This window comes from Dendropsophus ebraccatus, chromosome 3, assembly GCF_027789765.1.
Source record: "Dendropsophus ebraccatus isolate aDenEbr1 chromosome 3, aDenEbr1.pat, whole genome shotgun sequence".
Classification (NCBI taxonomy): Eukaryota; Metazoa; Chordata; class Amphibia; order Anura; family Hylidae; genus Dendropsophus; species Dendropsophus ebraccatus.
Window position 1 is genome coordinate 176,786,832 of NC_091456.1, and position 288,358 is coordinate 177,075,189.

A 288,358-nucleotide genomic window follows, 5' to 3' on the forward strand; every position below is an offset into this window, starting at 1 on the left:
TACAGAGTGCTGTACATATGGAGAAGGGGCTTAGAGGGAACCAATCCGCCCAATTGGGCTAATATGGTTCCCTGAACACATGTATACAGCTCCTGCAGCAGCCGCTGATCCGCGACCATTGGAACAGGCAGGCCTAAAGGTCTAGGGGCCTATGTGCCTATGATGTCGTGGAGGGGCGGGGCCAACAGTGGCGCTGTGAGCAGGGCTAAGTGGCGCTATTGCCATGAATTCCCGCCCACTTAGCACAATCTGCTGTTGATAAAACATCACCTTTTACTTGAACAAGCACCATGACGTCTGATATAAAATAAGGTATGAAAACTGCTAAATTTACCCATTACACCTGTGTAGAGAAGTCAGAATGCAAAAAGGGAGTGACAGTGTCACTTTAAGATGGTTAAATATTGACTTTTCTCACTTTACTTTAGAATCAGATGTAGTAGTAATATCTTCTGAGAATATTAAACCCTGCAAAGCAAATATCATGTGCTGGAAGTACGAGCACTAATAAATGGCTGGGATTGCTTGTCTTATGAGAATAGCTTTAGCGGTGTTGTGGCTGCTAGGTGGGTGTAGGTCACTTGGGCACTTGTTACGATAGCCTGGAACAGTGTTGGTTCTCATCCCCCGGTCAGACAGGCGCTGCACTTGGGGAAAACCCAAGTGTAACCTGCTGTGTTGGTGCAAAATGACTGACAGAGTCCAGTGGCTTAACCAAAATAACGTACGTTTACTGAGGCACTTTTTCAGTGCACTAGAAAACAAAATTTCGGAACTGCAGGTGCAGGTGAAAGAAAGAAGTAGCTGGAGAGTAGAGGAGCGTCTTGAGGGCCCTGGATAATTTAGCTTTGAACTCTGCCGGGATAGTGAAGTTGATAGGAGAAGAAGAAGAGAAAACTCATACTCACGTTTCTGAACGTCTAATGCCCTACAGTGCTGGGTTAGCTGCCCTATAAGGGTAGTACAAGGCCCCAGGTCCCAGCGCTGGGGGAAGCAGACTTCCCAAACCTTTTCAGAAGAGTTTTGTTTTAGGCAATACAATACGTAGGCTAGCTGCAGCTTTGTTCTACTGGGGTAAGTGCCTAACTAGATAAGGGTCACTGCTCTGTGCTGCGTTGAGAGTATCCCTGACAAGGTGATTCTCAGAGGATGTCCTTTCCTCCTGAGGGGCCTAGTACTGAATGCTAGCAGACGTTACTTGCATAAGAAATAAAGTTCAGCTGGTCCCTGACACTGGTTCTGGCCTAAGCCAGGCCCTCGTGGGGAAAACACAGAACACCTCTGACTATATCCCACTGTGAGAACCTGAACAGAGTTACTTTACCCATGTGCAATAAAAGTTAGTGGCACACCTGTACTGGGACACTACAGATGTGTCCTCTGTGGTGTAGTATAGAGGATGTGTCCTGTGTGGTGTAGTATAGAGGATGTGTCCTGTGTGGTGTAGTATAGAGGAGGTGTCCTGTGTGGTGTAGTATAGAGGATGTGTCCTGTATGGTGTAGTATAGAGGATGTGTCCTGTGTGGTGTAGTATAGAGGATGTTTCCTGTGTAGTGTAGTATAGAGGATGTGTCCTGTGTGGTGTAGTATAGAGGAGATGTCCTGTGTGGTGTAGTATAGAGGAGATGTCCTGTGTGGTGTAGTATAGAGGATGTTTCCTGTGTAGTGTAGTATAGAGGATGTGTCCTGTGTGGTGTAGTATAGAGGAGGTGTCCTGTGTGGTGTAGTATAGAGGAGATGTCCTGTGTGGTGTAGTATAGAGGATGTTTCCTGTGTGGTGTAGTATAGAGGATGTGTCCTGTGTGGTGTAGTATAGAGGAGATGTCCTGTGTGGTGTAGTATAGAGGATGTTTCCTGTGTGGTGTAGTATAGAGGAGATGTCCTGTGTGGTGTAGTATAGAGGATGTGTCCTGTATGGTGTAGTATAGAGGAGGTGTCCTGTGTGGTGTAGTATATAGAGGAGGTGTCCTGTGTGGTGTAGTATAGGGGATGTGTCCTGTGTGGTGTAGTATAGAGGATGTTTCCTGTGTGGTGTAGTATAGAGGATGTGTCCTGTGTGGTGTAGTATAGAGGATGTGTCCTGTATGGTGTAGTATGGAGGATGTTTCCTGTGTGGTGTAGTATATAGAGGAGGAGGTGTCCTGTGTGCAGGGCCGCTTTAACCAGAGGGCACATGGTGCACGTGCACCGGGCCCACTGGTTAAAGGGGCCCCCCGAGCAGGCCGGCCGTTGCTATGTGCGACCAATGCGGTCGCACAGGGCTCCGGCCACCAGCCTGTCAGGGGGGAGTGCCATGGATGGGTAATCTACTTACCCCTCCATGGCGCCCCCTGCCGGGCCCCGCCGTTCGCCGCTGCCAACGCCCCCCCCCCCCCCCCCGTCCGCTGCTGCGGCGCGTCAGCGCTGCAGCGACACTGACAGAGAGAGAGCCATTGGCTCCCTCCCTGTCAGTCACTCTTGTGGCCGCACTTCCTGCGGTCACAAGAGGCCGCACTCTCCCTCTAGCGCCCGACGTCACTGGAGCGTCGGCGCGAGGGTGAGGGGAGTGCAGCCTCTTGTGACCGCAGGAAGTGCGGCCACAAGAGGGAAGAGAAGAGGAACGCGTGGACCTAGGTGAGTAACAGTGTTTGTTTTTTTCAATGTTATATTGGAGGGGGAGCTATATACTATTGGGGAGCACAGGGGGCTATATACTATGGGGGGGCACAGGGGATAATATACTATGGGGGAGGACAGGGGGCTATATACTATGGGGGAGGACAGGGGGCTATATACTATGGGGGAGGACAGGGGGCTATATACTATGGGGGAGCACAGGGGGCTATATACTATGGGGGAGCACAGGGGGCTATATACTATGGGGGAGCACAGGGGAGCTATATACTACTGGGGAGCACAGGGGAGCTATAAACTATGGAGGAGCACAGGGGACTATATACTACTGGGGAGCACAGGGGGCTATATACTACTGGGGAGCACAGGGGAGCTATATACAATGGGGGAGCACAGGGGGCTATATACTATGGGGGAGCACAGGGGAGCTATATACTATGGGGAGCACAGGGGGCTGTATACTATAGGGGAGCACAGGGGAGCTATATACTATGAGGGAGCACAGGGAAGCTATATACTATGGGGGAGCACAGGGGAGCTATATACTACTGGGGAGCACAGGGGAGCTATATACTATGGGGGAGCACAGGGGGCTATATACTACTGGGGAGCACAGGGGAGCTATATACTATGGGGGAGCACAGGGGAGCTATATACTATGGGGGAGCACAGGGGAGCTATATACTATGGGGGAGCACAAGGGAGCTATAAACTATGGGGAGCACAGGGAAGCTATATACTATGGGGGAGCACAGGGAAGCTATATACTATGGGGGAGCACAGGGGAGCTATATACTACTGGGGAGCACAGGGGAGCTATATACTACTGGGGAGCACAGGGGAGCTATATACTATGGGGGAGCACAGGGGGCTATATACTATGGGGGAGCACAGGGGGCTATATACTATGGGGGAGCACAGGGGGCTATATACTATGGGGGAGCACAGGGGAGCTATATACTATGGGGGAGCACAGGGGAGCTATATACTATTGGGGAGCACAGGGGAGCTATATACTATTGGGGAGCACAGGGAGCTAAATACTATTGGGGAGCACAGGGAGCTAAATACTATTGGGGGAGAGCACAGGGGGGCTATATACTATTGTGGGAGAGCATAGGGGTCTATATACTATTGGAGAGCACAGGGGGCTATATACTATGGGGGAGAGCACAGGGGGGCTATATACTATTGTGGGAGAGCACAGGGGGGCTATATACTATTGTGGGAGAGCATAGGGGTCTATATACTATTGGAGAGCACAGGGGGGCTATATACTATGGGGGAGAGCACAGGGGGGCTATATACTATTGTGGGAGAGCACAGGGGGGCTATATACTATTGTGGGAGAGTACAGGGGGGCTATATACTACTGGGGAGAGTGCACAGGGGGGCTATATACTAATGGGGGAGCGCACAGGAGGGCTGTATATAACTGGAGGAGCACATGAGGGGCTATATACTACAGGGACACCTTAAAACTATGGAGGCACAGAGGGGTGTAACTATGTAGGAGTACAGAGGGGTGTAACTACTGTATAGGGGTACAAGGGACCTAACTACTGTATGTGTTGGAGCCTAAAATATTAGTCTGGCAGATTCTGGAGAGAAGATTCACAGCCAGGAGAAGACTTCAAGGTGGCCCAGGCTGGATGGAGAGAAAAAGAAAAGGTGACAGACTCTGATCGGAGAAGACGCATCCGGTGAGTCACTGGATGTAACTGCACTCTGTTATAGGGTTGTAGTGTTAGGGGTCATGATGTGGCGGTATTATGTAATGGTATCATTGGTGATAGCTTTCTGTTTTGTTTAGTGCAGTTTTTATGTAATATGTAAACACTGTATGGTGGAAATAGTGTTATACGGTAACTACTGTATGTATTGGGGCTCTTGATACAGTGTGGGGGCAAATTCAGTACATTATACAATGTGCCGAAAGGGAAGGGGGGGGCCCACTTTTGAGGGCTGTGCACTGGGCCCACCAATGTATTAAAACGGCCCTGCCTGTGTGGTGTAGTATAGAGGATGTTTCCTGTGTGGTGTAGTATATAGAGGATGTGTCCTGTGTGGTGTAGTATATAGAGGATGTGTCCTGTGTGGTGTAGTATAGAGGATGTGTCTTCTGTGGTGTAGTATAGAGGATGTGTGCTGTGTGGTGTAGTATAGAGGAGGTGTCCTGTGTGGTGTAGTATAGAGGATGTGTCCTGTGTGGTGTAGTATAGAGGAGGTGTCCTGTGTGGTGTGGTGTAGTATAGAGGAGGTGTCCTGTGTGGTGTAGTATATAGAGGATGTGTCCTGTGTGGTGTAGTATAGAGGAGGTGTCCTGTGTGGTGTAGTATATAGAGGAGGTGTCCTGTGTAGTGTAGTATATAGAGGAGGTGTCCTGTGTAGTGTAGTATATAGAGGAGGTGTCCTGTGTAGTGTAGTATATAGAGGAGGTGTCCTGTGTAGTGTAGTATATAGAGGAGGTGTCCTGTGTGGTGTAGTATAGAGGATGTGTCCTGTGTGGTGTAGTGAAGAGAAGCTGTCCTGTGTGGTGTAGTATATAGAGGAGGTGTCCTGTGTGGTGTAGTATAGAGGATATGTCCTGTGTGGTGTAGTATAGAGGATGTGTCCTGTGTGGTGTAGTATAGAGGAGGATGTGTCCTGTGTGGTGTAGTATAGAGGAGGAGGTGCCCTGTGTGGTGTAGTATAGAGGATGTGTCCTGTGTGGTGTAGTATAGAGGATATGTCCTGTGTTGGTGTAGTATAGAGGATGTGTCTTCTGTGGTGGAGTATAGAGGATGTGTCCTGTGTGGTGAAGTATATAGAGGATGTGTCCTGTGTGGTGTAGTATAGAGGAGGTGTCCTGCGTGGTGTAGTAAAGAGGATGTGTCCTGTGTGGTGTAGTATACAGAAGGTGTCCTGTGTGGTGTATATAGAGGAGGTGTCCTGTGTGGTGTAGTATATAGAGGATGTGTCCTGTGTGGTGTAGTATAGAGGAGGTGTCCTGTGTGGTGTAGTATAGAGGAGGTGTCCTGTGTGGTGTAGTATAGAGGATGTGTCCTGTGTGGTGTAGTATAGAGGATGTGTCCTGTGTGGTGTAGTATAGAGGAGATGTCCTGTGTGGTGTAGTATAGAGGATGTGTCCTGTGTGGTGTAGTATATAGAGGATGTGTCCTGTGTGGTGTAGTATAGAGGATGTGTCCCCCTGTGTGGTGTAGTATAGAGGATGTGTCCTGTGTGGTGTAGTATAGAGGATGTGTCCTGTGTGGTGTAGTATAGAGGATGTGTCCTGTGTGGTGTAGTATAGAGGATGTGTCCTGCGTGGTGTAGTATAGAGGATGTGTCCGGTGTGGTGTAGTATAGAGGATGTGTCCTATGTGGTGTAGTATAGAGGATGTGTCCTGTGTGGTGTAGTATAGAGGATGTGTCCTGCGTGGTGTAGTATAGAGGATGTGTCCTGCGTGGTGTAGTATAGAGGATGTGTCCTGTGTGGTGTAGTATAGAGGATGTGTCCCCCTGTGTGGTGTAGTATAGAGGATGTGTCCTGTGTGGTGTAGTATAGAGGATGTGTCCTGTGTGGTGTAGTATACAGAAGGTGTCCTGTGTGGTGTATATAGAGGATGTGTCCTGCATGGTGTAGTATACAGAAGGTGTCCTGTGTGGTGTATATAGAGGAGGTGTCCTGTGTGGTGTAGTATTGAGGATGTGTCCTGTGTGGTGTAGTATAGAGGATGTGTCCTGTGTGGTGTAGTATAGAGGAAGTGTCCTGTGTGGTGTAGTATAGAGGATGTGTCCTGTGTGGTGTAGTATAGAGGAGATGTCCTGTGTGGTGTAGTATAGAGGATGTGTCCTGTGTGGTGTAGTATAGAGTCGGTGTCCTGTGTGGTGTAGTATTGAGGATGTGTCCTGTGTGGTGTAGTATAGAGGATGTGTCCTGTGTGGTGTAGTATAGAGGATGTGTCCTGTGTGGTGTAGTATAGAGGAGGTGTCCTGTGTGGTGTAGGATAGAGGAGGTGTCCTGTGTGGTGTAGTATAGAGGATGTGTCCTGTGTGGTGTAGTATAGAGGAGGTGTCCTGCGTGGTGTAGTATAGAGGATGTGTCCTCTGTGGTGTAGTATAGAGGAGCAGTGGTGTAGCTATAGGGGTCGCCATGGCGACCGGGTCCCTACGCTAGGGGGGCCCGCACGGCCCCCCCTTGCCACTTTTCTCTTTAAGCATCCCGAGAAGCTGCGGCCGCGCAGCTTCTCGGGATGCACAGATCGCTTTGATGTTCCGCCCGCACATTGAGAGGGCGGAACATTAAAGCAAGCAGAATGCAGGAGCAGGACCTGTCAGCGTCCTGCTCCTGCATTCCCTCCCATAGGCTGCCGGCACTTCATACCAGCAGCCTATGGGACGCCGGGACGTGACCTCTCTGGCAGGCGTGATGATGTGACGTCATCACGCCTGCCGGAAGTCCCGTCCCTGCGGCTCGCAAGATGGAGCCAGAAGAGGAGGAGAGCTGCTCCCTGCAGCCACACAGCGCGGATTAGGTGAGTATGATGTTTGTTTTTTTAGGAGCACCTCTGGGGGCATTATTAGTTCATGGGGGCACCTCTGGGGGCATTATTAGTTCATGGGGGCAACTCTGGGGGCATTATTAGTTCATGGGGGAACCTCTGGGGGCATTATTACTTCACAGGGGGCACCTCTGGGGGCATTATTAGTTCATGGGGGCACCTCTGGGGGCATTATTAGCTCATGGGGGCACCTCTGGGGGCATTATTAGTTCACAGGGGGCACCTCTGGGGGCATTATTGTTTACGGGGGCACCTGTGGGGGCATTATTAGTTCATGGGGGCACCTCTGGGGGCATTTCATGGGGGCACCTCTGAGGGCATTATTAGCTCATGGGGGCACTTCTGGGGCATTATTAGCTCATGGGGGCACCTCTGGGGGCATTATTAGCTCATGGGGGCACCTGTGGGGGCATTATTAGTTCATAGGGGGCACCTCTGGGGGCATTATTAGTTCATAGGGGGCACCTCTGGGGGCATTATTAGTTCATGGGAGCACCTCTGGGGGCATTATTAGTTCATAAGTGGGCATAAACCACTGTATGGGCACACAGCGGGGCTCAGAAGGAAAAGAGTGTCATTTTGCTGGAGCAAAACCGCAGCTAGTATCAGTTATTAGAATAGCGCAGTTACTAAAAAAAAATTTTTAAAATGAGATTACAGGTAATGTGGGGTGGTGACGGGCAACCTGGGAGTGTTTACTTGCTATCTGGGGTGGTGACGGGCAACCTGGGAGTGTTTACTTGCTATCTGGGGTGGTGACGCGCAATCTGGGGTGTTTATGGGCAATCTGGGGTGGCACGGGCAGTCTGTGGCAATCTGGGGTGTTTACTGGCTATCTGGGGTGGTTACGGGCTATCTGGGGGTGTTTACTGGCTATCTGGGGGGTTTACTGGCTATCTGGAGTGGTGATGGGCAATCTGGGGGGGGTCACAGGCAAACTGGGGTGGTGATGGGCAATCTGGGGTGGTTACGGGCAACCTGGGGCAATCTGTAGTGGTTATGGGCAGCCTGTCGCAATCTGGGGTGGTTACAGGCAATCTGGGGGTGTTTACGGATAATCTGAGTGGTTACAGGTAAACTGGAGTGGTAATGAAAAATCTGGGGTGGTTACAGGTAATATGGGGTGGTTACAGGTAATCCGAGGTGGTTACTGGTAATGCGGGGTGGTTGCAGGTAATGCGAGGTGGTTACAGGTAATCCGGGGCACTTGACTTTTTATCCCGTCACCAATGATTTATGGTGACAGGGATAAAAATTGTCGGCAGCATTTGGAACAAGTGATCGGTGGTATATAGTATATACCCCTGATCACTTGTACCAGGACCACATCGGCTAGTCCCCGATCATTGCCCCATGCTCTCCGCCACCTCTGGTGGTGGAAAGAATGAGAGTTTGATCTTTTCTTAAGGCTACAAACACACTTGCTGTATCTGCAGCGAGACTCGTGCCCTGTGTACTCAATGGCAGACAAACTCGCAGCAGGGATGTACATCCCTGCTGCGAGTTTGCCAGCTGCCCGCCCGGAGACTATACGTCACCTGATCCCGGCTTCCTTCGGGGCTCCCAACGTCTTCACGGCCCGCTCAGCCAATCAGTGCGCTGCGGCGGGACAGCATACTGATTGGCCAAGCGGGACATTCCGGGAATCAGCGAAGGAAGCCCGAGTCGGGATCAGGTGACGTATAGTCTCCGGCGGCTGGGGGGTTAACGGGGCGGGCTGCGGACAAACTCGCTGCGGATACGGCAAGTGTTTTTATACCCTAAGGAATTAATCACTGTGAACACGAAGGAGCATGTATTCATCTCCTCTCACTGTGGATTCACGGTGAGAGGAGATGAAAGCGTTCAGCTGTGCTGGCAATGTCTGTTACCGGTGCCCGCCATTATACTGGTAATAACGGCGATCGTCGGTGCGGGGACCAGCCCACACTCTGCCCCAACCCCTCAGCTACCTCCGATAGCTGAGAGGAGGGGGCTGCGGGCCTTACCAGTGCCGCTGCACTATTCTGCACCATCGCCATAAAGAGCTGATGGCAGCAGAATAGAGCCCATTAGTGATCGCCGTAAAAATACGTATCGGCGGTCACTAATAACATAATACATGTATTCTCTGGGTCACTACGGTTACGGCGATACCACATTTGTGTAGGTTTTTTTAACTATTACCACTTTGGCGCAATAGAAACTATCCTCCTAGCAAAAACCCACAAAAACTGTCGTCACATTGCAAGATCCATAGCGTTCTTATCTTTTGCGCGACAGAGCTGGTTTTGGGCTTATTTTTTGTAGGAAGATCTGTAGTTTCTATTGATACCAAGTTTTATATGTATATGACTTTTTGATCTCTTTTATGACGTATTTTCTAAAGTGGATTGATAAAATATAGCTATTCTGGTACTGTTTTTTTAATTTATTTATTTTTACAGCGTGTGTCGTGCGACAATTATTGATATTGTTTTATAGATTGGGTCGTTGCGATACCAAATATGTATAGGATTTGTGTTTTTGATCCCTTTTATGTAATGTTTTATAGTGAAGAGGAATGTAATGCATTTTTATTATGGGGGAGGGGGGATTGTGATTGGTGCACTCACTTTTTTTTTTTACTTTTACACTAGTGTACATTACTGTACACTAGTGTAACACTCTGATCACTTATACAATACACTGTACTGCTTCTGCAGTACAGTGTATTGTATTATATGACCATCCTGCTGACCGGTAATAGCCACAGCCACCCCTGTCAGCAGGATGGCATATGCGTGGTGAGCCTGGGGGCTTTCATTAGGACCGGTCACCATGACAACATTGGGGGACCAGACTTTGCCGCGGGACGTCACAATCGCGTGAGTATACCTGCGGCGGCGTCCGGGACCCGTTAGATGCCGCTGTCATACTTTGACAGCGGCATTTAACGGGTTAAACTGCCCGGAGCAGAGAATCCTCCGCTCCGGGCAGTTTCAGGACCGCAGATCCCCCGCACTGCTGCCGCCGGGCGGTAATTTATTCCAATGCGCCCACCGTTAAAAAGGCGTATGCATCGGAATAAAGCCCATTAGTGACCGCCGTTAAAATACGTGCGGCGGTCACTAAGGGGTTAAAAGGAGGGCAGCAAAGAAGCCACTTCTCTCCAGAAAAAAACATCAGGGACAGACTGATATTCTGCAAAAGGTACAGGGAGTGGACTGCTGAGGACTGGGGGAAAGTCATTTTCTCTGATGAATCCCCTTTCCAATTGTTTGGGACATCTGGAAAACAGCTTATTGGGAGAAGACGAGGTGATCGCTACCACCAGTCTTGTCTCATGCCAACTGTAAAGCATCCTGAAACCATTCATGTGTGGGGTTGCTTCTCAACCAAGGGAATTGGCTCTCTCACAGTCTTGCCTAAAAACACAGCCATGAATAAAGAATGGTACCAGAATGTCCTCCAAGAGCAACTTCTCCCAACCGTCCAAGAGCAGTTTGGCGATCAACAATGCATTTTCCAGCATGATGGAGCACCTTGCCATAAAGCAAAGGCGATAACTAAATGGCTCAGGGAACAAAACATAGTGGGACATTTACTAAGGAGTCTAATAAGCGCAACTATTCTAATGGGGATTGGTGTGTATTTTGTTCTAATATCTTGTGACTGATTTATTAACATGTAGCACTGCCATAGTGAATGCATCTAAATAAAATGGCACAAAAAATGCGCAACTATGAAAAAATTGCGCAGTTTTATTCACCTGGTTCTGACCAGACATAAGCTTGCGCCTGTTTATGCAACTTTTTAAAAAGTCGCAAATGATAAATTGGGCGAACTTTTGGGTGAATACTTAAATATTCACCTGTCGAATACTGGTGCATAAATAGAACATAGGCCAAAAATGGGTGAAAATGCAATTATTCACCAAAAATTAGGTACAAACCCCTTGATAAATGTCCCCCATAGAGATTTTGGGTCCATGGACTAGAAACTCCCCAGATCTTAATCCTATTGAGAACTTGTGGTTAATTATCAAGAGACGGGTGGACAAACAAAAACCAACAAATTCTGACAAAATGCAAGCATTGATTGTGCAAGAATGGACTGCTATCAGTCAGGATTTGGTCCAGAAGTTGATTGAGAGCAGCCAGGGAGAATTGCAGAGGTCCTGATGAAGGGTCAACACTGCAAATATTGACTTGCTGCATTAACTCATTCTAACTGTCAATATAAGCTTTTGTTATACAGAAATATAATTCCAATCATATTATGTGTGATAAAAACATCTGAAAAACACATTAAGGGTACGTTCACACTTACCGGATCCGCAGCGTTTTTTCTGCTGCGGATCCTGTATGTGTGAACCCACCCTAAAATCACAGGGCAGCTGATCATGTGAAAATATATTTGTGTCATTCTCAAAACTTTTGGCCATGACTGTACGGCAAGTATGGGAAGACTTGCGATTTATAAATTAAAGTAAAATTACAAATCTATATAGATTTCTGAAACCAGTTTATTTGAAAGAAAAAAAGTTTTTCGCCAGAATACCCCTTTAAAAGGGAAAAAAAAGAAAGATGGTAGCCAAAGTAACATAGGAGTATAAGTGCAAACAGTAAAAATATGGTGGTGATACGTATGACAAAAAAAAAAAATTTGAATAAAAAAAAAATGCATGCTTTCATACAAAGAATAGGTTAAGTAGGATGTATATTTACCTTTCTAGTAACATAGTAACATAGTAAATAAGGTTGAAAGAAGACAAGAGTCCATCAGGTTCAACCTAGGGAAACCCTACTATGTTGATCCAGGGAAGGCAAAAAACCCCACGAGGCAGACGACAACCGCCCCACCACAGGGAGAAAACTCCCTCCTGACTCCAATGGCAACCAGAATAATCCCTGGATCAACGTATCACCTGAAATCTAATGCCCATAACTTGTAATATTATGTTGTTCAAGAAAAGCATCCAGGCCTCCCTTGAACTTATTCATTGAATCGGCCATGACAACATCACGTGGCAGAGAGTTCCACAGTCTTACCGCTCGTACAGTAAAGAACCCGCGTCGATGCTGATGATAAAATCTTCTTTCCTCTAGACGTAGAGGATGCCCCCTTGTCATGGTTACAGACCTAGGAGTAAAAAGACCACTACAAAGATCTCTGTACTGTCCATTCATATATTTGTACATTGTGATCAGATCACCCCTAAGACGTCTTTTTTCTAGCGTAAATAACCCCAAGCTTGATAACCTATCCTGGTACTGTAACCCACCCATTCCCTTAATGACCTTTGTGGCCCTCCTCTGCACCCGCTCCAGTTCACCTATGTCCTTCTTATATACCGGTGCCCAAAACTGTGCACAGTATTCCATTTGTGGTCTGACCAGTGATTTATAAAGAGGCAAAACTATGTTCTCATCTTTAGCATCTATACCTCTTTTGATGTATCCCATTATTTTATTAGCCTTGGCAGCTGCTGCCTGGCACTGATCACTAAAGTTGAGTTTACTGTCCACCAATACCCCCAGGTCCTTTTCGGAAGTAGTTTTACCCAGTGTTATATTATTTAGCACATAACTGTATTTATTATTTCTATGGCCCAAGTGCATAACCTTACATTTATCCACATTAAACTTCTTTTGCCATTTCACCGCCCAAGCCTCTAGCTTCTCCAAATCCCTCTGTAATATGATATCATCCTCTGTACTGATTACTTTACCCAGTTTAGTATCATCTGCAAAAATGGAGATTCTGTTCTGTAGCCCCTTAACAAGATCATTAATAAAAATATTAAAAAGAAGTGGACCCAACACTGACCCCTGTGGTACCCCACTAGTAACTAAAACCCAATCTGAATATGTTCCATCAATGACCACCCTCTGTTTTCTATCACACAACCAGTTACTTACCCATTTGCATACATTTTCCCTGAGTCCCAGCATCCTCATTTTGTAGACCAACCTTTCATGCGGCACAGTATCAAATGCCTTTGAAGTCCAGATACACAACATCCACAGCCTCCCCCAGGTCCAGTCTATAACTGACCTCTTCATAGAAGCCGATCAGATTAATCTGACAGGATCGATCCCTCATAAATCCATGCTGGTGCTGCGTCATAAGATTATTTTCATGAAGATACTCCAGTATAGCATCTCTTACAAACCCCTCAAATACTTTACCTACTATAGATGTTAGACTTACGGGCCTGTAGTTTCCAGGATCACTCTTTGACCCCTTCTTGAATATTGGTATTACATTAGCTATGCGCCAGTCCTGTGGAACAATCCCTGTCGTTATAGAATCTTTAAATATTAGGAAGAACGGTCTGTCCAACACAGTATTTAATTCTTGCAAAACTCTAGGATGGATACCTTCTGGGCCCGGTGACTTATGGATTTTAATGTTTTTAAGGCGTCTCCCACTTCTTGTTGTGTTAGGCAGGTGAGATTTATGGGAGGATTTATATTATCCCTAGTCATGTCGTCTGTTATGGGATTCTCCTCTGTGAATACAGTAGAGAAGAATGTATTTAGTAGATTGACCTTTTCCTCTTCCCCCTCCACCATTACACCCAGACTATTTTTGAGGGGACCAACATTTTCAGTTTTAATTCTTTTTTTGTTTATATAAGTGAAGAACATTTTGGGATTTGTTTTACTTTCTGTGGCTATCCTTCTTTCTGTTGCTATTTTTGCTTCTTTTATTTGCTTTTTACACATTCTATTCTTCTGTCTATAGTTGCTCAATGCTTCCCCACTACCTTCTTGTTTTAGTAGTCTGAATGCTTGTTTCTTATCATTTATTGCACCCCTTACAGCTGAAGTTAACCACATGGGATTTCTCTTATTTCTACTACTTTTATTCCCATATCGTATGTGTCGTTCACACGATTTATCCAGGATGCTCTTAAATATGTCCCATTTCTCTTGTGTACTTTTATTTCTGAAGGCATTGTCCCAGTTTATGTTCCCAAGGTCCTCTTAGTTTTTGGAAATTAGTCTTCCTGAAATTTAATGTTTTTGTAGCCCCTCTGCTAATTATTTTATTGAAGGATAATTGAAAACTTACTATATTATGGTCACTATTACCTAGGTGACCCCCCCCCCCCACCTCTATTTTTGATATTCTGTCTGGCCTATTGGTTAAGATCAGGTCCAGAAGGGCCCCCCCTCTTGTTGGTTCCTGTACTAGTTGGGAAAGGTAATTATCTTTTACTATTTCCAAAAACCCGCTTCCCTTCCTGGAGCTGCAGGTTTCTGCTTTCCAGTTTATATTTGGGTAGTTAAAGTCCCCCATAATAATGACTCCCCCCTGCTTCGCTGCCGCATCTATTTGTCTTATAAGAAGATTTTCTGACTCTTCCACTATACTTGGAGGTTTATAACTCACTCCTATAAGAATTTTATTATTCTTCATCCCTCCCCTTATTTCTACCCAAAGAGACTCCACATTATCATCACATATATCCTCCCGCAGAATAGGCTTAAGGCATGATTTAACATATAGACAGACCCCTCCCCCTTTCTTATTTTTATGGTCATTTCTGAATAGACTATAACCCTGGATATTAACAGCCCAGTCATAACTCTCATCCAGCCATGTCTCGCTTATCCCCACTATATCATATTTCTCTTCAACCATTATGAGTTCTAATTCCTCAGCTTTATTAGTGAGGCTTCGAGCATTAGTATACATACATGTAATATATTTGTCCATATTCCCTTTCCTTTTATCACTAGTGACTATTCTAACCCCTCCCGACGCTCCACCCCCAGTTCCATAATCGAGGCCCAGCTCTCCATCTACTCTGTCTTCACTTACTATATAGTAGTTGCCCTCCCCCCCCGGTCCCTAGTTTAAAACACTCCTCCAACCTCTTAGTCATCTTCTCCCCCAGTACGGCTGCACCCTCCCCATTGAGATGCAGCCCATCCCTACCGTAGAGCCTGTAACCTACCGAGAAGTCGGCCCAGTTCTCCATGAACCCAAACCCCTCTATCCTACACCAGCTCTTGTGCCACTTATTTACCTCCCTAATCTCCCGCTGTCTCTTAGGTGTGGCTCGTGGTACAGGTAATATTTCGGAGAATATCACCTTGGAGGTCCTAGTTTTAAGCTTCCTGCCTAAGTCCCTGAAATCGTTTTTAAGGACCCGCCACCTACCTCTAACTTTATCATTGGTGCCAATGTGCACCATGACTGCTGGGTCATCGCCAGCCCCTCCCAGTAATCTGTCAGCCCGATCCGCGATGTGACGAACTCGAGCGCCAGGAAGGCAACACACAGTTCGACGATCCCGGTCTTTGTGACAGATTGCCCTGTCTGTCCCCCTAATAATTGAGTCCCCCACTACCAGTACCTGCCTGGCATGCCCTGAACTCCTGTTTCCCACCTTACTGGAGCAGACACCCCCCTGGCTTTCAGAGGCAGTGTCCTGCTGCAGCAATGCCACCCCTGAATCAACATCCCCCTCATCCGCCAATTTGGCAAACTTGTTGGGGTGTGCCAGATCAGGACTAGCCTCCCTTACACTCTTCCCTCTACCCCATTTTCTAACTGTGACCCAACTACTTGCCTCTTCCTCCTGTACCTCCATGCTATCACTCTCTCCCCCATCTACCCCTTGGAGCGCTTGCTCAGTGAGCAGCAGACCCCTTTCCATTTTGCCAATGTATCTCAAACGTCGCAGCTGCTCATTTAGATCCAGGATCTGGGCTTCCAAGCCAGCAACATGCACACATCTCCCACAATGGTATGCACCCTCGATCGGTTGATCAAGGATTGCATACATCGCACAAGATGTACATTGGGCCGCATTGTCAAACATGGCGCTCATTTTTATGGGGATATTATGTATAACTAAACAAAACAAAAACAAGCAACAAAAGCAAACAATGTATTCAAAAGCAAGTAAACAATTTGTTTTCCTCTAAAACTCCCAGAATATTAAAGTCCCCACACTTGAGACAAAAACACACTTCAGATCTAAAACGCGCACATTCCAAAACTCGCTCACAAATACAATATAAAAGCACTTAGCTTGCAGAGATTGCTGTTACTGGCTCCTTCCTTTACAATCAGATCTAGCAGTTATATTATACTGAGGGTATTAAACCCAGCAAGGCAAAGATCATGTGCTGGAAGTACAGGCACCAAGAACCATTGTCTGTGGGATTGTTTGTTCTGGCAGGGTGCTAGTGCTCCCCATATACCACACACTGCTTCTCATTGAGCTGTTTCGGTGATACAATGTGCAGACGAATCACTTCTGACACTAAGGGCCCTATTCCACCGGACGATTATCGTTCGAATAATCGTTAGCGATCACCGATCTCAAACGACCGCTATTGCGAAAGACCTGAAAACATTCACTCATCTTCCATGAAACGATAATCGTTACTTATGATCGTATTTGTGATAGTTTTTTCTTCGCTATTGCGTCCGTATCTACTGCGAACGACGAACAACGTTTTGCGAACGAGCAACGAGAAAAATAGGTCCAGGTCTTATAAAGCGATCAATGATTTCTCATTCGGTCGTTAATCGTTAACCGCATTTCAACCGAACGATTATCGTTTAGATTCGAACGATTTAACGATAATCTTGAATGATAATCGTCCGGTGGAATAGGGCCCTAAGATTCCTTGAAACAACCTTAAATTCCTAAGAGATGAGCAAATTTACAGTAAATCAAAGTGATTTGTTTTTTTCTGCAATCCGCTCATCAGCCGGCTGCCTTCTAACTCACTGCCTCTCCTCCTTGGGTGCTGGGAAAAGCTGGATCCAGTCCTGGAAAAGTGGGAGAAGTTTCCCAGGACTGGATCCAGCTTTTTCCAGCCCCCAAGGGGCAGCGGCAGTGAGTTATAGGGCTGCCGGCTGATGAGCGGATTCCAGAGATAACAAATCACGTTGCTTAATTACTGTAAATTTGCTCATCTCTACTTACTACCAAGCACCTGGAAATGGTTCTGACCAGGACAGGGAGTGCAGGGGAAGGGTCAAGACTATGACAAAAACACATCAAGAATTCCACCTGTGAAAACAGCAATATATATATATTTTTTTTAATGTTCATGACTGTAGTTTCCCTAAATACTAGTTCATGACTGGCGTTATTCCTCTGCTCAGCATGTGTCAGCACTAAAGGATTATAGTTAAAATGCATGGGGACTAGAGATGAGCGAATTTACAGTACACACGCTACCTCAGCAATCTGTTCATCAGCCTGCTGTCTTTAAAGTCTGTGCCTCTACACTCCAGGTTCCTGGAAAAGTTGGATCAACTCCTGGAAAGCTTTTCCCAGGACTGGATCCAGCTTTTCCAGACACCTGAGAAGGAGCGGCACAGCAGCCGGCTGAAAAGCACATTGCCGTGCTAACAAAGCGCTTTGCTTGGTTTTTACTGTAGATTTGCTCATCTCTAGTGTGGACAGTCACAAAATTGTGGAAATAGCATTTTATTCAATAGGTTTTTATTTCATACAGTTACAGAATACCACACACACACTCCTATATACATAATAAAAAAAAGATATAAGCTGTTAGCACTGCATATATTGTAGAATTATTCTCTATTACAGTCCAGACTCCAAGGGTTCAGGGGAATTTTAGAAAGGTGTAGTATTACATCCTAGGGTTCATCTGCACCACCTCCAGTCAGACATCATACGTTCAAGAGGTTCCAGGTCGGTTCTAGAGCAGCTGGTATCCTTCTCTACTATTTCTGCGGTAGATGACGCACAAACTTATCAAAGCAAAGAGCTGAAAGACAAAAAGTTGCATTATGTGAGATAGAAGCCAATTACCATTTTATAGACTTGTTATACCCTAATAGTCAAAATTCATAAGAAAAACTATTTGCTGTAACTGGTGGCACCTGCAGAATACAGATACTGCACCATAAGTCATGTAGCAGGTCAGTGCTCTGCATTCTCAAAGAGTTTAAGAGGGTAATCTAGCCACCAGTACAATGATGGGGGGGGGGGGGGGAGTCCCAGCAGTCTGCTGCACCCCCCCCCCCCCCCCATGAGTCTTCAGTATGGTACAGGACACAAATGCAATTTTACAAATTAAACTTCAGCCACCACTAGGGGGAGCTCACTGCATACAGATTTCAGCGAATGCAAGTCAGCACTGGAAAACCCTCAGTACAACTATCTTAAATTTTATAACCACTTTAATGTAAGTAAAAATTTGGGGGACATTTATCAAACTGGTAAGTAAAATTGTCTTAGTTGCCCCTAGCAACCAATCAGATTCCACCTTTCTTTTCTCACAGATTCTTTGAAAAATTAAAGGTGGAATCTGATTGGTTGCTAGGGGCAACTGAGCCAGCTCTACTTTACACTATGTTTGATAAATCTCCCCCTTTGTGTCATGACTCTTGTCCTCAGCTCGACTGGAGTATTGCAGTTTGGTTCCATTGAAGTAAATTGAGCTGGATAAAACACACATGAAACCTGAAGATAGGTGTAGGTTTTGCAGGAAAGAAGCTGCATTTGATTTCCTAATTCTGGACAACCCCTTTTAAGAGTACCTTCTGTATAGTTGGGCCATAAAAACACATAAACCTGCTACAGGGAGGGGGAAAAAAAAAAACCACATACACTATCTTAGAAACCCTATGGCTCCTACTGCCCAAGCGCCCAAAATTGTCTGCACCCCCTCTGGACTTACCTCAATTACAGCAAACCCTAGTATCACCAACATGGAGAAGCCAATGACTTTGTGTATTAAACTCTCCAGTTTCACTTCACAACCCTAAAATGAAACAAGACGAGAGAACGGTCAAAATAGTCATGTGGTAAAAATAATTTTTTATATATATATATATATATATATATATATATATATATATATATATATATATATACACACACACATACATATATTATACATACATATTTATTTATTTTTACACTATATATATATATATATATATATATATATATATATATATATATATATATATATATATATTAATAGGCAACCAGCACCTCTATAATATGCTGCAGTATACATTGCTGTCAATGTGTATATACTGCTTAAAGGGGTACTCTGGAGGGAAAAAAATCATATCAACTTGTATATGAAGTTATTTAGATTTGTAATTTATTTCTATTTAAAAATCTTCAGTTTTCCAATACTTAGCTGCTATATGTCCTGCAGAAAGTCTTTGCAGTCTGACACATTGCTCTCTGCTGCCACCGCTGTTCATGTCAGGAATATCCAGATAAATACCAGATCCCAATATAAAACCTGTCCTGCTCTGGACAGGGGGGGCAGCAGAGAGTTACTGAAAATAGAATAGCTCTCGCTATCTGACTATATATTCGACCTGGTCGGGAAAACCATATGGAAAGTGGAAATATATAAGGGGCCAGTTATTTGTTACCAGGATCCCATTTGGTCTAAGCGTATTGTGCAGACAGTCATTTAACTGGAGCAGTACATTGCTTGGCACCATCTTACCTCTATGCTGATCTTGTAGAGTTCATCCAGTCTGCCATGACAGTCTGTCTTATTCATACAGCAGCTCTCTGGCACGGTGCGGTTATTATTCAGGAACCATGTTGTATTCTCCCAGCTGGTGTAGTTGTTTATGCCACAGCAATGCAACTATATAAATACAAGAGGATAAGACACAGCCAGGGTGAAAGCAGGTACAGCGTGGGGGTATACAGTAGACAAACACCCACCACTATATGTACGGACATAAACCCAACACCAGGTAGAACTATATAACAGATATAAACCATAAACTAAGGGGGGGGGGGGGGTACTTTCTCCCAATTCCTATATTACCTCTTCTTGGATGAAGTCAACGGCAGAACTTTCCACATTTTTCCCATCGTATTTTTCAAACAAAGTTTTCATGTTTTGCCGAAGTTCTGGATCAATCTAAGAGAAAAGCACAAATAATTTTTTTTTCTATACGTCTCCCAACATGATTGAGATCAGTGGCCAAAATAGTTATTGTCTTCTAAAATAGTCCAAAGCAGGGGTAGGGAACCTTCGGCCCTCCAGCTGTTGCAAAACTACAACTTCCATCATGCCTGGACAGCCAAAGCTTTGCTTTGGCTGTCCAGGCATGATGGGAGTTGTAGTTTCTGCAAAGCTGGGCCAGATTGGTCTGATGCCTACTAGGACTTATGTATCATAAGAGTGTGTCCCATTCTAGAGGGTTCAATGCCATGTCCATACATTTAAAAATGGAAGCCATATTATGGCAAAGTGACTGCCCTCAGTTTCCATCAACAATGCCACCGTAATAGTAATCACATGTACTATGGGCTTCTCCCTGGTAACACCTTTTATTCCTGAACTTTTAAAGTTTCAACCAAGTGGTTGGAAGAAAACATGTGTTCTAAGCAATTATGGAGGCCCCAAGTATTGTGTCATCACCAGACAACTAGATGGCGGTATAATACAGCCTCTTTGGATGCAGTCATTTAGCCATTGTATTGTGGCATACGGCAGGTTTTTTTTTTTTTAGTTATACTGTGGGTTCAATGGAACTGCCCTTTAAAGGGGTTATCCAGTGCTACAAAAACATGGCTACTGTCCCCCTACTGTTGTCTACAGTTTGGGTGGGGTCTTGAAACTCAATTCCATTGAAGTAAATGGAGCTTAATTGCAAACCGCACCTGAACTGGAGATAACAGTAGGGGTAAAAGTGGCCATGTTTTTGTAGCGCTGGATAACCCCTTTAATAAGTCTGTAAAACAGGTCTTCACAACATCTTACCTTATTCTTGTACACAAGTCCTAAAACAAGGGTGACCACTCCTGCAGCAAATAGGATGGAGATCAGGGTGATGAACTGATAAAATAAGAGGAAATTTAAATATCATTTTATGGTATACACGCCTGTTCATACCAGAATCAACACCAATAATCTATAAAACAAGTACTTTTTTTTCTAGCTCCCACAGGGGGACCTACTGCCAGTGATTATCTGCAATCAATCTTATTTTTATTTTATTTTTTTTTGTTTCCCCTGCAGTGCCCCCACAGGAAAAAACAAGGCATTACATTATTTCTTTTTGAAATCAGGTTGTCTGGTTCACACTGCATTTTTGCAATCCGTTTTTGGGCACACCGGAGTGAACTGTGTGCAACAGTTTTGATCCGTTTTTTCATTGAAACTTGACCTTATTTTTGTGTACCATTAAAAAAATAATAATAAAAATAATAAAAATAAAATATAATAATAATAGATGTCAAAGGAAAAACAGATTGCAATTGCAGTCGTTTTTTCCTATTCATTTTTTGCTAAAACGGATGAAAAAACAGATTGGAAAAACGCAGTGTGAACCCAGCCTAATGCAATGACAAGCCAGGTCCTCCAGACTATTTTAGGCGTCTCATTGCAGTGTCTATGCGCCCAATATCACTTAGGGCGCATGCACACTACGGAATACGCGCGTAAAGGCCGCTGCTACGGCAGCACACATCTCCGCCTGTGCCATATAGACGATTTTATGACGGGCCAATTCCGCCGTCCGCCAAAAGAATTGACATGTCCATTCTTTTGGCGGACTCCGGAATCCGTTTGTGCCTAGAACTGAGCCTATGGCACAAACGGGGATGCGCGTGCCTGCGAGCAGGGGCCAGCGACGGAATCCACAGCAGCCTTTACGCGTGTATTCCGTATTGTGTATGCACCCTTATATAGTAGAATGCCTAGATAATGTAATACTTACACATCCCAGGCCGCAGCAGGACTCCTGTATGGAAGAGATGCATCCCAGCAGCCCAATGATGAACATGAGCACAGCCACACCCAGGATAACAATGGCGGGGAGCATAACATAGGAATTATTCAGGAAGGTCTCATACTGCTTGTAGGTCACAATGATGTGTATTCCGACATAGCCCAGTGCTGCCGCAGCCGCCTGCAAGACAGATGTATGCGTAAAAAGCCTTGTAGAAAATAACATACACATACATCCACAATGATATGATATAGACACCCGTAACCTACTGTAATTTTATTACAATGCTCTCCTTTGGGAAGAGACAGGGCTAGAATAAAGGAGTTATTCCTCAGGTTGTGTGTTTTGTGTATTGCAGTTCAGTGCCATTGAAGTGAATGGAGCAGAGTTGTAATACCGCACACAACCTGAGGACAAGAGTGGTGCTGATTTTGAAAGAAAGCAGCTTTGTTTTTCCCAAGCCTGGAAAACAACTTTAAGGTGGGTGCAGACCACTGAACAAGGGGTTCTCCATGCCACCCGGCCCCCTTTACAGTCACATATGCATTTGGCTCTCTCCTCTTAAAGGAGAAGTCCGGCAAAAAATTATTAAAGTATTGTATTGCCCCCCAAAAGTTATACAAATCTCCAATATACACTTATTACGGGAAATGCTTATAAAGTGCTTCTTTCTTCTCCTTTAAGACTATAGAAGTTATGGAGACCACTAAGCTAGAGATTCTCTTTACACAGTACATGAATGGCTACCTACTCTTGTCTAGATACAATCCCTGCCTTGGGGGTGGGTAGTGGAGACCCTTCATATACAGCCCTTACACTAGACCCCCATTATTGGCTTTTGCAGAACTTCATATTGGGGAATAGAAAATTTATGGGCAATTGAGTGGTAGACAGAGTTGCACATCTACATGGGACTTGGACTTGTTGCTTTAATTACTTTATCCAGGATTAGAAAAAAAACAGCACGATCCCTGTCCACACGTTGTATGTGGCAGTGCCATTAACTTCAATGGAGTGGAGCTGCAATACCACATCCAACCTGTGGACAAGTGCGCAGCTGTTTTTGAAAGAAGCAGCCATGTTTTTTTCTGATTTCGGATAACCCCTTTAAGCATTGACAAGTGCAGATGCAGCCTGCAAATTTTTGCAAATAGTAAGTTTTATGGGTATAACATGGTGGTAGGTCTGCATCCTGCTCATATTATAACCCAGCAGGTGGAGAGACTTTATTGCAGCAATACAGATGGCAGCATAAACCTCATCCTGTAAGTCACGCAGTGGTGTATAGATGTTACGTTACATAGCAACATCTCAAAGTTCAGACGTTCCCGTGAATGATGTGTCATGGACTTTGTATCTTTCTATATAAATTTACATCTTACTAGATCATCTCTGTGAGCCATCTATTACAGACCAGTAGTCTTGTGTCCCGTATATCACTATGGCCGTGTGACTTAGGATTACAACTTGGCCAGGGGCGTAACTACCACTATAGCAGCCATAGCGGCTGCTATGGGGCCCACAACATCAGGGGGCCCCATTACCTGCTTCTGCAATACACTGGGCCCCCTTAGCTGTCATCATTTGCAGCACCAAGTGGACAGCTTAGGGTCAGTCGGGGAAAAATGGGTGCCCCAATCAAAAGTTTGCTATGGGGCCCAGTCGTTTCTAGTTAGGCCCCTGAACTTGGCCTCTCTAAACCATTGTTATATAGCTTTGGGTCTCATGTTGTGCAAAGTTGTGGTCATGTAGAATGGATTAAAGTTGGCCAAACCCTCTAATTTTGTTGGATTCAGCCAACCATCCAATGTGTATGGGGGCTCCTGACTCTAGATATTAGGGGATAGAAGGGTCAGGCATGTTGTATTTCATCTACTCCGTTTTGTTTTTCTTAGTGGAGAGAAGCCATCACCAGAGTCGCCTGGCAAAGACTTTCGTTCCCCCATTCAGAACAAATGCCGAACCAGGTGTCCATGTGGGGATTGATAGAGATAGCCGTCACATTAAATTATCTATCTAAGTATCTAACTATACACAGACACACAGGACCCACCCATTTACAAATCTCATATTGGGCCCTATCTTAAATCCAAACTCTAGGACCAAGTGCATAATAGGCCAATGTACCTAGAAGTATTTGAGAGTACATGAGAGCTATAGAGGAGCTCCATACACCACTGAATGTACTCTGCAAACCGGGAGTATGCAAGGCTGGTAATATGTCAATTGGTGGAGGTTGGACCCCAACTGATCAAACGTTGATAGGCTGGGGTGTCATCACATTACATAAAACATGTCCAACCTTGTAGAGATTGCCAAACTATCTTATGTGTTCGACTCCCCCAATGGCAAAAAAAGATCAGACATGATGGATTCCAATGTGGCTGATCCTTCATTCCCATAGGAGAGGAGCTGTAGAAGAGTGTGGTGGGGGATTCCCCCCTCACCATTGAGGACACATGCATGGCCAAGATTGTTTATGAAGAAGTCAGTGAGATAAGCCGACATCTGACCACCGGCCATTGTGTACTGGGCCATCAAAAGTCCCTGAGAATCCCCTAAACTCTCCCCAATGAAGAAAACAGATTACTATGGAACCCTATGCTGCATGGATGATGGGGTGCTAAGGGTCACAAGGGAATTCTTTCGTGCAATGAACACACACACATACATACATACATACGAGATTTATGAAACATGGTGTAAAGTGAGACTGGCTCAGTTGCTTCTAGCAACCAATCAGATTCCACCTTTCATTCCTCACAGACTATGGAAAATGAAAGGTGGAATCTGATTGGTTGCTAGGGGAAACTGAGCCAGTTTCACTTTAAACCATGTTTCATAAATATATATATATATATATATATATATATATATATATATATATATATATATATATATATATATATATATATATATATATATATATATATATATATACTCATATACATATACATATATATATATACATATACACATACACATATACACACACACACACACACACAAAAACAAGGAACCAAGAAACAAATAGGTCATGTACTATGAATGTGGTCCGGCCAGTTTCTGGCACACAACAAGAAAGATGAATAACATTCTCCATCATGCTCAAGGGAAACCACATAAGTGAAATGATACATGACTCTGTATTTCACAATTCAAGGCCGGTCACCAAGGCAAAGTCACATGTTGCACCTTGACACAACTTTGTCATGTTTACAATATACACAAAAGCCAAGAGACAGGGGCCAGTGAAGCTCCCTAGTATCATTACAGGAAATGTCATCATGACAATCAATAAAGTTGAGAGACTTTATAGGAAACTTTTCTAGTTTTTATTACAGCTGTTATTCAAGAGGAACACATTGGGGAAAATTTATTATATATATATGGTACTCATTTTACACTGTTCGCAATTTTTTAAATAGTGGTCAGGGCTTGACATAAAGGGGGTGTGGAAAATCCCTTAAAGAACAAGGAAACAGTTAAACAGATTTTTTAGGCTCTTCCAGAAACAGCACCACCCCTGTCCTCAGTTTGGGTGTTGGGTTTTAAAGGGGTGATCCAGCGAAGACCTTTTTCTTTCAAATCAACTGGTTATATAGATTTGCAATTTACTTCTATTTAAAAATCTCAAGTCTTCCAGTACTTATCAGCTGCTGTATGTCCTGCAGGAAGTGGGGTATTCTTTCCAGTCTGACATAATGCTCTCTGCTGCCACCTCTGTCCATGTCAGGAACTGTCCAGAGCAGCAGCAAATCCACATAGAAAACTTCTCCTGCTCTGGACAGTTCCTCACATGGACAGAGGTGGCAGCAGAGAGCACTGTGTCAGACTGGAAAGAATACCCCACTACCTGCAGGACATACAGCAGCTGAAAAGTACTGAAAAACTGGAGATTTTTAAATAGAAGTAAATTACAAGTCTATATAACTTTCTGTAACCAGCTGACTTAAAAGAAAAGATTTTCGCTGGACAACCCCTTTAAAGCCCAGTTCCATTAAAGAGAAAGGAGATAAATTGTAATACCGCACACAACCTGAGGACAGGGTGGTGCTATTATGGGAAGTATCTATAAGTTTTCTAACCCTGTATAAACACTTTAACCCCTTAATGACCGCAGGTGTATATTTACGCCCTGCGGTCGGTAAGGGAGTTCAGAGCGGGGCCGCGATCTGAACCGCCACGGTCCCGGGTGCCGCATGTAGCCCGGTCTGATCGCCATGCCTGCTAATCATGTAATCGGATGCAGCTGTCAAAGTTGACAGCTGCATCCGATTACTTGCTGTAGACGATCCCTGGTGTCTGTCCCAGAGGAGCGATCTCCGTGTCTTTTACCTGCCAGGGTCTCCGCCAAAATTGAAATTGGCCTGGTCCTTAAGGGGTTAATATGTCAAACAGAATATCAGCAGGTGCTGCACCTGTTGGTAGCAATGCATATGTAGCCAAAAGAAATACTCTACTACATTGACAAACTCAACGCTGCTACATTAGTATATATTGAGACGCTGTGTCCACAATGTATTTTGATTACAATCAGACAAATAATCACTACTTACCTCCCCCCATGCCCACGAAGTGCCTTGTCACAGGCTCCGGGACCTCACCACACCATTAGACTAGACAGTCTAAAGATGCACCAGATATTTAAGCCTGAACTACTGTTAAAAACCTGAGACTGTCTAGTCTAATGCTGCGTTTACACGGAACGATCATCATGCAAATTTGCACGATAATGATCAAATTCGAACGATAATCATACGTGTAAACGCAGCGAACGATCGAACGATGAGCCAGAAATCGTATTTTTATCTTACAACATGTTAAATCGTCGTTCGCAAAAAATTCGCAGATTGTTCCGTGTAAACATTCGTTCACCAATTTAACCTATGTGCGAGATAGGCTTAAGTGATCGCAAAACGATTTTTCTGTACAATATATCGTTCCGTCTAAACGCTGAACGTTATAACAAAAAATTGTTACTTCGAAATCGTTAATCGTACGATCGGGCGAATTATCGTTCCGTGTAAACGCAGCATTAGTTTACACAGTCATAGAATTAGATGGTTTTTGCTTTTTGGCCCTGTGATTTTGTGCTTGGAAATGGCTGTGGAAAACTGCGCCCACTCCCTGGTAAGCAGGAAATACCACAAGAATCTCTATCCCGCCATGTGCACTGAACCAGTGGTCAGACCTTACCGACCAGATACTGCTCAATCATGCGGGGAGAGAAGTTGTAGTTGTCCTTTGTGCACCGATTAACACAATGTAATTGTTCTGTTGTCATAAACAATAGTTTAAAAAATTAGTCCTAAAAATTGTCAAACAACAAACTCAGCTCTGCTATAGATTACACTATAATAAAACAGATAGACTTACCAGAAAGACCAGGCTGAGGAGGACAAGGAAGGTCTTGGACGTGAACACCCCTAACCCCATGGTGTGACTTTGTCTCCAGGCACTGCACACAGACCTCTATACAATGGAGAGAGTCACTGACTGCCGCTCTCTATCCACTCAGCAATAATAAAGCCTCTGGGTCACACATGACTCTCGCCCCACACTCAGCAGTCACATGCTTCCTCCACCCGCCCACACCCCACAGGTACAAAGGACAAAGCGTTAACTCTCCACCAGCAGCAGATGGACTGTGGAAAGTCTGGGAAACTAATTGGTAACGCTTCACACTTGACATTCAAAAACATGCAGTTTTGGAAAAAAAAGAAGAAGGTTGTAGCAGAAAGAGCAAATTTTTTTCTAAACCCACTATTCACACAGGACAGATTTTCCCAATTAACTTAAATTTAAGTCAAAATTTCAGTTCTGTCTGACCATGGGGGCTAAAAAATACCACAAGTAATAAAAAAAAAAAAACTACCAGTTTTCCTGCTTTTCAATAGTTTTTGTGGTGTTTTTTATTTTTATTGTACTGTATATTAGTATAGGTGTTTTATCTCTGGTGTTTTATTCCCTGCGTTTTTCTTTCAACAACATCAGCGACAAGATGTGGGACTAAAGGGCGTATTCCACGGCCCGACTCGTTTGCGCTCGTTTGCTCCTCGTTCCTCGCCTGCTGCTGCCGCTATACCACGCGGCGGCAGCAAGCGGGTGAGTCCGGGGAGGGCCGCGGGTGATCGCTGATTGTCCGGACAGCCCAACATGTTGAAAGACAAACGACTTAAACGGTCAGCTGACATGAACGATGTTGGCTGATCGTTGGCTCCTATTCCACGGGACGATTATCCGCCGTAACGGACGATAATTGTTCCGTGGAATAGGGCCTTTAGAGTGGCTTTACGCAGGGAGATTTATATGACAGGTTTTTTAAGCCAAAGCCAGAAAGAGACTATAAATAGGGAACAGGTCATAAAGAAAAGACTGAGATGTCTCTTTTCAAATCCATTCCTGGCTTTGGCTTCAAAAAATCTGTCAGATAAATCTCTCTATGTAAAACCACCCTCACACCTGACCCCTCCTGTCCCGGAATCTTCTGTCCTCCCTTTAAGGGGTTATCCAGGGCTACAAAAACATGGCTACTTTCTTCCAGAGACTCTGTACTCTTGTTTCCAGCTTGGTGGGGTTTTTCTGCTCAGTTCCATTGAAGTGAATGGAGCTTAATTGCAAACCGCACCTGAACTGGAGACAAGAGTCATGTTGTCTCTGAAAGAAAGTGGCCATGTTTTTGTAACACTGGATAACCCCTTTAAGGCTATGTTCACACATAGTATTTCAGGCAGCATTTTGATCAGTTTTTTTTTTTTTTTCAACCCAATTCAGGATTGGGTTAAAAACACAGAAACTGCTAATCTTTTCATTATCATTTTCCTCTGCCAATCCTCCCTATTTTGGCTAAAAATACAGTATGTGAACATAGCCTAAAGGTAGAATCCCACTAGGTATGTTTGCAAAGAAACAGCACAAAGAAAAAAAAGCCACAATTGGCACAGATGGCAAGGGGAGTTCACCAAGAATAAAATTTATTTCCATTTCAACTGGTACCAGAGATTTGTAATTTACTTCTATTAAAAAAATCTTGTCTTTTTTTAGTACTTATCAGCTGCTGTGTATCCTGCAGGAAGTGGTGTATTCTTTCCAGTCTGACACAGTTCTCTCTGCTGCCACCTCTGTCCATGTCAGGAACTGTCCAGAGCAGTAGCAAAAACCCATAGAAAACCCTCTCCTGCTCTCCAGACTGCAGGGCACACAGCAGCTGATAAGTACTGGAAGACTTAAGATTTTTTTTTTATAGAAGTAAATTACAAATCTCTGACAGTTTTATCAGTTGATTTGAAATAATTGTTTGTGAGCTACCCCTTTAAATATAGCTGCTTTCTTCCAGAAACAACACTATGTTTGAATGTGGGGTTTGCAGCTCAGTGCCAGTGGAGTTAATGAAGATGAATTGTAATACCACACGCAACCTGAGGACAGGGGTGGCGCTGTTTTTGCAAAAAGGTAACTGCGTTTTTTTTATAATCCTGGATAACCCCTATAATACATATACCAGACATGCAGAACAGTGATTCATGTCTCTCTATAGGTCTGATTTAGGTTCATGGCTATATGGACAATAATCACATCTAACAGAAGGTAATGTGATCACATTGTGGCATTCTACAACCAAAGCTATGTCCTGGATCGATATGTGGCAAAGTTTTGGGTCATGGCCCTCGATCTTTGGCCAGAAACAAAATTAAACAATTTGTGTTTGTACGTGCAGGGCCAAATTATTTGTTACAGCCCATGATCCAAGCGTCCACTAGGGGGCGCAGATTTCTCCAGCCGAATGGTAAAATCTCAGGAAATGATGGTGTTGAATGTGACTGCAACGAGGGGAAAAATAGTCACAAGATCTACAATAATTGTAACCTTTTTAATGATTATTTTCCATAGCAACAAAGAAACTAATAAATATATAAAGTACATATAATGTTAAAATATGTAAGACAATTTGGTCACATGATAAGGCTATGTTTTCACAACGTATATTTTCGTAAACCCACGGCCGTTGTACAATTATTACGAAACTATATGTTACCTTGCCGTCTATGGGATCCCGGCCGGAGCGTATACACATAGTATATGCTCCGGCCGGGACATGTCAGTTTTCTGCGGCCGCTATTCATTGAAAACCAGAAAACCCTGCGCCCGCATCCGAACTCTGCGGCTGCAAAGATCATCTAGCCTAATGATCTTTTAGAGACCGGCCGTCTTACATAGTCTGAACATGGCAAACAGTTACCAAATAACAAGAAGCAAATATCACCATAGATATTACCATTACTGTACTGACCAACACTACTCCTAATACTACTAAACCAGGGACACATAACACTACCACACCATGACCATCTCGCTCACTCTGGCAGATGATCTTTGATTGTTAAAGGACCCTAATATTTGTACCATCCATCATGAAGACTTCTTCCTCTCTATAACTTCCTCACCCTTAGACAAACTCTCCATCTCTATTACACTGACCCGCATATAGTAATTAGGCCTCCTACACTGCCCAGATTACAGTTAGGCATCCCACACTGTGCCCATATATAGTAGTTAGGTCTTCCACACTGCCCCCATATAGTACTTAGGCCCCCACACTGCCCCCATATATAGTACTTAGGTCTTCCACACTGCCCCCATATAGTACTTAGGCCCCCACACTGCCCCCATATAGAACTTAGGCCTCCACACTGCTCCCATATAGTACTTAGGCCCCCACACTGCCCCCATATAGTACTTAGGCACCCACACTGCCCCCTTATAGTACTTAGGCACCCACACTGCCCCCATATAGTACTTAGGCACCCACACTGCCCCCATATAGTACTTAGGCACCCACACTGCCCCCATATAGTACTTAGGCACCCACACTGCCCCCATATAGTACTTAGGCACCCACACTGCCCCCATATAGTACTTCTTCTTCTGCATCCTTCCAAAGCTGTAGACCACCACCTGTCCTCTTCTCTTCCCTGACCCTCTGTCCCAGCAGCCTCAGTTCATTGTTGTAGTAAAACTGTGTATGTGCCTTAAAGGTGGACACAAAGTAAAAAAAAAAGCTATGGTCACCTAGGAATCCTGGTCATGTGTCCCTTCCCCTGCAGGCCTGGTCATGGTCGTACGCCTTGTGCCTCTGGTTTCATAAGGACCCAAAATTCTCCATGTGGTTGTATAATTCTTTTCTGATCTCCAGTATCACTTTATATTGCACCTGGTATCTGGTGATTTACTAGTACAATTTAACAATTTAGTGGTTTACTGTCCCAGTTTAAAGGGGTATTCCAGCAACAAAAAAATTAAATCATCTGGTGCCCAAAATCTGGTGCACAAAAGAGATTTGTAATTTATTTCTATTAAAAAATAGTCTTCCATTACTTGAGATCAAACCTCAAGTCTAGTACTTATCAGCTGCCGTATGTCCTGCAGGAAGTGGTGTATTATTTCGAATCTGAAGAGCAGGAGGAGTTTTCCATAGGGATTTGCTACCGCTCTGGACATTTCCTGACATGGACAGAGGTGGCAGCAGAGAGCACTGTGTCAGACTGGAAAGAATACACCACTTTCTGCAGTACATACAGCAGCCGATAAGAATTACAAATCTCTGGCCCTTGCTGACACCAGTTGATTTAAAAGAAAAAATCTTTGCTGGAGTACCCCTTTAAGGTATTTATTGGATTAGTATCCATTAATTCTGTGACTTATTTTCTGTTTTGACAGCCGTGTCATCTTGTACGAGTTGTACAGGTCCGACTTCTTGTTTCATAAATATTTGGAGGATCAGCCATTAATATCCCATGCAGGGCACCAATCCCTGTCCTCCATTTTTTTGTTTCGGTTGTCAAACTATGGGTGTTTTAAGGCCTTATGGTTTAATGTTGCACTCACCAGTGTAGAGTACATTGGTGGCCCAATCCCTAGGGGTATTGACCCAGGGGTATAGCTATAGAACGTTTTGTCATGTCATTCGCACGTAGACCTTGGTGGGGGCCCAGCGGTCACTCTTCCACATAGGATGATACCAGAATTAAAGGGGTTATCCAGTGCTACAAAAACATGGCCACTTTTCCCCCTACTGTTGTCTCCAGTTCAGGTGCAGTTTGCAGTTAAGCTCCATTTACTTCAATGGAACTGAGTTTCAAAACCCCACCCAAACTGGAGACAACAGTAGGGGGAAAGTGGCCATGTTTTTGTAGCACTGGATAACCCCTTTAATGGCACATACAAGGGAGGCAGGTTGTATCATTGGGAAGGTCCCTGATGTCGGTGATCTCATGGCTTATTACTTACCATCTGTGATTTCTAGGGACTATTTCTAACATCTGGCTAAAGTTCAGAGTTCCCTCTTAGTGTGGAGTGTCAGCTGCTCATATCTGTATGATCTCAGTATACACCTATATCATGGGTCATTCATCACGTCTGATCATGTGCTGCTGTGGTCACGAGTGCTGGCATTGTGTAATGTGGGAGGAGGGACGAGGATTAGACCGGCCGGGAGAGACGCCTATAAGTGAAAAAAAAAAAAGCTTTTCCAGAGTCTATAGGCTTTTATCTCTTGTACATTATAATTTAAGCTCTCAGACACTTGTTTTTTATTTTTAATTTTATTACTATAAAGACCCAAAGAGCTTCCTTGTATTTGCCCTCCTGCATACTGGATGTAGCTGGATACAGAATGACACTCTGTACCTATAGAGCCATATATTTCTATAAGATTACATGTTTGCTAGTAACTATTTATTAAAATTTTGAAGTAAAAAATTCTTTCCAGATTTTTCTTTATGCCAATCACCTTGTATAATGTTGTAGATGTATAGCACAGGTTATTCCAGTTATGTTTGTGTACTTTGTGCTTTTTATGCGTTGTAGTAATATTCTGTCAGTTTATTTCTATACACACATGTGTTTGGCAGCATACATCCTCCTGAGGAGGTGTTAAGATCCTGTGTGCAAGGGGGGATACAATGATACTGCTTGGTATTAGGACCCTGTTTGGGGCAGCACCTCAAAGTGAAGGGGACCAGGGAGTTAGGGCCCTATTGCACCAACAGATCATCTGACAGATTTTTTTCAGCCAAAGCCAGTAATGGACTATAAACAGGGAACAGGACATAAAGGAAAGACTGAGATTCCTCGTCTTTTCAAATCCACTCTTGGCTTTGGCTTACAAAAATCTGTCAGATAATCTGTTGGTGTAATAAGGCCCTTAGAATGGGTAAGTAAATGGAGGGGTAAGGTCTAGGAGTCTGGAGTCTATGGAGGGGTATGGTCTGAAGTCTATAGAGGGGTATGGTCTGGAGTCTATAGAGGGGTATGGTCTGCAGTCTACGTTGGGGGGATGGTCTGCAGTCTATGGAGGGGTATTGTCTGCAGTCTATGGAGGGGTATTGTCTGCAGTCTATGGAGAGGTGTGGTCTGGAGTCTATGGAGGGGTAAGGTCTGCAGTCTATGGAGGGGTATAGCCTGCAGTCTATGGAGAGGTGTGGTCTGGAGTCTATGGAGGGGTATAGCCTGCAGTCTATGGAGGGGTATTGTCTGCAGTCTATGGAGGGGTATTGTCTGCAGTCTATGGAGGGGTAAGGTCTGCAGTCTATGGAGGGGTATGGTCTGCAGTCTATGGAGGGGTATTGTCTGCAGTCTATGGAGGGGTATGGTCTGCAGTCTATGGAGGGGTATGGTCTGCAGTCTATGGAGGGGTATGGTCTGGAGTCTATAGAGGGGTATGGTCTGGAGTCTATGGAGGGGTATGGTCTGGAGTCTATGGAGGGGTATGGTCTGCAGTCTATGGAAGGGTATTGTCTGCAGTCTATGGAGGGGTATTGTCTGCAGTCTATGGAGGGGTATAGCCTGCAGTCTATGGAGGGGTATTGTCTGCAGTCTATGGAGGGGTATTGTCTGCAGTCTATGGAGGGGTATGGTCTGCAGTCTATAGAGGGGTATGGTCTGGAGTCTGGAGGGGTATGGTCTGCAGTCTATGAAGGGGTATTGTCTGCAGTCTATGGAGGGGTATTGTCTGCAGTCTATGGAGGGGTATTGTCTGCAGTCTATGGAGGGGTATTGTCTGCAATTTATGGAGGGGTATAGCCTGCAGTCTATGGAGAGGTGTGGTCTGGAGTCTATGGAGGGGTATAGCCTGCAGTCGCCTGCAGTCTATGGAGGGGTATGATCTGCAGTCTATGGAGGGGTATGGTCTGCAGTCTATGGAGGGGTATGATCTGCAGTCTATGGAGGGGTATAGCCTGCAGTCGCCTGCAGTCTATGGAGGGGTATGATCTGCAGTCTATGGAGGGGTATGGTCTGCAGTCTATGGAGGGGTATGATCTGCAGTCTATGGAGGGGTATGGTCTGCAGTCTATGGAGAGGTGTGGTCTGGAGTCTATGGAGGGGTATGGTCTGCAGTCTATGGAGGGGTATAGTCTAGAGTCTATGGAGGGGTATGGTCTAGGAGTCTGGAGGGGTTTGGTCTTAGTAAATGAAGGGGTATGGTCTGGAGTCTACGATCATTTTTTGTAGTTTGGTGTAGAGAATATTTACAGTCTGGTCTGGAGTCTAAATTCATTTTTCGTGGTTGGTGGCTTCACACTGTGCTTTTACAGTTTGGATGCAATTGTGCGCATCTGTTTGCATCCGTTTTTTCATTGACTTTCAAAGGAAAAGGGATCTTGTGTTTTTTTTTTCCTATTACATGAGACGATTATCGGCCGTGTAAATAGGGCCTTTATACTCCCAAGTACTGTAATGGACAGGAGACTGCCCTCCCCATCCCTTGTATACAGCGCTCCTATTTGCTCTTGAATCATTAGGCAGAACTTTCTCGTATATGACTTATTGATAGTTGAGCTAAATTTTGTAAGAAGTTGAACTTAAGACCCTATTACACGGCCAGATATTAAGGAGCAAGCAAGCGATGACCCGTCCGGAAGGTCAGTAATTGGTCAAATACAACCGATAATCGTGAGGCAATTATTACACATAGTCATTAGTTATCATTGCTACTATGATTGTTTACCACATCTGATCCCAACAAATGAAGGAATGATGGGGAATTACACTGAATGATTAGTGAACGGTTAACAATGAATTTTGTGTCGGCACCGATGAACGATTGAACGATTTTTCGTTGGACGTTTGATCGCTGCCTGCATTTACACAAAAAGATTATCGTTTAAATTCAAATGATATAACGATAATCGTCCTGTGTAATAGGATCCTAAGATGTCAAGTTGGATATGAAGAAACAGTATATAGTAATATACAGTATATAATGTCACCTATTCCCGCCTACACAGCGACTGATAAGCGTTATCTGTGACTCGGCTGATCTTCACTATGGTTGCACAGAGAAGCCATAAAGCTTAAGTGAACGGTAACATCAGATGCCAAGGTCTCCAGGAAATTATACTTTGACCATCTTGGGGTAGAATAGAGGGAATTCGTAGCTCTATAGTGGAGATCTGTGCTAGAGGATGGGGGTACACACAGGCCGATGTAGTGTTCAGCCCAGAGTAGGAGATAGATGGCTGGGACTTGTAGTTATGGATGTCGTCTTTCTCAGGGTACCTCCAGACAGTAGTGCTTTTTGGTTGCTAATGTTCCCCTGTAGCCGTCTCTTTAGGGAAGGATAATTCCATTTAAAATTAGGCACAATCTTGGCAATATACAGTACACTTGTCTGTGAATGGCGGAATTAATGGGGCGCCCCCAGGGTTCTGCAATTCTGTAAAATAGGGGTCTCCATATTTTCTACTATGGTCTCTAGAAATATCTCTTTCCCAAAGTCTCTCTCTCCACTGAGGGTGGACTCACACTGATTGGCTCCCAGTTATATCTGTATATGTACCAGTGCTGTTACCTGATACCCGCATCCCAGCCACTATAAGGATAAAGCCGTCAAGTGGCACAAACAATACCAGCGCAGTGTCCTGATACCCGCATCCCAGCCACTATAAGGATAAAGCCGTCATGTGGCACAAAGAATACCAGTGCAGTGTGCCCATACCCGCATCCCAGCCACTATAAGGATAAAGCCGTCATGTGGCACAAGGAATACCAGTGCAGTGTGCCCATACCCGCATCCCAGCCACTATAAGGATAAAGCCGTCATGTGGCACAAGGAATACCATGCAGTGTCCTGATACCCGCATCCCAGCCACTATAAGGATAAAGCCGTCATGTGGCACAAGGAATACCGTGCAGTGTCCTGATACCCGCATCCCAGCCACTATAAGGATAAAGCCGTCATGTGGCACAAGAAATACCAGTGCAGTGTCCTGATACCCGCATCCCAGTCACTATAAGGATAAAGCCGTCATGTGGCACAAGGAATACCGTGCAGTGTTCTGATACCCGCATCCCAGCCACTATAAGGATCAAGCCGTCATGTGGCACAAAGAATACCAGTGCAGTGTCCCGATACCCGCATCCCAGCCACTATAAGGATAAAGCCGTCATGTGGCACAAGGAATACCGTGCAGTGTCCTGATACCCGCATCCCAGCCACTATAAGGATAAAGCCGTCATGTGGCACAAGGAATACCGTGCAGTGTCCTGATACCTGCATTCCAGCCACTATAAGGATAAAGCCGTCATGTGGCACAAGGAATACCAGAGCAGTGTCCTGATACCCGCATCCCAGCCACTATAAGGATAAAGCCGTCATGTGGCACAAGGAATACCAGTGCAGTGTGCCCATACCCGCATCCCAGCCACTATAAGGATAAAGCCGTCATGTGGCACAAAGAATACCAGCGCAGTGTCCTGATACCCGCATCCCAGTCACTATAAGGATAAAGCCGTCATGTGGCACAAGGAATACCATGCAGTGTCCTGATACCCGTATCCCAGCCACTATAAGGATAAAGCCGTCATGTGGCACAAAGAATACCATGCAGTGTCCTGATACCCGTATCCCAGCCACTATAAGGATAAAGCCGTCATGTGGCACAAGGAATACCGTGCAGTGTCCTGATACCCGCATCCCAGTCACTATAAGGATAAAGCCGGCTGTGGCACAAGGAATACCATGCAGTGTCCTGATACCCGTATCCCAGCTACTATAAGGATAAAGCCTGCTGTGGCACAAGGAATACGGTGCAGTGTCCTGATACCCGCATCCCAGCCACTATAAGGATAAAGCCGTCATGTGGCACAAGGAATACCATGCAGTGTCCTGATACCCGTATCCCAGCCACTATAAGGATAAAGCCGTCATGTGGCACAAAGAATACCATGCAGTGTCCTGATACCCGTATCCCAGCCACTATAAGGATAAAGCCGTCATGTGGCACAAGGAATACCATGCAGTGTCCTGATACCCGTATCCCAGCTACTATAAGGATAAAGCCTGCTGTGGCACAAGGAATACGGTGCAGTGTCCTGATACCCGCATCCCAGCCACTATAAGGATAAAGCCGTCATGTGGCACAAGGAATACGGTGCAGTGTCCTGATACCCGCATCCCAGCCACTATAAGGATAAAGCCGTCATGTGGCACAAAGAATACCAGAGCAGTGTCCTGATACCTGCATCCCAGCCACTATAAGGATAAAGCCGTCATGTGGCACAAAGAATACCAGAGCAGTGTCCTGATACCCGTATCCCAGCCACTATAAGGATAAAGCCGTCATGTGGCACAAGGAATACGGTGCAGTGTCCTGATACCCGCATCCCAGTCACTATAAGGATAAAGCCGGCTGTGGCACAAGGAATACCAGCGCAGTGTCCTGATACCCGTATCCCAGCCACTATAAGGATAAAGCCGTCATGTGGAGAAATCACTGACAATTCCACCTGTATATTTGGTGGACAGAAGTGTACTACATGTACAATCAGACACACTATCACTGAAAACATGTAGATCTAAAACATCATAAATTTTATTAGATATGCATTAAAAACATGGTCCACAATAAATAATTACCATATAGGTCAATCAGTTAAATATAAACAATACTAAACCAATAATTCATAATGTGTATCACAAATCGTGAAATGACACGTCATACCCCTATCAACAAGTGTATATATCTTGCATAATATCTGGTGGCCCCTATCTGCCACCTCAGTCTCTACCTCCCCTCCGGGATCATCAGGAGACAAAACAAAAGCAAGTAAATATATATATGGGGTCAAAACTCCCACTACTCCAGCATGTCACTCTGGACAATGAAATATAGATAGTGGAATATGAAATATAGATAGTGGAAAAGCACTGAGACATTAATACTTCACCCTGTGGTGTCAAAAAAGCAACATACACAGTTCAATAGGGTAAAGAGTGTCATAAAGCCGTCATGTGGCTGAGGAATCTTTTTCAACATGTCCTAATTTTCCTTCTGACAATTTCAATCATTTCAACAATCTCCCATTGATTTTAATAGGAAAGCACACAAAAAAAGGAAAGGGTTAATAGGAAAGCACACCAAAGAAGGAAAGGGTTAATAGGAAAGCACACCAAAGAAGGAAAGGGTTAATAGGAAAGCACACCAAAAAAGGAAAGGGTTAATAGGAAAGCACGCCAAAAAAAGCAACGTGTCACTTCTTTTCTATATGTCTTTTACTTTTTACATGTGAACTTTTTTGGCGCATTTTGTGAGTAAATGACCCTATAACACCTTTTTTTCAGCCATTATCTCAGTATCAAAATAAAATGTCAATTGTCACTTGACACTAGCACCACTATCCTAGGAGGACAATCCCTTTAAGTCATCATCCTTCTCATCTTTCAGCTATTAGATGTCAATCAGATGGGAAAATATAAGAAACTCTCCTCTTCTGCAGACAACTCCGCCGTACACCAGCGCCACCTGCTGTCCGATTAATAGAATACAGGCTTTAGCGGCCGCTTGTTTACATTTGGTTGCCCGGATACGTCACTTCCGGAGTCGGCGTTGCCCGGTAACCGAATGCCGTGTGCCTGGCTCAGGTGGACTGAGGAGCGGGGCTGAGACTAGACGTTCGGTGTCCCCCCCGGTAGTGACGGTAACTGAGCTTCTTTATAGTGTAGGTCAAGGATGGGGAACCTTCGGCCCTCCAGCTGTTGCAAAACTACAACTCCCATCATGCCTGGACAGCCGAAGGCTGTCCAGGCATGATGGGAGTTGTAGTTTTGCAACAGCTGGAGGGCCGAAGGTTCCCCATCCCTGGGGAACTACAACTCCCAGCATGCCCTTAATATCAATTAGCTATAAATGAATGATGATGATTACTGTTACAGTGTATGGGATCATACAATACATGTGGCGTCCTTCATGTACTCCATGTATTCCTATGGATTTTGCTCATTCTCCTGGTTACGCTCCACAATCTCAGTCGTCTTGGCTGTTTTCTCCGCAGACGCCGCACAGGACGGGAGACGCCATGTTGCTCAGTCAGAGGAGCAGACCCCGCTGCAGGGAGGTGACCGGTCCGGCCCCGCACAATGTAGCTGTGGTAAGTTACCGGGAAGACTCCATAAAACCTATCGGGGCAAATGAGGAGCGGTCGGAGCCCCCACAGCCTGCCCCGCAATATACGGCTGATATGGTCCTCAGGTGGGCAGGGTATGGCGGTGATATCATCTGGTCACCTCATAGAGGTATTATGTGAGTACTGTACAGTGATATTATCTGGGCACAATATGGCGGTATTATATCAGGTTTACACTTCACTGGTGTCCTTTTTAGGTTGTGTTAACACTACGGACCTGAGCCAAGGTGCTGATGGGGTCGTGTGGCCCCTTGTGTACATGGTACCTGTAATATATGCATCCGGGCAGTAGATTTTATATAGTCTCGGGTCTGCCACTGTACTGGTGCATTTACACAGAGAGATTTATCTGACAGATTTTTGAAGCCAAAGCCAGGAATGGTTTTGAGAACAGGAGAAATCTCAGTCTTTCCTTTATGACCTGTTCCCTGTTTATAGTCTGTTCCTGGCTTTGGCTTCAAAGATCTGTCAGATAAATATCTCTGTGTAAACACACCATAAGAGTCAAAGAGGAGCTCTCCCACCGTATGGAGCAGCCATACCCAGCGTATAAGATGACCCCCGACTTCTAAGAAGATTTTTTGAGGTTAAAAAGTGGTACGTATTTTTCGCAACTCTATGGTGGTATTATTGAACACCATATGGTGGTATTTTTTGGTACTGAAGGATGGTTATGAACAGACTTCCCTGTACACATGGACCCTAGATTTATCATGAGCGGACGCTGGCCTTTTAAGCGGTAGTATTTTGGGAGTCTATGGTTATATTGTTTATGAAGTAAATATGATGTTAATATTTTGCACATTTTATGTTATTTTGAAATTATTGTTTGAGCACATAAGAGTGGTATTATATTTTGTAACTAGAATTTATTAGGATTTGGGTATACCTACAACTCATCAAAAACTTCTTCTTGACTATACAGAGAGCCAAGTTTCCCTCCAGCCGACCACATGACTACATCACCCTGGAGAGAAGACGCCGTGATGATCTCCGGGAGAAGATGCTGGCCTTCACCAAAGAGATAGACTTCGAAGACATGAAGAGTAAATGGGAGAGGATCACAGACCACAAGATGCTGCACACCAGGGTGCAGAGGAAGGTGTATGAGACCATGGAGGAGTACAGGATGCAGATAGAGCAGCGGAGAGACCGGTGAGCACCACAAACCAGATTGGCTATGGTAATGATGAGGATACTTCTGAAGAGATGAATAGGAGTTATAATAGTGTCAGAGTGAGACCCAATGGTGTTATCCACACTACTTCTGTGTCATTTACTGTACCTCCATAAATGTAACACATTACACTGTCATAACACTGTGTCATCTACAGATCCCCCATAGCAGTATCATCTACAGATTCCCCATAACAGTGTCATCTACAGATCCCCCATAACACTGTCATCTACAGATCCCCCATCACAGTGTCATCTACAGATCCCCCATAGCAGTATCATCTACAGATCCCCCATAGCAGTATCATCTACAGATCCCCCATAACAGTGTCATCTACACATCCCCCATAACAGTGTCATCTACAGTTCCCCTATAAGTGTCATCTACAGTTACCCATAGCAGTATCATCTACAGATCCCCCATAACAGTGTCATCTACAGATCCCCCATAACAGTGTCATCTACAGATCCCCCATAACAGTGTCATCCACAGTGTGTAGTATGGACACCCCCATCTCTTGCTGCATCATCCTCTAGTACCATCTTTGATAATTTCCATGTAGATGACCAATGATTTATTACCTTTCAGACTTAAGTCGCTGTTGGAAGCAGAAGAGCTGGAGCACATAAAGGAGATGGAGTCCATGGAGGAGACCACCCTGGAGAGACAAGCTAAGATGAGAGAGCGGGCCAGAAGTCTGAGGGAGAAAAGGGAGAGAGAAAGGCTGGCTATAGTGGCAGAGAAGCGGGACCAGCAGTTCAGGTATCACATGGAGGACATCTTTAGCATATTTATTTTTAATATATTTTGTGTTCCAGTTCTTGCTGCTTGTGAAGGTGACGTAACATATTTCCCTTCCTGTGCACCTTAATGTTAGTTGGCAATGGTTGGGACAGGTAAACAATATGTTTCCATTCACTGACAGCATGCAGAGATCTTACAGCAGGAATTAACTCCTTTAGGATGCAGCTCTGGATGATCTCAGTCGGTTACAAGACTAAACAATGACCGATTCATTGAAACTGGGATCAGAGAATGTTACTGCAATGTGCAGGGCCTAAGGGCCCGATTACATGGAGCAATAATTGGCCGATTCAGCTGAAAATCGCACTGTGTAATAGAGAGGATGATGACAGCGATCATCGGCTGATTGTTTCTATAGGTCCAGACCTAAAATCATCGGCTGATGGTTGTAGTATAAAATAGTAAAGTATTTACTTACCTTACCACGTTCCCTGGTGTCCTCAGGCCTTTCCTGGTATCTGCAGCTCTGCCTTGTGTTCCCTTCTGCTCAGCCAATCATTGGCCGATACAGGAGCGTGGCCAGTGATTGGCTGGCCGGCCTGTCAGTGCAGAGATTGGACCAGAAGGGAACAGAAGGCACACCCCAAAAATAATTATTTTTTGTTCTGTAGAACAGATGAAACAAACATTCAGAAACAGCAGAATATGTGATATTATAAGTTACTATCCAGTAATGGAGAGGATGAGAAACACAAGGGCTGACAGAGACTGCAGGGAGCAGGAAGGAATGAGCAGGGCAGATGTGGGCACATACATGCAGCGCTCTCTGTCCAGGGAGAGAGGGGTTACAGCTATGGAGAGATTACCTCCACAGTCCTGTCCCCTGTTGTAGGCCCCAGCCTGAAGTGGATCTGCCATGATTTGGAAGGTGAGGGAGACTTCCTGGGTCAGAGTACAGGGCTGTAGACCCCGCTATGCAGACCATGCCCCTCCCCCACTCCCTATCCCACCCAGTACAGGGAGCTCTTTAACCAAAGCAATGCTCTTAAACCAAGTTACAATTTTGAAAAACTGTGAGCTCTTAAATCAAAATGCTGTTAATCCAAGTTACTCTTAAACCAAGGTACCACTGTATATACACAGCCCTTGCTGCCCGATAGTTGGCCTATGTAATTGCTCCATAAAGGGGCGCTGATATAGCAGATCGGTACTCTTTTACACTTATGATCGGGCCCTGTAATAGGAACCTAAGGGTATATGCAAACGGAGTAATTTTCGTAAATAAAATCTGTAAAAAAAATTCTGCATGGAGTTTTTCACAAGAATTACTTAGTGTGCATTTACCCTAATAGTCTACCGCATAGGGCAAGCTTAGAGGCTATTGATCAGCTCCTGGCTGCCGTAACAACTCATCAGCATCTTACAGTCATGTTGTGGGAGTGCTGATGGGGTGACAGATGGAGCACCATGGTAAGCCTTGGCCTTAGAAGTGCATAATAGTAAATCTCCAGTGGCTATGTAGATTTCCCTTAGGTACACACTTGTCACATCATCATCTGTCACTATGTAACTATGACACAGTCCTTCACAGCTCCATGCAGAATTATAGATAGAGTAGAGCAGTCAGAAGCTAGTGCACACCATTCTATGGGACCCAGTATATTCTCAATGGATCTAACATCTTGGGACACCCTGTCCTTTTACAGCACATGTTGTCTTTACAGTATAACCATAGGTATCTGAGGTGTCAACCATTTACAATGGCTGCTATTAATGTGATTAGAGATTAAAGGGGATACTCCGACAAAAATCTTTTTCTTTCAAATCAACTGGTGTCAGAAAGTTATATAGATTTGTAATTTACTTCAATTTAAAAATCTCAACTCCTGCAGGAAGTGGTGTATTTTCTCCAGTCTAACACCGTGCTCTCTGCTGCCATGTAAGGAACTGTCCAGAGCAGAAGGAAATCCCCATAGAAAACCTTTCTTGCTCTGGACAGTTCCTGACATGGACAGAGGTGGCGGTAGAGAGCACCGTGTCAGACTGGAGAGAATACACCACTTCCTGCAGGACAGATAGCAGCTGATAAGTACTGGAAGACTGGAGATTTTTAAATTGAAGTAAATTACAAATCTATATAACTTTCTGAAACCAGTTGATTTGAAAGAAAAAGATTTTCACCGTGGCACATGGTCAGTATACAATAAATAAAGCAAAGCATTGAAATATAATATGTAAAGGAATGTCCAGAAGAGACCTGGCCTGTAACATTCACCATGTCTTATATCATTGCTGTTCAGGGAACAGTGTGAAGAACTACGAGCTCTAAAGTCAAGGATGCATCAGGATGAAGTGTGTACGGAGAGGATGGCGCAGCTGGTACTGAAGGAAGAGATGGAGAGGCAGAGGAAGGAGGAGGACCTGCTGTTTGCTAAGCTCTGGGAGAAGGATCGGCTGGCCAAAGTAGAACACGAGGAGAAGAAGTCTCAGCGCCAAATGGAGCTGAACCGAGAAATGTTAGATGTCCTACAAGCCCAGAGAGCTGCAGCCGAGGCCCAGAGGATGGAGGAGAAGAGGCTGAAGGAAGAGGAGGCTCACTTACTGGTAAAGTTTTCTTCTGCCATTTTGTGTGCTTATGGAAACCAGTAGAGGATTAGCAGTAATAATAATGTAATAATAATCACCCGCAGGTGGAGCAGCGGAAACTGATGAAGCTGGAGGATGAACGCGCTCTACGGGAGAAGCAGCAAAAACAATCACAGGTCAGGAACATACTGGATCATTCCATCCGCCTTAAGATGAAGCGTCTGGCCAAAGAGCAGCAAGAGGAGCTAGTGCTGGACATGAAGATCATGGAGCAGATTATGCAGGACAGTCAGGATGACACAGAGGAGAGACGCCTGCGCAAGGTAAAGTCTGGGTACCAGCCATCTGTACAGACAATGGGCCTCTTCTCTGCAAAAACTGCCAATTTACCATTGCTGTGTTGAAGGGGTTGTCCACGATTAGAATAAAAAACTCATTTCACCTCTCCTGTCCTCAGTTTGGGTGTGGGGTTCTGCGGCTCAGTTCCAGTAAAATGTAAAGGTGTGTTTACACAGATTTTTGAAGCCAAAGCCAGGAATGGATTTGAAAAGAAGAGAAATCCCAGTCTTTCCTTTATGACCTGTTCTCTGTTTATAGTCTGTTCCTGGCTTTGGCTTAAAAAATCTGTCAGATAAATCTGTCTGTGCAAACGCACCCTAATGGAGCTGCGTTAAAATACTACATAGAACCTAGGGACAGGTATGGTGATATTTTTGGAAGAAAGTAGGAATGTTTTTCCCAATCCTGGATAGCCCCTTTAATATGCAGGACTGAATGTATTGCACCTAGACATGTTGTATAAGGAGGGGAGGTTTTGGTGCCAAGAGTTCTGTGCTTACCATAGCTCAATGAGGGACATGTCCCTAACTTCAGGGAATGATAGGGCTGTTCCCCCTCCTGGGGTCCTATTAGATGGGGACGTGGCGGCTCGATCAATAATGTAAAGGAGCGCCAGTTTGCTAGATTAGCAAGGGCTGTACGTATATATGTATATAATATCGTTAGTGATGTCCGTGCAGCCCTTCCCGGTCTTCTCCTGCCCTCTGCTTGCTTCCCGGTGCAGCAGCTGCAGCTTCAGAGTGGTCTCTGAACTAACAGGCCGCTCAGCCAATCACTGCCCGGGACCGCCGGTGTTTGGCTGAGTGGCCTGTCAGTTTAGAGACCACTCTGAAGCTGCAGCTGCTGCATCGGGAAGCAAGCAGAGGGCAGGAGAAGACTGGGAGTGTGGAGAGGTGATGTATAACAGTTTATTCTATTGTTTGTCATCGTGATTTTGGTGTCGGACCTAAAGACGCGATCAGCCAATGATCGTTCTATTGGCTGATCATTGTCTCTCTTACACGGAGCAATAATCAGCTGAATTTGGCCTGATTTGGCCGAATATCGTTCCATGTGATATGGTCCTTAGTTTGCTGCCAGGTGGAAGTTCATTGGAGAGCTCCCTGGTTGTGTGAGATGTGAAGAGAGTGGCCTGCAGAAGGATTATCCATTTCCACCTAGCTGGGCACAGATTTAGGAACCCATGCTTGTGAGTTAAAGGGACAGGCTCCCTATGTTATACCTCCTGCCAACCTTTTGTTTATTTTTGGGAAAACCTACCGTACGGTGTGTAAAGTTAGCAAAATCAATGTGGACAAATGTTTAAGCGATAGCTTACCCATTACACAGAACTACTACATGGGCTTCTTGCTATCGAAGGTTTCCTATTAATGGGTATAAATAATAGTCCCTAAGTAGAATTGTTTTTTGCAGTGTAAGGCTATGTTCACACTACGTAAGATCCGTGGAAATCACAGCCATTGTTTTAATGGCCGTGATTTCCACTGAACTTACATAGTACTGCAGACTGAAGGGATCCCGGCAGGAGTATATACACATGGTATACACTCAGGCCGGGATCCCTAGGGGCGCTGTAGAAAACTGACATGTCAGTTTTCTGCGGTTGCTATTCATTGAATAGTGGCCGCAGAAAATTCTGTCAGTGCACACTGTGGAGCGAGCATGGATGCGCCCGCATCAGAACTCTGCGGTGCCAAAGATCATCCGGCCCATACTGCAGTACCAGCTGGGATGATCTTTTCAGAGAACGGCCGGTCTAATACATAGTCTGAACATAGCCTAAGACATTAAAAAGAGGTAAGAGAAGAGGCTTCTGCACTGGGCCCATTAAAATGTACACATTGCTTTGCCCACAGCAACCACTAGGGGGAACCTTCTGCATATATGTTTAGTGAGAAACCATAAAATTCCATATACAACCAGATGGAGGGAATCACAGTAAGGTTAGGTTCAGGTCTGTGTCGGACCTCATAGTCTGTAGGGTCTGTCAGGCTCCATTGGTGTCCGTCATGCAGTAGTCTGTCTCTGTTTGCTACTCCTCAATAAAGTCTTCTATGGCCTCCGACGGAGACGTGAACCCAGCCTGGGGCTATGTTAACACACCGTCAAAATGAAGGCCGTTATTTGCCGTAAAAGATATATTATAAAAGTAATCATACTACTGAGATGAGCGGATTATGGGGTTTTTGTGTGCAACTCTCTTTAATGTGACACTTGCTCCTTTCTTTAGATGGAGCTACAGAGAGAGCAGCAGGTATACCGGCAGTACCTGGCGCAGCAGCTGGAGGAAGAGAAGAGACAAGAGAAGGAGATGGATAAACTGATCGAGGCAGAGATGGAGAAATCCTGGGCAAAGCGGGCCGAACAGCTCAGGCTGGAGAAGGAGGCCCGGAACCGCCTGATGAAGGATGTCATGGAGACCAGGAGACGGCAGATTACAGAGAAGTGTAAGGAATGATTCTGTTTGGTATCTTGGTGTAGGCAAGGATGGGTAACCTTCGGCCCTCCAGCTGTTGCAAAACTACAATTCCCATCATGCCTGGACAGCCAAAGCGAAGCTTTGGCTGTCCAGGCATGATGGGAATTGTAGTTTTGCAACAGCTGGAGGGCCGAAGGTTACCCATCCCTTGTTGTAGGACAATGTAAACCCACCACTAAAGATGGTGGACAGGTGGTCAAGATGGATATGCGGCTAAAGATGGTGGACGCATGCTCCATCTCGCTCCATTTTATTCAATGGGAGGTATAGAAATGGTAATAATGTATACCAATCTTTTTAATAAGCTATTGACATGTCAGAAGTCTTGATCGATGGGGTCTGGGTGCTGAGATCTCAACTGATCAGTAATAGAGCGAGTTACTCAATCTGTTTGTATCTACTAGTCCCTGTGGAAAGTAAAGTGTGCATTGTGTGGATTTATAAAGGTCTCAGTCACCATCTATAAACCTGTACACTGCTCCCTTCATTCTCTGAACAGGGGCGGAGGAACCCCCACCAATCACAGGTTCTTACATGTTACTATGACACATCAGAAGTTTGTTAAAATGTACCCCTTTAAAGGAAAACTCCGGCAAAAATCTTTTTCTTTCAAATCAACTGGTGCCGGAAAGTTATATAGATTTGTACTTCTATTTAAAAATCTAACATCTTCCAGTACTTATCAGCTACTATATGTCCTGCAGGAGGTGGTGTATTTTTAGTCTGACACAGTGCTCTCTGCTGCCACCTCTGTCCATGTCAGGAACTGTCCATAACAGCAGAAAATCCCCATAGAAAACCTCTCCTGCTCTGGACAGTTCCTGACATGGACAGAGGTGGCAGCAGAGAGCACTGTGTCAGACTGGAAAGAATACACCCCTTCCTGTAGGGCATACAGCAGCTGATAAGTACTGGAAGATGTTAGATTTTTAAATTGAAGTAAATTACAAATCTATATAACTTTCTGAAACCAGTTGAGTTGAAAAAAAAAGATGCTGGGACAAAGTTTTGTGTTCCACCTATTAAGTTTCTATTGCCACCCCTTTCAGGGAGGTACAGGGCCATTTGTACCCCACCATGAATAGCAGTGTTCCCCTATATAGACATATAGGATGACAGATGACGGTTACATCACTATGTTGGTGACATGGGTAAGGTCATCTTCCCTGTCTGCTGTTTTCCTTGGATGGCATCTGACTACAGCATTGTGTTTCCGGTGACAGAACGGGTTTTGTTGGGGGTTTTTTGAAACCCCGCGGCACATTGAGCGCTTCTTCTATTCTTCTGTTTTTCTAGTGGAACGTAATGCCAAAGAACAGGAGGAACTCGCACGCGATAAAGAACTGCTGGAAAAGGCAATTGCTGAGCACAAACAGCTTGAAATGGAAAGAAATGCAAGGTAAGGGCCACGGCTGTAGATGTAGTAAAACACGGCAGCAGCCATTCACACTCTGCACCATGCACTTCTTGAAGGGATTATACAGGGTTAGAAAAAACACAGCTAGTTTTTTGCACAAACAGCACCACCCCTTTCTTCAGGTTGTGTGTGGTATTACAACTCAGCTCCATTCACTTCAATAGAAACTGAGCTGCAAAATCATACCCAAACTGAGGACAGGAGAGGCGCTGTTTCTAGTAGAAAGCGGACGTTATTTCTCCTAAGCATTGAATGTACACTATGTTAAGATGAACCCGTGGTTTTATACCTGATGGTTTTGCCCCACCTCGTGAAGCTGATGCTTAGTCTCTCTGTCATGATTCATAGTGCAGCTCTGCTTATTCATATTCACGGCTTTGTACAAACTGTGTAAGGACAGGGTCGCCAGGCACAAGGAGGAGATTTTCATTTTAGCAAAAATAGGATGATTATGGGCAACCAGCCTGTGAGTAATGGAAGATTGTTAGGTAAACACGGTTTTCCATTACTTTAAAGGTGCTAACACACACGATCGATGTCGTGCAGATCAGCAGCAGATTTGATGGTGCAGATTTGATGCTGTGTTCAGTTATTTACATCAAATCTGCTGCAAAATTCACTGCCATACGGTGTATGTGTCTTTCTTAAAGGTAATGTAGCAGAAAGATTGCCCAGATGAATGTTGTGCTTTGTAAGTTGTTGGTCCAGTTCCTGAGATAAGTGAACTTGGTGAACCCGAATGCTCGGCATCCCAGCAGCTGGAGAAGATGGATGCAGCCCTAGGGCTGCCAGGAAAACGCAGATGTGGCCTATGACTGGATCCATGTTTTCCAGGATTCCCAACTTCAGCAGCCACTACTCATCAAATGAACCCGAGCATGCTTGAAGTTTGGTGAACTCCAATCTATCGCACTGTACATACATTTCTGGATATCTCTGGTACTGCAGCTTTCTTTAGGCCAGGTTCCCATGCATCAGATTTACAGTTTACAGTATAAATGATTGTGGTTTTTTACATGTTCCCATTCACATGTGCCGGAAAAATTCCACATAAAATCCGCAGCATGCTTCTGTTGTGCAGTGCATAGAGTGAAATCCATAGTAAATCCATGTGCATGTGCAGAATTGGAAATTGTACGTCACTTCTGGTTGTTTTTCCCATATAGATAGCTGTGGCTGGACCTGGTATTGCAGCTCAGCCTAAAGGTCCTATTACACGGAGCGATAATTGGCCCAATCAGGCCGATTCGGCTTGTTATCGCTCCGTGTATTAGAGACAATGATCAGCCAATGACATCAGTTATCGGCTGATCGTGTCTTTAGGTCCAGACCTAAAATCATCGGCCGTTGTCCGTGCATTGCTGCGTGTAATAGCGATGTGCAGCTGATGGCTAACGTTTGAATAAACTGTATACATTACCTCTCCATGCTCCTGTTCTTCTTCTGCCCTTTGCTGTCACTCTCGGCACTGTGGCTGTAGCTTTAGATCGGTCTGTTTGACCTGACAGGCCGCTCAGCCAATCACTGGCCACGGGGATTCCCAGCTAGTGATTGGCTGAGCGGCCTGTCACCGCAAAGACCAGTTTAGAAGCTTCAGCGGCGGAGGTGGTAAGCAGGGAACAGGCAGGTGGACATTGGGGGAGCATGGAGAGGTAAGTATAATCTTTATTGTTTACTATATGATGATTTGCTGATAAAAGACAACGATCAGTCAATGAGTGAATATCATACAATTGAGTGAATCCTTATTTCTGATTGGCTTCTGAAACTTGGTTTACATTTATTGCTATATAAAGAATTTCTGACTTTCTATACAGTCAAATGAAGAGCGCCAAGCAGTATCAGCAGCAGCTTCTCTCTCAGGTAGCTTACCATCAGCTGCAGCGGGAGGCCGAAAAAGAGGAGGAACAGAGAGAATATGAGGCCGGATTACAAGCTGAGAAGTCCTACCAGCAGAAGCTGCAGGATATCCTCTCCAGACCTTATGTCCGGCAGGAACACGTTCATCCCCTGAGGAGAACGCGGATCTCCAGCCCTAAAGACTGGTTACCACAGTGACACCCCCCACTACTGTCCATACCCAGCAGCAGATCCACCACAGATAGGCCGGGGGGCTACTAAAGTGATTGCACTGTATCCAGACGCTGCAATGTTTTTTGGTGTATAATACAAATTGACATGACGTTGTACGTTCATTTATCACAAAAGGCTATGAATAAAAATGTAAAAAAATAAATAAATAGAGAGAAACCAATTGTTGGGGCTAATTTTATTTGTGGCAAACTTTCAACGAAGAATTGGTGGATCCAGCACGAACAGAAAGCCCAAAAAGGAAAAAACTGTTAAAACATCAAACTTTAATCCATGTTACGGTTAAAACTTGGACCCATATTGGGGAGAAATGGTGACTAGACGACGCGTTTCACGCATGCGCGCTTAATCATGTCTGAGGTCGTCACTATGGGTGGTGTTTAAAAGACCAGCAATGGCCAATGGCATATCACATGATACAGAGTGAGTATGCCTTGATTGAAACAACTGTGTTAGAAAGCAAAAATCTATGATATGTATTCTTAAAACAAAGCTGTATAACATAGCGGTGCCTACATCACGGAGTATAATGTCAACACTTCCTGAATAAAGCATATATACCAGTATTTCCGGTTTATTTCAGGAGCGCGGTATGACACCGCACATAGGTTGGCTATCAAAACAAAGCGCTATGTCTGAATAGGATGCTAAGGGGTGTGCTAAATACACTAATGAAAAATCAAAAAAGGTCGAAAAATATATATATGTTATTTTCTCTAATGCTTTGTAGTATTACATATATTGGAGTCTGAAGAGACAAAGCATGGCCATTGCTGGTCTTTTAAACACCACCCATAGTGACGACCTCAGACATGATTAAGCGCGCATGCGCGAAACGCGTCGTCTAGTCACCATTTCTCCCCAATATGGGTCCAAGTTTTAACCGTAACATGGATTAAAGTTTGATGTTTTAACAGTTTTTTCCTTTTTGAACTTTCTGGTCGTGCTGGATCCACCAATTCTTCGTTGAAAGTTTGCCACTAGCGCTGCTTAGATCTACTGTATAGTAGTCAGCGGGCGTCAGAGGGTACAAGGTATCCCACATCCACATAGTGGCTGGGAGTGAGTAAGGAATCACATGACTTTAAAAAACACAGACTAACTCACATTTTTTCTTCGTTCTACATTTTCAAACTTTTTAAACTCCTAAAAATCTGTGGCGGTGTACTGTCATGTGATCACATGTTTACACAATTAGCACCAATGTTGCAGGATGTTGACCTTGTCACATGACTGCTGGACCTTATGATTCCATGGACGACATCACTGCGGCCTCCTGAGGACTGGGATACTACAGGCTGTGGAGATGGTATATTACGGTCAGGTCTGATCACAGGGAATTGTAGGGCTATGACAGGTTTTTTACATTATTTTACGTGATTCGATCACACGGTGTGCAGTGCATCTGATACTTGTGAACGTAGACCACACTCATATCCGCCGGTCACCTGCAGTCATGGAGCCTCCACACTGAAGTATAGGGGCCTGAATCCGGACTGTTAAACCTTTTTATAATCTGGGCTCCAGGAATAGACCATGGAATCCAAAGTCATGCACATTGGCCATAGAATAGAATGGGTAGTATACTGTCCTCAATTGCGTATAGTATATGGATAATTTAGGACGGCTGTCCGACTGTGGTTCTAGAAACCAGTACTGAAAGCTGCTTAGACCCGTGCTCAGTCTGGACTTATACCGACAGAAATACTCAGCGGCAGCTGGAAATCAAAGGGTAAAGAAAAACACTCTACAGTGTCTCATACACCACCTCCTCACCCCTCTCTCTTTCTCTCACCGTTAGTGTCCCCCAAGGCTCCAGCCTAGGACCTCTTCTACATCCATACATTTGGCCAGGGGCAGATCATAGAATCCTATCACTTCTATACTGATGACATCACATCTACCTCTTTGGTCAGGATGTCACCTAGAAGATTGCATCAGAAAAAGACCTCCTGGTTCATGTAGTCCATTCTCATATTATTCCCTTTCTTCTCTCCCTATGTAAGCCCTCCCAGGCAGGGTCCTCTCTCTCTCTCTCTCTATGTAAGCCCTCATGGGCATGGTCCTCTCTCTCTATGTAAGCCCTCACGGGCAGGGTCCTCTCTCTCTCTCTCTCTCTCTATGTAAGCCCCCATGGGCAGGGTCCTCTCTCCCTATGTAAGCCCTCCCAGGCAGGGTCCTCTCTCTCTCCCTATGTAAGCCCTCCCAGGCAGGGTCCTCTCTCTCTCTCTCTCTCTCTATGTAAGCCCTCATGGGCACAGTCCTCTCTCTCTTTATGTAAGCCCTCATGGGCAGGGTCCTCTCTCTCTTTATGTAAGCCCTCCCAGGCAGGGTCCTCTCTCTCTCTATGTAAGCCCTCATGGGCAGGGTACTCTCTCTCTCTCTATGTAAGCCCTCGCGGGCAGGGTCCTCTCTCTCTATGTAAGCCCTCACAGGAACGATCCTCTCTTCCTATGTAAGCCCTCACAGGCACAGTCCTCTCTCTCTATGTAAGCCTTCGTGGGCAGGGTCCTCTCTCTCTGTCTATATAAGCCTTTGTGGGCAGGGTCCTCTCTCTCTGTCTATATAAGCCTTTGTGGGCAGGGTCCTCTCTCCCTATGTAAGCCTTCGTGGGCAGGGTCCTATCTCTATGTAAGCCCTCACAGGCAGGGTCCTCTCTATTTCTCTATATAAGCCGTCACAGGCAGGGTCCTCTCTCCCTATGTAAGCCTTCGTGGGCAGGGTCCTCTCTCTCTATGTAAGCCCTCACAGGCAGGGTCCTCTCTCTCTATATGTAAGCCCTCACAGGCAGGGTCCTCTCTCTCCCTATGTAAGCCTTCGTGGGCGGGGTCCTCTCTCCCTATGTAAGCCCTCACAGGCAGGGTCCTCTCTCTCCCTATGTAAGCCTTCGTGGGCGGGGTCCTCTCTCTCTATGTAAGCCCTCACGGGCACAGTCCTCTCTCTCTATGTAAGCCCTCACAAGCAGTGTCCTCTCTCTCTATGTAAGCCCTCACGGGCACAGACCTCTCTCTCTATGTAAGCCCTCACGGGCACGGTCCTCTCTCTCTCTATGTAAGCCCTCATGGGCACGGTCCTCTCTCTTCCTATGTAAGCCCTCACGGGCATGGTCCTCTCTCACTATGTAAGCCCTCACGGGCACAGTCCTCTCTCCCTATGTAAGCCTTTGTGGGCACGGTCCTCTCTCTTCCTATATAAGCCCTCACGGGCTTGGTCCTCTCTCTCTATGGAAGGCCTCACGGGCACAGTCCTCTTTCCCTATGTAAGCCTTCGTGGGCAGGGTCCTCTCTATGTAAGCCCTCACGGGCAGGGTCCTCTCTCTCTCTATGTAAGCCCTCACAGGCAGGGTCCTCTCTCTCTCTGTCTATGTAAGCCCTCACGGGCAGGGTCCTCTCTCTGTCTATGTAAGCCCTCACGGGCACGGTCTTCTCTCTCTCTATGTAAGCCCTCAAAGGCAGGGTCCTCTCTCTCCCTATGTAAGCCCTCACGGGCAGTGTCTTCTCCGTTCCTATGTAAGTCTTTGTGGACAGGGTCCTCTCTCTTCCTATGCAAGTCTTTGTGGACAGGGTCCTCTCTCCCTATGTAAGCCCTCCTTCTCAGGGTCCTCTCTCTTCCTATATAAGCCCTCACAGGCAGGGTCCTCTCTCTTCCTATATAAGCCCTCACAGGCAGTGTCCTCTCTCCTTATGTACCAGTCTGTAATTTGCTTAATTCATGTCATCTATGTGAACCCCTTTCCATAAATACACAGCTAATACTAGATAGCAATAAGAAAGCACAAAAATTGCTGCAGTTTGATGAGGTGATCTGTCACTTAAAAAAAAAACAACTATTGATATGTCACAAGTTTTGATTCCCCATTGATCACTAGATATAGCCAGGAGAAGTGCGTAGCTGTGGGCTTCACTCCCTGGCTTGATATTCTATTCTAATTCTATAGAGCCTGCAACAGACAGACAAAGCCCAGTCACTGCTGCCCACTTCTCTTGGTTTAATTTAGTGGTCAAGATACTGAAATGAAGTGTCCCACTACAGGTTTTTCTTTGCTCTTTACACACCCAGGTAAAAGTATTTCTTTCAGGTGTCAGAGTTAGTACAGTTAACTGCTGTGCACTACTCCAACCACTAGGTGTCACACTCCTCCGGGGCACAGCTGCAGTTCAGAAGGAAGGTTTAGCTTGTCTCATATTCAGCACTTCTTGTAGTTAGAGAGTTGGAGTCTGGCTCTGGGCCAGAGAGGTTGGGAGTGGTGGGTTAGCTGAGGAGGAGACCAGACTTGTTTTCCTGTGTGACTGACAGCAGCAGTTTTGCACTGCTAGACCTAACCACAGAGTAACCAGAGATAAAGGAGCACCCCTCTTGCCTACGCTGTGAATTTGTTTGTCAGGACAGTCACCCTCTAAAGAAGGAGCGGAAAGAAAGGCTGATCCCCAGTAGAGCACAGTGCAAGATAGCCGCTCTCTACTGACTTTCTCTCAGCTGAGTAGGAAGGATACTATTAGCTAGCTCCACCCAGAGACAATGGCCTGGGACTCGTACTACCAATGAGGACGGGAATCGAACACTGAGTGCAGAAGGCGGTCAGATAAGATAACTGGGACTTCTATATGTGAGTATGAGATTTCAAGATAATTCACGCACTTAATCCACATCCCGGCAGAGTACTTACTAAATTAGGCAAGGGGCCAACTATCCGTCCCCTATCTCCTGTTACAACTTTCCTATTTATTCTACTCTGCTTCAAGCTACTTCTGTTATTACTGATTTTTGCACTAAGTACCTAAGCAATGCTACTATTTGTATTGCACTGAAGAAAAGTTCCAGTAAAGTTGAATATTGTTTAAAGTGGGACTCTCTCATCTCTGCTGTCGCACCTGCACCCACAGTTTGCACCTCACATGTGTGCTATTTTAAAAGGGGTACTCCGGCAAAAATCTTTTTCTTTTCAGAAAGTTATATAGATTTGTAATTTACTTCCATTTAAAAATCTCATCTTCCCATACTTATCAGCTGCTGTATGTCCTGCAGGAAGTGGTGTATTCTCTCCAGTCTCCAGTCTGACAGTGCTCTCTGTTGCCACCTCTGTCTGAGACTGGAACTGTCCAAAGCAGTAGCAAACCCCATAGCAAACCTGTACTTCTCTGGAGAATTCCTGTTTCAGACAAGGGTGGCAGCAGAAAGCACTTAGGGTGGGTTCACACTACGGAATCCGCTCAGATAAGTTCGCTCATACCCGCTCACGGAGGCACGCATCTCCGCCCATGCCATAGACACCATTCTATGGCCAGGCGGATTCCGCTATTCGGCGAAATAATTGACATATCGCCGTGAGCTGGCACAAGCAATGGAATCTGCTGGAACTTATTCACTCGGATTCCGTAGTGTGAACCCACCCTTAGGGTATGTTCACAGTGAGCAAATACGGCGGAATTCCGGAATCCCGCCGTGCTCAGAAGTGACATGTCACTTCTTTGAGCGGAAAGCGGCAGCTGCGGAGGAGCGCACGCTCTCCCATAGACGGGCTATGGCACACTGAGACAGGCGGGATTCCATGGCGGAAAGTTCAGCTGCAGAATTCTGCCTGTTTTACTCAGTGTGAACATACCCTTAGACTGAAATGTAAACACCACTTCCTACAGGACAAACAGCAGCTGATAAGTACTGGAAGACTGGAGATTTTTAAATAGAAGTAGATTACAAATCTATATAACTTTCTGAAAACAGTTGATTTTAAAGAAAAAGGTTTTAGCTGGTGTACCCATTTAAGGCCCGGTTGCCCGCATGTCTGGGGGGTGGGTGTTTACCACTACTGGCCACTATGACAAGAAGCCCCCCGGAAAAACACCAGAGCCCACCAGCTGGTTCAATACCAGTACCAGCGATCCGGGCATAGGCAGAAGGTTTAAAACTTTTTACATGTCTCGTAGGCAGTATACCAAGTTGTCTGTGATGTCTGAATGCAGACACTGCAGGAGAAATGTAGCATCACATGTCAGCCATTCAGATTAAGACAGTGTGAGTCAACCACTCAATCCTCTAAGCCTACCATATGCTCTAATGCAGTGTCCCTAAACCTGTTACAAAACTACAACTCCCATTGTGTCATGGCACTGTGGGGATGTAGTTTTACAACAGGTTAGTGAACACTGCTCTAATAGGATATAGGGGCAGGGGGTCTCTTCCTGAGACTACCCCCTATAAGCTGGGGACTTCCATAAACAGATGTCTTTTCAGGATAAGTTGTAGTTTATGAAAACGGCCACTAGATGGCGCAAGAAGCCATGGGACAAAACCCCAACCATCGCATTTTATACCCACATTCTATCATTGTCCTGGCTCATAGACATTTGTATCATTCCTTTACCTACAGGTTACAAGAGTTGCTCCAGAAGTATTCTATAGGTTTCATACATATAAAACTAGGCTCTGTTCACATGCAGCAGATTATTCTTGCAGAAACAATGAAAACATATCACCTAGCTGGGTGCAGGGATGGAGCAAGCCACAGTTTGGGGTATGTAGCTGGTTGCATGCAGACCCCCATACACTGCAATGGACATCCTATGACAGATCGCTAGGGGTGATCAGCAGTTACAATTGCACTGTATAGATGCAGTGTATAGAGAATATTGGATCGTGCAGTGTGATTGTCCTGTGTGTTATATGACCTGCAGCCTGTTTTGTATACCATGCAGTGTATGGTGCAGTGTACTATGTGCAGTTTCCTATACATTGGCATTTGCACGGTGCGGTATCGCTGCAGTGTGCACGGAGTCCACTCACCGTGCGGCGGCTGCTCTCCTCCCACACCTGTGCAGGGAGCGGCGTGAGGTGGAGCCAGTGACTGGAGGAGGCGGCAGGAGCCCGGGCACGGGGATTACTCACTGCCGGGACTGGGAAGTAAAGGTCGCCGGCAGCGGGGGAGCCCGGATCACCCCATGGAGAGCGGCCAGTGACCGGAGCCGCCATGTCTGTGTACGAGCTCTACTCCCGGGTGAGTGCTGAGGGGGGACACTGCAGGTGGCCCAGCGCCGGGTATACTGGCCTTACTGGTCACATACTGGCTGTACTGGGGGCAGAGTGCTGGGTATACTGGCCTTACTGGTCACATACTGGCTGTACTGGGGGCAGAGTGCTGGGTATGCTGGCCTTACTGGTCACATACTGGCTGTACTGGGGGCAGAGTGCTGGGTATACTGGCCTTACTGGTCACATACTGGCTGTACTGGGGGCAGAGTGCTGGGTATACTGGCCTTACTGGTCACATACTGGCTGTACTGGGGGCAGAGTGCTGGGTATACTGGCCTTACTGGTCACATACTGGCTGTACTGGGGGCAGAGTGCTGGGTATACTGGCCTTACTGGTCACATACTGGCTGTACTGGGGGCAGAGTGCTGGGTATACTGGCCTTACTGGTCACATACTGGCTGTACTGGGGGCAGAGTGCTGGGTATACTGGCCTTACTGGTCACATACTGGCTGTACTGGGGGCAGAGTGCTGGGTATACTGGCCTTACTGGTCACATACTGGCTGTACTGGGGGCAGAGTGCTGGGTATACTGGCCTTACTGGTCACATACTGGCTGTACTGGGGGCAGAGTGCTGGGTATACTGGCCTTACTGGTCACATACTGGCTGTACTGGGGGCAGAGTGCTGGGTATACTGGCCTTACTGGCCACATACTGGCTGTACCGGTGGTACACTGCTGGAAGTGGTCATATACTGGCTGTAATGGGGGTACACTGCTGGTACTGGTCACATACTGGCGACATAGTGTTGGGTATACTGACCGTACTGGTCACATACTGACTACTGGGGGCAGAGTGCTGGGTATACTGGCCACATACTGGCTGTACAGGTGAGATAGTTCTGGGTATACTGTCCTTACTGGTCACATACTGGTTGTACTGGGGGTACACTGCTGCTACTGGTCACATACTGGTTGTACTGGGGGTACACTGCTGCTACTGGTCACATACTGGCTGTACTTGGGGTACACTGCTGCTGCTGGTCATATACTGGCTGTACTTGGGGTACACTGCTGCTACTGGTCACATACTGGCTGTACTTGGGGTACACTGCTGCTACTGGTCACATACTGGCTGTACTTGGGGTACACTGCTGGAACTGGTCACATACTGGCTGTACTTGGGGTACACTGCTGGTACTGGTCATATCCTGGCTGTACTGGGTAACACTGCTGGTATTGGTCATGTAGAGCTGGCTGTACTGGTAATATAGTGCTGATTACACTGGCTGTACTGGGTACAGTGCCTTTACTGGTTATATAGTACTGAGTACACTGGCTGTATTGGTTATATAGTGCTGGGTCCACTGGCTGTACTGGTTATATAGTGGTGGGTCCACTGGCTGTACTGGTTATATAGTGCTGGGTCCACTGGCTGTACTGGTTATATAGTGCTGGGTCCACTGGCTGTACTGGTTATATAGTGCTGGGACACTACTTATACTGGTCTTATACTGACTGTACTGTGGGCACTGTCGGTACTGGTCCTATACTGATAATACTGGGAGACACTGCTGGTACTGGTCCTATAATGGGTGTACACTGCTGATACTGGTCCTTTGCTGATTATACTGGGAGACACTCCTTTACCGGTTATATAGTGTGGGGGCACTGCTGCTACTGGTCCTATACTGGCTGTTTTGGTGGTATGATGGTGTGCACACTGGCTGTACTGGTGACATATTGCAAGGTATACTGGTACATTGTCTGTGCTGGATGTGTACTGGCATATAATGCTAGGTATACTGGATGTACTGGTGGTATACTGTATATACTGATAGACTGGTTATACTGATGATATGATGCACTGATATACGTGTCACCTCTCTATAGTGCTGTAATTACATGTGACGTATAGTGATGGGAGGGGATGTATCTATGTGCTCCTCATACATGTCGTCTGTGTATACTGGGCTTATGCCTCCAGCCTCATATGGTGTCACTGGTATATACCAGGCTTATGAGTATGTGTCACCTGTCCCTCCTGGGGTCACCCACATGTGTTCCCTGTCTTACCCGGGGTCACCCACGCGTGTCACCTGTCTGTCCCCGGGTCACCCACGCGTGTCACCTGTCTGTCCCCGGGTCACCCACGCGTGTCACCTGTCTGTCCCCGGGTCACCCACGCGTGTCACCTGTCTGTCCCCGGGTCACCCACGCGTGTCACCTGTCTGTCCCCGGGTCACCCACGCGTGTCACCTGTCTGTCCCCGGGTCACCCACGCGTGTCACCTGTCTGTCCCCGGGTCACCCACGCGTGTCACCTGTCTGTCCCCGGGTCACCCACGCGTGTCACCTGTCTGTCCCCGGGTCACCCACGCGTGTCACCTGTCTGTCCCGGGGTCACCCACGCGTGTCACCTGTCTGTCCCGGGGTCACCCACGCGTGTCACCTGTCTGTCCCGGGGTCACCCACGCGTGTCACCTGTCTGTCCCGGGGTCACCCACGCGTGTCACCTGTCTGTCCCGGGGTCACCCACGCGTGTCACCTGTCTGTCCCGGGGTCACCCACGCGTGTCACCTGTCTGTCCCGGGGTCACCCACGCGTGTCACCTGTCTGTCCCGGGGTCACCCACGCGTGTCACCTGTCTGTCCCGGGGTCACCCACGCGTGTCACCTGTCTGTCCCGGGGTCACCCACGCGTGTTACCTGTCTGTCCCCGGGTCACCCAGGCGTGTCACCTGTCTGTCCCCGGGTCACTAACGCGTGTCACCTGTCTGTCCCGGGGTCACCCACATGTGTCACCTGTCTGTCCCGGGGTCACTGAGGCGTGTCACCTGTCGAGGGTCACTTATACACGTCACCTCTTTATGTCTGGGCTCCCTCTTACACCTTACTTCTGTATGTCAGTGGTCACCTGTACACCTCAACTCTCTATGTTGAGGGTCACCTGTACACGTCACCTCTCTGTTGGGATTTCTCATACATGTCACCTCTCTATGTTGGGATCTCTCATACCTTTCATCTCTCTATGTCGGGATCTCTTATACACGTCGCCTCTCTACGTCGGGGTCTCTCATACACGTCGCCTCTCTACGTCGGGGTCTCTCATACACCTCGCCTCTCTACGTCGGGGTCTCTCATACACCCCTCGCCTCTCTACGTCGGGGTCTCTCATACACCCCTCGCCTCTCTACGTCGGGGTCTCTCATACACCCCTCGCCTCTCTACGTCGGGGTCTCTCATACACCCCTCGCCTCTCTACGTCGGGGTCTCTCATACACCCCTCGCCTCTCTACGTCGGGGTCTCTCATACACCCCTCGCCTCTCTACGTCGGGGTCTCTCATACACCCCTCGCCTCTCTACGTCGGGGTCTCTCATACACCCCTCGCCTCTCTACGTCGGGGTCTCTCATACACCCCTCGCCTCTCTACGTCGGGGTCTCTCATACACCCCTCGCCTCTCTACGTCGGGGTCTCTCATACACCCCTCGCCTCTCTACGTCGGGGTCTCTCATACAACCCTCGCCTCTCTACGTTGGGGTCTCTCATACATCTCACCTATGTGAGGGTGTCACATACACCTCACCTCTCTATGTCGGGGTCACTTTTATACGTCACCTGATCGACCTTTGTCCTGTTTATTGCAGTCAGGAAGTAACTTGCATTGATTTGAATACGTTTCCCGCTGTCACCTGTCAGTCTAGACCAGAGATCTGTAACTACAATTCCCAGCTGGCCCTGCTCTGACAGCCTGCATGCTGGGCGTTGTAGTTCTACAACAGCTGCCTTGTTATTAGATGAATACTCTGCAGTATTGCATTATATATCACATATTTTAATAGTAAAATCTTAATGGGGTCTTAAAGAGAGCTTATTGTGTGCTGTTGGATTGTTTGTACTATATATATATATATATATATATATATATATATATATATATATATATATATATATATATATAGTAAAAGATTGCTAATAAAGCTTTTTCAATAAAAAAAAAAATGTACAGGGTAGCCGTTGCCCATAGTGACCAATCAGATTTTAGATTTCATTTTCCATAGGTTGTTATATAACTGAAAGTAGCGACCTGATTGGTTGCTAATGAATCCCCCATTGTTTCTATGATGATGCATTCATCGCTTCTTTTTTCTGATCACCTTTTTTTTAACCCTGTCTTACCTATCATCATCGCTTGCATCATGTTTTCCTGGAGATGAGATTACGACATGCGTTGTTATTATGGCTGTCAATAGTTAGTCATGGGGAAGGCCGGGACACGTGTAGGAGAGTTACAAAATCTCCGTCAAGCTGCATTTAGGTGTCCGTTTTTGGTGGATAGTGTTTTTTATTTTTTATTATACTTTGGGTGTAGATTTATCAGGCAGTCTTATCGTAAGAACGTCCATCATTGTGCCTAGCAACCAATCACAGCTCAGTTTTCATTTTACCACAGCTCCTGAATGTTTGAAAGCTGCGCTATGATTGGTTGCTATGGGCAACAATAGACCTTAACACTGCAAAGCCTCTTTTATACCGACTGATTATCGGCAATGAGCGTTGGTAGGAGCGCTCCCGTGGCCAATAGTCGGGACGCGTAGAAGTGACAGCGACAAGTGGAAGCATGGAAAAGCGACTGATCCTCAGCTCATCGCCTTTTATACGGCAGCAAAATATATCACTATTGACCACACGTGAACAGGGGATGTGCGGCCTATATCAGTATGGTCAAATGGCCACATGAACGATACTATGATCGTTAGTGCGGCCCGGCTGCTGTTGCAAAACTACAATTCCCATCATGCCTGGACAGCCAAAACTAAAGCTTTGGCTGTCCAGGCATGATGGAAATTGTAGTTTTGCAATAGCTGGAGAGCCGAAGGTTCCCTATCCCTGCTGTACACGGCCACATTAACGTGTTAGAAATTTACGGCACAATATAAAGTCACCACTGCAGCATGAGGCGGTCTACTGATGGATTTCAGAAGTTTTTATCGTCCCCCGGCAGCCCCGCAGCTTACTGGAGCTATTCCAATAGTATCCTTCCATTAGGGAATTCCCACTTAAGCCGTTGTCCCAGGAGCCTCCCTTTAAAATTCAGCGTAATGAGCTGAGTTTGTGTGTGCGGCGCGATGTGCTGCTGACTGTGCAGACCGCGCACAGCTCCCACCGCGGCAACTGACTTTCAGGGGGTGGTGGGATATCACATCATAGACTGGTTTTATTCCTCCTGAAGAGTGAATGAACATGAGGTAGATTTCCGCATGACTGTGCCATTCATCTAAATAGGTGTCCATAAACAGAGGGCAGGAACAACCCCATTCACAGACATTTCTGAACCCAGTCTAGTCTGCAGGGCTGTATAGAACGGATGGAATATTGCCGACATATCTCACATACACTGCAGAAAAAACAAGATTTCTGCAGCATACTTTGACTTCTCACATAACGTATTTAGAAGCATATTGGCCCCATTGCAGTGGATAATAATCTCTGACACTCGCTCCTAAGTGCTTGAGATAAGTGACGCGTTAGTTATTCCAGCGTCTATAAAATTTTTTGCAGCTATTCAGTGTAAAGTGCGGGATGTATCCCCTGTTGAAAACAATAGGTGTCCGTTTGCACACGCTTTTCAGCGCATATTGTGGCATGTAATGTCTGCCAAAATATAGACAGAGAAGAGCCATGTTTAGACGCTGTAAGAACAGCGACCGTTGTTTGACAACAGCCGCTGTCTGACATGTTCATCTGGCCGATACTGCAGTATCAGCCAGATGAACATCACTTGCTTTTAATTGGAATGCGGGCACATTCAGGTATGCCCCCACTCCTATTCCTCATAGACCACAGTGTAAAGTACGGCCGATGTGAGCACAGTTTTATGGGCGCTGTTCACTGAATAGCGGCCATACCAAATAAACCTGTCAATTATTTTGTGCGGCCACAGAGAACTACGGCCGTAGCGTATACAGTGTGTATACACTACAGCTGTGGTTCCATACACTGCTATGCAATTAAGCAGTGGTGTTACACAACGGCAGTTGTTGCACTCTGCAACAACGGCCATTGTTTAACAGCCAAATACAGTGTGTGAACATGGCCAAAGTGTGTGAATATAGCCTTCTAATACTGTTCTTGTGTACAAGAGTGTGACTACTATAATACTGCCCCCTATTTAAAAGAATATAACTGCTATAATACTGCTCCTATATACAAGAATATAACTGCTATAATACTGCCCCCTATATACAAGAATATAACTACTATAATACTGCCCCTATATACAAGAATATAACTACTATAATACTGCTCCCTATATACAAGAATATAACTACTATAATACTGCTACTATATACAAGAATATAACTACTATAATACTGCTCCTATATACAAGAATATAACTACTATAATACTGCCCCCCTATATACAAGAATATAACTACTATAATACTGCTCCTATATACAAGAATATAACTACTATAATACTGCTCCCTATATACAAGAATATAGCTACTATAATACTGCCACTATATACAAGAAAATAACTACAATAATACTGCTCCCTATATACAAGAATATAACTACTATAATACTGCCTCCTATATACAAGAATATAACTACTATAATACTGCCACTATATACAGGAATATAACTAGTATAATACTGCCCCCTATATACAAGAATATAACTACTATAATACTGCTCCTATATACAAGAATATAACTACTATAATACTGCTCCTATATATAACAATATAACTACTATATAGTAGTAGTAGTTATATTCTTGTATATAGGAGCAGTATAAGGGTGCCTTCACACGTACCGTATAGCTGTGCATTTATAGCTGCGAGTTTCTCGCACATAAATCCAGTGATACTGATTGCTATAAAGTCAATGTATGTCTATTCTCGCTGCGTGTTTGGTGCGATTTTTACATGCGAGTTTTGATTTTCATAGGAGAGTTTAAGGGTCTGTTCACACGTACAGACTCGCTGTGTGTTTTGATATTCGCATGATTTTCACAGGCAAGTTCTACACCACAAAAAACGCAGCTACTTTCATGCGAGTTCTGTGCCAGGTTTACGCAGCGAGTCTGTACGTGTGAACAGACCCTAACACCACAAAAAACGCAGCTACTTTCGTGCGAGTTTCGTGCGATAAATACGCAGCGATACGGTATGTGTGAAGGCACCCTTATAATAGTTATTTTCTTGTATATAGGAGCACTGTGTAGCTGATAGATGTGCAGTGACAGCCTGCTCACTGGGGATGTGCTGGGGCAGGTGTGAATACTTTTGATCACAATGGCTGCTGGGATCAGGTGGGACGCAGCTCAGCAGGTGTGCACAGTGAAAGCGGAAGTAGTGAAGTGGTTTCACTTCAAGTGCCAGGGATCGTGTCTCCTGTCTAGCGTTGTTTCCTGTGCTGGATGCTGTGAGATGATCCGCCATCACATTTGGGCAGTCACTTTAGCAGTAGAACAGGTTTAGTCACCATCGTGTTTGGACCTGTTGATGGCCGATAATTGATTAGACGTTTACATAAAACACCGCAGCTTGTGTGACTGTCCCCGTGGATTCCCTGGAGGGACCGGTGTTGCTTAGCTGCTGGGGTGATGTATTACCTGGAGGCTGGGATTCTGACCACACACTTCATGCAAAGTGGTTATCACTGATTTAAAGTGCTGTTGTTCTCTGTTATCAGCCAGTTAAGTCTGGAGAGGGGGAACAGGCATTTTTCATCATCAGTTCCCTGTATTTCCGCCTTCATAGAGAATGGTTAATACCAGTATTATGCTCTGGCTCATTATCACGGCCCAGGCCCTCCGTTACATGACATTAGCTCCCTGCGGGTCCAGCAGGGTGCCCACCGCCACGGCACAGGGAGGCGCAGGGCCGCCCGCTGCTGTGACATCTGTTACTGTCTGATATCTCATTAGTTTTTAAGAAGTCTCAGACACTAAGGTTAATGGAGGTGGAGCTGTCATCATTCATTACCGTCCACTTGACTTCTTTAATGGTTTGGACAACATTGCCCTTTATAATAGTCAACTATTCGCCTCAAGGAGTCTTTAACTGGTTCAGTGATGGACAAAGTGTGGTACGATATCAACAGGGTGTTAGTGAGAAAAATACAAGATATAATCTCCATCGGAAAGATATTATACATTACCTAAATGCTATTGGTATTTAAAGGAATACTCCATGTTTCAGCGTCACTATACCCTGTTCAGACTACATTTAGAATTCTGCTGATTTACTGGTTACTAGAGAGCTGTGCATACTGGCAGCTCAGAAGACTGACATATAGTTGGAGCTAGGCTGTTAGGTCACATGTCTGACGACTGCTGCCAAACTGTTGTCTGTTGCCAAGGGCAACTAGCAGAATTTTGTAAATAGTGTGTATGGGGGAAAAAGATAAGGCTGTGTTCACATTCCTTTTTGGTTGAGTGAACTTTGATGTGTGGTTGGCGGCTGATGATTTTAGGTCTGGACCAAAAGTAACGATCAGCCGATGATCAGTCGTTTCATTGGCTGATTGTTGTCCTTACTACACTTAATTCAGCCAATTATCGCTCTGTGTAATAGGGCCCTAAGGCTGCCTGGAAAACGCGGATACGTGCTATAGCCTATGGCTGTATCCATGTTTTCCAGGCAGCCTCAGGGCTTTAACCTACTTCAGCCACTGCTAATCAAATGCAGCACGCTCAGGTTCAGACGAACTCGAGCACGCTCAAAGGTCGCTCAGCTCTAGTTGCAAGTCTCCAACATATGTCAGGAGTCACTCATAGACTAATGTGCCAGCAAGCTGTGTGCGGGTTTTGAGCATGGTAGTCTAAATATACGAGGTGTTTGGCAAATGTTTTTTTTCGCCCTTTTTGGCTATGTTCACACTACGTAAAAGTACGGACGTTGTTGCCATGTGTGGAACATTGCCTACATTTCTATGGGATCCCGGCCGGAGCGTATACACATCATATACAATCCGGCCGGGATCCCGTGCGGACCCGCAAATAACTGACATGTAATTCATTGAATTGCGGCCGTAGGAAACCCTGTCAGTTCACACAATGAAGCGAGCAGCTCCGGCCGCTTGCTACATTGTGTGCTGTGGGAGGTTCTGATGCGGGCACATCAGAACACTGCGGCCGGAAACATCATCCGGCTGGTACTTAAGTGCCGGCCGGGATTATCTGGGCAGAGCCCTGCCGTTCCGTGACATGGCCGGGGTCACGGAACGACCGTTCTCTTCTGGTGTGTGAACATTGCCTACGACCGCGTCGAAAAGAATACAATTTATATTCCATATATTTAAGCTATTTAGTGATGTCCGTCAATCCACAACTATCTTATTAGGGTATGTTCACACTTACCGGATCCACAGCTGATTTTCTGCTACGGATCCGCAGCAGATTTCATTTAAATAACTGAACACAGCATCAAATCTTCTGCGGATCTGCTGCAGATCTGCTGCGGATCCTGTAGGTGTGAACGGACCCTTAATGAATACAAATAATTGAATAATTAACCGAATAATCAATAGAAAATGTAAAACGTTTTAAATGGAAGTATGATCCTGTCAATCAATGTGTTTAGCCAATAGTATTTGCACTATTAAAGAGGATGTACCATCAGGTACATCCTCTGTAATCTGAACCAGGAATAGAACGGCGCCGTCACGGGGAAGCAGAGGAGGGGGGCCGGCCCGCCACCAGTGGGAGGCAATTCCCTCCCCTCTATGATGAGGCTCCATTAGAACCAATGGAGCCGCGTCATACAGGCCGGCCCCAGCCAGGTACCCGTGGATAGAACGGCGCCGTACATGGGAACCGGGCCGTGGTTCAAAAAACGGACCGCGGCACCGGCTTGACGGCGCCATTCTATCCCTGGGTCAGATTGAAGAGGCTATAACTGATCGTACATCCTCTTTAAGCTGTTAAATGCACCCACTAAAGACCAAGAAACGACCAAACTATTTTTTATTACACCGAACAACTTGCAAGCGATGTACAAACGAGCAATGCTAAAAATAGGTCCAGGTCTCCTTAAGCAATCAACGATTCCTCGTTCGTCGTTTAATCGTTAAGTGCTATTCAACCGAACGATTATCGTTTAATTCCGAATAGGGCTGGGCGATTAATCGAATTAATTCGATTAATCGTCCAGAACGTTAAAATCGATTTGATTTTTTGTGAAAATCGTAAATTCGATTTTCACAAAAAATCATTTCGGGCTGCGGTGCCGGGGAGGAGCTGAGAGAAGGGGGGTTGCGGTGCAGGCCGGCGGGAGAGCCGTAGAGGGGCGGTGTGGGTGAGCGGGGAGAAGATGCTGGGTGGCCAGGCTGGAGAGGGGCGGTGCAGTGCCGGCGGCCTCCAGCCACTGACAGCGCCGCCGCTGACCTGCCCCCGCCCCTTCCACTGAGCGTCCCACTCCCCTCCCGGCCAGATATGGAGGTCCCGGGTCTGTGGAGGAGGAGGCCGCAGGGACTACAGTAGGTGGTGATCGCGGCGCTGCTCGTCCTGGAGCTATACAGCGGGAACGGGGGGCTCGCTGCAGACCCCCGTTCCCGCTGTATAGCTCCGTGACCCGCAGCTATGCGATCACCACCTACTGTAGTCCCTGCGGCCTCCTCCTCCACAGACCCGGGACCTCCATATCTGGCCGGGAGGGGAGCGTGTGTGTGATGGTGAGAGGAGGAGGAGATGTATGTGCCCTCCTGCTCCAATCACCTCCAGCTGCACCAGTCACCCCCCAGTCCCCTCAGTGTCCCCCCCAGTCCCCTCAGTGTCCCCCCCAGTCCCCTCAGTGTCCCCCCCGTCCCCTTTAGTGTCCCCCATTGTCCCTCCAGTCCCCTCAGTGTCCCCCCCAGTCCCCTCAGTGTCCCCCCAGTCCCCTCAGTGTCCCCTCAGTGTCCCCCCAGTCCCCTCAGTGTCCCCCCAGTCCCCTTTAGTGTCCCCCATTGTCCCTCCAGTCCCCCAGTGTCACCCCAGTCCCCTTTAGTGTCACCCCAGTCCCCTTTAGTGTCACCCCAGTCCCCTTTAGTGTCACCCCAGTCCCCTTTAGTGTCACCCCAGTCCCCTTTAGTGTCCCCCCCCAGTCCCCTCAGTGTCCTCCCCAGTCCCCTCAGTGTCCCCCCCAGTCCCCTCAGTGTCCCCCCAGTCCCCTCAGTGTCCCCCCAGTCCCCTTTAGTGTCCCCCATTGTCCCTCCAGTCCCCTCAGTGTCCCACCAGTCCCCTCAGTGTCCCCCCGTCCCCTCAGTGTCCCCCCAGTCCCCTCAGTGTCCCCCCAGTCCCCTCAGTGTCCCCCCAGTCCCCTCAGTGTCCCCCCAGTCCCCTTTAGTGTCCCCCATTGTCCCTCCAGTCCCCCAGTGTCACCCCAGTCCCCTTTAGTGTCACCCCAGTCCCCTTTAGTGTCACCCCAGTCCCCTTTAGTGTCACCCCAGTCCCCTTTAGTGTCCCCCAGTGTCACCCCAGTCCCCTTTAGTGTCACCCCAGTCCCCTTTAGTGTCACCCCAGTCCCCTTTAGTGTCCCCCATTGTCCCTCCAGTCCCCCAGGGTCACCCCAGTCCCCTTTAGTGTCCCCCAGTCCCCTTTAGTGTCCCCTTTAGTGTCCCCCAGTCCCCTTTAGTGTCCCCCAGTCCCCTTTAGTGTCCCCCAGTGTCACCCCAGTCCCCTTTAGTGTCACCCCAGTCCCCTTTAGTGTCACCCCAGTCCCCTTTAGTGTCACCCCTGTCCCCTTTAGTGTCACCCCAGTCCCCTTTAGTGTCACCCCAGTCCCCTTTAGTGTCACCCCAGTCCCCTTTAGTGTCACCCCAGTCCCCTTTAGTGTCACCCCAGTCCCCTTTAGTGTCCCCCAGTGTCACCCCAGTCCCCTTTAGTGTCACCCCAGTCCCCTTTAGTGTCACCCCAGTCCCCTTTAGTGTCCCCCATTGTCCCTCCAGTCCCCCAGGGTCACCCCAGTCCCCTTTAGTGTCCCCCAGTCCCCTTTAGTGTCCCCTTTAGTGTCCCCCAGTCCCCTTTAGTGTCCCCCAGTCCCCTTTAGTGTCCCCCAGTGTCACCCCAGTCCCCTTTAGTGTCACCCCAGTCCCCTTTAGTGTAACCCCTGTCCCCTTTAGTGTCACCCCAGTCCCCTTTAGTGTCACCCCAGTCCCCTTTAGTGTCACCCCAGTCCCCTTTAGTGTCACCCCAGTCCCCTTTAGTGTCACCCCAGTCCCCTTTAGTGTCACCCCAGTCCCCTTTAGTGTCACCCCAGTCCCCTTTAGTGTCACCCCAGTCCCCTTTAGTGTCACCCCAGTCCCCTTTAGTGTCACCCCAGTCCCCTTTAGTGTCACCCCAGTCCCCTTTAGTGTCACCCCAGTCCCCTTTAGTGTCCCCCAGTGTCACCCCAGTCCCCTTTAGTGTCACCCCAGTCCCCTTTAGTGTCCCCCAGTGTCACCCCAGTCCCCTTTAGTGTCCCCATTGTCCCTCCAGTCCCCCAGGGTCACCCCAGTCCCCTTTAGTGTCCCCCAGTCCCCTTTAGTGTCCCCTTTAGTGTCCCCCAGTCCCCTTTAGTGTCCCCCAGTCCCCTTTAGTGTCCCCCAGTCCCCTTTAGTGTCCCCCAGTCCCCTTTAGTGTCCCCCAGTCCCCTTTAGTGTCACCCCAGTCCCCTTTAGTGTCACCCCAGTCCCCTTTAGTGTCACCCCAGTCCCCTTTAGTGTCACCCCAGTCCCCTTCAGTTTTACCCCAGTCACCCCTCATCTATACCTGTACTACTACACCCCTTATCCACTATACCTCCACTCCTAGACCCCCTATCCACTATACCTCCACTACTACACCCTACGTAGATGGAGGCACAAACATGATTTCCTATACTATATGGGGCCTCTGTTACACTGGAAATCAATACAGTTGTTGTCTAAAATATTAAAATAGTATCTGATGCTGCAGGGAGAAAATGTTCTGTTTATTTAGCAAAAAAGGAAAAAAATCGAGATTTAAATCGAGAATCGTCAAAAAAATTTTAAAAAATCGAGATTTTATTTTTTGCCCATATCGCCCAGCCCTAGTTCCGAATGATTTAACGATAATCCAAACGATAATCGTCATGAGGGCCCTAAGAGGAGTCCATTAACGCAAAGGGGTTCCTGTGCATGTGACCGAGGCGGACAAATAGACTCGCATTTACAGACTGTCTTGGTCACATGACACAGATTTGGAGAGAATATACCCGATCAATCAAAACTTTTTTTTTTTTTGGTGGCATGCACAGTTTAATTTTACATCTACAAAAGTCTCCTATTTCTTCCTGTCAGGAACCATTACTAGGGTCATCACTGGAAAGGGCACCAAAGTGATTTCGTATTATATGGGGAACTTTAACTAGATCACGGATAGGGAACCTTTGGCCCTCCAGCCGTTGCAAAACCACAATTCCCATCATGCCTAGACAACCAAAGCTTTAGGCTGGGTTCACACTACGTATATTTCAGTCAGTATTGTGGTCCTCATATTGCAACCAAAACCAGGAGTGGATTGAAAACACAGAAAGGATCTGTTCACACAATGTTGAAATTGAGTGGATGGCCGCCATATATCGGTAAATAACTGCCATTATTTCAATACAACGGCCGTTGTTTTAAGATAACAGCAAGTATTTTACATTAAATGACGGCCATCCACTCAATTACAACATCATGTGAACTAGCCTTTCTGTGCTTTCAATCCATTCCTGGTTTTGGTTGCTATAAGGACCTGACATGAGGACCAAATACTGCCTGAAATATACTGTGTGTGAACCCAGCCTTAAAGTGACTCTACCACCAGGCCCAGGCTAAAGCACTAAAGGTGGTTTGACCTACCCGCAGTGGGAAGAAACCCCAGCCCCTCCATGACGTGACTCCATTAGAATCAATGGAACCCTATCATAGAGGGGCTAGGGTTTCCTCCCACTAAGGGTGGGTCGGCCGCCTCCAGTGCTTCAGCCTGGGCCTGGTGGTACAGTCACTTTAAGGCCCTATTCCACGAAATGATTATCGTTCATAAACTCGCTCCAATGACTGCTCGTTAACGATAATCGCTTCGTGAAAGAGGTGTAAGTGAGCGAACGACAAAGGCGAAATCGTTATATTGTCGTTCAAAATTGTTTTTCTGCATGTCGAAAAAAAATCGTTGGTCTTTAAAAGATAATTCGCTAATCGGTTCGTAAAATTAGAAATCTTTCAGTCGTTCGTAAAAAAAGGTTTAAAAAAAGTAGGTGTGTCATATGGTCATGATCACCCCGGCGAACGTTTAAAACGACCATGTAACGACCGCAAAATAATCGTTACACTACATATATGGTTCACGTTCCCAAGTTTGTTATGTGTTATCATTCGCTAAAAAAAAATCGTTTAGTAATCGTTAACGAGCGGTCGTTGGAGCGAGTTTGTGAACGATTATGGTTCTGTGGAATAGGGCCTTTAGCTTTGGCTGTCCAGGCATGATGGGAATTGTAGTTTTGTACCAGCTGGAGGGCCGAAGGTTCCCCATCCCTGCATTAGACGGTGCTCCTCTGAGACTGTGTCCATGGATGCAGCAGGATGATGACATAGACATCAACGCGGATAAAGCTCTGGTTGGTTCCATGTCGCCTATAAAATCCGCCATCATGGTGTGTGATCAGGAGACATGAGTGATAATGCCGAGTCATGCAGGGTGGTGGGTGAGTCAGTGCAGGGTGGTGGGTGAGTCAGTGCAGGGTGGTGAAAGAGAGATGGAGAAGAAGAATGCAGACTGGGCACCATGAGGGTAATTGTTCTTCTTCTAACTTTCTGCACAGTCAGTGCAGTGCCAATACTACAGGAGTCCGGACAATTATCCTGGCACAGTGACCTCGCCTGAAGCCGCTTGGCTCTGATACAAAAGCTGCAGTTAAAAGAAGTTCTATCCATCCACATCTTATGCATCATTTTCTACGTATTATTGGGCTTTGGCTGTCCAGGCATGATGGATGATGGGAATTGTAGTTGTGCTACAGCTGTGAGTTTACTGTGTCATGAAAAAAGCCAAACTCTATGGGGGAGATTTATCAAACATGGTGTAAAGTGAAACTGGCTCAGTTGCCCCTAGCAACCAATCAGATTCCACCTTTCATTCCTCACAGACTCTTTGGAAAATGAAAGGTGGAATCTGATTGGTTGCTAGGGGCAACTGAGCCAGTTTCACTGTACACCATGTTTGATAAATCTCACCCAAAAACTCCATGTGGGGAATGCAGTTCATATTTCCCTACTGACTGCCAAAAAAATGCTATTTACCAATCTTGGCGCTTTTATTGGTGATGTTTATGCAAAAAGTCAAAGTCTGACAGCAGCCTTATGGGAACACTGCGAACTATCCATGGCTGCACCTGTTGTAGAGGCTCCGTGGCTGCACCTGTTCGACTCCACAGGGACAACAAGGCAGATCCTCGGTTGCATCTGTTGTGGTGGGGCTCCAAGGCTACCCCTGTTCTAATACACACGTCAGCTGCTGCAGAACCTCATAATACACACCTCAGCTGCGGCAGAACCTCATAATACACCCCTCTGCTGCTGCAGAACCTCATAATACACCCTAGATGCTGCAGAACCTCATGATACACACCTCAGCTGCTGGAGAACCCCATAATACACACCTCAGCTGCTCTACAACCCCATAATTTACACCTCAGCTGCTGCAGAACTCCATAATACACCCCCAGCTGCTGCAGAACCTCATAATACACCCTAGATGCTGCAGAACCTCATAATACACACCCTAGCTGCTGCAGAACCTCATAATACACACCTCAGCTGCTGCAGAACTCCATAATACACCCCCCAGCTGCTGCAGAACCTCATAATACACCCCTCAGCTGCTGCAGAACTCCATAATACACCCCCCAGCTGCTGCAGAACCTCAAAATACACTCTAGATGCTGCAGAACCTCAAAATACACTTCTCAGCTTCTGCAGCATCTCATAATACACCTCAGTTGCTGCAAAACCTCATAATACACACCTCAGCTGCTGCAGAACCTCATAATACACCTCAGCTGCTGCAGAACCTCATAATACACACCTCAGCTGCTGCAGAACCTCATAATACACACCTCAGCTGCTGCAAAACCTCATAATACACACCTCAGCTGCTGCAAAACCTCATAGTACACACCTCAGCTGCTGCAGAAGCTCATAATACACACCCCAGCTGCTGCAGAACCTCATAATACACACCTCAGCTAATGCAGAAACCCATAATACACACCTCATCTGAGCTGCTGCAGAATCTCATAATACACCTCAGCTGCTGCAGAACCTCATAATACACCTCAGCTGCTGCAGAACCTCATAATACACACCTCAGCTGCTGCAAAACCTCATAGTACACACCTCAGCTGCTGCAGAACCTCATAATACACACCCCAGCTGCTGCAGAACCTCATAATACACACCTCAGCTAATGCAGAAACCCATAATACACCCCTCATCTGAGCTGCTGCAGAATCTCATAATACACACCTCAGCTGCTGCAGAACCTCATAATACACCTCAGCTGCTGCAGAACCTCATAATACACACCTCAGCTGCTGCAAAACCTCATAATACACACCTCAGCTGCTGCAAAACCTCATAGTACACACCTCAGCTGCTGCAGAACCTCATAATACACACCCCAGCTGCTGCAGAACCTCATAATACACACCTCAGCTAATGCAGAAACCCATAATACACCCCTCATCTGAGCTGCTGCAGAACCCCATTATAGACATCTCAGCTACCGCAGAACCTCATAATACACATCTCAGCTGCCGCAGAACCTCATGTTACACACCGACTGTAATGATAGTTGTGGATAGGTTATGGTAATGGTTGTAGCGGTAAGTTCACGGTGCAGTCTTTGCAGAAGCCGCTGATGGGGCAGAGCGATGTATATGAGCAGTAAAATAACTATCTCATTGACTGATTTCTATCACACAGGCGGCAGCACCGTCAGAGCTTCACTGGCAGCGGCTTCACTGCTTTCTGCCAATGTCCTACTGTTCAAACCCCTGGAGGCGACTTCAGTCAGAGAACGCTGCTTAGAGGGGGGATCTTCTCCCACCATTTCTCTATAATACACGATTTTAATCAGTCTTACATAATCATACAGCATTTTCTAGAGATGGGCAGCGATATATATAGACGACGCTTATTGCTTCCTTATAACAACGCTGTTCACAGCTGTTGCAAAACTACAACTCCCATCATGCCCTGACAGCCTTCGGCTGTCAGGGCATGATGGGAATTGTAGTTTTGCAACAGCTGGAGGGTGACCGCTTCCCCTTCTTTGCTCTACGACATCCCCATCCCCTCATCGTGATTGTTGCGATCATGAACCGGACTGTTCTGTATGGGATGTCGCAGACTGCTCCTGTTAGTCCCCATTGCTCCCGCCTGGCATTGCTCCATCATTCCTCCCTCCTGTCACTCCAATTCTTTCCCTCTCTCAGATACCTACAAGAATGGAATGTTTCACAACACTTGGCACTTTTTAGCGAGCAGCGGAATTTCTTGCAGGGTAACTGTAAGTGGGTCAGCCTTCAGCATGATTCATTGAGCAGATTGTATGGTAATATGGTGGTTCTCTATGCAGCTTCCTAGGGCCCCGAGCCAGGCTGGTCCCTGACAATGACATAAGCCATTATTCCCATCCACTCACTTGGGTGCAGCTGGCATTCTTAAATAGAAAACCGATTGTGCTGACATTCCCCCGCAGGCGTCGCTCCAAAGACCATTCTGCAGACTTATTGTACTGACTCATCTTATACATAAGATATCGCCACCTCTGAGTACTGTCTACAGCTTATACATATAGCATTAATCTGCATAATATGGTGACATACTGTGTACATACATTACATTACTCATCCTGTACTTATACATCCTGTGTTATACTCCAGAGCTGCACTCACTATTCTGCTTATGGAGTCACTGTGTACATACATTACATTACTTATCCTGTACTGATCCTGAGTTACATCCTATATCATACTCCAGAGCTGCACTCACTATTCTGCTGGTGAGGTCACTGTGTACATACATTACATTACTGATCCTGAGTTACATCCTGTATTATACCCCAGAGATGCACTTACTATTCTGCTGGTGGGGTCACTGTGTACCTACATTACATTATTTATCCTGTACTGATCCTGAGTTACATCCTGTATTATACTCCAGAGCTGCACTCACTATTCTGCTGGTGGGGTCACTGTGTATATACATTACTGATCCTGTACTGATCCTGAGTTACATCCTGTATTATACTCCAGAGCTGCACTCACTGTGTACATACATTACATTACTTATCCTGTACTGATCCTGAGTTACATTCTGTATAAGGCCGGGTTCAGGCTACGTAAAAAACACGTCTGTAATTCATAAAAAGGTCCGTAATTGCGCAAACAATGGCCGTTAATTCAATTACGGACGGTTTTATAAATTGCGGCCATGTTTTTTACGTAGTCTGAACATAGCCTAAGGGCCCTATTACACAGGATGATTATCGAGCTGTGTAATTGCAGGCAACAATTGAAAAATCGTTTTTATGTCGTTGATCGTTGATATAGATCTGAACCTAAAATTATCGTTAATCGTTCGCTGTAATTCCACGTTCATTCGCTCAAGTTCTGTGTTTTTTCACTAATTGTTCAGTGTAATTGCACATTGTTTATTCCTTGTGATCCCAGAAAAACAATGAACAATCATAGTAACGTTCGCAATAGCGATCATAGTAAAGATCGTAACTAATGCTGCGTTTACACAGAGCGATAATTCACCCGATCGTACAATTAACGATTTCGAAATAACATTTTTTTTTTCATAACGATCAGCGTTTAGATGGAACGATATATCGCACAGAAAAATCGTTTTGCGATCGCTTAAGCCTATCTTGCACATAGGTTAAATCGGTGAACGACTGTTTACACGGAACCATCTGTGAATTTTTTGCGAACTACGATTTAAGAACATGTTGTAAGATCAAAATGAACGATTTCTCGCTCGTCGTTTGATCGTTCGCTGCGTTTACACGTACGATTATCGTTCAAATTCAATCGTTATCGTGCAAATTCGAACGATAATTGTTCCGTGTAAACGCAGCATAACGGCTATCGTTCTGTGTAATATGGTGAACGATTTCAGGTTAACGATAAACAATCTTGTTTGCGATCGTTTATCGTTAGTCGTTAATTGTTAAAAATCGCTCAGTGTAATAGGACCCTAATACTCCGGAGCTGCACTCACTATGCTGCACATTTTAGTTGTTAGCTGAGCACTATATAAATCTTAGTAAATATAGGGTTCTATTAGCCACATCTTATTTAAAGGGATGCTCCCATCTCCACTAATATAGTTATACCTGTAGGACTCATCAGGTTAAATATGTTTGTGCATACATTCATTTACCAAACTTGCCTCCTTCTATTTCCCTTCTATTGTTGACTTCTAGGTTACCGACCACCACTCTGCTCTAAAAGCAGTGGTCCGGCTGGTGTACATATAGCTCTAGTATACATAATTATACATATTTATGTGTGTATATCTCTAGACATCTACATTATATTCATATATGTACACACCAACCAGACCACTGCTTTTAGAGCAGAGTGGTGGTCGGTCACCTAGACAATGGCTGTGATTAATAGAAGGGAAAGAGCACCCATTGCTTCCTATATTATAGCCAAAGCTATAATGTCCATTGCAGGACGCTGCGACTTTCACAAGCGCCTGCATCAAATGTCAGCGCACAATCAGGAGCGCAGCGTCCTCAGCAGGCTGCCGGAGGCTCGGAGACATTCCTCTATGCTGAGAAGACATCTTTAACCCTGGACACTCCCAGGTATCGTGGAACATTCTTCATCCTCAGCGTTCAAGAAAAAAAAATGCACCTTTTAAATGGAAATGGCGTTTGCATATGAAAATATGTCCGACTCGCCTTCACGGTGATGTCATCGGGGATTCATTGTAGGTATAGGAGGGGTCACATGACTGCAGACAATGCCGCTAGGAGCGGTCTTGTTTGTGGGTGATAACACATAGTTACTAAATATAAATCTATAGTAGAGATCAGCTGCCATTCACATTCCAGTCTGCTGACACCAGCACAGGGTACCTGTCACATATCCGTCTGTGCTTCCAGGGGTTAGAAATATGTTTTTACTGTGTGGTGCCAAGAGTCAAAGAGGCGTTGCCAAGCTCCTGATGTAACGCCTCCTTGCTTCCCCTCCCATTGTTACCGCTGCTTGGGCCTCCAGCTGTCTGTCAAGTAATCAGGGATATAGATTGGAGATGTATCTGTTGTTTACTGGTGTGATATTATCCTGTACAGATCACCTTCCCGCATACTCCTCCCCCGGCATGGCAGCGCACTGATTGGCTGAGCGGGACGAGCAGACGCCGGGAGCCCCCGAAGCAAGCCTGAGCGGGAAGGAGGTGGTGTATGCTCCGGCCACCGGGGGTTAACTTACATGCTCACAGTGTGATGTAAATCCCCCTGCAAATATGTATTCTCATAGGGATGAATGGCACTGGATCCGCAGCGTGAGATCAGTTGCGGATCCGGTGTGTATGAAGGCACCCTAAAAGGGTACTCTTTAGGGAAAAAAAATCAACAGGTGTCAGAAAGTTATACAGATATGTCAATTACTTCTGTTTTGAAATCTCACATATTCCAGTACTTATCAGCTGCTGTATGTCCTGCAGGAAGTGGTGTATTCTTTCCAGTCTGAAACAGCGCTCTCTGTAATTTTCTGATAATACATTTCTTTTAAATTTCCCAGTTTCGGCAATTGATGTGTATTCTGTATATGAAGTGCATGGCTTGTTAGAGAAGTAACACACAGTGGTGGGCCTGGTGCTGCAGATTTGTGGGGTATGTGTCCGGTGCTTTCTAACCCTTTCCTTAAAGGGCATCTGACCTGACCTGACCTGTTTTAGCAAAAACTTGCAATGTGCCTGAAATAACAATTCCGCATCACTTATTCTGCGATGCGCTGTTGTTTTTATTTGAAATCTATGACTCCGTAACCAACTACAGTATGTCTTACCAATTGGGGGCCTTTCCCTACACAGTCCAGCACTGTCAGCTCTGATTGGCTAGTGTCAGAAACTTTAGGGACACGCCCCTAACTAGTAACACCCAGCCATAGATTCCTAGTAAGAAGAATAGAGGAACAGGACATGACACAGCTATAAGAGGAGTGATCCTGAATTGTTATTTCATGGACACTGAATGTAACAGACAGGCCAGGGATGGGGATAGGTGCTTTGTAAACGGGAAATATCAGCAGGTTGTTCCCCCCTTAGTTGATTAGTTCCCCTTTAAGGGTGCATTCACACGTTTATTTGAAGTTGCAGATTTGCTTTGAATCTAATGTGGGTCATCAAATCTGCTGCAGATCCTGTACGAGTGAACACACCCTAAAGGATTTGTTCACCAAAAAGCTGCTGTGTGTCCTGCAGGAAGTGATGTATTCTTCCCAGTGCTCTCTGCTGCCACCTCTGTCCATGTCAGGAACTGTCCAGAACAGGAGAGGTTTTCTATGGTGATTTTTTTGCTGCTCTGGACAGTTCCTGACATGGACAGAGGTGGCAGCAGAGAGCACTGTGTCAGACTGGAAAGAATACACCACTTCCTGCAGGACATACATCAGCTGATAAGTACTGGAAGGATTGAGATTTTGTAATAGCAGTAAATTACAAATGTCTGCCAAATGTCTGCCACCAGTTGAATTGAAAGAAAAGATTTTTGGTGAACTAACCCTTTAAGTCCAGGTCTCCTTTTGAGGTCCTGGGTACAGGTGGCGGGATTTAGCAGTGCCCCTCTGGAGTTACAGCACTGATCTGTGATAGGATGATATTCGGGAATATGTTTATTTCTAGGTTATGATTCTCGATGTTTCATGTAAAAGCTGCAGAGAAATATTACCTCCATTATTGATCAGTATGATAGAGATGAAAGGCTTCCTTGTGATCTGTGCGTGTGAGACACCGGGGCGCAGGGCTGATCCGAATCTACAGAAAGATCAAAGCGCAGAACTGCTGAGGAAGGATGTATGTATCCCCATGATCAGTAATTGGGGCTCTGACTCTGGCCGTTCTCATTGGGAGCATCACCTGTTCCCCTTTATATCTTCCATGTGAGATGTTCTCATGTATGTTGGTCGGGTTGTCCTCCGCTAGATTTTATCTCTCACTTTTGGAATTATTTATAAAGCTGTTTTTTTTTTTTTTTTTTTTATCATCACAGCAGCATAGAGAATTTCAGGAGGGGTGTGTGATGATGCTAATGTGAGTAGTAGTGACCCCACCAGCTGTATAGTGAGTGCAGCTCTGGAGTATAATACAGGATGTAACTCAGGATCAGTAATGTAATGTATGTACACATTGACCTCACCAGCAGAATAGTGAGTGCAGCTCTAGAGTATAATACGGGATGTAACTCAGGATCAGTACAGGATAAGTAATGTAATGTATGTACACAGTGACCCCACCAGCAGAATAGTGAGTGCAGCTCCGGAGTATAATACAGGATGTAACTCAGGATCAGTAATGTAATGTATGTGCACAGTGACCTCACCAGCAGAATAGTGAGTGCAGCTCTGGAGTATAATACAGGATGTAACTCAGGATCAGTACAGGATCAGTAATGTAATGTATGTACACAGTGACCCCACCAGCAGTATAGTGAGTGCAGCTCTGGAGTATAATACGGGATGTAACTCAGGATAAGTAATGTGACTCAGTGACCCAATTTTTAGTGTAGATTTTATTTCTCTCTTATAAGAAGTTGCTACATGGTGTTCAGACAGAATGTTGCTCGGGATGTTTATGTGACAGTCCTGTCTTTCCGCTGGTCCTCCTCAATATGGGAGATATCTACTTCCTTGGGCAACATCTTCTTTACCAGGGACCGCTGTAAAAAGATGCTATGCAGTGGAGTGCTGATTTTTTTGGTGTCGGGGTCCCTTTAAGACCCGTTATATAAGGTCTGCACTGATCTCTCCCGTGCTGGGGGGAGTCGATAACATTGATAAGATGGATGGAGCAGTAGTGGCGGCAGGTGAGAGTGCGCTGTAGTCTAGGACAGATTGTTTCCCCGGTCAATGTAATGCTTTCTGTCTCCCCGCAGGCCGGTGGCGATGGTTGGCGGTGTGAGGTTTTGCTCAGCGGGAGTTGCTGCAGCTCTTTGTAATTACGCAGCAGGAGAATTCCTCACACGCTATAGTGGATGTTATTAAAATCTGAGTCAGTGACTAAAAAGACTAAAGCTATTATTAAAGTAACACTTCCCACAGCTCGGGGGGAGATATCGTATTCCTCTAAAAACCCTCTTACCTTGTTACATGGGGAGAGATCCGCTGAATATAGTGGCTAGTTATACACTTGTGGGGTGCGAGCCATTGACCCCCAGTTAGGTTACTGCAGCTGCCAGAAGTCTATAAGGTGGAGAGACTGTTCTCATTGTTCTAGTTCTGTAACAATAGACATCGGGTCTTATTATTGGCTGCAAAAGCCACAGACCAGGTGCCATGTGTAACGGCACTGCAGGCGAGTGCCGACCTTACTTACAGCCTTAAATCAACTGATGTCAGAAAGTGATATAGATTTGTAATTTACTTCTATTTAAAAATTTCCAGTCTTCCAATACTTATCAGTTGCTGTATGTCCTGCTGGAAGTGGTGTATTCTTTCCAGTACTCTCTGCTGCTGCCACCTCTGTCCATGTCAGGAACTGTCCAGAGCAGGAGAGGTTTTCTATGGGGATTTGCTGCTGCTCTGGACAGTTCCTGACATGGACAGAGGTGGCAGCTGAGAGTACTGGAAGGAATACACCACTTCCTTCAGGACGTACGGCAGCTGATAAGTAATGGAAGACTAGAGATTTTTTAATATAAGTAATTTACATATCTGTATAACTTTTTGGTGCCAAAAAGAAAAATTTTCACCGTTGTGTCAAAAATTTAAAGTGCAATACTAGACCCTAGTATCCTAGGCTCACTTCACACAGTCTCTTACTTCCCACAGAAGGCCACCCATCAGGCCTAAACACCACTTGGTCTCTGCAATGTCTAATCGCCAGCTAAAAGTGTGTTATCACTGATGGTATATTCAATATCTCTGATAGAAATATAATGAATGGTAGCTTTCTCACCACCAGTTCCCTCTTCCCATCCACATGTCCGTTTCTTCCACACAGGTCACTTAGCCATTGGCGGTTTTCTCACAGGCCAGGAACAGTGCTGTTACTTAAAGCGACTCTGTACCCACAATCTGCTCCCCAATAACCGCTTGTACCGTCAGATAGCTGCCTTTAATCCAAGATCTGTCTTGGGGTCCGTTCAGCAAGTGATGCAGTTAAAAAACAACTTTTAAACTTGCAGCCCTGGGTCAAATTGGCGTGGCCTAGAATGTCTATGCCCTAGGCCTGCACTTCATGTCCGTCCCTTCTGCCCGCCCTCTTCATCATAAGGAATGCACCAGGCAGGATTTTTCCTATTCATCACCTGTGTGAACACTGCACATGGGCTGGATTGTTAAAGCTCATGTGCAGTGTTCACACAGGTGATGAATAGGAGAAATGCTGCCCAGTGGCATTCCTAATGGTGAAGAGGGTGGGGAGGAGGGACAGAGAGGCGGTGCAAGCGTAGGGCATAGACACTCTAGGCCACGCCAATTTGACCTAGGGCTGGAAGTTTAAAGGAGAAGTCCGGCGAAAAATGTTATTAAAGTATTGTGTTTCCCTCCAAAAGTTATACAAATCACCAATATACACTTATGACGGGAAATGCTTATAAAGTGTTTTTTTCCCTGCACTTACTACTGCATCAAGGCTTCACTTCCTGGATAAAATGGTGATGTCACGACCTGACTCCCACAGCTGTGCGGCTGTGGCTGCTGGAAAGGATGATGGCAGGGGAACACTGGGGGACACAGGGCACTGGAGGGACACTGAGCATCCCTCTGCCATCATCTTCTCCAGCAGCCACAGCCCGCACAGCTCTGGGAGTCGGGTCGTGACATCACCATGTTATCCAGGAAGTGACATCACCATATTATCCAGGAAGTGAAGCCTTGATGCAGTAGTAAGTGCAGGGAAAAAAGCACTTTATAAGCATAAAAGTTATTTTTTAGGACAATATATGCATCACCTGCAGAACGGACCCCAGGACAGATCTTGGATTTAAAGCAGCTATCTGATGGTACAAGCAATTTGGGGGGGGGTTAGATTGTGGGTACAGAGTCGCTTTAACTACTTGTTCTTAACAACTTCAACGTTTATCTAGCGGAAAATCACCAATTTTGCTGCTTGTGAAATGGTTAAATGCCACATTTTCTCTAATCTTAGTTCACATCGGGCTTCCCATGCCATCCTGTGGTTACCACCACATGGTATCCAGAGGTGACCTATCCTGCCATTATGTTGTTTCACTGCACAGATACTGCAGCAAACCTGGTAACATTCACTCAGTAAAGCATAAAATATAAAAGTCTACAACGCAAACGTAAAGCGTGTCACAGCAAGGCCAAAAACTTTACCCTTCTCTAAGGCCACATTCACACACCCGTAGTGCAGTCCGTGGCTGCAGACCGCACTACCGAATGTGCATCCGTAGTGCTCCGTGCTTCACGGAGCACTACGTTCACACATCATTACCCCAGCGATCCGTGCTGCAAAAAAACGGTCCGCATTACAACATGTCCGCTTTTTGTGCGGCACGGATCATGGCCCTATAGACACGTATGGACGTGTGAACGGGGCCATAGGATAACATTGGTTTCATGTTCTGTCCGCAGTTGCGGACAGAACAACGGATGTGTGAATTCGGCTTAAAGGGGTTATCCAACGCTACAAAAACATGGCCACTTTCCCCCTACTGTTGTCTCCAGTTCAGGTGCAGTTTGCAATTAAGCTCCATTTACTTCAATGGAACGAAGTTTCAAAATCCCACCCAATCTGGAGACAACAGTAGGGGGAAAGTGGCCATGTTTTTGTAGCGCTGGATAACCCCTTTAAGTCACCCTCCTTACAGCCCCAACATTAAAGTGAACAGTGTGAAGAAATCCTCCATCCTCTTATCCTCTGCTGGAGGGGGTGGGGGGACTCATTCACCAACCCAACACTGGCTTCTGCTGCCTCGTCTATGGGCGGTCATGCCTGCCGCAGATCTTCAGCACGGTCTTCCCAACACACGGCTGCTCCCTATCATTCTAATTCCCATGAGATACCATGGAACGTATCATACGTTCTGACAGATCCCAGCACGTCATACTTATAAGGTTCTGGCTGAATGTGGCACCGCTAGAGGCATGGAGATGGGGGCACTGCCCGCTGGGTTATGACTGGCCAAGCTTCAAAGCTTAAAAGAGATTTGTTGGCTGTCCGGGCATGATGGGAATTGTAGTTTTGCAACAGCTGGAGGGATGTGAGTTTGACCCCCCCCCCCCCCAATGTAGCAAACCATCAAGACAAACAAGATTTGAACTGCTAAGGATGGGTTCACGCTACGTTTTTGCAACCTGTTTTTATCATCTGTTTTTTGAAAAAACTGATGCATTTGTGTGCGTCCATTTTCATCAGTTTTTCCATTGACTTACATTATTATTAAAAAAAAAAAAATTAGGTCAACTATGTTTTTGTGTACGTTATATTAAAAAAAACCTGATCCGTTTTAATCCTTTTTTTTATTATTATATAAGTCAATGGAAAAACGGATGCACACAAATGCATCTGTTTTTTTTTATCCGTTTGCAAAAACGTAGAGTGAACTGAGCTATTTAGCTTGCAGAGCATTATCTAGACTGAATGCACGTCAGCTATGAGCTGTATTAGCTCTGCACAGGTTTCCATTTACTGACAGCAAGCAGTACCTGGCGAGGTGCTAACACAAAGTATATCAGGTTTAGTAGACCTCCTACCCTACAATGGTTATGCTTTGCTTACATCAAACAAGGAAACTCCTTTAGTAGAAATGTAGCACCCACATGCAACTTTAACATATAACAGCGTGGAGTTTTGCCGTCCTTTCTATTATAGTTAATTATAAGGTTGGGGTTTTTATGTGGCAGCTGTGGGTTGGGATGATACGTAGAAAGCAGCGCATCACTTTCACCCACAGAACGCTATGAAAACGCATAGGACTTGCTATACGGAATCCAAAGGTTACAGAGAATGCAAGCATTTTAATTGCTTTAACTTAAAGGGGCACTCCGGAGAAAAACAGATGTTTTTAAATCACTTGGTGTCAGAAAGTTATATAGATTTGTAATTTACTTCTATTTTTAAAGGGAACCCGGGGCAGAACCCACTAGAGCCCCCAATACTTACCTTCTCCTGACGATTCTGCCGCCCGCTCATCTGCGCATGCAATATGCACATGTAGAAGATATGAGTCCCATGTCCATAGGAAATCTCTGCTCCAGGGATTTCCTATGAACATTGCACTCATCTCTTCTCATTTGTATATTGAGCGCGCAGACAAGCGGGCGGCGATTTTTTGACAACAGGAGCGGGAACGGTAAGGGGGTAAGTATCAAGGGCTCAATCAGAGAGTCCGGTGGGTTCTGGCCAGGGTGACAGATTACCTTTAAAAATCTCTAGTCTTCCAGTACTTATCAGCTACTGTATGCCCTGCAGGAAGTGGCGTATTCTTTCCAGTCAGACACAGTGCTCTCTGCTGCCACCTCTGTCCATGTCAGGAACTATCCAGAGCAGGAGAGGTTTTCTATCTATGGGGATTTACTACTGCTCTGGACAGTTCCTGACATGGACAGAGGTGGCAGCATAGAGCACTGTGTCAGACTGGAAAGAAAACACTACTTCCTGCAGGACATACAGCAGCTGATAAGTACTGGAAGACTTGAGATTTTTTTTTTTGTCTCCACTTCAGTGAATTGGATTCTTCATGATTTACGTGAGAGGATGCAAACTCACATGTAAGCGTTCCATGCAGAGCTTATCGCTTATTGGGGGGTCATGTCGGGGTTCAGTCTCATGGTGTTGTGTAGCATCTGGGAGACTGGCCCGCAGCGAGGGCTCTTTAGGGACATTGCACTCTTTCCCCATTCTCCATCTCGGACGTGTGAGATGAAACAGCTGAGGCGTAAGAGAGCGCTGTGCAGCCCTGCACTGATGATCAGGTAGCTGGCACGGACTGCCCCCCCCCCCCCCCCCCGGTCACCTGGAGGCTGTGTATATAAGTTGTAAGCAGGTTACAGCTTCCTCCGCTCTGCTGATAGCTGCACATTATGAGATCCGATGGCTCGAGTAGAGTAAAGGGAATTATCTAGTAGAAAATGCTATTAGTCGGTCCATCCTGTGTCCTGCCTCCGGCACCATGCCTTCATTTTGCGCTTGGTTATGCTTATTATGCTCTTCAGTGGATGGATGGCTCGGTAATACAGCCAAGAAGAGTCAGGCGTTTGTTGTGCCCGTACCTGCAGTTACTGCCCAGCAGCGGCTCCTCAGAGGTCTGAGCTGAGAAGTGGGCAGAAAAAGCTAATGACCGCTAATAGATTCGTAATTTACTTTTATTCTGCACTTTGGAAGAAGCCGGAAATTATAGTGGATTTTTTTTTTTGTCACCTGTTTATCACTGACCCTGCCTGGACTCAATGTACGTGGATATTATAGATCAGCGATCAGATGGGATCTGTGGGAGAACCAGGCAGCAAGTGTGCAAGTGTTCACTCCCCCTGCAGCGCCCCTACAGGGGGAAATGTAGTATTGCATAGGGGTGAAACTATAGAGGTTGATGGCATAATGGTCGGCCTCTTTTACACAACCCACCGGAAATGGCAAGTGAGCACTGATTAATGAGATTGGGGCTTTAGAAGACACAATCAATGTTGCTTCCAGGCTGCACAAAAGATCACTAGATCACTTAAAGGGGAACTCCATCAATCCCTTAAAAAATAAAGTGCACAAAAAGCATATACTCACTACTCACTAATCCCCCAATGATTATTTGACATTTCCAAATGTCAATGCTGCTCCTAGCCCCAGATCTAACTTTTACAAATGATTCCAGTTTTATATCCTAGGACCCAGCCTAGAAACTACATCTCCCAGCAAGCATTGCCCCATTGAGCCAGCTGCGGGATACCCTGTCTTGGTTTTTATGCTTCTGATTTTTTGCTAGATTAGAGATAGGGATGAAACAACAGTGTCTCCTTTCCCCAATACTACTCAGGAGAGGCTATTGTTTCCCTGCCCTTGCTCAGACGATCACTGTAAGTTGTCAGTGGTGGGTGGGGTTACAGATCAGGTGTTGCAGCTGGCCTGGCAACAGAAGAGACAGATCATGTGACCTCTGTCTCAGAAGGGAGGGGGAGGATAGAGGAGTGGAGACATAGTGGACCAGGAAGTGAGGATTTTCAGCAGCTTCAGAGTGTGAGTGAGGATGTGTTGCAGACAAGTCAAAGTTAGACTCTCCAGGACGGAATATGGTGTATTGGAGATGGAAGAACATCACATCAGTTAGTGTTTGGAGAGAAGATGCACCCTGGGGAAAAAAGTATGAAAAGTATCTCCCATTGACATTAATGGGTGCTGTACCATTTATGCAAATTATATTACCGTCTATGGCAAATAGACGGGAAGTTAGTCGGACAGACAATTTACTGACTTACCGACTTCACGGCCACCTCACATCGGTACGAGGTCGTCCTCCATCTTGATATTGAGACATTTATGGTGTATCCTCTAGATTTGCCATACACGTTCAGATGGGAATACCCCTTTAACAACACTATGGTATATGCTTTACTGCCATTTTTATAAGGCTTCATCCATACAGGTGTATTGGCTCCCTGAGGACCCCATAGTGGTGGTGGTGGTAGTAGTATGGGTGCTGAGCCGTTATTTAGCCGTGTCTCCTCCGCATATCGGGACCATTGGAGGATTTTCCAGTCCCAGTGAAGGAACATGTGGATCTGGCAGCGGCCCAGGATCCTGATAACACAGCTGTCACCGCAGCCTCCAGATAAATGGAGCAGAATAACAGTTTCCATTTAACAAATAACACATTGCAGGCACATCCCGTCCTGGCGGAGAGTAAGGTGGCGGAGGGTGGTGGGATGAGAACTTTACTGCTGTGGGATTCTTTCTATTCTGCACTTATGGATTTTACCCAAGATGAATCACCGTCCAGTATTGTTTCAGGTCCAAAATCCTGTGCAGAATACATATTTATAGGGCAGGAGCCTGGCCGTTGTGATACAGCGCTCCCCTGTGTGCCAGCCGGAGATCTCACTGGTGTCTCTGTATAATCCATCACCTTTATGTATGACGCCAACTTGTGGAGATGGACTTAGAAGTGGGTACAATACTACTACTGAATGGGTTACATCCAATCTAGATAATGCTCTGTGAGCTAAATACATCCCCAGCATATGCTAGTTTGCAGCAATGTGTTAAGCAAGAGTCCAGGCTGTTTAGCTCACAGAGAATTGTCCAGACTTAAGGGCAGGACTAGCTATGTACAATGTATCAGTCTGGAGTCCAGGGTGTAGAGCTCACAGAGCATTGTCTAGACTGGATACAACTGTATCGCTTCTCAGCTGAGAGCAGGACTAGCTATGTACAATGTATCAGTCTGGAGTCCGGAGTGTAGAGCTCACAGAGCATTGTCTAGACTGGATACAATTGTATCACTTCTCAGCTGAGAGCAGGACTAGCTGTGTACAATGTATCAGTCTGGAGTCCAGGCTGTAGAGCTCACAGAGCATTGTCTAGACTGGATACAATTGTATCCTCATCTGAGAGCATGACTAGCTATATACAATGTATCAGTCTGGAGTCCAGGCTGTAGAGCTCACAGAGCATTGTCTAGACGGATACAATTGTATCACTTCTCAGCTGAGAGCAGGACTAGCTATGTACAATGTATCAGTCTGCAGTCCAGGCTGTAGAGCTCACAGAGCATTGTCTAGACTGGATACAATTGTATCCTCAGCTTAGGGCAGGACTAGCTATGTACAATGTATCAGTCTGGAGTCCAGGGTGTAGAGCTCACAGAGCATTGTCTAGACTGGATATAATTGTATCCTCAGCTGGGAGCAGGACTAGCTATGTACAATGTATCAGTCTGGAGACCAGGTTGTTTAGCTCACAGAGCATTGTCTAGACTGGATACAATTGTATCACTTCTCAGCTGAGAGCAGGACTAGCTATGTACAATGTATCAGTCTGGAGTCCAGGCTGGTTAGCTCACAGAGCATTGTGTCAATGTATTATCTTACAGTCTGTTGCCATACAGTATTCATTCTATAGGAAACGTATTCTCCTAATGTCAGTCCGTCCCTCTGGAGTTTGGGTGGTCTCTTGCCTACACAGATTCCCGCGTCTATGGAAAGTAACGCACATGGGGGTCCGTATTCTCATACGAGACATTAATTATAGGTGGAGAATTCTTCGGAAAAACATGTTTTCCCCGCATCTGAGCGATACCTAATTGTTACATTAATATTTTACGAGGTCCCAAAGTGCGGAGGATGAGGAGGCGTTCAGCAATAAAGGTGGTGACAATAATACTGCTATAATGGAGGGGAATCTTATGTGTGGCCAATAACCCGACACAGCCCGGCTAGGATGGGTATACAGTAAGGCTGGCTCTACAGGGGGGTAGTATATATGCACTTGTGTCCACATTATGGGGGAGATTTATCAGACATGGTGTAAAGTGAAACTGGCTTCCACCTTTCACCTTCAGATTCCACCTTTCATTCCTTGCAGGAAAATGTAAGGTGGAATCTGATTGGTTGCTAGGGGCAGCTGGGCCAGTTTCACTTTACACCATGTTTGATAAATCTCCCCCATAGTGTGTGTCTCCGACTCACGGCAGGTTTATGATCTGACATCTCGGAGTTTGAGTCATCAGGGATGGTACCTGGGACATAATATGCCAGTGTGAGGCCGGCCATAAGGTGGGCTCACATTACAGCTGTGCCTTCCATATAGTGCATGTATACATTCTCTCTGCTGGGGTGTGATCCTGCTTATCTAGTCTCCAGCGAGACTGCACCTTACACCTGGCATTCAGTCAATACAGCTCCGCTAAGGAAATGGTCTCAGTGCTACATTTCTGCACAGCTAAGCTAGGAAGTGTGAGGTTTATGTCTATTGAAAAAGTGGTAAAAGGGTATTCCGCTCATAACTTTTGATATGTTGCTGCCCATGGTGAAACCAACAGTTTCTTCCATACTTGTTATTATCTATCCAGTCTCCTTCCCCCAGTTCTGAGCTGCTGCTTTTTGCTGAAAACACAAAAATCGGTGTATGAGCTTTTCTTTCTGTCTCCCCCCCCCCCCCTTCTGAGACGGCAGTTGTAAACATGTCCCTAGCAGGCTTTATCTGCAACTTTTGTATTTTTATTTTGTGTAATGCTGGGAGGGTTATGCTGCGTTTACACGGAACGATTATCGTTCGAATTTTCGCTATAATGATCGCATTTTAGCGATAATCGTTCCGTGTAAACACAGCAAACGAACAAGCGACGAGCGAGAAATCGGTGATTTTGATCTTTCAACATGTTCTCAAATCGTCGTTCATCTTTCGCTAAAAATTGGCAGATCGCTTCGTGTAAACAGTCTTTTAAAGATTCACCCTATGTAAAAGATGGGTTTAAGCGATCTTAAAAACGATCGCAATAAAGATTTTTCTAAGGATTTATTCGTTTAAATGCTGTTCGTTATGAAAACCAAATCGTTGCTTTGAAATCGTTAAACGATCGATTGGGCGAATTATCGCTTCGTGTAAACACAGCATACATCACAGTGATTAAAAACTTGACCTCAGATTAACCCTCCCAGCATTACAGAGAAGCTACAATTGTTGTAGATAAAGCCTGTCAGAAGGGAGGGGGGAGGAGGGGGAGACAGAGAGAAAAGCTCACACACAGATTTTTTGTGCTTTCAGCAGAAAACAGCAGTTCAGAACTGGGGGAAGGAAACTGAATAGATAATAACAAGTAGGGAAGGAACTGTTAGACTCCTTATGGGCAGCAACATATCAAAAGTTATGTTTGAGTGGAATACCCCTTTAAATTCTTGACCTTCCAGGTGTTGCAAAACTACAATTTCCATCATGCCCGGAAAGCCAAAGCTTTAGCTGGAGGGATGCAAGTATGACACCTGTGCTCTATTCACTGTCTCTAGTCCACGGCCTTAGCTAATTTTCCTTAAAGGGGTTGTCCAGCAAAAACTTTTTTCTTTCAAATCAACCAGTGTCAGAAAGTTATATAGATTTGTAATTTACTTCTATTTAAAAATCTCAAGTCTTCCCATACATATCAGCTGCTGTATGTCCTACAGGAAGTGTTGTTTTATTTACATTCAAACACAGTGCTCTCTGCTGAAATCTCTGTCCGAGACAGGAACTGTGCAGAGCAGGAGAGGTTCTTTATGGGGATTTGCTCCTGCTCTGGACAGTTCCTGACATGGACAGAGGTGGCAGCAGAGAACACTGTGTCAGACTGGAAAGGATCCACCACTTCCTGCAGGATATACAGCAGCTGATAAGTATGGGAAGACTTAAGATTTTTAAATAGAAGTAAATTACAAATATATATAACTTTCTGACAGCAGTTGATTTAAAAGAATTTTTTTTTCTCTGGACAACCCCTTTAATTCATGATATGATAAATCCCTAAATATTTTATCTGCGATAATGAATTCTATTGCAGTCAGACATGATAAGGATAGGAATGATTTCTGATTAACGTCACATTCTTTTCTCCTCTCACCTGATCTTGCAGGGCTGGACATGCTGCATCTCATCCGTGCCCGGCAGGTGTCACAGCCCCGCCCACATTACCCCTCATGGCTGAAGTATTTACATAGACTGCATACTTTCTATTTCTTATATGTGTCCTTTACTTTTTTTTGTTCTATAAAAAGACATTCACTTTACACTTTAGCTGACATATACTGGCATACTTATAGCAGCCAGCCCTTACCCTAAGAGCACCTTCATGATACTGTGTCGGGACCCTCATGATGTCACTTGTGAAGTCTGGACCCTGTCAGACACGTGAAGGAGTCCTGTGGGATCTGAATCATGATGACAACATGAGATCCTGTGAGGTCCCCCTCCATGGATAGGACTTGTTTCTTCAGTAGATCCCACAGAGGATCGATCGGATTGAGATCTGGGGAATCTGGAGGACAAGTCGCCACCTTCATCTCTCATTCCTAAACAATGTCTGCAGTGTGGCCCCTGGGGCGTTATCCGCTGCCATTAGGGGGTCCTGCTGCCATGAAGGGGAGGACTTGGTGTGTACGATGGTTCGGTAGATGGTTGGTGTCACAGTGACATTCACATGATGCCAGGACACAAGGTCTCCAGCAGAACATTGCCCATCACTCTGCCCTGCCATCTTGTCCTCTTCCCATAATGCATCCTGGTGCCATCTCTTCCCCAAGTAAGGGCCCTATTCCACGGGACGATTATCATTCGCATAATCGTTAACGATAAACAATCCAAACGACCGCTATTGCGAAAGACCTGAAATCGTTCACCCTTTTACAGTACATGGAACGATAATCGTTACTTATGATCGTTCTTGCGGTCGACTTGTTGTCGCTGTTGCATTCGTCACTACTGCGAACGACCAAACGACTTCTTATTCAATGCGAACGATTTGCGAACGAGCAAAGATAAAAATAGGTCCAGGTCTTATTAAACTATCAATGATTTCTCGTTCGGTCGTTAATCGTTAACTGCTATTCAACCGAACGATTATCGTTTAGATTCGAACGATTTAACGATAATCTGAATGATAATCGTCCCGTGGAATAGGGCCCTAAGGGTCCTATTACACAGAGCGATTTTTAACGATTAACAACTAACAATAAACGATCGCAAACGAGATTGTTTATTGTTAACCTAATATCATTCATCATATTACACAGAACGATGGTCGTTAGTTACGATCGTTATTGCGATCGTTACTATGATCGTTTATTCCTTCTGATTCCAGCAAAACAATAAACAATGTGCAATTACACTGAACGATAAGTGATCAAATACAGAACTTGAGCGAACGAATGTGGAATTACAGCGAACGATTAACGATCATTTTAGGTTCAGATCTAAGGGCCCTATTCCACCGGACGATTATCGTTTGCATAATCGTTAATGATTAACGACCTCAAACGACCGCTATTGCGAAAGACCTGAAAACGTTCACTCATTTCCATGGAACGATAATCGTTACTTATGATCGTATTTGCGATCGTTTTTTCTTCGCTATTTCTTCGCTATTGCGTTCGTATCTACTGCAAACGACTGAACGACATCTTATTCAATGCGAACGATTTGCAAACTTTTTGCGAACAAGCAACGATAAAAATAGGTCCAGGTCTTATAAAGCGATCAACGATTTCTCGTTCGGTCGTTAATCGTTAACTGCACTTCAACCTAACGATTATCGTTTAGATTCAAACGATTTAACGATAATCTGAACGATAATCGTCTGGTGGAATAGGGCCCTAAATCAATGATCAAAGACACAAATAATTTTTCGATCGTTGCCTGCAATTACACAGGACGTATAGTTTAAGTTCGAACAATATAACGATTTTTCGCACGATAATCGTCCTGTGTAATAGGGCCCTAAGTGACGCAAATAATGGATACATGATCTATCAGACCAGGCCACCTTCTACCATTGCTCCACTTCTGATGCTGACATGGCCACTAGTCTGCAGCCAAACTGCCCCATATACTGCAAGCTGCCAGCCATGTCCTGTGTGATCTGACACCTTTCTATCATAGTCAGCAGTTTGCTTTACAGCAGCTCTTCTGTGGGATCAGACCAGATGGTGTAGCCTCCACTCCCACACACATCCATAACTTATGATCCTGTCCCCGATTGTCCTTTCCTGGATCACTTTGGTAGGTACTGACCACTGTACCAGGAATACCTCCCAAGACCGGGTGTTCAGCAGACGCCCTGACCCAGCTGTCTAGACATTACAATTCGTCCCTTCACAGCAGCCATGTTTTTCTAAAGCTGGGTTCACACTACGTTTTTGCAATCCGTTTTTTTTAATCTGTTTTTTGCAAAAAAAATGGATGCATGTGTCTGCATCCGTTTTGATTAGTTTTTCCATTAAATTCCATTATAAAAAAATGGAACAAAATGTATCCATTCTGTTAACGGACACAAAAATGAGGTTGACTACATTTTTGTGTACTTTAAAAGAAAACTGATCCGTTTTGTAAGAATGGAATTCAATGGAAAATCAGATGAAAACAGATGCACACATATGCATCCGTTTTTTGCAAAAAAAAAAACTGATGAAAAAAATGGATTGCAAAAATGTAGTGTGAACCCAGCTTAAGCCTGAAAAAGCTCTTTTAAAGGGCTAGTTCACAAAAAAAATGTCTTCTTTTAAATAAACTGGTGTCAGAGATTTGTAATTTACTTTTATTAAAAAAAAAACTCCAATCTTCCAGTATTTATCACCTGCTGTGTGTCCTGCAGGAAGTGGTGTATTCTTTGCAGTCTGACACAGTGCTCTCTGCTGCCACCTCTGTCCATGTCAGGAACTGGCAGGCTGTATTGTATAGCAGTGGGGGTGTCTGCTAATCCCCTGGTATTGTTCTGGGTACTTGCACAGTCTGTTATAAGAAATGATGAGAGTAGTAGTGCTTCACATAATTCACCTGCATGGAATCTGTACAAAGGTTCCTGATTATGTCTGACCTCATACCTGCCTGCAGTAATGCTGAGGCTGGGTGTCACAGCTCTGCACCTGAGTCACGCCGAGCACCTCGCCCCCTCTTTTATGTAGACTTAATAGCACCCGGGACATGCTGTCGGGCGTGGAGTCACCGCACATGGAGAACTCCACCCATCCCGTTCTTCATCGGCCCTGGTGATAAATCCTAGATTACAGCTCCCCATAGAACTGGCTTTCCATTTTTAGTAAGCGACAAGGTGTTTCTAGGCAGTGAGGGTTTGTGTACGGGACGGAGTCGTCATTGCTGATACTATAGGCCCGGACTTTGCCCTGAGCTCATCTACCTCATTGAGTTTATGATGGTATTCCCATAGTTTGCATAAAATCTCCTGTGCTGCAGATATTTGAATATGTCCGTACAGGGAGCGGAGATGGCGTATACACCTGGTCACAACTATAAGGAACTTTCTCATAGACTTTATGTTCAAGATCTTAGTAAAGGTGTATATAGCTAGTCCTGCTCTCAGCTGAGGAGTGATACAATTGTATCCAGTCTAGACAATGCTCTGTGAGCTAAATAGCTCAGACACCAGACTGATACATTGTATATAGCTAGTCCTGCTCTCAGCTGAGACGTGATACAATTGTATCCAGTCTAGACAATGCTCTGTGAGCTCTACAGCCCGGACTCCAGACTGATACATTGTACATAGCTAGTCCTGCTCTCAGCTAAGCAGTGATATAATTGTATCCAGTCTAGACAATGCTCTGTGAGCTAAACAGCCTGGACCCCAGACTGATACATTGTATATAGCTAGTCCTGCTCTCAGCTGAGAAGTGATACCTTTGTATTCAGTATAGACAATGCTCTGTGGGTATATATGACCATCATGTATATAATTTGTGAGTGGATATGCCATCAGGTAAATGTCATCTCTGCAGCGTGGTGGGGGACATCTCTATACAGCTCTGCCATCAGCACCGTAGAAGACGGGCAGAATCTGTGAGTGAGTGTGACAGGGTGTAATAGAGTGCGGGCATCAGGCGGCACCGCTGGTTATTTGTACTTAATAAACAGCTTCTCCTGCGCACGTCATACAATTTATCTCTCGCTATGAGAAATATCACAGCACGAAACTTAGACGGAGGAATAAAGTAATCTGCAGAAGTCTAATGTCTGCGTGGCGAGATGTATAACGCTCACTGCGGTCCTGAAGAGTCCTAGAACTGTTCTTAAAGTGAACCTGCCATTAGATTACAGCCAGAAGCCTGGACACAAGGTTTTAGGTAGTTACACTAAGTGCATGGTTGCTTAGGGCTTCTGACTCTGATTTCTTGCATACCTTGCATTTACAGAATAAGCCCAGTAGTGCCAAGATAGCTGTATTTTTTTTATTTGGAAATGAGCCCCGAAAGGCCAGAGGATGTTCCCCCTGGATGCAAAAGCCCAGTTATGTATATACCACGGCTTGAATGCAACACTGTGCCTGCTTAAATCAAGTGATCAATCCATCAGCTGGAGGTGGATAGAAGCAAGGACAGGGGCATTGCAGCCAATCACTGGGCTTTTGCATCCAAGGAGATCACCCCATGGGCTTTTGAAGCTCATTTTCAAAATAATAAACATACAGCTTTAATTAGCACTGAAGGGCTCAGTCTGTAAAAGCAGGATAAGCATAAAATCAAAAAGAGAAACCCAAATACAATCATACCCTCAAATCATACAATCAAAAACCACCAAAAACCCCATGACAGGTCCGATTTAAAGATGACAGGTCCGATTTAAAGTCCCCAGCATGACATATCATAGATTTTTTATATTATATTTTCATAGTGGTGGCTAAATCCTTATGAATCCCTGATGAACCGCACTTAGTTGCAGGGAAACATGTTGGGTTTATGATCAGGGATGGTTTGATACCTCTGTAGCGAGCTCAGTATATGTGTGGTTGTTGCGGCACTGATACCAGTGCTACATCAGATATTGGACAGGCTCACAACTGGTTACTAAGCAGCCTGGATACTTTTCTACTTTTATGTGTTTGTATATAATTTAGACTGTTTTAGTTCTGTGTACTGTGTTAAGTCTAGTGATTGCCCACCAATATAGCCCTGATAACAGCTATGATGGGGGATGTAATCCATCTTCCTCAGCCCCTCATCATAACTGTGTCATTGCGCTTTGAGTCGTGCAGTTTTTGGCTTTTATGTTGTTGTTTTTAGGGTTAATGATCTGATACATGGCTTCCTGTAAACCTCCTGCACCCTTCTTCTTTCATTAGTTAAAATGGCTCATTCCTAGAATCATTCACAAGGCTGTTAGTACCTTGAGCATAGACCACGCTACACTGCTTAAAGGGGTTATCCAGGCTTAGAAAAAAAGTGTCCGCTTTCTTCCAGAAACACTGCCTCTCCAGTCCTCAGTTTGAGTATGATTTTGCAGCTCAATTCCATTGAAGTGAAGGGAGCTTCGTTGTAATACCACTTAAATTCCGAGGACAGCAGTGGTGCTGTTTTGACAAGAAAGTAGCTGTGTGGTTTTTTTTATTGTTTTTTTAAAATCCTGTATAACTCCTTTAAACCCACATCACATTCATTGGAGGCAGTGTACTTTGGACTCCTAGGGGGACATTTATAATCTGTGTCATTGAATATCCCAAACTTACTGCCCTTTCAGGGTCTATTCACACATAGCAAATATATATGCTGTAAGGGTACAAACACACACACCGTATACGCAGCAGATCTGCAGCAGATTTGACGCTTTGTTCAGTTATTTAGATCTAATCTGCTGCGTATTTGCTGCGTATCGCAGCAGTAAATACGCTGCGTATACGGTGTGTGTGTTTATACCCTAAATCCACTCCAAAATCTGCATGGATTTTCTGCCCAGATTTCTTTGTAGAAATTACTGCCGTGTTCCACTCGCACAGTTTTGGGTCTCTGTATAGTGGAGGTATCTGTTTCTTTGGGGAGATTTTCACCACCCTCTCATGTGCCTGTCTCCATCTACAGCGATATAAATAGCCGTACAGAAAGAACGCAGCAGAACTTTCCCCTTTTTTTACCTTTTTGTTTAAACTTTCTAAGATGACGTTAGAAATTGACCTTTTCTACAGAAGAACGAGAAGCTGAACTTTACCGCCGGAGCTGAAATCGCTGTACTTTCCCCAAAATCCATATGTGTCTGATCAATAATGGATACAGTACAGGAACTGCTTACAAAGGGGGTTTGATCAAATGATCTGATTCCCTCACCTGTTCTGTTGTTATTATGTCCCAGGGCGTCTCATGTCGTCTTCTCCTCTATTTCTATAATCTGTTTTACATTCCTAGCTTAAAAGGGTTAAAAAAATTAATTGGTGCAATAAAGTTGCCAAGATTTGTAAATCACTTCTGTCTAAAAGAAAAAGTACTTATCAGCTGCTGTATGTCCTGCAGGAAGTGGTGTTTTCTCTCCAGTCTGACACTGTGCTCTCTGCTGCCACCTCTGTCCATGGCAGGAACTTTCCATAGCAGGAGAGGTTTTCTATGGGGATTTCCTTCTGCTCTGGAGTGTTCCTGACGTGGACAGAGGTGGCAGCAGAGAGCACTGTGTCAGACTGGAAAGAATACACCACTTCCCGCAAGACATACAGCAGCTGATATGAACTGAAAGACTTGAGATTTTTAAACAGCAGTATTTTAAAAAAATAGTTTTCCGGAGTTCCCATTTATTCCGGATGTATTTTCATGTCCGCTTTACAGCAGCAACTCCTGGCTCGACCTTAGTCCTGATCTAAAGTGACAGCCGTCACTTGGGGACATCAGACCTGCTCTTGATTTGGAATTTGTGTCCGTAACATGGCATTAAAACGTAATGCTGGTTATATGTGTGAAATCTTTGTGACAGGTTCCCTGCAATTGCAACTGCATTTCCTATAGTGTAATACCTCTTTTAACCTATAGGAGGCAGTAGTAGTTACCTAGAAACAGGTGTTCAGGGATGAAAAATTAACTCTGAACTATCAGGAAGTGACAGCACTAAACTCAACACACCTCAAGGGATCAAAGGACTATGGCATAGAGAAGGCAGCAGGGCCAAGGTTATATATAGCTGGAAGAACAGGTCGGCCCACAGCCCTTCCTGTCTGACATGGATATTCTTGTTTCCCTGTATATAAAAGATTACAACTACTGCAATGAGTATGTGCTACTTCTTACTATGAATACGGCTTATACAGAGGATCAGCAATATTGTGGATTTGTTGCATCTGTTACTAGGAAAGCTGGGTATCAGTCAGTATGGCCACAGCATCTTGTTTCTAGGCGGAGTATTATAAAACTTGAAGCCATATTAAGAGGCATAGCGGCTATCACCCCAGAGTCATAAAAAACAAGGCAAATATGACAGTCAGCGCCCAGGAAAGCTGGATGGTAACCCATACATGCTTTGTAACTATCAACAGGACTGTTATTTATAAGGATTAGGCAGAATTATAGCATACCCTTATCTGGTTTCAGCAAAGGTGAAGTGCTCATAAATAGTGATAACAAGTGACAGGAACAGGAGAAGTTATTATTTATCCTTGTGATCTGGTATATGTCAGTAGAAGGGCTCAGGCACTTTACATAGCAGCTAATCTGAAGTAGCAGAGCTGCAGTGTAAAGCAGAGGGGAGTGACAGAGCCTCTAATGAGATGGGATGTGAACTCCATACTACTACAGGCTCCAATAGACAATGAAGATATAGGGTGGACTCACTGGTCCGAGCTAAAAAGCAGGAGGTACTCATAATACATGGGATCTATTTTGCCGAATCAGCAGGATATTGGAATAAACTGCATGGATAGGTGTTTTTTTTTTTTTATTACTCATTTATGCAACTAGTCAGCCAATATATCATTCAGTTACTATTGCCTTTTTTATTCAAAAATTCCTCTACTAATTTCCCACAGTTGGGTCATGTGTTTACATAGTGACCCCCTGGAAATTGCCAGTGATTCTGTGCGATCAATGGGGGTCAACGTTTCAGCCAGAAATTCCTAACCTGTAAGATTTGTCAAGTTAAATGCTTTTGCAAATAAATTCATTTTATTCAAATACGCTTACTTTTCTTGATATGACTACTTTTTTCTTTCCCTTGTGGACAGCTCATTGTCTAGGTTACCAACCAACACTCTGCTCTAAAAGCAGTGGTCTGACTGGTGTGTATGTAGGTTACCAACCACCACTCTGCTCTAAAAGCATTGGTCTGACTGGTGTACATGAAGGCCACCAATCACCACTCTGTTCTAAAAGCAGTAGTCTGACTGGTGTATAGCTGCTCTATAAGCAGTGGTCTGACTGGTGTGTATGTAGGTTACCAACCACCATTCTGCTCTAAAAGCAGTGGTCTGACTGGTGTATAGCTGCTCTATAAGCAGTGGTCTGACTGGTGTGTATGTAGGTTACCAACCACCATTCTGCTCTAAAAGCAGTGGTCTGGCTGGTGTATATGTAAGGGCCCTATTCCACGGGAGCGATAATCGGCTGAATCGGCCCGATTCGGCGGATTATCGTTCGGTGGAATAGAGAAAACGATCAGCCGATGATCGTGTCATCGGCTGATCGTTTATTTAGGGCCAGACCTAATATCATCGGTCCCCCACTGCGCATCGCTACGGTGGAATAGCGGTGTGTGGCGGGCGACCGACGATTTGAGAAGCACCATACATTACCTGTCCGGGCTTCTCCTCCGCTCCGTCTTCCTACTCTAGCTTCAGAATGGCCTGTCAGCTGTCAGAGCGCTCAACCAATCACAGGCCGCGGCGGCTGACAGGCCATTCAGCTAGAGTGCGCGGGACCCGCGGGGGAGAAGCCCTGCAGCCCGGACAGGTAATGTATGGTGCAAGGACATTGGTAACAATGTCCCTGCAGCCCTCGCTCAACGATCATCTGGCTGTGGAATAGGCCCAGTAAACGAGCGCCGATCTAGCAGATCTTGGCCCGTGGAATAGGGCCCTAAGTTACCAACCACCAATCTACTCTAAAAGCAGAGGTCTGGCTGGTGTGTGTGTATGCCCAACCACTGTCACTTAAGTATTTTTGATGGAATCTTCTGCAGAGGCGCCTAACAACCTCTTATGCAAATGTGAACAGAGCCTTAGATGTATGAACACAGCTTCTTTGTAGAGGTATATGGCCTCTGGCATCCTTATTACAGACCAGTTAAATAAAAGGCTTTCACGGTAATAACCACCATTAAATGTGAATAGTCCAGCCATAAACTCAGACCAGCCATCGTATTATCATTTACCCCATCACAAGCAGCAGTCTATACTTGGTGCTATACACAATCACAAGCAGCAGCAGTCTATACTTGGTGCTATACACCAGTGATTTTCAACCTTTTTTGAGCCGCGGCACACTTTTTATACTTAAAAAATCCCAGGGCACACCACCAACCAAAATGGCACAAAATGACACCATAACAGTACATATTATACATATAGTTAATAATATAGATTCTAAATGTATTTATACTCACTCAGTGTGAAACCTGGGCCTGTTTTCTTCTCCCCCCTGTGCTTTTCTCCTGTGCTTCTCTCCACCATACTTCTCCCCCCTGCTTCTCTCCTGTGCTTCTCTCCACCATACTTCTCCCCTCTGCTTCTCTCCTGTGCTTCTCCCCCCTGCTTCTCTCCTGTGCTTCTCTCCCCCGTGCTTCTTTCCACCATACTTCTCTCCCCCTGCTTCTCTCCACCATACTTCTCCCCCCTGCCTATCTACCCTGTGCTTCTCTCCACCATACTTCTCTCCTGTGCTTCTCTCCCCCGTGCTTCTCTCCACCATACTTCTCCCCCCTGCTTATCTACCCTGTGCTTCTCTCCACCATACTTCTCTCCCCCCTGCTTCTCTCCACCAAACTTCTCTCTCACCTGCTTCTCTCCGCTGTTTCTCTCCCCCATCCCCATGTTTTTCTCCCCCCTGCTTCTCTCCCCTATTTCTCCCCCATCCCCAGGTTTCTCTCCCCCATTGTTTTCTCCTGTTTCACAGGGGCACCATAGTTTGGGGAACTTTCCCGCAGCACACCCGACCATGTGTGGCGGCACACTAGTGTGCCACGGCACACTGGTTGAAAATCACTGCTATACAGGATCACAAGCAGCAGCAGTCTATACTTGGCGCTATACAGGATCACAAGCAGCAGCAGTCTATACTTGGTGCTATACACGATCACCTTGGTGCTATACACGATCACAAGCAGCAGCAGTCTATACTTGGTGCTATACACGATCACCTTGGTGCTATACACGATCACAAGCAGCAGCAGTCTATACTTGGTGCTATACACGATCACCTTGGTGCTATACACGATCACAAGCAGCAGCAGTCGATACTTGGTGCTATACACGATCACCTTGGTGCTATACACGATCACAAGCAGCAGCAGCAGCAGTCTATACTTGGTGCTATACAGGATCACAAGCAGCAGCAGTCTATACTTGGGGCTATACACAATCACCTTGGTGCTATACACGATCACAAGCAGCAGCAGTCTATACTTGGTGCTATACACGATCACAAGCAGCAGCAGTCTATACTTGGTGCTATACACGATCACAAGCAGCAGCAGTCTATACTTGGTGCTATACACGATCACAAGCAGCAGCAGTCTATACTTGGTGCTATACACGCTCACAAGCAGCAGCAGTCTATACTTGGTGCTATACACGATCACAAGCAGCAGCAGTCTATACTTGGTGCTATACACGATCACAAGCAGCAGCAGTCTATACTTGGTGCTATACACGATCACAAGCAGTATGGTGCAAGTGCATGGTGTGAGTGGCCAACTTGAGCTGATCATTTGTCACTTTGTGGACGTTGCCTGTGCGATCTCTCAATGGACGATTCCACAGACAAATGATCGGCCATATGATGAAAGTCCCTTATGTGTGTGGCCGGCCTTAGCTCTGCTTTATCTGACTGTTCCTCCTCCACGCCTGTGTAGATGCCATCGACGTGACAACTGGCGTGTGCCGAGTTCCCAGCAGATCAGCCCCAGTTAGTGATTACATAGTAACATTATCACCATGGTGATTGTACACAATAGAATCCGTGCAGGTCGCCAGAGGACGCAGGGATGAATGTATCTTGTAGATCCTGTTGCACGGGTTAAATATTATAACTCACAGCAAGACCCCCACCGTCTACTACATAGAAGTCATGTCAGATGCCTAGCTGTGGTCTTAAAGGGATTGTCCTACCTGTCCACTGGCGATTTGGTTGCCCATTGTCCAGTAGAGGGGGCACTACACTTCCTAGCACTCTCCAGTCTTTCCGAAGTCAGGTGACTTTTCTCTAAAGTGTATAGGGGCCTTTACTGGTGTCTGAAAGCTACATCCTGTCCTATAAGAATCATAAATGTCCTTAATAGAGATGAGTGAACCGGGTTCGGGTTCGAGTCGATCCAAACCTGAACGATCGGCATTTGATTAGCTGGGGCTGCAGAACTTGGATAAAGGTTGTCTGGAAAACTTGGATACAGCCAATGACTATATCCATGATTTCCACATAGCCTTAGGGCTTTATCCAAGTTCAGCAGCCACCGCTAATCAAATGCCGAAAGTTCGGGTTCGGATCGACTCGAGCATGCTCCAGGTTCGCTCATCTCTACTCTAATGGTCAAAAAGTTCATGTAGTCTTGATGGAGCAAGGAAAAGTTAGCCGCTGCCAGACTCCCCTGGCAGTGTCCTATCTCTTTAAGAGCAAAGAGTTCCGGCAGTTGAAATCCAGCATGCCTGATCCTTCTCTCCCCAGGCTTCATCTTCGAGGGAGAGTCAGAATGCCTCCATATACATTACTTAGTCGTCCGCTCACTCCGAAGGGTTCGGCCCACTTGTCAGAAGGAACAACAACTCTGATATCAGCTGTAATATGTGCAGAAACTTTTAATAACTTTTGATATGTTGTTGCCCATGGTGAGGCTAACCATTACTTACATACTTGTTATTATCTATTCAGTTTCCTTCCATCAGTTCAGAGGTGCTGCTTTCTGCTGAAGACTCAAAAATCTATGTGTAAGCTTTTCTCTCTGTCTCCCCCTCCTCCCCACACCTCCCTTCTGAGACAGCTAATATAAACAAGTCCCTTGCAGGCTGTATCTGCAACATTGTAGCTTCTTTGTAATGCCAGGAGGATTAATCACAATGAGTTTGTTAGCAACTTGACTTCAGATTAACCCTCCCAGCAATACAAAGAAGCTACAATGTTGCAGATAAAGCCTGCCAAAGACTTGTTTACATCAGCTGTCTCAGAAGGGAGGGGGAAGGAGGGAGAAACGGAGAGTAAAGCTCACACGCAGATGTGTCTTTAGCAGAAAGCAGCAGCTCTTAACTTGGGAAAGCAGACTGAATATATAATAACAAGTATGGAAGGAATGGTTAGTCTCACCATGGGCAGCAACAAATCAAAAGTTATGTCTGAGTGGAATACCCCTTTAAGGTAGGTTCACTTACCCTACAGTGTCGTCACAGGAAACATGCAGTATTGCACACTTACCACCTAAATCAATGGGGGACATTTATCAAGGGCGTTCACTTATTTTTTGATGAATGTTTTTTGCGCCAGTATTTTTAACTATGTTCTATTTATGAAGCAGTATTCGATGGGCAATTTTTATTTTTTTAATCTCTCTATTTTTAGTATTTACCCCCCAAATATGTAGCGTTATTTAGGATTTGCACCCAGGTGGTATCTGACAGATCCATCAATGTGTCATTGTAATGTAATGAAACAGAATGAACAGATATGTTTGGACCAATGATGCTGTAGTGCTGGGTTGTATATGGAAATTTGTATAGGGTTCTGTATGTTTGGACCAATCTTGCTGCAGTGCTGGGGTCTATATAGGTATTTGTCTATGGTTCGGTATTTAAAGGGATTCTTATGGGAGCTAGTTACATCCGATAACTTTTGGCATGTAGCAGTTACTTTTTATGAACTGTAAAGGTGGACATGTCCTTTAAGTATAAAGGAGGCAGATTTATTAATAGGGTGTAAAATATCCACTGGCGTAACCTGCCCACAGCAACCAATCACAGCTCAGCTTTCAACTCTGGTAAGATGAGAGAGGAGCTGTGATTGGTTGCTGTGGGCAGGTTACACCAGTGTCTATTTTATACCCTTTGATAAATCTGGGCCTATAGAAGATTTATCAAACCTGGTGTAAAGTGACACTGGCCCAGTTGCCCCTAGCAACCAATCCGATTGGTTGCTAGGGGCAACTGAGCCAGTTTCATTTTACACCATGTTTGATAAATCTATAGAGTTTACCACCAACCTAAATAGCAGTCATTTGTATTCTTACAGTATATATAAGACATATTGACCTTGTCATCATAATGATAATCCCCCTCACACGGGATGAACAATTGCGACAAATTAGGAATCAGTGGCCGTAACACTGGAGCTGTCCCCGCTGCTTCTCACCTAGGCCGGGGAATTCACCGAGGTCTCATTGTAATTAGAAACAAAAGGATCTGACAGCCGATGTAATTCGTGCCCAGATCCGCATCCTGTCATTCTGTCAATTCGTATTACAGCGCCGACGTGATGGGTGCCAAGTCACCGGGCACCGGCCAAGTGAGCAGGTAGAGGGAATGCAAGAAATTGCGTTATATTCCATAGCCCAGCATGGGAATTCACAAAGTGAGGCTTATATAGTGGAACTAGCATGTCCCACAGCAACACAGAGTATTTCAGGGCACAACTGCTGATCTTCTGGGAGGTGGTAACCTTTGCTGATACTAGTGAGGACAGGACTATATCATAGCCAATGAGGAAGGGGGGTCATATAGTACACAGCAGCACAGAGTAATTCAGGGGAGTGGGATCTTGTGGGTGGAGAAAACCACAACACTTCACCAGGCTATAGCGTAGCAAAAGGTCACAGTTGTCTTTCTAGTAAAGTTTATTAAGTCCACACAATAAGAAAATACAGCAAAGTTTCGGTGGGAAAACCACCTTTTTCAAGGATGTGGTTTTCCCACCGAAACGTTACTGTATTTTTTTTATTGTGTGGACTTCATAAACATCGCTGGAAAGATACCTGTGACTTTTTTGTACGCTGTAGCCTGGAGAAGTGTTGTGGTGTGTATATACATATATATATATATATATATATATATATATATATATATATATATATATATATATATATATGTTGCACTGAAAAAATAGGATTTTATCTTTACATTTTTTTAAAAATAATTTTTATTCTTCAATAGTTAAAAACTTCTATATTCAAAAAGTCACCAGATGCTTAAAGACCTAATTTCTATTTACACAGAAATTAGGTCTTTAAGCATCTGGTGACTTTTTGAATATAGAAGTTTTTAACTATTGAAGAATAAAAGTTATTTTTTAAAAAATTTAAAGATAAAATCCTATTTTTTCAGTGCGACATAAACACATATAGGAAATTAACATTATTTACAAATAATCAGAGTGCTATATATATATACACACACAAACACACATACACTACCGTTCAAAAGTTTGGGGTCACATTGAAATGTAATTATTTTTTAAGGAAAAGCACTGTAACTTTAAACTAGTCCTAACTTTAAACAAATACACTCTATACATTGCTAATGTGGTAAATGACTATTCTAGCTGCAAATGTCTGGTTTTTGGTGCAATATCTACATAGGTGTATAGAGGCCCATTTCCAGCAACTATCACTCCAGTGTTCTAATAGTACAATGTGTTTGCTCATTGGCTCAGAAGGCTGATTGATGATTAGAAAACCCTTGTGCAATCATGTTCACACATCTGAAAACAGTCTAGCTTGTTACAGAAGCTACAAAACTGATCTTCCTTTGAGCAGATTGTGTTTCTGGAGCATCACATTTGTGGGGTCAATTAAACGCTGAAAATGGCCAGAAAAAGAGAACTTTTTATCTGAAACTCGACAGTCTATTCTTGTTCTTAGAAATGAAGGCTATTCCATGCGAGAAATTGCTAAGAAATTGAAGATTTCCTACAATGGTGTGTACTACTCCCTTTAGAGGACAGCACAAACAGGCTCTAACCAGAGTAGAAAAAGAAGTGGGAGGCCGCATTGCACAACTAAGCAAGAAGATAAGCACATTAGAGTCTCTGGTTTGAGAAACAGACGCCTCACAGGTCCCCAACTGGCAACTTCATTAAATAGTATCCGCAAAACACCAGTGTCAACATCTACAGTGAAGCGGCGGCTGCGGGATTTTGGGCTTCAGGGCAGAGTGGCAAAGAAAAAGCCATATCTGAGACTGGCCAATAAAAGAAAAAGATTAGGATGGGCAAAAGAACACAGACATTGGACAGAGGAAGCCTGGAAAAAAGTGTTGTGGACGGATGAATCCAAGTTTGAGGTGTTTGGATCATAAGGCTACGTTCACACAGAGCAAAAGGAGCGGATTACGCAAGGAAATATTTCCGCCTGAAATCAACTGACGCTGAATTCCGAGCAGAATATAAGCAGAATGCAAGCAGAATCCCTGCGTATTCTGCTAGGAAAGTGTTCAGCTCGTAATCAGCTCTTGACAAATTCAGCGCGGAATACTCGAGGAATCCGCGCTGAATCCGCATGCATTCAGCGCTGAAATTCAGCGAGTATTTGGTGAGTAAACTAGACTATACCAGAACATATACTAGAATCCTCCTCCCCCCCCTTTTCCCCATTTCCGCGCTGATTCAGCGAGTAATTTCCGCTTGTATTACGCTTGTATTCCGCGCTGAATCCGCGCTGAATCCGCGCTGAAACAGAAAATCAGAGCCCCATTGATTTGTATAGGCTTCCGCTAGCGGAAGAATGAACATGTTCATTCTTCTGGCGGAAAGCGGATTAGTTCAGTGCGGAAATTCCACTGTGTGAACTGCAGAGCAGAATTTCCATTCAACACAATGGAAATTAGCTCTGCACCTATTTTAACGGCTGAAATTTCAGCGCTGATTCAGCGCAGAAATTCAGCTGCTTTTGCTCAGTGGGAACGAGCCCTAAAGAAGAAGGTTTGTGAGACGCAGAACAAATGAAAAGATGCTGAAAGAATGCCTGACGCCATCTGTTAAAGGGGTTATCCAGCGCTACAAAAAACATGGCCACTTTCCCCCTACTCTTGTCTCCAGTTTGGGTGGGGTTTTGAAACTCAGTTCCATTGAAGTAAATGGAGCTTAATTGCAAACCACACCTGAACAGGAGACAACAGTAGGGGGAAAAGAGGCCATGTTTTTGTAGCGCTGGATAACCCCTTTAAGCATGGTGGAGGTAATGTGATGGTCTGGGGTTGCTTTGGTGCTGGTAAGGTGGGAGATTTGTACAGGGTAAAAGGGATTCTGAATAAGGAAGGCCATCACTCTGCAACGCCATGCCATACCCAGTGGACAGCGCTTGATTTCGTCCTACAACAGGACAATGACCCTAAACACACCTCCAAATTGTGCAAGAACTATTTACAGCAGAAGCAGCAGCTGGTATTCTATCATAGGTAATGGAGTGGCCAGGCAGTCACCAGATCTGAACCCCATTGAGCTGTTGTGGGAGCAGCTTGACCGTATGGTACGCCAGAAGTGCCCATCCAACCAATCCAACTTGTGGGAGCTGCTTCTAGAAGCGTGGGGGGCAATTTCTCCAGCTTACCCCAACAGATTAACAGCTAGAATGCCAAAGGTGTGCAATGCTGGAATTGCTGCAAAAGGAGGATTCTTTGACGGAAGCAAAGTGTGATGTAAGAACAATGTTATTTCACATACAAATCATTATTTCTAACCTTGTCAATGTCTTGACTCTATTTTCTATTCATTTCACAAGGTATGGTGGTGAAGAAATGGGACTTTTCATGGAAAACACTAAATTGTTTGGGTGACCCCAAACTTTTGAACGGTAGTGTATTTACATACAGAGCTCTGCTTGCTGTTTAACGGGGGTTATGCTCTGTTAGCTACATGCGGGTTCAAGGTATCCGGTGCTGGTTCCTCTTCTTGTGTACTATACATATGTATATACAGTGTTGCCATGGATTATGAGCATAATTCATTCCGGGACCGTGCTTGTAATCCAAATCCACTCTTAAGCCAAAGCAAATTGGACCATAAGAAATCATTGAAATGCAGACAATTGGTTCCACACCCCAAAAATAATGATTTTTTTAAAATTCTGAATAACATGTAAAACAGATGAAGCAAAGAATGTAGCAACTTTGTGTATAGCTGAGTGTAAGTGCAGGCACATTATAGCAGCAGTGTGTATAGCTGAGTGTAAGTGCAGGCACATTATAGCAGCAGTGTGTATAGCTGGGTGTGAATGCAGGCACATTATAGTTGAAGTGTACTATATATAGCTGAGTGTAAGTGCAGGCAGATTATAACAGCAGTGTGTATAGATGAGTGAGAGTGCAGGCACATTATAGCAGGAATAGAGAGGATGGGAAACACAAGGGCAGACAGAGACTGCAGGGAGCATGAACGAATGAGCAGGACAGATGTGGGCACAGTATAGCAGCACTCTCTGTCCAGGGAGAGAGGGGTTACAGCTATGGAGAGATTACCTCCACAGTCCTGTCCCCTCATGTAAGCCCCAGCCTGTAGTGGATCTGCTATGATTGGAAGGTGAGGGAGAATTCCTGGGTCAGAGTACAGTGCTGTAGACCACACTATGTAGACCATGACCCTCCCCCCTCCCCCTTCCACCCACTACAGGAGCTTGTAAACCAAAGCAATGCTCTTAAACCAAGTCACAATTTTGAAAAACTGTGAGCTCTTCTTGCAAAATGCTCTTAATCCAAGTTACTCTTAATCCAAGGTACCACTGTGTGTGTGTGTATGTGTATATATACACACACACACACACACACACACACACACAGTATATTTATATACTGTATATATCACTATTCTACTCGTAAACCACAATCCTGAGCTCCAGCCTCTCTTCATCCCTGGGTGGTGGAGTCCGCGGCCAATAATACGAAGTATTCATATATTTTTTATATTTTTGACTTAAGTCAGCATTAAAAGTGGATGAGCTGGAGCCTTGGAGGGATAAGGCTGGCTAGTAAATAATGGATGACCCATGATATCACACACACAGATTTGGGCCATTTTTAGGCCTTGGTACTTTTTTTTTTTTTTTTTTTTACTTTGAAATAGTGAATCGTTTCTAGTGCAAACATAACATGGGTCTCACAAGCTGTTACCGAACTACAATTCCCAGCATGCCTTGACAACCTGCTGCTGTCAGGGCATGCTGGGAGTTGTATTTTACAAATAGCTGAAGAACCAAGGGTGGAAAAACATGTAATTTTTGCTAAAATGTAGGTGAAATTTATCAATGTTGGAAAAAGGCATGATGGGAGTTGTTGTTCCTCACAATTCCAGCTATACCTAGGCAATGCTATGACCAAGTTATTTCTTGTATTTTAAACTGTCAAAAGTTTTGATCAGACGGGATCTTCTCCTGATTGGTAGGGGTGTGAACACTCAGACCTGGATCGATCAAAACTTTTGACATGTCTCTAGTTTTTACAAACAACAGTGACACTTTAAATAAAGCCAGGAAAAGCACACAGCTATGCGCTTCACTCCCTGGTTCGCCACCTTTTCTGCCTCACTGCAGGATATGGTCTCTATTATAAGTCTATGGAGCAGTGAAAAATTTACAACCTCGCCCTTCTCCCGGCCCTACCTTAAAGAGGATGTACCACCAGGTACATCCTCTTTAACCTGAACCCACGGATCGAACGGCGCTGGCACGGCAAAGCTGGTGCCGCGGTCCGTTTTCCGGACCGAGGCCCGGTTCCCGTGCACGGCGCTGTTCTATGCACCGGAACCGGCCGGTGCTCAAGCACTGGAGGTAGGCTGGCCCGCCCCCAGTGGGAGGGAATTCCCTCTCCTCCATGACGCGGCTCCCACTGGAGGCGGGACGGCCTACCTCCAGTGCTTGAACACCGGCCAGTTCCGGTGCATAGAACGGCGCTGTGCACGGGAAAAGGGCTCTGTCCGGAAAATGGGCCGTGGCACCGGCTTCCACGTGCCGGCGCTGTTTGATCCGTGGGGTCAGGTTAAAGAGGATGTACCTGGTGGTACATCCTCTTTAAGATTAAACACTCAACCCCCCCCCCCCCCCCCCCCAACAATTAAAACTCTTGATGTGTCTCTCCAACATGCTTGTTCTAAGGGTCCTATTCCACCAGACGGTTATCGTTCAGATTATCGTTAAATCGTTCGAATCTAAACGATAATCGTTCGGTTGAAATGCAGTTAACGATTAACGACCGAACGAGAAATCGTTGATCGCTTTATAAGACCTGGACCTATTTTTATCGTTGCTCATTCGCAAAACGTTCGCATTGAATAAGACATCGTTCGGTCGTTCGCAATAGATACGAACGCAATAGCGAATAAATAACGAAGAAAAACGATCGCAATTACGATCATAAGTAACGATTATCGTTCCATGGAAATGAGTGAACGTTTTCAGGTCTTTCGCAATAGCTGTCGTTTGAGATTGTTAATCGTCAACGATTATGCAAACGATAATCGTCCGGTGGAATAGGGCCCTAAAATTGACAAGTGGGCGTGGTCTATAGGATATTTTCCTACAGTGTGGCACAACCGGTCTGAGAATGCCATAGTATAACGTGCCACATTAACAAGTGAAATTGTGACGCCCTGTTCTCAGTTTATTCATGCATTTGCAGGAGGAATAACAAAGGAATGAGGCAAAGCAAATTTGCGAGAAGACGCTTTAGAATTGTTATGTTGCAGGAAGACGCGTCTTGTATTTGGTCATAGGAGATGACAGGTCGTCTATGAATCCAATTCTGTAGGTGCAGCAGAGCTGGAGTGCGTTGCCTTTGTCTGCAGTCGATTACATTGCAGTCACAGCCCAGAGACGTTTAATCACATTACATTTACCTTCTCGGCAGCCGCACATTAAACCCATTTGAATTCAATGTTTGTACGTAAAACCGTTATGTAACAGCTTTTAAGATGAGATAGAGCGATGCAATTGTACTAGAAAGTTCTGATTTCTTTTCCTCTTGCATTAGCGCTTCCATATTATTCTTCTGTTCACTCTAAATTGTTCCTATTATAAACTGAATACTGTTTTTGGCACAATTACCTTTTAAGCCCTTTGAGGCCAGGGGCGTAGCTAGGATTCATGGGGCCCCATAGCAAAAATTTGTAAGGGCCCATTAGGAGCCTTTATGGTTAAATAGATAGGTGCAGCAGCAGACTACCTTCTGCTTAACCCCTGATGTACTACAGTGTGTAAGTGACCCAATGTTCAGAAGACAAGGAGATCTCTGCTTTACTGCTGGTGCACTGCTCTGACCTCTGCACGGGAGCTCTGCACATTTTACTACTTGGTTGTGGCAGGCAGCCAGAGCAGAGGTTAGGGGTTATCAGTGCAGTGAAGCAGAGATCTCTTTGTCTTCTGCTTGTTCACCCTTTTTTGTGTTTTAGCATGTAAGTAAACGTTGGGTCACTTACACACTGCAGTACATAAGGGGTTAAGCAGAGGGACACAAGAAGGCTCTTACCTTCTCCCCCGGGCCCCCTCCTGCATGGGCCCCATAGCAGTTGCCTACCCTGCCTCTATGGTAGCTACGCCACTGTTTAAGGCATACCTGGAAGCCGTAACCTTTTATTGTTTTTGACTTATTGACTGTCTGGGGGTTCGTTTTTTGCAGGGCAAGCTGTGGTTTTCATAGGTGGCTACATATCTATAGCAACACTCAAACTCCAACTAATCAAAACTTTTGAAATGTCTCTCTAATATATTAAAAGTTTTTTTTTTTAATGATAGTGCCTATTAGGGTATGTTCACACTGAGTAAAACAGGGTGAATTTCACGGCTGAACTTTTCAGTGTGCCATAGCTCGTCTATGGGAGAGCGCGCGCTGCTCCCCACTCAAAGAAGTGACATGTCATGTGACGTATTTGCTCAGTGTGAACATACCCTTACCAAGTCCGTAACATGAGTGACTGAGGGGGTTCTGATTCGTTTCCGTGACAGTCGGAAGTCTCCTACTTACCTCCATGCTGTTCGATCAGGGATCTGCTCTAGAGACTGCCTCAAGCATACTCTATAGCAGAGCACTGATCTCACTGATCAGTGCTGTGCGATGGCACAGAACAGTATAAGCAATCTAGTGATTGGTCATAAAAGCCCCCTAGTGTAAATAGAACTAAGCAGGGGTCAGGACTAGAGATGAGCGAGTTTACTGTAAGTCCAACCCTGGATGCTTTGCATTTGACTAGCTACAATGTCACATACCCGGTGGGACACCATCCCAGTCATAGACAGGCTGAACAGGCAATCACGACATTGCAGCTGCAAAAACCAGGTACATGACATACCCGGTTTCCACCTGAAAATGACAGCCGGCAGCTGTCAGCAGGACCCGGGAGAAACGCAACGGAGGCAGGAGGAGGGGAGAGTTTTCTTGTTTATTATTTTCTCGCACCCCCGCACCGGCCATTTTTTTTATTTTTGTGGAACGTCCTCTTTAATGCAAGTGTTTGTTGACCTGCGGGACTGTTGAAAAGATGTTACGGTAACCGTGTTACCATAACCTGATTCCGCTGAGACCTATCAAGTAAATATCTCCAATAAATATATGAATCTGCCTGTTTGGACTTGAGCTGCGTATCCGGATGTAATTACATCTCATTTACATCTCCTACCCATTGCGGATCATTTCACTTCAAGCTCTTATTGCGAGACGGAGCCTGGAGAAGAAGGCGCATTACCGACCACATGAGTTATATGGCAGCTTTCATATACGCTAATGTCCATTCATAGTGGCATGAATACTGGTAGATGAGGTTATTAGCATGCCGGCGTCAGCAAACTTCTATCGTAATTTATCAGTATATACACAGCGCTAATAAGGCCGTGATCGGTTACCAGAGACGCCCTATGCGTATCTCTCATTTCTTCTCACTGCATCATCAGTAAGTCTGTCTATGGGTTTAGCTACAGAATCATCATGTAGCCTGATACCACTGCAGTGGCATATGCCGAGTATAAGGATTACTAACCATTGTCAGACTTTATTCTGGGTTCTGCTTTAGTTTATTTTGCAATAATATCATTTCAAGGTTGCTTCCTGACTGATGTGTAGCTCTAGAATAGACTTCTAATGTGCCGCTGCACAAGATCCATGGTGATCAGGCCAAGGAACCAAAATTCCACACATGCAGTTCGCTTTATTATCTAATCTATAAATGTAAAAACGTATAAATTTAAAGGGGTACTCTGGAGAAAATGTCAAAAAGTTATGCAGATTTTAAATTCAATTTAAAAATCTTAAGCCTTCCAGTACTTATCAGCTGCTGTATGTCCTGCAGGAAGTGGTGTATTCTTTCCAGTCCAAGGCTATGTGCACACTGAGGAATTCTCGAGGAATTGAAGCAGAAAGTTTTCAGGCAGAATTCAAGCAGAATTTAAGCCCCTCATTGACTTCTATAGGATTCCTCTAGCAGATCTACAGCAGAAAATTCTGCTCGGAAATTCTGCAGTGTGAACAACAGAGCAGAAATCCCATTGAACACAACGGGACATTGCTCTGTACATATTTTACAGGAGGAATTTTAAGCTGAAATAAGAGCGGATTCCTCTTCAATTCCTCACCTTTTCCTCAGTGTGCATACCCCAACACAGTGCTCTCTGCTGCCACCTCTGTCCATGTCAGGAACTGTCCAGAGCAGGAGAAGTTTTCTATGGGGTTTGCTGCTGCTCTGGACAGTTCCTGACATGGACAGAGGTGGTAGCAGGGAGCAGTGTGTCAGACTGGAAAGAATACACCACTTCCTACAGGATATACAGTAGCTGATAAGTACTGGACTTGGGTTTGTTTTTTTATAGAAGTAATTTACAAATCTGTATAACTTAATGAAACCTGTAAATTAAAAAAAAATTCTGGAGTACTCCTTTAAGTCACTGTGTGTATACTTATGCTTACTGATCCTGACTGATGTATTTTAATCTGACCCAGTCAGTAAACCTGTCAATAGACATATATCATGTCTTTCTAACATGTAATAATTATGTAACACCCTATGCTTCCTCTTCCTCCAGCAGAGGACAAGATCAATGCATAATACCCAATTCCCCATCTAATGTGTGTTGCAAGATCATTGCACAAGTGTCATTTCTCTCCGAGTATTAATAATGTATGGGAGCACGCAGCCGGCTCCTTACTCCGCTGTGTGGCCATGTCTTACCCCATAAGTATAATATCCCATAGTAATTGGGTGCTGCCTGCTGCTTGTGTGTCCATGGCAAAGCAGCTAAATAAAGCTCATAGCAACAGCCGATCATTCCGAGAGATCCGGATAATTACAGTGTAAGTCTGCAGCTTGTTACTAGGATGGAAGCAGCTGCGCTGCTCAGTTATGGCCACTTACTGGGATCACAGTGTATACGGAGTCCTTAAAGGGCTCCATATTGTATTGAGTATTAGTTGCTGCACTAAATGTCCTTCCTATTTAACTTAAAGAAAAAAAATATTCTTAATTCTAAATATAGATTTGTAATTTACCTATATTTAAAAATCTCAAGTCCAGTACTTATCAGCTGCTGTATGTCCTGCAGAAAATGTTGTTTTCTTTCCAGTCTGACACAGTGCTATCTGCTGCCACCTCTGTCCATGTCAGGAACTGTCCAGAGCAGCAGCAAATCCCCATAGAAAAGCTCTCCTGCTCTGGACAGTTCCTGACATGCACAAAGGTGGCAGCAGAGAGCACTGTCAGACTGGAAATAATACGCCACTTCCTGCAGGATATACAGCAGCTGATAAGTACTGGAAGACTTGACATTTTCAGATAGAAGTAAATTACAAATCTATATAAGTTTCTGAAACCAGTTGATTTGAAAGAAAAATATTTTCACATAACAACCCCTTTCATCATAGAGCACAAAATTAAAGGGGTATTTCCATCTCAACTTACATAATTACACTATTACACATGTAGGGCTGGTTAAGTTAAATAATTTAGCAAATGCATTAATTTACCAAACTTGCCTCCTTTTCCTGACATGCTGTCTCTCCCCCCCCCCAATCCCTATTGTTGACAGCTTGTTCTCTAGGTTATCGACCACCACTATCCGTCTATCTAATCACTGTTTTTAGAGCAGAGTGGTGGTCAGTAACATAGACAAAGAGCTGTCAACAATGGGAGCGAAAAAGCAGCATATCAGGAGGAGACAAATTTGTTAAATTAATAAATTTTTCTAAAATATTTAACTTTACTATTCGTACCGGGTTAAAGAAAATAATTATCATTTAGCTGATGGCTGTTTGCATAGTTAAAGTTATAAAATCGTGTTTTACTTCCATGCTCAAGTGGCTGAGAGGCCAGGCTGAGCAGGAGCATGCATGCCTCCTCCCTCCCCCACCCCTTTCTTCCCTGCTTGATTGATGCTCAGTGCTAGAAGACAAGAGGAAGGGTGGAGGAAGCATGGATACTACAGATTAGCAGATGGGCTTGGAAGGAAAACATAATTTTATAACTTTCCAAACAGCCATCAACCAAGAGACAAGAATTATTTTTTTTTATTTCCCTATCTGCCCATGTCAGCAGTGCTTAGCACACGGATGGGGAATCTTCCGTCCTTTTAGCTGTTGCAGAACTACAACTCCCATCATGCCTGGACAGCCAAAACTAAAGCTTTGGCTTTCCAGGCATAATGGGAATTGTAGTTTTGCAACAGCTGAAGGGCCTAAGGTTCCCCATCCCTGGCTTAGCGGCACACAGAGCTGACAGATCCCCTTTAAAGGAATAGCTTACATTCTCACACTATATCTCACCAGTAACACAAATACCATTGGTGAATCACGGGGTAATAGAGACTAATGAAGGAATGAATTATTTAATGAACAAGGTTAATAGATTAATACTGCTCATTTAGTCATTTCTTGGCTGTCTATTAATATACAATGTGGTTGTTAGCTTACTCTTAAAGGAATTATCCCCAGGATCTCCGAGGACAATGCAGTTGGCTATAGGAGGTCAGTAGGATAATATCTAGGTTATTGCATTGCATTTAATAGTGGCTGCAGCCAACCGGATTCATTACGGGTGAACTTACTTTCTTACTTACCCACTTTAATAACTTTAGGAGTTACTTTTACTGTCCTGAATACTGTTATTGCCTGAATATAATGGTATGAAGTGTTCCGTGACCTGCGTCCGTCACTCTGACTTATCACAATAGTCTGTACGTCGCTTCTCTGCCGAGTTTATCTTTCTGTTGTTATAAGTTTATGTAGGTGTCTGGGCAGATGCCAGATCCTGCCCACACTGTCCTCTATCATTGCTGGCAGTCCTGGCACCTGGACCACGCTATTAGATCTCTCTCTCTCTCTCTTATTATTTTATTCTTTAGGAGTGCTCACTGCTCCATTACTAGTATTCGCTTTATTTAGGTAACTGTTGATAGCTAGCCATCATCCTTGGGCTTAGGAACGTAAAATAATCTTTCTTCTTTGTGATACCAAAATGACTTCTGACTACCAATGTATGGGCCCTATTCCACCGGACGATTATCGTTTGCATAATCGTTAACGATTAACGATCTCAAACAACTGCTATTGCAAAAGACCTGAAAATGTTCAGTCATTTCCATGGAACGATAATCGTTACTTATGATCGTAATTGCGATCGTTTCTCTTCGCTATTTACTCGCTATTGCGTTCGTATCTATTGCGAACGACCGAATGATGTCTTATTCAATGCGAACGATTTGCGAACTTTTGCGAACGAGCAACGATAAAAATAGGTCCAGGTCTTATAAAGCGATCAACGATTTATTGTTCGGTCGTTAATCGTTAACTGCATTTCAACCGAATGATTATCGTTTAGATTCGAACGATTTAACGATAATCTGAACGATAATCGTCCGGTGGAATAGGGCCCTATGACTTTATGAGATTGACAAATATATAGCTTGGTAAGTCATAAGAACAGGTGGTTCTCTCATGCTGTGTTTGAGTTAGGGTCCATTTACACAGATTATCTGACAGATTATCTACCAAAGATTTGAAACCAAAGCCAGGAACAGACTATAAACCGAGATCAGGTCATAAAGGAACACCTGAGATTTTTCCTCTTTTCAAATCCATTCCTGGCTTTGGCTTCAAATCTTTGACAGATAATCTGTCAGATAATCTTCCTGTGTAAATGGGCCCTTACTTCGTTTTGTGGTGCGGTGGATGAGTTACTTGGTTCTGTTGTTAGGAGGATGCGTCACTTGGTTCTGTTGAGCGGTGGATGAGTTCCTTGGTTCACTCTTGCTGAGTTACCTGGGTCTATTGTGCATTGGATGATGTACTTGTTTTGTGGTGGATGGGTTACTTGGTTCTGTTGTGCAGTGGATGAGTTATTTGGTTCCGTTAAGTGGTGGATGAGTTACCTAGGTCTATTGTGCATTGGATGAGTTACTTGGTTCTGTGCTCAGTTGTAGAAGTTATTTTGTTATGTCGTGCGGTGGATGGGTTACTTGGTTCTGTTGTGCGGTGGATGAGTTACTTGGTTGTGTTGTGCTGAGGATGAGTTACTTGGTTCTGTTGAGCGTTGGATGAGTTCCTTGGTTCACTCTTGCTGAGTTACCTGGGTCTATTGTGCATTGGATGAGGTATTTGTTTTGTGGTGGATGGGTTACTTGGTTCTGTTGTGCAGTGGATGAGTTACTTGTATGGTGGATGGGTTACTTGGTTCTGTTGTGCAGTGGATGAGTTACTTGTATGGTGGATGGGTTACTTGGTTCTGTTGTGCAGTGAATGAGTTACTTGTTGATTGGTGGATGAGTTACTTGGTTCTGTTGTGCATTGGATGAGGTACTTGTTTTGTGGTGGATGGGTTACTTGGTTCTGTTGTGCAGTGGATGAGTAACTTCTTGTGGTGGATAGGTTACTTGGTTCTGTTGTGCAGTGGATGAGTTACTTGTATGGTGGATGGGTTACTTGGTTCTGTTGTGCAGTGGATGAGTTACTTGGTTCTGTTGTGCAGTGGATGAGTTACTTGGTTCTGTTGTGCAGTGGATGAGTAACTTCTTGTGTGGTGGATGAGTTACTTGGTTCTGTTGTGCAGTGGATGAGTTAATTGGTTCCGTTGAGCGGTGGATGAGTTACCTGGGTCTATTGTGCATTGGATGAGTTACTTGGTTCTGTCCTCAGTTGTATAGGTTATTTTGTTATATCGTGCGGTGGATGGGTTACTTGGTTCTGTTGTACACAGGTTGAGTTACTTGGTTATGTAGTGTGGTGGATGAGCTACTTGGTTCTGTCACCTGGTGTATAGGTTATTTTATTATGTCGTGCTTTGTATGAGTTACTTGGTTCTGTTAAGTGGTAGAAGAGTTACTCAGTCTCCCCATTGGATATCTGAAGCCTCTATCTTTGTGGGGGATGTAACAATAGGCTGTGCTTCATAGCCCCGGGTCAGACCGGTTACCAGAGATCCCGTTGCAGCTTTTCTATGTAGTGACATCTATAAAACAGCAGACAATGTTTGCTTTATGTTGTGGTTTTACACCAAGGATCCTCCATAAGCGGTCAGCGTACATTTGGGAATATGTTGTGTATTTCTCTCAACAAGGCGATATACAGTCTTTGATTGGGAGATGTAAGATGGAGTGACCTGCATCCCCCAGTGCCCCAAGCTGCCTCTATTGTATGTCTTATCATTGTTCTACATATTCTCAGAAATTGCTTTTATCGCCTTTCTTTACAATGTATAGCTGCAGGCGCTGTATGTGTGACGTCACTGAGAGAAACACACAGACTGGAAGTGGGAATCTGAGACTTTCTACTGAACAAAAGTCATAAGGAACCCGAAGCGCTCGGGCCCTAATGCAAAACCTCAAATAGGGCCACAAACAATTATATGTATAGTACTGGAGTCTTCATATTGGGTGGAGTAACCCTTTGGGCATTATTCAGATACAGGTGCATCCACAGCCCCTGTATAGTTATGGCCCTGGCTATGCTTGCTCAGTGGTGTAAGGATGTAGCCGCCCTTTATTGCAGATTGTACGGAAGCAACAGCTAATAGGATGAATATATGAAGAATTTCTACTGTCATTTCCCCTGTTGTACAGTCTTCACTAGAGAAGAAGCCAGACAGGATACTTGCAGATTCTTCAGGTTTACACAATGGTCATGGATCCTCACTGATAACTTTCTTTTTCTCATTTAAAAGCACTGCAGTTTTTTGGTTGCCCATATCACGCGCAATCACCTTCACTAGGCCTACAGTGCCATACGTTTAATAGCAGCGCAGCTGTATCCATGTGTTATGTGACCCACAGAAAATCCCAGTGTTTTATGTGCCTGAGGAAGTGGCCTATCCTTGGTCAGCTGACTTCCTGTTAACTACAGGATGACATCATCACCTATCAGACCTCCTCTGGCTGCTCATAGACCCCTCCCCTCACCACCCATATCTGTATGCTGCTGATGCTGTCTCTATGAAATGAGTATATAGCGTGGTTAAACAGCTATATTAGATGAACTGCAGTGATGAGACTCCACCCCCCTCTCTCTCTCTCTCTCTCTCTCTCTCTCTCTCTCTCTCTCTCTCTCTCTCTCTCTCTGCAAGTTCAGGGGCATCATGGGAAGTGTAGGCAGCATTAGAAAATCATTTCAGTAAGAAACTATAAACCAATATGGCCAAAAACCCATGCCTCTACATAATTCTCTTATAGTTGCCTATGGTGCACAATAGAAGCAAAAAAAAATTCCCAATGGCGGCATTTATCGTCCAGATGCAATAAGGCACTGCAGATTGGACGGTAGAAAGGATAAGATGACTATTAGAATGAGTAATTGATATAAAACTAAGGCTGACGTGGTTTTCCTAAAGGGTGTATGCGGTGTAACAACCACTTTATTGGCCTATTGCATATAAAATAAAATAAAATTATGAAGCTCCCATGCAAATGGTCTTAATAAGAGTATTCTGACGTTTTATGTACACAGCTCCTATGCCCTCCTGGTGTATATGTCTCTGTGGTTACAGATTACAAACTGATCCTATGGTTGGCCTGGATCGTGTCTACTCAGCGTTTCTGTGTGACTACTAGGTTACTAGCAGGATTTTCTTCTTTGAATACGTAATTGCAGCCATGTTATACTGGTCGTTTTTCAGATTTATCTGGACATTGTAGTCCTAGATCAAGCATGGTGAACCTGCGACCTTTCAGCTGTTGCAAAACTACAATTCCCATCATGCCTGGGTTGCCGGTTCCCCATCCCTGTCCTAGATATTCCTTTGTGTTGTGCTTCATTTCTATTACTTCTTGTAGTCATCTGAATTCTGTTTCCTTTTCTTATGCAGTATACCCGGGTGTGGATCCCCGATCAAGAAGAAGTTTGGCGATCGGCCGAAATCATCAAGGATTATAAAGAAGGGGATAAAGTCCTGCAGCTGAAGCTCGAAGATGAATCTGTAAGTAGATTTGTCATCATTATTGTAATGGTCCTTGTAGCTATCACTGATGCCCTTCTTCTCCCTATGGAATTACACGTGTAAAATATGTCTGGAAGTCCAGGCCTAATAACCTGAACCTGGACTTTCAGCTTAAAGGGGTATTCCACTGATAAATAACTTTTGATATGTTGCTGCCCATGGTGAGACTAACAATTCCTTCCATAGTTGTTATTAGCTATTCAGTCTCCTTCCCCCAGTTCTGAGCTGCTGCTTTCTGCTGAAAACACAAAAATCTGTGTGTGAGCTTTTCTCTGTGTCTCCCCCCTCCCTTCTGAGACGGCTGATGTCAACAAGTCCTTGGCAGGCCTAATCTGCAACATTGTAGTTTCTTTGTAATACCAGGAGGATTTATCACAGTGAGTTCATTAACAACTTGACCCAAGAATAACCCTCCCAACTTTACAAAGAAGCTACAATGTTACAGATAAAGCCTTCCAGAGACTTGTTTACATCAGCTGTCTTAGAAGGGAGGAGGGGGAGAAGGAGAGAAAAGCTCACACACAGTTTTTTTTGTGGTTTCAGTAGAAAGCAGCAGCTCGGAACTAGGGGAAAGGAGACTGAATAGATAATAACAAGTATGAAAGGAATTATTAGTCTCACCATGGGCAGCAACATATCAAAAGTTATGTTTGAGTGGAATACCCCTTTAATTAGTTATAGCTAATTCCCCACTTTTCTCTTCTTCTTTGATGCTATCTTTTCTCATATTGAAATGAATACTGTATATAAAGAATTGTTCAGTATGTATCCCAGAATATCAGCCATTCTTCTACTTCCTATGAAGCTCTCTCCAGCTGAAAGGCAACTGTCTGCAGCAGGAGCCCTCCCCCACTGGTCAGACATGCAGTGCAAGCTTGTATATTACTATAAAAAATCAACAACTAAGTACAAAGCAGTTAAGAGAAAAAAGCGTCAGAATGATATTATTAGTACAAAGTATAATAGCAAAAGGGAAATGAAAATTACCTCAATAATAATGGTAAAATGTTCCATTACACTGTTCTTTAGAAATAATAATATGTCAAAGAAATAGGAGCTGACATGCTTAGTAATATAGATTGGAATAATAATCAGAGATGACGTTTATAGGCAAGGCTCGGGCTAGTGGCCATTAGCTACCACTGCGATCCTATTCAGAAGCCACCACTAGCCGGATCTTAGCAGCTCGCTGTACTCTCGCTGTTATTATTGAATTTTACTCTTGTGCTGCCAAAGATATATGTAATATGTCCAGACTGAAAAAACATGGCAGCATTTGAGAAGGGACAAGGTTATATAGGGCACGTCCGCAACCTGCAGTATTTGGTTTATAATATAATTATAATATGACTCTTCAGTGCACCACAATGAATACAGGCCACAGACCAGACCCCATAATAAATACAGGCCACAGACCAGACCCCTATAATAAATACAGGCCACAGACCAGACCCCTATAATAAGTACAGGCCACAGACCAGACCCATAAAAAATACATACAGGCCACAGACCAGACCCCCATAATAAATACAGGCCACAGACCAGACCCCTAAAATACATACAGGCCACAGATCAGACCCCATAATAAATACAGGCCACAGACCAGACCCCGATAAGAAGTACAGGCCACAGACCAGACCCCTGAAATAAATACAGCCCACAGACCAGACCGTCATAATAAATACAGGCCACAGACCAGGCCCCCATAATAAATACAGGCCACAGACCCCCATAATAAATACAGGCCACATACCCCCATAATAAATACAGGCCACAGACCCCCATAATAAATACAGGCCACAGACCAGACCTCTAAAATACATACAGGCCACAGACCAGACCCCTGAAATAAATACAGACCACAGACCAGACCCCCATAATAAATACAAGCCACAGACCAGACCCCTGAAATAAATACAGACCAGACCCCCAAAACATATATAGGCCACACACATCAGACCTCCAGAATAAATACAGACTACGCCAGGCTCTCAGAACAAATACAGACCACACCCCCAAAATAAATATGGGCCACAGATCAGACTTCCAAAATAAATACAGATCACAGACCAGACCCCCAAAACACATACAGAGACCACACACATCAGACCTCCAGAATAAATACTGACCACACGCCAGGCCCTCAGAACAAATACAGGCCACACACCAGGCCCTCAGGACAAATACAGGCCACACACCAGGCCCTCAGGACAAATACAGGCCACACACAAGACCACTAGAACACATGCATGCTGCACATCAGGAATTTAAAACAAATACAGATTACATATTAGACCCCCAGAACAAATACAAACCCAACATTATACCCCCAAAGCACATACAGACCACACATCAGAGCCCCAAAACATATACTTACTACACACCAGGCCCCTAAAACAAACACTGACCACACTTCAGACCCCCCAGAACAAATACAGACCATGCACGCAGGCCACTCCTTATGGACCCGATGCTGACCTCAGACCAGACTGACTTTTCTTAGGGTACGTTTACACAGAAAGATTTATCTGACAGATTTTGGAAGCCAAAGCCAGGAATGGATTTAAAAAGAGGATGGATCCCAGTCTTTCCTTTATGACCTGATCCCTGTTTATAGTCTGTTCCTGGTTTTGGCTTCAAAGATCTGTCAGATAAATCTGTCTGTGTAAACGCAGCATTAGGGTCTGATTTTTAACGATTAAGGACTAACGATAAACGATCGCAAACGAGAGTGTTTATCATCAACCTGAAATCGTTCACCATTTTACACAGAACGATAATTGTTAGATACGAATGTTATTGCGATCGTTTATTCCTTCTGATCTCAGGAAAACAATGGGCAATGTACTATTACACTGAACGATAAAAAAATGCGGAACTTGAGCGAACGAACGTAGAATTACAGCGAATGATTAACAATAATTTTAGGTTCAGACCTAAATCAACGATCAACGACATACGAATGATTTTTCGATCTTTGCCTGTTTAAATTTGAACGATAGAACGATTTTTCGCACGATAATCGTCCCGTGTAATAGGGATCTTACAAATGCCAGATTAAACTCCCTCATTCACAGAATGCAAACTAGACCTTACCCTAGCCCAGCTGCTGTATGTCCTGCAGGAAGTGGTGTATTCTTTCCAGTCTGACACAGTGCTCTCTGCTGCCATCTCTGTCCATGTCAGGAACTGTCCAGAGAAGGAGAGGTTTTCTATTGGGGATTTGCTACTGCTCTGAACAGTTCCTGACATGGACAGAGGTGGCAGTAGAGAGCGCTGTGTCAGACTGGAAAGAATACACCACTTCCTGCAGGACATACAGCTGCTGATAAGTACTGGAAGGCTTGAGATTTTTAAATACTGTAGAAGTAAATTACAAATCTATAAAACTTTCTGAAACCCAGATGATCTGAAAGAAAAAGATTTTCCGCTGGAGTGCCCCTTTAAGCTCTGTCTGTTATAATGGTAGAGTATGAAATTTATCAGAACATTATAAGTAATGGCGGCTCGCTGACTGTGCACCTTAAACGTCTCTTGTCATAGTCACTGCCCTCAGTTGTTCCAAGTAAGAGACACCTTACAAATAAACTATGCTTATGAGAATGCCGGTGACAATATGGTGATTGGCGGTGACTGCGATATGGCGGCGCCCCGGTGTTCGCTCTGTATTTCATACTTCATTAATAGGGTTGTCAGGATGTCTCCGCTCGCCTTTGAGGGGGATTGTATTTTCTTAAGATCAGCAGAAGAGAGCTGGAAGGCTGTCAGTCGCAGCCTGGACCGGTGATACACGGCCGTGTGATAGACTCCGGCTCATCCTACCCTGGAAATAATCTGCAGGCAACAAATCAAAGTTATTCTTCCCAGGGGACGGAGAGGGAACTTTCTGTGTTGGCTGTGGGTAATCCTGCCGAGTTCAGGAGGCTTTAGATACTGCCAAATCAGAAGAACAGTGTATAGACACACTAAGTATATATATATATATATATATATATATATATATATATATATATATGTATAATATATTACTACATGTAAGCTAAGAAACTAAGTTAAGCTAAGCTAAGTGTGTATCTAACATGTGGCGTACCGTCTGCCCTTGTTCTTTTGGTGTGTATCTAACATGTGAGATAGCATCTGTCCTGGTTCTCTCGGTGTGTATCTAATAGGGGGTGTACAATCTGCCCTGGGTCTCTCTGTGTGTATCTAATATGTATTGTACCGTCTACCCTGCCTCTCTCAGTGTGTATCAAATATGTGTTGTACCGTCTGCCCTGGTTCTCTCAGTATGTATCTAATATGTGGCGCACCGTCTGCCCTGTCTCTCTCAGTGTGTATCTAACATGTGGCACACCGTCTGCCCTGTCTCTCTCTCTCTCTGTGTATCTAACATGTGGCGCACCATCTGCCCGTGTTCTCTCAGTGTGTATCCAACATGTGGCGCACCGTCTGCCCTGTCTCTCTCTGTGTATCTAACATGTGGCGCACCGTCTGCCCTGGTTCTCTCAGTGTGTATCTAACATGTGGCGTACTATCTGCCTTGTCTCTCTCTCTGTGTATCCAACATGTGGCGCACCGTCTGCCCTGTCTCTCTCTCTGTGTATCCAACATGTGGCGTACCATCTGCCCTGTCTCTCTCTCTGTGTATCTAACATGTGGCGCATCATCTGCCTGTGTTCTCTCAGTGTGTATCTAACATGTGGCGCACCGTCTGCCCGTGTTCTCTCAGTGTGTATCCAACATGTGGCGCACCATCTGCCCTGTCTCTCTCTGTGTATCTAATATGTGGCGCACCATCTGCCCTGTCTCTCTCTGTGTATCTAACATGTGGCGCACCGTCTGCCCTGTCTCTCTGTGTATCTAACATGTGGCGCACCGTCTGCCCTGTCTCTCTGTGTATCTAACATGTGGCGCACCATCTGCCCTGGCTCTCAGTGTGTATCTAACATGTGGCGTACCGTCTGCCCTGTCTCTCTCTGTGTATCTAACATGTGGCGCACCCTCTGCCCGTGTTCTCTCTCTGTGTATCTAACATGTGGCGCACCCTCTGCCCTGTCTCTCTCTCTGTGTATCTAACATGTGGCGCACCCTCTGCCCTGTCTCTCAGTGTGTATCTAACATGTGGCGCACCGTCTGCCCTGTCACTCTCTCTCTGTGTATCTAACATGTGGCGCACCATCTGCCCTGTCTCTCAGTGTGTATCTAACATGTGGCGCACCGTCTGCCTTGTCTCTCTGTGTATCTAACATGTGGCGCACCGTCTGCCCTGTCTCTCTGTGTATCTAACATGTGGCGCACCGTCTGCCCTGTCTCTCTCTCTCTCTGTGTATCTAACATGTGGCGCACCGTCTGCCCTGTCTCTCTCAGTGTGTATCTAACATGTGGCGCACCGTCTGCCCTGTCTCTGTGTGTATCTAACATGTGGCGTACCGTCTGCCCTGTCTCTCTCTCTCTGTGTAACTAACATGTGGCGTACCATCTGCCCGTGTTCTCTCAGTGTGTATCTAACATGTGGCGCACCCTCTGCCCGTGTTCTCTCAGTGTGTATCTAACATGTGGCGCACCGTCTGCCTTGTCTCTCTGTGTATCTAACATGTGGCGCACCGTCTGCCCTGTCTCTCTCTCTCTGTGTATGTAACATGTGGCGCACCGTCTGCCCTGTCTCTCAGTGTGTATCTAACATGTGGCGCACCGTCTGCCTTGTCTCTCTGTGTATCTAACATGTGGCGCACCGTCTGCCCTGTCTCTCTGTGTATCTAACATGTGGCGCACCGTCTGCCCTGTCTCTCAGTGTGTATCTAACATGTGGCGTACCGTCTGCCCTGTCTCTTTCTCTGTGTATCTAACATGTGGCGCACTGTCTGCCCTGTCTCTTAGTGTGTATCTAACATGTGGCGCACAGTTTACCCCGGTTCTCTCAGTGTGTATCTAACATGTGCCGTACCATCTGCCCTGGATCTCGGTGTGTATCTAATATGTGGCGTACCATCTGCCCTTGATCTCTGTGTGTATCTAGTATGTGCCGTACCATCTGCCCTGGATCTTGGTGTGTATCTAACATGTGGTGTACCGTCTGCCCTGGTTCTCGTGTGTATCTAATGTGTGCCGTATCATCTGCCCTGGTTCTCGGTGTGTATCTAATATGTGGTGTACCATCTGCCCTGGTTCTCTCAGTGTGTATCTAATATGTGGTGTACCATCTGCCCTGGTTCTCGTGTGTTTCTAATATGTGCCGTATCATCTGCCCTGGTTCTCTCAGTGTGTATCTAATGTGTGCCGTATCATCTGCCCTGGATCTCGGTGTGTATCTAATAGGGGGTGTACAATCTGCCCTGGGTCTCTCTGTGTGTATCTAATATGTATTGTACCGTCTACCCTGCCTCTCTCAGTGTGTATCAAATATGTGTTGTACCGTCTGCCCTGGTTCTCTCAGTATGTATCTAATATGTGGTGTACCGTGTGCCCGTGTTCTCTCAGTGTGTATCTAACATGTGGCACACCGTCTGCCCTGTCTCTCTCTCTCTGTGTATCTAACATGTGGCGCACCATCTGCCCGTGTTCTCTCAGTGTGTATCCAACATGTGGCGCACCGTCTGCCCTGTCTCTCTCTGTGTATCTAACATGTGGCATACCGTCTGCCCGTGTTCTCTCAGTGTGTATCTAACATGTGGCGCACCGTCTGCCCGTGTTCTCTCAGTGTGTATCTAACGTGGCGTACCGTCTGCCCTGTCTCTCTGTGTATCTAACATGTGGCGCACCGTCTGCCCTGGTTCTCTCAGTGTGTATCTAACATGTGGCGTACTATCTGCATTGTCTCTCTCTCTGTGTATCCAACATGTGGCGCACCGTCTGCCCTGTCTCTCTCTCTGTCTGTGTATCTAACATGTGGCGCACCATCTGCCTGTGTTCTCTCAGTGTGTATCTAACATGTGGCGCACCGTCTGCCCGTGTTCTCTCAGTGTGTATCCAACATGTGGCGCACCATCTGCCCTGTCTCTCTCTGTGTATCTAATATGTGGCGCACCGTCTGCCCTGTCTCTCTCTCTCTGTGTATGTAACATGTGGCGCACCGTCTGCCCTGTCTCTCTCTCTCTGTGTATCTAACATGTGGCGCACCGTCTGCCCTGTCTCTCTGTGTATCTAACATGTGGCGCACCGTCTGCCCTGTCTCTCTGTGTATCTAACATGTGGCGCACCATCTGCCCTGGCTCTCAGTGTGTATCTAACATGTGGCGAACCGTCTGCCCTGTCTCTCTCTGTGTATCTAACATGTGGCGCACCCTCTGCCCGTGTTCTCTCTCTGTGTATCTAACATGGGGCGCACCCTCTGCCCTGTCTCTCTCTCTGTGTATCTAACATGTGGCGCACCCTCTGCCCTGTCTCTCAGGGTGTGTCTAACATGTGGCGTACCGTCTACCCCGGTTCTCTCAGTGTGTATCTAACATGTGGCGCACAGTCTGCCCTGTCTCTCAGTGTGTATCTAACATGTGGCGCACCGTCTGCCCTGTCTCTCTGTGTATCTAACATGTGGCGCACCGTCTGCCCTGTCTCTCTGTGTATCTAACATGTGGCGCACCATCTGCCCTGTCTCTCTCTCTCTGTGTATCTAACATGTGGCGCACCGTCTGCCCTGTCTCTCTCAGTGTGTATCTAACATGTGGCGCACCGTCTGCCCTGTCTCTCAGTGTGTATCTAACATGTGGCGTATCGTCTGCCCTGTCTCTCTCTCTCTGTGTAACTAACATGTGGCGCACCCTCTGCCCGTGTTCTCTGTGTGTATCTAACATGTGGCGCACCGTCTGCCTTGTCTCTCTGTGTATCTAACATGTGGCGCACCGTCTGCCCTGTCTCTCTGTGTATCTAACATGTGGCGCACCGTCTGCCCTGTCTCTCTGTGTATCTAACATGTGGCGCACCGTCTGCCCTGTCTCTCAGTGTGTATCTAACATGTGGCGCACCGTCTGCCCTGTCTCTCTCTCTGTGTATCTAACATGTGGCGCACCCTCTGCCCTGTCTCTTTCTCTGTGTATCTAACATGTGGCGCACTGTCTGCCCTGTCTCTTAGTGTGTATCTAACATGTGGCGCACAGTCTACCCCGGTTCTCTCAGTGTGTATCTAACATGTGCCGTACCATCTGCCCTGGATCTCGGTGTGTATCTAATATGTGGCGTACCATCTGCCCTGGATCTCTGTGTGTATCTAGTATGTGCCGTACCATCTGCCCTGGATCTTGGTGTGTATCTAACATGTGGTGTACTGTCTGCCCTGGTTCTCGTGTGTATCTAATATGTGCCGTACCATCTGCCCTGGATCTTGGTGTGTATCTAACATGTGGTGTACTGTCTGCCCTGGTTCTCGTGTGTATCTAATGTGTGCCGTATCATCTGCCCTGGTTCTCGGTGTGTATCTAACATGTGGTGTACTGTCTGCCCTGGTTCTCGTGTGTATCTAATGTGTGCCGTATCATCTGCCCTGGTTCTCGGTGTGTATCTAATATGTGGTGTACCATCTGCCCTGGTTCTCTCAGTGTGTATCTAATATGTGGTGTACCATCTGCCCTGGTTCTCGTGTGTTTCTAATATGTGCCGTATCATCTGCCCTGGATCTCTCAGTGTGTATCTAATGTGTGCCGTATCATCTGCCCTGGATCTCGGTGTGTATCTAATGTGTGCCGTATCATCTGCCCTGGTTCTCGTGTGTTTCTAATATGTGCCGTATCATCTGCCCTGGATCTCTCAGTGTGTATCTAATGTGTGCCGTATCATCTGCCCTGGATCTCGGTGTGTATCTAATATGTGGTGTACCATCTGCCCTGGTTCTCTCAGTGTGTATCTAATATGTGCCGTATCATCTACCCTGGTTCTCGTGTGTATCTAACATGTAGCATACGGTCTTCCCATGTTCTCTTGGTGTGTATCTAACGTGTGGTACCTTCTCCCCGCAGGTTCTGGAGTACCCTGTGGCTCTGGACACATTACCTCACCTACGTAATCCAGATATCCTGGTGGGAGAAAATGACCTGACGGCGCTCAGTTACCTCCATGAACCGGCCGTTCTCCATAACCTCAAAGTCCGCTTCTTGGAATCCAACCACATCTACACATACTGCGGTGAGTCCGGCCTGATCTTGGGGGATTTATTTGGAGTCTTATAGGTTCTGTAATGCTGCTGGGTAGTAGGGCAGACCCACCATTGGTTTGGGTCACTGTTGTTCATGCTCTTTTATCAAAGAGAAACTGCAGCTGCATCCCCCTCCTCTCTCTTTATACTGCTGCTTCTTAAACAGCGTCCTCTCTTCTCTCCCTAGGAATTGTTCTAGTTGCCATAAATCCTTATGAACAGTTGCCAATCTACGGCGAAGATGTCATCTATGCCTACAGCGGGCAGAACATGGGCGATATGGACCCCCATATATTTGCTGTGGCAGAAGAAGCATATAAGCAGATGGCCAGGTATCTTACCATATATTCATTTTGTGTAAGCCTAGAAAAACTCACATTGTCAGGTTGATGTAAATTCTATTCATCAAGAAAGCTGCTTTAGCAGCCATTACAACACTCTTGGGATGTCACCCAGCTATCCCAGTATCCTGAATGGACAAGTTAGGCCTGGTTCACACTGCTTTTTTTCATCCGTTTTATGCAACACAAACTGATACATTTGTGTGCATCCATTTTTTCATTGACTTCCATTATAAACAAAATCAAAAACTGATCTAAAGTCATCTGTTTTTTTTTTAGTGTACACAAAAACGTGGTCAACCACATTTGTGTGTACGCTAAAAAGATGGATGCTTTTTGATTCTTTTTTTTTTTTTATAATGGAAGTCAATGGAAAACCAGATCAAAACTGATGCACACAAATGCATTTGTTTTTTTGTAAAAAACAGATTGCAAAAATGCAGTGTGAACACAGCCTTATTCAGTAAGGCTTGATTCACACTACGTTTTTGCAATCCGTTTTTTTTCATCCATTTTTTGCACAAAAAAAAAAACATGAAAAAAACGGATGCCTTTGTGTGCATCCGTTTTGATCTGTTTTTCCATTAACTTCCATTATAGAAAAAAAAGATCAAAACAGATCCGTTTTTTTTTTTAATGTACAAAAACTTAGTCAACCTCAATTTCTGTGTCCGTTACAAAAAAAACGGATGTGTTTTGCACACAAAGGCACTTTTTTTTTTTTTTCGTTGCAAAAAATGGATTACAAAAACATAGTGTGAACCTAGCCTAAGACAGAGCAGGGGATGTGTTTACCATGTATCCTCAATAGCAGGTTTACCATAGATGTCTCCAGGAAAGCAGGCTGGAGACTACTGTATGAACATATAAGAGGTTCTCCTGTATAAGATACATGTACATGATGCCTATTCTATACATAATTGGAAAGTTCCACAACTTTCTAATATTTTTTTGGGGGGTTGTATCATTTGCACATTTTTTTTGGTGCTTGCTCACTTTTTCTATACTGCGCAAAAACCTCTGGTCCTTGCGTAAAAGTTATCATAGGAGCACGGGCCTTGATAAATAATGCACAATTTTTGCACCTTTTTTCCTTTGGCTGAAAAAAAAAGGTGATAGGTGAGAGGTGATACTATTGTATCCAGTCTAGACAATGCTCTGTGAGCTCTGCAGCCTGGACTCCAGACTGATACATTGTACATAGCTAGTCCTGCTCTCAGCTGAGGAGTGATACAATTGTATCCAGACTAGACAATGCTCTGTGAGCTCTACAGCCTGGACCCCAGACTGATACATTGTACATAGCTAGTCCTGCTCTCAGCTGAGAAGTGATACTATTGTATCCAGCCTAGACAATGCTCTGTGAGCTCTGCAGCCTGGACTCCAGACTGATACACTGTACATAGCTAGTCCTGCTCTCAGCTGAGAAGTGATACTATTGTATCCAGTCTAGACAATGCTCTGTGAGCTCTGCAGCCTGGACTCCAGACTGATACATTGTACATAGCTAGTCCTGCTCTCAGCTGAGAAGTGATACTATTGTATCCAGTCTAGACAATGCTCTGTGAGCTCTGCAGCCTGGACTCCAGACTGATACATTGTACACAGCTAGTCCTGCTCTCAGCTGAGAAGTGATACTATTGTATCCAGTCTAGACAATGCTCTGTGAGCTCTGCAGCCTGGACTCCAGACTGATACATTGTACATAGTTAGTCCTGCTCTCAGCTGAGAAGTGATACAATTGTATCCAGTGTAGACAATGCTCTGTGAGCTGAATCGCCTGTACTCTGCTTTGAAGTGGATACAGTTGTACCTGGTCTTTTTGCATAAATCTGGAATTTTTTCCCCTGTTTACTTAATCTTATGAATAGTTATCCTGGCGATGAGCTGCCTTGTGTATCACCCTTCTCATTTGCCGCACAATCTTCAGTCCCTTCCTCCGCAGTTTGCTAACCATAGACAGGAGCGACACTGACACTTTGGCTGCTTTCCCAAAAAGATCTTTTAATTGCATTTCGGCATTAATATTCAGAGGCGTAAAAAAAAAAAAAAAAAAACCTGCAAGATTTATAGCCTTGAGTAAATCCAGTCGGAGTCCCGACGTGTTTCGGGCAGATCTGAAACTCCATTTACATTGATGACAAAAGCAATAAGAAGCAGCAGCTGTCCAGAGCGTAACCTTTAAGAATCAGAACAAAGAGGCCCAACTATCTCCCCGGAGAAGGGCCGAATATTAATTATTAATGGAGGCTTTTATGTGCGCGAACGTTTTATCAGAGTCATTTGGCTGTGACATGTATTGTTACTTATCGCCTCACGTGTTATCATCGCCAGCCTGCTGTGCTTATATAACCGCTGCATGCGTTATACCTGGCCCTGAAAGCAGATAGGCATCCTATTGTCATCATGAATGGGATTGTCCAGTATAGCTCCATATGAGGGGAATGGGGCTGAGCTGCAGTACCTCACACAACCTGCAGACAGTGGTGGCGCTCTAATTGGAAGAAAGCAGTCATGCTTTTTCAAATTTTTTAAAACATTAGAAAGCAATTTTTGAGGCCTGACCCTATTGCAAAGTTGAATCTACAGTGGACTGTGTTGGACAGTGATTTCCAACCTGTTGCAAAACTACAACTACTAATATGCCATGCCCCAGTTATATGCCTGACTATGGGTGACTACTATGTGGATACCTATAGCTATGGTCATAGGAAGGTTTCTCTGCAATGCAACTGTAATACCCAGGGAAAGAATAATTTTTCACGACTACATCTAGGGTCAAGGCACTCAGGAATTTAAGGGTGCGTTCACACCTACAGGATCTGCAGCACATTTGAAGGCGCACATTTGAATCTGCAGCAGTTCCGCAGCAGATTTGATGGTCCAGAATTCATTTGCTTTGAATCTGCAGCTTCAAATCTGCGCCGTTAAATCTGCTGCAGATCCTGTTCGTGTCAGCTCACCCTAAAGGGGTATTCCTGGGCCTTACTTCTACACTAAGGGTGCGTTCACACGTACAGGATCTGCAGCAGATCTGCAGCATATTTAATGGCCCAGAATTCATTTGCTTTGAATCTGCAGCTTCAAATCTGCACCATCAAATTTGCTGCAGATCCTGTACATGTGAACGCACCCTTAGGCTATGTTCACACTACGTAAAAGTACATCCGTTGTTGCCATCGGCAACAATGGCCGTACTTTTTGCGGAGTGCAACATAACCTTATCTGACATGGGATCCCGGCCGGATCAGAGAACAGCCGGTCTCTTACGTAGTGTGAACATAGCCTTAAAGGGGTACTCCAGAGGGAAAAAGCAACTCGTGCCAGAAAGGTATATAAACTTTTGAATGACTTATGTTAAAAAAATCTTAAATCTTCCAGTACTTATCAACTGCTGTATGTCGTGCAGGAAGTGGTGTCACACTGGAAAGAATACACCACTTCCTGCAGGACAAACAGCTGCTGATAAGTACTGGAAGACTGGAGAGTTTTATATAGAAGTAATTTACAAACCTGTAAAAGTTTCTGTAAATGTTAATATAAATATAAACAAAATATAGGGCAAGAATAGCTATAAGCTCCACTAGGTGGCACTGGAGAGGCAGCTTTCTATATTTTGCAGGAGAGCTAATCTGCATACTTTTTATCCAAGGAGCATTGCCTGGTCTGCCAGGTCTCCTTTAGTTGCAGTTTTTTTTTTTACTTTTTATACCTAAGCTTGTACAAAATGACAGTATGTAGTAGCAGTATGCAGGACAGACGTAAGAGGTGATGGTGTCATTGAGGTTGTCTGGCCCTCGGGGAGACCTAACACCTCTGTAAGACGCCATCCTACATACAGTACAGTAGACTAGTCTCACCAGTGGTGCGAACACGTGGGGGAATGCGACATAAACATCGCATAACATCTTTAGTTTAAGTGAGCCAGGGAAATTGATGTGAACTTTGGATGCAGACGGAACAGTCCCCTGAGCGTCTGTCACGCTGTGAGGTGTTATTAGCCCGGCCGCTCCATTATAAGCGAAACCCGTCTCCCGCGCAGATCTCGGCTTTTTTCGGTTCACTGTTTTGACATTTAGAGCAGATTGAAGGCGGTCGGGTTATTTATTTTTTATTTTGAAATATAAATATTTAAAAACTCAATTGAAGCCACTTGAAATCCACCTTAAAAGCAGTAACCCGTCGGTTACATGTCACAGAATGGCAATGACTGTCGCCTGTGAGACTCAATCCCAGCTGATTCGTAATTGAAGGGACCCCCGCACGAAGTACAATGCACTTTGGAACTCGTAGGAAATTTCTGTCCCTGTGTCATGTGAGAAGATACATTTTAACTCTTTCACTACCTGGGGTCATTGATACATCAATGCCTAGGTCGTTTTCAGACATCATCTTATGGGATCATAATGATCTTATAAGCTGATGTCCCTTTGTCTGCCCTCTCTCCTCTGTCCCCTGCTGCTGTTACAATCTCGTGACAGCGGCAGGGGAGAGAGGGGAGGGGGCAGTGCGCACAGCCGCACCCCGACGCCTGCCCTGCCTTCCCTCCCCCCGCCGGCCTCCGTAGCCCGGAAACCGGAAGCCTGAGGCTCACTTCGCAGAGCCCCGATGGGCACCTTCAGGAGCCCTATAGATGCTGCAAACATGCATCACTGATAGCCGGGACCTGCCGCGGATGACACAGGCGCAGCTTCTGTGCCTGCAACAACGTTAATTTACAGTACAGTGGCGGGAGGGGGTTAAGGTGGATTTTTAAAGGGATACTGCACTCAAACTTTACTTTTAATAAGTTGCTTTCCATGATGAGACTAACAATTTCTTCCATTATTATTATTATCTATTCAGTCTCCTCCCCTCAGTTCTGAGCTGCTGCTTTCTGCTGAAGACACAAAAATCTGTGTGTGAGCTTTTCTCTCTGAGGCCCCCTTCACACGTCCGGAAAATCTGTCCGGATTTCCTATCAGGAAATCCGGACGGATTTCCGGACTCATAGACTAACATTAGACACGGACACCCTTCCGGATTTTTCCGGAAGGGTGTCCGTTCCGGAAAATAGGACCGGATTTTTTAGATCCTGTCCTATTTTCGTCCGGAAATCCGGCACGGACGCCCCCATAGAAGTCTATGGGAGCGCCGGAATCACGGGCATTTTCCTGATGTATATCAGGAAAGTGTCCGCGATTCCGGACTGGTAGAGAGCCAGCCCCGGCCGCCGTCCGATCACCCGCACACCCCCATCCCCCCCGCACCGCACCGCACACTCTGCCCGGCACTACAGATCCCCCCGCCGCCGCCGCCTAACCCCCAGTACCTCCGCCGCCCCCGTCCCCCCGCCCCCGCCGCCGCCGCCGCTGCCGCATCTGACCCTCTCCTCCCCCCCCCCCCCCCCCCCCCCCCGGGAACTCACCACCGGGCCGCCCGCCGGATGCTCCGCACCTCCGACCGCCGCCGCTGCCCGGACCTCAGCACTGCACTCTGACCCGGACCCCAACCTCGCGGCCCCGACAGAGCAGGATCCGGGACAGGTGAGATTACCCCTTAGGACTACTACTCCCACCATGCTCTGCTGGCAGGCCATGATGGGAGTTGTAGTTCTGCAGCCTGTGGCCATCCAGGTTGCAGAAGTACAACTCCCATCATGGCTCTGCTGGCAGGCCATGATGGGAGTTGTAGTTCTGCAGCCTGTGGCCATCCAGGTTGCAGAAGTACAACTCCCATCATGGCTCTGCTGGCAGGCCATGATGGGAGTTGTAGTTCTGCAGCCTGTGGCCATCCAGGTTGCAGAAGTACAACTCCCATCATGGCTCTGCTGGCAGGCCATGATGGGAGTTGTAGTTCTGCAGCCTGTGGCCATCCAGGTTGCAGAAGTACAACTCCCATCATGGCTCTGCTGGCAGGCCATGATGGGAGTTGTAGTTCTGCAGCCTGTGGCCATCCAGGTTGCAGAAGTACAACTCCCATCATGGCTCTGCTGGCAGGCCATGATGGGAGTTGTAGTTCTGCAGCCTGTGGCCATCCAGGTTGCAGAAGTACAACTCCCATCATGGCTCTGCTGGCAGGCCATGATGGGAGTTGTAGTTCTGCAGCCTGTGGCCATCCAGGTACACGGGTACCTGTGATTTATGTTGGCATACTAGACAATATTATCTCATCAGGAAATCCTGAAGGTTTTTCCTGATGGTTTCCTGATGGTAAAAACGGATTACTGTCAGGAAATCCTGATACTTTCCTGATGACATTTAAGGTCTCCTGATCAGGATTTCCTGACAGTAAAAACTGACACGGACGTGTGAAGGGGGCCTGAGACAGCTGATTTAAACAAGTCCCTGGCAGACTTTATCTGCAACATTGTAGCTTTTTTGTAATGCTGGGAGAGATAATCACAGAGCAAAATAAAGTCCAGCAGAATATATATCTAGAATTAATCTGGATCTACGCCCCTGATTTTCACATGAACTTTATAGTTTCTGCGGAAACACATAGAAAAATGCAGAGTATGATTTGTAGGATTTCCTGTTGAATTTAATGGGAATTTTTTTTTTGTGCAAAACTTTGGATGTAGACTTTGAAGTGTATTTTTCATGTTTTAGCTGTGTGAATATGCCCTAAGGATATATTGATCATCATATGATAGCTAGTCCCATCCACTTCTTGGGAGAAATGGCCACATATGTATAGCCAGTTGTACGTTCATTCAGTATCAGTGGGGGTCCCAGCTCCCAGACTCCCATTATCTATAAGCTGAGGGATTGGTCATTACCAGGACCCATTTATTCTCACCATATGAGTGATCACAGGAGTTCAGATCCTTCCTTATATAGGAGAATTGATCATGCATGAACATTGAAGGCTTTGTGTATACATATACCAGTAGGCTGAGGCCCCAGCTTACGGACATGGCCCAATAATCTCAACCATCTGTAACTCTTCCTTATATACTGTGTATTTGTGCGTAGGCGAGAGCTTCGCCATTAAGCAGCTCACCTGATGTGAACCCCTCCCCGAATGATGAAGTGAACAATATCTGCAAAGTAACCATGTCAGACGTGAGTTTCATTAGGATTTATCGCTCGCTGGGGGATATATTATGAATAGTGCAGCGTAAGAGGGTAGAGAATGGGAAGTAACAGAAAACCTACAAACAGCAGATAATGTGGCTGCTCAGCAGCGGCGAAGCCATTTTGGCCTAGTTAAAGGGTTTTCTGGATTTTTCTTCGGATTAATTATCTAAAGGTAAGAACTGTGAATTTTTCAGATTACGATAACAGAACAGCACACTTGATGGTATTTTCTCATTTACATATGAGTTACGTATTTTTTCTTCCTCTAACTTTTTGTTACAATTTTTTTTTAATGACCTTTATAACTGTGTAACATGGGTTATCGAGGTTTGTTAAAAAAAATCACAACTACTTTCTTGCAAAACCAGCACCACCCCTGTCCTTGGGTTGTGTGTGGTATTACAATCCAGGGCCACTTACTACAGTGGAACTGAGCTACAATACCCCACACCCAAACTGAGGACAGAATAGGTGCTGTTTTTGGAAAAAAGTGGCCATGTTTTTCTTTGCCTGGATAACCCCTTTTAAAGAGGAGCTATCAGAAGGTTAGACAAATCTAACCTGCTGACAGCTCCCTAGGGGGCACGGGGCCCTGTGATCAAGGTCTTCTACCTTCATCCTCAGCAGCATTCCAGTTTATTGTGCCCAGTAAGCCCTTAGGAGCTGCTGCCCTTCAGAGCACCGATCCGATCATAGCCCCTTGTACGGTGAACCACCCCCAGTTGGTCTCCTCCATTCTACATTGAAAATCATTGTGGGCGCCACCAACCAGGGGTGGAGAGGCTACAACTCCCCTCCTTTAATGATTATCAGTGGAGGGGTCTGGCCCAGGTGAGGGATGGATCAGTGCTTGTTGGGGCGATAGCCACCCACTCTGTGCTCCCAAAGGCTTACTGGGCACAACTAACAGCGCAGGAACGGCGCTGAGGATGAAGGTAAGAGACATACCTTCATCCTCAGCACTCCGTGCCTAATATGGGGCTATCAGCAGGTTAGATTCGTCTTACCTGCTGATAGTTTCCCTTTAACTTTTTTATTTCTATATGTAATCCAAGCATGCCCACTCTTTGGTGAGGATACACATCCCAGCTGGGTGCTGATATTACAGGGAGATATTCAGATATGCAGACGCTCCAATTAAACACGAATGCAGATGGTGGGAATTATTTTGCCCCAATGCATTTCAATAGTCACTTACCAAACAATGCCGTCCTCTCAGGAACGAGTCTTTCATCTTCAAGCGGTAACAGACACCTTTAACCACTAATCTTTACATAATGGGCAGGCCGCTTTATTTTTCATGTTTTTATTACCTTGATTAGTTTGTTAAAGACAATTATTTTACAACCTTTAACCCTCCCATTGACCACTAGGTTAGAAAATAGAATACCTGATCCTTCTTTACCCCAGCGTCATTTGTTAGTGCTTTACCGACTTTTATCTAGTGTACATGGGGACCATAAAAGGGTATTCTATCGAATACCGAATTTTTTATTTATTTATTTCTTTAATAAAGTTTAAGTAATATAACTTTATTAAGGAATTTTTTAACATGTTTTCATTGTGTGTCGACAGTAAGGTGCAACATGTCCTTTCTGCTGCCACCATTGTTTGTGTTAGGAACTGCAGGGTTGTTCATGCCCTGGTCCCAGCACGGTTACATATTACTTACTAAGCCTTATCTGATATGTATATAATGTATGTTAACATTAGAATAGACTTTACACTGGGGGGAAGCTATCTGTATCACTAGTGCTGCAGCCTCCCCTGATGTCTATAAATTACATGTTACCATTAGAATAGACATTACACTGGGGGAAGCTGTCTGTGTCACTAGTGCTGCAGCCTCCCCTGATGTCTATATATTACATGTTACCATTAGAATAGACATTACACTGGGGGAAGCTGTCTGTGTCACTAGTGCTGCAGGCCTGGCTCTGGCTGGCTGAGCAGGGATAACTGTCAATCACCAGGGCTTAAGCAGCCCAGCAGTTTCTGACACAGCCATTGGTGGCAGCAGAGGGACCATTTTTACATTTTCTTTAAAAAAGTTATATTATAAAGTTATATAATTTTATCAAAGACATGTAATAGAAAAAATACTTTAGTTTGTGGGATTACCCCTTTAAGGAACTGATAGAGCTGGGCACAGGGCTCAGTCCTCCAGGCTCAGGAGAGGTTGCTTAACCCTTTAAGTGCCACTTGTTAGTTTGTCTTCACAGCAATGGTCACATGTTCCCCCACCGGCAGGCAATGATTGGGCATTGAAACGCATAGGAATATATTGATTGTATGATCATAAAAGATAAAAGCTGCTGATATCATGTAGATGTCCCTGCAGGCGGCCTGGTTTATCAATGGCAGCAGATCTTTTCATGCTGTAAACATCACAGCCGGCATCCAGCTGCTTCCCACCATACATCTGTCCAGGGTATGGAGATCGCTAAACATTGCCTAAGTGTGGTGACCACAGGCTGTACATGTCCCTTCAGTCTTGTATCTCTACTATTCTGCATAGTGTACATCAGGGATGGGGAGGCCGCTGCCCTCCAGCTCTTGCAAAACTACAATTCCCATGATGCCAAACTTGAGGTGTCCAGGTATGATGGAAACTGTATATACAGACTCCCCATCCTGGTGTAAGGGGGAACATTTAGAGCCTGTTGTCATATTACTATTGCTGTCTGTGGGTGTCCTCTATGTAGACATACATTACCGCAGCTTTCCCTTGTGCCGCCTGTTTATCTCTGAGTAACTGCAAGGAGCACAACAATAGATCAGGGATTCCTAGCTGGAACTGCAGGGCGGTATTTTTTTCCCATTACATCGGCACAAACTGCAGGAATAATTAAAAGATAAAAAAAAATATAAATACAGTATATGTAGTCTATAGTCACTTTACTTATCCTGTACTGATCCGGAGTTACATCCTGTATTATACTCCAGCGCTGCACTCACTATTCTGCTGGTGGGGTCACTGTGTACATACATTACATTACTTATCCTGTACTGATCCTGAGTTACATCCTGTATTATACTCCAGAGCTGCACTCACTATTCTGCTGGTGAGGTCACTGTGTGCATACATTACATTACTTATCCTGTACTGATCCTGAGTTACATCCTGTATTATACTCCAGAGCTGCACTCACTATTCTGCTGGTGGGGTCACTGTGGAGTATAATACAGGATGTAACTCAGGATCAGTACAGGATAAGTAATGTAATGTATGTACACAGTGACCCCACCAGCAGAATAGTGAGTGCAGCTCTGGGGTATAATACAGGATGTAACTCAGGATCAGTACAGGATAAGTAATGTAATGTATGTACACAGTGACCCCACCAGCAGAATAGTGAGTGCAGCTCTGGATGATCTCTATTACTTTCGAAAGAAATCATTGGGGGAGATTTATCAAACATGGTGTAAAGTGAAACTGGCTCAGTTGCCCCTAGCAACCAATCAGATTCCACCTTTCATTCCTCACAGACCAACAGAATAGTGAGTGCAGCTCTGGAGTATATAATATAGCAGATTTAGTAACACAGACATCTCTGGGGAGCAGGCGGGTCCTTTTTTTTTAGTCAGACTAATAGAAGAAGGAATGCAGGGAAATGACAGCGCCGGCAGCTCTGATCCATGAAGCATATGATGACCTTTGCCCAAACAAGTCTGAACCGGTTGTTTTTAGAGATAGCTGGCTAATGCACACATATGCATTCCTATCAAATCTCATTGCTGTGACTGACAGCTGTGTCTCCCTGGAGGTTCTGCAGCAGCTTTACTTATTGGGATGCCTGATAATTACTGAGAAACAAAGGTGTGAATGTGAATTAACAGCGGCTTCCCCTGAGACGGCGGCTAAAAATGCTGTTCTGATGACTTTGTATTTCTGTATGCGGGATAAAATCTTCTGACCTACAAAACAGAAGGAGGGACAAAGAATGTGTCAGGAAACAAGTGATTTACGATAAAGTCTTACACCAACTTTATGTGGAAAGAGATCATTAGTGTTCGTGACGTAGGTTAAGTACAGATTAATTTAAAGGGGTAGTTCACCCAATAAATTTTTTTTTTAAATCAACTGGTGCCAGAGATTTGCAATTTACTTCTTTTAAAAAAATCTCTAGCCTTCCAGTACTTATCAGCTGCTGTGTGTCCTGCAGGAAGTGGTATATTCTTTCCAGTCTGACACAGTGCTCTCTGCTGCCACCTCTGTCCATTTCAGGGACTGTCCAGAGCAGGAGAGGTTTTCTATGTGTATTTGCTGCTGCTCTGGACAGTTCCTGACTTAGGCAGAGGTGGCAGCAGAGAGCAGACTGAAAAGAATACCCCACTTCCTGCAGGACATACAGCGGCTGGTAAGTACGAGAAAACTGGAGATTGTTAAATAGAAGTAAATTACAAATCTATATAAAGTAATTTTCTGGTACGAGTTTATTGCAAAGAAAAAGATTTTTGACAGAGTTCCCCTTTAAGGAAGCCAAAGGCTGTCCAGTTATGATGTAAACTGTAGTTTTACAACAGCTGGAGGGCGGAAGGTTCCCCATCTCTGACGTAAAGTATTGAGAACGATATAAAGAATGTATAAGATCCACCCTGTATATCCATATTTAATGGTTATGACTTAGGCCTGGTGGCGGTGGCCAGGCTAGAGGAAGCCATTAATAAATTGTTATACCTCACAAAAAAGCAATAATGTCAAAATGGATTAGTATATACCCTCCAACCGATGAGGAATATGAAATATTTAATACTTTGCCATATGAAAAAAATATATTAATGTAGAGTTACTAAAGAAGAACGGCTTTCTTAGGAATGGTGGATCAGACTGTGCTCTATAAAGTGGCATGGATATGTCAATGGGGGTGAATAATAAAGGTTGGGGTGGCTATTGGTAATCTAGAAATGTAAGAAACATGAATTACTACTTATCCTATGGCCTGGTGTGCAGGAGCAGGGAGTCTTGTTGAAAAAACAGGTGTCCCTGCTCCTGTACATACTAAACAGCCAAGCCTTTTACTTCGCTGTACCAGGCACAGCCCCTAGGAAAGTGACTGTAGATTGTGAGCAGCAATGGGTTGGGAAACACATTCATCCAGTGATCAGCTGATCAGTGTACAGGAGCAGGGAATCCTGTCGAAAATTGGGAACTATATATGGGCAGGTGTGATGCAGATGGGTGACCATGTGACCAGAAAATTCAGATCTAAAATTTCAAATTGCAACTTCCTTCCACCAAACATGGATATATTTTATATTTTACTCATTCTTTTTTTTTATTTTTTACTACTCAGCGTTCAGAGGGATCACAGACCTGTTAATTTTTATTGCATCTGGTTAATGCGTTCACCATACTTTGTGCTGACGCGTCGCTTTTGGCCGCCTAGAATAAGAGCGAAGCGTTCACCCATCATTAACCCGCTGCTGCGTCATGGTGGGAATCGGCCAGGGAATCACTACGGTTGTGAATTGATTTTTCATTTAAAATAATATATAGGCGCGTGATCCTGCAGATGTTGTAGAGCGGAGGGTATTGACGTGTTGTGCTTTTCTATAGGACTGCAGGTAACCCAGTCAATTATTATGATCAGAGAAGTAACTTAACCATTTCAGGACCAAAGGTCATTGATGCACGGATGTCCAGGTTACACTGACCAAGTGTTCCTCCTCACCTTCTAAGAGCCAAAACACTTAGATTTTTCCACCTACAGGGCTGGTTGGGGGCTTATTGTTTGCGCAATGATCTAATTTTTTTTTAAGCCTTTTTATTATTTTTTTTCTTGTTTACAATTAAAAAAAAAATTCCTGGTGGTTTTTTTTTCTTTCTTTGCGTAAACTTTGTTCGCTGTCTGGAAACAATATTGTTCTATTTGAATAGATTAGGCAATTCCGCATGCTACAATAATAAATAGGTTTATTATTTTTTATAAATATATTTTTATTTGTATAATGGAAAAGGGGGCGATTTTAAATTTTATTATGGAGGGTTAATTTTTTTAATTATTATTTTTTTTTAACTATTTAAGTTCCCCTAAGAAACTTTTATATGTAATCATTAGATCGCTTATATGGATCATTGATTGCTTATAGAGAGCACTGATCATTATTATTGGCAATCTTCTCATAGAGTCTACCTGTCACTGACTGGGACCTCAGCAGCGTGACTGCAGGGGTCCCGACCACTTACACTGACAGATGGAGGCTTAATACTTACCTCTGTCCTGTCGGATTGGCAATCTTCTCATAGAGTCTACCTGTCACTGACTGGGACCTCAGCAGCGTGACTACAGGGGTCCCGACCACTTACACTGACAGATGGAGGCTTAATACTTACCTCTGTCCTGTCGGATTGGCAATCTTCTCATAGAGTCTGCCTGAGGCAGTTAATTTAAAAAAAAAAAAAAAAAAAAAAAAAGATTTTCACCGGAGTACCACTTTAAGGGAGCCAAAAGCTGTCCAGGTGTAATGTGATACGTAAAGTATTGAGAACGATATAAAGAATGTATAAGATCACCCTGTAATATGCATATTTAATGGTCATGGTGGCGGTGGCCAGGCTAGAGGAAGCCATTATTAAATTGTTATACAAAAAAAGTAATAATGTCAAAATAGATTAGTATATACCCTCCAACCATTGTGCTCATTGTAAAATCCTTTTGTATAAATCCATCCAGTTTCTGCTAATATTCCTGTATTTTTTTTTGTCTCATAGGGATGAGAAGAACCAGTCAATCATTGTCAGTGGAGAGTCTGGAGCAGGGAAAACTGTCTCTGCCAAGTATGCCATGAGATACTTTGCCACCGTTGGGGGTTCTGCCAGCGAAACTAACGTGGAGGACAAAGTCCTGGCGTCTAGTCCCATTATGGAGGTGAGACAAACACATGGATGCACAGAATGCTGCCTTACAGATTCTTCTTAAGCAACATTTTAGGCCCCATTCCTATTGTTTTACTGTGCAAAACAGTTCAGGTCTGGACAGGGGCGTAGCTAGGATTCACGGGGCCCCGTAGCAAAAAAAATTAAGAGGCCCCCCCCTCCCCTACGCACAACACAAAGCACTGTACATTTATATATATACAGTATATGCTCTATGATGTGGCCAAAAAATAAAATATATTGGCAGAATCCTGGCTGCAGCCACAAGAGTGACTGGCAGGGCTGGGAGCCAATGGCTGCATTCTATGACAATCCACTGTTTTTAGCTATAAGGGCCCATTAGGAGCTGTTATGGATAAATACGTTGTTGCAGGAGCGGACTACCTTCTGCTTAGCCCCTTATGTACTGCAGTGTGTAAGCTCAGAAGACAAAGAGATATCTGCTTAACTGCTCGTCCACTGATAGCCCCTGACCTCTGCATGGAGCTCTGCGCATTTTCCTTTCCTACTTTATTGCCAGAGGTCAGGGGTTATCAGTGCAGTGAAGCAGAGATCTCTGTCTTCTGCCTGTTAACCCTTTTTTGGTGTTGCAGCATGTAAGTAAACATTGGGTCAGTTACACATAAGGGGTTAAGCAGAAGGACATACGCTCTTAGCTTCTCCCCCAGGCCCCCCTCCCGCAGGGGCCCCATAGCAACCGCCTACCCTGCCTCTATGGTAGCTACGCCACTGGGTCTGGATTTTCACATCACTGAGGGATCACCTTACATGCTGTCCATTGAAGGTTATGTAAAGGGTAAGGGAGAGAAAGGGAAAGTGCCTAGAGAGAACCAGATGGAGACAAAGAGAATAAAGGAGCTTACGGTGAATATTAGATCTTATTTCAGTGCTTGCTCCACAGTTTACACTGCTCAGTTCTGCACTATAATGTCCTCCATGCTGCTGCTCCTGCTTCTAAAGTTGTGCTATAGAGATATATGGGAGGAGGATCCCCTCCTCTCTATGTGTACAATGTATAGGAGACAGCATAGAAGGCAGTCTACACCCACACTATAATGTTCCACCTGGGTTAGTTACACTGAATCATTTTGGGCGATCAGCTGATCGCTGAACTACTTTTAAAACATGAGACAACCCTGCTGTAGTAAGTGTGTGACGTATATACTCAACCTAGAAATACTTGTCAGTTTTAATCCCGATCATACTCACATTACTGTGATTCAGAGCCAGGTACACCATGGATCCATGACGTTCCTTCCCAGAAATAGAAAATGAGGCTAGTGGGAATGCTTCTCCCAATATCATAGGTGTGGCACCCTGGATGAGGCTGGCAGCGCAGATAATGGGCAGATGGACTCATCATTAGCCTGCCGATTACATTATGCCGTCATCTGTTTGTTGTGTGACTGGATACACAGATCAGTCATTCTCTTTAAAGGCGGCCATGCACATTAGATGGCCGAACGATCATCTGATTAACAATGGTTTCTTACACAAAGCCAAACACGTTTTAGTCTGTATTGGCTGTCACAGTCGTTTAGCCTGGCCGTACATGATCAATGACAATGGGTGAAAGACAAATGAATAGTCTTCCTCGAAAGATCTTTTGTTTGACTGTGATTTTTGGATATAGTGCCAGGTGCCTGCAGTACGCAACACAGCCATTGGTGGCAGCAGAGAGGCAATTACTGCTGCCAGTCAAAAAAAAAAGAATGAAACTGACTTAAAGGACTTTGACAATTTAATGGCCAATTTTAACAAGTGGTTTGGGAAAACTCTACTAAACTGTCCGGATCCCACCCCTGTTTATAATCAGTTACTGTCCCGTCTATTTTATTCTACTGAAAGAGTAGTAGTTACCTGGAACAAACTTCCAGCCGAGGTGGTTGGTAAATCTACAATAACAGAATTTAAACCTGCCTGGGATAAACCTATATCTATCCTAAGATAATAAGAAAGGAAATACTAAAAGGGCAGACTAGATAAACTAAGTGGTCTATTTCTGCCGACAATCTTCTATGTTTCTATGCAGTTTTTGCCGATTTGTCGGCAGTAGACAACAAGTGTTAATTTATAATAGGAATGGATGGGAAGTAATGAGATAATATTGTGAGTACTCTGGGCCGGTCTGATTCAGCAAGAAGCCGTCTCCTATAAAATAAAGCAGAGAATGTAACTACAGGATGATACAGTTGCCGATAACCAAAGGACATGATAAATTTACTTGCCTCAATCTATTCTTACATTTTTAATTGTTTAGGTTTTTTTTTTCTTTTTAATGTGCATTACCTTAATGCATTAAGGTAATGCAATTAATCCTTCCTTGTTAGAAGATTCTTCTAACAATAACCTGATCACATATTATTCCTCTGCTGGGATCACCTATGATCAGCTGCGATCTATGGGCAGTCCTGACTAGTTTTGCATCAGCACCCCCAGAGGGTAAATTAGGAACTGCACTGTGCCCTCACATATCAGTGGTTTGTTGGGGGATCCAAATAACCAGTGTACCTATGACAAGGCCAGGCAGTGTTGCCATTGGGATGCTGGAACAAATAGGCAGGTATATAAAGGGTGTCCGTCCCCTCCGTCTTTGATACCCTGGATAATTGCTGGGTGGCTATTCAGAAATGCCTGGTGTAACTAGTAATTTATTATTCCCGTTATTATATATCAAGTGTATAATGGACAAGGCACAGACCTGACAGATGCCCTGTGTGTGGCCCCAGGGATGCATGGAGAAATGTCACCTGTAGCCGGGATCAGTCTGTATATGGAGAGTTGTGGTCCCTGGGTCATTTGCCTGGTCTCTTATTAGGTCACACACAGGAAAGGCGACTGATAGGAGCTCCGGCTCTCAGGTTACTGGGGACTGAATGGAGTTCTGTGGAGATCTTCTTTATCCTCAGGTGGAACAGGCTAAGCTTTGTATGGAGCGCCCCCGGGCTGTGAGAGGAGCACAATGTGGTCACAGCAGGGTCATAGACACCCATATACCTGTATGCATATAGATTACAGTGTGTTCGAAATATCTATCTAACTATCTATCTATCTATCTATCTATCTATCTATCTATCTATCTATCTATATCTATCATCTATCTATCATCTATCTATCATCTATCTATCATCTATCTATCATCTATCTATCTATCTCCTATCTATCTATCTATCTATCTCCTATCTATCTATCTATCTATCTATCTATCTCCTATCTATCTATCTATCTATCTATCTATCTATCTATCTCCTATCTATCTATCTATCTATCTATCTATCTATCTATCTATCTATCTATCTATCCAGATAAACATATATGTTTCCTAGGATAATAAGGAAGGAAATAATATAAAGACAGACTAGATAGACCAGGTTTCCCTTTTTTGGGTTGTCTGTGAGGAAGGATATACAATGCTTCTGTATAATGCCACCTTTTGGAGGTAGTTTTTCCTTTAATGGTGTGTTCACACCTACAGGATCTACAGCTGATTTTCTGCAGCAGATTTCATTTAAATAACTTAACACAGCATCAAATCTGCTGCAGATCCTGTAGGTGTGAACGCACCCTAAGGGTACTATTCCACCAACAGATCTGACGAAAGATTATCTGCCAAAGATTTGAAGCCAAACCCAGGAACAGACTATAAACAGAGATCAGGTCATAAAGGAAAGACTGGATTTCTCCTCTTTTCAAATCCACTCCTGGGTTTGGCTTCAAATCTTTGGCAGATAATCTGTCGTCAGATCTGTTGGTGTAATAGTACCCTCAGTCAGTATCTGACTCCATTAAGAAGTCTTATGCTGCGTTTACACGTAACGATTATCGTGCGAATTTGCGCGATAACGGTCGAATTGGACCGATAATCGTACGTGTAAACGCAGCGAACGATCGAACGACGCACGATAAATCTTACATCGTGATCTTTCATCAGGTCAGCAAATCGTCGTTCATTATACGCAAAAAATTCGCAAATCGTTCCGTGTGAATCGTTCGCCGATTTAACCAATGTGTGAGATAGGCTTAAACGATCGCAAAACGATCGCAGTGCGAATTTTCGTACGATATATCGTACCGTCTAAACGCTGATCGTTATTAAAAAAAAATCGTAAATCCGACATCGCTAATCGTACGATCGGGCCAATAATCGTTACGTATAAACGCAGCATCAGACATGACTGAGAATATAAGCCAAGCCAAACAAGACTATACTATCTGTAAGGTTGTCTGACGTGGCTCACAGTCCAATTCATGTTCTGAGAATTTTTTTTATAGTCAAATGCTGATGATTTGAAGGAAAATCTACTTGCAGTAGTTGACATCAGTTTTGCATATCCTCCTTCCCGAAATTCCCAGTGGAGCATGAATGGCCTGGAAGTCTAGACACGTCTTAGGGCCCTATTCCACCGGACGATTATCGTTTGCATAATCGTCAACGATTAACGATCTCAAACGACCGCTATTGCGAAAGACATTTCAACGTTGACTCATTTCCATGGAACGATAATCGTTACTTATGATCGTAATTGCGATCGTTTCTCTTCGCTATTTATTCGCTATTGCATTCGTATCTATTGCGAACGACCAAACTATGTCTTATTCAATGCGAACGATTTGCAAACGAGCAACGATAAAAATGGGTCTTATAAATAGGTCTTATAAAGCGATCAACGATTTCTCCTTCAGTCGTTAATCGTTAACTGCATTTCAACCAAACGATTATCGTTTAGATTCGAACGATTTAACGATAATCTGAACGATAATCTTCCGGTGGAATAGGGCCCTTAGTTTTGCAGCTCAATTCCATGGAAGTGAATAATTGTGAACTGCAATACCACACACAACCTGAGGACAGGGGTGACGCTGTTTTTGGAAGCAAACAGCTGTGCTTTTACTAATCCTTGATAACCTTTTAAATCCTTACATTATATGCCTGCATTTTATCTTATCCATACATTGAACCAATATTTTTTCTCATACAGGCCATTGGAAATGCCAAAACCACCCGCAATGACAACAGCAGCAGGTTCGGGAAATACATCCAGATCGGGTTTGACAAGAGATATCACATCATCGGTGCCAACATGAGAACCTACCTGCTGGAGAAGTCCCGTGTCGTCTTCCAGGTTTGTGTCCCTATGTGCGCCACGTTATCGCATTGCCCGTATATAGCATCGGCATAACCCGCAGCGCTGTACAAGGGGATAGTTCTGCCCGTATATAGCACCGGCATAACCCGCAGCGCTGTACAAGGGGATAGTTCTGCCTGTATATAGCAGCGGCATAACCCGCAGCGCTGTACAAGGGGATAGTTCTGCCTGTATATAGCACCGACATAACCTGCAGCGCTGTACAAGGGGATAGTTCTGCCCGTATATAGCACCGGCATAACCCGCAGCGCTGTACAAGGGGATAGTTCTGCTTGTATATAGCACCGGTATAACCCACAGCGCTGTACAAGGGGATAGTTCTGCCTGTATATAGCACCGGCATAACCCACAGCTCTGTACAAGGGGATAGTTCTGCCTGTATATAGCACCGGCATAACCCGCAGCGCTGTACAAGGGGATAGTTCTGCCTGTATATAGCACCGGCATAACCCACAGCGCTTTACAAGGGGATAGTTCTGCCTGTATATAGCACCGGCATAACCCACAGCGCTGTACAAGGGGATAGTTCTGCCTGTATATAGCACCGGCATAACCCACAGCTCTGTACAAGGGGATAGTTCTGCCTGTATATAGCACCGGCATAACCCGCAGCGCTGTACAAGGGGATAGTTCTGCCCGTATATAGCACCGGCATAACCCACAGCGCTGTACAAGGGGATAGTTCTGCCTGTATATAGCACCGGCATAACCCACAGCGCTGTACAAGGGGATAGTTCTGCCTGTATATAGCACCGGCATAACCGCAGCGCTGTACAAGGGGATAGTTCTGCCTGTATATAGCACCGGCATAACCCGCAGCGCTGTACAAGGGGATAGTTCTGCTTGTATATAGCACCGGTATAACCCACAGCGCTGTACAAGGGGATAGTTCTGCCTGTATATAGCATCGGCATAACCCGCAGCGCTGTACAAGGGGATAATTCTGCCCGTATATAGCATCGGCATAACCCGCAGCGCTGTACAAGGGGATAGTTCTGCCCGTATATAGCACCGGCATAACCCGCAGCGCTGTACAAGGGGATAGTTCTGCTTGTATATAGCACCGGTATAACCCACAGCGCTGTACAAGGGGATAGTTCTGCCTGTATATAGCACCGGCATAACCCACAGCTCTGTACAAGGGGATAGTTCTGCCTGTATATAGCACCGGCATAACCCACAGCGCTGTACAAGGGGATAGTTCTGCCTGTATATAGCACCGGCATAACCCACAGCGCTGTACAAGGGGATAGTTCTGCCTGTATATAGCACCGGCATAACCCACAGCGCTTTACAAGGGGATAGTTCTGCCTGTATATAGCACCGGCATAACCCACAGCGCTGTACAAGGGGATAGTTCTGCCTGTATATAGCACCGGCATAACCCACAGCTCTGTACAAGGGGATAGTTCTGCCTGTATATAGCACCGGCATAACCCGCAGCGCTGTACAAGGGGATAGTTCTGCCCGTATATAGCACCGGCATAACCCACAGCGCTGTACAAGGGGATAGTTCTGCCTGTATATAGCACCGGCATAACCCACAGCGCTGTACAAGGGGATAGTTCTGCCTGTATATAGCACCGGCATAACCGCAGCGCTGTACAAGGGGATAGTTCTGCCTGTATATAGCACCGGCATAACCCGCAGCGCTGTACAAGGGGATAGTTCTGCCCGTATATAGCACCGGCATAACCCGCAGCGATGTACAAGGGGATAATTCTGCCCGTATATAGCATCGGCATAACCCGCAGCGCTGTACAAGGGGATAGTTCTGCCCGTATATAGCACCGGCATAACCCGCAGCGCTGTACAAGGGGATAGTTCTGCTTGTATATAGCACCGGTATAACCCACAGCGCTGTACAAGGGGATAGTTCTGCCTGTATATAGCACCGGCATAACCCACAGCTCTGTACAAGGGGATAGTTCTGCCTGTATATAGCACCGGCATAACCCACAGCGCTGTACAAGGGGATAGTTCTGCCTGTATATAGCACCGGCATAACCCACAGCGCTGTACAAGGGGATAGTTCTGCCTGTATATAGCACCGACATAACCCACAGCTCTGTACAAGGGGATAGTTCTGCCCGTATATAGCACCGGCATAACCCACAGCTCTGTACAAGGGGATAGTTCTGCCCGTATATAGCACCGGCATAACCCACAGCTCTGTACAAGGGGATAGTTCTGCCCGTATATAGCACCGGCATAACCCGCAGCGCTGTACAAGGGGATAGTTCTGCCCGTATATAGCACCTGCATAACCCGCAGCGCTGTACAAGGGGATAGTTCTGCCCGTATATAGCACCGGCATAACCCACAGCGCTGTACAAGGGGATAGTTCTGCCTGTATATAGCACCGGCATAACCCACAGCGCTGTACAAGGGGATAGTTCTGCTTGTATATAGCACCGGCATAACCCACAGCGCTGTACAAGGGGATAGTTCTGCCTGTATATAGCACCGACATAACCCACAGCGCTGTACAAGGGGATAGTTCTGCCAGTATATAGCACCGGCATAACCCACAGCTCTGTACAAGGGGATAGTTCTGCCCGTATATAGCACCGGCATAACCCACAGCTCTGTACAAGGGGATAGTTCTGCCCGTATATAGCACCGGCATAACCCGCAGCGCTGTACAAGGGGATAGTTCTGCCCGTATATAGCACCTGCATAACCCGCAGCGCTGTACAAGGGGATAGTTCTGCCCGTATATAGCACCGGCATAACCCACAGCGCTGTACAAGGGGATAGTTCTGCCTGTATATAGCACCGGCATAACCCACAGCGCTGTACAAGGGGATAGTTCTGCCTGTATATAGCACCGGCATAACCGCAGCGCTGTACAAGGGGATAGTTCTGCCTGTATATAGCACCGGCATAACCCGCAGCGCTGTACAAGGGGATAGTTCTGCCCATATATAGCACCGGCATAACCCGCAGCGCTGTACAAGGGGATAGTTCTGCCTGTATATAGCACCGGCATAACCCGCAGCGCTGTACAAGGGGATAGTTCTGCCCGTATATAGCACCGGCATAACCCGCAGCGCTGTACAAGGGGATAGTTCTGCTTGTATATAGCACCGGCATAACCCGCAGCGCTGTACAAGGGGATAGTTCTGCCTGTATATAGCACCGGCATAACCGCAGCGCTGTACAAGGGGATAGTTCTGCCTGTATATAGCACCGGCATAACCCACAGCGCTGTACAAGGGGATAGTTCTGCCTGTATATAGCACCGGCATAACCCGCAGCGCTGTACAAGGGGATAGTTCTGTCCGCCATCTGCAGGGCTCTCACTTTAATCTCTTTATCCCTGGCACAAACTTTTAAGAAACTTTTGCCTTAAAAGAAAGAAACCGTAATTGAATCCTGCCCGAGTGATGGAATGAGAAGACGGGATCTCGGCTGAAAAGAAACATTTAGAGATTGAAGCCGCTTCCCCGGTGAATGACAAATGTCCCGTCACTCGCTGCTGCCCCGCGTACAGCGTCTTCAGTTTTTCTGCCAGATTGATTTTTTTCCCCCCCCCTTCTTTCTAAAAACTCAATGATGAAAACAAGGACGGGGAAGGAGCCGGTAGTCACGGCTGTTATACACAAGGCCGACTCTGTGAAGCGGAACCTTTCTACTGCATTCAGTCTTACGCTGTGACTCAGGGACAGTGCAGTGAGTAAGGGTCCTATTACACGGAACGATTTTTAACGATTAATGACTAACGATAAAAGATCGCGAATGAGATTGTTTATCGTTAACCTGAAATCGTTCACCATATTAAACAGAACGATGGTCGTTATTGCGATCGTTACTATGATCGTTTATTCCTTCTGATCCCAGCAAAACAATGAACAATGTGCAATTACACTGAACGATTAGTGACAAATACAGAACTTGAGCGAACGAATGTGGAATTACAGCAAACGATTAACGATAATTTTAGGTTCAGATCTAAATCAACGATCAACGACACACAAACGATTTTTCAATCATTGCCTGCAATTACACAGAACGATTATTGTTTAAAATAGACGATATAACGATTTTTTGCACGATAATTGTCCCGTGTAATAGGGCCCTAAGGGTCTGTTCACACATTGCATTCAACAGGGATGTACTGTATATCGCATACATACCTTATAAGGACCCCTTAAAAGGTTCTTCCAGCACAAATCCTTGTCTTTCAAATCAACTGGTTTCAGAAAGGTATATAGACATAGGTATATAGAATTTACTTCTATTTAAATATCTTAAGTCTTCACTTATCTGCTGCTGTATGTCCTGCATAAAGTGCGGTATTATTATTTTCAGTGTGACACAGAGCTCTCTGCTGCCATCCCTGTCCGAGACAGGAACAGTCCAGAGCAGGGGAGGTTTTCTTTGGGGATTTACTACTGTTCTGGACAGTTCCTGACATGGACAGAGGTGGCAGCAGAGAGCATTGTGTCAGATTGGAAAGAATACACCACTTCCTGCAGGACATACAGCAGATGATAAGCATGGGAAGACTGGAGATTTTTAAATAGAAGTAAACCAGCTAATTTGAAAGGAAAATATTTTCGCCGGAGTACCCCTTTATAGTAAATGATATGTTCAGATAGAGTTGATATAGTGTGGATTTTCCACAGAGGATTACAGTATTACAAACTTGCGGCCCATTCAACCATGTATTAAATCGGCTCCACAAAAGTCATGGGACAAACGTTTTCTCATTTGTCTACCAATTGCTTTTTACCTGGTCCAATTGTTGGCAATGCGCGTACCTAGCAATGCTCATTTGCCCAGTGATAGGGTCTGATTCATAGTAGAAATAAGGCTGTGGTAACATTGGAAATGTTTCTTAATGTACACCCCTGGTTTATGTCCATTAAAAAAAAAACTGCTAAAAATGTGATACTCTCCTGCCCCATTCCCCTGCAGCTGCCGTTCCACTGGCATCCAATGCCCACTGTCACGGCTTCTTCCTCATTCCAGTGATAAATCATCCCTGCAGGAACTGCCCGTTCAGCCAATCAAAGACTGAGACGGGACACCACTGCGGCCAGTGATTGGCTGAATGAGGCAGTTCCTGGGGGATGACTCATCACAGGAACCAACAAGAAACTGGGACCAGTATCTGTCAGAACAGCAGCTGTGGGGGGATCATGGTAGGTTAGTATCACTTATTTATTATTTTTACACCACCACCAGCCATATACAAATAGATTATTCCTTTGAACAACTCCTTTAAGGACTAGTACTTTATTTTTTTTTCTTTTACTAGAAATGCCCTTTAAAGGGCAACTCCAGCAAAAAAAAAAAATATTCTTTCAAATCAACTGGTACCAGAAAGTGCCAGAGATTTGTAATTCACTTCTATTAAAAAATCTCAAGTCTTCTAGAACTTATCAGCTTCTGTATGTCCTACATATCTATGTCTATGACATGCAGCATCTGATAAGTACTGGAAGACTTGAGATTTTTTAATAGATGTAAATTACAAATCTCTGGCGCTTTCTGGCACCAGTTGATTTGAAAGAATTTTTTTTTGCTGGAGTTGCCCTTTAAATAAGAAGGGTCTTGGACAACTTTAAAGAGAGAAGAGAACAAAGGATTACACAGTGGGAGCTGTGTGAAAGCCGGTATTCAGAGGTCAGAGAGGTCAGTGCTGACTTCAGAGGAGATATCCCGGTGATGTAGCTGTAAATTAACTCTGTTGTCCTGATTTGGTGCCTCATCTCCCTCCATTCCTCCCCTCTCCATAGAGAACAATGAAGACAGGGGGGAGAGCTTCAAACTGCTTTTTCATTATAAAAAAGCATTTTTCGGCTAATCAACCCAATTACAAAGTTTCTTAAAATCGCCTGTACTATTGATTTCTGCAAAAAAAAAAAAATTAAAACATTAAATGCTACGTACACTTTAACCTCTTAAGGACCCATGACGTACCGGCACGTCATGGATCACTGTCACTTAAGGACCCATGACGTGCCGGTACGTCATCCCTTTAAACGGGCGCCGCGGCCGGCCGGGTCCCGATCGGGGGAGATAGCCTGCTATAATACATAGCAGGCCATCTCTCCCTGTCGGCATGGAGGGTTGTTAACCCCCCCCATGCCGACGATCGCCGCTATTGGCTGATAAGCCCATAGCGGCGATCGGAACCTTTCCGGGCCATCGGTGGCCCGATGACCCGGAAAAAAATGGCGGTCGGTGCTGTCCGAGGACGGCACCGACCGCCATTACTGTAAAAAGTAATGGTGGTCACGGTACCACCGTCCCGATCGCCGTGAACGGCCGGCCAGCCGGCCGTTCACGGCGATCAAAGTCCCCACAAGTAATAAATACCTGCTCCGGACCCCTCAGCTAGGTAGCTGAGGGGTCCGGAGCAGGTATTTGTACATTACTCACCTGTCCCGGGGTCCTGATCGGCGTCTTCCGGGTTCCCGGCGTCCACTTCCTCTTGTCGGGACTTCGGCTTCTTCCGTGAGTCCCGATCGTCTCTTTCCGGCTCCAGCGTCGTCTATTTTCGTATTTTTCCGGCTCCAGCGTCGTCTATTTTCGGATCTTGCGCTCTGCTGCCCCCTAGCGGCTGATAAGTGTAATACACGTATCAGCCACTACAGGGATGTTCAGAATGTAGTAAAAAAAAAATTTTTTTTCCCAATTTTTTTTTTTTCTATTTTCCGCACCCTATCGCCGCTGAGTGTTGATCAGCATCGCACGAAAGTGCGCTGCTAATCAGCAACTCCTCCTTTTTGGCGTAGGGTGTTTTTTTTTTATATCCTACTGCCACGGTCTGCTGATAAGTGCCGAACATAAGTGCGGCATTCATCAGCAACACCATTTTTGGCGTAGGTTTTTTTTGTATACTTACTGTAAAAAACACGTAAAAAAACACTACATTACACCACACTACATTGAATAAAGTTTTACACTACACCACTACATACCCCATATACCAATCCCCATATAAAGATGGCCCCCAGGGTGTTTTCGGTGTCGGACGCATACATTATTATTGCCTCCGACACCAAAACAGCCAGTGAGGATGAATTGGGGGGATCCTTCTTTCCTCCATTCATCCTCATCCTCCTCATCATCCAGTGACGTGTCTGGGAGTAGCGTAGCGTACGCTGCCCCCCAGACACGTCTTTTCCGCCAGTACCGTCCCAATAAGAGATGACGGTATGGCGTGAAATTCTACAAACTCTGTGAGCGTACCTCAGGGTACTCTTACAGATTTAGGGTACGTGCACACTGCGGAATGGCGAAGGATAACCCTTTGTGCATTCCGCAGCTGGCACCCGCCGGTGGACTGATGCAGGGGCGCATCTCCGCCTGTGTCATAGACTCTATCCTATGCACAGGCGGATTCCATTATCCGTCATTCCATCAACACGTTGGACGCAGAGCGGAATCCGCCCGTGCATAGAATGGAGTCTACGACACGGACGGAGACGTGCGCCTGCATCAGTCCGCCGGCGGGTGCCAACTGCGGAATGCACAAAGGGTTATCTGTCGCGATTCCGCAGTGTGCATGTACCCTTAGAGTGTATGAAGGAAGGGACACCTGAATCCAGCCGCCAGATGCCCCCCCCCCCATCCTCGGAACAAGTGGGAAGATCGTCCGGGAACTGATCATCCCACTGCTGGATAAAGGTCACCACCTGTATGGGGATAACTTTTATACCAGCACCCCCCTCTTCCGGTCCCTCGCTGCCCGAGCTACTGTAGCTTGCGGCACGATCCGAACATATCAGAAGTAGTAATAGAGCCCTAATATTTAGCAGCCATGGAGCGGACCCAGCGCTTCTGGATATGAAGGACCCCGTATCGCACCAGGACAACATTTTCCAGGTGACGTCCCCCACACTGGAGAACAGGAGACCCCAGAAGAAGTGCAGAGTGTGGAGTAACAGGGGGATCAGGAAGGACACCATTTACCAGTGTGACACCTGTCCTGATCCCCCCGGCCTCTGCATACTGGATCGCTCCAAGGCGCACCACACGTCACTGGAGTTCTACATTATCTAAATTCTGTCCCTTATTCCTATGTCAGGGGTCACGTTGATCCAGGGATTATTCTGATCGCCAATATGGAGTCGGGAAGGAATTTTTCCCCTGTGATGAGGCTACTGTCGTCTGCCTCACGAGGGGTTTTTGCCTTCCTCTGGATCAACACAGGTTGAATTTGATGGACACCTGTCATTTCCAACCTTATAAACTAATAATTGGCCTAATACCCCCAAATAAATTAGAATTGTCCCTTTTCCCCAGCTAAGTAGGTATGGCCGCCATTCCCATTAGAGGATGCCATGATGCAATTACAAAGCCTCTGTGCGGCCAGGACAGTAGAAACCCCCCACAAGTGACCCCATTCTGGAAACTACACCCCATAAGGAATCTAACAAGTGGGGCAGCGGGTATATGGCCCCCTGGTGACGGCCACATTTGGGACGTGAAAATGAAAAAAATGGTATTTTTTATTTTCACGGCACATGTCCTACACATGTGCCCATCACTAGTGGGGTCCATATGCTCACTGCACCCCTTGTTAGATTCCTTATGGGGTGTAGTTTCCAGAATTGGGTCACTTGTCGGGGGTTTCTACTGTTCTGGCAGCACAGGAGCTTTGTAATTGCGACATGGCCTCCATCCCCCATTCCAGCCTCTAAATGGCGCTCTGTCCTTTTGGTGACTTGCCCTGTGCCCATATGGCAAATTATGTCCACATGTGGGGTATTTTCGTACTCAGGGGAAACTACCCTACACGTTTTGTGTTCATTTTCTTTTTTAACCCCTTGTGGAAATGGAAAAAAATCAAGGCTAGACCAACATTTAGTGTAATTTTTTTAAAATTTTTACTCTAAATCATTGATCTTGTCTTGATTTTTTCATTTTCACAAGGGGTTAAAAGATAAAAAAAAACACAATGTGTAGAGCAATTTCCCCTGAGTACGGAAATACCCCACATGTGGACATAAAGCGCCATGCGGGTGCAGGGTAAGCCTCCAAAGGGAAGGTGCGCCATTTGGTTTTTGAAGGCTGGATTTGGATGGAATGGATTTCGAGGGGCCATGTTGCATTCAAAAGGCCCCTGTGTTGCCAAGACAGTTAAACCCCCCACAAGTGACCCTATTATGGAAACTACACCCCTCAAGGAATGTAACAAGGGGTGTAGTCAGCATATGGACCCCACTGGTGACGGGCACAAATGTGGAACAATGTGGCGTGAAAATGAAATATTAAATTTTTTACACTATAATGTTGGTCTAGCCTTGAATTTATCATTTTCACAAGGGGTTAAAAGAGAAAAAAACACACAAAATGTGTAGAGCAATTTCCCCCGAGTCCGTAAATACCCCACATGTGGACATAAAGCGCCATGTGGGTGCAGGGCAAGCCTCCGAAGGGAAGGAGCGCCATTTGGATTTTAGAGGTTGGATTTGGCTAGAATGGATGATGAACGCCATGTCGCATTTACAGAGCCCTTGTGCTGCCAAAACACTGTAAACCCCCCACAAGTGACCCCATTCTGGAAACTACACCCCTCAAGGAATCTAACAAGGGGTGCAGTGAGGATATGGACCCCTGGATGACGGGCACATTTGTGCCATGAAAGTGAAAAAATGAAAATTTTCACTTTCACGTCACATTTTTCCACATTTGTGCCCGTCACCAGTGGGGTCCATATGCTCACTGCACCCCTTGTTAGATTCCTTGAGGGGTGTAGTTTCCAGAATGGGGTCACTTGTGGGGGGTTTCCAGTGTCTTGGCAGCACGAGGGCTCTGTAAATGCGACATGGCCCTTGAAATCCATTCCAGTGAAATCCAGCTTCCAAAAGCCAATTGGCGCTCCTTCCCTTTGGAGGCTCGTCCTGCGCCCGCTTGGCACTTTATGTCCACATGTGGGGTATTTCCGTACTCGGGAGAAACTGCGCTACATGTTTTGTGTTTTTTTTTTTCCTTTTATCCCTTTGTGAAAATGAAAAATTGAAGGCTAGAACAACATTTTAGTGTAAAAAATACTTTAGTCTTTTTTCAAGCCATATTGTTTGGAAAATCTGTGAAGCACCTGTGGGGTCCAGATGCTCACCGCACCCCTTGTTACATTCCTTGAGGGGTGTAGTTTTCTAAATGGTGTCCCTTTAGGGGTGTTTTTTAGGTTTTGGCACCCCAGAGCCTCTGCCAACCTGAAGTGGTACAGTCAAAAATGACCAAAAATAACGGAGCCATTGAAATTCACTAGGCGCTCCCTTATATCTGAGGCTTGTGGTTGCGTCAAATAGCGCAATAGGGCCACATATGGGGTATTTCTATAAACTGCAGAAATGGGGCAATCAATATTGGGGTGCATTTCTCTGGTAATAGGTTTATAATTATGAAAAATATTGGATTACAATAAAATCTCTGCACAGAAAATTAAAATTTTCAAATTTCTTACACACTTAGCTTTTATTTCTGTGACTCCCCTAAAGGGTTAAAAAACTTTCTGGATGTGCTTTTGCAGAGTTTAGGGGGTGCAGTTTCTGAAATGGGGTGCTTCGTGAGGCTTTCTAACACACAGTCCCCTCAAATACACTTTAAACCTGAACAGTTCCCTAAAAATATCTGATTTTGAAATTTTACTGAAAATTTGGAAATTTGCTGCTAATGTTTTAAGCTTCCTATTGTCTAAAAAAAATGAAATATAGTTTAATAAATGCCGCCAACATAAAGTAGACATGTTGCTAATGCTATTTAATATATAATTTATGTGGTATAACCATTTTCTGTATAAGCAGAAAAGTTTTAAAGTTGGAAAAATGCATTTTTTCACAATTTTTCACGCTATTTTGGGTTTTTTCATAAAGATTCGTTATAAGTATCGACTCCAATTTACAAGAAATGTGAAGTACAATATGTCACGAGAAAACAATCTCAGAATCAGCCGGATAGGTAAAAGCATCCCGAAGTTATTAATGAATAAAGTGACACTGGTCAAATTCATAAAATTTGCTCCGGTCCTTAAGGCCATTTCAGGCTCTGTCCTTAAGGGGTTAAGTGATTTGTAGGTTTGTTTGTTCCGTACTAACCCTTCTATTCCATTACCAGGCAGAAGACGAGAGGAACTACCACATCTTCTACCAGCTCTGCGCCTCTTCCGGTTTGCCAGAATTTGCCGACCTATCACTATGTAAGTCATTTCTCACGGCTCAGCTTTTCTTCGCTCATAAACATTCTGTTAGATGCGAAAACAGAATCTGTATAAATCCATTAGATTGTGGTAATGAATAATTATATCCCACAGATGTGAGATGTAACTATATGAGCATTACACCCTATCAATAAAGGGAATCAAATCTAATTCCGTAATGGCTCACCGGGAGGCGGCAGCTGTAAGACGCCATTGAGGCCGCTATTATAGGACAATTACCAACTGGTAATTTTGTCTTATATGTAATAAAAAAGAAAAACGAAAGGGATTTTACAGGATTAGAAATACATGGCTACTTTTATTTGCAAACAGCGCCACTTCTGTGCACAGGTTGTGTATGGTACTGCACTTCAGATTTATTCACAACAATAAAATAGATGTTTTTAGTCCTTCTCTTCTATTGGCTTTAAGATAGGGGGGTTGGTGTCAGAAGACAGAGTTATAGGGGTACTCTGGCGAAAATCTTTTTCTTTCTGTTTTCCGAAAGTTATATAGGTTTGTACTGTACTTCTATTTGAAAAGCTAGAGTCTTCCAGTACTTATCAGCTGCTGTATGTCCTACAGGAAGTGGGGTATTCTTTCCAGCCTGACACAGCGCTCTCTGCTGCTACCTCTGTCCATGTCAGGAACTGTCCAGAGCAGTAGCAAATCCCCATAGAAAACTTTAACTGCTCTGGACAGTTCCTGACATGGACAGAGGTGGCAGCAGAGAGCACTGTGTCAGACTGGAAAGAATACACCACTTCCTGCAGGACATACAGCAGCTGATATGTACTGGAAGACTGGAGATTTAATAAAAAAAAAAAAGTAAATTACAAATCTATATAACTGATAAGTTGATTTGAAAGAAAAAGTTTTTTGCCAGAGTACCCCTTTAATACAGGATAGTGGAAAACCACAGACAAAACTCTCAATCACTTTGATAATTCACATTTGCAGATTTCACTCTCTTTTCTTCCGCTATAATATAATTGCTGAATCCCTGCTGTGCCTATTATTGGAAATTGTAGTTATGTAAGCGGTGTATAGTAATTGCCTCTATTACTCTGGGTAATCACTATTGATATACTGACTATTACTGTAACTTAAAGTGCAACTTGATAAGTTACCCAAAGTGCACCTTGTATTACAATCACGATACATTAGAAACATTTTCTTGATATAGTCAGTATTGTCTTTACCACAGAGCACAGTTCTCCCTTCCCCAATTGTACAGTAGAAGTCCTGTAAAGTTTGCCTTTAAAGTGTCACTGTCGTTATAACTTTCAAAATCTAAATCATCAGTAGATGTGATATAAAGCAAGTTTCCAGAAATCCAGGTCCACTCTCCTAAAGGCAGCTATATCACAGCTATACTTACTATATCCAGGTCCAGTCTCCTGAAGGCAGCTATATACTAGCTATACTTACTGTATCCAGGTCCAGTCTCCTGAAGGCAGCTATATAACAGCTATACTTACTGTATCCAGGTCCAGTATCCTGAAGGCAGCTATATAACAGCTATACTTACTGTATCCAGGTCCAGTATCCTAAAGACAGCTATATAACAGCTATACTTACTGTATCCAGGTCCAATCTCCTGAAGGCAGCTATATAACAGCTATACTTACTGTATCCAGGTCCAGTATCCTGAAGGCAGCTATATAACAGCTATACTTACTGTATCCAGGTCCAGTCTCCTGAAGGCAGCTATATAACAGCTATACTTACTGTATCCAGGTCCAATCTCCTGAAGGCAGCTATATAACAGCTATACTTACCAGGGGCGTAGCTAGGATTCATGGGGCCCCAAAGCAAAAAACTGTACAGGGCCCCATGAATTCTGTACGCTCCCCTAACTCCCCCCCCCCCCCCCCCCCCCCCACTGCCAAACACAGACAATGACACACATATACACACACAGAGGCACCATTAACATATATACAGATATGCCACTGACATACACACACATATATACGCTGTAATGTGATTACACTAGTGCTGATGTATACACCATGAGTAGACTGTACACAGTGAAATCATCTCAGTGTAATAAGAAATACTCAACCAGAAATAAAAGAAAATGCAGCAGATATTAGTGGTGGCTTCTTTTATTAGAGCCCAGCATTAATAGAAGCTGCTGCAGAACATCTTTGGGAGCAAACCTGTCAATCACTTGAGACACAACTGACATACACAAACACACACATATACACCAGTGTTACAGACATTGCTGACATACACACACACACACACACACACACACAGCCACAGATACATACACATACTGACATAGAAATATATACACAGACATACACACACTGACATATACATATATACCCACAGATACATACATTCATACATAAACTTACTGACTCACATACACAGCACTTACAGCTCCCAGGCTTCCCCCTTCCTCCTCCTGTAGTCCGGGCTGATCTTCACATAGAAGTATTCAGGACCTTTGGGTCATGTGACCATAAGGTCCTTCATCCCTCTCCTGTGCTGTGCAGGACCTGGCAGGTCTCTCTTTCACTCTGGACCTCTGGGGGTACAGTGGTCGGATGTCAGTGTCCGTACCTACCATGAAGGCAGGGCAGGCTTCCTCGGGCCCCCTTCCTGCAGGGGCCCCATAGCAGTCGCCTTCCCTGCCTTCATGGTAGCTACGCCAATACTGTATCCAGGTCCAGTCTCCTGAAAGCACATTTTCTGACTTGTGCTGGTTGTAAAAAAACAAACTAAACACAAGAATTCTGGCCAGTACAGAGAGTCACAGCTCAATGTTTTCTCTCTGTCTCCCCCTCCTCCCCCCTCCCGTCTGAGACAGCTGATGTTCCATATGTGTACCCGTGTATGGGGCTCTCAGCCATGACCATTTAACCATGGTGGTATGGTAGCTCAGTGGTGAGCATCGTTGCCTTGAACCTCTGGGATCCTGGAATTAAAGGATATGCATGGATGACATATCTTTTGCATATGCTATAAATGCCCAGATGAGATTACCCCTTTAAATGTCCCTAAAGGAGAGGGAATGTTTGAAGGATACCAGGTCTACGTGTATGACCTGGCAGATAGGTGACCTTTGTCAGACTCTTGCCAGTCACTGTGTCACTATTTAATCCGATCTCCATTGTAATGTCATTATTCCCACTTATAAAGGTTTAGACTCACACCTCCTATTCCCTACACCTACTCCCTACATTTATCCAAGTAATGTTAGATAAATGCTGTAATTACAGGAATTATAGGAGCTTAGATAGAATACAGCTATAGAAGAAGACGTGTATCCCTATTCATTCCCTATTCACTTAAACCTTGTCTGAAGAGGGAGAAAACTTCTGGAGGAACTCCTAATAATCCAGAGAAGTCATATAGTCATCTCCTGAGCCCAGGACGGGGGGCAGGATTATAGGGCAGCACTACCTCAGTTATCAAACGCATCTGAGTTCAAGCTATTTGGTATTAGAACGGAAATTTACCCGGAAGTAATGTTCGGAAGTCGAAGTATACTTGGTATTCGAATGTTTTTGTGAGCGTGGATAGTGGGTTGTACCTGGTGATTTTAGCACTGGAGAGGCTTCACATACAGTACAGCACTGTATAAGACTGCTGGAGTGCATATACAGTACAGTAGTAGTACAGTCAGTGCACCACCATCTCCCATCCTGTACTGTATAAGACTGCTGGAGTGCATATACAGTACAGTAGTAGTACAGGCAGTGCACCACCATCTCCTATCCTGCACTGTATAAGACTGCTGGAGTGTATATACAGTACAGTAGTAGTACAGTCAGTGCACCACCATCTCCCATCCTGTACAGTACTGTATAAGACTGCTGGAGTGTATATACAGTACAGTAGTAGTACAGTCAGTACACCACCATCTCCCATCCTGTACTGTATAAGACTGCTGGAGTGTGTATACAGTACAGTAGTAGTACAGTCAGTGCACCACCATCTCCCATCCTGTACTGTATAAGACTGCTGGAGTGTGTATACAGTACAGTAGTAGTACAGTCAGTGCACCACCATCTCCTATCCTGCACTGTATAAGACTGCTGGAGTGTATATACAGTACAGTAGTAGTACAGTCAGTGCACCACCATCTCCCATCCTGTACAGTATAAGACTGCTGGAGTGCATATACAGTACAGTAGTAGTACAGTCAGTGCACCACCATCTCCCATCCTGTACAGTACTGTATAAGACTGCTGGAGTGCATATACAGTACAGTAGTAGTACAGTCAGTGCACCACCATCTCCCATCCTGTACTGTATAAGACTGCTGGAGTGCATGTACCGTACAGTAGTAGTACAGGCAGTGCACCACCATCTCCTATCTTGCACTGTATAAGACTGCTGGAGTGCATATACAGTACAGTAGTAGTACAGTCAGTGCACCGCCATCTCCCATCCTGTACTGTATAAGACTGCTGGAGTACATATACAGTACAGTAGTAGTACAGTCAGTGCACCACCATCTCCCATCCTGTACTGTATAAGATTGCTGGAGTGCATAGATATACAGTAGTAGTACAGTCAGTGCACCACCATCTCCCATCCTGTACTGTATAAGACTGCTGGAGTGCATATACAGTACAGTAGTAGTACAGGCAGTGCACCACCATCTCCCATCCTGTACAGTACTGTATAAGACTGCTGGAGTGTATATACAGTACAGTAGTAGTACAGTCAGTGCACCACCATCTCCCATCCTGTACTGTATAAGACTGCTGGAGTGCATATACAGTACAGTAGTAGTACAGTCAGTGCACCACCATCTCCCATCCTGTACTGTATAAGACTGCTGGAGTGTATATACAGTACAGTAGTAGTACAGTCAGTGCACCACCATCTCCCATCCTGTACTGTATAAGATTGCTGGAGTGCATAGATATACAGTAGTAGTACAGTCAGTGCACCACCATCTCCCATCCTGTACTGTATAAGATTGCTGGAGTGCATATACAGTACAGTAGTAGTACAGACAGTGCACCACCATCTCCTATCCTGCACTGTATAAGACTGCTGGAGTGCATATACAGTACAGTAGTAGTACAGTCAGTGCACCACCATCTCCCATCCTGTACTGTATAAGACTGCTGGAGTACATATACAGTACAGTAGTAGTACAGTCAGTGCACCACCATCTCCCATCCTGTACTGTATAAGATTGCTGGAGTGCATAGATATACAGTAGTAGTACAGTCAGTGCACCACCATCTCCCATCTGTTACAGTGCTGGGGTGGGGGGCACTATACAGTAAAGGATGAGTGAGGAGCTAGTGGCTACTGTACTACATTTTCTAGTTTGTTGTTGATCATTTCTTGTTTTAAGTGTCCTGTACAGTATATAGTTTATACTGACATATATTTATATATTGACACTTTTCAATGCAAGAAATTATACTGTAGGTAATTATTGGTGGGTGCTGGAACCAATTAAACACAATTACATTATTTCCTATTATTACTGTAGTTATATTCTTGTATATAGGAGCAGTATTATAGTAGTTATATTCTTGTATAGAGGAGCAGTATTATAGTAGTTATATTCTTGTATATAGGAGCAGTATTATAGTAGTTATATTCTTGTATATAGGAGCAGTATTATAGTAGTTATATTCTTGTATATAGGAGCAGTATTATAGTAGTTATATTCTTGTATATAGAAGCAGTATTATAGTAGTTATATTCTTGTATATAGGAGCAGTTTTATAGTAGTTATATTCTTGTATATAGGGGGTAGTATTATAGTAGTTATATTCTTGTATATAGGGACAGTATTATAGTAGTTATATTCTTGTATAGAGGAGCAGTATTATAGTAGTTATATTCTTGTATATAGGAGCAGTATTATAGTAGTTATATTCTTGTATATAGGAGCAGTATTATAGTAGTTATATTCTTGTATATAGGAGCAGTATTATAGTAGTTATATTCTTGTATATAGAAGCAGTATTATAGTAGTTATATTCTTGTATATAGGAGCAGTTTTATAGTAGTTATATTCTTGTATATAGGGGGTAGTATTATAGTAGTTATATTCTTGTATATAGGGACAGTATTATAGTAGTTATATTCTTGTATATAGGAGCAGTATTAGTAGTTATATTCTTGTATATAGGAGCAGTTTTATAGTAGTTATATTCCTGTATATAGGAGCAGTATTATAGTAGTTATATTCTTGTATATAGGAGCAGTATTATAGTAGTTATATTCCTGTGTATAGGAGCAGTATTATAGTAGTTATATTTTTGTATATAGGGAGCAGTATTATAGTAGTTATATTCTTGTATATTGGAGCAGTATTATAGTAGTTATATTCTTGTATATAGGGCCAGTATTATAATAGTTATATTCTTGTATATAGGAACAGTATTATAGTAGTTATATTCTTGTATATAGGGAGCAGTATTATAGTAGTTGTATTCTTGTATATAGGGGACAGTATTATAGTAGTTATATTCCTGTATATAGGAGGCAGTATTATAGTAGTTATATTCTTGTATATTGGGCCAGTATTAAAGTAGTTATATTCTTGTATATAGGAGCAGTATTATAGTAGTTATATTCTTGTATATAGGAGCAGTATTATAGTAGTTATATTCTTGTATATAGGAGCAGTATTATAGTAGTTATATTCCTGTATATAGGAGGCCGTATTATAGTAGTTATATTCTTGTACATAGGAGCAGTATTGTAGTAGTTATATTCTTGTATATAGGAGCAGTATTATAGTAGTTATATTCTTGTATATAGGAGCAGTATTATAGTAGTTATATTCTTGTATATAAGAGCAGTATTATAGTAGTTATATTCTTGTATATAGGAGCAGTATTATAGCAGTTATATTCTTGTATATAGGAGCAGTACTATAGTAGTTATATTCTTGTATATAGAAGGCAGTATTATAGTAGTTATATTCTTGTATATAGGGGGGCAGTATTATAGTAGTCATACGGTATACGGACATGGACACTAATGCCTCTCGGCTACGTTTAAAAACCAACGCCAGGATGTTGGTATATAATTTGATCAAACCATATTGCTCCATGTACCAAGTGCAGGTCTCCTGGTTCACATGGGTCCACTATCACTATCTGCACACTGTGTCGGTCAGCGCCCACCAACCCTGCAAAGCATGCACAAGCAGGAAATGGAGGCCCTAGAATGGCCCTGCAACCCCAATGTCACAGGACCAAACCCAAAGTGCCCCCCCAAAACCCAGCAGGAACCACCGGCGGAGAAAGCTGCCGCCAAACAACACAAGTGTGAATATGATCTTGTACTCACCATGGCTCCTGCAGGTAGAATGGGAAAGATAGGAGGTACTGACATGTGTGCACAGGTGTCTCTTGCTAATTTGGGTCATGTGGGTCTTACAAAGATGAGTGCCAACTGCTCAGAAAAGGGAGAAAAATAAAATACGACATGGAGAGAAAGGCAAGTACTTCCTATCCTTCCCATTCTACCTACAGGAGCTATGGTGAGTACAAGATCATATTCACACTTGTGTTGTTTGGCGGCAGCTTTCTCCGCCGGTAGTGCCTGCTGGGTTTGGGGGGCCCTTTGGGTTTGGTCCTGTGACTTATTCCTTCCACTCCTTGCTGAAATTAGAGACAGATTAGAAAAAGAACTCTTCTCAGTTTCTAGGTGATACATTCACTTTAATTGAACCTAGCATCACAAATACCTCTCCTGTTCTGAAAGCTGTATTTCTCATTGACACATTGCACCTTGTGTTTTTTTCTTAATAAAACGTTCAGGTGACTTTAACGCCTCTGAAAAAGTAAATTCATCAGCTTTGAAACACATAAACAGATTTTTCTTTATATGAATTATGTAAGATGTATACCTATCCCTACCAGACACAACATTGGAGAGTCAGTCATTTACTATCCTGTTTTTGTAAACTCAGGTCGTATTTCTTTAATTTAATTGTTTTCCTCCTGTTTTCTGCTCTCTTTACAGCACAAGCTGAGGATTTTTTTTACACCTCGCAGGGAGGCGACACCGCCATTGACGGGGTGGATGACGCAGATGACTTTGAGAAGACCAGGCAAGCTTTTACACTTCTGGGTAAGGATTGCATTTCAGCGGCCTTTGTTTGGATGGTTTGACTTTCTTGGCTTGTGAGACAGATCCAGACACAGCTGACCTGTTCCAGATAATGACATAAAGGCCCTAGTTTGGCAAGTCACTAGTCCTTTAAGGATAAGTGGATCACAGTGATTATCTGTATTATATGAAGGTACCAGTTTAAAAGTGTCTGCTTTCCCTGCAGTGCCACCACGGGGAAATTAAAGGGGTGTTCCAGGAAAAGTCAACTTTTCTCCTATCCACAGGATAGGGAAAAAGTAGGAGATTGCAGGGGTTGAAGGTTCAGGCCTCTGTTCTGATTTCTGTATTGCGCCCTGGTTTCTGTGTAATGAATAGATCTGCGGGTTCAGCACGTGACCTGCCTCTCTATTCATTCTATAGAGTGACGGAAGTACTCAGCTCTTTCACCTGAATAGAGCCTCGGGTCAGGTACGATCTATTCATTACACAGATTCTGGGACCCGATATGGAAATCCGAGGGGGCTACAGAGGTAAGATCTCCTGTGATCTCCTACTTTTCCCCTATTGTGGTTAGGGGAAAAGTTGATTTTTCCTGGAGAGCCCCTTTAAGTATTACACCATTCTTATTTAAATTAGTGGACATGGATACATGAGACACTTCAAACTCTATTGTGTTCTGAAAGAGGGCATTGATTAAGAATTCATATATATATATATATATATATATATATATATATATATATATGTGTAAATTTTTTTTGTAATTTATTGATTGAAACCAGATATCCCCTTTGATGTGACATTTGTCTGTGAGCTTCATACAAGGAAATCCTTAACTAAATCTAAATCTTATTTTCGGGGTAGTCCTTTTTTTTTTTTTTAACTGCTGCCCGATTCCCACTCATGGTGCTGAGGTATTTCTGAACACTGGCCCAGCATGAAGCACTGGAGGCAGGCCCCCCAGCCCCCAGTGTGACAAAACTCCCTCTGTGACACGGCTCCATTGATTATAATGACATTGCGTCACAGAGGGGAGGATACGTCATCACACAGGGGGACGCCTCGCCCACCCCCAGTGCTTCATGCTGGGCCGGTGCTCAGGAATAGAACGGTGCTGTGCAGAGTAACTGGCCGGCAGTGTAAAAAAAAAAGCGGGATCGCTACCGGCATCCCCACGCTGGCGCTGATCTGTTCATGTAAAAAACACAACATGATGTATTTGTACCTAGTGGTACATACTTGGTAGTAGGATGAATTATCTGCTGCCACCTCTGTCCATATCAGGAACTGTCCAGAGTAGTAGCAAATCCCCATAGAAAACCTCTCCTGCTCTGGACTGTTCCTGACATGGACAAAGGTGGCAGTAGAGAGCACTGTGTCAGACTGGAAAGAATACACCACTTCCTGCAGGACATACAGCAGCTAATAAGTACTGGAAGACTTGAGATTTTTAAATAGAAGTTATTTACAAATCTTTGGCACATTATTGCAGCAGTTGATTTGAAAGGAAAAAATTATGTTGACGAGTACCCCTTTAAGTGTTCCGTGCAGTGCCCCTCACAGGAAGAATGATGCATTACACAGTGCCTACTGGTCATAGCGATACTAGTTCTCCTTAAATAGAGACGGTGCCCACTGACATCAGTGTAATACAGGACGGGTCCTCCAGAGATAGAGACGCTCTTTATAACCGCTCTCCACTGTGGCCCAAAGATGTGGATCCTGAACATTGCCCCCACCCCCCTCTAATTCTAAAGACTCTTATAGGATATAGGAACAGGGGTTTTATAAAGTGGACTGTACCAAATAAGCGCAGACCTGGCAGCTGTCTAACATGGGGCAACATGAGCTATGCAGTTGTAGGGACAAGTGGCGCCCTCTCTTGGCAGGAGGCGGTAATACTTCTCACAGACTTCTCTCCTATTACCCTGAATGGGTTGCAGTTTATTTTATTTTTGTTGTTTTTCTTAAAGGCAAATGCTGTAGACTTTAATCCTTCTTCCTTATAAGAAAATTTATCACCCAGATAATGGACTCCTGGTAATTAGACGGAGATCAGAAAACTGTTTGTCTTACTGTTTCTGCTGATTGGAAACTGTCAGCAATGATGGACGACCCCCTCTGCCTGGATGGGAGCTCATCTTATATCAATATTCCTTCTACTCCAGTCTGAGGGTTGTGCTGGGGCCTAATCTTTATCTAATGTATACGGGTGCAACACATAGGTCTGCATTGGAGCTGTATACACAAATCTGTGCGGTATATGACAAGGTGTATTCTGACAAGGAGTCACATGATCTTCTGTCTATAGCCCGAGCCGTCACATGCGGCTTTTGCATCCTCACTTGACTCTCTTGTCACCTTGCATTTAAGCCGTATATGAAGCCACAAACCAAAGGGACAAGTAGAAGGCAGAACAGATGGGCGACTCTTATGGTAATGCTCTATGGTGTAGGAACGCTGGAGGCTACTGACACAGCGGGTCTGAGCTGCAGTAAACTGATCGGGAATATAACACATGAAATCTTCATGGCCGGCTCCGGCATCATGATGTTCTTTATTCTGATATACTCTACAGGAGATTTTACTCTCTTCCATAGGAATAACATTGAATCCCTGTGTCACACTACACCGCCTGCACTAGGAGTTACACATATCAGGAACATGACTTTATTATGGCTCTATGTCCTTCAGAACCGTGATAAGACCGCCATGTATATTTTATGGCTCTATGTCCTTCAGAACCGTGATAAGACCGCCATGTATTTTTTATGGCTCTATGTCCTTCAGAACCATGATAAGACCGCCATGTAATGCCTTATTGTACCACCTTATGCTTTAGATCTCATAGAGAGGCATGCTCTTGGGTCCCATAGCATTGCCTCTAGGGCATTCTTGGTGGCACTATATGATATGTGTATATTATATTTTAACTCGTATAATAATAACAACAGGGGGTTCTGACAGTTTGGTGTAAAAGGGGTACTCCAGCTAACATTGTATAACTCCAAATGAACTGGAGTCAGAAAGTTATACAGATTTGTAAATTAATTTGATTTAAAAAAACAAAACAATCTCCAGTCTTCCAACACTTTTCAGCCGCTGTATGTCCTGCAGAAAGTGGTGTATTCTTTCCAGCCTGACACAGTGCTCTCTGCTGCCACCTCTGTCCATGTCTGGAACTGTCCAGAGCAGGAAAGATTTTCTATGGGGATTTGCTGCTGTTGTGGACAGTTCCTGACATGTACAGAGGTGGCAGCAGAGAGCACCGTGTCTGACTGGAAGGAGTACACCACTTCCTGCAGGGCATACAGCAGCTGATAAGTACTGGAAAACATTAGATTTTTAAATAGAAGTAAATTATGAGTTCCCTATTAATGAAAAGGATAATTACCAGTGTTGTTGCTGTCGATGTAATGTTTCCTATACTGTATTTCTATCTTACAGGAGTGAAGGAGTCGCACCAGATGAGCATCTTTAAGATCATAGCTTCCATTCTGCACTTAGGGAACATAGAGGTCATCTCAGAGCGGGACGGGGAGTCCAGCAGCTTGTCGGTAAGGAATAGATCATTCTATAGGGAAGCGGGGCCTACGGCCAATAGCCATGTGTGCTAATGTATTGTATTGTATGGGATTTTAAAGGTTTTTACATGATTAGAAAAACATGCCTGCTTTCTTCATGACTTGTCTGCTGGACATGTCTGGTTTGGCAGCTCCTCTCTATTAAAGTGAATAGGGCTGAGCTGGAATAACAGTCCACTGTTTTTTCGAAGTCAGCCTTCTGTATAACTCCAGTGGAGAGGTTCAGATCATGTAAAAATCCATGAAAAATGAATGCTAACACAACTGCAGTATACTACTGTATAGCATTGTCTATATAATAGCAGGGCCATACAGAGTTTAGATAATAAAGCCATATTAAGGCTGTCCAGGCATGATGGGAATTGTAGTTTTGCTACAGCGGGAGGGTCGGAGGCTCCCCATCCTTAGTCTACACATATGGGGTATCCCAAGCCTCCGGCCTTAGTAAGCCCTGTGGGAAATGCCCTAGGTGCTGAAACAAGTGACCGTGTATAGCCTGCAGCCTGTGCTCCATTACAGAGTATTGATGCAGACACATAGTATAATCTATTAATGGCCTTCCGCTTTACTTTACATTCATCTCTCAGAATTGACCTGTCTGATGAATGGCTGCTCTTCTGATGACTTGTACTCACTCAGGTCACAAGCTTTGTAGATGGAGCGAGAGAGCTGCCACGAAACCTGTGCTGCCACCTAGTGTAATTGCATGCTCGTGTGGTACATAGCGCCATAGCACTGCCCTGTGGCTACCAGTCACGTGGTAGTCCTGCGGGTGGCAGCACTCAGTGGGCTTTAGAGTGTGTATATATATATATAAGTGTGTGTATATATGCAAATTTTTCTAATTGGTAAATGTAATGAATTGTATCAATTCTCCATAATTGCTGTTAGTGAATGGTCACAGATCTCCAATGCTCCGACCCTTCAGTCCTTTTCTAGTATATGTTTTACTTCTTAGGCTGGGTTCACACTACGTATATTTCAGTCAGTATTGTGGTCCTCATATTGCAACCAAAACCAGGAGTGGATTAAAAACACAGAAAGGATCTGTTCACACAATGTTGAAATTGAGTGGATGGCCGCCATTTAATGGCAAATATTTGCTGTTATTTTAAAACCACGGCTGTTGTATTGAAATAATGGCCGTTATTTACTGTTATATGGCGGCCATCCACTCAATTTCACCATTGTGTGAACAGATCCTTTCTGTGTTTTTAATCCACTCCTGGTTTTGGTTGCAATATGAGGACCACAATACTGACTGAAATATGAGTAGTGTGAACCCAGCCTAAGTTTATTCTTTTTTTCATTTTTGTATTTCCTAGAAGGGAGACAAGCACCTGGACCACTTCTGCACGTTGCTCGGGGTGGAGCACGATCAGATGGAGCATTGGCTGTGCCATCGGAAGCTGGTCACCACATCGGAGACGTACGTGAAGAGCATGTCTCTCCAACAATCGCTCAATGCCAGGAATGCTCTGGCCAAGCACATCTACGCCCAGCTGTTCAACTGGATAGTGCAACATGTGAACAAAGCCCTGTACACCACCAGCAAGCAGCACTCGTTTATCGGCGTGCTGGATATATATGGGTAAGAGGGGTTACAAAACTGCCTTGGAAGGCTTTTTCTACCTCACCCTTATAGGACAGAGGTATATGTCATGATTTATATGTCTGACATCGTAATGCCATAAAGTGGTTTACATCAAATATTTTGCTACAATGTAAAAACAATAACCAAAAAAAAAACGGGACCCCAAACCTCTTTTACAAACTTCATAGCTTTAATACATCACTGGAGGCCGGGTGTATAGATGATCGGTGCCTGAATCTACAGAGTTTGGAGCAAATTTATTTTGTGGATCTCCTAAATTTTTGCAAATTTTCTAAATTGTACTAACTGTAAGTCGCTACACCTGTGAGTGATCTTAGAGGGGTACTCCGTTGAATTTTTTTTTTCTTTCAAATCAACTAGTGTCAGAAAGTTATATAGATTTGTAATTTACTTCTATTTAAAAAATCTCCAGTCCTCCAGTACTTATCAGCTGCTTTATGTCCTGCAGGAAGTGGTGTATTCCTGACATGGACAGAGGTGGCAGCAGACTGGAAAGAATACACCACTTCCTGGACAGGACATACAGCAGCTGATAATAGAAGTAATTTACAAATCTATATAACTTTCTGACACCAGTTGATTTGAAAGAAAAAAAAATTGCCGGAGTACCCCTTTAATGTTATGGCCGATCGTTGTATATGTTTATACAGATGGGTTTCTCCCATCGTGCAGCATCTTGTATACAAGTAATGAGATAATATATAGTCTTGTAGGGAAGCAGCGTAATTGTTTATTTTACTGCTGTGTTGCTTTGGTCCTGGTAGTAAATTAGCGGATAATATAAATCTTCTGTACTCCACCGCTGCCCACAGAAGCCTCAGACAGGCGCACTGCGTCTCCTTAATTGTCCTCCGAGATTATGGCGTCTCAGCACAGATGAATGGACGCTTTCCTCTCTCCTTATAGGAGGACAATTAGGGTCTCCAGGGCTGAACGCCACCACCGACTGAGCTCATTTCACGCAATTAAAACGTTTTTTTTTTTTATTTTACTTTGTTTTTAAGAATAAAGTAAAGCCGCTTAAAATTCCTTCACAGGGGAGGAGATGATATACACAATGTACTGTTTTGCACCAGACGCAGCTAGATCGCTCCCGGGGTGCGGGGAATGGTCATAGCACTGTCATGGCCCATTTATGTAGAAAGAAAAAAATCATAGTAAATCATTCATAGGCACATTGGGGGAAATTTATCAAACATGGTGTAAAGTGAAACTGGCTCAGTGGCCCCTAGCAACCAATCAGATTCCACCTTTCATTTTCCAAAGAGTCTGTGAGGAATGAAAGGTGGAATCTGATTGGTTGCTAGGGGCAACTAAGCCAGTTTCACTTTACACCATGTTTGATAAATCTCCCCCATTGTGCGCAGCGCATGCCGATTAATGTAAGATGACAGCAAGCGGAGATCCTAAAAATAATGTAGAGGAACGCTAGGTAAATATGAGAGACTTACAAATCAGGGCCCTATTACTTAAGCTGATTATCGTGCGAAAAATCGTTATATTAAAATTTAAACGATAATTGTTTTGAGTAATTATAGGCAGCAATCAAACGACAAATGAGAAATTGTTCATTGTTTGTTTGTTGCTAATTGTTAAAAATCACTTAGGTCCACTTAAGGTCCATATACACAGAAAGATTATCTGACGGATTGTCTGCCAAAGATTTGAAGCCAAAGCCAGAAACAGACTATAAACAGAGATCAGGTCATAAAGGAAAGCCTGAGATTTCTCCTCTTTTCAAATCCTTTCCTGTCTTTGGCTTCAAATCTTTCGCCTCCAGAGTTTATACGTCACCTGATCCCGGCTCCGGCTTGCCTCGGGGCTCCCAACGTCTTCATGTCCCGCTCAGCCAGTCAGTGCGCTGCAGCGGGGCAGTGCTCTGATTGGTCGAGCGGGACGTGCCGGGAACCAGCGAAGCAAGCCGGGGGAAGCCGGGGCTGGGATCAGGTGCAGTATCAGCTCCGCCGGCGGGGGGGAGGGTTAACGGGGCGGCCTGCAGACATTCTCCCAGCGGGATGTACATCCCGATGCGAGTTTGTCTGCCATAGAAGGTAATAGGGCACGGATCCGCAGTGGACCGCTCTGCGAATTCGCACCGTAAATTCCGCTGTGGATCCGTTAGGTGTGAAACTACCCTAAAGGCGTTATTCAGTGCTACAAAAATATGGCCACTTTCTTCCAGAGACGGCACCACTCTTGTCTCCAGGTCAGGTGCGGTTTGCAATTAAGCTCCATTCAGTTCAATGGAACTGAGCTTCAAAACCTGCACCCAAACTGGAGACAACAGTGGGGCTGTCTCTGGATGAAAGTGGCCATGTTTTTGTCGCGCTGGATAACCCTTTAAATGTCCATGGGTCAGAATTTCCCATGTCACTGTTTATCTTAGGCAAATATGCCTTTCCGGAGTCAGGAAAAGAAGGATGACATTCTCTTTAAGTTGTAGCACATGCCTCACCCAGCTTTCCTTGGTGCAGATACAATGGCTGAATTCTCTCTCTTTATCTGCAGGTTCGAAACATTTGAAATAAATAGCTTTGAACAATTCTGCATCAACTACGCCAATGAGAAACTACAGCAGCAGTTTAACTCGGTATGTTGGCAACAGGCAAAATCCTATAGCACCCCCTACAGGCCTTGATTTGTATAGCTGAGCCTTCGGGAGCAGTTAAAAACTAACTATATTTTTAAAGGAGTATTCCATCCGGTGATTTTTTTTTTACGTTTCTTTAATAAAGTTAACTTTGTAATATAACTTTTTTAAAGAATTTATTTTTCATTTTTACAATGATGGCTGTGTCGGGAACAGCAGAGCTGCTGAAGCCCAATCTTAGCACACTTACATATGACTACTCCTGCTGCATGCAGATACTGATTCTAATTCCCTGATTCTAATGCAGGTATAGGAAATCTTTGGCTCTCTAATTGTGGCAAAACCATGATTCCCATCATGCCTGAAAAGCCAAAGCTTTAGCTTTGGCTGTCCAGGCATGGTGGGAATTGTAGTTTTTCAACAGCTCGAGGGGATAGAGGTTCCCCATCCCTCCTCTAATGCATGTTAGCAGGGCTAAGAAGTATAATGCAGTTATAAGTGTGCCAGGACCTGGAGTTGAGCAGCCCTGCAGTTCCTGACACAGCCAATGGTGGCAGCAGAGGGGCTGTGTCATGCCCTTGCTGGTGCCAGTGAATGTAAATTTAAAAAATTATTCACTGGAATACTCCTTTAATACAGACTTTCAGGGGAACCAACAGACCCCTTTGAGAGTCTGCTCAAATACGGTTTCAGAAATTTCCGTGTCCACAGGTCAGTTCTGTTCATCAAAATTGGGTTGTTTTGACAACAGTCCCATCGATTTTTCTAAGTTCCATTCAAATGAATGGATACGTTTTCTGCCAACAAAATATTTACGTTGTCAATGTCTTTTTAAAGTCCAGTTGTGATAATCTGCCGCTTTTAGTAAATTTCCAGTCCTTGTGCTTTCTTTACAGCATGTGTTTAAGTTGGAGCAAGAAGAATACATGAAAGAGCAGATCCCATGGACCCTCATTGATTTCTATGATAATCAGCCCTGCATTGATCTGATTGAGGCCAAACTGGGAATTCTAGACCTTCTAGATGAGGAGTGTAAGGTGAGTCTGAAGAGTCTCTCATCCAGTAGATCTGATACGTCTTGGTGCGAAGTAGATTCAATCCCTTCCATGTAATTTATTGTGTACCAGCTAACTGAAACATAAGACTGAAGGTTTTAAGATTTCTTGTATATGACTGCCTCTATCAGCAGTACCCCAAGTCTTCCAGTACGTATCAGCTGCTGCATGTCCTGCAGTAAGTGTTGTATTCTTTCTAGTCTGACACAGTGCTCTCTACTGCCACCTCTGTCCATGTCAAGAACTGTCCAGAGCAGCACTGTGTCAGTTTGGAAAGAATTCACCACTTTCTGCAGGACATACAGCAGCTTATAATTACTAGAAGACTTGAGATAGAAAAATAGAAGTAAATTAAAAATGTATGTATGTGTATATAAGTAAAGAGGTGGACGCGGCACTCGAGAAGAATGATGCGGTTGGTGCCAGCAGCATATACCCTTGAGGACCGTGGGTATGAATGCATACAATAGAAGAAAATCACTGCCACAGTGATTTTCTTCTAATGTATATATATATATATATATATTTATACATATTTAAAAAAGAAATTAGCCAGAGTACCTCTTTACGTTAAGCTGGTGTCACACTGACCAGAACTAAGAAATGGTTTTTCAGTATTAGCCAAGATAAGCTGCTGTGATACTGACTATAACTAAGAAGAGGTTCTATGGTATGAGCCAAGATAAGCTGCTGTGACACTGACTATAACTAAGAAGAGGTTCTATGGTATGAGCCAAGATAAGCTGCTGTGACACTGACTATAACTAAGAAGAGGTTCTATGGTATGAGCCAAGATAAGCTGCTGCTGTCACTTATACTGTATAACCTTTTCTTAGTTATAGTCAGTGTGACAGCAGCTTATCTTGGTTCATACTGTATAAACTTTTCTTAGTTATTGTCCGTGTGACAGCAGCTTATCTTGGCTAATACTGTATGTCACACTGACAATAACTAAGAAAAGTGTGAGCCAAGATAAGCTGCTGTGACACTGACTATAAGTAAGAAGAGGTTGTATGGTATGAGCCAAGATAAGCTGCTGCTGTCACTCTCACAATAACTAAGAAAAGTTCATACAGTATGAGCCAAGATAAGCTGATGTCACTCTAAAAATAACTAAGAAACGGTTGTACAGAATGACCCATGATAGGCTGCTATCACACTGACAAAACTAAGAACAAGTTGTACAGTATGAGCCAAGATAGGCAGCACAGTCACACTGACTGCAAATGTTGATCAAAGTAGGGGCAAAGGGCTACCTTGTAAATTCTGGTGGCGTCGCAGTCCCATTTCCAGCTACATTGTACATAGTGTCAGATTAACTATAATCAAGAATGATTTACTATTGTTACACCTCTCGCAGCTTCTAGAACAATTTGCTATTGATGGAAACCAATCGTCTCAGTAACGCTGACATAAAGCTGCTTGTTAGGGAATCTCTTCTGGCTGGATTATTAACCATGGTCATTACAGTATACTGTAGCTATATGTCATCTTGTTTTATAATAGAAGTTCTCTAGAATGACACTCCGTGGGTGGACGGGCAGCATTATAGTGACATGTTGTTTGTCATTAGGTCCCCAAAGGCACGGACCAGAACTGGGCTCAGAAGCTGTATGACCGGCACGGCAGCAGTCAGCACTTTAAGAAGCCTCGGATGTCTAATATTTCTTTTATTGTTGTTCACTTTGCTGACAAGGTAAGCGATGCCTCTCCGTAATACAGTCAGTGGGATCGCTTGTGTCATGTAATGTATGCAGAGGATTTGGAGCTAATAGAACAAAGTCATAATACCATATCCATAGTATTCAGCAGTATCGGACTATTATCGCTCCGTGTAATAAAGACAACGATCAGTCGTTTGAAATGGTTAATCAGGTGATCGTGTTGTTTATTCCTGCCTAAAAATCTTCATCCGCCAGGCAGACATTGCTACGTGTAATAGTGATGCATGGTCAACCCCTGATGATTGTGTATAAAAAAATAATAAACCTTATACATGCCTGCCCATACTCCCCAGTGTTCTTCTAGTTTCCACCTGCTCCCCCAAGCCGCCACTGGAACTTCAGAGCCGGCCTCTAAAGTGACATGCCTCTCAGCCAATCAATGGCAGAGACGGGAGTGCGCCACGCCTAGTGATTGGCTGAGCAGCCTGTCACTTTAGAGACCGGAAGTTCCAGCGGTGGCTGTGGGGAGCAGACGGAAGCTAGAAGAACACTGGGGAGTATGGGCAGGTATGTATAAGGTTTATGATTTTACACTTATACATTTATTGTATTAATAATGGAGGTTTATCAAACATGGTGTAAAGTGAAACTGGCTCAGTTGCCCCTAGCAACCAATCAGATTCCACCTTTCATTTTCCAAAGAGTCTGTGAGGAATGAAAGGTGGAATCTGATTGGTTGCTAGGGGCAACTGAGCCAGTTTTACTTTACACCATGTTTGATAAATCTCCCCCAATGTTTTTATGTTGGACATATTTTAAAGTAATTTTTGGTGACATTTTTGCTTAATTTTCCATTTTTTTTAATCAATATTATAAAATAATCCTGAGATATTGTAGTTTTCAATCTTGCCACTGAGGCTTAAACTAAGCTGAGACTTCCTGTTGTGTCTGTGGTCATAAAAGGGGGCTGCTGTAAAGTGATCTGTACAACGTCATGCGACACCAGTAGATAGAGGAGACAATAGCAGCTCCCTGTAGAATGACCTCTTCAAAAGTCACAGTAATGTTTTACATCCATCTCTAGGGGACGGACTCTGTCTATTGTCATCTATGTCCATGAGTCTTGCTGTAAAGTATGTCACTAAATGCTGTTGAGAACAGCCTAGGCAATATGGCCGCCCCCATAACAATCTACAAAAAGTGAAATAAAAAAAATTACAGTCAGAAAATTTAAACAGATTTGAATAAAAGAACAAGTAAAAGAAAATTTAGATTACACATTTCCTTTGAGGCTAGGGCTGTACGGACATCACTAACAATATCTATATATACACAGCCATTGCTGCACGATTATCGAGCCTTTTAATAGGCTCAGTAAGCAAATGGCAATCTAGCAGATCAGCGCTCGTTTATCCGGAATATTGGGCCATGTAATACAGTCCCGGCAGGTGTTCCAGGTATCTGGAACGATAACGATAAACTATCGCAAACAAGATTGTTTATCCTTAACCTGAAATCGTTCACCATATTACACAGAATGATAGTCGTTAGTTATCATAGTTACTATGATCGTTTATTCCTTCTGATCCCAGCTAAACAATGAACAATGTGCAAGTACACTGAACGATTAGTGAAAAAATGCAAAACTTGAACGAACGACCGTGGAATTACAGCGAACGATTAACGATAATTTTAGGTTTAGATCTAAATCAATAATCAACGACACACGAACGATTTTTCGATCGTTGCCTGCAATTACACAGCACGATTATTGTTTAAATTCGAATGATATAACGATTTTTTGGACTATAATCGTCCCGTGTAATAGTCTGATAGCATTTGATACCTTTGCAACGATGAGTAATCAGACTGTGTCATGGCTATGTACAACTATTATTTGGCAGTGTATATATATATATATATATATATATATATATATATATATATATTTATTTATATTCCATTAGGGTCAACCTTGAAGTCCATCCTGTTCTATAGTTTATAAAGTTTATACGGTCTCTTCAGTTGTTTCTGTGTACAGTATAATTACAAAGCGTATCCCATCAGGTTTCCCCGCAGTGCCGGCTTATGGCTGCCGTCTGACTCTGTACAGAAGGTCATAGACAATATCTCAGCTTTTTGCACCAGCACTGTTCTATTAAGTATTGTACGCTGTAGGGAAGCTGACCTTTGTAACTGCGGAGAGATTAGTAATAGCGGGGGCATCGGGGACATGACTGTGGATGTACAAATTCATGTATTCCATTATACTGCACATTAAGGCTGGGTTCACACTACGTATATTTCAGTCAGTATTGCAACCAAAACCAGGAGTGGATTAAAAACACAGAAAGGATCTGTTCACACAATGTTGAAATTGAGTGGATGGCCGCCATATAACGGTAAATAACGACCATTCTTTCAATATAACAGCCGTTATATAGCCGTCTAAAATAACAGCAAATATTTGCCATTAAATGGCGGCCATCCACTCAATTTCAACATTGTGTGAACAGATCCTTTCTGTGTTTTTAATCCACTCCTGGTTTTGGTTGCAATATGAGGACCACAATACTGACTGAAGTATACGTAGTGTGAACCCAGCCTAAAGGCTGTGAAATACATTAGAACACTAAAAAAAAGTGCACTTTTAATTGCAATATGGGTGTCATGGGGCTATTACGGCTACAGTATGTTAGCAGTATACTATACGTTACATTAGCTCTCACACCTCTTACATTATAAGGTCACTTTAGGTGAAGCTAAAGCTTTGGCTGTCCAGACATGATGGGAAATGTAGTTTTGTAACAGCTGGAGGGCCGAAGGGTCCCCATCCTTGGTCTAGGGCATAGTATTGACAGGTGTGGAGAAGTAGAAGAGGGAGAAGATTCAACTGCTCAAAAATGTGGAACTGTGATTGCAGCTTCTTGCTTTCAGTAAGATTAGGAAGAACAGCTCTGGAGCACAAACTGCTGGTCCAACAAGTGAAATATTGTAAGAACATGGATGTTCATGCTGTACATACAGTTTCTTTTACTTTGACAAAATATTTAACACACTATTCACACATAGGAGATCTGCTGACTTTATTCAATAGGAGATCCGCTGACATTTTTAGTTTTACATCCTTTATTATATCGGCCTTTAAATTTTCCGTATTTTTTTTTGTGCATGTGTCAAAACACTTGAAAAACCACAAGCAAAGGCCTGATCTGCAAAAAAAAGAACAAAGATGTCAAAAAAATGCCTAAAAAGATAATAATCCAATATCACTCTTAAACCAAAGCAAATTTTCCCATAAGAAATCATTGAAATGCAGAGAATTTGTTCCACACCCCAAAAATAATGATTTTTTTCAATTCTGAATAACATGTAGAACAGATGAAACAAACATTTAGAAACAGCTGAATATGTGATATAAGTTACTGTACAGTATAGCAATCAGCATGTGGAGTATAATGTATAGTAACTGCATAAGAATGAAAAAACAGCAGCAGTTTGTAGATACAGGATGGAACTTCAGATCCCCATAATGCAGTAGTGTAGTACAACAGGCTAGAATAGAGAAGCAGTGCTGCTGGCAGAGGTCTGTGTGGTCACATGACAGCAATGGGGAAGGGTGTGTGTGTTCAGCATGGACCAATCAGGAAGTGAAAAATCACAGAGCTGTGCAGGAGGACAATGAGAGAAACTTTTCTATACAGCAGTGTGAATGGCTGAGTGTAAGTGCAGGTACATTATAGCAGCAGTGTGTATAGCTGAGTGTAAGTGCAGGCACATTATAGCAGCAGTGTGTATAGCTGAGTGTAAGTGCAGGCACATTATAGCAGCAGTGTGTATAGCTGAGTGGGAGTGCAGGCACATTATAGCAGGAATGGAGAGGATGGGAAACACAAGGGCTGACAGAGACTACAGGAAGGAACGAGCAGATTATAGGGTGAGCACAGTATAGCAGCATTCTCTGTCCAGAGAGGGGTTACAGCTATAAAGAGATTACCTCCACAGTCCTGTCCTCTGATGTAAGCCCCAGCCTGAAGTGAATCTGCTATAATTTGGAAGGTGAGGGAGACTTCCTGGGTCAGAGTACAGTGCTGTAGACCCTGCTATGCAGACCATGCCCCTCCTCCACTCACCCTCCCACCCAGTACAGGGAGCTCTTAAACCAATGCAATGCTCTTAAAGCAAGTTACAATTTTGAAACACTGTGAGCTCTTCTTGCAAAACGCTCTTACTCCAAGTTACTCTTAAACCAAGGTACCACTGTATATATATTATAAATAATTATATATAAACTTATATGAACTCATAGTACACTGTGTGAACATAGCCTAAGATTGGCAGGACATGATTGTGCATATCCTACACAGACAATAATCACAATGTATAATTTACATAGGTGGAATACCAGTGTGATGGATTCTTGGAGAAAAATCGGGATACGGTGTATGAAGAGCAGATTAATATCCTGAAAGCCAGTAAGGTAAGAATATTTCCCATATTATGTATTCTTTGTGTATTGATCTTTCATTTTCAAGCTGCAATCCCTGTACAGACCTAGAAGCTATTTTACTTTAGCGGCACACTTCTTTCCTGTACTGGTAGTTTGGTACACTGTATCAGCGCAGGTCATATGTATCATTGTGTTATGCACACTTGGGAGTTGATATACAAAGTATATTAGATAACTGAAAAGATTTTGATTATTTATCATTGTCCAGGGGTAGAAAAAAAAAACATGGCCACTGTACATGGGTTGTGTCTACTTTTGCAGCTCTGTTCCATTGAAGTGAATGGGATGGATCTGTAATACCACAGGCAATCTGTAGACAGGAGTGGCGCTGTTTATGGAAGAAGGCAGCTATGTTGTTCTTATCCTGTACAACCCAGTTAAGTTTACTCACATGAATACAGAAAACTTCAACCATGTATATATTCATTTGACAGTATCAGCTGGTCGCTGATTTATTCCAAGATGACAAAGATCCCGTCCCTCCAACCCCGAGTGGAAAATCCAAAATCAATGTCAGACCAGCAAAACCAGCCATTAAAAACGCCAATAGAGAACACAAGAAAACCGTCGGACATCAGGTAGGAATCAGTATCTATCTATTTATCTATCATCTATCTCATATCTATCATCTCATATCTGTCTGTCTATTTGTATTCCATATGTATATATATGTTATATATATTAGTGTGTGTGAGGTAGGGAAAGAGATTATAGGATGTAAGTAGTTAATAATAATTTTATATTTATTGTATTTTTAGTTTCGTAACTCCCTGCAGTTGTTAATGGAGACTTTAAATGCAACTACACCTCATTATGTGCGGTGCATTAAACCCAATGATGAAAAGTTGGCATTCAGGTAAGACAAGTATATATTTCACTGCTGCTTTCAGTATTCTGCTGGTGGGGTCACTGTGTACATACATTACTTATCCTGTACTGATTCTTACTTACATCCTGTATTATACTCCAGAGCTGCACTCACTATTCTGCTGGTGGGGTCACTGTGTACATACATTACATTACTTATCCTGTACTGATCCTGAGTTACATCCTTTATTATACCCCAGAGCTGCACTCACTATTCTGCTAGTGGAGTCACTGTGTACATACATTACATTACTCCCCTCGCTCTCATCCATCAGGCTGTCTCTTTGTGTGTGGAGGAGGAGATATTATAGCGTATAGTCAGATAAACCCAGGGACATAGGGACAGATTTACATCCACTTCTACAGCTCAGCCGTGAATCATTCTGATGGCGCTAAGAGCCCAGCGCATAGGTCTTTATGTTCTGACACTGAGAATAATAGCCACCTTCTGGGGTCTGTATTGGAACTATAACCCCCAGCAGGTAGTGACATCTAAGAGCATTCAAGATAGTGTAACATGATGGGGCTTGAGGGTCCAGTGAAGCTGGTGGGCACAAGTCTACTAACATCTAAAGTCTGGTACAGCTGAGCCGACTGCGTGAAACGTTGCTTAAAGCAGCCCATCCATCTCTGTGTTTCTATTCAGAAGTAAGGAAACTATGTGCTTAAGTTTTCAATGAGAATTCACAGCAATCCAGCTCTTACAGTAAAGAGTCCACTCCTGAGGTGACTATTCTACAGATCCATGGCTCTTGCAATAAAGAACCAGGTTGTGAGATGACTATTCCACAGCTGCACAGCTCTAACATTGCAGAACTAGATGCCAAGGTGACTACCCCCAGCTGTACAGCACTTGCAGGAAATAACCAGCTGCTGTTCTATACAGTCACAGCTCTAACTGTAAAGAACCAGCTGCAGTGGTGACTATTCAACAGACTCACAGCTGTAAGAGTAAAGAATATTTTGTTCAGGCGACTATTCCAAAGAGTCACAGCTTGTGCAGTAACAAACCAGCAACTGAGGTGAGTCTAAGCTGGTCCTCATAGACTATTGGAAAGTTTGTGTGAATAAGCACTACAGGAGAGGCACTGCTCCTGAGGTGACTATTTCACCTCCAAAAACTAGTGTGACCAATGTCTTTTGTCATCTGCAGCCAGTCTACAGGGTTGCTTTCTTTTGTTAGTGCAGCCATATCCAACCTCACTGCTCATTGTCCTGTGTCTTGAGGTTAAAAAACAGGCTCTTGCCCAGAATTTGGCGTAATGGTGCGATTAGGCAGCCTCAGAGGCATCCATGCATGCTGCCCCTGCTGTTCCCTGTCCATTTTTGTGGTGTTTCCATCATTTTCTGAGGTTGACAGGTTTTCACGCAACCTTCCCTCTGCCGAGCTTGGGTCCCCTGCAAAAATGCTCGAGTTTCCCATTGACTTTAATGGGGTTCGTTACTCGAAACGGGCACTCAAGTATCGGGAGATATTCATCTCGAGTGACGAGCACCTGAGCATTTTAGTACTCGCTCATCACTAATCACAAATACACAGCATTTACAGTAAAGAACCAGCTGCTGAAAACAGTGATGCACAGCATGTACAGTACAGAACCAGTGACTAAGTTGACTACGACACAGATTCACAACTTGTACTGTAAAGAACTACATACTTAGGTGACTGTGACACAGATTCACAACTTGTACTGTAAAGAACTACATACTTAGGTGACTGTGACACAGATTCACAACTTGTACTGTAAAGAATCAGATACTTACAGATTTACAGCACTTACAGTAAAGAACCAGCTCTATTCTACAGATTCACAGATTTTTGCCCCCCTATCACAGCCACCTTAGGGGCTTATGTAATGCAAAAATTAGATATACTGTAGCAGAGCTGAGTTAATCATTTAGGGATATTCCAGTGTGATTGGGCTACAGATGATCACAGCACAATGGCATTGTAATCTAAGGAGTGGGACAACAAACTCAGCTCTGCTAGACTGGATATTTTTTTAGCAATCTCAGGGGTGAGTGTGAACACATCCGGCTCCTGCAGCCACCTGAGCAGGGCAGAGGTAATGAGATGCAGCCGGGGACAGTCGGCTCATTGTGAGTCTGTCTGCTCATTGTCAGCCTGTAAATATATCTGGGCAGAGCTGGATATCTGGGCTATAGAGCCTGGGAACCTGTGATCAGCTGCTTCACACCGCCTGCCCTCTACACGCGCAGGTAAGCCCCCACTTGTCAGAAAAGCTAGCAATCATTTTATAACCATTGTTTCCCGATAAGCTGCTGACCATTTTTTAAGAAACAGCGCCACTCCTAACCAGGTGGTGGGTCTGGTACTGCATTCAAAGCAATGGGACTGAAATGCAATGCTATCACACGGCAGATATCCTTACTGCATAGTAAACAGAAGGGTATAGATGCTGTAGGACATGTGATCAGTAATACAGATGTAGCAGAGTTGAAATTGTCACTATTATCCACAGTTTTACATCAGTTTTTGTTGGAAAATCTCAGATGGCAAACACAGCTCTGCTGCACCCCACACAAGTATATCAAATGCAGAGATAGATCCAGCTTATAAGACTGGCTGAGAGAGAGCTGCAGGCGGTAACAGGACCGGCATCATCCGAGCGGGGTACAGATGGGTCTGCTACATGCCGTTTGTAAAGCTCCATAAGGAAGAAGTAGCCAACATTTTACTGACTGGGATGTCAGCTTAGAGGAAAATACTAAGAAAATGACATTTACAATAATCTAACATTTATGTATGTTGGGGAATTATAGTATACCCCCATCTAATGGTACACCCCCCCCCCATCCAGGAGGGAAAGCAGCTAGTGGGACCTCTAGAGGCACAAATATAGAAATTCTATATGTAGACATAGGAGGCAGTATTATAGTAGTTATAGTCTTGTATATAGGAGCAGTATTATAGTAGTTATATTCTTGTATATAGGAGCAGTATTATAGTAGTTATATTCTTGTATATAGGGAGCAGTATTATAGTAGTTATACGAACTGGAGAGAGTGGAACGGCTGCACATCCCATCTATGGCTGATACTAATGCCGCTAGGCCTATATTAAAAATCAACACCAGAGTGTCTGTATATGAATTGATCAAGCCATATTGCCCCGTGTACCACCGCGCAGGTCCTCTGGTCCACACGGGTCCCTATGCTAACTCCACACCGTGTCGGTCAGCGACCGCCAACCCCGCAAAGCGTGCACATGCAGGGAAGGGAGGCCATGGAACGGCCCTGCAACCCCAATGTCACAGGACCAGACCCAAAAAGCCCCACCAAAACCCAGCCAGCACCACCGGCGGGGAAGGCTGCCCCCAAACGACACAAGTATGGATATGGTATTACACTTACCATTGCTGCTCTCACAGAATGGGGAAGACATAGGGTCCAGACATGTGAGCACAGACATATCCTGCTAATTTTGGTCATGTGGGTCTTATAAAGGAGTGCTAGCTGTTCAGAGAGGGAGAACTGTGAAACACGAACTGGAGAGAGTGGAACGGCTGCACATCCCATGTGCAGTATTATAGTAGTTATATTCTTGTATATAGGGGCAGTATTATAGTAGTTATATTCTTGTAAATAGGAGCAGTATTATAGTAGTTATATTCTTGTATATGGAGCAGTATTATAGTAGTTATATTCTTGTATATAGGAGCAGTATTATAGTAGTTATATTCTTGTATATAGGAGCAGTATTATAGTAGTTATATTCCTGTATATAGGAGCCAGTATTATAGTAGTAATATTCTTGTATATAGGAGCAGTATTATAGTAGTTATATTCTTGTATATAGGAGCAGTATTATAGTAGTTATATTCTTGTATATAGGGGGCAGTATTATAGTAGTTATAGTCTTGTATATAGGAGCAGTATTATAGTAGTTATATTCTTGTATATAGGAGCAGTATTATAGTAGTTATATTCTTGTATATAGGAGCAGTATAATAGTAGTTATATTTTTGTATATAGGAGCAGTATTATAGTAGTTATAGTCTTGTATATAGGAGCAGTATTATAGTAGTTATATTCTTGTATATAGGAGCAGTATAATAGTAGTTTTCTCCGTGTTTTGCACTCCTCCTGGTGAGACCCACATGACCGCAATTAGCAGGAGACACCTGAGTGCACATGGTTTTAATCCCTCCTGTTTTTTCCCATTCTGTTTGCTGCAGCTATGGTGAGTGTAATATCTTATCCAGACTTGTGCTGCTTGGGGGCGACCTTCTCCGCCGGCGGTGCTGGCCGGGTTCTGGTGTGGTGTTTTTGGGTCTGGTCCTGTGGCATGGGGGTCGCAGGGCCGTCCCATGGCCCCCGTTCCCTGGCTGTGCACGCCTGCGGGGTTGGTGGCCACTGACTGGCACGGTGTGGACTTAGTGTAGGGACCCATGTGTATCAGATACCGGCACGAGGTACATGGGGCAGTATGGCTTGATCAATTCATACACAAAATTCTGATGTGTTTTTTATTTAGCCTAGGGGCACTAGTATCAGCCATAGGTGTGAGGTGCAGCACTCTGTTTCTTCCCTAAACCGCATAATAGTAGTTATATTTTTGTATATAGGAGCAGTATTATAGTAGTTATAGTCTTGTATATAGGAGCAGTATTATAGTAGTTATATTCTTGTATATAGGAGCAGTATTATAGTAGTTATTGTATATAGGGAGCAGTATTATAGTAGTTATATTCTTGTATATAGGAGCAGTATTATAGTAGGTATATTCTTGTATATAGGGGGCAGTATTATAGTAGTTATATTCTTGTATATAGGAGCAGTATTATAGTAGTTATATTCTTGTATATAGGGGGCAGTATTATAGTAGTTATATTCCTGTATATAGGAGCAGTATTATAGTAGTTATATTCTTGTATATAGGAGCAGTATTATAGTAGTTATATTCTTGTATATAGGAGCAGTATTATAGTAGTTATATCCTTGTATATAGGAGCAGTATTATAGTAGTTATATCCTTGTATATAGGAGCAGTATTATAGTAGTTATATTCTTGTATATAGGAGGCAGTATTATAGTAGTTATATTCTTTCATATAGCAGCAGTATCATAGTAGTTATATCCTTGTATATAGGAGGCAGTATTATAGTAGTTATATTCTTGCATATAGCAGCAGTATTATAGTAGTTATATTCTTGTATATAGGGAGCAGTATCATAGTAGTTATATTCCTGTATATAGGAGGCCGTATTATAGTAGTTATATTCTTGTATATAGAGAGCAGTATTATAGTAGTTATATTCTTGTATATAGGAGCAGTATTATAGTAGTTATATTCTTGTATATAGGAGCAGTATTATAGTAGTTATATTCTTGTATATAGGAGCAGTATTATAGTAGTTATATTCTTGTATATAGGGGCAGTATTATAGTAGTTATATTCTTGTATATAGGAGCAGTATTATAGGTAGTTATATTCCTGGCACATCGCACCCATGGCTGACACGAAAGCTTATTCAGCTACATTTAAAACCAACATCAGAAGTTAGTATATAATTTGGCCCAACCATATTGCCTCATGTACCACGTGCAGGTCTTCTGATACACATGAGTCCCTAACCAAAAAAAAATCACTGTGCCGGTCAGCGACCACAATCCCCGCAAAGCGTGCGCAAGCAGAGAAGGTGGGCACAAGCCATTTCTGTCTTTTTGGCTTGTGCATATTTTATGTATTCTGTCCCTTTTTTTCATTGTGGCTAGCACTCGTGCTTTTTAAGACCCATGTGATCCAAATTAGCAGGAAGTACCTGTGTACATAAGGGGAGGATCTCCTAGTATTCTCCCATTCCACCTGCAGAGGAATGGAGAGAGGTAAGAGCTTGTTCACACTTGTGTTGCTTGGCGTCCACTTTTTCCGCCGGTGGCGCCTGCGGGGTCCGGGGGGCCCTTTAGGGTCTGGTCCTGTGACAATGGGGTTGCAGGGCCATTCCATGGCCCCCCTTCTTTGCTTGCGCACGTTTTGCAGGGATTGTGGTCGCTGACCGGCACAGTGATGTTTTTTGGTTAAGGACTCATGTGTATCAGAAGACCTGCACGTGGTACATGAGGCAATATGGTTTGGCCAAATTATATACTAACTTCTGATGTTGGTTTTAAATGTAGCTGAATAAGCTTTCGTGTCAGCCATGGGTGCGATGTGCAGCCATTTCTGTCTTTTTGGCTTGTGCATATTATAGTAGTTATATTCTTGTATATAGGAGCAGTATTATAGTAGTTATATTCCTGTATATAGGAGGCCGTATTATAGTAGTTATATTCTTGTATATAGGAGCAGTATTATAGTAGTTATATTCCTGTATATAGGAGGCCGTATTATAGTAGTTATATTCTTGTATATAGGAGCAGTATTATAGTAGTTATATTCTTGTATAAAGGAGCAGTATTAGAGGTACTTAGTTTCTCTTAGTTTTGCATTCTGTGAACTAGACATACAATGTTGCCAAAATCCATTAAATTAAATAGTTTATTATCTCATTACATTATTAAATATGAATAATATTACGCTTGCTCTCCCTGCCGCACTCCTCTGCCAGTTATTTCCAATTACTGTGTGCCTCTTAGAACATGATATGTCAGGAGATGACTGGCAGCCGGAGCTGAGCCACTTGTACAATGTAAAACAATAATTAATTTGTAACATAGGAAATTAATGTTTCTCCTTCTTGCCAGACATGATGGTGAATTAATCTTTGTAATAACCCTGGTGTGTGCCGTGAGAGTGACTGGCAGATATCCGTCATTGGCACTATGTGCAGATTACTTTGCAGCCATTATATTCAATCTAGTATTAATTGTTTTACAGCTTTGATCCAAAGAGAGCCGTGCAGCAACTAAGAGCATGTGGTGTCCTGGAGACCATCCGAATCAGTGCCGCAGGCTACCCATCCAGGTAGGTGGCCCATCCACCCCTCTCCTTTTGCCGGGGTCACTGTAGTGTTTATCTAGTCTTCTCCCGCAGTTATACAAATACAATACTAAATCATTAGCCGTATTTTTCCACAATTATTCCACAGGTTTTATGCCTTTTGGGCACCTTGAGAGGTGACAACTACCTCTTTGATCCAGAAATGTGCTTAGAGCAGTTGTCACGTCCCTTCCCCTATCTCTACTTGTTTTCTCGTACAAAGTGCAATACTCAGCAGGGGGCGACAGTGAGCACACAAGAAAGATGATCTTGAGAAGTGTAAACCTGCCCTTGGATTAGTGGGTGCATGCTATGTGGACATCATGTAGGGGATCCCCCACATCAGCAATTTACATCTGACGCTTTGCCACAATGGCCCGGATCAGGGTTAACACCAATCTTAGCCTTATAACTTTTCAGATGCTGTGCAGAACATGGCATCTAGGTGCTGGACCATGTGCAGTGCCTCTCCATTCAAAGTCTTTAGTAGGTGCGGAAACTGCCATGCACTGAGAAAGATGGAAAACTGGGCTCCCCCATTCTAGTGATTGTTGGTAATTGTTGTTTTCAGACGCCCATCGATCTAAGGGCACGTTCACATGGCTGATTTTCATACTGAATCCCAATACCAAATCCATGTTGATTTAGTCTTTTCTTATGAATCATATGCAGACTTTGATGTAGAATCCACATGGATTTTGATGGAGATTTTAAGCTCCTCCTGGTAAAAGCCATGCAGAATTGCACCCAAAGTGTTATTCAATGCTGAAAAATCTGTGTGTGCACTGTCAGGCTATGTTCACACTACGTAAGTTCCGCAGAAATTACAGCCGTTGTTACAACACCTGTGATTTCTACGGTACTTACGTTGTGCTGCAGGCTGAGGGAATCCCGGCAGGAGTGTATACACATATTATACACTCCGGTTGGGATCCCTAGCGGCACCGTAGAAAACTGACATGTCAGTTTTCTGCGGCCGCCATTCATTGAATAGCGGCCGCAGAAAACATTGTCAGTGCACACTGTTAAGTGAGCGGCTCCGACCACACACTCCATTGTGTGTAGTGCGGAGTTCTGATGCGGGCGCGCATGGATGTGCCCGCATCAGAACTCAGCAGTGTTAAAGATCACCTGGCTGGTACTGCAGTCCTACGTGTGACCATAGCCTCAGCCTGTTTCCCCTTAAATTTAAACTGATTTTTAAATGCTAAATCAACATGGATTTAGTTTCAGGCAGAGGTTTCAGAATCTTGCCATATGAATGGGGCTTAACATTAATTTCCTATCCAGTTGCTGTGTTAAATAGTATATGTCAAGATGGTGACAACTATAAGATAGGTCGGTGGGCGTCTGACCACTGGGACCCCCACCGTTTACAGCAGGGATCGTTATGGGAATTGTAGCAACAGCTGAAGGGCCGAAGGTTTCCCATCCCTGGTTTACAGGAACGGAGGTCAGATGTTCCCCCAAGTGAATAGTTGTACGTATGCTTTGCCACCACTCATTCTTTGAGGGATCTGAACACTGTACTTTTCTATATTCACCCATAAACAGCGCATAAAGCAGACTTATTACTACTGAATCCACTGTTGGGGTCCCAGCAGTTTTACTGTCATGGATCAGCTAGTTCCCCCCTATACTGTGGATGATATCTAATCTTGATATGACCCCCTCATGTGATTGCTTATGTGCATAGAATACCATCTTGTTACAGTGCGTTCTCCATCCTCCCCCTCCTCGGCTTCATACTCTGCAGCTGCCACATTGTAGTCATTGGCCGATCGGCAGGAATCACTTTTATGCATTGTATAAATATCCCTGACGTTTCCTACGTTTCTCGCACTTTGCAGCTGGGTGTCGGGGGGAGAATGTTCTATCTTCTTTGTTTCAGAGAGAAATCATAACTGAGAGCTCAGGTCCAGACTCTGTAGCAGTTCCTAATAATCTGCTTGGCAGAAACAAGGACGAGTCATTCCATCTCCAGCCGCCTGTGACTTCTGATCATTTGTTTAGCTTTATTGTCCCTATTTGTTTCAGAGAGTAACACTGTGGGACAAACTGAGCCAACATATTACCCATAATATACCAAGGACTTATGTACTGAACCGACACCAGTACCATATAGCTGCAGGGCACAGTTGTCCAATGTCTCAGGTGGGCCTTGGCAGCCTGGCGCTGACCTTTTCATTAAAGGAGTATTATACTCAGACATAACTTTTGGTATGTTGCTGCCCATGGTGAGACTAACAATTCATTCCACTCTTGTTATTATCTATTCAGTCTCTTTCCCCCAATTCTGAGCTGCTGCTTTCTGCTGAAGACACAGAAAACTGTGTGTGAGCCTTTCTCCCCATCTCCCTCTCCTCACCCCTCCCTTCTGAGACAGCTGATGTAAACAAGTCCCTGGCAGGCTTTATCTGCAACATTGTAGTGTCTTTGTAATGCTGGGAGGGTTATTCTGAGGTCAAGTTGCTGCGATTAATTGTCCTGGCGTTACAAAGAAGCATGTTTACAGGGACATGTTTACATCAGCCTTCCCAGAAGGGAGGAGGGGGAGACGGAGAGAAAAGCTCACACACCGATTTTTGTGTCTTTAGCTGAAAGCAGCAGCTCAGAACTGGGGGAAGAAGACTGAATAGATAATAACAAGTATGGCAGGAATTGTTAGTCTCACCATGGGCAGCAAAATATGAAAAGTTTTGTCTGAGCGGAATACCCCTTTAAGTTCCCAGCGCTAAGGTTGCCAATCAAGTGTGTCTGCCATACCGCTGCTTTTAGAGCAGAGTGGTGGTTGGTAACCAAACGTTGCTCATTGCCCATCAATAGTGTAGCAGGAGATCGTGTAACAGTATATTGCCGGAAACGCGGCTTTGGATGTAACTGTATAAGATCTGATGTATGTAGATTGGGAATTGCATGCTACACCATGTAGTTGGGTTTGATGGGTTTGTATTAAGACTATGTTTCTCTCTAGGTGGACCTACCATGACTTCTTCAATAGATACCGTGTATTGATGGCCAAGAGGGATCTTTCCCAACCTGACAAGAAAATCACCTGCAAAAACCTACTGGGGAATCTTATAAAGGTGACGGACTTAAAGTAATACTAGAGTAATACTAAAGTGATACTAAACATAAATTTCAGTGGTAACATCCTGTACTGTTTCTGAGGTCTGGCGGTGGAATCCCTCATATACATGTGTATGTCCATCTCTATGAATGATTGTTCTGAACTCTAACTTGTGGTTTTATCAGGATCCAGACAAGTTCCAGTTTGGTCGCACCAAGATCTTTTTCCGTGCCGGGCAAGTGGCTTATCTGGAGAAACTGCGCGCTGATAAGTTCCGAGCCGCCACCATCATGATTCAGAAGACCGTGCGCGGCTGGTTACAGAGGCTGAAGTATAAGAGGATGAGAGCTGCTGCCATTACCATCCAGAGATACACACGGGGATACCTCGCCCGCAGGTAGGAGAAGAGTCTCCTATACTGGCTATATAATAATTTACCAGAAGATACCCAGGTTATACCAGCATGTTCCATATCACTATATACAGGAGATGTAGAACTTACACCAGCTGTACATATATAATTATATAAAGGAGATACCCAGGTATACCAGCTTTACATATATAATTATATACAGGAGATCCCCAGGTTATACCAGCTGTACATATATAATTATATATTGGAACTACCCAGGTTATACCAGCTGTACATATATAATTATATACAGGAGATACCCAGGTTATACCAGCTGTACATATATAATTATATACAGGAGATACACAGTTTATACCAGCTGTACATATATATTATATACAGGAGATACCCAGGTTATACCAGCTGTACATATATAATTATATGCAGGAGATACCCAGGTTATACCAGCTGTACATATATAATTATATAAAGGAGATACCCAGGTATTCCAGCTTTACATATATAATTATATACAGGAGATCCCCAGGTTATACCAGCTGTACATATATAATTATATATAGGAACTACCCAGGTTATACCAGCTGTACATATATAATTATATACAGGAGATATCCAGGTTATACCAGCTTTACATATATAATTATATAAAGGAAATACCCAGGTTATACCAGCTGTACATATATAATTATATACAGGAGATACACAGGTTATACCAGCTGTACATATATATTATATACAGGAGATACCCAGGTTATACCAGCTGTACATATATAATTATATACAGGAGATACCCAGGTTATACCAGCTTTACATATATAATTATATAAAGGAAATACCCAGGTTATACCAGCTGTACATATATAATTATATACAGGAGATACCCAGGTTATACCAGCTGTACATATATAATTATATACAGGAGATACCCAGGTTATACCAGCTGTACCTGTGTTATTATAAACAGGAGATACCCAGGTTATACCAGCTGTACATATATAATTATATAAAGGAAATACCCAGGTTATACCAGCTGTACATATATAATTATATACAGTAGATACCCAGGTTATACCAGCTGTACATATATAATTATATAAAGGAAATACCCAGGTTATACCAGCTGTACATATATATGCAAGCAGGCGTAAACATGATAAATGAGGCCACACCTCCTCCCTGCCTCATCACAACCCACCCCCCCCCCCAGTTCCCCCAGCCCGCCCATTGGGCGAGCGGGGCGTATGGGAGGCGAATCTGCACCTTCTCCCTTGCGTACGCCTCGGGTGTACGCTTTGTAGATGTTCTCCAAGGTGTATATATATTATTTGCCAAATGACAATGCAGCCAGGTTGGTCACCGTGTTATTGGCAGAACATTCTGACATTTCTTGATTCCGAATTCCGAAGTGACGACCAATATGGCTGCACTTCCTGTTGTCACTTTTTTTACAAAATTAGTCATCAGGACGTTTTCATCAACCTCTTTTTGCTAATTTTTTTACATTCAGTCTGGCTGACCACCTCCGCAAAACCAAAGCCGCCATCTGCTTCCAGAAACAGTATCGAATGATCCGCGTGCATCGGGTCTACCAGAAGATCCGAGGAGCGGCCATCACTATCCAGTCCTACACCCGGGGCATGTTTGATAGGAGAGTTTATCGAGAGGTAATGTACTTCTGTACTGTAGACATGTTGTCATTCTCATAGCCCCGGCTAGTTACCTGCTCTCTGTGTTCTCATGTGACGTTGCCTCCATAGATAGCATGGGGTTGTATAGGACACTTCATGTCCTTATAGAGTCTTTATATCCAGTCGCTCACTCTTGTGATGTTGGTTTTGCAGCGTTTGCTCCAGCACAAGGCTAAAGTCATTCAGAAGCATCTAAGAGGATGGATCGCCCGCAAGAATTTCACCAAGTTCCGCAGCGCAGCCATTGTTATCCAGTGCTACTTCCGCAGGATGATGGCCCGGCGTGAGCTCAAACAGCTGAAGATTGAGGCCAGGACGGCAGAGCACTTCAAGAAGCTGAGCGTGGGCATGGAGAACAAGGTGGTGCAGCTGCAGAGGAAGATTGACGAACAGGTAAATGACGTGACCTCAGGCTTGATAGATTTTATATAGTGATCTGCAGCCGTAGTCCTATATTGTGGGAGATGCTCGTTCTTTTATTGCACTTTCTATCTTGTACTGATCCTGAGTTACATTGTATTGTATTGTACTCCAGAGCTGCACTCACTATTCTGCTGGTGGGGTCACTGTGTACATACATTACATTACTTGTCCTGTACTGATCCTGAGTTACATCCTGTATTGTACTCCAGAGCTGCACTCACTATTCTGCTGGGGGGGTCACTGTGTACATACATTACATTATTGATCCTGAGTTACATCCTGTATTATACCCAGAGCTGCACTTACTATTCTGCTGGTGGGGTCACTGTGTATATACATTACATCAGTGCTTCCCAACCTTTTCCACCTCGGGCACCCCTTGGAAAAAAAAATTTCCTCGGGGCGCCCCTACTAAATAATAATCTACAAAATAAGAAAACCGTCATACAGTGACTCACAGGTGACGTCTTCTTTGATCTGAGGCGTCACTTTCCCTTTTCCTCTCCATCCTCCATGATGATTCCTTCCAGCTACTTTTAATCTCTTCAGAACCTGTGAGACAAACAATTTAGGCTCCGCACATTTCTAGCAACTTCCTTTCCTTTCTCCCTCCTGTCGGCTCCCATAGTAACTGCGCTGTTTGGTGTTATGTGCAGTAAAGCGAATAGGAATGTGGGATGCCCCCTGTATTTAGGATCCCCTGCTGTGCCCCCATAAGCTAATAATACCCCCAGAGGTGCCCCCATGAACTAATAATGCCCCCAGAGGTACCTCCATATACTAATAATGCCCCCAGAGGTACCTCCATATACTAATAATGCCCCCAGAGGTGCCCCCATGAGCTAATAATGCCCCCAGAGGTGCCCCCATATACTAATAATGCCCCCAGAGGTGCCCCCATGAGCTAATAATGCCCCCAGAGGTGCCCCCATGAACTAATAATGTCCCCAGAGGTGCCCCCCATGAACTAATAATGCCCCCAGAGGTGCCCCCATATACTAATAATGCCCCCAGAGGTGCCCCATATACTAATAATGCCCCTAGAGGTGCCCCATATACTAATAATGCCCCCAGAGGTGCCCCCATATACTAATAATGCCCCCAGAGGTGCCCCCATGACCTAATAATGCCCCCAGAGGTTCCCCCATGAACTAATAATGCCCCAGAGGTGCCCCCATATACTAATAATGCCCCCAGAGGTACCCCCATATACTAATAATGCCCCCAGAGGTGCCCCCAATGAACTAATAATGCCCCCAGAGGTGCCCACTATGAACTAATAATGCCCCCAGAGGTGGCCCCAGGAGCTAATAATGCCCCCAGAGGTGCCCCCATATACTAATAATGTCCCCAGAGGTGCCCCCATGAACTAATAATGCCCCCATATACTAATAATGCCCCCAGAGGTACCCCCATATACTAATAATGCCCCCAGAGGTGCCCCGTATACTAATAATGCCCCCAGAGGTGCCCCCATGAACTAATAATGCCCCCAGAGGTGCCCACATGAACTAATAATGCCCCCAGAGGTGCCCCCATATACTAATAATGCCCCCAGAGGTGGCCCTTATGAAATAATAATGCCCCCAGAGGTGCCCCCATATACTAATAATGCCCTCAGAGGTGCCCCCATGAGCTAATAATGCCCCCAGAGGTGCCCCCATATACTAATAATGCCCCCAGAGGTGCCCCCCATGAACTAATAATGCCCCCAGAGGTGCCCCCCCCCATGAGCTAATAATGCCCCCAGAGGTGCCCCCATACACTAATAATGCCCCCTGCTCTGCCCCTAAAAAAAACAAACATCCTACTCACCTAATCCGCGCTGTGGCTGCAGGCAGCAGCTCTCCTCCTCCTCTTCGGGCTCCATCTTGCGAGCCGCGGGGACGGGACCTCCGGCAGGCGTGATGACGTCACATCATCACGCCTGCCGGAGAGGTCACGGCCCGGCCTCCCATAAGCTGCTGGTATGAAGTGCCGGCAGCCTATGGGAGTGAATGTAGGAGCAGGATGCTGACACTTCCTGCTCCTACATTATGCTCACTTTAATGTTCCAGTGCGGGCAGAACATCAAAGTGATCTGTGCATCCCGAGAAGCTGCGCGGCCGCAGCTTCTCGGGATGCTTAAAGTGTCAGCGCACCTTTCCCATCGGGATCCCGCGGCACCCCTGGCGGGTTCTCCCGGCACGCCAGTGTGCCGCGGCACCCCGGTTGGGTAACGCTGCATTACATTACTTATCCTGTAGTGATCCTGAGTTACATCCTGCATTATACTCCAGAGCTGCACTCACTATTCTGCTGGTGGGGTCACTGTGCACATACATTACTCATCCTGTACTGATCCTGAGTTACATTCTGTATTATACTCCAGAGAAGCACTCACTATTCTGCTGGTGGGGTCACTGTGTACATACATTACATTACTCATCCTGTACTGATCCTGAGTTACATCCTGTATTATACCCCAGAGCTGCACTCACTATTCTGCTGGTGGGGTCACTGTGTATATACATTACATTACTTATCCTGTACTGGTCCTCGGTTACTTCCTGTATTATACTTCAGAGCTGCACTCGCTATTCTGCTGATTGCTAACAAGCTTGTGGACAGGTACTAACTACTACATCAAATTATTGTACATTGCCAGGTTTAAACACATCATGTGCCAGAATGCAGTTCACCAGAGCCAGCCCCATTCAGGTGCAGGTTTCAGCTCTGAAGCCTGCATCTTTGTGAATGCAGCTCTGGAATATAATACATAATACTGCCTATAACTCATATATACACACACACACATTCTCATTGTTTTCTGGCCAGTTCACCTTTTTGCATTGACCATATCCTTATTTAATGATCGCCCTTAACCCCGTCACCACAAGCTCAGAAATGATTCAGTCATTTCTTTCCTGCGCCGCTCGGATTATTTCTCTTGCTTACAGCCTGTGGACTGAAGGACAATGAAACGCGTTGGGTTATGATTTACAATAGCAGCTGCCCCTTCTCTTTGTCACATTGTGAAGCGCCTCTTATCACTTATAGGGAACATGTAGCAATTTACAGTCACTTCTTTTCACAGTAGAATCGGCTTTACAAGATTAGTCGCCCGGACTCGGTACTTGATATTATTCTCTTTTCTCCGGGGATATCCTGCCTCATTTCTCATTTCTTGTGCGCAGGATACGCCGAGCTCTCAGCATTTTATGTTCTTCTAATACTAAATAAGCTTCTTTTATTGAAACTTTGCTCCAGAAAGCAAAAAAGGAGCACTGGGTGATTTTTTTTTTAAAACTTTTCCCTCTACTCAGTCATATTGGGTCACAATTATTCTAACAATGTTGTCAACAAGGCATGTGATGTGCCTTAAATGAGGGCAGCATAAACTAGTGACAGAACTGCTGAACAGATCGGTCGTTCTCCTAATATGCAGGAGAATAGGATTCTTGCCACACCCCTCCCCCCGCCCTCCAGCTGCTGAGTGACTGCCCATATACAGCATAGATAGATAACTGCCAATCAGTAGCTGGTGGGCTGTGTTTTCTGTTGCTCATGAATATCCAGGACTACTGAGCACACGCACATAATGGAGAGGAATACTTATTGTCCATGTTATTCAGGAGGATATCTTTGGAACAATGTAAGTGATACATCATTCTGTTCAGCTTCTCTGTCACCAGTTTATGCCACCCTGAGATAGGACACTATAAACTTACTGACAGAGTCTCTACAAAGGGTTTTCCCCTCATCCTTCTGGAGAATCCTCATTCCCAGAAATCAAACACCCCTGTGATCAGATGATTCCCCCCTGTCCTGTAGGTAGGGGATAAGGTATTCTGATGGCACACCATTCCTTAAAGGGGTAATCCCATCTTGACAAGTTATGCAAATTCTATGTAATGTCTATGGGCACGTGAAGACCAATGCCACAGAAAGTTTGATGGCAGAAATATAACCAAAATAAAAAAAATTTAAATGCTAGTACTCACCTTACTGACCCCTTCCTGTCATTTTCCTGGTCCCTCCACACTCTATTCTCTTGTTCCCCACCTTGATGCTGTCATGTGACCTCTTTAGCCAATCCCTGACTTTCTACAGATGTCTGTGTGGAGAGGCACCAAATATATTTACTAGTGAGGCATGGGAATGAGGGTAAAGTGAGTAAGATGCTGCTGGAGATGGCCACTACTCTGTTCTGGGGGGTGGACGCCATCTTATATACTCTTCTCCATTGTTATTTATCAGTTGCAGAAGACATGGCCGATATGAGCCAATGTCCATGAGAGCCAAAACGTGTGCACAAAGGTGTGATCCCGGCTTATCGGTGATGGGAGGCACAGAAAGCATTGCATGTCACAGTATATAGTCTTGTGTCTATTGCCTCCTGTCTGTTTTGTGCAGAACAAAGAGCAAAAAGACCTAAAAGAACAACTCACTGCAGTAACGACGGCGCACGTAACAGAAGTGGAGAAGCTGCAGAAAGAGCTGGAGCGCCAGCGGCAGAACCAGCAGGACGAGAACCAGCTGAGCAGCTTACAGGAGGAGATCGAGGCACTCAGAGCAGAACTCGCCAAGAGCAAAGATGAGAGGAAAATCGTGGAGGACCTGTATGCGAATGAGAAGCAGCAGCTGCAACAGGTGAGCATCCATGGCTGACTATACTATCAGGGGCCACAAATATCACACCATGATATATAGCAGAAACATGGGAAATGCTGGTTTCAGAAAGTTATATAGATTTGTAATTTACTTCTATTCAAAAATCTTAAATCCAGTACTTATCAGCTGCTGTATGTTCTACAGGAAGTGGAGTATTCTTTCCAGTCTGACACAGTCCTCTCTGCTGCCACCTCTGTCCATGTCAGGAACTGTCCAGAGCAGTAGCAAATCCCCATAGAAAACCTCTGCTGCTCTGGACAGTTCCTGACATGGACAGAGGTGGCAGCAGAGAGTACTGTGCCCTAGGCTGCCTTGAAAACCCATAGGCCCCCAGTGATCATGTTAGTGGTGTGCAGATAGGATAACCAATCCTAAAGAAACCACTTAGATGCCAAGGTCATGATGTGACTAAGGGGTTGAACTACCATGTTAGAGGTTTCTCCAGTCTTGGTGGTTAGATCAGGGTTCTAGCTGTCATGAGATGAGACACGTGCTGGGATACTCCTCTCTTGCAATAATTAAGGTGTATGGACATGGATAAGGTCCCTAAGTGTAAAAATGCTAAGGGTTTTCATGTAGAATGTTGGTCCTGAAAACAGAATTTTTTTCAGGGACTAAACTATATAGCGGGTTGTGCATTGTTGTACATTGCCAGTCAGGTCACGGACTTTGTATAGTGACTCTTCTTTGTTTTTCCCCCAGAGAATCTCTGAGCTAGAAGTGGAGAACACTCAGTTAAAAGAAGATAAAGAAGAACTGAACAAAATAATCCTCCTCAGCTCTGAAGGTATCAAGTTTAGGGGGTTTGTTTCCCCCTCTCACATAGTTAGGAGGAAGCCGATCCTCTTTAGTATAATAGTTTCTCCTAGACCAGCAGTCAGGCGGAGACTTAAAGTGACACTGTCCCCCCCCCCCCCTTTTTGCATTATGACTTCTCTACACAGGTGTAAATGGTAAATTTAGCAGTTTTCATACCTTATTTTATATCATATGTCATGTTGCTTGTTCCAGTAAAAAGTCATCTTTTATTAACTCCAGATTATGCTAAGTGGGTGGGGCTTCATGGCAACAGCGCCACTTAGCCCCACCCACAGCGGCTCCATTGACCCCACCCCTCCGTGACATCATCTGCACATAGGCCCTGCCCCCTCGACGCCCATTGGTATGGGCTGACCTAGAGGGGGTGGGACCTAGACCTTTAGGCCAGCCTGTTCCAATGGGCGGCAAGGGGGCAGGGCCTATGCACCGATGATGTCACAGAGGGGCGGAGACAACTGTGATGCTGTGGGCGGGGCCAACTGTGGTGCTGTTGCCGTGAAGGGCGAGGCCAACTGTGGTGCTGTTGCCCACTTAGTACAATCTGCAGTTGATAAATGATCACTTTTTGCTCCAAGCACCATGACGTATGATATAAAAAAAATAAGGTATGAAAACTGCTAAATTTACCCTTAACACCTGTGTAGAGAAGTCATAATGCAATAAGGGGGTGACAGTGTCACTTTAAAGTAAAAGCGACAACCTTTAGAGGTGCAAAAAGTTTTATAAAGTTTTCCCTTATTTTCCTATGGAGGAAAAGAGAAATGTCATGTCCAACTTCTTATTTTATTCGTTGTTAGAATGGAGCATAGAGATGTCAACTACATGTGGTTGGAGGTTTTAATTGACATAGGTGGTTGTCAAAGAAGAACCCCCCTCCCTCCCCCCATAGGTTTGCCTAACCTTTGTACACAGCAATCAGGTCCAGCATTATGGTAAAGTCTGGCATATACCCCCAATAGCTATTAGTTGAATTCTGGGACCCCCTACCCCCTGTGGCCTGCTTGGGAAGCAGAATCATCAGCTAAATAAGTTTTTATTAGTGATTTTTATCTTCTCAAACCTGGATATACTGGGGACTTAGCGCCCATTACCCTGAAATATCCAACGTCTCAAATATGATCCCACTATCTAGCAGTGTCTGTAAATCAGATTTTTCTACCTTTTAAGATGAGCTGACCCAGACTGCGCTCAAAGAAAATCAAGATCTCCAGAAGGATCTGGAAGAAGAGAGATCTCGCTACCAGAACCTAGTGAAGGAATACACCCGGCTGGAGCAGAGATATGACAACCTGCGGGAGGAGGTCACCCTCATCAAGGTTAGAGCGCTCTTTCACAATGCATAACCAGTGATGGACTCTGGGGATGCCAAAGTGAGGAGACTGGTGGAGGTCTACCCCAGATAGCTGCCTTGGCAGTGGGCTGACCATTGGCTTGTTCCAGCAGCTATTGAAGGGGGGTAAACATGTAATACATGTTCCTCTAACATGATGAATACCAGCGTCTCTATTCATCACATGGTTAGTAGAAGGAGGACTTCTCTCTGTCTAGGTTGTCTTCCAGCATGATTTATTCAGAGCAGGAACGTTTTAATTTTTCCTGTAAGGTAACTTATCACAAAGGAGGTAACCCAAATGTCTAGTGATCCCCATCCAGGCTGCAGCAGCAAAAGAAAATCCTTCTCTCCTCTGACATTTTCTCTCCATACACAGGTGTGACAACTTTTTTTATTGTATATGAGGGCCTTAAAGGGAATCTGTCACTAGGTGTATGATGCCTTAAATGAGGGCAGCATTAACTAGTGATCAGATCAGTGTATTACTTACTTAATTTTATTCAGCCGTTCTCCTAATATGCAGGAGAATAGGATTGCTGCCACACAATTCCTCACACCCTCCAACTGTTGATTGACAGTTGACTGACGATACACAGCATGGATAGATAACTGCCAATCAGCAGCTTGTAGGCAGTTTTCTGCTTCTCATGAATATCAAGGACTACTGGGCTCATGCACATAATGGAGAGGGCTATTTATTGTCCATGTTATTCTTTATCATTCTGTTCAGCTTCTCTGTCACTAGTTTATGGTACCCTCAGATAGGGAAGTATAAACCTACTGACAGAGTTTCTTTAAGCTCCCCAATCGTCACTCTCAGCAGTCGGCGTGCTATGTCTTTGTAAAGGATTTGGAGCTCTATATCACATATTTAGGAGATATAATTGTTTTAATAAATGCTGTGTCCATCCATATTGGACAGGCGTTATCACTGAGTGACACTTTGACTTATTTCATTTTCATACTTACATTGTAGCAGACACCGGGACATCGCAGAAACCCGTCTAACCAAAGCAGCCTGGAATCTGATTCCAACTACCCCTCTATATCCACCTCTGAAATTGGGGACACGGAGGACACCATTATGGAGGTGGAGGTAAGAGCTTGATCATGTTCAGATGAAGATGTATTGTATTTTATGTTTGTCATACCATACAAGTCTATCCGGTACACCCTACCTCTCTGTCTTGTCATTGACCCTGATGACCCTGTGCTTGGTGAACTCCTTGCAGGAAGCTGGGCTGGAGAAGGCTGCGATGGACATGACTCTGTTCCTGAAGCTCCAGAAGAGGGTGCGGGAACTGGAGCTGGAGAGGAAGAAACTGCAGAACCAACTGGACAAGAAAGAACAACAAGAGAATAAGAAGGCTCAGGTAATGCTGGATTCTGGAAATTTTCTTAATGTTTTTACCACTTACCCCTACTTCAGCTCCTGTTGTCCAATGGCAGCATGTTCAAAATCATGCCAATCCAGTATATTACCACATCGTCCTTAGCTAGGAAACAGTATATGTGGGTACATAGCAGGGAACAGGGGTAGAATTGCAGTTCTTTATTACAAGTAAAGCCAGTTCACACTACTTTAATACAAACCAATCTTTGCGTCCATATTATGGCCTCATTGTAGGTCTGATGAATCTTCATTTTTGGACATGAGACCCATAATCGGATTGGAGTTTACTATTAGGCTATGTTCACACAACATATTTTTTCGTAAACGTACGGCCATTGTTGCAATCGGCAACAACGGCAGTACTTTGTGCGAAAACATACGTTGCCTTGCCTTCTATGGGATCCCGGCCGGAGCGTATGCACATAGTATACGCTCCGGCCGTGATCCCTCGCGGAGCCTTAGAAAACTGACATGTCAGTTTTCTCCGGCCGCTATTCGGTGAATAACGGCCGCAGAAAACCCTGTCAGTGCACACTATGGAGCTCCATAGTGGGCAGTGGGGAGTTCTGATGCGGGCGTGCACGGATGCGCCCGCATCAGAACTCTGCAGCCCTAAAGACCATCCGGACGGTACTGTAGTACCGGCCTGGATGATCTTTTCAGAGACCGGCCGTTCCGTGACCTGGCTGGGTCACGGAACGGGCTGTCTTTTACGTTGTGTGAGCATAGCCTAATATTGTAATACTAGTGCAAAAATGAACCCATGTTGTTCTTGTGTGAAACCAGCAGAAAGCCATATACTGAGATTTCTTATAATAGGGATGAAGGGGCCGCACAGCTGCACATTGTCTGCTGCGTGTCTTATGTATTATGCAGCCAAGTGTAATGATATCTTCTGTGTATCCAGGTCATTGAGACAGTGAATGACACAGACCGTGACACAGACATCGCCTACAACAACCTGAAGGTAATGGAGCAGATACTGAATATATCAATTATTCATTAAACAGACTTTACCTCTTCACTGTGGGTGGCGATGTTCTTCAGGAGGGGGGTGCTATACAAATTTGGGCTCCTTGCCGTAATTTATTTTCCTTATACATAGAAATGTCTTGTGACTTACATCTTATCATTGTTACAGAGGCAAGAACTGGAGTCTGAAAACAAGAAGCTGAAGAACGAGTTGAACGAATTAAGAAAAGCCATTGCCGATTCCGCAGGCGACACCGACTCCAACGAAGAGTCCAATGGTTACGCCCTCCTCCTCAACCAGCTGAAGTCCGCCCACGAGGAGCTGGAGGTGCGGAAGGAAGAGGTTCTCATCCTCAGGACGCAGATCGTGAACTCTGCACAGCAAAAAGATTCTAACAAAGACGCGGTATGTAATGAGTTTGTATGCGGGAGAGGCTAAAGTGCGACTTTTTAGCTTGTTTGCAGAAATTCTCAAATTTATTTTTAAAGGGTAATTGTAATCTCTACAGAATTTTCACATTATCCAGGTATGTTTGAAAGATTTGAGACCTGCTGTCATTGTAAGTTATAGCCTGGTGAAGCATGCAGCAGCGTTCTTCATTCCCTGGCTGGTCTCCTGATCCATGTAATTTGCTTCATTATAGTCTATGGCTGGGGTAGGGAATCTTGGCTTCTCCAGCTGTTGCAAAACTACAACTCCCATCTTGCCTGGACAGCCAGTGTAAAGCTTTGGCTGTCCAGGCACAATGGCAGTTGTAGTTTTGCAACAGCTGGAAAGCCAAGGTTCCCTATCCCACGTTGCCACATACTGCAGGGGGCTAAAGCTCATGATCACGGCAGGCCTCGCACCCATGTGCGATGTAAAACTTTGAGATGACGACCTTTAAGGGTTTTTTTTTTCATTACTTTTTTTAAATTGAAGTCTTGGCGTATCTTGTTTGATGCAGGATTCAGAAGCCAACTGGCCTAACAGCAACAAAGAGATGGACCAAGATGATGCCATTGAGGCATACCATGGTGTCTGCGAGACAAATAGGTAAAGCGCTGCTAACATCAGATCCCATATATATATGTGTGTGTGTGTGTATTTGATAGGCCACATACGGCATCTCCGCTGTTGGTGACTCCTCCGGGAGTAGTGCCAGTAGCTATTGCTCTTTACGGGGATGGATATATATATATATATATATATATATATATACACACACACATACTGTATTCCATATCTTAGTGACTAAAGTGACATATATATATATATATATGTATGTGTGTGTGTGTGTGTGCGTATATATATATATATATATATATATATATATATATATATATATATATATATATATATATATATATATATATAGATAGTGTTTTCCGCCAGTTTCTGATGGAAGGGGCCTTGACAGTTTTCGCTTTTCTTCTGATCTTTTTATTTCTTTTCATGTCTTTCTCTGCAATCTTTTTTTTCTTTTCCTTTTCTCTGTCCTTTCTCTCTAGAAAGACTGAGGACTGGGGGTATCTGAATGAAGATGGTGAGCTGGGCCTGGCTTATCAAGGCTTAAAGCAAGTCGCCAGGTTGTCTGTGCCTTCCTTCTTCTCCTTTACTGCGCCTACTGTTTTTCCTTTTATCATTCCAATAGTCCTCTTCTAATGCCATAAAAGTAAATGATTACATAACTTCACGTAATATATTGTTATTGTGCCCAGAGAGTTGCAGGCCCATTACCTCCTGCCGAGTTGCTATTTTTCTCCATAGACCCTAATGCATATGATATGTTGTGATCAGTGATGTGGTTTCTTCATCTCCCAGGCTCCTGGAGGCCCAACTACAGGCTCAGAGCCAGCAGCATGACGACGAGGTGGAGGCACTGACCGATCAGATCGAGGAGCTGAAAGAGGAACTCGAGAAACAGCAGCAAGTCCTACTCCACGCCATGCAGTTATCCCCAGAGGCACAGGTGGAACTGGGACTACAGCAGGAGATCACACGGCTCACCAATGAGAATCTGGTACGTCATGGGCTCAGGTTTACTATAGTTGGTGCACCAGCTTTGGCTCCAAAGGTGCACATTCATCATGCAGACGCTAAGTCATCAGCTGATCACATCATTCACAGACTTTGTATCTTTTCCAGCCAGTTCTGTCTGGACGTTGTGTCCATTTGGCAGAATAAGTAACTTTCTTATATCTGTCCTCAGGACCTGAAGGAATTGCTGGAGAAGTCAGAAAAGAACGAGAAGAAACTGAAAAAACAACTGAAGCTTTATCTAAAGAAGGTTCAGGAATCCGAAGGTAATGTGAATGGAGACTTTTCATTCTAATGTTTTGTGTACACAGCGCCTATGCATGATCATGTGTTTCCATGTTAACAGATTGCTAACAAATCAATCTGATCTTTCAGCCAACTCCACTTTTTCTTGCTTATCCACCAAGTGATACTGTATGCAAGAAGGGAGGGAATATAATTGCAGGATCAGACTACACATAGGACTTGTTTGTAGTCTGTTACCATGGAGACGCCTAAGCAACACAGAGACTCACAAACATCTAAAGCCAATGCAGATTTAAATTATACCTGTCACTTTAAATTAAAAAAACAAACAAAAAAATAAAATAAAACACTTTTTGAAAGAAAAGTTTTGATCAGTCAGAGTCTGAGTGTTCAAACTCCACCTCATCTCTAGAATATAAAGGAAGTGGGGCAAAATGCTGGTCGCGTCTCTCATGATCCTGTATGCACACAACTGGGACAGTCCCATAGTCTTACATTCGTACTCTTGGCATGCTCTACTCACGGCTTGTTCTAGTGATTGGTTGGGATCTAAACAAGTCGGGATCTAAACAAGCCATCTGTGAAACCTACAAGCTGTATGATATATATATTTTTAAATATATGTTGTATAGGAGCTGTAGACATCATTCAGCCGGAGAGGAGGCAGTCCGAACTGACCAGACAGGCGACAGTACAACGTATCGAGAAGGATTTCCAGGGCATGTTGGAGTATTACAGAGAGGACGAGCCTCAACTCATCAGGAACCTCATTTTAGGTCTGGAACAACTTAGAGAGATTACCTTAGGGATCGGGTTATGAAGCTGAGATATGGGGAGCTGTTTGGTGATGTTCTTACACCTTTGTCTACTACTTGAAAGAGGAGCCAGGGAAAAAAAATCTTTTTTTTTTCTTTAGATCTGAAGCCACAGTTGATATCTACAAGTGTGCCGTGTCTGCCTGCATACATCCTCTTTATGTGTATCAGACACGCAGATTACATCAATGATGACCAGAAGGTTCACTCCCTCCTCACCTCCACCATCAATGGCATTAAGAAAGTGTTAAAGGTACCGTCATAAGTATAAATTCTTAGCGCTCTTCATGGCGATGTATGATTTGTAATTCTTCTTGTGTTGTTGTTAACATGGTGGTATTAGACGGCCCAATGCCTCCTGTAAGCGAGCACTGATCTGCTAGATCGCGTACTGAGCCTATTACACAGCTCGATTATTGTTTAGCAAGGGCTGTTAATATAAATAGCTTTAGCAATGTCCGTGCAGCCTTGCCCATAAACTGTATACTTTACCCGTCCACCGTCCCGGTGTTTTTCTGCCCTCTGTTCACTTCCCGGAGCCAACACTGTAGCTTCAGAGCAGTCACTAAACTGACAAGCTGCTCAGCCAATCACTGGCTGGGACCGCCACAGCCAGTGATTGGCTGAGTGGCCTGCCAGTTCAGACACTGGCTCTGAAGCTACAGCGGCAGCTCCGGGAAGTGAGCAGAGGGCAGAAGAAAACCGGGATGGTGGACGGGTAATGTATACAGGGTTTTTTGGTGTTTTTTTACACAATGGTCAGTCATCGATTGTGCATCACTGTTACACGTAGCGATGGGCATTTGCCGGCCGATGATTTAAGGTCAGGACCAAAAGACACGATCAGTCGATGATTTTTGTTATTGGCTGATTATTATTTCTAAGACATGGAGCCATAATTGCCCTCATTTGTCCGATTATCGCTCTGTGTAATAGGGCCCTTAGCCGTCTGATACTGTCAGAATGGATTGGACATTGTCACACTGTGTAGGGACCCCTTTAATTTACAATGGAAGGAGAAATACCCAGATGTAAAGTTTGTTCCTATAACAGCGTATATTTTATATGATATTACTTTTTGTTAATGACAGAAACACAATGATGATTTCCAAATGACGTCTTTCTGGTTGTCAAACTCCAGCCGTCTCCTCCACTGTCTGAAGCAATACAGCGGGGACGAGGTAAGCATCCCATCAGGGACCCATAGAGTTGGTGATGGCATAGTGGTAGACGTTGTCATCTCCTGAGACATAAGAACATGGTCATCGCACCATTGTATAAAATGTTTATTCTACTCATTTTCCAGGGTTTCACGACAAGCAACTCTGCCAAGCAGAACGAGCATTGCCTCCACAACTTTGACCTCACAGAATATCGCCAGGTTCTCAGCGATCTCTCTATCCAGATCTACCAGCAGCTCATAAAGATTGCTGAAGGCCTGTTACAGCCAATGATAGGTGAGGTTATGCAGCTAGATAGGTAGGTCCTGTGATCACAGCAGCATCAGCAATGATGGAAGTCAGCATTCTCTGCAGTGTGATAGGGGAGTGATCAAAGGAGGGGAGAGAAGTGACAAGTGCCATGTGACTGGGCAGTACCAATCTCCATGTTGCTATCCAACATTACCGTTTACATGTGTGAATGTTGCAGAATCTTGTGTTTGCATTCAGTCTCTTACTTCTTCCCTCTTTAGTTTCTGCCATGTTGGAAAATGAGAGCATCCAGGGCCTGTCAGGGGTGAAGCCGACAGGTTACCGGAAGAGGTCGTCCAGCATGGTGGATGGAGGCGACAACTCGTACAGCCTGGAAGCTGTGATCCGTCAGCTGAATTTATTCAACAGTATCATGTGTGAACACGGTCTGGACCCGGAGATCATACAGCAAGTCTTCAAACAGCTCTTCTACATGATCAATGCCGTAGCCCTGAACAACCTGCTGCTGAGGAAGGACGTCTGCTCCTGGAGCACTGGCATGCAGCTCAGGTAAGGATCACTGCCTAAACCTAGACTGTAATCCCTACACAGATCTCTCTATAATCTCCTGTATGTTCTCTAGGATAATCTGTCCATAGGCACCCATTATAAAGAGGCTTATGTAAATCAAGAATCATCATTGTATCCAAAAGTTTTACAACTTTCTAATATACTTTGTGTTTCATTTCATCACCAGTGTCAAGATGTCTGCTTGCTTCCTGTGAATGGTCTTATATCCAGGGTCTGAATGCCAGAATATGTAATACATCACAGCTAGGATCATATTCTATCTAGACAATCCTTTCTTAGTTAAAGGGGTTATCCAGCGCTACAAAAACATGGCCACTTTCTTCTAGAAACAGTTTATGTGTGCTTTGCAAATAAGCTCCATTAACTTCAATGGAACTGAGGATGCAGGATAACCCCTTTAAACAAATTTGGAGCGCAAATATCTCTCTAGCTCCGGATACTTTACTACAGTGTATCAGTACAGAGAAAGCTTATCAACCTGGAGTCCTGCTGGTTTAGCTTACAGATGATTGTATAGACCTTTGCAGGATTTCAGCCCCTGTATATACATAGAGGATTTCAGCCTCTGTATATACACATATGCAGAGATCTTCTAAATGAAGGGAAACACACAACTTATTAAATATTGTCAAATTTTTATTATATGATTTAACATTATTATTCTGCATTAAAAAAAATCTGTCATGTAAACATACCTTTAGAGTCAATTCACACATTACGGTTAAATAATTATGATTATTATTTCTAAAAGGTAAGGTTAAATTAAATTTATGCACAACTTTTGGAAATATATTATTATTTCTATGCATACTGTATATATAACACACTGCCACCTGGTGGCTAATAGCTAAATTGCATCTAAATATGAACGTAATGTTTTAGTTGAATGAAATAACAAAAATGGGGGGAGGACTTGAATAAATGGCATAACTGTGTCTCCTATTGGGAAGTTCCATACAGCAATGGCCACAACCAGGGGTCTCCACCTCCACCCAATGTCTTTTTGGTGCATTTAGGACTCTCGCTGTAAAGAAATATACAATATTAAGATATTGTTAGGTGTTAATATGTGGCAGGAGAGGAGATTATGCATCTCTTTAGTTTCAGACAACTTTCCAAGGTATGTGGAGGCCTCCCGACTCCCTGCACGACAGATAATGTCAGTAGAGAGAAAAGTAACAATGGATTCTCACTGCCCAAACCTGTTGTTCTCTGAGGGATAAGATGGCGCCAGAACTTACCCCTCCCCATAGAGAATACATTTACATTCGCCTAACAGTTAAAAATATATTAAACGTCTGGATATTGAATGTCTGACCAGTGGTTGATATGACTTGTTTTCTGGCACAGGTATAACATCAGTCAGCTGGAGGAATGGCTTCGGGGGAAGAACCTGCACAACAGCGGAGCGGCACAGACCATGGAGCCGCTGATCCAGGCAGCACAGCTCCTGCAACTGAAGAAGAAAACCCAGGAGGATGCGGAGGCCATATGCTCCCTGTGCAATGCTCTTACCACCCAGCAGGTGAGGGAGGGATCTCTTACTGCCACTGGGTTATGGACATTGGTGACCACACTGCATTCTACATTTGTAATCAGTTTGGTTTGCAAGATCTCTGTTAGCTGTCAGTGAATAGGAACCTTAATATATCCCTGTAATCAATGCGCAGGAGAATGTCTGTGACTGATAATTGTCCTGTAATTGGCACAAGCTCTGTATATACATTCTAAACAACTCCAAATATATCCTACTGCTTTTTGTATACAAGCCCTATGCAGACCGATGAGTTTACATGGTTATAGGTCCCATAATCCCATAATCACTGAGTACCCCCCCCCGTTCCCTCCTCTTGATAATGTACAGACAATGGCAGAGAAGCCTAATTGAAGGAATAACACATGGCTGCAGCATCACAGCAAAAATAAAAATCATATTCTTTAATACCAGTGGAAGTTTATCTCTATGGAACATAAAAGAAGCTACAAACCAAACAAGTAATGGCTCCATGTGGTGTCTAGATGTGATTTCTCATATTATTTTTTCTTCCTGTAACAGATAGTAAAGATTCTGAACTTGTACACACCGGTGAATGAGTTTGAGGAACGCGTGACGGTCGCCTTTATCAGGAGTATTCAGGTGAGTGCAGAATTTAAAGAGTTAAAGTGGCCCCTTCTTATAAAGCCACAGTGCATTATTATTATATATTTCTAAAGCGCCCCTGATTCCAGAGCATTGTACATATAAGGGGTTAACAGAGCTGTGGGGTACATGCGAGTTATGGATACTTACCTGTCCCAACTCCCCTGGAATAGCAGCTGAATTTAGCAGGGAAAATTGCTCATTTTGCCTGCAGTGACCACTAGAGGATAAATGTTGTATTGCATGATGCCACAGGTGCCGTACCAGCAGCGCTTCTCCTTTTTAAGTTGCATCCTGGATCTTAACTATTGTAATAATATTTTAATAATTTATAAAAAAAATTCTTGTTTATTTCCAGGCTCAATTACAGGACCGAAAAGACCCTCCGCAGCTGCTGCTAGACTCCAAGTACATGTTCCCTGTGTTATTCCCCTTTAACCCTTCGTTAATCACTTTGGACACTGTTTATATACCCGACTCCCTCAACCTCAACTTCCTCAACAAAGTCTGAAAGAGACATTTTTTTTTAACAAAATTATATACGAAGAAAATACATATAAATATATAGATATGTAAAATCTCGAGGACCAAGATGCCACATGCTAAGGGAAAAAGAAGCCTAAATCTCCGCAGAAGCTGATTTTACTTTATTTTATCCTTTTGCAATGAAAATTTTATTGTTTTTTTGTTGTTGTTTTTTGTTTTTGTTTTTTTTAAAGAAAAAAAAATCCTGTAAAAAATGTTTACATCGCGCTGTGATTCTCCTGAATGATAGAGTGAAAGAAGTAGCTGTTGTTTTATAAGGAAACTCTGGCACCTGCGTCTTATGTAGAATCAGAGACTATATACGCAGACAGCTCAGTTGTCTGCTTTTTGTACCACTCTACGGTGTAGGCTGTATCATGAATATATTATTTATCGGATGCAGGACAGTATTTCCGGTGACACACAGGTAGACTTAAATTATATATATTATATGTACATATACAATAGAGATGTAGCAGAGAGGAGTTTGTCATTTGGCACACATCATGGTAATGTCACAACATGTTATCTGGGTTTTACATAGGACTGCAAGTATTCCTACTGCATCTGTTGTCTATATACACTATTAGGTAGGTTAATATAGAGTGCCCTGTGTTCAGGATCCGCTTCTCTTGAACAGAGTCTCTCTTTCTCTGGAGGACCTGTCCTTGACTTGAATGGACATTGTGTAATATTTAGTTTCACCTGTGGTGGCGCTGCTGGGAAAGTGGACACTTACCCTCACAGATAATAGCTGATCAATGGAGGGTCCCAGCAGTGAGAGACTTTGAGAGTGTCAAGAGATTCTTCTAACAAATAAGGATTGTCCAAAGTGGAGAGTAAAGCAACTTTGGAAATGGCCTGATTCTGCTGTTTTTTTTATACAACTGTCCTAACTTTTGTGTCTCCATGGTTACAGACTGCAAACAAACCCAGTGTGTAGTCAGACCAGGAGGGAGATTCTTGCAAGATTATTTGCAATGTTACTACTACTATATTTTATTTTCAAAGCATTGGGTCAATAATAAATGGTTTGAAATTTTTACATATTCTTTATGTAGGCTATGGTCATACAGCGTTTTTGCATCCATTTCACTGTATCCGTTTTTTAACGTTTAATATTAATGTACAGAAAAATGTGGCCAAAACGTGTAAAAAAAAAAAAAAAAAAAAAAAACACATCTGTTTACATCCATTTTTTTGTATAATGGAATTCAATGGAAAATGGATCCTGACGGGTGGCATACAACTGCATCAGTTTTTGCATCCATTTGTTTTCCTTTAAACGGCTACATTTAATGGACAGCAAAAATGCTATGTAAACCTAGCCTAGTCTGTGCTCTGACCAGGGCAGGAAGTAGCTGGGAGGGGCAGGAAGTAGCTGGGAGGGACAGGAAGTAGCTAGGAGAGACAGGAAGTAGCTGTCTGACAACAATCATTGCCAGCTATATTAGCTTTCATGGGGCCGAGACCTGTTGCCTAAGGATTTGTTTGTTTGTTTTTATCTAAAAAGCTAATAAACGAGGAATGCACAAAAATAGTACCCTCACAGGGGAGGAAGTAGCTAACTTCTTATCCTAATTGAGCTTCAATAGAAATTGACAGAGGACACAGGAACACCTTAAATGGCAAATTCACCTCTGCTACATCTGTACGAATAGACAACTGTGAAACGGTCACCTCTGTATTGTGTAAAATAGCACTGGGCCTACTATAATATACACTATAATATTGTTCCTGGGCAGCCACAGATGGGTAGACATCTCACTAACACTAGCAGTCAGTAAAACATCTGTTCATCCCAGAATAGTGATCACTGTCCTTCATATCATGAGACGCTGTTCATTGATATCACATATTGGAAAACCTTAACTGGAAAACTCCACATTGGTTAGAGACTGGATCACTAGCTTTATCCACCACCTCATGGTCTAGATCACTGTAATAATCCCTGGTGGTCTAGATAAGGAGGTTGCTGCAATGATCCTTCGTGGTCTAGATTGGAGAGTTACAATAACAATCCCTGGTGGTTTAGACTAGGGGATTACTGTAAAGATCCCTGGTGGTCTAGATCAGGGGGTTACTATAATCACCCCTGGTGGTTTAGATGAGATGATTACTGTAATGATCCCTGGTGGTCTAGGGCAGTAAGAGGGTAATACAATCATTCCACATGATCTATTCCAAGAATTGAGTTAATATCAGTATACCTGGTCTAGGGCAGGAATATATAACTATCCCAGGTTTCAACCCTGTTGTGCTGGAGATTGACATCAGAAGTAATCCACCCGAAATGTATATATCTGGCCATAGACACATGTTACTAGTTTAAGGACTACAGAGCACCCAGACCTCTTTAGCACCAGGTTCCTCCATTCTGAAAATTGTCAGTGGTCCAAGCTGATGAACTATAGCTTGTCCGTTCCACGTGTCTGACAGATCATAACGTGAATTTTGGATGGATTTCCACTTTAAATACAACTGTATGGCATTACGCACTCCACTTTCATGCCATCAGCCAACACTAATCCCCAGATCCCCCAATACCAGTGATGTATATTCTATTTATGACGTGTGATTTTACTTTTATATAAATGTTTAGAATCCTTTTTTTATAATTCTGTAAGCCCGGCTGGTATCGTGTCATGTGCCCATAATGGTCGTCACTCACTTATGCCAATCCCGGCCGCCATATTTCCCCCCACAACAGCTTCTTGCACCAGCAGGGCAGCCATTGTTATTGAGCGAGTACAGTCACATCCCGCACATGGTACACAGCTCACATCTCTTATTACTCTGTATGTTACTCTATGGTTCTGTTTGTGTCCAGGGAAAGCGATGCGGTGTAATGTGTGTACAATGCACTGTAATATACACAACACATGGAAATGTATATAATGTGCCCAACGTCTTATCCAGGAGCAGAAATGCACAGTATGTAAAAGGACAAATAAATTCTCTATGTTTTATGCATAAAGCTCGGAGTGATATGTGTATTCTATATACAGAGGTGCAGCTTGTTATCATGGGGCCCTATGGGAGTCCTGGAATAAGGAGCAACTGCAGGAAGGGGTCTCTGCATCTAAGTAGGGGCTCCATGATGACCTGTCACTCATAACGTTCTGTCTTTCCCAAAATGGTGTCTGCGTAATATCACACTTGACGTCATGCAGCCTCTTAGACTTATATTGAATTATATCTCCCTGCACTCTAATGTGAACAGGTTTATACAATTATCACCCACAAAATGTAATTAAAGCGACCCTGTACCCACAATCTGAGACCCCCCCACCCAAACCGCTTGTACCTTCGGATAGCTGCTTTTAATCCAAGATCTGTCCTGCGGTCCGTTTGGCAGGTGATGCAGTTATTGTCCTAAAAAAGTACTTTTAAACTGGCAGCCCCGTGCCCAACGGCCGTGGCCTGGATTGTGTATGCATTAGGCTGGCACACCCTCTCTGTCCCTCCTCCTCATCATTAGGAATGCTGCAGGCAGATTGCCTCCTATTCCCCATCTGTGGCAGCCCTGCACATGGGCTGGATCGTTAAGCACCTGTGCAAATGTTCAGCATGGAGAAAATGTTCCAGTGGCTTTCCTAATGATGAAGAGGGTGGGAAGGAGGGACGGAGGGGTGGTGCAAAGTTATGGCACAGACACCCCCGTTGGGCACGGGGCTGCAAGTTTAAAAGTTTTTAGGACAATAACTGCATCACCTGCCGAACAGACCGCAGGACAGATCTTGGATTAAAAGAAGCTAGCCGAAGGTACAAGAGATTTGGGAGGGTCAGATTGTGGGCACAGAGTCGCTTTAAGTGCAGAGGCCTTAGGTTTTAGTGCCATAGTGCAGGGCTGGACTGGCCATCTGGCATTTCGGGCAAATGCCAGAGGGGCTGCTCCCCTGCTTGGGCCAATCTTCTCAGCCTCCTTAGGGTGCGATCACACGTACAGCAGATTTGATGGTCCAGATTTGATTTTATTTGCTTTAAATCTGCAACTTCAAATCTGCTACAGATCCTGTAAGAGTAAGAGTACAGATCCTGTAAGGGCCCTTAGGGCCCTATTCCACCGGACGATTATCGTTAGCATAATCGTTAACGATTAACGATCTCAAACGACCGCTATTGCGAAAGACCTGAAAACGTTCACTCATTTCCATGGAACGATAATCGTTACTTATGATCGTAATTGCGATCGTTTCTTCTTCCGTATTTATTCGCTATTGCGTTCGTATCTATTGCGAACGACCGAACGATGTCTTATTCAATGCGAACGATTTGCGAACGTTTTGCGAACGAGCAACGATAAAAATAGGTCCAGGTCTTATAAAGCGATCAACGATTTCTCGTTCGGTCGTTAATCGTTACTGCATTTCAACCGAACGATTATCGTTTAGATTCGAACGATTTAACGATAATCTGAACGATAATCGTCCGGTGGAATAGGGCCCTTAATGCACCCTTAATCAGCTTTGAGTCCTGTCTGGACTTTAGAGAGTTTTGTAGTTCAGATGCATATTAGTCCTTAGTACATGGGGCAATGTCAGGGCCTTTTAACTACACTCTGCAGCTTCTTCTCTAGACGTCTAGCCACATAGCTTCTGAATTGAATGAAACTTTCCTCTGTGTACCTTTGTTTCTTACTGTCCTGCAGTCTGGACAGGAGAAGGGAGGGTGTGGGGAAGGCTGACAGCTACAGCCGGAGATGCATTTGCAGTCCTCTCTTAGGGCGCATTCAGACTACGGAATCCGTATTCTGAACACGCCCTTACACTGTGCCCTATCTTTTTCCTAAAGACCAGTGACTTCAGTAATGCCCCTATTCCACGAGTCGTTTGGAGGAGCAAACGAGCGCTATTAGCGCTCGTTTGCCCCTCGTTCCCCGCTCGCTCCTGCCGCTATTCAACGCGGCTGCAGCGAGCGGGTGAGTGCGGGAGGGGGCGGCGGGGAGCTGCGGGGGGGCTGCCCGGGGGATCGCTGATCGTCCGGGCAGCCCATAGGATATAGCAGCGTCTGCTGCCGATGCTCCTATTCAACGGAGCGACGGCAGCAGATCGCTGCTATATCAGTCGCTTGTTTTTCAACATGTTGAAAAACAAGCGACTGCAACGATCAGCCGACATGAACGATGTCGGCTGATCGTTGCACTCTATTCCACGGGACGAATATCGTTCGTAGCGGCCGATATCGGCCAAATACGAACGATATTGCTCCTTTAAACGACCCGTGGAATAGGGGCTTTACTGGTCATGGGCTGATGGTCCTGCAGCTTTAGAAGACTGCTGATTCAGCAGGGAAAGTAAGTGTATGTCTGTGTAAATGCAGTGTGTGTGTGTGTGTGTAAAGGCCCTATTCCACAGGCCGACGGAGAGGAGCAAACGAGCGCTGTAAATCGCTAGATCGGCAGTGACAGCAACATATCACTACTATCACAGTCGCTTGTTTTTCAACATGTTTGAAAAACAAACGACTGCAACGATCAGCCGACATGAACGATGTCGGCTGATCATTGCCTTCTATTCCACGGGACGATTATCGGCCTTAACGGCCGATAATCGTTCCGTGGAATAGGGCCTTAAATGTGCGTATGGATGTGTATGTATGTGTAAATACAGTGTGTGAACATATGGATGTGTCTGTATGTATGTGGTGTGTCGCTGTGTATATGGATGTGTATGTTTAGGGGTCCTATTACACGAAGCAATAATCCAGTTAAATCAGGCCAATTATATGGGTCCATTTACACAGATTATCTGCCAAAGATTTGAAGCCAAAGCCAGGAATGGATTTGAAAAGAGGAGAAATCTCAGTCTTTCCTTTATGACCTGATCTCTGTTTATAGTCTGTTTTTGGCTTTGGCTTCAAATCTTTGGCAGATAATCTGTCAGATAATCTTTCTGTGTAAATGGACACTAATGGTGCATTTACACCGGCAGATTTATCTGACCGATTTCGGAAGTCAAAACCAGGAATGGATTTGAAAAAAGGAGAAATCTCAGTCTTTCCTTTATGGACCCGTTCCCTGTTTATGGTCTGTTCCTGGCTTTGGCTTCAAAAATCTGTCAGATAAATCTGCCTGTGTAAACGCACCATAACCATAACAGTCGCCAGCTGGTTGTTCTTTTAGGTTCAGATCTAAAATCGCCGACTGTGCATCACTCTGTGTAATAGTGGTGTGGGGACGATGGCTGGTGACTGTGTAAAGAAAAAAATATAAACTTCTACATAGCTGTACTCCCTGACCTTCTGATAGCTGCGGTGTGCTAATGGCACTGTCCCGGTGATTGGGTGATCGGCCTGTGACTTCATACGGTGCCAAGAGTGAGCCGAAGCTAGCAGGGGACATCCAGGAGTGCAGACAGGTATGTTGGAGTTTATTTTATTTTATTTTTTTTACAAGGGCTGCATGGACATCACTAATGATGTCCGTGCAGCCCTTGCTGCCCGATTATGGGCTCAGTAAGCGAGCACCTATACCCAATCAACTATTTTTGCAGCAATGCCTGTACCCAATCCATTCTTAGCAGAAATGTACGTTTTTAAAAAACAAAGGGTGGGGGTGTCAGGTGCTAGCCATGTGTTTTTTTTTCTTGTCAAAGCCGACATATATATACATATATATAGTTTTTATTTAAATTCAATGGGGGAGATTTATCAAACATGGTGTAAAGTGAAACTGGCTCAGTTGCCCCTAGCAACCAATCAGATTCCACCTTTCATTTTCCAAAGAGTCTGTGAGGAATGAAAGGTGGAATCTGATTGGTTGCTAGGGGCAACTGAGCCAGTTTCACTTTACACCATGTTTGATAAATCTCCCCCAATTTTCCTATACCAGAATATCCCTTTTAGGTTTTGTACACATATTTTTGGGCTGCAAAACAGACTCAAATTGAATTCTTTAGACTTTTATTGTGATGTTTACTCTCTGACAGTATTTTATTATGTAATTTGGGACGCAGAATCTCCCCTGAGCTATGAGCCCTTTTTGGGCTGCGGCTTCTACAGTAAAGCTCAAAAACAAAAAGGAATGCTGAAAATGTTACAACCTTTTTTGTCTGTGGAAACTGTAATTTTGTGTCTAAAAACAAGTCTCCGGGTTACTCCAGCCCCCGTGTTCTGGTTGTTTATGGAGCTTTGTCACCTGCCCCAGAATAACCGGACTGGTGTGGGGATAGCCAGGAGCGTAAGCGACAAACATCATGTAAACGGAGGCATCATCCTCTCATGATTTTACTTACAATTGATGTATATAAAAGTATAAAATGAAGTAACGCCACAGTAACTTTTGCTCCTGCCGACCACAGCGGGTGCCGCCCCTTGCATAGAGCTGCTCTGATCCTTTAGTATGACCGCATGCATGAATAGGATGTGTTCACACTGTTCGGCCTCCTTCACATGTCCGTGAAATTTACCCCGATTTCTTATCAGGAAATTGGGGTAAATTTCCGCACCCATCAGCTTCTAATGGGCATGGACACTACTCGGGATTTTTCTTGAAGGGTGTCCGTGGTGGACAATAATGCCGGAATTCTGTCACGGACATCCTATAGAACCCAATAGGGCCATTTACAATTCCGGAGAGCTCTGCATGTACATCCAGAATCTATCCAGTATTCCGGATGCATTGCATGGCAGCACCCAGGCAAGTGCTGACAGGTGCTAATGCTGCCCTTTAACTGTAAACCCTCCTAATCCGGAGCGCATACAGTTAAATTCGGCACTGTGATTGACCGGGCTGAGAGCCATTGGCTATCAATCACTCCACTGGCCACAAGAGGCAGCTCCCTTCGGCCCAGCACTGAGGGTCACGAGTGGGGTCATCCATGATAACACCGACCACCAGAAGACCAAAGAAGGAGCCGACCGGGAGCAGAAGTAGGCATGAGTCTATTCTTTTTTTTTTTTTATCCATTTTTATAACCAGGAAACACTGATGGTTTCCTGAAGCCCCCTGAAAGTTCTCCAGGATCAGTGTTTACTGATCGTAAAAATGGCCACGGGCCTGTGAAGAGGGCCTTACACCTCACATTGATTCTTATAAGGATTCTGCCTAAGGGTGGGTTCATAATGCGGAATTCCGCAGTATGTCCGCGCGCCTTTCCGCCGGCTCCATAGACACCATTCTATGGGCCGGCGTATTCCGCTATCCGCCAAAAGAAGTGACATGTCACTTCTTTCGGCGGATAGTGGAATACGCGGGCCCATAGAATGGTGTCTATGGAGCCGGCGGAAAGGCGCGCGGACATACTGCGGAATTCCGTGGACATTATCCGCGAGAATTCCGCAGTATGAACCCACCCTTAGGGTGCGTGCACACTACGGAATGGCAACGGAAAACCCCTCACGCAACCTGTTCATTCTTTGGGCGGATGAGGGAATCTGTCCGTGCATGGAATGGAGTCTATGACACGGGCAAAGACTCACGCGCGCCACAGTCCGCAATCGGGTGCGAGCTGCGGAATGCGCAACGGGTTTTCGGCTGCCATTCCGTAGTGTGAACGTACCATTTACTGAGTTGCCATTTGTAATATCAGACGTGTGAAAAGTCACCAATCACACTGGGTCTTACTCCTGAGACCTGTTGCGATCCTGAGATTCAGCCAGGATGGTGCACGGCAGTATGCGTCTCTCTGTACACATCCCGTGTATTACGGGCCGTTCCATGCAAGCGCCGGCCAGGAATGCTTCCCCGGCCGGCATGATTTATCGATATCGATAATACTGTGTGTGAACATAGCCTAAATATATGTTGTGGATCTATAGATTTGGGGTATGTTCATACCGGGCCTATATACACTGCACACATACCAGCTAAGACACGGCAAATGAGCCCCAGTGTGCTTAAAGGGAATGTGTCTTTAGAAAATGACCTTTTGTTAAAAAAAAGTTACCTTTGTATATTAAATAAAATTTTTAAAAGAATTTTAAAAGAACATACAATAAACAAAGGTCAATGGTTTATTTTATGGCCGTCATTGTAAAAAGGGCGTAAATGTAAGCGCATGGTACCCACAAAAAAATAAAAAGAGAAAACACTTTCAAACACTTAAAATTTGAGCAAAAAAAAACCCAAAAACTCCTAAAAGGTCAATAAAGCAGCATTAAACTGCTGACTGCTGGTAATACAGGTTTTCTTAGGAGAGGAGAAAGAATAACCATGGCAGCAGGAAATGTTAGGTTGCTATGGGCAACGACTTCACTAGTTTTGCAGCAATTTTGATAAACTTCCCGCTCTGTGTCCAGTTATAAAACTACAACTCCCAGCAGGCAACACTGCACAGATAGGGAGATAGGTTTGCAAACCAGCAGCGCAGTACAGAGCCCAGTCTGTCAGCCGCCGCCATGTCACCCTGTGCGGGCAGCGTCACACACAGCACATGACAGACACCGAGCGGAACTAGGGGAAAGGTAACCGGGAGGAGACCGCGAAGTGGGGCGTGGTTTCTAAACGACTGGGCGTGGCTTTACGCTAATATATGGGCAAAGTTGCTATTGAGGGGGCGTGGTTTGTTTTTAATTCAGGCGGGGTTTGACACGCTGTATGATGAGAGGGGCGTGGTTTGCGCTGGGACAAAAGCGTAGAGAAGGCGGGGCTTGTGTGTAGGCGTTCCCTATGATAATAAGGCTGTGAAGGAGACCAGGCCGCGCTCCTCCTGACCTTAGTGTGAACACGCTGCTACCATGGCCCTGCTCAGAGGTAAGTGCACTGCTCTCATATCAGGACCCTGTGCGGTTTCTCTCTCTCTTGTGCTTCCTCTTCCCTCAGTGCAGAGGACACCACTGGGAGCTCTTAAAGGGGCAGTCTCCTTATTATGTCTTCTCACATATCATACAGCAGTGTTCTCCAACCTATGGCTCCCCAGCTCTTTCAGAACTACAACTCCCAGCATATTGTCAGGGCTATTAGACTGGCAGCAATAACCGCAAACCTGCAGGGTGAGTTCTTCACTGTCAGCTGCTCCCCTGTCAGGATACATGAGCGCTCACCCAGACTGACTGTGCATGTATGCAGCTGCTCCCCAGTCAGGATACATGAGCGCTCACCCAGACTGACTGTGCATGTATGCAGCTGCTCCCCAGTCAGGATACATGAGCGCTCACCCAGACTGACTGTGCATGTATGCAGCTGCTCCCCAGTCAGGATACATGAGCGCTCACCTAGACAAAGGGTGCGTTTACACAGATTTATCTGACAGATTTTGGAAGCCAAAGCCAGGAATGGATTTGAAAAGAGGATAGATCCCAGTCTTTCCTTTATGACCTGATCCCTGTTTATAGTCTGTTCTGGGTTTGGGCTTCAAAGATCTGTCAGTATACTAAAATGAATAATGCCAACAGTACCAGATTATCACCTCATACTAATACCACCACTGCTATCGAATAAAATCCATTGTACAAAGACAATGGGGGAGATTTATCAAACATGGTGTAAAGTGAAACTGGCTCAGCTGCCCCTAGCAACCAATCAGAATCCAGTTTTCATTCCTCACAGGCTCTTTGGAAAATGAAAGTGGGGATCTGATTGGTTACTATTGGCAACTGAGCCAGTTTCACTTTACACCATGTTTGATAAATCTCCCCCAATGACCATATAAATGTAGTTCCCAGCTCTACACAGGCTATGCGCACCATACAAGTGATTGCAGTGCAGTTACATCCAGTCCCTCACAGGAGACGTCTTCTCTGATCGGAGTCGCTTACACTTGCCTTTCTTCTCCATCTGCCTGGGCCATCGTGAGGACTTCTCCCAGGCATTATTCATCGCCACAGAATCTGCCAGAAAAACTTTTTAGGATCCTCACTCTCACACCAATTGAATGGTGCGCTTACCCAGGAATCCAGGACAGGTGTCCCTAATTCCCAGGACTGAGTTGCACAGCTGTTGGGGTTACCCTTTCACATGTGCCAGCAGAGACGCATGCCGTAGGTTCGCCATCACTGCTCTAGGGTGCCCACTCTGTGAATGCCAGTGCCATGTTTTGAAATGCTTTCTGCTTTCTTTCTGAATTCCACTTTAAAGGCATACAGCATGAATTAACGGGGTTATCCAGGCTTTCTTAAAATAAACAACAGCACCTCCCCTGTCCTCAGGCTCTGTGTGGTATTACAACTCTGCACCATTCACTTCAGTAGCCGAAGCTGTAAAACCCCACACCCAAATTGAGAACAGAAGTTGCACAGTTTTGGAGAACCCCTTTACCTGTTCCCGACCAAGGGTGTAACTGTACATCCATTATTGTAATGCGTTCCCACCCTGGAATGTACAGTTACGTCCTTGGATGAAACGGGTGCAGAAGCCCGTTCTATATGCTGCAGATGATGGCTGTCAGTAATAGCTGGGCACCAACCACAATTGCCGGGAGCTGAGCAGAACTCAGGTTGCAGCAGTTTACCCTATAGATGCTGCGATTGATACGATTACAGCATCTATAGGGCAGAACAGAGATAGAATTCTCCCTCACTTTACCATCGAGGCTGTGCGATCACTGCTTCTATGACAACCTGAGGTCCCAGCTATGGTGGCTGATCAGGCTCATATCCATGATAGAGAATGTAATGTGCCTGTCTTCAGGCAATCTGATTCCCTAATTTCCTTTCACAAGGAAATTGGCCACACTTTACCACTAACATAAAGTACAATATGTCACGAAAACAAACAAACAATCTCAGATTCGCATGGATAAGTTATAACATCAGGGAGCTATAACATGCGGAGGGCTGCTGTACAGGAACCATATGTTCTTTCCTGATATAGAGGCCGGGCTGATTGTATATACCTGGTTATATGTACAAAGGGCAGAGATCATTATTATCCATTACTGTTCCAAAGGTAACATAGCTGCTAATGCTCCAGCCTAAACCCCCAGGATAAGACGTGTATACTGTACTATATCTAGTGAAAAACCTGCGGGAACAGAGAATAACTCACCAAAACCACCAAGACAGACCCCTCTCAGCCCCTGCATCAGACATAACACACAGTTATACTCTGTGCTGCTGGTGACCATATGACTGCTAGTCTGTGATCTTTCAAATCAATGGGTGACAGAGATTTGAAATTTACTTCTATAAAAAAATAAAACTCCTTTTCCAGTACTTATCAGCTGCTGCATGTCCTGCAAGTGGTATACTCTTTCTAGTCTGACAGTGCTCTCTGCTGCCACCTCTGTCCATGTCAGAAACTGTCCAGAGCAGTAGCAAATCCCCATAGACAACCTCTCCTGCTCTGGACAGTTCCTGACATGGACAGAGGTGGCAGCAGAGAACCTTGTGTCAGACTGGGAAGAATACCACTTCCTATACAGCAACTGATAAGTACTGGAAGGTGTTAATAGTAGTAAATTGCAAATCTCTGGCACCAGAATCTCTTTTCTTTTTTCTTTTTTTTTTTTTCTTTATGAACTTCCCCTTTTAAAGCCTTGTCCCTCTATATAACCTAATCACATACAGAAACCCATGGCACTAGAGTAGAGGACTCTTTTTCTGAAATACACTGTACTGCTGTGAGCCCCCCTCCATAATAAGGCTTGCTAAACTGGAACATTAGAAAACCTATTTCTGCTCTTTTGCAGGTGTATTTGTTGTCGCGGCCAAAAGAACTCCCTTTGGCACCTATGGCGGAGCGCTGAAGGACCACACTGCCACAGACATGGGTGAAATAGCCGTAAAAGCCGCTCTGGCTGCTGGGAACGTCGCCCCCGATGCCGTGGACAGTGTTGTGTTCGGCAATGTGGCGCAGGTATTTCATATGACGACGAGTGCTTAATATAACAGGATCTATTCTTTCTCTTCCCTCTAATTCTGTGTTGTTAGGGTTTTATGCTTATTTTGTGCCATGTTTGATCAGTATAGATTTATCAAACATGTTGTAAAGTGAAACTGGCTCAGTTGCCCCTAGCAACCAATCAGATTCCATCTTTCATCCCTCACAGACTCTTTGGAAAATGAAAGGTGGAATCTGATTGGTTGCTAGGGGCAACTGAGCCAGTTTCATTGTACACCATGTTTGATAAATCTTCCCCGGTTTCTTTTTGTTTGACTATGCAGACTGCGACCGACGCCATATACCTGACGCGACATGTCGCCCTCCGCTCAGGAATACCTATACCCGTCCCAGCGCTGACTGTCAACAGGCTCTGCGGATCTGGTTTCCAATCCGTTGTCAATGGGTGTCAGGTAAGAAAGTGACCAGCCGATGGGCTAGTGCTTCTACACAGGAACCAAGCTAAACAGGCCGAGCTGCAGCTGCACACGGCATAGCAACATGTATGTACAAATGTTCCTGAAGAAGCTGTGCTTATGTCCTCAGCAGTATTCCACCCTCACGTGTCGCTGCCATGTCTGATAAACTGTACATCACATCTTTCTGTTGCCCAGGAAATCGCCCTGAGGGAGTCCGAGATCGTGTTGTGTGGAGGAGCAGAGAGCATGAGCCAGTCACCATATGCCGTGCGCAACATTCGCTTTGGTACCAAGTTGGGAGCAGACATTAAGGTAAAGATTTATGTATTCTTGTTTGTTAAATAGCACTGACATAGTCTGCAGCGCGGTACAGAGATTTGACTTGGCGCTAGGTTCGGCATTCGATGCCGTGGCAAATGGTAACCCGGAGCTTCTGCACGGTAACGTCCTTCTCCAGGTGGCCGCTGAGTCTCTTATGCAGCTAAGTGTGTTGGCTGTCTGGAGAGAGAGGACATCACTGCAGGTCACCAGAAATGCCCAGCGGGGAGCCCCTCTCAACTTTCTGCCCACCCATTGTAACCTTGGTGTTTTAACACTGCAAAAACTGGCAGCTGATTTTTATCTACCCTGATTTTGTTTGAATACCAAACAAAACTTTAGGGGGAAACGTTGTTTGAATACCAAAGTATTCTGGAACCGAGGTATTACTGTATAATCACCTGGTGTCTAGGTAAGTAAGTGATTTGATATTTCTTCTCCTCAGATGGAAGACACACTTTGGGCCGGGCTCACAGATGCTCATATTAAGACTCCCATGGCCATCACGGCTGAGAACCTGGCAGAGAAGTATAGCATCAGCAGAGAAGACTGCGACAAATATTCCTTCCACACTCAACAGAGATGGAAAGCCGGTGAGTTTTTGTTTCTGTAATGTTTAACTCCTTAAGGACCGATGACATACCCAAAGTGCGGCTAATTAGCCATTTAAATGCATGCAGCTGTCAAAACTGACAGCTGAATTTAAATGCTATTAAGAGCCGATCCCTGGTGATCTAGTGGACTGATCGACACCCCCTTTTCTCCCGGTATGCAATTGCTCCTGCCAAGGCCAGGCCTCAGCACAGCAATACCGCTGATCCCAGTTTAGTGCTCTATTCCTCTGGGCTCCAGCTCCCTATAGTAATCGAGCACTTATCTCATAGATCGATGCAAGATAGATAGATAGATAGATAGATATATATATATATATATACTGCATTAATCTCTAATGAAAGATCAGTACAGTTGTCATAGAATTCCCCCAAAGGGACTTCAAATTACTGTGTAAGAAAAAAAATAAGAAGTTTATATGCCCCAGCCCTTTTCCTATTTTATAAATAAAAACAAATAAACATATTTGCTATCAGAATCGCCCAAACTATTAAATTATTACATTCCTGATTCCTCACGGTAAACAGCAGAAAAGAGTGCCAGAGCACAAAATAGATTTTTGGTCACATGACATCCGGAAAATTATAATAAAAAGTGATCAAAAAGTTGTATATACGCAAGCAAGATAGAAAGAACAGATCATGGCGCAAAAAATGGCCCCTCACACAGCTTCATAGACCAGAGGATAAAAGCTTTATAAGGGTACAAACACACAGGACGTATTCGCAGCGAGTTTCTCGCTGCGTATACGCAGTGAAACTCTCTGCTAATCCCGTCCCTGTATAGTCAATGGCAGCCCGCAGCCCGCCCCATTAACCCGCTAGCCGCTGGAGATTATACATTACCGGGTCCCCGCTCCTGCTTGCTTCGGGGTTCCCGGTGTCTTCACGGCCCGCTCAGCCAATCGGTGTGCTGCGGCGGGGCAGCACACTGATTGGCCGGGCAGGACGTGCCGGAAGCTGCCGAAGCAAGCAGGAGCAGGGACCTGGTAATGTATAATCTCCAGCGGCTGGCGGGTTAATGGGGCGGGCTGCGGGGTGCCATTGACTATACAGGGACGGGATTCGCAGCGAGTTTCACTGCGTATACGCAGCGAGAAACTCGCTGCGAATACGTCCTGTGTGTTTGTACCCTAAGGATGGGAATAGAGCAGTTTTAAGAATATTTACTATTGAGTCTAAAAGGTGCGATCACAGAATATTCAAAAAAAATTGCTTCAACAAATTAACCTGGTACTGACCAGATGTAGGCATTCACCACGTTTTGTGACTTTTTTTAAAAACTAAAATTGGCCCGGTCATCAAGGGGTTAAGTTTTACTAAAGATTTAATAATTATGGGTCAGTACATTGCTGCCAAGTCACTGCAGCTTCTATGCATGTGAGACAGGGGACACTTAGGGCCCTATTCCACCGGACGATTATCGTTCAGATTATTGTTCAGATGTACGGAGGGGACAGGTTGTGGATGGTCTTGTACCTCATGGTCAACAGTTTAAAATAAATACGTTGGGCAATGGGGAGCCAGTGAATGAATTGGCAGAGGGGAGGGGCCGAGTGAGGGGAGAGGTGGATTAGTCGGGCATCAGAGTTTAGGATAGACTGGAGGGGAGCAAGGGAGTTAGATGGAAGGCCAGAGAGGAGGAGATTACAATAGTCCAAGCGGGAAATAATGAGAGCATGCTCTGTAGAAGCACGAATCATGTGTGAAACAGCTGTCACGCCCCTCACAATCACGCTGGAGCTGGCGTCCTCGTTCCTGGTCGTACGGACGATTTTAAAATGATGAAATAAAGAAAATGTTTTTAATGGGGAGTGCCCTCCCTTCCAATATTTTCTATGATTTTTGAATTTGCATCTGCCTGTTTTTCGGTTTGGAGTGAGCACCACCGTAAATATAGCGCATTTCATTTCCTGCATTTTTTCCATGGGTCTCTTGTGAACTGTTTGGTAGTGCCAACCACTGTATCTTATACTATCTTGCCAAGATATAGTCAATAGACACTCTGGAATCCTAGATAGCAGAGAGGTGACATCCGGACCAGAGAGGTATATTTGAGTCATCGGCTTACAGGTGGTACGTGAAGCTGTGGAATTCTGTGATGTTTTCTGGCCAAACGTATAAATGGAGAAGAGGAGGTGGTGATGCTGGATCACAAGCACAGCTGATGGTATACACTGCTTGTGTACTAGGCATCTGGAAACTGGCAGCACATATATATGTGTATCCATGCTGTCAGTTCCCTTTTTTAAATGGTTGCACAAACAATGCAGTGATTGTTTGTGCGGTGCAGCTGCTTGATTATTTATGCAGTGCCTGATCTTGCTGAATGGTGCCCGTCTACATGTAAAAGGACCCTTACTGTAGATGCACTTAATCTACTGCAGGTCTCCTGTAAAATGATGCGAACACTTCTAAGGACCATAGCTGGTCTGTAGGAGATATTGTGTATGGTTATTGAATTTTATAATCTTTTATATACAGGATTAGTGAATTATATTTTTCCAAGTCAGAGGGCTCCGTATTAACCCTTTATATTCTGACTTCCCAGATTCCAATAGTCTGACACACTTTATAATCCAACACTTTATGGTTCACAGGATGCTGGACTTTTTGCTACCACTAGGGGGAGCTCATTGCTTAACAATTTACAATTGAGTTGTAAACTGCTGTATACATAATTTGGATTAGACAATGGAGAAAATAAGGAGAAATTATTACAATACAAATAATGTGTGGGCTTTGGCACCCTGTTAGTAATCTGCCTTATGTACCACATGCTGCAACAACATCTGTTTTACTGTTTGCACCTTCATAGGTATTGGTTGTTATTTCTTTATACGAGAAACTGAATAAATTCAGAGGAAAAAAATTTAAATGTGTAATTTATGGTTGCAGCTCAGGACGCGGGATACTTTAATGCTGAGATGGCTCCTATTGAATTAAAGTCAAAGAAGGGACCAATTAAAATGGATCAGGATGAACACCCGAGACCCCAGACCACCCTGGAACAGATGGCAAAACTGCCCCCAGTGTTCAAGAAAGATGGAGTAGTGACTGCAGGAAATGCGTCGGTGAGGAGGACAATGTTATTACTACGTATAAGGTTCTATTGTCAACAGGTCTCCCAGTTCTTGTACTGTGGAGGTCACATATAGTTGCTTCCTTTGCTATTTTCTATAGGGGACACTGGAATGGCAGGTGACATATCTTCTCTTGCAGTACGGGTCTGTTTCAGATTTTTGCTCCCTGTAAGAATAAGTAGATGGCATTGGTAATGAAAGTCCTTATTTCTTGCAGGGGATCTGTGATGGAGCCGGAGCCCTTATTTTAGCCAGCGAGGAAGCCATCACCAAACACAAGCTCACTCCTCTGGCCAGGATTGTAGCCTACCATTCATCCGGATGTGACCCCAAGATCATGGGCATTGGTAAGAAAATATTGATTAAAGCCTGATTCCTAATGTATGAGTTTTAGTCCGTCTCTATTACACCAAACTATTATCGGCCTTACATGGCTAATAATCGTTTGGTGTAATTGTACATGTCATGGTCTTTTAACATTAACTATGTCAGCTGATCGTGGTCTTTCAACATGTTGAAAAATCACAATCACGACAGATGCTCTTCGCTCCGTGTAATAGGAGTGGCGGGAGCACCGCTCTCTTGAATGGGCTGCCTTAGATCGTCCAAGCTGCCCCTCCCACAGCACCCCCTTCTGTTCGTGCATGTAATAACACAGGCAGGGAACAAGGAGGAAGCAAGTGCTAACCAGACAAGTCAGTGCTTGTTTCCACCTTGTGCTGTGTAATGCGACCTTTAGTGATACTTGCGTACCCCAGTCCCCGGAAACTCCTTCTGGTCCCCCACTGCTTACCACTTCCCCCTGGTTCAGGAGCTGTCCTTACAGCCAATTACAGTAGTTCCCGTCTTGGCCAGTGATTGGCTCTGCAGGCCGGTCCATTTGCTTGGCTTAGGTGCCAGGGTTGCTGTCAACTGTGGTTAAACATGAGTAGGCATGTGATTACTGGTGGCTGCAGAAGTTGGATGCATCCCTAGGGAGTCCTGGAAAACATTGATACAGCCTATGGCCTATGCTGCATCCAACTTCCTCAGCCACTGTTAATTGAATGCCGAGCACTCTGGTTTGGACGAACCAAAGCCTGCTCATGGTTCACTCACATCTAAACATAAAGTTATGAAGATATTTCTGATTCCAGCTCTTGCAGTGGGATTTCAGCTGTGGAGTACAGACCATTTCTTCCATTTCAGACAAGTGTCATATTGTTGTATTTCTCAGTATGTAGGTGACTGGAATGAATCCAACCAGTCAGCCAATGAGCCACACAATGGGATGTTTCAGCCTATAGAGGGTTGCTGCAATGTTCTGATTTCACATAAAGCCCTATGAATGTAATGGAGTAGTGTGTTTGTATGAAGGAGACTGTTCACTGTATATACCATATTCTGTCTATTTATCATCCCATATCTATATGTGTGTGTGTGTGTGTGTGTGTGTATATATGTGTGTGTGTATGTATATATATATATATATATATATATATATATATATTATATATATATAAGCCATGGTACAAGTGGCCGATATGTTCCACTATCCCACCTCTACACTAACTTCTTATCCTGTATATATCATATCTTTATCTATGATGTCATTTATCTAGGTCCTGTCCCGGCCATTACTGAAGCTCTGAAGAAGGCGGGCCTGACCGTGAAGGACATGGATTTGGTGGAGGTAAGAACAGATTCATGTCTACCAGTCTGTGACCTAATGTTTCAAGGGATTATACCAAGGTTAAAGGTTACCTCCTATCCACGGAATAGTGAAAAACCAGCTTATTGATCATCATTTGTGAGTGACATCATCCATAGAGCATACTCGACTCCAATCATTTGGTATTCGATTACTGGTGGCTGGAGAAGTTGGATGCAGCTGTCCACCCGAAGAATGAACAGGTACATTCTTTGGGCGGACGGTGGAATCTGCCTGACCATAGAATGGAGTCTTTTGGATGGGCGGACAGTGAAGCAAAAGCGCGCAGGGACGAGCGGCAGAATCCGCGGGAAGTTCCCTGCGTGATTTCCTTCGTGTGCACATACCCTAAGAGAGTGCTCACATTGGGAAAATCCAGTCTAGAAAAAAGTTTGTAATTTAAAGTAATGGGGGCTGGTTTTATGACATTGATTTTGATGTGGAAATTACACAGATTTGGCATCAAAATTGACATGTGTTTTACCCTTGTGAGTGGCTGCTTATACCCCATGTACTATCAGTCCACTCCAATAATGCCTTTATGGACTTGCAAATTGGAGTGGATCCGGCAGTGTTACAATTCAGGAAACTTTCCGTTAACAGGTGAACGAGGCTTTTGCTGCCCAGTACTTATCGGTGGAGAAAGTCTTAGGCCTGGACCGAGAGAAGACCAATGTCAATGGTGGAGCCATCGCCCTGGGACACCCCCTGGCCGCCTCTGGATCCCGGATCCTGGCTCATCTGACTCATGAGCTCAGGTATATTTTATCTGATGACACCCACTAATAAGGAAAAAAAAATATATTTCTATATATATTATTAATCTGTGTTTTTTTTGTTTCCCCCCTTAGGCGTCGTGGTGGTAAATACGCCGTGGGCTCGGCCTGTATTGGTGGAGGTCAGGGTATTGCCGTCGTCCTAGAGAATGTTGCGTAACTTCTATCTGCATCGCTGACCGCCATGAACAATGTGAATGTTCTTACCAATCTGTGAACTGTCATACAGTAACACAACCCTGATGTACCTGGTCCTAGGATCCTATAGGACAAGACCGTCAGCTCCCTTCTCCTATTCATAAATACAAAATACCAGAGACTGTCACCCTGCACTTAGTAATACAGAACATATATGCAGAGCTGTAATTCACTAGGATTATCACCTTGTGTGTATTCTCATTTTGTAACTCTAGGTGTCGCTGTCTCTAAAGGGAAATTCAAAACCCATTGATTTACAGCACAGGTGTCAGACTCACCGCCATCCAGCTGTTGCAAAACTACAACTCCCATCAAGCCTGGACAGCTGAAACTTTGGCCATTGCAAACATTTTTACATTCTTCTCTATTATGGCAGAGACAATAGAGAAGTACAGGTCCAGGGGGGGTCTATTCATCACTAAGACATACACGCGACATACATTGCGGCTTCCTACAGCTTTAAGCAGCTTCTTCTCTTCATACTCTCCACAGGTTCAAGGAAAGATAGAAGGCCGTCCAACCCCTATTAGACCCAATATACTATAGAAACATTTAGAGTCAGCTTCCTGCCATCTGTCTTATACATCATGTCCTGATTTTTATTTTTTTTTTAAATGTAGTCAAATGTAGATGTTGTAGTTTTCAGATCTCCACCAGGTGGCGCTCATTTGTTGTAAATCAGCTTCCTCTAGCTTCCAGGGCATGCTGGTTGTAGTTTTTGCATCAGCTGCAGAGCTAAGATGAGAACCTTGTTATAGGTGTATATAGATGGGTCTTGTAATATCAGGAATGTAAAGAAATACAGATGCACAGTAACTAAGGGCTTCTCTACTCATCCAGTGCCTTCCTGAAGAACAATAGAATAAAATACAATTTAAAGGTAAACTAGACTTGATTATTTGGCATGGACTAAATAATTGTTGGTTGTTATGTGTTTGTGTATATATGATATGTGTGCCATGTTTTGGAGTTATACTGAGGAAGGGAACCTGCAGCTGTTGCAAAACTACAATTCCCATTGTGTTTGGACAACTAAAGCTTGCATCCACTGTCCGGGCATGATGGGAATTGTAGTTTTACAATAGCTGGAGGTTGCCTTTCCCTAGGTGACAGGAAGCAACTAGTCATCTGGGCGGGAGCTGCCTATGACTAGTCACGGCTCTCTGCCTGATGGCGCGATGATTGACAGGCAGAAAGGCCACTAACTGGCCACTCTCTGCTACAGCCGCGGCTGGTATACGCAGTGAGCTGCACAGTAGATCTATACTATACTGCTGGGAACCATCTCAGCACAGTCATGTTAATTGGTTCCATTTAATTTACTGAGGGGCAGATATATTACACTGCCTCTTATAGTCCTATTCTCTGTTGCCCATTGCAACCAATCACAGCTCGGCTTTCATCTTACCAGAACAAGCCGAGAAATTAAAGCTAAGCTGTGATTGGTTGCTGTGTATAATGTATAATGGTAACTTCACACGTACCAGATCCGCAGTGGATTTCACGCTGTGAGTTTGGGGGGCCTATACCCGCAGCTGAATTTTCATTCCGCTGTGGATATGTAACCCAGCCCCTTTAACCCCCTGCATCATGCTGCCTGCAGCCCCGGCCCGGAGCATACATAACCTGCTTGACGCTGTGGCTGTGAGGACAGCAAGACTACTGGCCAGCATATCATCCCCCAGCAGGCACAGAAGGGGAGTAGTAGTAGTCTAATGTGCTTGCTTCATGGTGGAATGTAAAAGGTTGTAGGAGTAAATATTGCTGCAAGACGTAGTGTCCCTGTATGGCCGTAGCATAGTCCGCTGTGCCATGGAGTTCCATTACAAGGGGTCAGCCAAATTAAAAACACAGCTTACATTGCAAAAGAGCACCACCCATGTCCTCAGGTTGTGTGTGGTATTGCAGTTCATTTCCATTAACTTGAATTGAACTGAGCTGCAAAACCCCACCCCCAAACTGAGGACAGGGCTGTTTCTGGAAGAAAGCGGCCATGTTTTCCTAAGCCTGGATAATACCTTTAAATTAGTGGAAATTGGCTTTAATTTTGCCACTGTAATGAATAGCACTCCCTGCTGTATGCCACTGTAATGAATAGCACTCCCTGCTGTATGCCACTGTAATGAATAGCACTCCCTGCTGTATGCCACTGTAATGAATAGCACTCCCTGCTGTATGCCACTGTAATGAATAGCACTCCCTGCTGTATGCCACTGTAATGAATAGCACTCCCTGCTGTATGCCACTGTAATGAATAGCACTCCCTGCTGTATGCCACTGTAATGAATAGCACTCCCTGCTGTATGCCACTGTAAACATTTGATTTACTGCTATATAGTTTAATTGCAGTGCTGTTACAGTACTGCAATGTGTAAACACAGCCACATGGTGGAGTCTATTGCGGAGTAGCTATCTGTATTACTGCATGCTACACTACTTACTGTGATCTTTAACAAGGAGAATTATAGCAGTCTAACATGCAGATCTAATATTTAGAACAGACAGTGCTGCAAAATTTAGGAGCCTTCGGCTGGCTTCACACTGCCTTAAAATCTTGGAAAAAAGCCAATAGAAGCGTTAATGGAGGTTTTTTTTTTTTTTTTTTTTCAAAAATGCCAGCGGACAGATGTTAAAGTGGTTGTACAGTTTAACCCCTTAGGGACCAAGACTATTTGAACCGTAATGACCAGGCTCATTTTTCAAAATCTGACCTGTCTCACTTTATGCGCTTATAGCTCAGTGATGCTTTAACGTATGCTAGCGATTCTGAGATTGTTTTTTCATAACATATGGTACTTTATGTTAGTGGCAAAATTTGGTCACTATCTTGTGTGTTTTTTATGAAAAACATCAAAATATCATGAAAAATTTGCACTTTACGAACGTTGAAATTCGTTGCTTCTAAAACAAGAAAGTCACATGACAAAAATTAGTTCGGATTAGTCACATTATCAATATGTCCTCTTTATTCTGGCTTCATTTCATAAACATATTTCCCTTTTTTAGGGTGTTACGGGGCTTAGAAATGTATCAGCAAATTATCACATTTCCATTAAATTTCCAAAACTGATATTTTTTAGGGACCAGTTCTTTTTTTAAGTTGATTTAGGAGGCTTGTATACTGGAAACCCCCATAAGTGACCCCATTTTGGAAACTAGACATTTAATCTAGGGGTATAATGAGCATTTTGACCCTACAGGGGCTTGAGGAAAGTATTCACAATTAGGCCAGAAAAAAATGTAAAATAGAAATTTTCCAATAATATATTTATTAAGATTAAAGTATCTTATTTTCATAATAAACATGCACCCCAAATTTTGTAATGCAGGTTCTCCTGAGTACAACGGTACCCCATATGTGGGCATAAACCACTGTGTGGGCACACAGACAGGCTCAGAAGGGAAGGAGTGCCTATTAGCATTTCCAGCTCAGATTTTGCTGAAGAAGTTTCTGAGCGCCAGGTGCGTTTGCAGAGCCCCTGTAATGTCTGCAGAATAGAACCCCCCCCCAAAAAAAGTCACCCCATTTAGGAAAGTACACCCCTCAAAGAATTCATCTTGGGGTGTGATGAGCATTTTGACCCCACAGGTATTGGAGGAAAGTATTCAAAACTAGACCGTAAAAATGAAAAAAATAGAGAAATTTCAAACTAAACAAACATGTTATTGGAAAAATTCTATTTCACTAGGAACAGGGGAGAAAAAGCACCCCAACATTTGTATCGGAGGTTCTCCTGAGCACAATGGTACCCCATATGTGGGCATAAACCACTGTATGGGCACACAGCCGGGCTCAGAAGGGAAGGAGTGTCATTTTAGTTACAGGCAATATGTGGGTGTTTACTGGCTATCTGAGGTGGCGACAGGCAATCTGGTGTGGTTATGGGCAGTCTGGAGTGGTAACGAGCAGTCTGTGCCAATCTGGGGTGGTCACGGTCAATCTGGGGTGGTTACGGGCAATCGGGTGGTTATGGGCAATCTGGGGGTGTTTACAGGCTATATGGGGTGGTTGTGGCAATCTGGGCGCGTTTACTGGCTATCTGGGGTGGTGATGGGCAATCTGGTGGTGTTCACTGGCTATCAGGGGTTGCGACGGGCAATCTGGGGTGGTTACAGGCAATTTGTCGTAGTTACAGGCAGTCTGTGGCAATCTGGGGTGGTTACGGCAATCTGTGATGGTTACCGGCTGTCTGGGGTGGTGACTGGTAAACTGGCGTGGTTACAGGTAATCTGGGGTGGTGATGGGCAATCTGGAGTGGTGACGGGTAAACTGGGGTGGTTACAGGTAATCCGGGGCACTTTACTTTGGTGACGGGTAAAAAAGTGCTGGCACCATTTGGAACAAGTGATCAGCGGTATATAGTATATACCACTAATCGCTTGTACTGGGCACTACACCGGGTGGTCCCCGATCATTGCCCCATGCTCTCTGCCACCTCAGGTGGTGGAGAGAATGGAGCTTTGATCATTTTTAGGAATCCATCACTGTGAACAGAGTCTGTTCACAGTGATTGCGGCAGCCATTGTGGATCAGATGGCCGTCCAAAGGGAGGGTCAGTGACCAGGTCACTAGGGTTAATTCTGGGGACAGGGGGAGGACATGTGGATTCACGGTGAGAAGAGATGAAAGCAATGTCCGTTACCGGTGGCCGACCGTTTTACTGGTAATAACGGCAATCGCCGGTGAGGGGACTGGCCGGGACTGAGCCCACACTCTGCCCCAACCCCTCAGCTACCTCTGATAGCTGAGAGGAGGGGGCTGCGGGCCTTACCGTCACCGCTGCACTATTCTGTGCCATCGCCATAAAGAGCAGCAGAATACAGCCCATTAGTGATCGCCGTAAAAATCTGTATCGACGGTCACTAATAACATAATACATGTATTCTCTGGGTCACTACGGTTACGGCGATACCACATTTGTGTAGTTTTTTTTTTTTTTAAACTATTACCACTTTGGCGCAATAGAAACTATCTTCCTAGCAAAACCCCACAAAAACTGTCACCACATTGCAAGATCCATAGTGTTCTTATCTTTTGCGCGACAGAGCTGGTTTTGGGCTTATTTTTTGCGGGAAGATCTGTAGTTTCTTTTGATACCAAGTGTTATATGTATATGACTTCTTGATCTCTTTTATGACAAATTTTCTAAAGTGCATTGATAAAATACAGCTATTCTGGTACTGGTTTTTTTTTGTGTGTGTTTTTTTTTTTTTTTTTTTTACAGCATTTGTCACGCGGTATAATTACTGATATAGTTTTATAGATTGGGTCATTACGGACGTGGCAATACCAAATATGTATAGGCTTTGTGTTTTTGATCAGTTTAATTTCACGTTTTATTGTGTATGGGGAATGTAATGCATTTTTATTATTGGGGGGGGGGGTTGTGTTTGGTGCACTTTTTTTCCCACTTGTACACTAGTGAACATTACTGTACACTATTGTACTACTAATCAGTGATCATTGATCACTGATACAATACACTGCACTACTGCTGTAATGCAGTGTATTATATGTGTCAGCTACTTGCTGACAGGCATCTGCTTGGCCATACCTGCTTGGCCATGGTGAGCCCGGGGGCCTTCATTAGGACCCCGGGATCACCATAGAGACCGTCGGTGGCCGGACTTCACCACAGGACCTCCGATCACGTGAGTATACCAGCAGCGCCGTCCGGGACCCGTTAAATGCCGCTGTCAAAGCATGACAGCGGCATTTAACAGGTTAAACTGCCCGGAGCGGAGAATCCTCCACTTTGGGCAGTTTCAGGGGGGGGGGGGGGGGTCACTAAGGGGTTTAGAAAAATAAAATAGAACACAACACAATAAAGTCTTTTATTAAAAAAAAAAAAAAAAACAACAACACCCCCACACCCCTTGTTGACCATTTTATAAAAAACAAACAAACAAAAAAAACGCTGGTCATGGACTAGATACCAATATCTGAAAAACAAAAAGGAGAGACACAAAAAAAAGGCAGGAGCAGAACACCCATCATTTTGACAGGTGTTCTGCTCCATGTATGCAGCATCTTTCCAGAAAGCTGCTTGAAGTCCGGTACCCAAGGGGTTAAGCAAGGATGTATCCCGCTTAACCTTTTAGGTGACATACTGAAAAATCTAGCCCCCAGGGGGTTAAGCTAGGATACTTTGCATCCCCAATTAACCGTTAGACTGATCTTACAGTGCACCTATAACAGCAGCGTAGGGGGGATTAAGTGCCCCCTTCCTTGCTGGGAGGGATGCAGTGCAGAATACAGGCACAGGGTACAAAAAGCAGCTCCCCTGTGCCTGCATCCTCATCTCACAGCCGCCGGGAGAAGTCATTGCTTTATCCCTTTCTCTTTGGGCCGCCTGTGAGCTGAAAGAGAAAGTATAAGTGCTGCACACCTATGCAGTGGCGTAGCGACCACGGTTGCAGCGGCCCGCGAGACCCCCCTTGCCACTGCTCTGCTGCCCTCCCACTCCCTCTTGTGACCGCAAGCAATATTTTGCTTGCGATCACAAGAGGCAGGGGCCCCCGGCTGTCTTGCGGCTCCCAGGAAGCTCTGTGTGCGCCGGGGGGGGGAAGTACTTCCAGCGCAGGGAGCATCGCGTTGGGAAAAAAAAACAGGTCCCGCGAAGCTCCGCCCCCGCTGCGCTAAGCCCCGCCCCCCGCTGGGGGAAGCCCGCCAGCGCGTGACCTGAGGGCTACAGAAATCATGCAGGTGAGTATAGATTTTTTTGTTTTTAAGGGGATGATGGGGGGTGTAGTGGTATGATGATGATGGAACAAGAGGATGATGGGGGTGTAGTGGTATGATGATGATGGAACAAGAGGATGATGGGGGATGTAGTGGTATGATGATGGAACAAGAGGATGATGGGGGATGTAGTGGTATGATGATGAAGAAACAAGAGGATGATGAGGGGTGTAGTGGTATGATGATGATGGAACAAGAGGTTGATGGGGGATGTAGTGGTATGATGATGGAACAAGAGGATGATGGGGGATGTAGTGGTATGATGATGAGGGAAAAAGAGGATGATGAGGGGTGTAGTGGTATGATGATGGAATAAGAGGATGATGGGGGATGTAGTGGTATGATGATGGAACAAGAGGATGATGGGGGATGTAGTGGTATGATGATGAAGGAACAAGAGGATGATGAGGGGTGTAGTGGTATGATGATGATGGAACAAGAGGATGATGGGGGATGTAGTGGTATGATGATGATGGAACAAGAGGATGATGGGGGATGTAGTGGTATGATGAAGGAACAAGAGGATGACGAGGGGTGTAGTGGTATGATGATGAAGGAACAAGAGGATAATGAGGGGTGTAGTGGTATGATGATGGAACAAGAGGATGATGGGGGGTGTAGTGGTATGATGATGAAAGGGCAGGAGGATGAAGGGGTAGTAATATTATGGTGGAGGTGGTTGTAGTATGATGATGGAGGAGCAGGAGGAGGGGACAACATGGGGGGCATCTGTAAGGGGGATAAAATGGGGGCCATCTATATGGTTGATAACATGGGGGCAATCTATATGGGGGATAACATGGGGGGCATCTATAATAGGGACAACACAGGGGGCTATCTGTAAGGGGGAAACATTGGGGGGCCATCTATAAGGTGGACTACACAGGGGGTGTATACAATAGGGGGATATGTACTATAAGGGTGATCACATAGTGTCAGGGCTACCCACTAAATGAGGGTGTAAAGGGGACAGTGCAGTGTGTATAGAGTTGAGGATGGTGTCAGTGTGAGGAGCCTAATATGTCTGTCTGGCAGATTCTGTGGATTCGTGGCTCGGAGAAGTTCTCATAATGGCCCAGGGCAGATGGAGAAGATGAAAAGGGAAGAACTCCGATCAGAGAAGACGTCCCCTGTGAGTCACCTGATATAACTACAATGTGATGTATATGGTGTATAGAGCCTGTGTAAAGTGCGTCCACCTCTGTATGACTGTATGAAGTGATATTGGTCTATGTACAGAGGATTTTATTCAGTAGCAGCGGTGGTGTTAGTCAGTATGTGGTAGTGTTAATCAGTAGCAGCGGTGGTGTTAGTCAGTATGTGGTGTTATTAGTCAGTATGTGGTAAGAGGGGGGCCCAAGTTAACCTCTTGCACCAGGGCCCAAGAGACATTAGCTACGCCCCTGCACCTATGGATCAGCCGCACTGCGCCGATTCCAGATCTTTTTACTGCATAAACTAATAAGCAGATCTGTTGTACTGGGCACAGGCCCAGTGGTGGGAGGAGCTATTGGAGCACTGAGCCCGCCCCCAGTACAACAGGAAGGGTTAAAGCAATGAATCCCTTCCTCTGCGGGCCGGCTGTGAGCTGAGGATGCAGCACAGGGAAGCTGCTTTCTGTGCCTGTATCCTGCACTGCATGGGGGGCGCTGTAATGTGATGCTGTAATGTGTGGTTCTCTTTAAGCTTTCTAATGGTAAGCCCATAGCAACCAATCACAGCTCAGCTTTCATGTTCCCAGAGCAAGGTGAGAAATGAAAGCTGAGCTTTGATTGGTTGCTATGGGTCTCTTGCTACAGCAGCACAATACATTTCCCTTAGTAGCCCATAGCAACCAATCACAGCTCCCCATTTACTTTACCAGGGCAAATAATATGTGAAAGCTGAGCTGTGATTGGTTACTATCTGGAAACAAGGACGCTGTGTGATAAATCTACTGAGACCCCACTGGGTGATTTGTCTGGGCAGCGTATACTCCTACAGCCAGTGGCAGAGAGAAGAGCTGGAGAAGGAGAGTGACCAGCAGGGGGCGCTCCTGTGTGCCGTCCACCATGGTTGTAGTTCCCCTTTCCTCCTCACCTCACACAATAACAGTGAGTACGGCTGAGCGGCCATCTTTGGTGGGGGCAGAGCTGACAGTACAGTGTAAGAGAGGTGGTGTATGGTGTTTATAGCCCCACATTATCATTATTACACACTTATACCCTTGGACGCCTTACTACAATGTATAGTGACATACAAAATTCTGGTCTATAATAAATTGCCCCTATGTCTATTTTCTTATAACAAGAAGAACAAATTTTTTTCCAAAAAAAAAAAACACATTTATTTAAGTTTTTAAATCGTTTGCTGTCGGCTGTAGGGATGTCCCTCGGAGCGTGCTGTGGTGGTGGCGGCGGGGAAGCCGCTGAGCACTTGCTTGGAGATGATGGCCAGGCATTTCCTCAGCTCCTCGGTACTGGTGAAGCATCGCAGGATCAGTCTGATGCTCTGTAGAAAGCCGATCAGCATCCTGCTGGTGGTGATAGTCCAGGACAATGTCGCACTCGCTGTGATTGCTTGCAGATCGCTGGTGCTGATGGTGGAAATCCACGTGATCCGCTCACCGGCAGTAGTCGTGGTGATCCAGGTGGCTGTGGTCATCCAGATCTCCAGGAAGCTGGTGAGGGTGGTGGTCCAGATGATCAGATCTCTTGTGCTGCAGATCCAGGTGATGAAATCACAGGCGGTGGTGATCACACTTACTCGCTCTACAGCAGCTGTGATCCAGGTCAGCAGGTCACTATTAGTGAAAGTTCAGCTCAGCAGGCAGCTGGTGGTGGATATCCAGCTAAGCAGGTCAGTGAAGGCGGTTGCTGCACTTTAGAGATGGCTGTTGATGGAAATGAGGTCACAGGTGGTCATATTCCAGTTGGGCAGGTCTCCAATGGTGTTGTTTGGACTCTGCATTTTGATGGTGCTGGATTTGCTATACTGCAGGTTGGTGGTTGTGGAATTGGGCCTCTGCAGGTTGGGCTGCTCTCTGATGTAACTGTTCAGCCACTGCAGGCCCCTGGTGATGTTGTCCCATCATTTTAAATTATTCGCTGTCGGCGGTAGGGATGTCCCTCGGAGCGTGCTGTGGTGGTGGTGGCGGGGAAGCCGCTGAGCACTTCCTTGGAGATGATGGCCAGGCATTTCCTTAGCTCCTCGGTGCTGTTGAAGCATCGCAGGATTATTCTGATGCTCCGAAGGAAGCCGATCAGCATCCTGCTGGTGGTATTAGTCCAGGATAATGCCTCACTCGCAGTTAGCAGCCAAGCACACCTGTTGCAGCGGCTGGTCACCCAAGTGAGAAGCTGGAGGGTTGTGGCAATCCACACCAGCTTCTCACTTATGCTGCTCAGGATGGCTTGTAGATCGCTGGTGGTGATGGCAGACATCCACCTTATCAGCTCACCGGTGGTAGTGGTGGTGATCCAGGTGGCTGTGGTCGTCCAGATCTCCAGGAAGCTGCTGCGGGTGAGGGTGGTGGTCCAGGCGATCAGGTCTCTGGTGCTGCAGATCCAGCTCATGTAATCACAGGTGGTGGTGATCACACTCACTCGCTCTACAGCAGCTGTGATCCAGGTCAGCAGGGCGCTATTACTGAAAGTCCAGCTTAGCAGGCGACTGGTAGTGGATGTCCAGCTGAGCACATCACTAACAGCAGTCAGCCAGCTAAGCAGGTCAGTGAAGGCGGTTGCTGCGCTCTGGACATGACTGGTGATGGGCATGAGGTCACAGTCGGCCAGGTCTCCAATGGTGGTGTTTGGACGCTGCAGGTTTCTGGTGTTGTGATTGGGCCTCTGCAGGTTGGGGGTGATCTTCCTGCTGGTCTGGTCTGTAATGGTACTGTTTGGCCACTGCAGGCCCGACGTGATATTGTCCCAGCTGAGCGGGTCGCTGATGGAATTGCCCCAGCTCAGCGGGTTGATGAAGGGTTCAATCATGCTGAGTGGTTGTCTGGTGGTAAGACAGCCCACCAGGATTGGAACCAAATAGCAAAGGAGGTTGCCAAAAATGGCAAGCTCCCTCTCAATCCTCTCCTCTCTCTCCATGGATTGACGAAAATCAGAAGCACTAGAAATAACTGTCAGTATACACAGGCAGAAAGCAAGGTAGTACAAACAGTGTAATCGCTAGTGAGTCCCTAAGAACAGAGAGTCTGGGGCTCTGCACCTTCTTTTATAGGGCCCTGGGATGACATCACCAACTGTGTCACTTACGTGATGTCACTGCTTGTCGTAGTGATGTCATGAGCATGCCCAGACATGTTGTCAGGTTGTCATGATGGAAGTTGTTTCAGGTTGGAGGACATTGCACTGCGGTCTATTAGCCATGTCACCCACTATACAATGTCAGATGTGTATTACACAGAGCAGGAGTCCCGGAGGCAGGAGAGGGAGCATGGGGCTCCTGCCAGCAGTCTGTTCAGTTGCTGATACAACTGAGTAGGGAGAGAGAGCAGCCTGGTCTCCATGGCGACCGCTGCAACCCCTATAGCTACGTCACTGGGCATTTGATTACAGGTGGCAGAAGTAATTGGATGCAGCCCTAGACCATAGGTTGTATATATGTTTTCCAGGACTCCCTAGGGCTACATCCAACTTCTTCAGCCTCTGGTAATCAGATGCCGAATGATGGGACCCGAGCACACTCCAGCGGTGCCCATCTCTACTGACCACATAAGCTGGCTGCACTTAATTCGTGATCAGGAGACTTGTGTTCTTGGAATTGGTGGTGGTCCTAGTGGTCTGACTCCTACCCATCCGCTTTTGACTCTTGATGTTGAGGATACACCTGTATTTTTGCTCAGTATTTCTGGACAGTGTTTTGCAACGAAAACCAGGAGTGAATTGAAAACACAGAAAGGATCTGTTCACACACTGCTGAAATTGAGTGAATGGCCGCCATTTAATGGCAGATAACGGACGTTTTTTTTTAAAAAAAAAACACAACTTTTTTTGTCATTAATTGGTGGCCGTCCACTCAATTTCAGCAGTGTGTGAACAGAGCCTTTCTGTGTTTTCAATTCACTCCTGGTTTTGGTTGCAAAATACTGTCCTGTGTGGGAATATAACCATAACATGGATACGTAAGTGATCCCAACCTAGAGCTCCGCAGAGGTTGCAAAACTACCCACAATATCCAAACAGCCTTCTAAATTTACTTTTATAAAAAAATCTCCAGTCTTCCACTACTTATCAGCTGCTGTATGCCCTACAGGAAGTGGTGTTTTTTTTTCCCAGTCTGACACAGTGCTCTCTACTGCCACCTCTGTCCATGTCAGGAACTGTCTAGATCAGCAGCAAGTCTCTATAGGAAACCTTTCCTGCTCTCCAAACTGGAAAGAAAACACCACTTCCTGCAGGACATACAGCAGCTGATAAGTACTGGAAGACTGGAGATTTTTTTAGTAGAAGTAAATTACAAATCTCTGGCACTTGCTGGGACCAGTGGATAGCAAAAGATTTTTTCTTTTTTTTTTGTTTGTGTGTGTGTGTGTGTGTGTGTGTGTGTGGGGGGGGGGGTAAACTATCCCTTTAAAGCGGTTGTCCTACCTCCTTGTGAGATTGGTCCCCTAAGGTGGAGATGGGGAACCTTCAGCCCTCCAGCTGTTGCACAACTACAATTCCCATCATGCCTAAAGAGCCAAAGCCAGGCATGATGGGATTTGTAGTCATGCAACAGCTGGAGGGGGGGGGGGGGTCTGACTGCTGAGACGCTACCGATCCCAAGACATGATGTGGATTTAGGTCCTGAAGTAGGAAACTCCATCTGAGTTGCTGTGTGTCACATCATGTCCTACACGCATTAGTGACATGTCTATAGAGCAGGATCACACACCATACAGTAATGCCAGGCCTTGTATTATTGCCCCTTTGGCTCTTTCAGCCTCCATATAAAAAGACTGTAATGCACAGACAGCTGTAATAGCCAACATCCCATCTTCACCTGTTATCAAAGAAGATTCTCAGACTTAATTGTCCGTTAAATTCTATATATTTTATTGCATGATTATTACATGAAGCCATACCTCCTAAGTGTCCCTCTTTTGGAGGGACCAGGGATGCACGATGCACCGAAATATCGATACTACTATCGATATTTCAGGGGAAAAAACGGTTTGTTACCAGGATTTCCTGGTATAGATACTTTGTTAATCTGCGTAATAGAGCAGCTTAACATAAAGTATAGCGCAGAGAACACGACAGGCGGCTATCTGAGCGCCGGCCATATTCTCTCTGTCGCCCCCTGGTGTCACCTCCTCCACCCGGCACTGTCCGCTCCCAGAGTCACCCTCTCATCGTGGGGTGAACATGGACCTTCGCAGGCTGCGGTGCTTGATTCCATCTGTGTAGCTAAGTACAAATTTATCCACTGTTATGGGGTTATTTTCCTGTTTTTTGTCACCATATCGAGTACCAGCTAATTATCTTTATCATTACACATTTCCATCCCAAAAGGTCCATATGTATTTTTTGTGATGAGAGAACATCCCTCACAGCAGGAATTTGTTTAAGCACATCCTGTGGAGTGCTACTTGTGTTCCCTGATGAATCCGTCCATAATTGGGACGGTTGAAACGCGTCGGAACGAGCACAGCGTATGAACGCATGTGCTGTATAGAAACGAGCACAGCCTATGATCTGGGTGCTGTGCACATACAACTATATCCTTTGCTGTTTGTTTTTATAGGTGTTATTGGGTTTACACTGTTTTTTTCACTCTTTTCTGTCTTCTGTGTTCCTTGTTTCCTTCTGGGCACGTGCAATAAGGAAGGGACTGTCATCGTGGTTGGGGCCACCCTATTAAGGAGGTGGGTTCCCCAAAAGGCAGGGCAAGAAGTTATTAGGGCTAAGAGTAGGGTGCACTACCACTCTTTTCCTTTTCTTTCCCGTACTCTTAGTATATATACTTTGATACCTGGCCTACAGTCTCAAATTATCTATTATCGTCCCTTTGGGGACTAGGGATTTTCTCCCTGATGTGCATATTTGTCCTTTAGGTTACTTCACTGTATATAGAGCACATTAGTGGATGTTTTTTGGTTATCTATGTGGACCTGTCTTGTATTTTTTAATGCATAATTAAAAGTTAAGTATTAGTCAGTCCTAAGTGGTCTATGTATGCCGGTGATTACAATTCCCATCATGCCTAAAGAGCCAAAGCCAGGCATGATGGGATTTGTAGTCATGCAACAGCTGGAGGGGGGGGGGGGGGGGGGGGGTCTGACTGCTGAGACGCTACCGATCCCAAGACATGATGTGGATTTAGGTCCTGAAGTAGGAAACTCCATCTGAGTTGCTGTGTGTCACATCATGTCCTACACGCATTAGTGACATGTCTATAGAGCAGGATCACACACCATACAGTAATGCCAGGCCTTGTATTATTGCCCCTTTGGCTCTTTCAGCCTCCATATAAAAAGACTGTAATGCACAGACAGCTGTAATAGCCAACATCCCATCTTCACCTGTTATCAAAGAAGATTCTCAGACTTAATTGTCCGTTAAATTCTATATATTTTATTGCATGATTATTACATGAAGCCATACCTCCTAAGTGTCCCTCTTTTGGAGGGACCAGGGATGCACGATGCACCGAAATATCGATACTACTATCGATATTTCAGGGGAAAAAACGGTTCGTTACCAGGATTTCCTGGTATAGATACTTTGTTAATCTGCGTAATAGAGCAGCTTAACATAAAGTATAGCGCAGAGAACACGACAGGCGGCTATCTGAGCGCCGGCCATATTCTCTCTGTCGCCCCCTGGTGTCACCTCCTCCACCCGGCACTGTCCGCTCCCAGAGTCGGCAGGTCGGAATTTTTCGATCTGGAGAGAGGGATCCTGAGAAGCTGAGCGCACACACACCCTGGAGAACATGAGGACTAGGATGAGTGGAGAGCCGGGGAGCAGTGCGGGCCCAGTTATCAGTGGCAGCAGGAGAGAGACGGAGCGCACACAGGAGGCATAGAGAGACGGAGCGCACACACAGGAGGTATAGAGAGATGGAGCGCACACACAGGAGGCATAGAGAGACGGAGCGCACACAGGAGGCATAGAGAGACGGAGCGCACACAGGAGGCATAGAGAGACGGAGCGCACACAGGAGGCATAGAGAGACGGAGCACACACAGGAGGCATAGAGAGACGGAGCGCACACACAGGAGGCACAGAGAGACGGAGCGCACACACAGGAGGTACAGCGAGACGGAGCACACACAGAAGGCATAGAGAGACGGAGCGCACACACAGGAGGTACAGCGAGACGGAGCGCACACACAGGAGGCATAGAGAGACAGAACACACATACTGGAGGCACAGAGAGACGGAGCGCACACAGAGGAGGCACAGAGAGACGGAACGCACACAGAGGAGGCACAGAGAGACGGAGCGCACACACAGGAGGCACACAGAGACGGAGCGCGCACACAGGAGGCACAGAGAGACGGAGCGCACACAGAGGAGGCATAGAGAGACGGAGCGCACACAGAGGAGGCATAGAGAGACGGAGCGCACACACAGGAGGCATAGAGAGACTGAGCACGCACACAGAGGAGGCATAGAGAGACGGAGCGCACACTCAGGAGGCACAGAGAGACTGAGCGCGCACACAGGAGGCACAGAGAGACGGAGCACGCACACAAGAGAGATAGAGAGACGGAGCGCGCACACAGGAGGCATACATGACTCGAGAGGAAACCAGGGGGGAGACACTGCCTCCACTGCCCCTGAATTGCTCCACACAGAAGTTACAGGGCACCAGCAGTCAGCAAGGGGTTAACCAGTGTGGTGCCGGATAACATTGCGGTTGCAGGGAGCTGTCAGTGTGCTTGGCCCTGTATACATTGTGCAGGGTGTGCAGCCACTCTGGGAGGAGGAGAACGAGGAGAGCGGCTGAAAGTTACTACACCATAGACAGTGGCTGCATGACCTGCCGGGAGAGGAGGGTGCTGATCTTATAGGGAAGGTCACAGCAGCACAGAGGATGTCAGGAGAGGAGGATGCTGATCTTATAGGGGAGGTCACAGCAGCACAGAGGATGTCAGCAGAGGAGGGTGTTGATCTTATAGGGGAGGTCACAGCAGCACAGAGGATATCAGGAGAGGAGGGTGCTGATCTTATAGGGGGGGTCACAGGGTCATAGCAGCACAGAGGATGTTAGGAGAAGAGGGTGCTGATCTTATAGGAGAGGTCCCAGCTGTACCGAGGATGTCAGGAGAGGAGGGTGCTGATCTTGTAGAGGGGGCACAGCAGCAAAAAGGATGTCAGAAGAGGAAGGTGCTGATCTTATAGGGGAGGTCACAGCAACACAGAGAATGTCAGGAGAGGAGGGTGCTGATCTTATAGGAAAGGTCACAGCAGCACAGAGGATGTCAGGAGAGGAGGGTGCTCGTCCTATTGGGAAGGTCCCCGCAGCACAGAGGATGTCAGGAGTAGAGGGTGCTGTTCTTATAGGGGAGGTTACAGAGTCCCAGCAGCACAGAGAATGTTAGGAGAGGAGGGTGTTGATCTTATAGGAGAGGTCACAGCAGCACAGAGAATGTCAGGAGAGGAGCGTGCTGATCTTAAAGAAGTCCGGTAGTGCGGACGGAACGCGTGGGGCTCTTCCTATTGACACCCCGTTGTGTCACTGTTCATTTCTTGGTTAGGTGGTAACTATCTATTGTTTGGGTATCACTGTATTATCTGCCTATTCATCTTATTGTTGCTTGTATTAGTTTTGATATTCTATTTTTTATGGCAATATATATATTTTTTCACTTTTGAAGGGTTATTTACCTTCTTTATTTTGAACAGGACACATTATAATCCTTGTACGGGGTGTCAAGGTGGATGACACCTTACGTGGTGTCTCCATGTTTGGTGTGCTTTTTAAGTGTTTTTAATCTTTTTGGATCTATAAGTATTATTTATATCTCTTTTTTGTACCTGTGGAATAAAGTACTGTTATTTTTGAGTTTACTTTATGACTTGTGGTGTGCTTACTTACTATATGGCATATACCTTTCTTTGCTTCTTCTGGTATATAGGTTTTCTATATGCCTATTGTTAGCACCCAACCTTATTAATTGTTTTGGCTGTGCATGCCCCCCATTTGTTGTTTTCTTGATTAGATTGTTTAGTAGTCCTACCGATTTCTTTTGGTGATTTTAGGACTGACTTTTCTGGTGGCATAGCACGCCGTTATATATTATTATTTGTTGTATACTTTTCTGATTTGTGTGTAGTCATAGTTGTAGATGGCGTTGGATTTGGAGGCGAGGGAGGCGCTATGGAGTAGCCAAATTGGCAATGTATTTAATTCCGTGGATGTGAATCCGGTTGTGACGGGTTTTAAGGCTGTTTCGGATGAATTGACTAATTTACATAAATCTTACATTAAAACATGGTGGAATCTGAAAAGTTTGGAAGAATATGTCAGAACGGAGGTGGTACCCAGGGGTTTACGGGTGAAAATATTCCCCGCCTGGGAAGTGGATAGTGGATTCAAGAGTAAATGGGAGAAGGGTCTTTTGCGATGTTCTTCTATCATCATTAATATGCTGATTGAACATGACCAACAGCTGTTGGTAAAAATTAAAGCAGATATTTGTAAATGTGAGACACGGTTGGCAGATTTTGATTCAGCTTCCGTGGTACAACCCTTTCGGGTTAAATTGAAGGAGACCTTGGATGGTTATGAAAAAGAAATTATGGCTGGCAAGAAACAGAAATTTCAAAGGGACAAGAAAGACTTTGATGCTGGCAGTGCGTTTAAATGGAAACATGTAGGCAATATGCGGGGTATGGTCAAAACAAAATCCCCCCACAAAGTCACGAGTGACATGGAAACACAATCGAGTGATTTTTTATCAACCGACAACAGCGACACAGAAGGAGGGTCCGGAGGGGCAAAGGCAAATCCTCAAAAAAATTACCGCAAACGCAGCCCCAAACACAGGGACAAGTCTCCGGTCCGCAATTACAGCAGGAGACGCATGTAGAGGAGGAATCGGGACAAGGAGTTGAGGACACCTCTGATTTGGAACTGAATATCATTAATTTATCTACCTATCCTCTCACAGATATTGAGCAGTCAGTATTAAAAAGAGGCCTCAGCTTTGCCCCTATGCAACGACTTGATAAATTCACATTGATTAAAGACCTTTATCTTTTTTGCAGGCAATTGTCCTTTAAGCTGATGTATGATGTGCCTTCTACAACTGAACTCCTACCTGAAGATGAACGGATGGTCTTTCGGGACCTATTGGATTTATTACAGGAAAATGAAGAACATACAGGTAGGAGAAAATTTACTCTTCGACTACCCTCTCAGGCTACCCCCTCTTTCAGATTATTCCCGTGTATACAGATCTTTTTTGAAACTGTCCTGAGGGATATTCACACTTTGAAATTAGACCCCAATAAATGTGAAAACCTCACTAGGCAAGAAAGGAAGGCCATCCGGACCCTTAAAGACAATACCAACTTTATCATCAAGGAAGCTGATAAGGGGGGCAATATAGTTTTGTGGCCTATAGAACTATATCTTAAGGAGGCTGGTAGGCAATTGGGTAATAGAATTTATTATTCTCCTTTACCATCAGACCCAACAATGGTATTCAAGAAAAAATTGGATCGTCTTTTGGACCATGCACTCCAGACCCACGTCATTACCAAAAGGGAACATAAATATTTGGTTGTTGACAAACCTGTGATTCCAACTTTTTACCTCCTACCAAAGGTACACAAGTCCACCCTAGAACCACCGGGGAGGCCCATTGTTTCGGGCATTGGGGGCTTGTGTGAAGGCATCTCTACTTATCTTGACTTCTTTTTGCAGCCACATGTGCTACGTCTACCATCTTACACACGCGACTCTATGCATCTAATAGAACAACTTGAGGACTTTGAAGTACCAGAGGGGACCCTACTGGTGACTTTGGATGTCGAGTCCCTCTATACTAATATAGAGCATGGATTGGGGGTAAGAGCTGTGGCGTACTTTCTTTCTGAGGATGATGATAATGTGGAACATAATACCTTTCTATTGGATCTCTTGAACTTCGTGCTAAATCAGAATTATTTTATTTTTAATGGCACATTTTACAGGCAGATGTCTGGGACCGCGATGGGGGCGCGTTGTGCCCCCTCCTACGCCAACCTCTTTATGGGGTGGTGGGAGGGGGCACACGTATACCCCCTTGAGCGGTTTCAGCGTTATGTGCTGAAATGGTGTCGTTTTATTGATGACATCATGATGTTATGGACAGGCACCAAAGAAGAATGTGAGATGTTTTTGGGAATGTTGAATTCCAATAATTTTAACATCACTCTTACCTCACATATCTCACAGGAATCAGCGGAGTTCTTGGATCTAAAGTTACGGTTGATTGATGGGAAAATTCACACTACCCTCTTCAGGAAAAAGACTGCAACAAACAGCCTTTTACATTTTCATAGTTTTCATCCTGACCACCTGAAACGGGGTATACCAGTAGGCCAATTCTATCGTGTGAGACGAAATTGTAGCCTGGACTTGGATTTCAAGAAGGAGGCTGGTGATCTCACTCGTAGGTTTAGGGCGAGAGGCTATCCACGTAAGACAATCTCTCAAGCCTTCCAACGGGCAAAGCATGCGGAGAGAAACCAACTTCTCACCCCCAGGATACGTCATAACGATGGCAAAGTAAGGCTGGTTACTAATTTTAACAACCAATGGCAAGATGTGTATAACATCATGAAAAAGAACTGGAACATTCTACTAACAGACTCCCGACTCTCCTCGTACGTCACTACTAAACCATCACTCACTGCACGCCGGGCTCGGAATCTTAAAGACATTCTCACAGAAAGTCATTTTTCTACTCCAACGGTTCCGTTGAATAGAGGAGTGAAACAACATGGATCGTTTGCCTGCGGCAGTTGTAATATATGCCGACATATGACCCCGACAAAAACTTTCATTAACCTTCTTGATGGTAAGAGATTCCCAATAAGAAGCTTCATTAATTGCCGCAGCAGAAATGTAATTTACGCTCTCATTTGTCCTTGCCATCAAATATATGTAGGACAGACCACGCAGGAGTTGCGCAAAAGGACACAACAGCATCTGTTCAATATTAGGCGAGCCATGAGTACGGTCCATACCACATTGGATTTGACCTCGGTAGCAGCACACTTTAAGGAATATCATGGTGGTAAGTATGACCATTTGGAGGTGGTGGGTTTGGAGAGGATTAGAACTGGTATAAGGGGAGGCGATGTGGTTAAAAAATTACTAAGAGCAGAGTCTAGATGGATTTATGAGCTGGGCTGTTTGGAACCTAGGGGTTTGAATGAAGAGTTGCTATATACTGGCTTTTACAAGTAATAATTCTTCTTCAATAGTTTATATTTTTTATGTTTTTCATTTCTGATTTTCTTATTTTAATTTCCATATTTATATTTTTCTTTATTTTTTAATATATTTTTATATATATATATATATATATATATTCTTTTCTTTTTATGTCAATATATGTTTGCCGCTGGTACTTTACGGGCTTTTGCACTATATATTTTTGTTTGTTTGTTTGCTTCACTACATGTACTTACACATATACTCACATATCCTTTTCCTTCATAATCACACATTCATATCATTCTTACACCCATACTATGCCTACATTATACACTCCTTACTTATTTACACTTATACACTTCCCCCTTTTTTTTTTTTTTTTTTTTTTTTTCCTCTTATCCTACTTAAAACTAATAATTATCATCTTTGCACGTTTTTCTTTTAGATACACTGTATCATTGGCCGTCATATATATACTTTTTTGTGTATTAAACTTTCCCTGCCCCTATCTACAAGACCCATTGACCTCTGTTTACCACATCTCCTCCATCCCTTTTGTGTGAGATCTGCCACCTCCATAGGACTTCTTATGCCTCATTGCAGTTGGAGTCTTTATTGTCTGTATTGGGATACGGTCATCTGTCATTTCATCAGGACTGCAACATTGGGCCCTCCTCTCTACATCTATAAAGAGATCTTTTACATTGGAATGGATTTTCTCTGAAGGACTGCAACATTGGGCCCTCCTCTCTAAATCTACAAAGAGACCTTTTTACATTGGAATGGATTTTTTCTGAAGAATTGTATATATCTGCTTATTGGACATATCTGTGTGGCAATGATACGCCGCTGGCGTCCCTTTTCCATTGCCGTTTGACTGTGACTGCTTACACCTTTATATATTTGTACATTTCTTTTTTGTTTTTGTAAATATATATGTTCTCCTTTGTCATTACTAATTTATTATTCAGACTACTTTTGTGCCGATTTATTATTTTTTCGGCACATCATGCGGATTGGCTCCTTGTGCCGGGCTCTGAGTTTGTGTGTCTAGTGTTCTTATACTCTTTAGTACTTTTATGGGACTTATTACAATTATCTTGGTATATATGGTCTTTGATAATCATGTTGCGGACATCTCACTAATCATTGGTTATATCTTTGGCGCATGCGTATCTATTATAATGGTGAAAAAAAATTTTTTTTAATCTATGAAGGGGTTGTGCACGTGCATATTTATGTGTTGGTATGTATGTGTGTGTGTATATGTGTATATGTTTGTACATGTTTCATTATTTATGATTATGTATTTATGTACTTTCCTTATAATATTATTTTTCTGCACATGTGCAATGATATATATATTGCCAATATTGGAAATTTTTTTTATTATATGGGTCTCCAGTTTTTATGGGACTTATTATAATTATTTTTGGTATATATGGTTTTCGAAAATCATGTTGGGGACATCTTATTAATCATTGACAGCATCTTTTGCGCTTGCATGTTTATTATAGTTCATTATTTATGATTAAGCATTCAGGTATTCCTTACTATACATATATCACCAATTTGTTTTTCCCTTGCACTGTTCATTTGGGGGGCGTGTTTAGTGTTCTTTTATTTTTTGGTATTTTTATGGGACTTATTACAATTATCCCGGTATATATGGTTTTTGACAAATCATGTTGTGGACATCTTACTAATCATTGGCAATATCTTTGGCGCATGCGTATTTATTATAATGTTGTATTTTTAATCTATGAAGGGGTTGTGCACGTGCATATTTATGTGTTGGTATATGTATATGTGTGTGTGTATATGTGTATATGTTTGCACATGTTTCATTATTTATGATTATGTATTTAGGTACTTTCCTTATAATATTATTTTTCTGCACATATGCAATGATATATATATATATATATATATATATATATATATATATATATATATATATATGATTTATATGGGTCTCCAGTTTTTATGGGACTTATTATAATTATTTTTGGTATATATGGTTTTTGATAATCATGTTGGGGACATCTTATTAATTATTGGCAGCATTTTTTGCGCTTGCATGTTTATTATAGTTCAAAATTTTTTTTGATTAGGCATTCAGGTATTCCTTATTATACATATATCACCAATTTGCTCTTCCTTGCACTGTTCATTTGGGGGTTGCACGATATATTATATTTGTAGCACAGTATGGTGTTTGCATATACTCCTTGATTATTTTAACTATGGCCACGCATGCGCATTGCGATGTATTGGTTTATATAACTGCTTATGGCTATCAGTTATACATTGTACACATGACCGCTACAAGTAGATCTACTTCTGTTGAGTTATTATATATATTTTCCTTATTTTCTATTCAGCGGTGAATACATGCGGTCATGTGATGTATCGTGATCATGTGACCGTATGACGTAGGGTTACTTGCGGTCATGTGGTATACTGCTATCATGTGACCGTATGACGCACAGTGCATTTTGGACATGCGTACTACTGATACTAGGGACGCCGGTGGCGCCATCTTGGAGCTAGGGTACATGGAGCCAATCACTCACACAGGTACTGATTAAACTTATTGTGTTCAGATTTAGCTTTGATGAATTACCATATAAATATAGATCCCTTGTTATGTATCATTACCCCTGAGGAAGTCCGGTAGTGCGGACGGAACGCGTGGGGCTCTTCCTATTGACACCCCGTTGTGTCACTGTTCATTTCTTGGTTAGGTGGTAACTATCTATTGTTTGGGTATCACTGTATTATCTGCCTATTCATCTTATTGTTGCTTGTATTAGTTTTGATATTCTATTTTTTATGGCAATATATATATTTTTTCACTTTTGAAGGGTTATTTACCTTCTTTATTTTGAACAGGACACATTATAATCCTTGTACGGGGTGTCAAGGTGGATGACACCTTACGTGGTGTCTCCATGTTTGGTGTGCTTTTTAAGTGTTTTTAATCTTTTTGGATCTATAAGTATTATTTATATCTCTTTTTTGTACCTGTGGAATAAAGTACTGTTATTTTTGAGTTTACTTTATGACTTGTGGTGTGCTTACTTACTATATGGCATATACCTTTCTTTGCTTCTTCTGATCTTAAAGGAGAAATCACAGGGTCCCAGCAGCACAGAGGATGTCAGGAGAGAAGTGGGCTGATCTTATAGGGGAGTTCCCAGCAGTACAGAGGATGTCGGGAGAGGAGGGTGCTGATCTTATAGGGGAGGTCCCAGTAGCACAGAGGATGTCAGGAAAGGAGGGTGCTAATCTTATTGGGGAGGTCCCAGGGTCCCAGCAGCACAGATGATGTCAGGAGAGGAGGGTGCTCATCATATAGAGGAGGTCACAGGAGCACAGAGTATGTTAGGAGAGGAGGGTGCTGATCTTATAGGAGAGGTCACAGCAGCACAGAGGATGTCAGGAGAGGAGGGTACTGATCTTATAGGGGAGGTCACAGGGTCACAGCAGCACAGAGCATGGCTGGAGAGGAGGGTTCTGATCCTATAGGAGAGGTCATAGGGTCCCAGCAGCACAGAGGATGTCAATAGAGGAGGGTGCTGATCTTATAGGGGTGGTCCCAGCAGCACAGAGGACGCCAGGAGAGGAGTGTGATGATCTTATCCGGGAGGTCACAGGTAACAGCAGCAGAGAGGATGTCAGGGGAGGAGGGTGCTGATCTTATAGGGGAGGTCACAGCAGTGCAGAGCATGTCAGGAGAGGAGGGTGCTGATCTTATAGGATAGGTCACAGCAGTGCAGAGGATGTCAGGAGAGGAGGGTTCTAATCTTAAAGTGGAGGTCACAGGGTCCCAGCAGCACAGAGGATGTCAGGAAAGGATGGTGCTGATCTTATTGGAGAGGTCACAGCAGCACAGAGGATGTCAGGAAAGGAGGGTGCTGATCTTATTGGAGAGGTCACAGCAGCACAGAAGATGTCAGGAGAGGAGTGTGCTGATCTTATAGGAGAGGTCCAAGCAGCACAGAGGATGTCAGGAAAGGAGTGTGCTGATCTTATAGGAGAGGTCCAAGCAGCACAGAGGATGTCAGGAAAGGAGTGTGCTGATCTTATAGGAGAAGTCCCAGCAGCACAGAGGATATCAGGGGAGGAGGGTGCTGATCTTATAGGGGAAGTCGCAGTGTCCCAGCAGCACAGAGGATGTCAGGAGAGGAGCTTGCTGATCTTATAGGAGAGGTCACAGCAGCACAGAGGGTGTCAGGAGAGGAGGGTTCTGATCTTATAGGAGAGTTCACAGGGTCCCAGCAGCACAGAGAATGTCAGAAGTGGAGGGTTCTGACATTATAGGGGAGGTCACGGGGTCTCAGCAGCACAGAGGATGTCAGGAAAGGAGTGTGCTGATCTTATAGGGGAAGTAACAGCAGCACAGAGGATGTCAGGAGAGGATTGTACTGATCTTATAGGGGAGGTCACAGTAGCACAGAGGATGTCAGGAGAGGAGGGTGCTGATTGCGGGTGCAGGGAGCTGTCAGTGTGCTGGGCGCTGTACACATTGGGCGCTGCTACTCTGGGAGGAGGAGAAAGAGGAGAGCGGCCGATAAATACTAAACTTTAGACAGTGGCTGCATGGCCTGCCGGGAGAGGAGGGTGCTGTCATTCCGTGTGGCTGCAGCCATGGCAACGTGCACAGTGTGGTGATGTCAGGACTACAAGTCTCAAGAACCCTGCTGCTGAGAGTTGTTGTTATATTGGATGGCTGCTGCTGCACCACTGCAACTCCCAGCATACCTCGTTGGGCACTACTACAACCCCCAGCATACCTTCTTGTGGACTACAACTCCCAACATACCTCCTTGTGCACTACAACTCCCCATATTCCTTCTTTTGCACTACAACCCCCAGCATACCTCCTTGTGCACAAGGAAATATGCTGGGAGTTGTAGTGCTTAAGGAGGTATGTTTGGAGTTGCAGTTCTGCCGCAGTAGCCTCCCAATACAACAACTCCCAGCATACCTCATTGTGCACTACAACTCCCAGCATTATATTTGTATTTTTTTTAAGGTTTCGAACTGGTATCGAGTATCCAAATAAGAAAGCTGGTATCGGTATCGAACTCAAAATTCTGGTATCGTGACATTACTGCTGTATATACCATATTCTATCTATCTCATGTCAATCTATCATCCCATATCTGTGTGTATATATACACTCACCGGCCACTTTATTAGGTACACCATGCTAGTAACTAGTTGGACCCCCTTTTGCCTTCAGAACTGCCTCACTTCTTCGTGGCATAGATACAACAAGGTGCTGGAAGCTTCCTCAGAGATTTTGGTCCATATTGACATGATGGCATCACACAGTTGCCTCAGATTTGTCGGCTGCACATCCATGATGCGAATCTCCCGTTCCACCACATCCCAAAGATGCTCTATTGGATTGAGATCTGGTGACTGTGGAGGCCATTGGAGTACAGTGACCTCATTGTCATCTTCAAGAAACCAGTCTGAGATGATTCTAGCTTTATGACATGGCGCATTATCCTGCTGAAAGTAGCCATCAGATGTTGGGTACATTGTGGTCATAAAGGGATGGACATGGTCAGCAACAATACTCAGGTAGGCTGTGGCGTTGCAACGATGCTCAATTGGTACCAAGTGGCCCAAAGAGTGCCAAGAAAATATTCCCCACACCATGACACCACCACCACCAGCCTGAACCGTTGATACAAGGCAGGATGGATCCATGCTTTCATGTTGTTGACGCCAAATTCTGACCCTACCATCCGAATGTCGCAGCAGAAATCGAGACTTATCAGACCAGGCAACGTTTTTCCAATCTTCTATTGTCCAATTTCGATGAGCTTGTGCAAATTGTAGCCTCAGTTTCCTGTTCTTAGCTGAAAGGAGTGGCACCCGGTGTGGTCTTCTGCTGCTGTAGCCCATCTGCCTCAAAGTTCCATGTACTGTGCGTTTAGAGATGCTCTTCTGCCTACCTTGGTTGTAACGGTTGGCTATTTGAGTCACTGTTGCCTTTCTATCAGCTCGAACTAGTCTGCCCATTCTCCTCTGACCTCTGGCATCAACAAGGCATTTCCGCCCACAGAACTGCCGCTCACTGGATGTTTTTTCTTTTTCGGACCATTCTCTATAAACCCTAGAGATGGTTGTGCGTGAAAATCCCAGTAGATCAGCAGTTTCTGAAATACTCAGACCAGCCCTTCTGGCACCAACAACCATGCCACGTTCAAAGGCCCTCAAATCACCTTTCTTCCCCATACTGATGCTCGGTTTGAACTGCAGGAGATTGTCTTGACCATGTCTACATGCCTAAGGGCCCTTTTACACGGAAAGATTATCTGACAGATTATCTGTCAAAGATTTGAAGCCAAAACCAGGAGTGGATTTCAAAAGAGGAGAAATCTCAGGCTTTCCTTTATTACCTGATCTCTGTTTATAATCCATTCCTGGCTTTGGCTTCAAATCTTTGGCAGATAATCTGTCAGATAATCTTTCCGTGTAAAAGGGCCCTAAATGCATTGGGTTGCCGCCATGTGATTGGCTGATTAGAAATTAAGTGGTAACGTGCAGTTGGACAGGTGTACCTAATAAAGTGGCCGGTGAGTATATATATATATATATTATATATATATATATATTATCTCTATCTATCTATAGAACCCATGGTACAAGTGGCCGATATGTCCCTTTACCCGACCTCTACAATAGCTTCTTATCCTGTATATATCATATCTTTATCTATTATATAATTTATCTAGGTCCTGTCCCGGCCATTACTGAAGCTCTGAAGAAGGCGGGTCTGACCGTGAAGGACATGGATTTGGTGGAGGTAAGAACAGATTCATGTCTACCAGTCTGTAACCAAATGTTTCAAGGGGTTATACCAAGATTAAAAGTTACTGCCTATCCATGGAATAGTGAAAAACCAGCTTATTGTGAGTGACATTGTGAGTGACATCATCCATGTTCATTCACTTCTCAATTCAATCTTTATGGGAACATTATGGAGCACAGAGGCTATTAATGTTTCTAAATCTCTTAGAGAATGGATAGAGCAGAGGTCGAATATGTGTCCTGTCTCTCCATTCTTTCAGGGATCTATTGACCCTATCTGACCCCAGTGATCAGCTAGTTATCTCCTATCCTAAATGACAGGATTGTATTAGGTTAGAAGAACTTGGCTTTCTCCTGGGGACAGATCCACTCTTGTAACTAGTTGTGTCTGACAGAGATGAGCACAACTGGAGCATGCCTGAGTCCGATCATTTGGTATTCGATAACAAAATCGACATGTGTTTTACCGGTGTGAGAGTGGCTGCTTATACCACATGTACTATCAGTCCACTCCAATAATGCCTTTATGGACTTGGAGTGGATCCGGCAGTGTTATAATTCAGGAAACTTTCCGTTAACAGGTGAACGAGGCTTTTGCTGCCCAGTACTTATCGGTGGAGAAAGTCTTAGGCCTGGACCGCGAGAAGAGCAATGTCAATGGTGGAGCCATAGCCCTGGGACACCCCCTGGCCGCCTCTGGATCCCGGATCCTGGCTCATCTGACTCATGAGCTCAGGTATGTTTTATCTGATGACACACACTAATAATAAAAAAAAAATAAATTATATATATATATAATATATATAGACAAACAAAAGGTTGCTAGACGGCACTATGTAGGCTCTGAGGTCTGGATTGCGTCATCAAATTCCATCGGCAACGGAGACCAAGTGTGCGCATGTGCGGATCTCCGTTGCCGATGGAATTTGATGACGCGATCCGGACCTCCCGGTGGACATTGCGCTTACTCCACGCATGCGTGGTTCAGAGTTTACCAAACACAGACGCTATGAACCTACTGTGGAGTGAACAGCTGATTGCTAATTGATGGGGTGAGTGACGGCCTTCTCCACTAACCGAATACTGATTGGATCATACTATGGACTTATTACATTTACTTTATGGACTTAGTTGTACAGATCGAGAGGATCGGTTACCCACATGACACTTTGTTCACGCTGTATATACAAGAATTGATGTTTCACATTGTTTGGATACATTACTTTACACTGTTATATATATTGTTTACATATGATAATGAAGATGATGTCACTAATGATGGGATCTGCAATGGGAGGGGTTTCTATGTTAAATACCGAGTATTGTCACTCTGATGTTGTTGCTTGAAAAAGATCTCAAGGAGAGATTGAAACGTTGCTTATTAATGGGTGAATAAAAACTACTTTTTCTTCACTTATACCAGAGTGCCACCTCAATCGACTATATATATATATATATAAACCAGCAAAATTACCGCAGCACTCCGTAGGTAAATTTTCAAACTGTGAAGTTTATTGCTTCCACAAGTGCATTTAGCTAATAGCTAAATGCACTTGTGGAAGCAATAAACTTCACAGTTTGAAAATTTACCTACGGAGTGCTGCGGTAATTTTGCTGGTTTATATACTCTTATACCCGTGGTCCGCAAGGGTATTTACTGCAGGCACCAACCACATAAAGATTTCTGGAGTGCTGCGTCCACCTTATGCTATTTATATATATATATATATATATATATATATATATATATATATATATATATATATATATTATATAAAATCTGTGTTTTTTTGTTTTCCCCCAATTTTCAGACGTCGTGGTGGTAAATACGTCGTGGGCTCGGCCTGTATCGGTGGAGGTCAGGGTATCGCTGTGGTCCTAGAGAATGTTGCGTAACTTCTCCTATCTGCATCGCTGACCGCCATGAACAATGTGAATGTTCTTACCAATCTGTGAACTGTCATACAGTAACACAACCCTGATGTACCTGGTCCTAGGATCCTATAGGACAAGACCGTCAGCTCCCTTCTCCTATTCATAAATACAAAATACTAGAGACTGTCACCCTGCACTTAGTAATACAGAACACATATGCAGAGCTGTAATTTACTAGGATTATCACCTTGTGTGTATTCTCATTTTGTAACTCTAGGTGTCGCTGTCTCTAAAGGGAAATGCAGAACCCATTGATCTACACTGCACAAGTGTCAGACTCACCGCCCTCCAGCTGTTGCAAAAACTACAATTCCCATCGTGCCTGGACAGCTGAAACTTTGGCCATTGCAAACATTTTGACATCTTTCTCTATCATGGCAGAGCCAATAGAGAAGTACAGGTCGGGAGGGGGGGGGGTTATTCATCACTAAGAGGCATACACATTGCGGCTTTCAGCAGCTTCAGCTTCTTCTCTTCATACTCCCCACAGCTTCAAGAAAAGACAGAGGGCCATCCAACCCCTTTTAGACCCAATATACTATAGAGACGTTTAGAGTCCGATTCCCGCCATCTGTCTTATACTTGATGTCCTGATATTATTTTTTAAATGTAGTCAAATTTAATTGTTGTAGTTTTCAGGTCTCCACCAGGTGGCGCTCATTTGTTGTAAATCCGCTGCCTCTAGCTTCCAGGGCATGCTGAGAGTTGTAGTTTTTGCATCAGCTGCAGAGCTAAGATGAGAACCTTGTTTTAGGTGTATATAGACGGGTCTTGTAATATCAGGAATATGAAGAAATACAGATGCACAGTAACTAAGGGCTTCTCCACTCATCCAGTGCCTTCCTGAAGTACAATAGAATAAAATACAATTTAAAGGTAAACTAGACTTGATTATTTGGCATGGACTAAATAATTGTTGGTTGTTATATGTTTGTGTATATATGATATGTGTGCCATGTGTTGGAGTTATACTGGGGAAGGGAACCTCCAACTGTTGCAAAACTACAATTCCCATTGTGTTTGGACCACTAAAGCTTGCATCCGCTGTTCTGGAATGATGGGAATTGTAGTTTTACAATAGCTGGAGGTTGCCTTTCCCTAGGTGACAGGAAGCAACTAGTCATCTGGGCAGGAGCTGCCTGTGACTAGTCACGGCTCTCTGCCTGATGGCGCGATGATTGACAGGTAGAAAGGCCACTAACTGGCCACTCTCTGCTACTGCTGCAGCTGGTATACGCCGTGAGCGCACAGTAGATCTATACTATACAGTCGTGCCAATTGGTTCCATTTAATACTGAGGGGCAGATATATTACACTGTCTCTTATAGTCCTATTCTCTCTGTTGCCCATAGCAACCAATCACAGTTCTGCTTTCATTTTACCAGAGCAAGCCGAGAAATTAAAGCTGAGCTGTGATTGGTTGCTATGGGAGACAAAACAAATCTTACTATAATGCTGCATTTACACGAAACTATAATTGGCCCGATCGTACGATTAACGATGTTGGGAGTAACATTTTTTTTTTCATAATGATCAGCGTTTAGACGGTACATTATATCGTACGGAAAATTCGTTTTGCGATCGTTTAAGCCTATCTCGCACATTGGAAAAATTGGTGAACGACCGTTTACACGGAACAATATTTTTTAGTGAACGACGAACGACTATTTTAGAACATGTTGTAAGATCAAAATGAACGATTTCTCGTTCGTCGTTTGATCGTTATTGTGCAAATTCGCATGATAATCGTTCCGTGTAAACGCAGCATTAGGGTACAAACCCACTTGACGTATTTGCTGCATGAATCAGTCTTAAAAATAAGAAGGCAAAACGCAGGTTGGCTTTATACAATTGTTCTGTGTTAAAATACGCAGTTGCGTATTTTTGAAGCATGAAGCTACATGCGTTTTTTGCACAGGTTGTTAACAACTGATGCTTTGCTAACAACAAGCAGACTACAAACTTAAAGGGTAACTGTCACATTTTTTTTGATTGCAGAAATCAGTAGTATAAGCGATTTTAAGAAACTCTGTAATAGGTTTTATCAGCCAAAAAAGCCTCCTTCTGTACTCAAGAAGCAATCTCCCAGCCTCCCCCCCCCCCCCCCCCCCCGACTTCTTATCTGTGTGCATTATCAGGCAAACACGTCTTCATTACAGAGAAGCCAGTGAAGACGGGCTCTGCTCTCTCCATCGTAAGCCTATGAAGGGGGGAGGGGCTGAGGGAGATGAGGGAGCAGGAAGAGGTGACATGAAGGTCAGCTGTTTGAAGACTCTCTGGGCACCTAAAACGCTAAATTCAGGTGTCAGAAAGGTCAGTGCTTATCTATGAACTTACTGAGAGAAGATTGCAGGGTGTTGTGCTGTGCAGGACTGCTCCGTACTCAGTCACTCCTAACAGCCCCTCCCCTCTCCATAGCCACATAATGGAGACAGAAATCCTGCTTCATCTGATGTGAGGGGGGAGGCTGGGAGATTGCTTTTTCAGTGCAGAAGGAAACTCTTTTAGTACATAAAACCTATTACAGAGTTTCTTAAAATCGCTTGTACTGTTGATATTTAATGTTTTCAGAAAAATTACCCTGAAATGACAGTTACGCTTTAAAGTAAAAACCTACAGTGCAGCAACCAGGACACTGACACCAGACACACCCGACACTGCTACATCACTATAGGACAATAAGACTACTGCCTATCATCTCATCCCCCAGCAGGCACAGAAGGGGAGGAGTAGTAGTTTAATGTGCTTGCTTCATGGTGGAATGTAAAAGGTTGTAGGCATGTATATTGCTGCAAGCCGTAGTGTCCCTGTATGGCCGTAGCATAGTCTGCTGTGCCCATGGAGTTCCATTAAAGGGGTTAGCCAAGTTAAAAACACAGCTACATGCTTGGAAAAGAGCACCACCCATGTCCTCAGGTTGTGTGTGGTATTGCAGTTCATTTCCATTCACTTGATTTGAAGTGAGCTGCAAAACCCCACCCCCAAACTGAGGACAGGAGAGGGTCTGTTTCTGGAAGAAAGCGGCCATGTTTTCCTAAGCCTGGATAACCCCTTTGAATTAGCAGAAAGTGGCTTGAATTTTGCCACTGTAATGAATAGCACCACCTGCTGGATGGTGGAGTCTATAGCGGAGTAGGTATCTGTATTACTGCATGCTGTGCTACTCACTGTGATCTTTAACAAGGAGGATAATAGCAGTCTAACATGCAGATCTCATATTTAGAACAGAAATGGGGACAGTGCTGCAAATGTTAGAAGCCTTAGGCTGGCTTCGCACTGCCTTAAAATTTTGTAAAAACGCCAATAAAAGCGCCAATGGCGTTTTTTTGTTAGTTTTTTTGCAAAAACGCCAGCGGACAGATGTTAACTGGAGGTCAGTGGAAGTTTATGATCTCCCTTACACATATTTACTAAGGAGTCTAATGTGTGCAATGAGGGTCGGTGTATATTTTGTCCCAATATCTTGGGACTGATTTATTAAAATGTAGCACTGCCATACTGAATGTATCTAAGGAAAAAGTTGCAAAATGCATGAGGCTCTGTGGCAGTTCATTCCAAAACGCAGCATGCTGAGGGTATGGTGTTTTTCAGCAAACTGTGGCATTTGTTCTCCCATAGACTTCAGTGGTCTAGCAGCTAGGTCACGTGATGGCAAAGGAAAAAAAAAAAAATCAGCCCACAAAAAAGATCATTCACACAAAAGGTCAAAAATGCTAGAAAAAATGGCAGAAAAATGCAAATGCATGAACAAAAGTTTTTTTGTTTTTTTTTTGGTAATGAAAAAAGCCAAACAAAAAGGGCACCCTTAGATGTCTGCTGTAGTCAAAATGTGGCTGTAAAGTCTTAATGGTGGTTTGGGATACATAGAGAAGAAAAGGAAGAAGGACTGACCAGAGAGGATGCCCCCTGTAGACACTGGAAGAATCTGTGCTGTGATTGCTTACATGGTGTGCAGAGCACGGGGAAAGCTGTGTTTCTTTGTTTTGTTTAGTTTTTTTTTTTTTTTACCACTGTATGGTTGATATATGGCGAGTAATATTAGTCTGTGTACAGGGTTTTCTATCCAAAAACAATATACATGTCATGACATGTAATATCTGCTTTTGTATAAATAGTTTAAATGACTTAAAATTATTAGAAGTCACCACAAGATGGCAGCGTTTGCATGCGATCATGGGTATCAGTAGTTCAGCACTTCTATGTTCTACAAGCCCAGACATAGGAAAGGGGGGTGTTAGGTTTACATTTCCTATCCTGCATTGGAACAACTTTATGGGGAGAAAATCCCCTTTTTTTCAACTAAAGGACTTATATTTACTGTTCATTATATATATATATATATATATATATATATATATATATATATATATATATATATATACCCCCCACCCCGCCTTTAACTCAGGACTACAGTGAATGACAGTCAGACTCCCAGCTGCCCCTTATGTAAATACCAGTGTTCCTACTATCTACACTGCTCTTCCTCCTAAATTTATTCTCCCTCCATTACACTTGCAATACCACATTTAACCTAGGGACAGGGGTGGCGCTGTTTCTGAAAGGAAAAGGCCATGTTTTTCTTATTTTACTCAACCCATTTTTAATACAATTTGAGGTTTTTAAGATGTATATTTCCTATTCCTACTTTTTTCCTGTTCCAAAATTACATGAACGTTTTTTTTCCAGAATTTGGCAGATTGTCCTTATTAATAATTTATATATTATAATTACCTTGGCCTTCCCTTGCCACCATCTGCCCACGTCATATCTTTCTGCACCATTGCCCTGTGCTTGTAGCCCCGGAGCGTTAATCCGGACCTGAAGCGGATGACGCACGGCTTCCTCCACGTGGTCCATTCATTCATAAATGGCTGCCGTTACGCTGTGTACAAAGTTAATCTTGCAGAACCTGTTGTCTTTTGTCGGAGAATTTAGTCTTTCAGCACAGTTCCGCTGTTTGTAGTTTAACCAATTACGTTGCAAGCTTATTCTCCATGGAGAATTCTCTAATACACATATGAAGACTAGCAGAAGGCCAGCATTGGTACTTTGCTGGTCTGCACCTGCAGCAGATCAGGAACAGGTGAATATCCAATGTAAAGTAATACAACCACTACAGTATAATACTGCCCCCTATATACAAGAATATAACTACTATAATACTGCTCCTATATACAAGAATATAACTACTATAATACTGCTCCTATATACAAGAATATAACTACTATAATACTGCTCCTATATACAAGAATATAATTACTATAATGTGAAGGTAGATAGAGCTAGTCTGCACTACTACAACGTTACCTTTTATCTTCACATGTAATTCACTGTTCACTGTGTGTATAAAACACTCCCCCGGGTGTGACGTATCTGACCTGGCTAGAGGAAGGGAGGAGTCCCGAAATAGCTATCCCAGGTGATGCGCCTGCACCTTCACTGATCCACCATCCCCTCCCTGCTATAATCTCTACGTAATAAAGACTTGGAAGATAACAACGGTGAGTGCTTGAATTTCTCCCACATACTGCACTATAATTACTATAATACTGCCATCTATATACAAGAATATAACTACTATAATACTGGCCCTATATACAAGAATATAACTACTATTATACTGCTCCTATATACTAGAATATAACTACTATAATACTGCTTCCTATATACAAGAATATAACTACTATAATACTGCTCCTATACACAGGAATATAACTTCTATAATACTGCCTCCTATATACAAGAATATAACTACTATAATACTGCTCCCTATATACAAGAATATAACTACTATAATACTGCCCCTATATACAAGAATATAATTACTATAATACTGCCATCTATATACAAGAATATAACTACTATAATACTGGCCCTATATACAAGAATATTACTACTATAATACTGCTCCTATGTACAAGAATATAACTACTATAATACTGCTCCTATATACAAGAATATAACTACTATAATACTGCCCCTATATACAAGAATATAACTACTATAATACTGCTCCTATATACAAGAATATAACTACTATAATACTGCCCCCTATGTACAATAATATAACTACTATAATACTGCCTCCTATATACAAGAATATAACTACTATAATACTGCCCCCTATATACAAGAATATATCTACTATAATACTGCTCCTATATACAAGAATATAACTACTATAATACTGCCCCCTATATACAAGAATATATCTACTATAATACTGCTCCTATATACAAGAATATACCTACTATAATACTGCCCCTATATACAGGAATATAACTACTATAATACTGCTCCTATATACAGGAATATAACTAGTATAATACTGCTCCTTTATACAAGAATATAACTACTATACTACTGCTGCTATAGATTAGAACACTGTAGTACTGTATTTGGTGCAGATGTTCAGCAGATGGATATTAGTTGGTGTTGGCGACGTTGATGCTTCCATCGGTTACACTGTATTCCGTACTGCAGGAGTGGCGGATACATATTAGTTATTATTACGGTGTGTGTTACAGTGGATGAGTTCTCAGGGCAGTAATCTGCTGTCGGTGTGATATAACTGCGCACACATCTGGCTCTGACGTCAGGCCTCCACTTATCGTATTCACACTCCTCCAGTCTCTTGGCACAGCTGAGCTCTGGCCTCCCACAAATCACTGCTCAGATTGGATGTCGAGGAGTCAGGCCACAGCTCAGGACATGGAAACTTGAGTGTTGGTCTTGGCTGTGCGTCACCTGCTATTATACTGAGCGCTCGGACAGATCCGTGTGCTCCAGCAGGATTCATTCACACTGCTGCTAGTTAGCTATATCTCTTCTAGAAGAAGCTGGGTGATTAGTAAAGGGTCATGCATTGAGTGACAATGACATAGGTGGCGCCAGAGAGCAAGCTTTTTCCCAGTGAAGAATAGCCATTATGGTGGGTCAGCTGGGATTTGTCACAGTAGCTGGAGGGTATAGGCTCGGTACCTTCTTAGTGACTATTTTAATCTTTATCAATGTGGGTCTGCACCTCTATGACAGTCTAGGACCCCGGGGCACCCCTATAGATGTCTAGTAGTGTCTGGGTGTAGGTGTGGAATGTCTGTTATGATTGGGAAAATAATTATAGCCAGACAGGTGTCAACTTGAACTAACATCAGTTACTTTGCTGAGGTGTATACAGTAATACCTCTGTTCTCAAACACAGTCAGTTCTGGAAGGCTGCTCGAGACCCACCTCTCATATGCTGACATACATCCCGCCAGAGGTGGCAGCACAGAGAATATAAACCATTGCACAAAAGGTACCTGTCACAGGAACGGGTGAATGGGAAGAGAAGCGTGCTGCCATTCTAGAGTCTTTGGCAATATTTAATCTTGTCACTTCTCTGTACTGTAGAATCCAATATGTTACTAGGGAACATGCACCTTAACCCTTAGAGGACCCGGCCAATTTCAATTTTAGCGTTTTCGTTTTTTCCTCCTTGTGCTTAAAAGGCCATAGTACTTGCATTTTTCCACCTAGAGACCCACATGAGCCCTTGTTTTTTGCGTCACTTATTGTACTTTGCAATGACAGGCTGAATTTTTTCATAAAGTATACTGTGAAACCACGAAAGAATTCAATGTGTAGTGAAATTGAAAAAAAAAAAGCATTTCTTTCGCCTTGGGGTAAAACTGACTTGTTATGCATGTTCCTCAAGTCGTTACGATTACTATGATATATAACATGTATAACTTTCATTGTATCTGATGGCCGGTAAAAAATTCTAACCGTTGTTAACACATATATATTCCTTAAAATCACTCCATTCCCAGGCTTATAGCGCTTTTATCCTTTGGTCTATGGGGCTGTGTGAGGTGTAAATTTTTTGTGCCATGATCTGTTCTTTTTATCGGTACCTTGATTGCACATATGCAACTTTTTGATCGCTTTTTATTACAATTTTTCTGGATTTGATGCGACCAAAAATGGGCATTTTTGCACTTTGGGATTTTTTTGCGCTTACGCCGTTTACCGTGCGAGATCAGGAATGTGATTAATATTTAGGGCGATTACGGACGCGGCGATAACAAACATGTTTATTTATTTATTTTTATTTATACCATTTGAAAAGGGGGGTGATTCTGACTTTTGTTAGGGAGGGGGCTTTTTATTGATAACAACAGGGTGGGTTCAGACTGAGGAATTCTCGCGGAAAATGTCAGCGGAATTCCGTCAGCTGTCCGCCTGTACATCTGGGCGCCTTTCCGCCGGCCCCATAGACACCATTCTATGGGCCAGCATATTCCACTATACGCTGAAAGAAGTGTCATGTCACTTCTTTCAGCGGATCGCCGAATACGCCGGCCCATAGAATGGTGTCTATAGAGCCGGCAGAAAAGCGCGTGCAGCGATATGCAGCATAGATCGATGAGATAGGCACATTGATTGCTTCCGGCTGCTGCAGCCAGAAGCAATCGAGTGCCGAGCCGGGATCAGCGCCATTACGGCGCAGACCCTGGATGGAGTAAGATGTGTGGCTCGCTCGGAGAAACAATCCACCCCACTAGACCAGAGGGATGGCTGCATTCAAGTAATCGGATGCAGCGGTCAACTTTGACAGCTGCATCCGATTACTTTATTAGCGGGCATGGTGATTGGACCGTGCCCGCTAATAGCCGCGGTCCCGGGCTATGAGCAGCACCCGGGACCACGGCAGTCCAGAGCGCGGCCCCGCTCTGAACACATGGAGGCGGCCCTGGACGTACGGGTACGTCCAGGGTCGCCTAAGGGTTAAAGGGGTATTCCGCTCAAACATAACTTTTGATATGTTGCTGCCCATGGTAAGACTAACAATTCCTTCCATACTTACTTACTTGTTATCTATTCAATCTCCTTCCCCCAGTTCTGAGGTGCTGCTTTCTGCTGAAGACACAAACTGTGTGTGAGCTTTTCTCTCTGTCTCCCCTTCCCTTCTGAGACAGTTGAAACAAGTCCCTGGCAGGCTTTATCTGCAACTTTGTAGCAACTTTATAATGCTGGGAGGGATAATCTCAGAGAGTTCATCAGTAACTTGACCTCCGTTTAACCCGCCCAGCTTTACAAAGAAGCTACAATGTTGCAGATACAGCCTGTCAAGGACTTGTTTACATCAGCCGTCTGGGAAGGGAGAGGAGTGGGAGACAGGGAGAGGCTCAAACACAGATTTTTGTGTCCTCAGCAGAAATCAGCAGCTCAGAACTGGGAGAAGAAGACCAACTAGATTATAAGTATAGAAGAAATTGTTAGTCTCACCATGGGCAGCAACATATGAAAAGTTATGTTTGAGTGGAATACCCCTTTAAGCTATAGGGTCATTGTGCAGTCTCGGGATGTAGCAAATAGGTGCCAGGTAATGATAAGGTTAATACAATGAAGTGATACAGCTGTGTGCCCGCCTATGAAAGGCTTTATCATAGTACCAGGTGCTGAAACCCTCTGTCAGTAGGAGGAAGCAGATAAGGTATCTCTGTCCTACTATGGATGGGAACGGACCAATCCAGAGCGGTTTATATCATGCCACATGTGACCTTCATAGTTTTGGAATTAAGATTACAGGGTTGTTTGGGATTCCTCACCCTGTGACCTCACCATGTTCTCCTAAAGGCTCTCTCTCTGTTACAGAGGTGGTTTTGCTGATTCAATGGCTGTATATGAGATGAGTCAGCAGTGCCCTGAATTAGCTTCCACAAGCATTCCACTATACCATTCTTCTTAAAGCAGACAGTATAAATAAAAAAAAAAAATCGATTCTTTTGAGTCTTAAGCTCCAATGCTGAGCTATGTGTTTCCATGGTTACAGACTACAAACAAATCCATTGTAGTCTGATTCTGCAGTAAAACTATGTTCCACCTGCATCATGCGACTTAAACCTGATCAGGAGGAGCTACAGTGCCATGTATGTGTTTGTGTCTTTGCCCGATACTGCAGGTCTGTCCTATTTGAGCTAATCTGAGCTTCAGTACCAGGCACAGACAACAGCACCGTGGCTCCTTCAGTCATCAGATTGGCAGGGAAGCCAGGGATCAGGCCACTACTGGATTGGCCATCAGTATACAGTGCCAGAAAATACTAACTATATAGCCCGACCCTATAAATAAAAAGTTTAGAACTTTATATAAAAATACTTTGTTACAATTCCTCTTCACTTTCAAGATGTGTACATACTGTAGAGTGATACAATTGTATCCAGACTAGACAATGCTCTGTGAGCTAAATAGACTGGACTCCAGACTGATACATTGTACATAGCTAGTCCTGCTCTCAGCTGAGAAGTGATACAATTGTATCCAGTCTAGACAATGCTCTGTGAGCTCTACAGCCTGGATTCCACACTGATACATTGTAGAGAGACCTTTGCAGCTGCTGCTGGTTTGTTAAGCTTACAGAGCATTGTATAAGAGTAACATGTGGCACATGGAAGCATTAGGAATCTCTGTTTTCTCATTCAGCGGTGTCGTCTTTGCTGTTTTTCATGTTTTTGTTGTTATTATGATGCTGGTAAATCCTTCCCTGCAATATTACACAGGAGCAGCTGGACAGACAGCAGGATGGGGGTTGGGTTCGGGTGGCAGTGCCTCCACAGACATCTCCCAGATGCCGCTAATATTGGCCGCTGCTTTCATGTCCGGATAATTTTATTTTACTTCTCTGATCTGAGGATTTAGTTAGGAGGAAAGTGGTTACAGATGATCCCTTACCAGATGTCTCAGCGCACATGGAGCCCTCATGTGTAGTAATGTTACGTAATGTGTAGTTATATACAGCTCACCCGTCGATGGAGAACTACAAACATAACATAACGTTTGTGTACACAGCTCATAGTCAGACCTATGTGTTTCCATGGTTACAGATTATACACAAACTGCAATCTGACTGCAGGATCAAACTACATAGGGTTCCATGTAGTTTGGCTGCACAGGTGAACATATCCTTAAAGGCAGGGATGGGGGAATATCCAGCCATCATGCCTAGACAGCCTGTGACTACATCCAGTCACTGCTGTGTTATCTTCTATAATAGTTATGTATCCTGCCGGTAACTGCACCCGGTCACTACTGTGTTCTCTTCTTTAATAGTTCTGGGTCTTAGTGCCTTCTGCTCATTTCTTTTGCATAGTTTAGTCTAGGGCTCATGCAGGGACATTACAGGGGCAGCTAGCTTAGTTTTCTTGTCAGTTTAGAATAGGGGAAGATGGAGGGAAAAATAGGAAAAGTTAGGTGCATTTCTATGTGTCATCTATTACCTCTCTCCATTTTCAGTCATCTAATGGCCAGTTGCCTTTCTTGTTACCTTGCAGGTCATCGTATTCCGCCTGGAGGTATCTGAGTAGTAGTCATCCTGGGGGTATCCAGGGTTAATGTTAGGACCCAGGAAAGGTTACTGCCGTAGGTAAGTATATGGGTACATTTGTGGGCATTAAGTAAGAATTACTTGTTAGTAGCCAGACTCTGTATAGGCCAGCTTCCCTTTAGCCCAGTGGCAGTGTGCACTCATTGCCTGGCTTAGGTCATGTCAGTAATAAGATCTCTGCAGAGAAGATTATTGGGTAATTTCAGTATTCAGCAGCAAGATAGACTGGCAAGCGTCCAGCTGTCTTGTGTATATGTTACCTAGTAGCGGGGACAGAGACACCACAGGCTTCGTGTCACAAAGGCAACAGCCCTTATTGAACTGAATCCAGACCCCTGGAGGTCCAATGGGGAGTGAGGGGCGAGAATAATCATGTACATTACAAGGAGATTAATTGGTTTAATAAGTAAGGATGAAAATATTTGTTCAACTTCACAGTCTCAGGCCCCTAAGCAAATAGAGCCCTATTGTTTCCCTGTGATTCCTGTGCGCTCACTGCTATAAGGGCAACTTCAAAGGCCCCGGGGATTTATATTAGAATTGGCTTGGATTTCATAGGAGGTAAAAATTAACTCTCTTGGTCCTGGGCGAAATCTATTGTCAAACTCACAGCCCACCAGTTTTTGCAAGACTACAATTCTCATTATGTCAAAGCTTTGGCGGTCCAGGCAGGATAGGAATTGCAGTTTTGCAACAGCTGGAGGGCTGCAGTCTGACACCTGTGATCTAGGAAGACTATTAAAGTTAAAGTGACTCTGTACCCACAATCTGCCCCCCAAACCACTTGTACCTTCGCATAGCTGCTTTTAATCCAAGATCTGTCCTGGGGTCAGTTCGGCAGGTGATGCAGTTATTGTCCTAAAAAACAACTTTTAAACTTTCAGCCCTGTGTCAAATTGGTGTTGCCTAGAGTATCTGTGCATTCTCTGTCCCTCCTCTCCACCCTCTTCATCATTAGGAATGCTCCAGGTAGATTTTCTCCTATTCATCACCTGTGTAAGCAAGGCACATGGGCTGGATCGTTAAGGCACCTGTGCAATGTTCACTGCAGAGGAATAGGAAAAATCCTGCCAGTGGCATTCCTAATGATGAAGAGAGTGGGAAAGAGGGACGGAGGGGGTGGTGCAAAGTTAGGGCACAGATACTACAAGCACCGGGCTGCAAGTTTAAAAGTTGTTTTTAGGACAATAACTGCATCACCTGCCGAACGGACCGCAGGACAGATCTTGGATTAAAAGCAGCTATCCGAATGTACAAGTGGTTTGGGGGGTCAGATTGTGTGTACAGAGTCACTTTAAGTAAATCTTAACAGAAAATTATGGGGGTACTCCAGTGAAAGTCTACTCCTTTCAAATCAACTCTTCTCAGAAAGTTATATAGATTTGTAATTTACTTCTATTTAAAAACTCCAAGTCTTCGGTTACTTATCAGCTTCTGTATGTCCTGCAGGAAGTGGTGTATTCTTTCCAGCCTTACACAGAGCTCTCTGCTGCCACCTCTGTCCATGTCAGGAAGTGTCCATAGCAGGAGAGGTTTTCTATGGGGATTTGCTGCTGCTCTGGACAGTTCCTGACATGGACAGAGGTGGCAGCAGAGAGCACTGTGTCAGACTGGAAAGAATATACCACTTCCTGCAGGACATGCAGCAGCTGATAACTACTGAAGGACTGGAGAATATACGGTGCAAAGGTCACAGAGTAAGTGGAAAGCACACCATTTTATACAAGGGCGTCAGGGGGCAGCAGGTTATACTGTATATGGCAGCAAGGTGACAGGCATTGCCATGATCACATTGCTATAGGTTTAGTTTCATCAGCATATTTTTTACTTAAATAAGTAATTTGATGCCTAAAAATGTGCAACTCCTGCAAAAGGAGAAGACTTCACATAGCTACATAGCCTTAAATATAATAGATATATGACCAACGGAATGTGGGGAGGAAACAAAAAATTCTTTCAGTCCTTAAGGCCAAAGGGGGCTTACCTTTTTCTAAAAAATAGGTGAAAAACTGAGAAAGTGCCCATCTAAATACCCCTGCACCTGGATGGCGGATGTTGTTGGCCTCCTCAGTTCTCATCATTAGGCCATACTATCTATATCCCATCTAAATACCCCTGCCCCTGGATGGAAGATGCATAGTTGCCAACAGTTAATATTTTTTTCCAGGGACAATTTAGTGTTAAAAAGGGGTGTGGCTTATTATGGGTGTGGTCTCAATGGGTGTGGCCTATCATGGGTGTGCATTCAAAACTTTCCAGTTACAATTTACAGTCAGAACAACACAAAAGCAGCATTACACACCCCAGTATTAGGTGCCCAGTATATTACACACCCCAGTGTCAGGTCCCCAGTATATTACACACCCCAGTTTCAGCTCCCCAGTATATTACACACCCCATTCAGAGCAGGCTGAGACGCACCCCAAATCATCATACTAGTACCCCCTTCATAATCCTGCTGCCCCTCCAACATCCTGTTACTACCCCTTTATCATCCTGCTGCCCCTCCATCATCATACTACTACCCCCTTCATCCTCCTGCCCTTCCATCATCATAGTACTTCCTGGGACATACCCGGGACATGGTTTTGCCGGGGCTGTCTCCTCAAAATCGGGACAGTCCCGGCAAAAACAGTACTGTTGGCAACTATGCAGATGTTTTTGGCCTCCTCAGTTCTCATGTTCAGGGCATGCTATCTAAATGTAAACATACATGCGCGGTGTTTCTGATCTCTGCAGACGTTATGTTTTGGCTTTTTGAAGGTGTTGGATGTCTCAGTTTTTTATGTTTTTTTTTATGTTACTATTTAAATGAAAAAAGGCATGATAACACTTATGAATGTAAAGTACTGGGAAATGTATCAGGTACAGATATAGGGTCACCATAGCTAACTGTAACGATGGGCACTGTGATCACCAAACTAAACACAGAGAAGGCAGAAAGTCATTACTGTAACTGGGTCATGTGATCACCAGCCTGACCCACAGAAAATCTCAATGTTCAATGTGTCAGAGGAAGTGGCCTTCCCTAGGTCATCTGACATCTCTTCTGGAATGTTATAGGAAAAAATGCATCAAAACTGCACATAATGTTAACTAACACCAACCCTCTTATGTATGTTATTTACCTGGACTCCAGTCTGATTAGATGAATGGCAGACATAAGACTCCGCCCCCTCTCTATGTCTCTGCAAAGCCAGAGGCATCATGGGAAATGTAGACAGCATTACAAAATCATTCCTCTCACATCAGGTAGGACTGGTAAGCACAGGTAAGGTATACTTAAAGGGAATCTGTCACTAGGTTTATGCTGCCTTAAATGAGGGAATCATAAATTAGTGAGAGAAATACTGAACAGATCGGTGTATTACTCCATTCTGTTCAGCCGTTCTCCTAATATGCAGGAGAATAGGATTCTTGCCACACCCCTTCCCCTGCCCTCCAGCTGCTGATTGACAGTCGACTGTCTATACACAGCATAGATAGATAATTACCAATCAGCAGCTGATGGGCTGAGTTTACTGCTGCTCATGAATATCTAGGACTACTGAGCTCACACACATAATGGAGAGGACTACTTATTGTCCATGTTATTCAGGAGGATATCACTGGATCAGCTGCACAGAACAATGTAAGTGATACATCATTCTGTTCACTTTCACATAGGACATCAGTAACCTACTGAGAGTCTCTTTAAGCTCTATATAGTGTCCCGCTATTAAACAAAACTAGTGTCTAGAAACAACAGGATACCAAGGTATGTGCCAAAGCTGCCCCACAACTGGCTGCTTGTATTGGCTCTAAGAAGCCATTATGTACTGCACTCATTATATTATCTATTTATTCAGCCTGGTCTGGACCTCTCATGTTGTACTTAGTAGAAGGTTTGGGCACAGGTTGAGTATTTCTGATTATTTTTTTAAGAGATGGCCCTTAAGTGCTGCATTACCCAATGAGGTTAAGGCCTCTTGAAGCTCGTCTTGAAAAATAAACTTTAAGTCCTGCTCTAGAGATATCATAGTTAAAGGGGTATTGAACTCAAACATAACTTTTGATATGTTGCTGCCCATGATGAAACTAACAATTCCATCTATACTTGTTATTATCTATTCAGTCTCCTTTCCCAGTTCTGAGCTGCTGCTTTTTGATAAAGACGCAAAAATCTGGGTGTGAGCTTTCCTCTCTGTCTCCTTCTCCCCCCTCCCTTCTGAGACAGAAACAAGGATTTATCTGCAACTTTTTAGCAACTTTGTAATGCTGGGAGGGATTATCACAGATGACCTCAGATTTACCCTTACAGCATTACAAAGACGCTACAAAGTTGCAGATAAAGCCTGACAGGGACTTTTTTTTTTTACATCAGGCGCCTCAGAAGGGGGGGAAGGGGGAGACAGAGAGAAAGGCTCACACACACATTTTTGTCTTTAGCAGAAAGCAGCAGCTCAGAACTGGGGGAAGGAGACTGAATAGATAATAAGAAGAATGAAAGGAATTGTTAGTCTCACCATGGACAGCAACATTTGAAAAGTTATGTTTGAGCAGAATACCCCTTTAAATACGCCGATGTGCAGCTCTATACATTAAGATAAGGGTACTAAGACTATGACCATGATTATATCTACACATATAAGACTAAATATGGGGGAGATTTATCAAACATGGTGTAAAGGGAATCTGGCTCAGTTGCCCCTAGCAACCAATCAGATTCCACCTATCATTTTCCAAAGAGTCTGTGAGGAGTGAAAGGTGGAATCTGATTGGTTGCTAGGGGCGACTGAGCCAGTTTCACTATACACCATGTTTGATGAATCTCCCCCATAGTATATGTTTGAATATAGAGTATTACCTAGCCACTCTCTAATACTGGTGTATCTAAGCCTGCCCTGTGTGATACTGGCTCAGATAACCATACCGCTACATTCCTCATTAAAGGGAATTAAGGTCTAAAATAGTCTGGGGATCATGGGACTAATTTAAGGATGTCAATAAATCGTGGCAGTAGCTGGCGGTGGTCAGACATGATGCCAATAATAGACGAGGGTAACGGGTCCTTGTTAGTACTGTAAAACATTAGGAAAAGTTCAGGGGGGGTTTCCAAGATGTCTGTTCCTGATCCTGAATAACATCCTCCTATTGTCTGAACTTTTGCCAAACTCATAAAAGGTAACAAACAACAGATTGGATGGACTTACCCTCCTTACTGTCAATTATAATTAATTATGTTTTTGTTTTTTGCTTTTTTTAAAGGGTTTTACCAAGAAACCTACTACAGTTCCTCTAAATCCTGTTCATGATTGTAAATACACCACACAGTTCATATATATTACTTACATGCAGCTTTTCGTTAATACTGTGTAAATAATGCCTCCATACGGTGCATAAATAGGAGCGCAACATACCGTATATCTCTGAATAGAAGCCCTACTCCAAATATAAGCCCTAGTCACAGTTAGGTTACCAGATCCCTGACACTGGGTGGCTGCCAATCAGATCCAGGCTTGTTATGCTCCGCCCCCACCTGCTCAACACAAAGGGGTAAGAAGATGCACAGTAGGGGACATGGAATATGGGGGAATGGAGGGTACATGGGCCAGCTACAGAGGGGGCTGAGTTATACAGTATAGGGACTATTTGCAGAGGGGGATATATATACAGTATGGGGGAACAACTACAGAGGGGCATGTATACAGTATGGGGGAAGAACTACAGAGGGGGGAGAGAGGTATTCAGTATAAGGGCTACCTGCAGAGGGGGGAGGTATACAGTATAGGGGAACAACTACAGGGGGAGGAAGATATCCAGTATTGGGGGATTACTGCAGAGTGGGGATGTATACAGTATAGCGGGAGGGAGGTATGCAGTATGGGGAATACCTGCAGAGGAGGGATGTATACAGTATAGGGGGAAAGTGGTATACAGTATGGGGAAACAACTACAGAGGGGCATGTATACAGTATGGGGGAAGAACTACAGAGGGGGGGGAGAGGTATTCAGTATAAGGGCTACCTGCAGAGGGGGGAGGTATACAGTATGGGGGAACAACTACAGGGGGGAGGAAGATATCCAGTATTGGGGGATTACTGCACTGCAGAGTGGGGATGTATACAGTATAGCGGGAGGGAGGTATGCAGTATGGGGAATACCTGCAGAGGAGGGATGTATACAGTATAGGGGGAAAGTGGTATACAGTATGGGGAAACAACTACAGAGTTGTGGGGGTAGGGGCTGATGTGTTACTTTAGTGGAGGGATGTATACAGTATGGGGTGCTTACTGCAGAGGGGGAAGGTATGTTGTATGGGGGATGGGGGGTAACTGTAATGGAGGGATGTATGCAGTATGGGGGGAGAACTACTGAGGGGGGAGGGAGGTATACAGTATGGAGGCCTAACTACAGGGGAACTTATTGTATAGGAGCCTGACAACAGGGAGACATACAGTATGACGGCTAACTACCATATAGAGTAGGGCTATAGTGTAGGAGAAACACAATAGTACATGATTAATGCCACCACCATAAAAAATACCATGATATAGTATGTAAATAATACCACAATATAGTACATGGCACTGGGCCATACATCTAGGGCTTCGGCTTGCCTTATCCTAGAGATGCCCCAGGAACAACCCAGTATATGTGTTATATCTTCACAGGAAGGAAAGCATGGGGGATGGGGATGATGTCACTGCTTACTACACATGGGAATGTATGTAGATTACATAATAACAATGCCATCATGATGTGTAGTATACTATAGTATTCTTCTATTCCCTATATATTATATATGATGGATACGGTATATGATTTGTACTTTTCCCTTTACTTACACCATGCTGTATATGTCACACTGACAATGATGAGGATGAACGTTGGCCATGACTCATGTTTAATTAAAACAATAGAACATTGTAATAACTTAGGTCAATTAATAAAACAACATGGACTTATGTGTGACTTATAGTAATTTGCCTATAAAGAGGCACAAACATCTTATATTTGGTATTTGAGTGTATAGAATGTCTCATGATGTAGTATAAATGTTACTTTTATTGTAGGATTGCTTTTTTTTTTTTTTTCTTAAAGTGAGCCCTGACAGATACTATGTGAACTTGCTCTGTGTAACAGCAGGAGGTCAGGAGAGTTCTGCCTGCCCTGCCCTATGGAATAAAGCTCTCCTTATTGTCTATGGGAAGGGCAGGTTGTTCCTTGCATTCCTCTGCTGCTGCTTCTATGAGAATTAAACATCTCTCTGCTGTCTTTGGATTGATGTGATCTTGCAGTGTGATTTCATGTTATCAAAAAACTTTATTAGGTTCCAAAGCTAATATGCCCTCTTATCTAATCCCAAAAAAGGGTGGAGCAAAAATATTTTCTAAGGAGACTCCACCCAAAATTGTCATCCTGGTTAGCTCATGTTTGATTGACCTTTTAGTTGTTTCACAGATATAGCTAACCCACTATTCTCCTAATAGATGAGATCCTCAGAGGCGGGACCTGCACCCGTCAATCATTAGTGGCATGTCATGGTAACAGGAACACCCCTTCAATAGTGACAACCCCTTCAATAGTGACAATCTTCCACATCTTGATGATTTATGTGCCAGTGTGGCAGAAGTTTCCTGAGACCACTATTAATGACCGTACTGATGCGTACCATGGTATACTATGGGGGAGATTTATCAAGTGAAACTGGTTCAGTCACCCCTAGCAACCAATCAGATTCCACCTTTCATTCCGTGTCTGTGAGGAATGAAAGGTGGAATCTGATTGGTTGCTAGGGGCAACTGGGCCAGTTTCTCTTTACACCATGTTTGATAAATCTCCCCCATAGTCTATGTGTGTTTCTTTTTGTGTCAGTGGGTCAGTGCTTTGAATAAATGTATTAGTGAATTTTATTGCAGTATAGGCTTCAGAAATGAGTCATGACAGGCGCGGCTGTTCCAGTAGTGTTACCTGATCTGGAGCACACCTTGACATCATGTATAACATACCTACCTGGCACATAGCTGATCCTTCTGATGGCCTGATGCTTGTTACATCACTCACACACACCTCTCTTACAGCCTGGTCACACCACTTTATTGCATCCTGTTTCAGACAGGTGCCCTTTAAATTAAAATTTTTTAAATAACAGCAAAATCTGATTGACAGTAATCCAGCCCCCCCACACACAGTCAGTAGACCAAAGCGACTGTGCTGGATACTTTACTTAGCCTTGGTTCACACTGCGTCTTTATAATCAGTTTTTTTTCCCCATCTGTTTTATGCAATAAAAATGCATGAAAAACAGATGCATTTGTGTACATCCATTTTCCCATTGACTTTTATTGTTTAAAAAAAAAAAAAAAAAAAAAGGATCAAAACACAGTGGGAGAGATTTATCAAACATGGTGAAACTAGCTCAGTTGCCCCTAGCAACCAATCAGATTCCACCTTTCATTTTCCAAAAAGTCTGTGTGGGATGAAAAGTGGAATCTGATTGGTTGCTAGGGGCAACTGAGCTAGTTTCACTTTACACCATGTTTGATAAATCGTTTGATAAATAGGGGCAGGTAGCTGTGGATTGGCAGTAGCAGGTGGAGACAAGCTACTTCTGTAAATCCAGAGAGGTTGGCCACATGCACACCCAAATGGCCAGAGGCACCATTACAGCAGGGACCAGAAGGAGGAAGAAGATGATGGAAAACAAAGGAGAGGACAGGAACACGGCGGTGAGGAGCAAGACCGGAACTCAAACAGCGCTGGGGGCGGTGAGTAACGGGACCCAGTAGCGTTACACCACCACACACATGAGAATACTTCAATCCAGAGCATCCTCATGATTTTTTTTTGCTCATATATCTACAATAAATTATGGAAAGCAGTGAGTGCCACAAGTGTGTTCTTTTATTTCTATGAACTGGATTCTTGATAGACTGTCAAAACATTTTTTATTGCTGAGCACCATTAACACACCCTTTTACTTCAAAGCGTCAGTAAAGAATTTACACACGGGTAGTGCCAATCAGTTATCCTCCAATGCTGGCTCCGCTCTGAACAGGAGACAAAGTGGCACCATTCTTTTCTGGCACCAATGCCACTTTGCTCTAGAGAGGTTCACTGTGGATTGGGCACAACTTATACTGATGTGTATGTGAGACAGAACCTTTATTAGATTGTCAGGTATGTGCAGAATGAACTTACTAGCTCTTCCATAGTGTTCCAGTAGGGGGCATATTCTGACTTTTGATCTGTAAGGCGATTTCATACATCAGAATCCATTTAACCGAGAATGAGTCAGAATTTGATGAACTTCTGGGGAACGCAGCTTGTAGTAATAGTTAATGCTCACCTTTGTCTCATGACAGAACTGTCGGGAGAACAGGTGGGTCATGAAGTACAGCCAGCAACCTGTAAGATGGGGTACAGCCAGCAACCTTTAAAATGGGGTACAGCCGGCAACCTGTAAGATGGGGTACAGCCGGCAACCTGTAAGATGGAGTTCAGCCGGTGACCTGTAAGATGGGGTACAGCCGGCGACCTGTAAGATGGGGTACAGCCGGCGACCTGTAAGATGGGGTACAGCCGGCGACCTGTAAGATGGGGTACAGCCGGCGACCTGTAAGATGGGGTACAGCCGGCGACCTGTAAGATGGGGTACAGCCGGCCACCTGTAAGATGGGGTACAGCCGGCAACCTGTAAGATGGAGTACAGCCGGCAACCTGTAAGATGGGGTACAGCCGTCAACCTGTAAGATGGGGTACAGCCGGTAACCTGTAAGATGGGGTACAGCCGGCCACCTGTAAGATGGGGTACAGCCGGTAACCTGTAGAATGAAGAACAAACTCGGCCAAATGTTGCAACCATTTTCCATGACATGACTTCATTATAGGCCGGTTACTTTCCTTAAAGTAAAACATATTTCAACATGCTGGTAAGTGAGAGGATGACGCAGAGCTGAAGGATTAAAGGAATTTTTCTCCCAGGTCTAAATCACATGTGTCTCATGCGGCTTCTATCGACAATCATATGTCGGCTGACATCCTCCAGACATCAAAGAGGAGCCATCAGAAAGATGATTCAAAATACAAATGTTTAAAAAAAAAAATCTAAAAATAATAAATATTAAAAAAACAAACAAAAAGGGCAAAAAAAACATTTTTTTTTTCAGTTTCTTTTAATCACCTAGATTTTTTTTTACCAGTTAGAGACAGATACTAAATAAAGGTTCTTTCTGATTGTAATTTTTTTTATTTCATTGTTTGTTTATTATTATGGGAGCAGCCATCTTGCCTGTTTAAGCATCTAGAGATATAATTTACAGCAGGCCCTGTGGACAACAAAAGACAGGAGTTGTATCCTTTATATGAATGGTAAATGTTACTGAGCACACTCTGTGACCTATGCAGAGGGCATCCCTTAAAGGGGTTGTCCAGCGCTACAAAAACATGGCCACTTTTTCCCCTCTCTTGTCTCCAGATTGGGTGGGGTTTCAAACTCAGTTCCATTGAAGTAAATGAGCTTAATTGCAAACCACACCTGAACTGGAGACAGGAGAGGAGGGAAAAGTGGCCATATTTTTGTAGCGCTGGATAACCCCTTTAAGGAAGGGAATGCTGAGCTGTGAGCTTTATCTATGGTCCCATTTAGGTTACCCGTTGTAAACAAGACATGTTCAGTGAGTAGAGGAGACCACTAGTGTTGCGGGAAATTGCTGAAAGTTTAGGCTTGTCCGAACCCGAATGCTCAGCATTTGACTCCCTCTGCCTGGAGAAGTTGGATGCAGCCCCAGGAAAACATAGATACAGCATATGGCTGTAGCCATGTTTTCCACGACCCCTAGGGCTGTATCCAACTTCCCCAGGTAGCAGGAGTCAAATGCTGAGCATTCGGGTTCGGATAGTTCACCAGAGACCACAGACTTAAAGGAATATTTTTTGGTGGTCTAGGCCCTGTATAGTAAGTAACACTGGGAAAGTTATAGTAGTTGAACTCTATTTCATTGATTCCCCTTAGGACACTATTGGAGTCCATGTATTACAGACAGTTTTACAGGCACATGAAACATTCACTCCTTTGGCAATATTCCCATCATGATGTGAGTTTCCTATTGCATCATATATAAGAGGGGAGGATTTCACATATATTCCATTCCATTATCACAATACATAATAATATAGATAATAACAAATACATTTATACCTACATTTGTATGGAGATCAATAAAGGAGTTCTCTGCTTCAGATAATGCCCACTTTTTAGAAGGATTCCTCCTTAATAAGTAGAGAAGAGCGAACCCCAAGCACCGAGCATGCAGCATTTGAATAATAGTGGAGAAGAGTGGCTGAAGAAGTTGGATGAGGAAAAGAGGGATATCCAGCTCCAGATGGTGGAGCTGGACATCACTCTTTTCCTGGTTCCTGAACGGCTGTCGCCAAACAGTGTACCGTGCACCAGTCTGAGTTCCCCTGGGAGAAGGGTGAACTGTTTACCCATGGTCTTGAAGAAGTTGGATGCAGCCCTAGGGTGTCCTGGAAAGTACTCAATCCCTCTGCAGCAGATTCTCCACAGCAGGGGGCACTGGAACAACTCTCCAATCTGGCCAACAAGGATCAGAAGACTCCCCCTCCCCATTCATTAAGAATTCAACTATAGGGTATATAAAAGTTTTCTAATGAGATATTCAAGTCTTAGGTAATATATTTATGACATAGCCACAACAACTGGCGTAGTTACCATAGAGGAAGACCACGTAGCTGCCACAGGACCTGTTTGGCAGGGAGGCCTGAAACCCGTCCCGGCAAAGCGTGGTCTGCCTCTATAGGACTGCTCACACCAGCAACCTGCACCCCCCCCCCCCCGGACAGCCGCTGGACCGCACCAGCCACCCGCCCCGCCCCTGAACAGTTGCTGATCTGCACCAGCTCTGACCCGGTACAGCCACTGGCCCGCACAGGCCCCCTGCCCATCTCAGACAGCCACGGGCCCAACTGGAGATAAGCGCAACTCGATCATGCTCAAATCTGTCCAAACCCAGAAATCATAGGCTGTATCCATGTTTTCCAGGACTCCTTAGGGCTGCATCAAACTTCCTCAGCTACCGGTAATCAAATGCCGAGACACCCAGCATGAAACATTTGCAAAACTACAATTCCCAGCATGCCCTGACAGCTGCTGGGAGTTGTAGTTTTGCAACAGCTAGAGGGTGAAGGGTTCGGGTTTGCATCCCTCCTCTACTAAAGATTTGCCAAAAAGTTGGGTGAAAGATTTTTAAAAAGTTGGGTGAAACCCTGTATTATATGCACTGTTGTAAGTTGACCAGCCTACCCAGAAACCTACAATACTAACAAATAACTATAAAGAATTTTTTTGACATCTTGACAATCTGAAGAAAACTATTCATTCCTTTTCTTTCTGGTGTCGACCAATAAAGTTTGATGCAAATACAATAAAGTCATTCAGAAGATTTATAAAAGAAAAAAAAAATATGTGAAATCGCCTTAAAGGCTTGCATTGTAGCCGGGAGTTCAGTCTATTATTTCACGCTGTATGTAGTGTAATAAGTGCGAGAGCGGCAGCCTGTGAACGTCTCACATTTCACATTTCGCAGGCAGTAAAGGAATGTATGAGAGTTGTAAGCTGGGGGTTACCCGCAGTCATTGACCTTCCATAAACCCGCAGGTAACATCCGCCCTGGACCCACCAATCACATCTTTACAGATCTAGCTGAGCACATGAGCTGTTCTCTCTCGGCCAATGGGAACGGCCGTAGTAGCTCTTAGTCATGAAGGCAATAATTATAAAGTATTGAAGGAGAGGGAAGTGGAAATGGCAGAGTGACAGCAAATATGAGATCCGGGACACCTGACAGGCTGCTCTGTAATAACATTTAGGCGGCTCACATTTCATCCCATTCACAGGCAACCTAGTAAGACGGGAAATGCAATCAGCGCATATGTTCAATGCAAATATCCCCCCCCCCCATAGAGAACTGCTGAGGTCCTGACTCGTACTTACACATCACGCAATGACGCCTCTCCAGGTAGACATCACAGGGACGCTCCACCTTGCAGCCGCCTTTCATGTGGTTTGTTTGATAGTAATAAAGCTTAAAGGAGAAGTCTGGCGATTTGAAAAAATTTGAAAAAAAAAATTTCATATGGCAGGGGCAGGGGGGGGGGGGGCATAATAAACAGTCACAACTCACCTCTCCCCGTGCTGTTGCAGCACTGGATTGCCGCTCCAGGACCCCCGCCAGGTTCTGGATCTCCTTCACAGACAACGTCACAACCTGGTTGATGGACTGCCCGCTCAGCCAAAATTATCAAAAGTTTAGGCAGTGAATAGATAAAGTTCTTTTTTTCCAGGCTAAGGCTATGTTCAGACTATGTATGAGACCGGCCTTTCCGTTACACAGCCGGGTAACGGAGCAGCCAGTCTCAGAAAAGATCATCCCGGTCAGTGCTGCAGTATCTTTAGCCCAGCTAAGTTCTGATGCGGGCGCATCCGTGCGCGCCCGCTTTAGGACTCCCCACTGCACGCTATGGAGCATGCGGCTGGAGCCACTCGCTCCATAGTATGCACTGACATGTCCGTTTTTTACAGCGCTGTTAGGGATCCCAGCCGGAGTGTATACTATGTGTATATACTCCGGCTGGGATTCTCTCAGAAGGTAGCACTACGTAAGTTCCGAGGGAATCACGGCCGTTGTAACAACGGCAGTGATTCCTACAGATCTTACGTTGTGTGAACATAGCCTGAAACTTGATGTTTCCATTAACTGAGTCACTGAGTTTGCAACAGTTACATTTAGTCTAGATAGTTTCAGAGATGCCCCTTGTAGCAAGGTATTCACCCTTCACCCTTCAGATGTGTCCCTTGTAAGCAGGCATGCCCACTGAAGCCAGATATGCCAATTGTATCCAGGTATGTTTACTGCAGCCATATATGCCCCTTGTAGTTGGATATGCCTAGATAGATAGATAGATAGATAGATAGATAGATAGATAATAGATAGATAGGAGATAGATAGATAGATAGATAGATAGATAGATGATAGATAGATAGATAGATAGATAGATAGATAGATAGATAGATAGATAGATAGATAGGAGATAGATAGGAGATATATGATAGATAGATAGATAGATAGATAGATAGATAGATAGATAGATAGATAGATAGATAGATAGGAGATAGATAGATAGATAGGAGATAGATAGATAGATAGATAGATAGATAGATAGATAGATAGGAAATAGATAGGGAGATAGATAGATAGAAGATAGATAGATAGATAGGAGATAGATAGATAGATAGATAGATAGATAATAGATAAATAGATAGGTAGGAGATAGATAGATAGATAGATAGATAGATAGATAGATAGATAGATAGGAGATAGATAGATAGATAGATAGATAGATAGATAGGAGATAGATAGACAGATAGATAGATAGATAGATAGATAGATAGATAGATAGGAGATAGATAGATAGATAGATAGATAGATAGATAGGAGATAGATAGATAGATAGATAGATAGATAGATAGATAGATAGATGATAGATATCAGAGAATCCCAGAAACTGACCATATACCAGAGGCTGCAGAGGGAGTACAGACTGGCCCCATACCTGGAGAAACTACCCAACCACAGAGACCGGAAAACCCTGAGCCGCTACAGACTGAGCGCCCACAACCTGGCCATTGAAACAGGGCGTCACCGACAGACGTACAAGCCCAGGGAGAGCAGACTGTGCCAGCAGTGCGACCAGGAGGCCGTGGAGGATGAGGCCCACTTCCTGCTACACTGCCCCAAATACTCAGCAGTGAGGGACACTCACTTCAGGAGACTCTCCAATCTCCTTCCAGGCTTCTCCACCATGGAGGAGGAAGAGAAACTACCCATC

At 44.4% G+C, this 288,358-nt stretch overlaps 5 protein-coding genes across 7 annotated transcripts; 4 read left to right on the forward strand and 1 right to left on the reverse strand.

Annotated features, from left to right (window-relative positions):
- Positions 1–17,584: 17,584 nt before the first annotated feature.
- Positions 17,585–27,376, reverse strand: LOC138786301 (tetraspanin-36-like). The gene is made up of 7 exons (XM_069963198.1): positions 27,225–27,376; positions 21,834–22,025; positions 20,876–20,950; positions 19,934–20,029; positions 19,601–19,747; positions 18,806–18,889; positions 17,585–17,890 (listed from the first exon to the last, which is right to left on the reverse strand). Exons 1-7 carry the CDS (start codon positions 27,282–27,284, stop codon positions 17,822–17,824), a joined length of 723 nt encoding a protein of 240 aa, XP_069819299.1. The 5' UTR covers positions 27,285–27,376; the 3' UTR covers positions 17,585–17,821.
- Positions 27,377–38,735: 11,359 nt separating this feature from the next.
- Positions 38,736–50,293, forward strand: CFAP53 (cilia and flagella associated protein 53). Of its 2 annotated transcripts, none has more exons than XM_069964823.1 (9): positions 38,736–38,825; positions 39,180–39,275; positions 40,237–40,466; positions 41,077–41,250; positions 43,533–43,836; positions 43,923–44,141; positions 46,388–46,604; positions 47,933–48,035; positions 49,871–50,293. In XM_069964823.1, exons 2-9 carry the CDS (start codon positions 39,204–39,206, stop codon positions 50,109–50,111), a joined length of 1,560 nt encoding a protein of 519 aa, XP_069820924.1. In that variant the 5' UTR covers positions 38,736–38,825; positions 39,180–39,203; the 3' UTR covers positions 50,112–50,293. The 2 variants fall into 2 exon arrangements, with proteins under 2 accessions (XP_069820924.1, XP_069820925.1); XM_069964824.1 differs by having other exon boundaries at positions 38,758–38,816.
- A 6,702-nt stretch (positions 50,294–56,995) lies between these two features.
- On the forward strand, positions 56,996–213,560 carry MYO5B (myosin VB). The gene is made up of 39 exons (XM_069963199.1): positions 56,996–57,135; positions 120,169–120,279; positions 129,246–129,411; positions 129,609–129,753; positions 143,539–143,695; positions 148,683–148,826; positions 159,930–160,011; positions 167,986–168,093; positions 171,523–171,632; positions 172,985–173,250; positions 175,783–175,864; positions 176,761–176,901; positions 178,493–178,615; positions 182,980–183,063; positions 183,528–183,671; positions 183,852–183,949; positions 190,802–190,888; positions 193,878–193,989; positions 194,159–194,370; positions 195,854–196,010; positions 196,188–196,427; positions 200,853–201,089; positions 201,813–201,897; positions 203,097–203,245; positions 204,239–204,358; positions 204,495–204,635; positions 205,563–205,622; positions 205,797–206,033; positions 206,575–206,663; positions 207,432–207,630; positions 207,820–207,913; positions 208,526–208,669; positions 208,810–208,961; positions 209,800–209,889; positions 210,015–210,165; positions 210,402–210,690; positions 212,062–212,236; positions 212,768–212,848; positions 213,210–213,560. Exons 1-39 carry the CDS (start codon positions 57,109–57,111, stop codon positions 213,360–213,362), a joined length of 5,442 nt encoding a protein of 1,813 aa, XP_069819300.1. The 5' UTR covers positions 56,996–57,108; the 3' UTR covers positions 213,363–213,560.
- A 9,404-nt stretch (positions 213,561–222,964) lies between these two features.
- ACAA2 (acetyl-CoA acyltransferase 2) lies at positions 222,965–234,116 on the forward strand. Its single transcript, XM_069963200.1, has 10 exons — positions 222,965–223,070; positions 225,946–226,112; positions 226,421–226,549; positions 226,751–226,867; positions 227,319–227,466; positions 230,383–230,558; positions 230,785–230,914; positions 232,169–232,239; positions 232,861–233,015; positions 233,109–234,116. Exons 1-10 carry the CDS (start codon positions 223,055–223,057, stop codon positions 233,191–233,193), a joined length of 1,194 nt encoding a protein of 397 aa, XP_069819301.1. The 5' UTR covers positions 222,965–223,054; the 3' UTR covers positions 233,194–234,116.
- A 7,663-nt stretch (positions 234,117–241,779) lies between these two features.
- LOC138787501 (3-ketoacyl-CoA thiolase, mitochondrial-like) lies at positions 241,780–279,098 on the forward strand. Of its 2 annotated transcripts, XM_069964826.1 has the most exons (5): positions 241,780–242,066; positions 260,088–260,158; positions 260,745–260,899; positions 273,414–273,505; positions 278,714–279,098. In XM_069964826.1, exons 2-4 carry the CDS (start codon positions 260,144–260,146, stop codon positions 273,472–273,474), a joined length of 231 nt encoding a protein of 76 aa, XP_069820927.1. In that variant the 5' UTR covers positions 241,780–242,066; positions 260,088–260,143; the 3' UTR covers positions 273,475–273,505; positions 278,714–279,098. The 2 variants fall into 2 exon arrangements, with proteins under 2 accessions (XP_069820927.1, XP_069820926.1); XM_069964825.1 differs by lacking the exons at positions 273,414–273,505; positions 278,714–279,098 and adding an exon at positions 261,975–262,979 and having other exon boundaries at positions 241,812–242,066.
- The last annotated feature ends 9,260 nt before the right edge of the window (positions 279,099–288,358 follow it).

What these genes read in the sequence shown, in the direction of transcription:
- MYO5B (XM_069963199.1), top strand. Translation starts at nt 57,109, where the DNA reads ATGTCTGTGTACGAGCTCTACTCCCGG. An exon ending in AATCCTCCTCAGCTCTGAAG is followed by an intron (nt 201,898 to 203,096) that starts GTATCAAGTTTA and finishes CTACCTTTTAAG; the next exon opens with ATGAGCTGACCCAGACTGCG. An exon ending in GGCTCACCAATGAGAATCTG is followed by an intron (nt 207,631 to 207,819) that starts GTACGTCATGGG and finishes ATCTGTCCTCAG; the next exon opens with GACCTGAAGGAATTGCTGGA.
- LOC138787501 (XM_069964825.1), top strand. An exon ending in CATCTGACTCATGAGCTCAG is followed by an intron (nt 260,900 to 261,974) that starts GTATGTTTTATC and finishes CCCAATTTTCAG; the next exon opens with ACGTCGTGGTGGTAAATACG.
- ACAA2 (XM_069963200.1), top strand. An exon ending in AGTTGGGAGCAGACATTAAG is followed by an intron (nt 226,868 to 227,318) that starts GTAAAGATTTAT and finishes TCTTCTCCTCAG; the next exon opens with ATGGAAGACACACTTTGGGC. An exon ending in TGACTGCAGGAAATGCGTCG is followed by an intron (nt 230,559 to 230,784) that starts GTGAGGAGGACA and finishes TATTTCTTGCAG; the next exon opens with GGGATCTGTGATGGAGCCGG.
- CFAP53 (XM_069964823.1), top strand. Translation starts at nt 39,204, where the DNA reads ATGTTGCTCAGTCAGAGGAGCAGACCCCGCTGCAGGGAGGTGACCGGT. An exon ending in CCCCGCACAATGTAGCTGTG is followed by an intron (nt 39,276 to 40,236) that starts GTAAGTTACCGG and finishes TTGACTATACAG; the next exon opens with AGAGCCAAGTTTCCCTCCAG. An exon ending in ATAGAGCAGCGGAGAGACCG is followed by an intron (nt 40,467 to 41,076) that starts GTGAGCACCACA and finishes ATTACCTTTCAG; the next exon opens with ACTTAAGTCGCTGTTGGAAG.
- LOC138786301 (XM_069963198.1), bottom strand. Translation starts at nt 27,284, where the DNA reads ATGGGGTTAGGGGTGTTCACGTCCAAGACCTTCCTTGTCCTCCTCAGC. An exon ending in CCTGCTGCGGCCTGGGATGT is followed by an intron (nt 20,951 to 21,833) that starts GTAAGTATTACA and finishes TTATTTTATCAG; the next exon opens with TTCATCACCCTGATCTCCAT. An exon ending in TCTACAAGATCAGCATAGAG is followed by an intron (nt 18,890 to 19,600) that starts GTAAGATGGTGC and finishes GTTTCATTTTAG; the next exon opens with GGTTGTGAAGTGAAACTGGA.